The sequence below is a fragment of the Apis cerana genome, linkage group LG6 (assembly GCF_029169275.1).
Source record: "Apis cerana isolate GH-2021 linkage group LG6, AcerK_1.0, whole genome shotgun sequence".
Classification (NCBI taxonomy): domain Eukaryota; kingdom Metazoa; phylum Arthropoda; class Insecta; order Hymenoptera; family Apidae; genus Apis; species Apis cerana.
In genome coordinates, this window is record NC_083857.1 from 8499335 (window position 1) to 8725601 (window position 226267).

Consider the following 226267-nt stretch of genomic DNA (forward strand, 5'->3'; position numbering starts at 1 on the left):
ATTTAATTATATAACTCGAAACTAGATATTTGAAAATATATCAAAAGATTAAATTTTATATCTAAACTTCAAAAATCGGAATATATTCCTAAAGAATGATTGATTGCAGAATTAATTTTATGGTATAATAAAATTTACAAAAAATTTTAATGGATAAGTATATATTTAATTTGCAAGAAATTTTATTGAAATCAAACGTATTTCATATTTCACAAAATTTTCTAACCATAATCAATTTGTAAATTAATATTTACTATATAATCAATTATATTATCAATTATTTATTATTATACGTCATCAATTTATTAATTTATTAATGTAATTCGAGGTAAAAATTTCATTATTAGAATATTTGTTGTTAAACTTCGCTTTTCCTCAACTTCTTACAATTAATTCTCTCTCTAAACAGATTTTCTCTATACAAGAAAATTTTTCTATGAAAGGCTTACCGTCATAAATTTTTTATTCAAAAGATTAAGCCAATTCAGAATATCCTTTTCTTTTCTTTTAAAGAAAAGAAATAACTGTAAATATTTCACTTTGCGTAATTTTTTTAAATCGTTGAAAAATATCCTAAAAGTACTTTTCCCCCTGTGTATTCCAATAACCAATATTGTCCACTATTATTAACATTATTATTTCAAGCCGAGCCAAGATCAATTTACATTGTAAAATTCAAAATTCGCCTTTTTTAGCTACGGCACCGATCTCGAAACCAATCGATTTCCGTACTCGTTCGTTTGCGCCCCTATTTAAACAGTCACGCAGCCGATTCGCGTTTATCAATGAGAATGACGAATATTTAGGATCATCGATGTTTATAGTTTGTTTAACGCGAATGTTTGTCAACGCATGGTTTATTAATGCCGACAGAATTCCTCCGTTCACGCGGTGTATTTATTTACATCGGTCTATTGTTCCGTCGGTTCGTCGGGGGCGAAATTGATCGGCGTTACGTCGAATCGATTACACGGTACATACGTAATAATTTCTAACACGATCGAAAGATTACACGATTACCAGCACAGCAACGTGCATGCGAATTTATCGATTTGTTGAAAGAAAAAAGAAAAACACGCGTATATATTTTACATATTTTCGCTCGTTACAGGATATAACCACCCTTCCAATTAATTTCATGAATTAATCAAAAATTATTTCGAAGAATCCTCAAAATTTTCAACAATCGTAATCGTACGGAAAGAGTATTTACTTTTGACTGTAGAATTCTCATTATTACCTACGATATTCAATATCATATTATATTTAACTAGGGGATCTTTAAATTAAATTTTAAAAAAAACACGATAAAAAGTCTCGCTTCGATCAACTCTCGTAGCACGCTTACCCACGATACTTACATATGGGAAGTGAACGCAAACCGGTTTATTTAGATTCGGAAGGCACAACGTTCGATTTCAGGGAATCGTACTTCGGTCGAATTATCGCGACAGGATCGAAGACAAAGCGGGAATGCGATCACGGAAGGCAGATAATAGCGGAATGTCTGACGTAGAGACACGGAACGTGACTCTTGACAACGACGACGACGACTACGTCCACGACGGCTGCTACGCTTGTGTCCTGGCAGAGTTGTCCTATTATGTAGGTACGCTTGCTCTCTGCCGTGTACGTGCAGTTGGCCGGTTGGAAAACGTGTTTATTGGTTAATTGCATCATTCTTGCCAAGTGCCCGACTGCCAATTGGCTCGGCCATCAATCGCTACGCGCCCGCTACATGTCCGCTCGATATCCGGCGAAAGCATTTCGCTCTACGTCACTCTGCATCGTATATGTAAGCGTATATATATGTATATATCCGATCGATCAACGAATATTCTTAACGAATCATCTTCTTTTTCGAAGTAAATGCGGATAAGAGATGGGCCGATCTCTTGTAATCGATGCTGTTTTGTTACTCGGATAATTATTAGCGGACGAATAAACCGATCATTGTCAGCGTCGGTTTATGAAACGGGCCAATTTTGGCATCGGCTCCGGCCTCCACGGTAAACTTTAATCGAAATGATATTTATTCGACCAATTTGACTAATTGACGACGCCGAGTGATCGGACGGTGTAATTTGGACGGTTAAATAAATTTGATTAGCGGCCAACTGGATATTGTTTTGAATGACGATCTACCGAGAGATCGAACAGATGATATTTGCATCTTAGAAGAGATAATAGAGATAATAAAATATCAAGATTTTTTGAGAATAAGTTATGACGTGAAATCGAGTAGAGATTTTCCATTGTTGAAAATTTTTTATATCTATTTAAAGAACAAAGAACACATTTTTTTTTTTTAATTATGACGACTAGGATATTGCTGTGTCTAAGATAGAATTTAAACTTTTTTATATTACTATAAGAAAATCTTCAAATTTGGCTATACTATTGTTTTACGGTACATTTCTATAAATTTATATTCTAAAAAATTAAAGCAATGATAAGATAGAAGAAAATATAATTAATTTAATTTTTTAATTTTACTTAATAAGAAATACGTAATTATTATCGAGTTGATAATATTTTGAAACATACTTATGTTTTATACGCATACATCCATGAATAATAATGAAAAAATATCTCGTCCATAAATAATGAAAGAATCAAACCTAGTTTTATAATAAGATCCTGATTTCAAATAATTTAATGTTGATTCAGTTTTATTATACTAATCTATAGTCTTTTTTTTTCGTCTGTTTTGAAAACTCGCGTATATATATGCGGTTCGGATAAAAACTTTAACGAAGATCGGTCAGTTTTGGAATTTATACGTATACATTGGCAATAGGTGCGGCGTGTGTTTGGAAAACGATCAAAAAATGATTTTCCGCGAAAACACCTATAACGCCCGCGATCCGATGTTTCCAGTGGCCGTCACTATTTCCACGCTTCCTGATAACCGACACACGAGCATACTGATATCAGCTGGCCGCGAGCGCGAGAATTAATTGCCGAAGCGGCAATAGATCAAGCGGAAAGTTTTATCACCCAGCGCAACCGCACGGGTTAGACCGACCACGCTACTGTTAAACGGAAAAGTTTCACGATCATCCCGGGATCTTTGGACTCGGCTTGGCCGATTTGATATATGAAAAGTCATTAGAATCCTATCTGAAGTCGTTCATACGGAACAAAACTCGGTCGATAAAACCGGGGCAAAAAATAATTCTGCCGCGAGTCGATAACGCGTATATACATAGTGCAGGAAAGTGGGGGAGGGGAGAGAGAGGGAGAGAAAAGCGACGAAAAAGAATGTTCCTTTGATTCGTAGAAAATGCTTTTTATCGCGTACGCTTCACCTACGTTCTCGTTCCTGTGAACAGGACAAAGGAAAACGAAAAGTGAAAAAAGTGGATGCGGCAACAAGAACGAGGAATATACATATAACTTTTTAATATATTATCGTACGTTTTTTTATATTATGTTTTAATTATATATCCTTTGTCGCATCGCGACAACGATAATCGCGACCGTGTTTCATATACGATACGCACACGGTCAGATAGTACACGGTAAAATCGAAAAAACCGCGTTCTTTCACAAGGTATAACCTCTTAACAGAGAGTCGCTCCGACATTGCGGTAAGTGCAAAATAAAAAAGGCCTGGTACGGGTACGATATTAAAAAAAAAGGTAGAGAAGGGGAATGGAACGCGGCGGGAGAAATCAGGAGGAGTGTTTTCGTCACGGCACCGAGGCGAGGAGAAATGACATTACATACCGTGAAGGCGCGATGCAGAAAAAGCTCTTGAGCTTCGAGCAACGCTTCGCGCCCGTCGACGACACCAACTGCCGACTACATAGCAACGCCGTCGTCGACGACTGCAAAAAACTGCTTGAAAAGCTCCGACTGCCTAGCTCGAATGATCGCCCGGATCCGAGGTACGCGATTATACGCGTACCATTGACGCGTGCAGCGAGCGTTTACGCGTTTAGAAGTGGCTCGTTTCTTTTCTACTAACTATGCGAACTTAAAAGACAATAGTGCAGAATTAATATTTATTCATATTGGCAATAAGTAATTGTAATATGATTATTTGTATATTAATAATGATCGTTGAAGATCTATTGCAATAAAATTTATTTATATATGGATAAGATTTTATACGAGAAAATTCGATACAAAATCATTGCACGTTTTCATTGAATGATTTTCTATCGAATTAAAGATACAAATTCGTATAAAGTTAATCGAGCGAGTCTTGATAAATACAATTCTAGCGTTACCTTTAATTTGACGAAATATGACCAATTTTTTTTACGCCATTGAATACTTGTTGTATATACATATATATTGTATATACTTTAAAATATGTTAAAATAATCTTTCCAAGTTTTGAATATGAATATACATATGTGTAGATATAAAATTAAACACGCAACAATATTATTGAAATACATCTATAATCTATCGAAAATCACGAAGTATGCTTCTGTCTCACTATTCAATCAAATAGACGACACTAATTTTCTGATACATCGATCTATTTAAAATTATAAATTCTTCCATTCTTACTATGTTTCTATACACTGGTTAATAACAAACACCTTGAATTATTCTCTCTCTTCCATAAAAACTGATCGTTGAGACGAGAGATACGAAGCGATGAGTTCTTTGGAGTGCGTAAAGTATCAAGGGTAACGCGCGTGCTAAAAGGACGTCTCGATGAAAGAGAAAGAGAAAAAGAGAAAGAAAGAGTGAGATTGAGAGTGCGCAGCTTCTCTCGCGGCAAGGAACAACGTTTCGATTCGTCTTTTAGCGTGCCGATGATCGTCGAGACGCCTTCGCTGCCGCAAAACCATAATTCCCCATTGGCGAGAAGAAACCTCGGCCGCTTCTAACGACTTCGGTTACTTTTCATCCGTCAAAATTCAACGGACGCAGATACAGCGGTATGTTGAGACGCGTAAAGAAGGAACGAGGGACATGGATAGTCGAGCGATGAGAACGAAAGAAAAGGAAAGGAGGATGAGCGTACTGTCTGCGAAACAGGGATAGACGGCCGAACATGGTACACGGCGCGAAATGCTCTTCACTGATTTCCTTCTCTAAATATGGCTGCCTTCGTACATCCTCTCTTTCTCTATACCGGTGCGGCTTGGTGCACCCCCTTCCGATAACCACCCATAACCGCCCCTGCTTGCCCGAGGTTCTACTTGATTGCCAAGGCGTCTTAACCTCGGCCTCGGCTTGTCCGCGCGGATTCTCTACGTTTGCCCGATGAAAAAGTAGCGCGTCGGCCTATAAGAGACGCGAGCCCATCATGGCAGCCAACCTGCGTGCAGAAAAATCCGAGGCGACGCCCAGTGGGCGAATAAAGAGGCGTAATCGAGAACGAAAAAGGCCAATCCTGCCGGAAGAGCGCAGTAACTCCAACCAACTGGCTTCCATATGGAACGCGTTGACAGCCGTTCGTTAAGTCCGCGCGGACTGTTTCCCCGACCTTTATTATGCCTTTCTACGCGCTAGTCTACGTGTGTATAGACACGGCTACACCGAGCACACCCTATACTCTCGCTGGTCTCCTCGAGTTCCGCACTATGGGTAGGGGTCGAAGAAGGAAGAGGGTACAACCCCAGGGGTCGTGGAAGAAAGAAGAAAGAGGAGGCAGGACGGTCACCAAATGAACGAACATTTCCGTGGCACGGACCACGAAAAACGTTCGAATGCAGAGAATAGCGTTGCTCGGCGATAGAGGTAGTGGTAGTAGTGATAGTTGCGATACTGGTAGTAGTGTGCCATTCGCATAGTCGGCTCACTCCACACGGACTAGTCCAGCCAATTAATACCAACGCCTTTCGCTCCCAGACTCCGAAAAATCCTCTTGTTCCTAGCCGCGACAACGAGCAGCCGGAGGTCCATTCGACGATATCGTTCCTGGTAGCCCAACCGTTTCGTTGACAAGTGCAACGAAGGTGTTATCCCTCCGTGAAAAAGTTTCGTCGAATTACTGGACGTCACTGCTCTACATATGTATGTGTATATATACATATATCTCTGGATTGCTTTCTGTTAGAATACTACTACAGATTTATTTAAGTCGATAGTAATTGTAGTTATCGATCTTATTATAAAAACATATTGGATAATATATTTATAAGTTTTTTGTAAATATAATTACATATACAAAGAAAAGAATGAAAAAGTAAAAATTTATTAAAATTATTAAGTTGCAGATTATATATATATATATTCATACAAAATTATATGTATTCTATTTTATGAAATTATATATTAAAAAACTATAAAATCTATTGGTTAATTTTGGTCAAATATTTTATATAGGATGTTTCACGTGAAATATGCTATTTAAATATTTTACTTGAATGATATAAAAATATTTTTTCAAAATTCTTTGCATATAAGTATATATATACATTTTTATATATTCCAGCAAATATTAAACTGTATTTAAAGATATAAATTATATAATAATATTATTTTGATATGAATTGACGTCTAAAATTAAAGATCAAAAATTTATTTTCATTAACATCATAAGCTTCGATATACATAACATATTTACGATCTTAAAAAATAAAAATATTAGACAATTCATTTATATATTACTGATCAGAATATATTATTTTTTTGAAAGAAGAAAAAATGAATTATCTCAATTTATAATGAAAGATGAATAATAATTTTTATTTATAATGAAAGTTGAAATTATCTAAGAAAATAAAAAAAAATATAAATATAAAAGCTTATTTTGGATATTTTTTCGATAATATTAAAAAATAATATTCATAAAGCTTTGAGAATAATTCCGATGCCATCGGATATGTACATACAGATATATGTAACAAATACATGTTACCGACGCCAATTATATCGTTATGAGTGTATTTACGAATGCGGCGACATGCGGACGTCCTATTTTGGCGACCTCTCACGCTCATTGACAGAATCGCGAAAAATCGACACAGTCGGCCACGATGCGCAAAATGGCATATATATATATATATATATATATATATATGAACGATTGAAAATAAAACAAAAGAAAAAACTGAAACACACTCGCCAACATATATATAATACGCGGTGGCTCTCTCGTTATTATGAAGAGCAACGAACGGTCGAGAGTGGCGGATATATTTGACGTATCAATAAATTATAATGAATTTTGGCATATGGAATGTTAACAGGCGCATGTGTTCATAAAATTCCGTGTGCGCTTATGACGAAGCGTCCATAACAACCTATGTCAATGCACATTGTTTCGATCCTGATATTTTAGGGAATTCCAATGTATTTCGTCAAAATGTTCGGATTAAATTAATAATCGATTTTACAATCGGGTCTGATTTATTAGTGTGCTTCTGTTGTACATAAAATTCTACTTATCCCACTCTTTTTCCCCTTCTTCATTTTCTCTGCACAAATTCTCTCTTCACTTTTCGCTCCTTTTTCTTTTTCGTTCCCTTTTTTCCTCTTCAGTCTGTCATTCCATCGTTCCAAGTTCTTTCGCCAGAGATTTCGATCGATCGTTTTCAATGCGGTGTCATTTCGACAAGAGCTATGATAAACGAACACTCTCGATGCTTAACGATCGTTTTATAAAATGACGTGATTCTCATAATTTCATTATGCCTTAATCCGATGAATATTATCATTGTGGTAAACGAAAAAAAGAAACTATCCGCCGCGTTCACGAAAACGAGACAAGAACAAGAATCATGGAAGTACAAAATGGGGTTAGGATGGTGAGATACTAAAAAAAAAAGGAAGGAAAGTAGAAACCTTTTCTCAATATTCAAACATTGATACTCACAATATTAACGAACACTTATTAATGAATGATAATGGAAAAGAAATTCATTTTTTTCTTTTATTACTTTTTGTTTTCTTAAATATAAAAAGAATTGGCATAAATCACACACTTTCGTTGTTAGATCATTTAACCTCTTTTACATTTCTTTTTACAAGAACATTTTCAAATTTGTTCTCTTCACAATTTATTTTTTTATTATATTATTATATTTTATCCAATAAAATATTTTAATATAACTAAAATTATTCAAATTTATGTTATTGAACAAGAAAAGAAAAATTCTAGTTTCTTCAATTTCATAATATAACGAGGAAGCTTACAGTTTGTTATCTTCATTTATCTATAGACGATAAGTAATTTATCGCGTCTTAATGCACTGAACGTTTACATTGAGGCAATTATCATGAATAAACAATAATTATCGCCAAACAATTTAAACTGTTGTTTCGGCAATAAACGTTTTAAATCGTTGATAAAGTTCGACATAATGTTTCGAATGCTCAGTTGAAACTCAATTGGATTATCTTCATGTTTAGAAATTCTGGAAATTAGCAATTGCCTTATTGTGTTCAATCAAATTTATAGTTGATTTGTTTGAAAAATATTTTCAGAGCATTTTACATAAATTCCATAAATTCCCCAAACATTGTACACTGATGATAACGCGATAGTATTGAATATTTGCTCTATACATACCGATGATGCATTCGTCTATGAAATTTAGAAAATAAAAGTGACTAAAATCATTTTGTTATTAAGTAGTAAAAACTATTTTTACGACTTTATCAAAATAACACTCGTGACGTATATTAAAAAATCTGTTTGCATGAAATCAGTCACAGTAATTTATTGGCCGTCAAGTAATGTTTTCAAATGTATTTTAACCAATCAACATGATCTTGTTCTTTGCTCACTAAATACAAAAAACTTATTTTGTTAATGTTTTTACGTATGTGACTGAATAAAATAAAATAAAATAAAATAAAAACCAAGTTTATGGTTTGTACATTGTTGCAAATATTCAAAAAAATGAGAATGGCAAAAGTAATCAGAAAAATATGTATATAAATACATATAGTTGAATTTCAAACAATTGAAAAATTAAATTATAAAACTGAATTCACAATATAAGTTGGGACATCATAGATGACACTATCAAGATGATAAAAGGCTTTTATTATAAAATTTCATTTATGAGGAAAAATTTTATTAGAATTTTCAATTTTTTTTTAAAATAATAATTCTTTGTTATTAATTTTTTAATATTAAATAAAAAGAAATAGAATAATTAAATTTTTTTTAATATTAATTTAATTATAATTTATTTGATATTACATCTACATGAATGAAATCATTAAGATACCATTTATTTAAAACAAATTATATAAAATTGTTAAATTTTATATAAAATTAATTATATAAAATGTTAAATTTTGCCATGATTTTGTTAATATTAATTAATCGATATAAAATTTCAAATTCAAAATCATATTCACGTGAAACTACTTCAATTACTTTATTAACATTATATACGATCTATCAAATATTCATACACGATATTCCTTAACATTAATACGAACGTATAATTTGGAATTATCTATTCTTTATTAGGCTATTTGATTTTTTTTCATGTTTAAAACTGATGGATTTCAGTTGTACGGAAATTAAAATAATATTTCATAGATTACCAAATTGTACATAAAATATAATATTTTGATGCGTATAAAAAATCCGCTTTCTAATTATTCAAAATCAAAATCAATTATCTACATAAATTACAAAAAGACACATTACTTGGATAAAGATTATAACGTATTATTCAACAAAGCATGTGGTATAAACTATAGCCTTAGATAATTCGTGATTACATTGGGACGTATTAAATCGCGTCTGATTAACTTCCATTTTTTTAAATACCACAGTGAATGACTCCATATTGGTTTCCTTTTCTTTCTCCTCAAATCGAATATTTAACTACAAGTTAGTACAATTAATATCGATTGATAGTATCATCGATATTAGAAAGATATTTTAATATCGATAACACTTAAAACAGCGCACAATATGCATAGGTCGCAAGATAATACATATTATCACCTGTATAATATCTATACAGGTGTCATTTGATTAAGAATAATACAGTTCATTTGAATAACAATAATTCTACAGAAAACGCAGTTTAATATGAAAGAAGTATTTTAATTATAGTATCATATCGGGGTCACTCTTGATGCTTAGAGTACAATGGGAGAGAACAAGTGTAGCCAAACTTCAGTAATTTTTAATTATATAGAAACGCATAATGTGTGTATATTAATTATTTAATATATATTCATGTATTAAGAAGTCAATAATATTTTGTAAAACTACATTGAATAAACAAATAGTGTATAATATTATGATACTTGAAAACATCTCAGATTTATCAAAATCATCGCATTGCGTTAAATTAACATATACATAATCATAGTAATATTTATGGTTATATGTTAAGAATATATCTTTGTATTCCTTGGTCATTGCAATTTCTTACATTTTTTTTAAACACTACCTGGTTTCTCCTTTATAAATACTCTAAGCCATTACGAATTGCTTTCTCCTTGTAATTATTATTTTGGTGGCCTATCTTGATCAGCAAAATATTTTGTTGCATTAGGGAAACGCAAAGGATCTGGAAAATCTGGTGTTCCAAATCTATGTGGATTCAAGCAGTCTCTAATTGCTTGACCAAATGCACGTCTAACACCAGGATCAACAGCTACAGCAATTGCAGCACCTTCAACTTCCTCAACACCTGCTCGAGTTACACCTTCTCTCACTAAACGTTCCATAGACGCCGCTATTGCTGAATGATTGGGAGTAGGACTAACTAATAATCGTGGCTTTTGTTGTTCAATAAGCTTACGTCGTTTAGTAGGTAGTGTACCTAAATAAGCGTCACTAAATGTCGCTACACCACCATTTGTTATTCCTTGCATTTGTAGTTGACGTCGTTGCCTTAATCCATCTCGGGCAATTATTGGTACCCAATCCTAAAATGAAAAGCTTTTTATTATATCATTCAGAAAAATATAAATTTATATATTACATAGATAAATTATATACTTACTGAAGGTAATGCTTCATGACCTGGGAACGTTTCTGGAATTTCTTCTCTATCTTCAGATAGAGAAGATGCTTCAAAACTTGTTCTTTCTTGTATTGTTTCCGTTTCCATAGGCTAAAATAATAATATAAAATTATCATATTCATTCATACATCATAACATATATTATATACCTCTACTTCAGATTGTGATTGTGAAGATTGATGTGCTGGGACAGAAGATACCGTTGTTGCTTCAGAAGGTGCATCTTTATATATTAAAAGCGGAAGAATTTCTGAATCTGGAGGCTGTGTAACTCGTAAAGAATAAGTACGAAACTGAACAATAAATATGTTCAGCATCCATCGACTTACTGTTGGACGAATATTTTCCAACATTTCACTCTATTTACAAGATAATATCAATTATTAAGATATAAAAAATATATATATGCGTGTTATTCAATAAATTATATACGTAACATACCACAAAACGTGATGCAAGTACTTCTAATCCTGCCTGTCCACCACGAATAGAATATCGAAGTACTGCACATAATTGTCTTCCCATATTATTCACAATATTAAAAATTTCTTGTCCGAATCTTGCGTCATCAATATCTAAAACAAGAAAATAATATTTTATATTTCAAATTTATGATAAATAAAACTAATAAAAATATAAAAATATATATATTGACAATATATAAGGTTTCGAACCATTATTAAATAAACATTGTAATATATCTTTGATATGACGACGAATTAAAGCTTCAACAGTAGCACAAATGTCTACACGTGAACCATTTCTAGTATTAGTATCTTCTTCTGTGCTTAAAAGAGTCTGGAAATGTGGTCTTAATTGTGACAAGAATCGTTCTGTAGCTTGTTCCTGAAGTGTTTCTGTTGGAACATTTGGAAAAGAATATTGAAAGAATTCTTGCAATGGTCTTCTAAGATGAGAAATTGGTTCAGATTGACCAATTCGTAATCTTATTAAATCCACTAATGTCAAATTCTGCACCTGAAAAATGATTTTAAAAAATCAAAAATTGTTTTATAACTTAAAATTTTATATATATATATATAAATTTTATAATAAAAAATAATTTTTATTTACCACTAGTACAGATAAATTCACGAGGAAATTTTCTGCACTATAAGAATCTTGAGACGTAAAAAGACTCATTTGAATACCTCTACGTTCTAATAAATCTGCAAGAGTTAGATCATCTCCAGCAGAATTACCTGTCCTAATAATGAAAAATAATATAATAATTTAATTTATTTATTTAATGCAAATGAATACCAATATACTATAAATAATATACATACCCATTTCCAAAAATACCCACGCGAATATTTCCACCAGTACGTATTTGTACCATATTACCATATGGTAAATCGCCCACTTCGGATGAATTAAAATCTAATTACAAAAATAACAAAATAACTATCTTATTTATTCAAAAACAAATATTTATTTATAAGTTAATATTAACTTGTAATTGATCAATTCTACCTCTTAAAATTTGTTGCCAGTACAATAATGGATCATTGATCGCATTTGTTTGTGATGTTGTTGATGCTGTAGTATTTGTAGAGCTGGTATTACTAGTAGCACTTGAAGTTGTAGCTGTAATATAATATTATATAGAGAGAATATTTCCATAACATTATCATATAGTAAATCATTTATTTAGAATTAATTATAATGAATTAAAATAATAATAAAAACAATAAAAATTTATTTTAAATATTTTAAAAACATCAATAGATACTTACTATTAATATTAGTATTGACATTGGATTGTGGTTGACCAACTGTACCTCTTAAAATTTGTTGCCAGTATAGTAAAGGATCATCAATTGCATTTGTCTGTGATGTCGTTGATGCTGTAGTATTTGTAGAGCTAGTATTGCTAGTAGTACTTGAAGTCGTGGCTGTAATAATAACATTATGTGAAATAATAATTAATAGATAACAATTATTTAATATTTATTTAAATTAAATACCTGTTTGTGTTTGAGATTGTGTTTCAGCTGTAGTTTGATTTGTTCGTGTTCCTTGTGACATAGATGTAACAGTACTAGAAGTTGCAGTTGTTGTGCGACGAATATGATGTGAATTACAAGAAAGGAATGGATCAAAATCAAATGCTTGACCTATACTCATACCAACACCTAAAGGATGAGTTTGTTGATGAAATACGTGTGGACGTGATGTACTTCTAGTTTGCGTTGCTGTAGTAGGATGAGTACCAACATTGCTTCTAAAAAGTTTATAATGTGTAAAGCGATTAAAAATAAATATAAATTAATATTGATGTAATATTCGCCATAAAAAATGATAATAAACTTACCGTGCTTGTGTACTTTGTCCAGCATTTGTGTTTCCGCTATCAAGTGATGCAACAGTTAATTGACTTACTGTTAAAGGATTTCGGGTTATAATTCTCGTATTAGCCGGACCACCTTGTACCATATGACCAGCAACAGCTTGCATCAAATTTCGTATAAAATCAGGTGGAGGAGCAGAACCCCAGGAAAATGGACCACCACTTGCTCTTCCTATAAGAACAAAAAATAAACGAATATAATAAATAACGATTCAATATGAATCATAATATTAAATATTAAACTTACCACCATTATTATTGTTATTGTTGCTATTGTTATTATTTTCACCAGTTTGATTTTGTTCATTTCCAGGTGTAGCATCTATATTGCCTTCAGGACTGACTTCCATTAATACTTCAACATTGTTTGGTAAATTAAACACTGTACCTGCAATATAATTTTTACTTTCTTATCTTAATAATTAATCTTTTGTAATGTAAAAAGTTGATATATATACCAAATGGAGATTGTGTTGAATCTAGTGGTTGTTGTTGCTGCTGCTGTTGTTGTTGTTGTTGTTGTTGCTGTTCAGCTTGTTGTTGAATTCCACCAGATTCAGATTCTTGTTGTTGATTAGAATCATCAGTATTAGCTTCATTTGTTTCTAATTGCGTAGGTGTGCTTGCAGATTCTCCGTTTTCTTCATTACCATTATTATTATTTGCATTACGACCGTGTAAACTAATATGTGCCTAAAGAAACATAATATAAAATAATTTTATTATATAAAGAATAGAATTCAAATATTATTGTCACTCATCCTCACCTCTACCTGGATTGGTATACCGGGCTGCAAAATAGCTGAATGTTGAATAATAATTGGTCTGCATCGCAAATTTCTTGGTGGTGCCTGATTCATATCGACAATTATGTCACTTAAAGCATGACATGCATGTGACATATAATGTAAGCATTCACTAACATCATCCACAAATGATTGATTTTCAGTAACAAGTCTTCCCTAAATATAAAAATTTTTTTATTTTAAATTTTTTTATTCTAAATAAGAAATCATTTATAAATGTTATAAACTTACTCCTGGAGGTAATGAAGGATCATCACGCATAAGTTTACGATAACGTTCTATATGAGGTCGTAATCGAGTTTGAGTATCGAGTAACAATTCCAATAATTCTGCTAATTGTGGTGGTCGCGGAAGTCTAAAAATAATAAATTATAAATTATGTAATAAAACTTTATATTATATGTATTATTATTATTGTGCATAATTATTATAAGATAATATAAAGATGCTTACTGTACTGATGATCGTCGATTGGACTGTTCATCGTTATTTGATGTAGAACCTTGTTGTTCAGATTGAGCTTGTTGTGATTCTTGTGATTGTTGTGGATCTGATTGATTTTCTTCATTTACAGTTTCATTTGCAGATCTTGATTCAGTGTTTTCATCACTATTTCCTATATTTTACATGTAATTTATATTTTTACAATTATTTTATTTTATATTATTATATGTATATATATATATATATATATATACACATATATTTATATTTCATCTTATTATTTAGATATTTTTTTATATACAGACCTCTCAGTAATGTAACATTATTTGCTCCAGCTGCAGATAAGGCAGCTGCTATTGCAGCTGCAGCAGCTTCTGCCAATCGAGCACCACCATTTGTTGCATTTTCATTATTACTGAAAAGACTGAATAATTTATCAATTTATTTTACTATTTTATATAATAGTTATCAGAGCTATTTTCCTTTTTTTTCTACTTACTATTGTTCTGCATCTAATTCTGATTCTTGCATCAATTGACTTAAAGGTGGTCGATTATTTTCAGATGTAGAAGAATTTACAGGATGAGAAGGACTTTCAATTCGATCCATAAGTCGATCTGCACGTTCAAGCATGTGTCTTGCAGCAATTAATCGACCATTAGACAAACTGTTACTAAATTGAGGCACTGGTAATCCTATTAAATAATACAAATAGAACCATAATATTTCATGGGATAATATAAATAATATAAATAAAATAATTAGAAAATATAAAAAGAATTTAGAAATTATAATTATGTTATATATATATATATGTATATATATTAGATATAGTACCATGTCCTTCCACAATTTCAGCTGGTACTGACATTGCACCCAAATACATAGCATTACCATGCATTTGAGCACGTGTAAGTCGATAATGTGTTCTTTGCGGATTTTGCCACACCTGTGATCCTTGATTCTGACCTTGACTTTGACCTCCATCATTTCCACGTTGACCAGGTTGAGGTGGTGCACGTTGTACCAAATGTATTACTTTTCCATTAACATCTTATAAAATAATTTAAATCATTAAAATATTTCATTTAATCATAATTTATTTAATTTATGTATTTTTATAATAAAATAAAACATTTTTTACCATAATCATTTAATTTTTTTTCATCTTGAAGAACTCTACCACAATAAATAAGTCTTTGCGAGTCTGCTGGTACTGCCACTGTCTCTGCTATATATTCTTTAAAACCTCGAACAGTAATTTGCTATACGAAAATTTAAATTATTTTTTTTTCATAAAAATTATTTTTTTTAATAACAATATAATAATGATATATGATAATATATTATAATGAAAATTCCAAATTTATTACAAAATGATGTCAATATAATATTTCAATTAAACAAAAAAATTTAAGTATATTTCATTATATATATATTATATAATATATATATTAATACATAATTTATATATATAATATTATGATTATAATTTTATATTTTATAATTGATTATAAATGATTGTATATTTATAAATGTATATTTTAAATAAAACATTAATAATATTAATTATAAATATTAAAAAATAAATAATAAATTATGAATAAATTAAAAACTGATTTATATATATATATAAATATATATAAGTATGTATATATATGTATATATATATATATAATATATATATATGAATAATAAATCACAAGAATAATTACAGATGTAACCTAAAAAAATATTCAGAAATAGAATAATTTGTGAATATATTTAAAAAAATCATATTTGTGATAATCATTTCTAATATATATAATACATAAATGTAAAAATATAAATAAAAATATGTTTAATCATAAGGCATGTTATTCAGAATTATGATTATTAATGTTAATTACAAACATACAAGATAGGAATTCATTGTCTGAAGATGAAAAAAAGAATACTTACATCATCTTCTAAGGAGAAAGCATGATTTTGTGAATCCAAAGTCTTTACCGTAAGATCAATCATCGTTAATCCGTCTTCACTGCTACGGTAGAACTAAAATTGAAGGAAATGAATAATATTAGGACGAATGTGCGTAATACCAAATTGTCTTCTACACTCACGCAGGCACGTAGATATAAGTCTGTAAACGACACTTGATTAGTAGCTAGTATCGAAGAGAAATATTCAATATCTAAAATACGAGAAATATAATAATTTTAATGCGAATTGATTACGTAATTAAATTTTAGCATTGCATTTTTATAGTGCAATCGTTTTTTTAATGAACCTACCGATGAAATTTTATAGCGACGATATGACACGATACACGTTATTTTACCCAGAATTCGCTTCAGCGACACCACAGGCGGTGCCAATATATTGGTTCAATTATTCCCTAGATAGAACAGAATTCAGAATTGATAAGAATCATATTTCTGTTATACACACATATCTTGAAGTTTCTTTAATATCTACTAGATGACACCAGTAAATTAAACAAACGACGAAATATATGAATTAATTACTTATATCATTGATTTGAATCAATAAATTAATTACTTTTATTTAAAATGAACTTTGTTTATAAAAAACATATTTATAAAAAATTAGAAATAAAATATTATATATCAATAAAAATTTAAGAATTATATTAGATTAATATAAACATTTGCATTGTTTATAAAATTCTCATGCAATAAATTATATCTTTTAATTAAGATCTATTCAAAATACCTTATATGTAAATTATCCATTTTACATATTTTTTTTTAAATCATACTTCTTTGCAGATTCTTTATATTTATATTTACATGTTACACTATAAATATAAAAAAAAATATTCAAACCTTACTTCTTAATTTTTAGCAACTTGAAACTTAAGAAAATAAAGATAAATAAAGAAAAATAAACAAGCTATCGTTGCAATATTCAGCTTTATCGACGGAATCTCCCAAATACACGATACAAAATTCACTTTCGATTACATTATTCCTTAAGGTGTCGCTTTGAAGCATGAAATCGAATAACAAATATCGAAACATCTGTATCGATCTGTACCAGTAACAGAAATCGATGCATCTTTTCGCGGTCAGATGAAAATAATTCGAGTATTACCAGCGAATATCGAAAGCGAGGCATCAACTCGCTATGGACATCGCGTGATCTGTACGAAGATGAAAAAGAGAAGCAGAAAAGACTCATGGCAGGCCGATCGCATTATTCAGATTAGGGCATCGACTGAGCCACGCGAGTATGCGAGTACACGCGTTTCTTTGTATGCGTATGCACGTGTACGTACTTATATCGGTAGAAGATAATACGGCCGATCGTGCACCGCAGAAGAATGTTAATGGTGCTTCAGTTTTGTATGCAGGAAGTGACGGCGCGTCCCGTCTCATACCGTAGCGGGTCCCGGCGCCCCAGCGTCCGAGCAGAAAAAGGCACAATAAGACCGATAGAACTGAAAAACCAAGAGATTCACGTTGCCGTGTTGGAGGAAGGAAAGAGAGATGCTTCTTTAAATCCCATCATAAAGACACATAGCCAGAGGCTCTCAACATTCTTCAAAAATGACGTTTTTATCATATTTTTCAATTTTATGTTTGGTAAAGTTGATATTTTTTATTCTAATAATATTGTAATGAATATTACGTATATATATATATATATATTATTGATAAAATTATATAAATATATATAAATTGATAAATATATTATAATATATATTTATATAAATATGAATGTATATGATGAATTTTAATAATCATCATAATTATAATTATGATTATTTTATAATTTGAACATTAAAGATTAAATAGTAAAATATATGTAAATAGTAACAGAAATAATTTATAATCATTTGATTACGTAATGTATTTAATTATATTAGTATATATTTAAGATCGTTAGTATTAACGATATCATTTATTATTAATGTTATTGCATTTCTATATGAAAATATGATATATATTTAAAGAATGAAGACTACTGTATCAATGCAGCGTTAGAAAAACTAAGGCTTACGTCTTGGCCCTATGGAACAAGAAATAAGAGGCGCCAGCCAAAGTTACAGCTTCGTAATGATGTAGTTATCTTGATTTAACATACCTCACAATCTTGTCCGTTAGTACACGCTTAACTTGCTTTACTAGTACGAGCTTTGCCGTTCTTGGCATAGCTTAGCCCATCTATATTTCCTTTACTGCTAATAATGATGATAGAATGAGAAGGAAAGAAAAAAACGAAAAAGACCATTGACTGAATGAAAAGAAATATGGATGAATGGAAATAAAAAAAAAAGGAAATAGATGAAACAGGTATCTTTAACAATTCTTAAGGATTATCTATATAAGATCAAAATAAATTATTCATCACACCTACATTTAAAACAAATAAAACAATATTATCAAGATCTTGTTCTGTTGTTCTTAGATAAACATATACCTATGTCATTGCCAGTCGATATCAAGCGATTATCAATTACTGAAATACCTGCTCGATTAATAGTTACAGCGATTCATCAATCTTCGACGAAGAAGAACGTACACACATGTAAGTACGCATAAGTACACATCGTACAAACACAGATGGAACTGGTATGCTCCACATACTGATTTTAAACGAATCTTACGAAGAATTCGAAATGCCAACTTAGCTTTGACTATCTCACACTACCTTAATGCTTTTATATCCTCTAAACTGCTACTGGCTGCTGTCTCCTTTATCATCCTCTTTCTTCCTTTCAGTCGTTCTTCTTTCACGACAAGAAAACGAGGAGTTCGCGTGCGTGTCTTGAAGCTATGCAACGGGGAGAGAGATCCAGGGAAGCTGGTAGAAGAGATAAACCAATACCGAGGCCGGTAGCGAGCAATGCGTGACACGTTGAACCGTATGTATACGTGTGTGTTGGCGCCAGGCCGCATTCTCGCATTCGTTAACTAACACATCGTGTTAGTCTCTCCGCAGCTCGTGCCTTGTTTTCCCTTGCCTTCCCCCTACCTCCACCTTCTCGTACTCCACTCCACCCCTTCCTCCTCTAACCCTTTCAATATTAAGAGCGGTCACGGATCCCAAATTTGCCATCCGTGGGGAGGCGGGACACCGATTTGTCCTCGTCCCGTTTGTACGCTACCGGTACGTGGTAAGATGACCGGTTTCTACTGGTGTACATCGGCCGCCAATCGTGTTTTGGAATAAAGTGGTTCTCCAGAGGAGACTATATCCGTGTCCAGCTATCGAAATTTATTGTCTCGACGATTATCAATCGCGATATCATTTCATCCTTGAAACCCGATGACGCATGTTTGTCAACTACGAAGACTAGTTATAAAACAAGAACTGTCTTTCAGTTCTTCATCATATATATTTTATGCATAACTTCTTCTTCCAGTATTTTCTCGTTTATCTTTGTGGTCAAGGCAAGTTCCATATGTGGAATATATATATATATATGTATAGTGTGTTTGACGGATAGAGCACGACATATTCATGGAACATGTTAATGATGCAAGTGAGGCGAAAAATAGGCCCAGAAGTTTCCTTCTTCTCTCATCGAAGAAAATCGCGATGATACATCGTGTCAATGGAATTCATAGAAACCGGTCGGTGAAAATACGAGAGGCACGCGGACTGTCAGATATTTACTGTTGCTTCAATGATCCACGAAGAGATGTCTGATCGTTGAGGTCGGTAATTAATCCGTATTGGTTTACAATGAACGAAAGATAGCATTGAAAGATCATTTATAATCAATACTACTTGTAATTCAATAAACGAACAATATGAATTTCAAATCGGCAGATTTTTCTCATTTATTAAAAAAAATGTTTCAATTATTTCAATATAAGGATTATTAAATTAACAATGTGATTAAAATATTGTATAATTTAACAAATTAGGGAAGCAAAAAAAAGAAATAATACAAGAATTATACAACATTATCGCCTAACATTGGCAATAACTTATTGTAACTGAGATAATTGCAGGATCATGAACTGTGTTAAATATCGTGTAAAAGACAAGACACGTGTACCAACTTGACATATACTTCAATAGTCGTGTCAGTCCTTGCTAACTTTTTAACATTTACAAAGATTAGTAGCTCAACAGCAAAAAACGATAACGGCGAGGATGACGAAAACGAGAAAAAGGAGACCGAGAACTTCAACGGATTAACATTCCAGTAGCGTTCCTAACTGCTTCGAAATTCATCGCGACAACGCAAGCGATAACATCTATAAGGGGATCAAGAGGACTTTTTTAACAGCTCGCGAAATTGAGTGTGTCAACAAAAATGATACGAGGTATGACAATAAGATAATGATGCGAAACGATGAGAATTAATTTTACTCAATTATATTATATTTTAGATGCATTTTTTTTATGATTTATGATTTATAATTTATGATGGAAGCAATAAAGAAGAAAATGATGAAAAATATATGTTACACCGAATCAACTTTTCAGAAATATACCTATTATTTATTTATTTATTTTGAAATTCATCGTGACAAGTAAAATGATTACTACAAGGGTATAGGTTTCATTGAGACCACCAGTAGATATATCGATTAACGATTTTCATATTTCAAACTTCAACACAACAACAGAGCGATAATAATAACAAGAAGAAGAAGAAGAAAAAAAAAGAGAGCGATGAAAATGTACAAGTTTCACCGAACCAACATTCCAAGAGCGTTCTTGGCAGTTCACCTACCTCAAAATCCATCCTCCCTCTCTTCTTCTGGGATACCTATGGCGCTTAGCCATGCTTTCTAAAATGCGATTCGAAGGAAAGGGTGATACCGATCTCGTTGCATTGACAAATTTGTTAGTAAAAGAAAAAAAAAAGAGAAAAATAAAAATAGAACGTATTCATTAGCGATAAAGAAGTTATCCTGCATATCGTATTAATGCATCGCAATTAAACGCGTCTTGCTTACATGTAATTTTAATAAGAACGTCGTGTATAAATTTGCATATGCAGAATGTAATAAGCACCTGGAATTAATGTTATCGCGTACGAAGTAGTCGGGATTAAAAACGTCTACTCTATCAGATGAGAAAATGACCAGTGTTATGGACCGAAGAAAGATAAAAAAAAAAAAAAAAAACTTGAAAATACGTGATTCGAGTAACGATAACGCGTTTATATCGTTCAAAATGTTTCATAGTATCAATTGTTTATTAGGTCCGACTGTCGATCGTACGTATCATTTACTAGCTCCTAAGATAGAGGAAGAAAGACTACAAGGAAGAGAGAGGGTAAGATATCAACGAGCAGAAGACAAGGAGAGAGGATGAGGAAGGGAGAGGGAGAAAGAGTGAAAAGAAAGATAGGGATCCACGAGCGAATTATCTGGTATTTTCTTTCAGCCTACGAACCCTGAAGCGGCTAAGCAAAGGTCAAAAGTTGAGCAATGCTCTTCTTATCGGTGCAAACACGCCTTTGCATATGCAGTGCGCCAGCATTGAGAGATTGACGATGCTTCTTGCTGTCTCGCAAGTGAGAAACAGTGCAGTGGATCTTCTTTAAAAGGGAACGAGATCGATATTCGTGAATCATGGAACGAGTTGAAAGAAGCTTTCCATTAAATATCTGTCATAATCGAGAGGACTTACGAGGATATCGTCCATTCCCTATACTTATACCCGATAGAAGTTGTAGGACGAAACTAAGGAAGTACTCGTGTACGTTTTCACGTGTGGAGATTTCCGGTTGCCGGTCCAAGCGAAACACAAGCGACAAATCAGGCGAACGGTAACCGATAAAAAGATAGAAACGAAGGGAAAACGAAAAGAAGAGGCAAAAGAAGAGGGAATCCACTTGGTGTACGCACATAATGTACGAGTCCTGAGAGGAGTTGGAGTCCCTCCCGGAGGCGCGGCGCCGCGCCGCGCCACGGCACGACGTTGTGACTATAAGTAAGTCTCGCGCGGCGCGCCGCGGCTTAATGCCGTTGCCGCGTTCGTGGCGCCAAGAGGAGGGCCCATTGGCGACGATAAGCCTCCTTCGTGTCCGGCACGAACGAGAAAAAGAAAGAGAGAAAAACGGAGATAGATACACAGCAGCCAGCTTTCACCCGCGTTTCAGCAGTGAATATATATACCCCGTCGGGGTGTGGATCGCGACAGTGTAGATAATACGTAGCTGTCAGTCGTATCCGGCCAGTGTCAGTCTAGAGTTGGTATCTATCGGTGAACAAGAGAGTGACCAAGAGTGTGTCGTTTGTGAGCCGTTTAATAATAACGTTTACCTGGGGGGAAAGAAAGAAACAACCCTTATCGTTTGAAATCGAATGATCACCGTTCACTTTTCTTTTCCGATCCGTTCGTTCCGATGATCTCTCCCATATTTAATCCTAAATTTGAATTCTAAGTTTTGAATGAAACGATATCGATTCCTTTCAGAACTCGTCCGTCACTTTTATTTTATAAATGAACAAACACTCTTTATTTGTTATCCAGTGATTATAAAATTATCTTAATATTGTGCCGTGTAACTTGGATATCGGTATATCGATAATAACACGCGGTGTGAGTGTGGAATATATAGGGTAGTGAGAGAGACAGATACGGACAGGTGGACAAGGATCGGTAGAAGGTGGTTGGTATCAAGGGGGTGCGCATGGTCCCTGCGGACCGGGGAAGGATCACCTCTGTCGACGAGCGCGGACCTTTCTACTGGCCCGTTTGGATGGTGATCAGCGTGGCCGTATTTTGACATTCGAACCACCATGTCAGGGCTGCTTTACACGCTTTTAGGGTTGGCGGCTAGCACGAGCCTCCATTGTGCCGTCCGCCGCGAGATAAGCCCGTGCACCTGCCGACAGGAAGAGTTCTCCAGTTCCGTTATCAACCCGGGCCAGTCTGCCGCTGCTGCAGCGGCTGCCGCGGTCGCTACTGCGACCGCTAACAACGCCGGCCACCATGGAGGGCATGGAGAACGGATCGAGGTCGTGTGCGAGAAAATGGACTCTTTCGAACAAGTGGCAGGGGCGTTAAGGGGCAAATTCACCGCTGAACAACAGATTACGTTACGTGTCGCGCATTCGAATCTCAGGGATATATCGCGGCACGATTTTAAAGAGCTGCGGATGTCCATCACGAAACTCGAGTTGAATCACGATCGACTAGGGTGAGTGTGTAAGTTTACCTGCATCGAGCGGGAGCTATTGTATTTATCAGTTATAGAGTAGAAAATTTTTCCCAAGGAACAAATCGTTGTTTTGTTGTTTCGTGTTCTTTGTGTATCTGTGTATTTCTTTCTAATTACTCTAATCGCTTTTTTTTTTCTTATCCCAATATTGTGAAATTTTTTTTTTTTCACTTCGTTTTATCATTCAGGAATTTGAATGTTTTTCCTTTCAGAAGCACGTTGTATGACTTAAGTTTGCTCAAGTTTAGAACGAGTATAACGAATGTGATAGTGTGAATTCATTTTCGCTCGACTGAGCGACCTCGCGGTTTCAAGGTATCTTCCTCAATATGTGAAAGACGTAAAATCATGGAAATTCCTCGAGCTCTTCAATTGTGGACGAAGAAAATCGTGTGACGCTGATAATGACCCGTGGATAAATGATATCAGGCCACGTTTACGTCTAACAACGCGTTTAGTTAGTGATCGAGCAATGATCACGTTCCTAGAAGTTCTATTTATTCGTTTATTTTTCTTTTTTTCTTTTTTTTTTATCCAATTTATCTGCGCAATTTATTCCTCGTGAGAATAATTTTAGGTGAAAATTCAGTCTCGAGATGAATCCGTTGTAAAAATTTCGGATAATGTACGTGTATTAAAAATATCACGATGTTTTATTACACTATCGATAAGAAATTTTATTTTATAAAATTTATTAATCGAAAAATTTTAAATTTTATTATAGTATTGACTTCACGCATCCATGTTTAACGTGTCGTCTGACCACATCCCGCTTGTCTGACCATAAAGTTCCTTAATCACTTACGAAATGTCGTCACAACTTTCGTAAAGTATAAAGTATAAACGAATTGTAAGCGTGAAAAGAAAGAAATTCAAGGAACGTGTGTATAGAAAGGATAACAGAAAATTTATGACATGTATTTGTCATTCGAAACTCATAAAAAAACACGTTTACAAATGTATCGTATACATTATCGATACAAGCAACAATCTGTTCACAAAAGGTCACCGTTTGATGTTGCGAATAAAGACATTTATAAAGGCAACAAAGAAACGATTTTAGATTCTGATAAAATTATTTTATACGTGAAAAATTTTTTACAATTAAATTTAATGGAAAAATTCTATTCAAATCATTCGAGAAATGAAATGTAAAATATTTCATAAAAATATAATGCGTTTTGCAATTATAAATAACCGCAAAATGTCCTTCAATTTACAATACATTAATTCTAATGCACGTGTTGTATACGTTGGGTATAATTACTATAATCTTTGTCCTCATTTATCTTTCAAAGATATTATTTGCTTATACATTATATTTTATATTCCGTTCAGATAAAATATTAAATAATACGTCGATAATTAGGCGAGAAATAAAAGTTTCAATATCCAAAAATTCTCACATTATTAATCGAATTAATGTATCAAATTTTATTAAGATTCGAGAAACAATGAGACAAAGATTACAAAGGTAATGTTCATATCTTTGTTACGAGTCCTTGAAAAAATAATTGCTTTATAGAAAAAAATAATGTATTTATATACATCATATAGTCGATGAGAGATTTCATCGATCGTTAATTATCATCAATTTATCGATTAAGAATGAATATATGAAAAATCGCGAGAATTTCTTTGTTTCTAGTTAATATGCAAATATCGTCCTTTTGTCTCTTCAAATGGGCATAATGAACGAGCACTGGTCTTCCTTGATTGTCCTGATACTTGGTCAGATGAGAAAAAACGAAAGTTCACGTCGGACGAACAATCATCAATCGTCGTCGTTCCTCGCAAAAGATAGAAAAAGAGGCAGAGCTATGGGCGCGAGAATGAAATCTTAATCGTGCCTGACCTCTTCGAATGAGTTATCAAGAAGAAGAAGCCCTGCGCTTATCGTCTTTGAATAATTAAATAACGAAATGCTGTGAGCCAACATTATGTGAATAATTGAACGATAATGACGTGTCTCATCTTGGTTTTACAGTTAAATTTTTCACTGGTCCATTCGTTTTAAACTTGCATATCTTGATAAAGATTTATACAGTACTATGTGTGACAATTTCAATTATTTAAAAAAGAAAAGAAATTTTTAAGAATAGAAACGCAGGTTAGATATTTCTTTTTTGTTTTTTTAATTAAATTTTTATATTTAATTGCTGATATTTAATAAATTATTTATTCTTTTTAGGAATAGATGCTTTATTTTTTTTAAATATATGTATGAGATATGATACGCAATAGATATTGTAAGCCAAATATTTTTATAAAAGTTTCGTTATTTTTCTATAATTATTATAATATTTATTATTATAATATTATAATTATTATAATTATTATAATTATTTTTCTATAATTCCAATATAGTTTCATGAAATATATATCATGAAAATAATATATATTGTATAAAAATTGTATCGTATAAGGAAAGATACGAGTTTTCTAGAACAACTAAAAAAATTATATTTTATCGGAGGGGTCTTTACAACTTAATGATTCATGATGGAAATTTGTCGAAACAAATGATTAAATAACGCTTTGATAATCGTTCTTATATCTTGTATTTAATATAACAATCCTTTTCCTTAATTCGAATATCGAGGAAAAATGTAAGCCCATTTTGTTGATTCGTGACTAGGACAATAAGCGATAACTTCGCTTCACTTTAGATAATTGAGAATTGATTGTATATCGCTTGTTAGTTATGTGTTTTCAAGGGCCATCATATGTTGTTCGCTTTCTGTTCGCCTGTACGTAAGAAGATAACGCATTATCGACAAATGATATTCCAAATTTCTGGAGAAAATTTTTGTTCTTTCGAACATCGTTTTCAACGATCTTTAATTATTTTAAGATATTAATCTTAAAACGAAGTTATTTTGATAAAGTAAAATTTCTACGCCATTCAAGAAAATAATTCATGTTTTATAAATAATAAAGAATCTGCATCATAATTCTTGCGAATAAATTTATTATTTCTTCGATCAATGAAATTTCTCATTCGATTATGATAAACGTTTCGCTCAATTGAATTGCAGTGCAATGCGTGTGTAAATATCTGAATTATTATTTCCCGATTATGTATGATTTTGATGCGAAAATATATGATCTTGAGCATAATAAGAAGTTTATTTACAATAGTTCTATGCACAATAGAATTAAAATAGAAACTTCATGTTTTGTAGGTTCGTAGATGGTGAAGTTTTTGCGGGGTTGGGAAGAACGCAATATCTTAGTCTCGCGGATAACGAAGTACCGTCGATACCAAGACATATTCTGTCTCATCTATCTTTACTGAGGACCCTAGATCTCAGCAGAAATCGGATAAATCGTATAGACTCGGATGACTTTAAGGTATGCATGCGTACTCATAAGAACATTTCATCACTGCCTATTAGTTTTCTTCCTCGCGAGTGAATATATAAATATAACGAGACACGTGTTCAAGAATCGAAGTTTTCTTATGCACTTCTAGATGCATAAGAACTTTGAATCAGATATATACCATAGTGTTTATCAATCATTTATGCGCAAATATTAAACACGTGGTTGAGATTCCCTGACGCATTGATCACGCATTTACAAATACACGTTGTTTCAATTATCTGAATTATTTTTTCTTAATATCTTATATAAAATGCTTATAGGAAAATGTGAATGGAGAAGGTAAATGGAAAAATATCATCACCCGGTAGTGATAACATCAAAATAGTTTATAAACAGGAAGAAAATAAATTATAAATACGTCATAATATGTGATCAATATATGAGAGTTGACGTAACCTTTTTTGACCGTTTCAATATTTCTGCAAAGATATGCATTTATCGAACCGATTAAGTCCGATCTGATTCGCATCGAATGATCGAGCGTTTGCGAACATATTCGTCGTAACGATATTCCTGTTCACGAGGAAAATTTCTCGTATATTATTATTATTATTTTCAATATGATACAACGAAAGAGATATTAAATAAATAAATTATAAATTATAAAAAAATCGTTTCAGATCGGCACGTTGAACATTTACGTGATGTTATACGAGAATTATCCGATCGAAAATGTTATTCTTCGTTTCTATTCGTTTATTTATTTTTTTCTTTTTTATTTTTTTTTACTTTTTTTCATTGTAACAAAATCAATAGGATAGAAGGGTAATTTCTTTTAAACACGTTTTGCACACTATGCGCGACTTCATGATATATTTGTAACCTGCGTATGAACGAACAATTCATCTCGAAGAGAGGAAGACAGCTAGTAGAGCTTGGTGGGGTTTCCCTGGCGCTTGTCGCGCACGTGACTGGCCACGTGCACAGAATTGTCCGTCAATCGTTCCCCAGACGAATCGTACTACTTATGAGAATTTTTTTTACGGTTGCCTCGTATGATTTATCACGCGTTTTATGAAACAAAAAAAAAAATAAATAAATAAAAAAATAGAAATGTAAAAAACTTGTGTGCAAACTTTTTTTTCACACTTATTTTTTTTTTAAACTGATTATTTTTCAATTTTGAAAAGATAGAAGAATAATTTCAAACATTGCTACTTAGAGGGCCGTGTTAAACACGTATATATGTACATATGTTCTATATGACCCGTTTGCTCATAAAGTTAAATCTATTATTATTCGTATTTTTATGAAAAATATAAAAGAATAAAGAATTCATAATATGATTCTAAAGTAACCGAGACACGCTAAATTCATGCTTATTCATGCACTTTATAGTAAATTAAATATCTCTGAATTTTCTATCAAATATATGTAAATAAGAGAAAAACAGATAAATTTGATGTAACAATACCGCCTATGTGATGAATTATCAGAGAAAAATGTTTATCGCGTGACAGTTGTAAACAGCTGTTGATTCGAATTGATCGGTTTCAATAAATGCGAACAACAACATTTTAAACTCTTCCGTTGCATCATAAACTTTTAGTACAGTTCAAAAAATTTTCGCTATATATAACAATGTTGCTTCAGTAAGCCGTTAATATTTATCATATAACGCCATTCTTGATTAAACGTCGCACATCCTCGTATTTAATCGCGTTTGTCGATACTGCTAAATATTATCTGTTTAAATCATCTTTCATCTCTTCCTTTCCTTCTTGCTTCTCTTTCTTTCTCTCTTATCTCTCTTTTGCTCGTTCGTTCACTCGCTCGTTCGTTCTCACGCACTGTTTTTATATAAAACAAACGATAAATTTATTTTATGCGAAATAATAAAAAAAATCTATATAATTAAATCCTTCTAATATGTATATTTTCAAAATGCATTTTTTTTACCTATGATTTTCAGTACAATCCGACATTACAACATCTTCTTCTGGCCGGAAATGCAATTTCAGAAATGGTGCCAGGCTCGTTACCACCGTTAGTGAAGCACTTACACGTTGGCCGCAATCATTTACAAAGCCTGAATCGAACCTTACGGTACGACACTTTCTTGATTACCGAAAATTTACGTCCATTCACGAACCTCCTAGAATGTATCGGACATCCTGTTTACAATTCCGACAGTGGCTCTTAATTGGCTCTATTCATCGTTGATGCAAAGAACCAAGCTCCTTGGACTCGGCCGAATGATTAAGCAAACGTGCACGCGTATTATATGCAAAGGAGAGAACAATTAAGCTTGCGATCTAGTCACATATTTGAGATTATGTACAATTTTTAAGAATCATTTTCTTTTTTTCTCTCTCCACTTTTTCTTCTTCTTTTTTTTTTTTTTTTGGTTGGTTCAATAGAGAAAGAAAAATAATAAGAAAATAAATAATAGAAGAGAATAATAGAAGAAATATTGTTCATTTGATGAAAGCAAGTAACGATTTATTATTTTTTTTTGGAGCGAATTTTATCGGAACGTGAGGTTCGCCATGCACGTGGCTTAATCTTGTTTCAGAGATTTGAATCAGTTGGAGTGGTTGCTAATTAACGCCAACGAGCTCTCGTCTCTGGATGGCGAGCTACCGTCTTCTGGCCATAATCTGAAGATGCTCTATGCCGTGGACAATAAATTAACTCACTTGCCGGTGGAATTTCGTTACCTGCATCGTTTGGAAAGTTTGTATCTTCAACACAATAAGATTCGCAGTTTGGATGGTACGCTACAAAAGGCACGTCGACTGAAATTTCTCGAACTTTCGCACAACGATCTGCAAGAGGTAATTAATCATGATCAATAATATCGATAATAAAATATTATTTTATATTAGAACGAATAATTATTATTTATATATACTTTAAGTATTTTTTTCTCAAAAATATTATTCTGTTTAAAAGACATTATTAAAAAAACATCGTAAAATAGTTTATGTTAGTTTATTAAACTATAATTTAATTTAATAAATATCTGCAAGTATGATGTTTATATCGAAGCAATAGTGGTTTATAAAACATGTAGATATCCATATGAAGTGCAAGTGCACGATCGCGATGTATGATAACGCGTGGAGGCGTTCGTTCAATGTTCCGTGCATTAAGTCAATTACTACATCCTAATGTAATTATTATGTCGTGCGCTTCCGTTTCGCGGATTAAATTTTTATTGCAATGGACGGCTGGTATTCGATGGTCTTCTTCGTCATTCGACGTTTGATAGGCATTTTCGATCGTTTAGAAAGATTTCACATTTAACAAATTAATATAATTTTCTTTCTAATAATAATTCTAAACAAATTTCTAATTCTAAATATGATTTTCTAACGAATAAACTATTTTATTTCCAAAGTAAAATATATATTTAAAAATAAAATTTGAATTTAAATGAGAAAAATATATAATAATATATATATATATATATGGTAATAAGATAATAAATAGAAAGCAAGAAATGTTATTAAAGATAATATTATAAAATATTTTTTCTCAGTTAACGGAAGAGGATTTCATAGAAGCTGAAATGTTAGAGGACTTAGAGCTTGGGCACAATTCTCTAAAATCGTTGGATAGCGCGGGTGATAATGGCGACGGAAATGGGGGCAACAGTGTTCTTTACCCTCTTAGATCGCTCAAGTGTTTAAATTTGACGCACAACGAGCTTCGTGAATTTTCATTCGCGTCACTTCGTGGCCTGCGCGAGTTACGAATGCTTGATCTCTCGAACAACAGAATCGCGCGGCTCCATAGAGGAAGAACGCCATCAGAGGTACTTTGATAAATATACTTTCAAATTTATACAGAGGAACATTTGATAATTTTTATTTGTAATATGATTATTATTCTAAAAAATAGAATTGAAATTGAATTTTGAAGAATTAATATTCATTATCGATACTTCTTGCTTACCAATATATTTATGTGTTGAACTATTTAAATATTTTGTTGTAAGTTAGATAATATAAAAATATTTTATTTTCACCAAATATATGTGAATGAATTCAATAAAATAATATTTTTTCAAAGAATCAAATATTGATAATATTTATATTGCAAATAAAAAATATTATTACTTATTATTTTTAAGATAAATCGAATATCTGTAAAAAAAATATATTTTAACATACTTCGTTAAAAATTTTAATCAAATATAAAGAATTACATAAAAAAATATATAACTTTATATCCTCGTTATTGACTTATTTTTACAGAATTTAGTGGAAGAGGAAGGAGATGAAACGGCAGGCGGAAATATTCAAGATATGCGACTTCAGCATAACGAGCTACGAAGCTTGGATGGTTCCTTGTTTCTTGGAATGAAGGAATTGCAGAGGTTGAATTTAAGTCATAATGCTTTAGGACCAACAATTGGTCAACGTGATCTACGAGGTCTTGATGGTCTAAAAGTACTTGATCTTTCTCATAATGAGCTTACTACTCTTGAAGATACATCAGAGGTACAATAATATACATGAAATTAATTCACATACGTGTTTTTATCATAATAATTGTATAGTTTCATTACAATATTTGATTTATTCAGATATTGAACATAATATTAAAGAATTAAATTTTTCCTACAAATCAATGATTAATTAAAAAAACATATAATATATACAAATCTCAAAATAGATGTGTAATAATATCTTTTTTGAAAAAATTTCCTTATTACCACATTTATAATTATGATATTTCTGTATAGACGTGGCTTCCTTCTCTGGAAGAATTGAATGCATCACATAATCGTTTAGTAACATTATCCGAAAGAGACTTTCGTGGATTTCCCGTTCTCTGCTGGGCAGACGTGAGCGCGAATCGGATACGTATTCTGATGCCGGAACTCGTGGCAAATACACGGTGTACTGTTCACGGAGTGCCAGATGTGCTTCGTATATATCTGCAAGGTAAGCTCAAATTATTATCAGTATTATTATCTATAATAATAATATATACTATCTATATGGTATAATGTATGAATATTATACTATTGATAAAACTTAAATAAATTTGTTTAGCCTTAATTTTATCTCTTTCTTTACACATTTAAATATTTAAAATAAATTGATGACATATAAAAGTTACGTGATTTCATAAAATTTAAATAAAGAGAATTATATCATTTTTTCATCATTATTTTTTATATCATTTCATTGATAAAATCATTTTATAGATAAGAAAAACTTTTATATATTTTTCTTTTTTATAAATATCTATTGAATTTGAAATAGATTTTTGTTTCAATAAATGAATATCTGCAATATAATTTGGGAAATTTTATTATATTATTAAAATATTAAATTTTTCTTTGATTTCGAGATTGTTTTTGAATTTGAATTTGACAAATGAATATATTCCAATTAAATTATTGCAATTAGACATTATTTTATGAAATATATTATAATAAATTTAATTTTAATTTACTTTTAATACAAAAACTGCTAAACTATTTTCTTAATTATATTAAACATTTGCAATTAATTTAATAGAAAGTTAATGCTTCGTTTAATAAATAAATATTGATAGATTATTATCCAGAATTTTTTAAATTGCGCAATAAAAAACGATAAACACAGGTGTACATGATTTCATACATTTAGGAATATCATTCAACAAAATGATTTGTTTGATTTTATTGTTTGTTCTTATTTTCCATAAAACATGGAAATTTTTGGTAAATTGCAGATCATATTAAACAAGATTGAAAATTTTTCAATTAATTCCAATTCTTAAAATTGAATAGTATTAAATAATTCTGTTGACAAAGCTGACAGAATCAGTAGAAATTTAAAAAATATGTATTTAAACACGATATAAAGAATAAATAATAAAAAATAATAAAGAATAATTTTAATGTTGATGTGCTATAAGATTGAAAGAGAAAACAAGCAATGCTTATAATATTCTTAATAATGTATTATGCGCAAATACGCGTAATCGGCTGGTTCGTACAACGTCGAGTCATCCGATCGTACGATATGAACGGTCATTCGATTTCGTTTTCCACCCTCACAAAAGGATAACGTCTTTGTGGAACGCAGACGCGTTGAATGGGCGCCAGTGCGTAATTAATAAACACATCGTTAAATGTCGCGAGGCCAACCGATGGAAGAAGAAACGAGACAGAATGAGGGAACGGGTCATGAGAGTGGTCGGTGTCGGCAGAAAATAAATTACTGCTTGATAATAACGTGGCTCCATTTGGCTCCCAAGCTGTACATTATTTTGTTATAAGTTACATTTTATAATGATAACCTCCGTCGTGGCGCCATCTCGTATTATTTATTGTATACCAAAGATGGATTGTTAACTGTTATTTATTGTTAAATATATACAAGTTTTCGTGGTACCGTTATCACGTTCAATTCTGTTATTTCAATTAACTTTGTTATTTCTCGGATTCTTGTTCGGATACTTTCATTGAAGTTTTCTTCTTCATAATCTGCAAATGAACGATATGATAATTCTATTGTTCCTTTTATTATTATGTTTTCGAATTCATGACATATGATCAAATCATATATATGTATGTTCATGAAATTTTTGAAATCCTAAATTTATCATCATGATGCAAATATGCATTTTCTGTATTATGATATAAATCTGGAATAATTTCAATAGATCTTAAGGAACTATTATGATGTCATAATTGTACGATGATTTTTATTGCTTCAAAAATTCACTCCAGACAGACTCATATCTAACTTCTTACTTATCTTGTCTTGCTGACGATACATCATAAAAAAAAGAAGAGCTTCCCCTTGCGATATTCCGATGTTTTTTGCTTACAGATAATCCGGTGTTGTGTGATCCTGGACTCGCAGACCTGACCGTGGCTTTCGAAGTTAATCACGCAAAAGTTTATGGTGTTGCCAATAATTGTCCGACTACCGTGGCGACTCCTACCGAACAAACGTCGCCACTTCCGCCATTACCACCGACGCTGTTGTTAGCTGCCGCGGCAGCTGCTTCCGGAGGAAATGTTTCTTTCGCCGCGACACTTGAGTAGTTCATTATAAAATAGAATAAGAATACTAAGATGTGATTAATCGATAGAGAAAGTTTGAATAAAAACGAAGAAAAACGAAGGATCGAGAAGAAGAATTCTTCGATTCATAGTTATTCGTTTGTGTGAAGCTATGCAATATCTACACACGAATAGACACACGTGAGAAACGATAATGTTAAAAGTTCGTTTTATTGGTATTCATTGTGATAAACTAAAAGTGTGTGGAAATGGGCGGTGTAAATCTTAGTGTAACCTCGTTCCCCTTCACGTTCGACAGGCGTTTTAGTTCGTTTAATCTAATCCGCTTGCGTGAATTTCTTGGAAGCATGCAAATGAAAAAAAAAATGTTGTATAATAATAATAATAGAATACTACATACATACACATATATACACAAACAGACATTCATTAACATCATGACATCATAAAAAATTTCATATGCGATTAATCTCATAATCGACAACTGACAATCATTCGCGATCAGACGTCGGTCTCTAATCGATAGATGTGTTACTACATTTGTTATATGTAGTTATTAAGTAACGAGAAATATTTATTTTAGTAAATTTCAATCACATATAATTCGCACAGAACAATTCCCCATGTGTTCGATATAGAAAAAAAAACATTATATACTCGTTTAAGCCGAAAGAACAAGAAGTCGAGAGATCATTCTTATCGACAGTTTATCGTTTCTGTTTTTTAATTATAATTATAATTATTAATATGACATTATTACGTTGTAAATAATCATTAATTTCGTTACTTCTTATACACCCTATTAACACTAGAGCTCGACGTTTTTTCAAATATTTCATTTTGAATTCCAATTTGCATCTACTGTTTAAAAATTTCATCTACTTCATCTTTTAATATGTTAAAATAATTATATATGTATGTAGAATAAAAAAAACTGCGCTAAAATAGAAATGATATAAATAATTAATAAGAGTACTCAAAGCTCTCGAGATCGATTAACAAATTAATCTTTTAATTGAACTCGAAATCATTATTAATCATCCATACTTCAAAGTATTATCCATAACGCTTATGTGACATACTGTGTATCATGATTTTTCGTGTTGCTTTAGATTATTCATTAATGACGTCGGTTAATACGTCTAATATCTAGTGTACAATTATATTGTGTAAGATAATATATAGAATCTTCAGAATAATATTTGCACATTTATATTATATTATATTATATTATATTATATTATATTATATTATATTATATTATATTATATTAATAATGAACTTTTAAATTAAATATAATAGATAAAAATTTGTGCACAGGTATTAATCGTATCAAAACCGATAGACAACGTGAATACGGCTAGTATACATCATAATAGTGCATCAATTCCCATCGTCGACGTTTCGATCTTTAATTAAATTCCTGAATGATCGAGTAAATGAACGATCGGGCAGGTCAATAGTGTAAGTGAAATCTGTTAACTTACGTTGTGTATGCGATATGGACTGATTGGCAGTGGGCGATCAATTGACTCTCTCGTTAACTCGTGCCAATAGGGATGAATTGTTATCAACGTGCTGCTACGCATACATAATCAATTGGCCCTTTCCATGTACAAGTAAGACGCGTAAATATTTCGTACGTAGTTATGTTAATATACGAATTAATGTAAAGTATGATAAGCGAGAGTCAAATTTTCGCAAGATATTAGACGAACCTGAATAAATAAATTTTCATCATTCAAAATTGTTTGAATAACCAGAACAATGATGTAAATTAATGAATTTACATATATCTAATATTATCAAATAAAAACAAAAATTTTAAAAATAAAATTTTTAGAATTTTTCTAATATAAATAAAAAAATATCTTCAAAAAAATTTATCCAGAATGTTACATATTCATTTTATTCATTATCAAAAGTTATTAATATTGATTGCTAATTTTGAAATTGAAACAATTTATTAAAATATTATCAAATATTTTTTAAATAAAATAAATTTTAAAAAAAAGAGATAAAATTAACTTTAAATCAAGTTAGTTAATAAATAACAATCTAGCGAAATTAACAATTTAGCATACATATATGACATTATAGATGCTATATTCAAGTAAGCAGTACACAAATAAAAATCAAATGGAGATTTCTTTGTAATTTTTTGAATTTAAATAATTTATCTTCACTGTGATTAGCAATTTATGGTTTTTATAAGAACATAGTATATTAAGACATGATATAATGAAACAATATTCATAATAATATCAGAAATATTGTAACTGTACTAATAATTGAACATTTTAATAGGATCGTATTAATGTTAAATTTTGTAATATATAGTATTGGAAGTCTTTTATATATAATAAAACTATTCAGATATTAATTCTTGTTATAAAATTTATTAATTTGTATTAATTTTATTATTATATGTATTAATTTTATTACATAGTTTTATTAAAACAATGCTACAAAATAATTAACTACATAAAAAACATTAAAAAATATTAATTATTTAAACAAATATTATACTTACTAATATATCTAAGATTTTAGTTTTACTTTATATTTAAATAATATTGAAGAAAAATATGCCTAAGTTTATAAAGAAATGCAATTATATTTGAAATTTCTACTTGTTTAGAAAAATCAATAATTTCTTTAAAATCCGTTAAATGTTCAGTTTTAAGTGTGGGATGAATTTTTTCAACTGAAATATATAAAATTATTTTTGTTTACATATTAATTATTAATTCATATTATAAACTTATAATTTTTAGAAACAAATATATCATACCTTTCCATTGATCATTATGATTAAGTAATAGCACAAAATATTCGTCTTTTATATTAGTATCATTTATAAAAAAAGATACTTTAATTTGTTCTTGTTCTTTGTTATTGATTAAACGTATTCGAAAATCTAAATATTGTTTATAAGTTTGACAAGCACATTTAATACTTTTCCATTTTAATAACTTTTCTTCTTTTCTTTTCTTTGATTCTAAAATAATATACCAAAAGTTTGCAATATTATAAAATTATATATATAATACTGCAAATTATAATATATATATATATATATATATATATATATCTAATTATAGAAAATACCTTCATTTAATTCAACAATTTCAATAGATAAACTATTTCTTCTTGATTTTGTTTTGTTAACTTCTTCTTCTAAATTTTCTTGTTCTTCTATTATATTGGCAATCTTTTTATCTACGATTTTTTGTTGTAAATCTGTTGCATCTATCTCAGATTTTAAACTTTCCACTTCCTGTTGTAATTCTGATATTTTATTATCATTTTGTGTTTTTTTCTCAATAAATTCTAAAAAAAAAAGAAATAAAGAAATATTATTATCAAATTATTTGTTTATTATATACAAATTATTTATTTTTAAAAATTTAATAAGAAAAAATAAATCTATGATACATACATTTTTATATTTATTACATTACAAGCAGATTAAATTATAAAAAAAAATATTTTTTTATTACATTTCTAATATGTTTTTTGTATTTTTGTTTTTTATGAGATAAAATGATCGATTATTATAGAGATGAATCGATTATTATGTGTTAATACATAACATATTTATTATATAAATAAGTATATTAGGAATATACTTATATATATATATATGTATACATACATACACATATACATACCAATTTTGTACGTAGTTGCATCTTCAACTTTAGCGGCAATTTTTGTTTGAATATTAGAATAATATGATTTTAATTTTTGTATTATACTAAAGTCTCTATTTTGAAGAACATGTGCGATATCAATATTAAATTCTTCCATTATTAATATGTGATTTTTATATCTGTTTTTAACGTATTAAATTAAAATACATTTTAACGTACAACTTAGCGTAGCCATTTAAGTTTTGAAGTATCAGTGCTACCACTAAACTGGACAAATGTTACTAATACTTATAACCTTAAACTTAAAAATTATTCTGAGATATTCTTCATGTTTAAATATTGAAATATTATAAAATTGTCTATTTCAAAATAATTTTATTCAATTTCTAAAATAAAATCTAATAGTTTTTAACTGTATATATAATGAATGAATTACATTATATATCTTAAAAAAAAGAATGATAATGCGGCAAATTTAAATTTCAAAATCAATGAAATATTAAGAAAAAAATACGAAAATATAATTTTAACTTTTAAAAACATTTTTAATAATGAACATTTTTAATAATGATTTTTAATATAATATTATTCACTTTTATTTTAACGCATTATTTTATTTAACGCATAATTTATGTATTTGATTTTCAAATAAAAGGAAGTTAATGAATTAGATAAAGAAGTTATTTGAATTAGATAAGGCGTATAATTTACCAGTCATAATAATGAATAAATATTATTACCAAATTCTCTTAATGTTTTAATATCATTTACAATGACATTGTTTTTTATTTATACAGATGCCAATCATATCCTTATCATATATATAAAATGTTATCACATTTGAATCACAGCATACATTTTTCTTACTTCATTTAAAGTTTGAGTACAAGCATAGCATAGCATCAAATATGATGTTTAAATTTTTACCAATTTTCATCATCTTCGGTATTACTACTGTTCTTGTACGTATAATCCTATTTTATAATACTGTTGAAAATATTTCGAAAATAAATTATTATATATAATTCTTTCATTATTTATTTTTAACTTATTTAATATTGCTTATTTAATATTCCAATAATTTTCCATCTTCCAATATATTTTTCGTAATAGATATCATTATTTTAACTAGTAGTTTTTATTTATAAAAATTATAAATTATATATATATTAAATTATATATTATAAATTAATGATTTTCTTCCCTTTTCAAAAAATATTTTTATATTTAGAAATTATTTTTCATAAAATTTATTAATATAGGCTTTTACGTTTGATACAAAGAGTCAATTAGAAAGTGATGTTAAGGTATGTATTAATTAATAATTCTAACGATATTTATATATAATAAATTATAATAATTAATAATATTAATAAAAATTTAAATTAATTAATATTTTGAATAATAAAATTCATTTTATATTAATATTAGTTTTCTCTTTCTTTACATTAATAATATCATATTTTATTCAAAATATATTTGTTCATTTTTTATATAGAAATTAATAAGAGATCATATATTAAATATAGTTTTTTTAAATAATCGAATATATTTAGTTTTCTTGAACTGAATATAATAAAATAAAATAAAATGAAAATTTTTAATATGAATTTTAATAAAAAATCTTGTCATAGTCTGATGACAGCTCTCAAACAAACTCGCAGGAAGCTAGCAATGCCAGTAATAGTGACAGTGACAGTGACAATAATAATGATAATGACAATGACAGTAATAGTGGAAGCAATGAAAATAATGATGACAACCAAAATTTGTCTGATCTTAAGAACAAAAATTCTCAGCTTACTGATGATTTAGAAAAACTTATAGAATCTGTAGAGGATATACTTGAAAATGAGCTGAGAGGAGTAACAAACGAATCTACACATATTTGGGAAAGTGTAAAAGACAAACTTAACTCAATCGAAAATAATTCCAAAACGAATTTTCAAAATGTTACGAGTAATATAGAAAATATCCTAAATAATTTTAACAATAAAACCCATAATGTCTTCGAACATGTCAGAGATATTGTACAAAATGAGACAGAAGCATCTAAGAAGGAACTTTTGAAAGCTTACAGAAAATTGAAGAAAAATCTATCTAAACTTGAAGAAAATGGAAATAATATCTCGCGAAAAATACGCGAGGAATTTAAAAAATTCTTTGAAGAAACTTATGAAAAATTAAAAAATACTACTTATTCTCTGGAAAATGCGATAAATGAAGCTGAAAATAAAGCCAAATATATTTTAAATGAAGTGAAAAATGTTACATTAAGCGAATTACAAAAGATTGAAAAAAAAAATGCAGAAATATGGCAAGAAGCGAAAAAAGATCTTCAATTAATAGGAAAAAATGCACAAGATGCTATGAATAACATAACAGATTCGATAAAAAAATTGAAAAACGAAACCAATGAAATTCTTCATAAAGTTTCAGAAGCGCTAAATGAAAATATAGAAGAAATCAAACAAAATATTACCAAAATTGTAAATGAAGTAAAAGAGATTGTAAACAATACAGTATTTGAGATCAAAAAGGCAGCAAAAAAATTTCGACAAGAAATTGAAGAAGATGTTGAAGAAGTCAAAGAAAAAGTGATTGAAGTCATAGATGATTTAAATGAAAAATTATCTCAAATTGCCAACCAAACTGCTAATACTTTAAAAGAAACTGAAGAAATTCTTGAAAAACAATTTGAACAAGCCAAGCAAAATATTTCTCGACTTGTAGATGAAATAAAAGATTATATTTCAAATATTTATCAATATGTGAAAAGTTCTATGTTAGATATTATTGATAATATCAAGAACGATATTAAAAATATTAAGTCTAAAAATGATGTATTTTTATACAATATAACACAAACGATCGAAAATAATGTGGAACAAGTAAAACAAGAAATCACGAAAGTTGTACTTAATCTTAAGAATAAAACTCAAGAACAATTACAGCATCTTAAAAATAAACTTGGTGAACTAAAAGGAGAAGCCTTGCAAGCTAAAAAAATTATTAGAGATAAAATAAAAGAAATTATTAAAAATGTTACCAATGTGCTTAATAATTTGGAGCATGACATAAACAATACTTTGGGATATGTTCAAAATAAAACTTCTGAGATTATAAACCACGTGACAAATATAATTAAAGATAAAATACAGGAAATCATACAAGAGTCTGCTCGAGTTGTAGCAGAAGCGACAAATACAATCGAAGACATTAAAGAAAATACAGCCGTTATTTTGAACAATACTTTGACTGAATTAAGGAAAGATGCCAACAATCTTTTGAACAATGCCAAGGAAGATGTTCATAATATAACTAATCAAGTTGAAAACCAAGTTTTTAATGCTCTTAATAATATTAAAAACGTTACAAAAAATTCATTAAAAGATATTGAAAATATTACATCTTATGAAAAAAATTTAAAAGAAATAATTCATCATATTTCAAAAGATTCTAGATCTATAATAAATAATGTTTTGAATAATGTTCATGATACTATTGAGGTCATTCTCAATGATACTAATGATGCTATTGGACATATAATTAATAATGTCAATAATGTTACTTCTAATATTTTTCATGATGTAAAAGATGCCATACAAAATGGAATAAATGATACGAAAAATAATATAAAAAACGTATTTGATGGACTTCAGAATTCAGTTCACAAGGTTTCCGACGCTGTGCATTATTTCAATGATAATGTAAAAAATATACTTATAGGTAATATAAATATTTTACAATAACTATTAAACAATACTATTATATATATCACATTAAATATTAAAAAAAATGTAAACGAATTCTATAAATAATTTTTGTTATAGGTAATGTAAAGAATTTTAGTCACAGCAAGTAAGTTTAATATGTATTTTCGAATTTTTCAAATAAAATATACGACATAATATTTATATAATATAAAATTATATATCTTATACTAAAATGTAAAATTCCATTTTTGTTTCATAAATATTGTTTATATTTATGTTTAGTTCCCATTTAGGATCTAAGTAACAAACACAAGCTACAGACTACATCATCTTAAATGGAATCAAAGATAGAAGATTGGAAATTATTAAACAAATAAAGTACTTTTCAAATAAACAGCAGTGAAAAAACAAAATAAGAAATCAACATATTGAAAGTGCATGCTGATTTTGTTTAAGTTAAAAAAGAACATATATATTATATTAAATATAAATAACTGTTATTTATGATATTAATAAAAATAGTTAAATTAAATATAAATCTAATTTAATAAACTAAATTATTGAAACATTATATTAGATTGTGATTCAGATGATTGTATATCATTCCAACAAGCTATTTCTGCCATTTCCAAATTACCATCTTCTGTTAATGTTAAAATTTGTTTTTCAGAATTGTCTTTAAGTTTTATAGCTAAATCTGTGATACCATCAGAATGTGATGCCATCACTGAGGAATGTGTTGGTGTTTCATTAATTTCAACAGGTTGTAAAATACGTACATATATTGGTTGACCAGTTGCAGAAATATTATCTACAATTAAAAAACATTTTATAATAAAATGTTTTCTAATTAAACATGAACCTTAAATTCTTACCAGAAGTTAAAATATTTTGTATTGATAAATTTTCAGAATTTGATAATCTTATTATAGGAATATTTTCGTTACGATTTGAAATTTGTGATTCTGAATATGTTTCAATAGTCATAATTGGTACATTTTGTTGTATACTTTTTTCCAAAATTGGAATATCCAGTATAGTTTCATCAATATCTTTCAAAGATGATTCTGAAAGACATTTAGAATATAATTTATTGACCACAGAAGCAAATCATTATAGATTTATAGAAAAGTAAATATTTTAGAAAACCTGTTTGTTTATCTTGAACTCTAGCCTGATCATTTATATGTTCTTTCACATTACAATCATGTGATTCTTGTTGACTTTCATAAAATTGTACACCACATTTATCACAAAATATTTTTTGTTTAATGTGATCTCTAATGTGATGAACCATAAATGAATTATGAAGTGTGGTATATTGACATTTATCACATTGCAACCAAATATTACTTTTTTTATGTTTGGGCTTTTCAGTAATATTTGAAGATAAAATAACATCTTTCCTATTTTGATAAGTAGTTACAGTTTGACTGTTACATTTTGTTATCTGTGGTGGTTGAGAACGTTTTTGTTTCTCACTATTACCAAGAAGTTCTCCTTTTTCCAAAGAATATTTTTGCTCCAAAAATCTCAAAACATTATCACGTACATTACACATTTCAACATCAAGTCTATCAAGTGTATTAATAAGATTAGCACAACTTCGACAAATTACATCATCTTCTGATATTACTACCATATATCTATATTTTCATATAAAAAGGATAATTATAATATATTTAATTTAAATACAATGATACTGAAATGTGTATAATGCTCACATAATAACTGCAATAAGATACTACCTTTCACCAACTAATTCTCCAAGTTTTTCTATTACTCTAGTTCTTGATATTTGTGTTCTACATGTAGCCAAAGAATAATGACGTCCTTGAATCTTTGCATCACATACAAAACATTGTAACTCTTCCAAAAGTTTTGAATTATTATAGTCATTACCAGTATCAGAAACAGTTACATTTGTGCAATTGTTGGTAATATCTTCAGAACAAATATCATGTCGTTGTCCTATTGACAACATTGAAGTTATATTTGCCATTGGACTAATGACAATAATTTTTTTTAATAGGAATCAAGGTTAGGATACAAAATAGGACATATAAGGTGTATAACTGCAAAAAATAATACAAAATAAAGAATATATAATTTTGTATTATAAATATTACACTGTACTTTTCTTTCCCATATTTTATAATAATATGATAAGATTAATATATCAATATAATTTTTTCAAGATTATTACCACAGTATAAGATCATATAGCTAAAATATATTTTATGCCATCTTGTGAAGATTGATGAAAATAAATACATAAATTATGAATCTATATATATGTATGAAATAATAAATATAAGGTAGTATAACAATAAACTATAGCACTTTCTTGTTTAGGGATCAACATTGCTAGAATTCCCTAAAATAGAGAAAAAATAATAAAAACTACTATAAATGAAGTTTAAGCTAGATTTAACATTTGCAATTTTATGTTCTATGTTTTGAAATATCAATTGTGCAAAAAATTAAAGTTTGATATGTTTTCTATGATTTAGAGTAGTTAATATTGAATTGTAATTATTATTTAATCAATTATATTAAAAGTTGATACAATATATTAAAAAAATTGATGAAGACATATCTTTCAAAAATAAATTTATCTTATGTAAGGATTATTTTAATTTGAATTTCTTATATTTATTTTTATACATTCATCAATATAGAAAATAAATTTATATAAATATAAAATATGTATATAATATAAATATATTATTGTATAATAAATATACAAAAATAAAATATATAACAGGTAACATATACTTACAATATATAAAAATTAAATCGAATATATTCTATTAAGATTTTTAATTGATAAGATAGATAAGGAAGATAATAAAATTAATTAGATATTAAAGTCACCATACATAAATTTTATAGAGCAAATACAAATAAAAAAAACAAATTGTAAAAAAAAGAATAGAGTAAAAATTGTGGAATCAGCATCATGAGAGTAAATTAATAAAACTAATATAGATAAGAAGAAAAATAGAAAAAGAATTGATAATCAGCGCCATCTCTCGTATGCTAAAAACATCTGTTCAAAAACAAAGAGTAAAATACAATAAGAATTAAGAATCAGTATAAAGATATTTATAGAAAGATATTTTCATTTATAACATTATATTGCATCATTCTCACTCGATGATTCTAATCTGTTTTTTCACTATTACTGTATACATTATATTTTTTAAACATTTTTTCCTTGGCAACCCTTCTGGCAACCCTGCTTATGATCTCTAGAATCTATTATTATTTTAGTGCCATCTCAATATTAGAAATTCACATAAAGTAAGACTGTATACAGATTGACTGTTTCGTATATGTATTTGTATATACTAAATAATAAAAAAATAATATTTCAATTACTTTTTATAAAAATAAAAAAATAAAATATATGAAATTTTATCATTTGATATTATTTATTTACTATATTAATGAATTTAAGTTAGAATAATAAATAATAAAAAAAAATTTTTATGATATAAGATAAAATTTATAACAAATATTATATAAACATAAAAATATATATTTATATATAATTGAATACAACAAACAAATATTATTATGAATAATTTTTATGATTAAAATAAAAACTAAAAAAATTTTGTGTACAATGGTTTGTATGTTTTAAAGGAAATAGGAAATAATTTAGTGCAGGATGGGACGTAATAAAGATTCAGAAACAGATAGTGTTTTATCTGAATTTGAAAATGAGGTAAAAAACATTAAAACTACAGAAAGAGAAAAACCATATAAATGTAGTTTTGTTGGATGCAACCTGGCTTTTTATAGACCATCCAGATTACAAAGGCATATTAGATTTCATACTGGAGAAGTAAGATTAATATTTTAAGATTTAGTTTTGATTATTTTTGATAATTTAACTTAAATAACTATGATTCATTTATTTTTTAGAAAAATTATAAATGTAATTATCCAGGATGTGATAAAGCTTATACTAATAATTGTCATTTAAAACGTCATATGAAGAGCCATAGCATAAAAAAAGAATTATATAAGTAAATATACCTATCTTTTTAGTGTTTTATTGTTTTACATCTGAATTTTTGATATATTATTACACTTTCTATTTAAGGTGTCCAGAATGCTCATTATATATTAGTAATCGAGATAATTTGAAACGTCATTATAAGAGAATTCATGACAGATTAACTTGTAAAAAATGTAATGAAACTTTTATAAAAAAATATCAATTGAAGATACATATGACAACACAACATTTAGTTTCATATAAGTGCAATGAGTGTAATAAAAATTTTACAAATTTAACAAAATTTAAAAGACATGAATCAACTCATAAGAAAAGTGATAAACAATATTCATGCAATATGCCTGAATGTAATGAAGTTTTTAAAAAATGGTTGCTTCTTTGTGCTCATATAAAAACTCAGCATGTACGTGGTAAGTATTTATTATTATATTTTTTATATATAATTTTTTATATATAATTTTGAAAAAAATATTTAATTGTAATTAAATATAACATATTTTTTTAAAATATATTTGTTTAGATCACAAATGCAAGGATTGTGATAAAATATTTTTGACCAAACGACACTTAAAAATTCATTCAAAAGTTCATATGGAAAACAGATCTGTTTTATCTTGTCCATATGAAAAATGTCCACGAGTTTATTATTTTAGTTGCAATTTAAAACAGCATATACGAACTTATCATTTAGGAGAAAAATATGAGTGTGATATATGTAAAATAAAGATTGTAAATAAAAAAAGATTAGCTGAACATATTCAGAAATTACACATGTCAGAAAAAAGAATAAAACAATCAAAAAAATTGCGCAAAAAACGAAAAGATGCTGGATTACCTAAAAAAAGTATGGTGTCCAAATTAATTGGAATTAATTTATCACCAGAAATAGAAAAGATGATATTAGAAAGAAAAGAAGATATAATATATGAGCAATTTAAAATGGTACCAAGTGATGATTTAGATTGTGATTAATTTTTTTAATAAAACAAAAAAAATTATTTATGTATTAAATTATTGATTTGTAGTACTTTTATAATTTAATATGGACTTTTTTAATGTATCAATATACCAATAAATCTCAGATAAAGCTAGCTACAATACTAGCAAAATATTGAAATATATCTTTTTCAAAGTTATAGAATCCTATATAGAATCCTATAGCCTCAATTTAAAAAATAAAATATTAAAAAATAAAATTTTGAATTCACAGAAATTGATTAGCATATTTTTTTCTTATTACTAATTTAATTTTAAGAGAATAAAAATATTTTTATAAAGACTAAATTCTTCATAATTATAAAATTTTTTAAAAAATATTTTATATTTTTACTTATAACATAAATATTCTATTTAATACATGAGAATAAATATATGTATCAAAACTTAGTAGCAATAAGCTAAAGTTAAATTTTAATTGTGAATCTACAAAAAAACTGTAAGTGCCAAAACATCTTTCAATTTATAATTAATATATATATTCAATTTATAATAAATATATATATATTATATATATATATTATAAAATAATATAAATATATATATATTTTAGTATTTTAATAAAGTTATTTGTTGAAGATGTTAAATATATTTAAATATATTTATCTAATTGTAATTTATATAAATTAATATCTATTATATTTATAATCTATTAATCTATTAATATTAAAATTTTTTAATTTTCATTTTATAATATAATTATTCATTATTTATGTTATTTATAATATTTTTTGTTTTTACTTTTATAATTAATAAATTATATTTATTTATAAAAAATTATTTATAATAATTTAAAAATTTGTTTCATAAAATAATTTTAATTTATATTCTAAATTTAAGTATTGTATTTGTAATTCATTTTATTTTGTGCCATTAATCATAATTTCAAATTTAATTTCTCATTCAATTTAAATATGATATACTTCATATATAATAAATTATTTTTATTTGTTCTTTTACTTAATTATATTAAATAAAAAATTATAATTGGCACAAACATAATAAAAAAATATATTTTATGTAAATATAAACGCAATTAAAGAAAACATTCCATTGTTAAGATTATAAAATTAAATTTTTATATATCAATTATTATATAAAATAGTTTAATGCATATTCCAAGCAATGGATACTCATATTATCCGAATAAAACTAATATTTCTAGTAATAATATTTAAGATAATATTAAATAATTACTGATTTGGATAAATTATATTCTTATTTAAAAAATATTCCTTAAATATTTTTTGTTTATTATGTTAAATTCTTGTTTATCTAGTTTTGTAAATAATTTTACATTTCGAAAGCTAAAATAACTCAGGTACTTATTCAGGTAACAAATATTATTTTACACATTTGTATTATATTGTATATCCGGATAGTATGAATATCTAAGTATGAATGAATACTCGTATTAGTCCGCTTATGCTATGAAAGCACGCATAGAAAATATAAAACATTGTGATACAAAAAATATTTTTAACTATTAATACTAGAAAAGAAATTAACAGAATATCAATTAATACAATTTTATGGAAATATCTTGACAATAATTACATTTAGTAGTAACTTTCATAATATTATATCTTATTTTTTTGTATATCTTTCCGTTGACACATTTTACAAAAGATATTTCGAGTAATTCTAACCTCTAAAACAATTTTAAATAATTATATTCAGATAATCGTATAAAAAATCGAATTGATAAATTATTAAGATAATTGCACAAATTATTAATAATTTAATATTTCATTTTTCTATAACAAATGAGCAAAAATACAAAAGAAGCAATATAATTATAATAATATCAACAATTAGGAAACTTGATGTTTTCTAATTGTCTCCTATGAATATTATATATCTAACATAAAAAATTTTAATTCATTTATAATATTATTCTATTAGCAATGTTTACTAAAAAATACGCGCTTGATTTTTAGTTAATCAATAAACTTATTATACTTTACGTTAATTTCAGTCTGATCGTTTTGACTTACTTGTTTACTGCAAAACGATCTTAACATGATTATCGATCTTCATCGCGATAATTGTCGATTGAACCATTTGAGTGCAGAACTATTTTATATGTATTTAAAGTTAAAATTTTAAATAGAAAAGAGAGTTAGGAATTAGGATTGAAGGATTTAAGATAGAAAGAAATGTTGCCTTTATTTTTTAACACTATTTAAAAAGTTTATTAATTGATACTGATCAAATAACAGTGAATCACGAACAATTTTGTCAATAAAAAGACAACTGCCGGACGTGCGATATTGCTTAATTGCATTCAACAATTGTTTTATATTGGTAGAAATATGAGAAGCATATCGTGCTTTTCGTATTTTTGTCCAAGTATCGAGGAATGCAATCATGATTATTTGCACTCAAATGGTCAAGCATTCTACCGTTGACAAATTTCGTCCATGTATTTTAACTCTCTGCGATTTAATCCATTTTTTATCGCGATTCATTGCAAAACAATTTTATGTTATGAGACGAACTATCGGCAGCGTAAATTTCGGACAAAATTAATTTCTAGAAGTTTTACAAAAATACATATGATTGATATGCGCATATTTGCAAAGAGCTAAAATGGACAAACTTTTGTCTTACAGGAAAAAATATAAAATATTAATCGATTATTGTGACGGTATGTATTATAAAGATATACATATTTTGTTTCCTTATTTTCTTGCGCATTTATTAGAACGAAATGTATTGCGATAGCATAATTGTTTTCCATTGAATTTTCTTGATATCAAAATTTCAGATAACATAATTGCAATAGATTCAAATTATTATTTCATAGGTTTCAATTCTTATTCCAGATAATTATTTTATTTTTTCCATTGCTTTCCCTATTCGTCATGATTTTTTAATTTGAATTAGTTTAAATTGCGTATTTTATTATACTTAATTTTATTTTACAAATCAAATATCATATATAATTTTCTCAAAATTATTATTTATACATCTAATATTTCGCATTAATATAATATTTGAACATAAGCGTGTATTAATTATAATGATAAATTAATTCATCTAATAGGAAATAGGGAAAACACATTACATTGGAAATGTATTAATTTAATGGATTGAATCGTTATTTGGATTGGTGAATATATTCTGAAATATTAGAAATTATTCGAATATCGAATGAAATGATATTGATGCGATTAAGTACCAGCATGAGTGAAGCATTATATAAAACAAAAAATATATTTAATAAATATCCATGAATGAATTAGAAATACAACATTGGATATATGATGGAATCAAGCAACGACAATAATAACGTAAATTTATTGAATATATGATATATATTAAATTTATTTTATGTATTTTTATTTGGAATTATTATTCACAGTAGAGTAGTAAGATTAGTATCTTTTTTTTTAATTAGAAAAATATTTTTTTACATTTTTATTTGATAATAATTATATTTTGAATTAAAACAAAAATTTTTTAAAAATGTATATTGCATTAATATTTTAATCATATCAATCAATTAAATATCTTATAATAACAAAAATAATTGAAATCATTCTTTTTAGGAATAAAGATATTGAATATTGCTATATTTTAATAAATAATCTTTTTAAACAATTCGTTGTTTTATAACAAAATAATATTACGTATTATTGTCGTATGTTGATTAAATAAATCAACGTTTCCCAATCTATAAATTTTACAGATATTTTATAAAAAATTCTCTTTTATAGAAATGTTCTTTTTATTTTTAAATCAATTTTCAATAATCGAAGTTTTCTTTATATTATATACATTTTTTTTTAAACATCTTTATTCTATAATATTATATCTATCTTTATATGCTTTAGAACGAACAAAATATATTTTTATGATCATAATTATTATCATAATAGCGAGAGAATCATACACATCAAATATTATCATATTAAGTTAATTAAAAATGACTGGGAAACGTTGTATAGAAAAAAGTATTATTGAAGTTTATATTCCCTGTTCAGCATCGATCGTCAGACATCATTATATTGATTGTCTGTATTATTTGAGACCATTCAAAGTCTGTGTGTGTTACGACGAAAACGACAAATTTTATATCTTTTTATATCTGTATGCATCCATATTATTACCAAAATATGTTGTATGTTGTATGTCATGCAATTTAAATACATAAGTACGGCAGGAAAGAGTACACGTTGCATATGAGGTTAAACGCGTAGAAAACGCGAAATGAGTGAATTTGAGCGTATCATTGCGCATGCGTTGTTAAGACACGTGATGGAGGGATTACTATGTTTTATGCAGAGAGAGAATGAGAGAGAGAGAGAGAGAGAGAGAGAGAGAGAGAGAGAGAGAGAGAGAGAGAGAGAGAGAGAGAGAGAGAGAGAGAGAGAGAGAGAGAGAGAGAGATAAAGGCAAGGAGGGAGTGATTAACAAATAAATATAATTAAACGTACATCGCGCGCCAGAGCGTGCACGTATTAAACCTAATTTCTAACAAATCGATATCCTTTTTATAAAACAATTAAAATGAAACATTTGTACTTTAGCAGTATAGAGCAGTCGTTTTGTCGTACTTATTTATCTTAATATCATTATCGTCGTTTATATTATTTTATACATATATATGTAATATTATATTTTTTTTGCTTTTAAAGAACAATTCCCGCCTCACTTGGCACGCCATCATCCATCGTTATCATTATATTAATCACTTCGATATATTGTATATATTGATTGTTTTATAAATCATAAATCAATGAAAAAAAATTGAGGATTTTGTATCGAATATAAAATGATTATGAATGATTTAACCCATATACAATATATACATATTATTGAGAAGATATTTTTTTATTTACCATTTTTAGATTATTATTTGTTTTGTCAAGAATTCTGTAATATTTAATTTCAGAAATATATTTATTTTAGAATCATTAGAGAAATAATTAGTTCCTGTTTCTTGTATGATTTATAAAACATTCAATATAAATATAATATGCAGTCAATATCTCGCCTATATAAAAAAGAAGAGTATGTATAATATATGTGATACAGCGTACGCAAGATGTACGCTTGAGCACAACTTATCTATAAATATACAATCATAGAATCAATATCAAACAAAATCATGATTATTGCAGAGTCCTGTTTTACGGGCGGAATATACTATATATATATATATATATATTTATAATATATATACATAGCATATATATACAATATATGCTATATATATTTTTATCTCTTAAAAAAATTAAAAGAACCGCCATTTTTTTTGTTTGTAGCGTTTCCCAATATTTATATGCAAAATACGAAACAAATTCATAACTTGGCGCAACGCTCATGTAAATATGAGTATCAATGATATCAAAATAATAAAATAATAATAATAACCATATTGAATACGATTAGTTTGAATAATATTAATAATAATGGTACAATGATTACGTAACGATTCCCACAATATATGTACAGATATTATAGCACCATGACCGAAATCTCAAGGTTAAAAAATAGCATTACACGAGATTAAAGATGAAACGAAAATGGGAATGGGATTAAGAGGAAAAAGTGTAAAAGGGAAAAAGTGATCTTGCGCTTCGGTCGGAACACGAGATGAAGGGAAGAAGAAAAGGGATGTTATATTTTAGCTTAAATAATATAACTTCATAATTATCATTCTTATTGTTTTGATTATGCCAGTCAATCACTTTCCTATTCAATCTTACTAAAATAGTTGAGCGAATTAGGAAAGAAAATACAAGATACAAGAATGAATGAGCATTTAGAGTTATTTTTCACGTAAGAATATAATACATTTTTAAATATTTAATGACATTGAACGATTGATGTTGAATTACTATTGCTTAACGAAGATGATTGACCTGCGCGATTGAATAATAGTTATATTATGTTAATATTGTTATTTAAGTATTTGGCCGTTTCAATTAACGTGTTCCAACAACGTTTACGAGAATATTATTATGTCATACGATTGCTAACTCGGCGAATAAGTCGTGGGGACTAGAAATTTTGAAAAAAACGAACGAACAAATCGCAATTCAAATATCACAGGAGGAAAATGTCGCAACTTTTTATCTCTTTTTTCATTTTCATTTTTAGATTAATATAGATAATTAGAATAACCACTAGATTCAAATTACAGAATTTTTTCGAACATGAAAATTTTCATATATATATTTATAAAAATCAAATCATTTAATACAATATATTGTGTATCAAATGATTTGATTTTTTCTCATTTTATTGAGATTTTCCTCCTTTATGTGTCTCACGACGAAGAGGATAAAATTAATAATTTAAAACATATTCGAAATGACTCGCTGCATATGTTTTTTCTTCTATTATGTCTTTTGGCGCAGATCTTTTTTGGTAGATTGTAAGTGAACCAAGAGAAATATTTGGTTGTTGATTTTTATCGAAGGAATTAGAATTAGAAAAAAAAAAATTTGTTGAATTGTGTACACGTATATACGTATGCTCATGTGCGTGGATGTACACATATGTATAATATAATTTCTTTGCTTTAATAGATTGAAAAATGGCCTACCGTTGTAGGTCTACGCTCGTTCGACATAATGCATTTAATAACTATTCTTCTTGCATATAGATTTATAATCTTTATATATATATTTTTTTAATATATATAGACTCATATTTATATTATATTAAACGATGATATTCTTTCTTTGTTCAATATATTAATTAGGTATGATATGTTTATTCACAACATGATGTGAGCGCTTAGAGTTGGAATTTTTCCGTCCTTCTAGTATCATGAAGATAGTCTTTTTTCATATTTTCTTTCATTTTTTAGTGACAGTGATATACCGACGATATATTATATTTAATTTAAGTACGACGCTAGATAAAACATTAATTTCTCTAATAGATAAACTTACATTTTTTTCATTTCTCACGATGAATATATAATATATACAGTAGCGGTTAAAAAAATTAAAAAACGATATTTTCGTATATTTGTGTAATTATATCTTTAACGCTAGATCTTGACATTATGTTTATATGACTGATTTATAAAATTCTCATACTGATATGTAAACGTTTGTTTATTTGTAAAATTCTATTTATGAAATAGAAACTATTGGGACAAAATTTTAAAAATAATATGATTAATAATAATTTTACAAAATACAAAATTTATAAATCAATTTTTACTATATTTGTTTTTTTATTAAAATAGATAAATTATAAAAATAATGAAAATGAAAATGAAAATTGAAGATACTAAATATTTAATATAGAAGTAAAAATATATATAATACAATTATATAATATAAATTAATATACAGATAAAAATTAATATAATTAAACTAAAAAAAGATTTAGATAAAATTTCAAATCTTAAGAAAATTTAAAAAAAAAAATCATCAATTGATAAAAAAATGTTAGATCTTAAATTCAGAAATAAATATATTTAACTATATAAAAAATATTTATAAATAAATTTATATAGTTTTTTAATTAAATTTCTTATTTTTTAAATAAAGTGTTGTGTTCTTTAAATAAAATATATGTTTTCTCATTCTTATATGTATGTTATACTATAATTATTAATTTTATTTTTTCAGATAATCTATATTTTCATATATTGATTCTTTTTATAAAATATAATTTCTCCTTAATAAATTATAGTACTTTGTAATGTATAACTCTGTAAATTTTTTTTATCCACTACTGTATATATACATATATATATATATATATGTATATTAATTACATATTGATACACATTACATGCTAGTCATTGTCAGAGAATTATTAGTATTCAAGAGTTCGAAGATTCAAACATGCTCACTTCAGGATTTCGTTAACAATTAATAAACGATTTTCAGCCGTAGATCAATAACAAATATAATAACAATTTAACACAACAAATATATTGAATACATAATGTTCAACTCTTTCTTTTTTCTTCATTTTTTTTTTGTTACGCAAGATATTATTCACTAAAAATCTCGTATCGACAATTTAATAAATTTTAACAAAAAAATAGCTTCATTTATTATTTTTAATTTTCGCGGAACACCCTGAAGCGATGCAACAATATCTATAAAGGTAATTCACTATACTACTTGTCAAGTAATAAAAATAGAGATTGCATAGATTGAGATTCGTAGCGGATGCATCTAAAGAGATACGTCCTATAAAGATTTCCTTTTGAGCTTTTATATAGCGTGAAACTTTTTAATTTGTATATGTATATAAGTGTGAAGTATCAGTTTTGTACGCGCATGCATTTGTCCATATTTTAGCTACAAAGGACGTGTATCTTTTGCATGTACGTTACAAGCATATTTATTTATTTTTTATTTGTGATCGCATAAACGTGCAGCTATCCGTTGAATCTTTAAAGACGGAAATAGTATTTTTGAATGGATTGTATGAAAAAAATACGATATTATATTTTCGATATGTCTAAGTTCAATGTTGCATTATATATATATGTAGTATTTGTGAAATTTCGAACAGTTTTCGACAGATCGCTGCACACTGTTTACTCGTCTTTTTAAATATTCGTATAATTTTTATTTACTCGAGATTTCGAAAGATTCGCTTGAAAATTATTTAACTGGATAAATCGTAATAATAAACGTGCCTGTAAATTGATCACGATTTTGTGCTATTTTTACGACGCGACGCGTATTCAATCACTACGTCGCATTATTGCAATCAACGATATGCGCGAAATTTGCATGATACGAAACTTGATTCCCTTCCTTACCGGCTGAGTATTTAAATGCTTTCGTTGGAACAGTGATATTGTACACATAGTAAATGATACAAATTTGTTCTGCTTTATTTGAAACTTAGTTTGCACTTTTTATTTACCATTGCACAATTTAGAACAATGGAAGGAGGACTTGCCTTTTATAATTATTTTAAAGAAAGTATTTTCTTTCTAAATCTAGTAACTTTTTAAAAGTTATCCATTCATATATATTTCCTCCAATACATCATTATCGATCGATTCAATCGTCGATTATCTGCATTGTAAAAATCATTCCTTGTTGATCGAATAAACTTTCTCTTTTTCTTATATCGTCTCAAGAGTGTTTCGATTAGTAATCTATATCTTTCACCTCGAAACGATTCATCTTCCAGCCTGTACGTCAATAAGCGAAAAGCACACGATGTTGATAATAGTGAAATTAAAATGCGATATCGTGCCTAATCGCAACAATCCTTCTTTTTCAAACAAACCGAGCGTCCTCTTGTCATCGTACCGTTGTGCATCACTGCCATCGAGTGGAAATAAATCGTTCTCGAGGTCCGAGCTGCGTTTGTGCGATGAACGCCGGCAATTAAAAAAATTCTTCCGGCAGGGCCGTTCTCGTCGAATTAACTCGATGTACTCTGAAACATTCTTCAAAGGCGATCTTATCATTAAAATTTTTATCGTTTACATTATTAGATTGAATTGCAAATCATAGTAGAGCAAAAAAAATTATATAATCACCTCTTCACTGAAGATCTTCTTCACACTTGGGAATGTCGAATATCTCAGCAAACAAGGGTGGTAATTTGAGCTTGGTCCAGTTTCTTCTGAACCAGTCGAGAAGATTCGCATGTCTGGCACCTAGGGCCCTTAATTCTGGTATCCTTTGTGAAACGCTCGAGACACCGGAACACCCGCCCGCGGAGGTAGCCTCACCGGAAACTGTATGGTTCCTTAATGCTTGCACCTTCAATGCCTCCAGGAGGCGATCCTGAAGCCTCTGTACCGCTTTCACATCATTCAGGCCTGGCCTTTCGCTCAGAAGAACGGCACCAGAGAAAAGTCCCAACTCGGTATCCGACAGTTGGTGAGCGTTTAAGGCCGATGTAAATTGCATCAAAGCAGACACAAAATCTGGCTGTTTTGTTTCATATCGATCAATTAATGGATTTTGATAATTAATAACTTTAATATGAAAAAGAGTATCGAAAAGTTTCTAATAATATTTCTAATAACATATGAGATTTAATTCCATTTCAATTTGAAATTTATTTTTAAATAGTTCTTTAAATAATTTATACAGAAATAAAATAATGTATGTACAATTTTTTTCACATCCAGTTATCATTAATTCTAACCCATGATCATGGAAAGTGATAAGTGATGACTAATTCTTACCTCGTACATCAATTCCATTTGTTGCCTAGTGATATAAGTACCATCCTCGAATGTCATCGAACTATCGGTGGTCATCTTTGAAATATGGCTTAGCCAGACCTCAAAGAAACCAACTTTAATCAGGATTAGTTGATCATCCTGCGAAAGATCGCAAAATCCTGGGACCTTTTTGGCAAATTCCACCACCCTTTGAACCGACGGTGTTATCCTGGTGGCAAATTGTTGCCAAAGCCAAATCCTTTGCGATTCAACTGTTTCTGCTGTTGAGGATGCCGCCTCTGGATCCTCTGGGCTGGCGGGCTGCGAAGAAGTACTCGCCTAATCAGCAGGATTATAAAAGAAACAGGCGTTGCTGCCAGTTCCAATTCCATCGTGTCATTCTAATGTTAACCAAATAATTAGAAGCGGATACGACAACGACTGATTCGACGAACTTCTTACTAAAGTAAGAAAAATAAACCAAAAAATCGAGGATTTTATTAAAATATTTTTATCCAATCTTCTGTTATATTTATTTGATATACCATCTTGAAATTCTTTTGTATAAGTAACTTCTTCACTTGATTTCTACTGAAATTCTATATTTGGAATTTCTATAAAAATTAATACAAAAGTTTAACGAAAATCGTATCACAACATATTCCCATTAATCAGTTCAATAAAATAATCAAAAATTAATTTTAAAATAATAATCTATCACAATATTGCAATACACTTTCATCATCTTATTTTCTATTTTGTATCGTTCGTTCAATCGATATTATATTTACGGTAAATGTAATTTCCAGTAATTTCTCTGCGAATCGTATCCACCGCTAACGTAATCGTGCTCCTCTAATTTTGTTATCGAATTTTCAGTAAACTCACCGGTATTATCATCGGTTTCCGGACGATACCCCTCGTTGATTCCTCGGTGAAACCGCAGTGAGCGTGGTGCGCCTGAGAAACTTGAAGTATCACATCGTAAACCGCCAACTGTTTCACATCCGCGTCTGATTGATCCGCCTCTACCACTGCAGCCGGTGGTACACACGGTATAGCATTTTGAGCTTGACTGTTGTTGTTATTGTTCTGGCTGCTGGTGTTGTTGTTGTTGTTGTTGTTATTGTTAGTGGTGTTGTTATTGTTATTGTTTCCACCAGTTGGGGACGTGAGCTGCTGTACACCTGTGGTGGTGGTCGTTGTCGTGGTGGTCGGTACCGTGTCTTCGGGGCCACGTTCCCTTGAACGTTTCGGCACCCTGCCGTATCTAACGGCTGGAATGAAGAAAAAGGAATGGGGTTTAATTGTTTATCCATATTATCAAAGTGTTGTTCTATACATCATTCGTCGTATTAGAGTAAGTAATCGTTCCTTAAAAGGGTGCTTTTAAAAGTGGAGAAATTGTTTCTATATAGGTGATTGATTTCTAAAGGACTTTAAAATGAAATTGTCGAACTTTTACACAGAAATTTTAAAATAGATATCGGTATTGATTTTCAAAGGCAGTGGCTTTAGGGTGTAGAATGTAATCGTTAATATTTTAAACGGATTTTAAAATACCATTATTGACTTTTAAAGACCGTGGTTTTTTAGATGATCATTGATTTTTATCTCATTTAAACTCGAAATTAATTAATTCTAAAAAGGAAAAAACGATGAACTCTTAATATCATGAAATGAACTATTTCGTAGATTTTAAATTAACAATTTAAAATTAAAGTTTAAAAAATAAAATAAAAAAATAAATTGAATGAAATTAAACGAGCAGATTATAAAGTAAAAATAGGATGTTTGGCATTTTATTCTGGAAGCGTTGAATTAAGAGCAACGTTGATTACCGTATGCATTAGAACTTTTCATCTCCTGTATTCATTAATCACTTGAAGTTTGAAACACTTCCAAAGTAGTTTCGAATAAATTTCCGGTCTTCTTCGTTACATTTTACAGATAAATTACAAAACACATAAATGATTAAATGAAGATTTATTTCGTAATAAATTAATAATAAAATTATACGAATAATGAAATTTTTTAATCAGTGGAAAAAATATATAAAACAATATTTCAATTGCAATCATTTTAATTAACTGACGTATCGTTTAAAAAAAACTATGTGTAATTGAAATTTTATTTAAAAAAATCATTTCGTATTAATTTAATATTTCCATTAATTTATGTTGTCCATTCTAACATCTTGTTCCAAAAATGACCATATTTACCAAAGATTAATATTTTACACGATACTCGAGAGAATTACTCCAGACAACAGAGGATGCAGAGGTTTCAGGCCAGCTTTACCCCCGGTTACATCCGCTTCTTAAGCGGATCACAAGACTAACAGGGGCTTATTACGATTTTCCCGACAATACGAGCGGGAAGTACGGACGGTTTCCTATTATACACCGCCGCATATTGCACGATGGAACTTTGACATTTAATTATGTACGCAACTTCGTTTCAGTTTACTTTAACCGCTCGACGAACGACAGAAATTCCGAAAACTAAAAGACTCGCTAGTTATTGCCACTAGATACGTAAAAGAGTTTTGTTTGGTTGCGAATAAATTTCAAAATCTAAGCAATCTAAGAGAAATGTAAGCAAAATTTAATGAAGGAGTCAACGAACTTTTGCTTGATCTATTTATTTAATTTTTTTGAAAATAAAAATTACTTAGTAAAATTAAAATTTAAATTATATTAATTTATTATATTAATTTTGTAACAAAATTATTATTAAACCTCAATTAATATTAGTTTGTATTAAATTATTTAATTTTAGATAATTTTTAATTAATGAAAAATAAAATGATATAATTGAAATTGAAAAATTTAATCTTGCGTTATAACCCGATAATATTATAATTGATGATTTATAAGTTCATGAACAAATGAAAATTTTAAAAATATGGTATATATAATTGTGAATACATAAAAAAAATGATCGTGCAATTAAAGTTTAATAATTTATATCTGTTATCGTATTTAAATTAACTTTTCTCCTAATAAATTCTTTATATTTAATAAATCGATGAGATAATAAATATAAAATAGATAAAATGAGATAATAAATATAAAATAAAATTTCTACTCAATTAAACTACGCACATAATTGATTAGATTTCATTATCATATCTCTTGAATTTAATTGAAATTTATATGTTTTGTAGCCCGTATAAATGAATATTTGTTGACTGTTTAAATACGCAATTATATTATTATATGCAGAACATCGATGAAAATGTAGTAATACTACATAATACTATATACTATATAATATATATATAATTATTTGTATAAGCAATGACATTTCAAATTAATTATAGATATATTAATAATCATAATATAATAACAATTTATTATTTTATTAAAATTACATTCTATTATTATCCTGTAAAAATATTGAAGATAAGATAAGTTATTGATGACTTAATAGAAAATATAATTTATAAATGATTACTTACAATCCCTGGACATGCCGACAGCTAGGCACTTCTTGAATCTGCAGTACTGACAGCGGTTCCTACTTATTCTGATGACCAAACAGTTGCCGTCCTTCAGGCACCTGTATTCTATTTGTTTTTGAATGCTTCTCCTAAAGAAACCCTGAAATGAAAGAAAAAACTTAGCATCAAAATATATTCTACAATATTCAAAACATATTTTAAAAATTTTTTGATTCGATATTACTATCTTAATAACAATTGATTAAAAATTAAATCGATAATCCAATATAATAATCGAATTTTCATATAATTTCAATTTATTTTTTTCGCTATTTTTAGTTTGAATTCTATATTTTAGATATAATAAGATATAATATATATATATATACACAAATATTATGATTATTAAATTTTTAATTAATGAAATCTACTCATTTGATTATTTTCAGCATTATTTATGATACAAATTCATTCATTTTTATCTAGCATAGATAAAATTTAAATTATTAATTTTTATTTTTATTTTATTAATCTCTTTTATAAAAATTACAATGAAAATAATCCATCAAAATAAAATAGTCATAAGAAAACATAAGGAATGCAATAAAATGACCAAATAATAAAGAAAAAGATATCTTCACAATACAGAAATAATCTTTAAAACATTTCCCAAGTGACCACCTTTTATTTTTATATCATCCCGCATCATAGGCATCCGAATCGTTCAAAACGAATAGGATTTACCAGCGTATTGCTTGAACAGAGAAATCGCGAACGTTCAATTTTCAACCATAAAGTTTTTCGGATTTCTTAAGGCAATATCACGCGATGAAAAGGGATTTCTCTTTTCCCCAAGAAGACGAAAGAGAAGCTACAAGCAAGAGATGAATCGAGCTATTCGACGGTCGAATGGTCTTTGATGTAAACTTCGTAATCGCTTTGAACTTTCTATCATATCACCAAACGTTAATATTTGTCAGCAGTTTTTTTTCTTTCCTTTTTTTGATCATGTTTGAAGGCGATTATATCATCAGAATCATCATAATTGAAATCATCATATATCTAACGCCTATTACGCAATTATTTAAAAGAAGAAAAAAGTAAAAGAAAAGAACCGAAACAGAAAATAAAATGATGAATTAAAATCATTCAATTCAATCATTCATTCAAACTTTACATATTTTATATATAAAATTGTATATATTTGATAATTTCATAATTTATTTTCATTTTCATATAATCTTTTTTTCATTAATTTGGTAATTTCGATAAATTCGAAGTTTGTTGCAATGCAATCGAAAAATGGTTAACCTAACCTAATTTTACAATTCTTTTTTTTTAATCGTTTACATACTGTTATATATAAATTTCACTTACCTTTGTTACTAATTATTTCCAATTATCATGGTAAAAAATGTTTATGATATATTGTATACATAAATTCGTTAAAACGATATTCGATAATCTCGAATGAAAATTTATTGCAATATAATCGAAAGAAAACTCACTAACCTATCATAATCCTGATTTCACAATTGCTTTTTTTCTTTTATAAATTTCATTATAAATTTATTTATTTATAAATTCTTGATAGAAATTTCGTCTATTAAATATCTTCTTGAAACACATTTAGCACGTATTTTATACATGAAATTGTTAGAACAATATTCGATAATTTTGAATAAAAGTCTGTTGCAATGCGATCGAAAGAAAACTCTACGAGACATGGGATAGCATCGATTTAACTTTCAAGGATACCGAATGCTAGCACGATCGCCGATTAATTCTCTCAGGTCTCAGTCTGGATTTAGGGATCGTAAAAATGTCGTTCGTGGAGAGAAACGATAGGGAAAAAACGAGCTTTCTAAAACGCCAAGATAGTCCCGTACAGCCATTACTGGCGCCACTTCTACTGACTCGACGTCCTTCGTTGATTTACGAGAATCGATTCGTTTATCGCCTTTATGTAAACGTTCGGCAAATAAAGCGTTTGAACAGTCGCAACACGGAAATATAACGCGAATTTATACTATGTTAATTTATCGGGGATTAATCGTGTGCTTTCGAATTGAAGACAGTATATAATTTATTATCTTTGTGCTAAATATATTGATATAATTATTTTTCTAAAAATGTGAATAGTAGGTTAATTCCTAACCTTTTCATGGATTACTTTTGATTATAAGAAAAATTTGTAAAACAATAAAGTGATTAAAATCATAACAATAGAAATATAAATAATAGGTATGTATATTATTGTTTAGAAAGTTTTAGAGTATTTATTATTTTTGTTTTAATATTAGCTGTCTTGTATTTATTTAAAATTGCAAAAATAGATGATGAATATATTCATCATGTACATAATAATAGGTTAAAATTAAAAAAAAACTTTATTTATCATAATGAAATTTTACTTAGTACAAAATTAACTGAACTTCATATTGAATTTATATATATTTACTTATCTGTAATCTATTATGAATATTGAATTCAATTAATGTCAATTTTCATTATATAAATTTTATGTAAAATAATAGAATTCTATTGTAATAGAAATTGATATTCAATCTACATTCAATTATTTAGATTCAATTCAGAAAATCAATTAATGAAATATTAATTAATCCTATGATTAAATATTATATATTTTTATCTATTATAAGAAAATATATCAGACAAAAATATTATGGCTTGAAAATATTATCTTATTAATAATATAAATTATATATTACACATACCACATTTAAATTTTTTTTCAATAAATAAAGTTCATATATATATTGTATATAGAATTTTCTTCATACGAATCATTTCTAAGAATATTCTATAAATTTTATCATATTTTCACATTTTTTTTCTTTCAATAAGATAATTTTTTATATCTCTAAGCCATAAGCCTGATCAACTTCATATCCTAATACGAGCACACAAAAAGCCATTCTCGATGAAAGTACACTTACCATGTAAGTTGCCATGTAAGGTTGCATGATATCTATTCTTATCTAGTTCAGTCATTATCTATTGTAACAAACCATGCATATCCTTATAAAAATGACAATCCACTGACAATCGCGAAATTTTCGAAAGTTCTCTCTCGCGGAAGTGTTATCGACCACCTTTTCGCGGAGAAAGCGTAAGAGATCAGCAAAAGATCTTATAGACTTCCTAATTCTACGACTGTGCACGTGTAACGGTATTACGAGATCGGAGAAGACCGATATCCTGGAGTCGGGTAACATCGGACTTCAGTTACACCAAGAGAATCTTGCATAATTAATTTTAAGCCGAGGCCAACCCGGCCTGCAGATTCAGCCTTTGCTTTTCATTTCCGAGTCGATTACCATCCAACTGCATGGGATTTGAATTATGTCAAGTTTTCTGCTGACGAATTCTTGAGGTAACGAATTCTGCTTCCTCTCAAAAAGAATAAGTGTTTTAAGTCATGGAAAAATTAAAAGTAATATCAATAAAAAGGATTAGTGAAAGAAATTTTTAATTTTTTTAGTTTTTGATAGAGGATGAATAGAATCGTTTGATATATTTTATAACATTATTTTAACTATGAATATTATAAATTTTTCAATTTTTTAAATTTGAGAATGTAAAATAAAAAAATAGAAATATTTTTAATGATTCCAGAATATATCATTACATATAGAAATTTATTTATGAATAAAATGAATTAGAAGAATTTGTAGATAAAATATAGATTCAATATAGATTCAAAACACAATTATAAATTTGTTATTTTCCTGTAATTTTTACTTATAATTTTTAAAATTATTCATCATATCATTTAAGAAGATTTTAAATATTCATGAATTTGCAAAAACATATTTATTATATCGAATCATGGAATTTAATATTAAATTTAATTATATATTATTCTCATTTAAAAATATAATAAAAGCATATCCATCTATCTTTTCATATTTTAAACTGTAAAATTTTTATCGAATAACGAATATTCAATCTCGTAATTTATCATTCGAAATTAATTTCCTTTTTATACAAAGCATAACTTCTTTCCATTCCATTCAAATAAAAAAATTCTTTCAATCAATTTCTTAAATAAAGCTACATTTTAAAACTTTTAATAGAATGGACAAATTCATCGAAATATTTCATCGTATAAATTTTCCAATTGGAGAGAAAATCACCATTTCGTGATTCCTAAAAGAAAAAAAATGAAATAAAATTGTGAAATCGAAACGAGTAATCGAAATTATCTTGTTGAACGACCATCGTTTTCGCGAATTCCATCTTCGAAATCGAATCGTTTCTAACTTAATAGAACGCACGAGATATTCCTAGGCATTGGATGGATGCATTTTCTCCACCCTCGAAGGGAAAGAAGTCGTAGGAGTATCGATCGTGCAGTAAAATTTTCAAATCGGTGTCGGCAGATATTGAATTATTTTTAGTCAAGACTTTCTTTCTTTCTTTCTTGGATTTCTCTAGGTCAATAAAGTAAGGCGTAATCCATTTATTATCTTAATTGAACATTTTTGGATTCATCAATTTGATTTTTTTCTATGAGAATTATCCAAATAATAAAAGATTCAGAATTATGAAACGAGTGAATAGAATTATGATGATAACGATGTTGATTTGTTATTGGGTAAAATTTAAGAAAAAAAATATTTTAAATTCTTTAAATTTCCTAAATTTTATTTAGACATATTCATTTATGTATATCAATGAATCTTATCATATGAATGATTTTTTTCGAACGATGGTAGAAGCGATGAATTTTAATTCTCAGAAATAATGATCGTTTCTGATTTAAAAATATCTAAAAGTTTATTCTTAAAAATTGAAAAACTAGAATTTTTAAGAAACGAAAAGCGAGAAAAAAGAAAAACTTGAATCTTGCTTGCAAAGCGTTTCGAGTTGACCGAGTTAGAATCGATTGTGACACAGTTGCAAATGAGATTTTCTTTTCTCGTTCTGAAAATATTGACCGAGTTAGCAAGGGATTTTTGTTCGTTCGTGGATGCCAATGGGCTTTTGGTCGGAGACAATATCGAGGATCGGTATATTTGGAATGTTTGAAAAGTATGTTGAGGTTTGGAATAAATTTATTCGGTTGGATATAGAATATCTTTTTATTATCTGATATAATATAGAGACATATAAAAAAATTTAAATATAAAATTTGCTTTAAAATAATGTTTAATCGGAATTTAAAAAGAATTAATTTTTTTCGAAAAATTTATCGATTTTAAAATGATGATAAATGAGGTGAAATTTTAATCAATTTAAATCATTGCTAATTTTGACATTCTTCAAGCTTTTATATATTTTAAAACGTTGAATTTTTTATCTTTGTAATTTAAGCTTCACAATTTTTCAAATCTTCTACGTTTATGAAATTTTCTAAATCCTTTAAAATTTTCCAAATTTTTTGAATGTCTTAATTTCGTCGAATTCTTTAAATCTTTAATTAAGTTAATGATATTTAATTATTTAAACATTCTAAATCTTTAGATTTTCTACTTCGAAATTTTTCCCTAAATTTTTCATTCTTCAAAGTTTGAAACCATGAAAATATATTATGTGAAAACTTGTATAAATTTGCCAATATTTAAAATATTTCAAATTTTTCACGAGTTTTAAATCATTAAAAATCTTTCTTTAAATCTCAAAAATTTTCAAGTACTATAATTTATAAATGTTACATGTAACATGATCAGCTTGCATTCTCCAATTAATTTTTTTTTTCAAGGGCATGTTATTTTGAAAGATAGAAAATTGATCGATTAGGCGAAATATTTAATGTAATAAGAAGACAAAGACTATATTTATATGCGAAATATAGTAAAATAAATGTATCGATATGAAACATGATTTACGATCTCATTTATTTTATCATAGAATTTTGTCATCTCTAATAATTCATGAAATAAGAGTCTTTTTCACATACATAGATACAAAATAGTATTATAATACAAATTATAAAAAAACTTATTTTTTTCATTATTATTTTGCATTCGTATATAGCTTGTACTTTTTCGATCAATTTCTATTATTAAAGAGATAAATTAGAAAATATATAATTTTAACACATTCGATAAATTCAAATAAAAATAAACAAGACTTTATTAGCCAAAACAAGATTAGACAGATCATATAATACATTTCTTCCCCAAACAATAATGAATATAATATAAATATAAGATTCACTTAAACGAATTCCTCTTGTCTTCAAGATATATATTTATTTTTAACTATCGTTGTACAACAAAAATTTCTTCATCAACAATTTTATCAACATTCCAAACGAAACTTTCAAAAATTGGATAATCCAACTATTATTCTTAACCAATGTTATCTATCTACCGACTTAATTGTAACCAGTGTGTATAACGCAATATACAATATACCGGGTGTACACGCACGCACATGTACGCCTGGAAATTAATCGAGGGTCGGTCAGAGGTTGTGTTCCGGCATGGGTCGGGATTGACCTCGTTGAGGCGGCCAACAGGACGGCACGTTTAATAAGCGACGTATTATGATTAATGCGTACCAAACGAGAAGTAGGAATATATCTCATGACTTGGTGTCCTTTTGTCGTGCTTTACAAAAGAGGATAAACGACTATGGGGGGAAGGGGCGAGATAATGAATAAAACCTGGATTCATTTATACGATCGATTTATATTCGAAATTGTATGAGAATGTTGATATATTTATAGAAGATTTTTGGAGAATTCAAATCGTATCAAAAATAAATTTTTAATTAACAAAATTGTTTATATATAATTATACAAATATTGTAAATATTATATTATATTGTAGAAGAATTATATCTAATCATGAAATTGAATAAGGGTTGTAAAAAGATTGGTCGAAACTCATTTATTATAATTTAATTTTGTTTAATTTTGATTTTAAATGATACAAGATAAAATTAGAAGTATAATATCCATTGGAATAAGAAACAGAATTTGATCTAAAAATTCGGAGTAAAGAATTCACTTGCGTGAATAAAACATTTCGTTAAAAAAAGATCAAGAATGCTAAATAAAAAATGCACAATATTTTTCAAATCAATTTTTTTTTTTGACTTCGTACGAATATACATGTAAAAACATTATTGAAAGACAGATAAAATCCTAATGAACCATGAACCGTAGAAGATCGGAATATCATTTAAAGAGAACAATCCAATAAAGAAACTCGATTGTGCTTGGTCCTTCGCATAAATGGACGCTAAACTGTTGCAACGTTACGCGAAAAATCGATACGAAACGTTTTCAATGGTAATTTTCATGGAATCCGAAGCTTTTAACCCACCCTTAATTTTCGTGAGCATGATTTCAAGCGCACGCCATTGCTAGTCATTTAGTTTCATTATTCGCCGCATGCCGCGCCACCGGAAATGAAAGTTGAATGGGAATGAATAGATCTGAGTAATTTATTTCGTGGGAATTAATTCGATAAGTTGACGAGCGAAATGTATAACCGACGGATTGAAAATCACGAAATGAAATCGATAGGCTGAATGAAAGATTGAAAAGTTGATTCGATTGGGCTGATTATCGGTCCGCGTCAGTGATTGAGGCGCACAAATGTGTGTGTGTATCTTGATTATGCGTTTAATTACACGCGGTGATCGGTGATTGCATTTGTTTGCAAGCTCACAATATATTTTATGGTTTTGTTTTAAGGTAATATAAGATGGATATTTGAATGGATAGATGGATCGGGGATATTTGCAGTGCAAATACATTTTTGCAGATACAATTGAAGAAAATGGAAAGAAAATAGTATGGTTAAGTATTGTAAAAAATATTTTATTTAAAATATTTGATATATCTCTATCATTTTTGAATCCTTTCTTTAATTTTTTATGAATGAAAATTAAATTAAGATTTTTTATTTTTTTTTTATTTTATTTCCACTATTTTTCATTGTGATTCTCCATCATTGAGAAATAAATTTAAATTAAAGATGCAAGTAAAAATTAAAATTCAGTTTATACATATCTTATGATTCGTCATTCGATTATCCAGTTATTAATTAGATGTAGCTACGAAGCTGGTTTTTAAAAATAATATTTTTTTTATCATTCATTTAATATTTCTATTTTTTAAAATTAGATCGTCTAAATCTGATTCATCGAACATTTGTAATTACATTTTAACCGTAAAGTAAAATGTAATTACAATCAATCACAACTTTATATTTTTAACTAAATTTTTAATTCCTCCTTTATAATTATAAATCCAATTTGTACAATTTTTTTGGCCCATTTCTTCACGCTCCAATCTTATCTACGATTCAGATTTCATCGATCCCGCATTTATTTCCGACGCGATAATTTTATCACGATCGAGATTTATTTCTTGCCTTGCTGTTCGTCGAAATTATTAATCGACGATTTCGTCCCCTCTTTCGCTTGTTCACGGTGTCCTAATCTTACTTCGATCGTTATTTTAACACAAACACATTGCACGTGCCTGTGGAAAAATTGTTTTCTTCAATAAAGACTGCGATGCGCTCAAAAGGGTTGCTTCATGATGGAAAACGGTGATAAATTTACGTCGTCCAACCTATTATTAGTAGTTTCGCTTGGGAAAGGAAGGCCAGAGGATGTCGGCTAAGGAGTTTATCCAGAACAAAAACGACATTTTTAAATATTTAACGCGAGCATGCGACGATATACGTGGGAGATGGAATTAAAAATAAGAAAACACGAGAGAACATTGTTACATTTTTTAATCGATTAATTTAGTTTATTTTAGCTTATTTTATTTTTCATTCGATTATTCGGTTAATCAATTTTAATCCATTATTTTGTAAATAACTTTTATTCAATATTATATAATAGGAAATTTTATTTTTGCAAGAAACAAATTATGATAGTAAATGAAATAAAATTTATAGATATAGAGAATTAAATGTTGTCATATTACAACGTTGTATAATTTATAAAAGGTATATGTAATATTTGATTGTCAATGTTGTTTCATTCATGATCATCTTGAGTTTGCTAATTTCAAAATCAATATCGAATAACGAGAAACATGTTATATGAATATTTCATGTATTATCTATGATCAATTTTAAAATTTATCGTATTCAAAGAATATTGTATATATATAATAAAAAATCAAATTTTTAGTATTTCATATATATAGAAATTATTAATACATATTGACATAAATTTTGTTTCTACTCTATTCAATTTCAAATATAATCATATTCATTATAAATTATACTAAGAGAAACTTGGAAGCGATCAAGATGAAAGTCAACAATTTTTCCAATCTATTCACACACATGCACATGACTTGCAATCGTATTCATCTGATTAATCATCTTAAATTCAATTGATCCAAATGTGTGAAAGTACGTTCTGGATAAAAATGTCAAATATACCGAGTGATATAATCATCAAACATAAAATTAACATTAATTTGACTACAAAATATTTATTTCAGATAAGAAGAAAAAAAGAAAAAAGAAAAGAAACGCCATTTTAACGCGTCTTCTTAATTCCATTAATTACATGAATTTTTGCCCTCGAAAGTGGATCTCTAGAAATTATTAATTCCAAGACAATTCGAGTATGACATGTCCAATTTTTAATTCATACTGATATAGTCGTTTACATGTCGCTTGATTTTTTTTCTTTTATTCAGACACGAACGTTGAATCGATGCAACTGAACAGACACAAGTGTTTCAAGTGTGTGTTGTCAAAGCTATTTCGGAACACAGACAAGTCATTAATTTACGAGAATTAGAAGATGTTTCTGAGGTCGGCGAATATCGACATATGTACCTAACGTTTTATTTAAACTCTTGATTTTATACTTGAAACAATGGATGAAATATTTAAAGAAATATAGAAAAAAATAAATTAATAAATTTGTCATTATCGAATTTTTTAAAAAAGTATATTTTTTAAGATTATTAAAACAGACTTATAAATTCGAAACCATTCATTTTAGGATAATCGATATTTCATTTTTGCAAATAATTTTAATATACATATATATTTTTTTACAAATTTGTTTGCAGATACACTTTTGCTTATTAAATTTTTAACAATCTATTACAATTTTAATATTTTCAATTTTCAATAATATTTTTTTTTAATTTTTAAATATATATATATCTACAGGTATGATAAATATTTCTCTTGGGTAAACTATACTTGTCTATCGATCCTCTTCAACAATTCTTCTATTTCAAAATTTCATATTTCATCATATTTCCATCAAAACACTTATGAAAAAAAGAAAAAAAAAAAGAAAAAATAATTTTAATTTAAAATATACTCTTCGCAAACACATTTATTTATTCGACCACTTTTTCCCCACACCGTTGATACCAAAACAATCAAAGATACGGTTAAAAATGGAGAAATGAAATAAACCAATAGCAGTCGCGTATAAAAATAAAAATAAAAAAAACAAAACCAAAACCAAAAAAAAAAAAACGTAGCCAAACGAGAAGAAACAACAGAAACGATAAATGACATGGGTTGAAGAGCCCTCTAACCTCGCCACTCCGACAGTGCATCAAAGTAACAAAATAATGGAAGAGGCTGGTAGTACTCGAGCCGTCTGCTCGTTTTACCAGGCGAATGTATCGGTTTATTGGCCTATTAACGATGATATTAATTAACGAAAGCGGATCGTAACTGTGCGATCGACGTCGATGCATATCTGTCGATTGATATCCCGAAACGGGTAGATAGAAAGCGTCCAGTTGTATCCTAAACAACCTATAATACTATTTAGCATTCGATATGATGGCACGACCTCGGTTCGTTGACGGAATCGATATCGTTCAATTGTGTATATCGGTTTATGGCTCGAATAATCGTCCTCGAATGTACACTTCCGTTCCATGGTATTTTTAATTTATCTAATTTTTACGAGTAATAATTCGTTTTAGTCGAGAGATTAAATGATTTTTAGAAATATTGTAAACGGATATGTAAATGTGGGATTGCGATATCGCGTGGAAGATTGATTTTTAATTCTTACGTGAGTAAGCCCAAATTTTTGATTTCGATCAATATTCTGATAATGAAATTCTAAGCTTGAAATGCAGATTAGGAATAAATTTGTTAGATAGGATTATTATTGATCGTTATGAATATGTACAATGGAATATTGGAATATGTATAATGGAATAGAAATGTGTGAATATAATAATAATATAGGGAAATTGATTTTTAATACGAAAAATTTTCGAAATTAATTTTCAATTTCAATAATTTTCCGATAATAAAATTCATGAAACGTAAATCAAAATGTCAAATGGTCCAAGTTTTGGAAAGGGATCGTTTTGATGAAAGGATACATGTTTAAATGAAAGAGTATATCAAGATATCCGGAATATTGATATAAGATTTAAAATGATAAATTGGAAAAAATTTGTAAAAATTTTAGGATATTTCTATTTTTTTAAATTTTCAAAATTTCAATACAATGATATATAATTCTAAATATTAAATTTTTAACATTTTTTTTTACAATACAACCATCGATTCATTGATTATGAATGTTTAATAAGGAACAGATTTTAATTAATTATGTTTCCTTTTTTTCACCGAACAAAATTTCGCTTGCAACCTATTGAATTTGTTTGCTCGCGTACACAAGAGAGCAACACAAATGTACGCACGAATTTTCCACGTTTAAATCACGCGTCACCATTTTCGGTCCGCTTGAATCGAAATTGTAATCGGATCGGGCTTTCCGTCGCATTAGGAAACAATAATAACGATTTTATTTCGACCACCAGTTAATTTCCAAATGGATGCATTATCATTGGGCAACGGTTATTTACGAATTGATTCATACTCACTCGTTTGGTTTATTATTTTGCGACGAAATTTGCGACGAATATCGAAATTTTGCGGGACGAATAAAGTATATATTTTTATAAAATAAGAGGAAATTAAAGGAAATAATGATTTTCTAAAAGAAATTTCATTAAACTAACTCGTTCGATCATATAGCCTTATTATAAAATATCTATTCTTCCTATTCTGAAAAAAATTCAAAAAGACGATCTTTATACGCAACTGAAATATTAATGTTAAAGGAAAATAATAAAAAGTAGAATAGATAGTTCTAGGATTTCGAATTGAACAGATTTATATTTTATCATAGCTTATCAATCGATTATTAAAATCATCTAATAAATAAAATAAATTTCAAACAAATCAAATATCATATCTAAATTCTAATATTTAAAAGGAATAATATATTCCTTAATTTTCATTCCAAAAAATGATTTGATTTCAAAAATTTAATTTTCATTAAATACACCATATTTCGAAATGAAATTCATTCAAGAAAAATTTCATTTAATTTTCTGTTTAATATCGATCAAACATTTTTTTAAATAGATTTTGTATATATATAAACTAAATAAAAAAAAAGACACTTCATATAAACTATGTTGAATCATCTTGTTGCAATTTTTATCGTTATTATTGATTCATTATAAATTATCAATTCTAAGTATATCAATTAATCCATAGTAGAATTTCGATGGAGACTAATCGGCTAGTAGAACAACGCGTGATAAATCAGGCTAAAAGGGGCTGACGCTCGATGACCAGTGGTAAGGCTTAAATTTAATCAGACAAGACGAGAATCGTTTATCCCCTCTCCCCCAAATACGTTTAACCTTCCGTGGTACTGGAAATTGGAAACGCGGCATTAGGCGTGCCAATTCAAAACGTTCCGGGCTAACTGATTAATTAATTTTCGTTACGCATTTATAATGGGTATTATTACGGGGGAATGGTTAAATTATTATTACAACAATGATTCGAGCTCGAGATTAACTCGTTTCGTGAATCGAACGGTTTATCGAGGTTAAAAAATTTATATTTCGCGATGTTTCAATCCATTCGAAATATTGGCGACTGTTAATTAAGAGTTGGAGCATGATTTAAAGTTTAAAGTTATATGCATATGTGTACGTGTGTGTTTTCTCGCGAATGGGTTTGCGATAAATGTAAATGTCAAGCGTTCACAGCGATCAATCGTTGCGTGTAACGTGGATATTTTTTGATTTAAAGATTTACGGAGCAGGTTGTTAGATAGATGAGGATAAATGCAGTAGAAAGGGTCGGTGTATGCTCAGCCACGTTGAATTTTTTTTTTTTTCTTTGAACATTAGAATAATCAATGACTTATATGTATATATATATATTAGATCGTGATATAGGAAATATATAATATGCATTATACACGGAATATTTCTTATATTATTGTTAATTTTCACAATTTTTTTTCTTTATATTATAAATATTTTTATAGTTTAGACGTGGGAATAGTTTTGACGTTGATTAGCCGTTTTATCGAATTTGTTCTCGAAATCGTTCAATCGGAGAAATTGATTCGATAAAAATATGGTACGTTGTAATAGCTTAGTTTTTTTTTTTGCAGATTCAATTTTTTTTCGTTTGAATTCGTGAACGATGAAACGATAGAACATATTCGCGATTCTTTCATGTTTTTTTTCCATTTATTTCAAATATATTGAGCACGTTAAATGGCATACGAAGTTTAGTTCGAATTCTATTGCATCAATCTCCAATAGAATCCAACCTATGTAAAAAAAAAGTTATTTGAGAATTCATAGAAATGGGAATTTACACTGAATCAATGTTATTATTCATTCTTCTTGGATCTGAATATTTTTATCTACTAATATTTTCTTGGCAATACGAATAGCTAGGAAAAATAATGATTAGAAAAAAATAATAAACTTAAAATTAAAATTTGAGAAAAAATTAAGTTAAAGAATAATTTTGATATCAAAAAGAAAAAAAAATTATTTGATAAAATTCAAGAACTATAAGAAACAAACAATTTTAAGATAATTACTTATAAATCGTTGTTGTATTAAATTATAAATATTAAATATCAAACTCGTATATTCAATAAATACTTCATTTTAATTTTTTCCTTCATTTAATAATTTTGACTTTGTTTTTTTATGATTACACATTTTTCTATAAAACAATTATAAATGTAAAAAAAAAAAACAGCAAAATAATAGGAAATACGTGGAAAGATGGTTCGTTTTCCGATCAGGAAATTAATTTCACGATATTGAAAACGTGACTGCACGCTTTTATGTATATCATAATAATCACATTCTTTTTTATAAGTAGTAGAATTCTTACGATAATACAAAATTTAATAAACTATTACTTGTTTTAGATTATAAATTAACATACTAATGGATCCTCTAATTGTATTTATATAATAAAATTATTTCATTTGAAATCTCATCATTAAATTAAATAGACTATCTATATAATAATATTATAATGCGACAATCTGATTAGACTAAATAATATAAATATAATTATGCATATTATACACAATAAAATTGTGCAAAATTAACAAGAAAATAACATGATTAGTATTCAATTATTCTTATAATATTATTCTAATTTTACGTATTTATACGTATATACGTATTTATATATATGTTATTTTTCTATGTAAATTTATAACCTAAAACATCTAACTTGTTTCACATAAAAATTAAATAGTTTTGACATAAGATGATGAATTATCTTTTTCTAAATATATATATATCGTATATCTAATATACCTAATTCCAAGTATCTTCACAAAATAAATTCGTCGCGTCTATTCAATTGATATTATTTTTATAACAAAGTTACAAACTCTGATATTAAAACTCTTACTAAAAAAATTTCCTCCTTTCAACCTAATTGCACGTACTTATGCATCGATGTTCGCGGCTACCAACAAATTGCATATATGCGTGTATGTTTGCGATGGAGAGTATACCATCTACCAATTCACCGTTAACCATGGCCTTAAGGCTTCCGTGTTTCAATCCGAGCACCTGGGGGGATGTGCATCTCGCGGCGAGATTAAGGCACGTACACATTGCACGATCCCATAAGTGCACTTTCTCACCGAGATGGTGGTTCCCTCCATGGGGAAATACGAAACGAATCAAGAATTTCGCTGAATCCTTACACTTTATTCGCCTTTCTCTTCGTTTGTTCTCTATGCCTATAGAAGATTCATCGATGAATTTTCGATGTCAATATCGATAGAAATTGAAGTTTATCAACAGTATTATTTATTAGGATTGTCGTGCAATATAGAATAAGTGAATAGTAAACATTCGATAATAATTTTTGAAGGTATTCGAAAAACTTTTTTTGTTTGTATTTATATTTGCTAATGAATTTTTTGAATGCTTTCTTAACGTGGAAAATTTTTGTAATCTCTTTTAATTTATTTTTCTGACTAACTGATCATATTCATCGAAACGAATAATTATACATCTTTGTTCAGAGTGATGTGAAAAATAATTTGACTAAAGTATAAATAATTAAAAACGTGTTAGAAACGTGAAAGAATTTGAAATGATCGAGTTAAAGCTTTCTTTAAAGCTGTTACAAAGTATGAAAGATCCTTGGAATTATTGAACTATCCAGTGAAATTGACACTGATTATTATTTAAAAACTTGTCTAAAGTTTTCTTTTATTATTAACTGATCTAATCAATTAAAATATTTATGTTTTGTGAAAAACAACTTTTAAAAAAATTTATGAATATATTCAAGGAAACATATTTCCATGTATATATATATTCAAAAAATTTTTGTAACAAAATTGATTTTAACATTGAGGATATTAATTTTATTAATATTGAATTATATTATATTATTACAAATATATTATATTGTTTTAATTGTTTTAATTGTTATAATTGTTTTAATAATTTTTAGCAATATAATACGAAGCTTTCGTCCAAAATATTTGTCATCAACAATTTTAAAGATATTCGAATGAATCGACTTAAATGAAGACCTTGAATAACATAAGTATGTATACACTATCGCTCGATATTTTCAAGTCATTTTTCTTATATACGATAAAAGTATGAAATAAGAAAATTACTACTTTACTCGTAGCTTCTTGTTTTTCATGAATTTTTTTTTTTAATTTTATTCTCATGTTATTTATTGCATCGTAATGTTTCGTTGCTTTTTTCATTTATACAATTAAAATATTTATTTTACAGCGTAACGAATGTGATAATAATATTATTAAGTGGAAAATGCGAAATCAAAAAAAGGAAAAATATTGGCCGTCTCGAATCTTCGAGTCCACACTTAACGAGAGTGGTTTTTGTCGAAGCGAGTACACTCGGTAAGATTTCATATAAAATACGAGCGATCATAAGCGTCGTATCGTGGCGGCTATAAATTCGTTTCTCCGCCACGATTTATTGCTCTTTCAGTTCGTTCGAAAGCCGATCGCAATGAGACAGGATCGTTCCTTCGTTTCCGAAACGGAGAATTCATGAAGAAAGGGAGAGAAACTAAGAAATAAAAATCGAAACTCAAAGAATTTTTAAATTTCCAAATTTTTTTTTTCAATTTTCAAGACACGAAATCTTCAAATAGGAAAAAATTTTGGAAATTGTAAGTTTTTCTATTTTATAATTTTTTAAATTTAGAGAAAATAAAAATAGGAGAAAATAAATCAAAAACAAAAGATAAAGGAAAGAAGGAATATAAAAATTGAAAGAATAAATATTCTAGTCAAGAAAAAAAGGTATGTAAGTATATATGTATAAAGTGAAAAAGATGGAGAGAGAAAATATAAAAAGAAAATATGAAAAGGATAAAGATAGTAATATTGCAAAAAGAAAATAGAAAGTGAGTAGGAAAAGATTACATCAGAGATGAAATCACATGTTGGTCCAGAAATAAAAAATGAAAGAATGAAAATATGATAGAAAGAATATAATATGAAAAAATTGAGTTTTCAAAAACAAAGTTATTGAAAAATGAAAAAAATAAAGATTTAAAAATCATTCTTCAGGAAAAAAATAATGATGCACAAATATAACATAATAGTAAATAAAAAAAGATAAATAAAATAATAAAAATATAATATTTAAGAAATTGAAAAAAAAATATAAAAGAAAGAGAAGAGAAGAAGAAATCAAGAAGTTAAAAGTAACACAAGAAGAAATAAAAAAAGAAAAGAGGAAAGAAGTCAAAGGAGTAAAAGCGATCGAAAATAATCGATATCAATAATGTGCACAGACTCGATGAGCAAAAAAGAATTATATTTACAATGGCAATAACTTTCTCGTAGGAAACGATGCATCGTAGGAGATCTTGTATGAATTGTACTTGGAGATAAAGAAAAGTTTATAGTATATAATTACGTTTCTTGAAATATAGATAGTATAGAAAGTTCTTTGAAAGTATTTCTTCCATTTAATAATAGTCCTACGTGATATAGTATATTTGATCTTTGAATAGGATAAGTCTTTGAATCTTCGAACGCAAAAACTATAAAATTATCCAATTTTCAATCTCGAATTTTTTAAATTAAAGAATTTTAAATTAAATTTCAAATTTTAGATTTTCACATTTTAAAATTAAAAACTTAATGACTTTTAAATTCTTGAAAAAATATTCAAACATATAAATTTCTAAATTTTCCAATTTTCAATTTTCAGTTGATCCAAAATTTCCAAATTTTCAAATATTTAAATCTTCAAATTTCTTTCAAGATTTCAAAGATAAAAAATTTAGAAAAATTTTTGAAAGTGGTAAAAAACGATTTGAACTCCATTACTTCGTTATACTCACTTTGCAACCCTCGCAACTGGTTACACCGTAATGATAACCGCTCGCTTTGTCACCGCAAACTCTACAGGCCACGAAACTCTTCGCGGGCGTCGAACTGTTCGAATCGGCAGCCGCGTAGTGTTGTTCTGGAAAACAAAACAGTTACATTATGTAACACGATCGTCATTCGTGGAATTAGGTAAACCGTAGTACATTATTGCACCGTAATACATATCTTTATCTCTTCGTAGAGACGAGAAACTCCTTCGAATAACTTCCGATTTAACCGTGAACGTGTAAAAACTTAAAATAATCGAATTTAATATATCGTGCAGTTTTAAAATCTTTAAAATATTTTTATTAGAAAATTTCATTGGTGATTTTACGTTAAAAGAAAAATAATTATGCGATCATATTATTTATATCGTATCGATCAATTCACGATTTCTTTATACTTATATCATTCAATCATTTCTGATAAAATTTTACCAATTTTTTCCATCAACATGTAATGTAACTTTCAATATTTCTCAAACCTCTTAAGAATTTTAACTTTCTTCAACTATGCACAGAATAGATTATACTTCGCTTAGATTATGGACACTAATTTATCATGCAACCATAACTTAAATATAAGTGCAATTAGAGAACCGTTGATTATATACCTGTTATTACCAGATAACTTTACCTGGAGACCAAACATTAATTATACAGACCAACGATAATCAATCGAACAAGAAGCAATAAATCTTGCCGCGTTAACATCATATCTTATTCATTGCAATAATTATTTCGTAGAAATCCGGCAAAAATTATATCACCTCCCTCGTTTCGCAATTTTATCTCATCCGTCTCACATAATCGAATACAGAAAAAAAAAAAAAGGAAAAGAAGCAATTTTACATCCTCCACTCATCGGTTCGCCACGTTCTCCAACGAATCATGTCCAATTGGTCATAAACACGCTTCTCAATTTCGTGTTTCCGCGCGATTATCTTCGATTCGAGCGAAATGGACGGGATCTCGCCGGTGCCTTCCTTCTTTCTAACAATCAAAAAACGAGCACGAAGCGCGTGAACGTAACGGCACCGCCTCTCGATGGAAACGGTCACGCGTACTCAGGATGGGAGAAAGGACGAGGAAAAAAGGACCAGAGTGTCGGGCTCTAGCCAAATAGAGACGAGTTGAAACGGAGATGACGGACAAGATGGAAACAAGGAGAAACGGAATGCAAAGCGACAATCGAATCAAGATAGTTGACACATTACGGTTTTCGAAAGAATTAATCTTCTGTGTGGGGACAGATGACAATGAAGGAATAATTGAAATAGATAATAATAATATTTGTATCATCGTTATTTTGTCTGATTAATTTCATTTGAAATTTCATTTGTTTCTATGATGATGTATATTGAATATTATTTGGATTAATATCTTGGATTTCTTTTGAACAGATATTTCATACATGAAATATGAACAAGAAAAATGTAAGCAATCCTTTTATAAATCTAAAATTTCTAGAATCTCTTGAGGATTCATTGTTTTTATTTGTAAAATTTACTTATTTATTTCAAAACATCTATTGTAGAGAATCTCACCTTATACAATATCACCAATTACAAAATATAATCGTGTCTCAAAAAAAAAAAAGAAAAATCAAGAGATACGAAAAAAGCAGAGCAACGAAGAAGAGAATGAAAAGAACAGGAGAAGAAGGAACGACGTCTCGTGGTTCCATCGACGTCTCGACGAGAGGATACACGTCGTCGGTCCACCATGGTGGATTTCTTCCATTCGTCCGACGTTGCATCCATAATGCAACGACGATCGCCACCACAGGAAGGGAAAAGGCTTGCTCCTGCTGGCTGTGCACGCGGTGGTTCGTATAACGGAAAGGCTGCGTCACCGTTACACACGGGGAACACACACCACGGCCGTGGAAAAGAGCAGGCAGACGAGGAAGGAGGGAAGGGGAGGAGAGGCGCGCGGGGAGGAGATGAGAGAAGAAAAAGGAAGAGGAAAAAGGCGAAACGGGGCCGTCCGCAAAGGGAGTGCACAGGGAACCGTATAGGAGTAGTCCGGAACATTATAGTGTATACCGTTCGAGTCTCGTGAAATCCTGCCAGAAGATGTCGTTACGCGGGGGTCAGGGGGTTGGAGAGAGATGGAAAAGTTGATGGAAGAAATATGGCGGCAGGGAGAGGATAGGCAAGCAAAAGAGAAGAGCAAGAGGAAACTGAGGGGGATGGATGGAAGCGTGCAGGTTGATCGTAGTGTCTGGAAACGGGGCCCGATCTGTGTATACGATTTTATGACGGCCGTTAAAGGCTGTCGTCGAGGTTAGGTTAGGTTTGGATATCGATGCCGGCTGCGAGTAGTTTTACGAGATTTTGTTTATTTCGATTTTACGAATGTTTGAATGTATATTTGACAAGCTGTAGGTAATTGATCGTTTGAAGTGAACGGTTCCTTTTTTTGAAAACTGTTCATATATGTATTTCAATATTGAAAGAAATTTGTTACCACTGTTAAAGAAAAATTTTGTAAATAGTTAGGAGAAGATATTTCTAGGTTTGAATGAATCATTGATACAGTATGGACTTTTTCTCCTCGATAAGATCTTATTAAGCTTGGAAGTAAGCGTGAAATAAGATGATTTCCAAAAGATCTGCTATAAAATTACATGAGAAATGTACAATCTAAAATATATTTAATGAAACTTTCAATAAAAAAAATAGAATTGTCTAAATAGAATTAAATTAGAATCCAAAGTTGATTTTCTCGTGAAAATAATTCAGTTAAAAATGGCTCATGTTTTTTATTAGACCAAGCACGGTAAATAATATTCTCGATCGAAAATAATCCGATCAAACAACTCGAGTTATTTTAGACATCTCCAAATTAAATTTTGAAATTAAATTTGGTTAAAACGACGAGAATACTCTTAATATTATTTATTTTCTTTTGTTGTCGAATAGAAACACCCTCGAGTTAATAAAACCAATTTATGTAGTTGAAAGGCCGAACAATCAGCCAACTCTGCTAATCAGAGATTTATTCTTAAACAGTGAAACATACGCGCAAGGTTCGCATGTTCGCACACCGATACATTGTAATTTATCGCGGTCCCGGACGGTCTGTAATTTCCAGGGACGAAGGCGGAAGTGAGCGCGTAATGATGTACACAGCAACTGCTCCATGGTTGAACCGAAGTTTTTCGGTGTTTCTTCATGGGAATTCGTTAAGGTATACCGTATTAAACGACGCCTTAAACGGTGGTGCACGAATAAATTTTCCCGCGTTCCAAACTTTTTCTCCCCGACTCTCGTTTCCGTCTTGGAACACAACTGAGAGTTCCATGTATGCAAATTAGACAGAAAATGATACGAACGTTCTCTTCCATCGTAATTACTATTGTATTCGTACTTTCGTCCAAATATTATTCAAAATAGATAAAATTATATTAATTATCCGAAATATTCAAAATAAATCTATTCGTTACAAAATTATATTATCAATAAATATTAAACTCTCCGTTACATCTTTTTTTTTCAACTCTAAAAAAAAACACGTTCGCAATATTAAGCATTTCGGCCAATAATTTTTCGTGGATCGCCATCTTGCCTCTCGAGATTTTCACTTCGATGTACCAAGTGAAATATCCTCGGCTATTCGCTGCCACGTACATTGCGTCCATCAATACGAGGTATACTCCCGCGAGGAGAAAGTTGGTTCGACCGAGCGGAATTTATAAGCAGAAATAGAAATTGTGCCTCTGTTCTTGTGGAATATCACCGTGGCCCTGTTCGTAAGTGAAATGTTAAGCGCTCTATGATTACGGACAGAATATACGGCCAACTATAAAAGATTTACACCCGCGATACTCGGTTCAAACTATTCGGTATCTCTCTCGGCAAAGCGAGAAAGTCGAGGCGAAAACGAGAGAACCGCGGATAAGAAGTTGCATAGATGTATATCGATTGCAACCGCTTCGAGGAAGAAACTTATCTTCGATATCTCTTTATTTAACGTGGGACGTTATATAATGGAAGAAACGTGTCTGCGTTTCATATTTTATGACATTTTGTTTAGGAGGAAGAGTTGAATTTTTCGCGACGCGTAATAATGGGTTATCCATCGGATTGTCATTCCATTGACGATATTTTCGTATTGTGCGTTTTTATTTTTATTTCTTTTGTATAAATTCTTTATATGGTTAGAGTTAGGTGATGTATATTCATCTGAGGATGAAACAATTAGATTTTAATTATCGAATATATCGATTGACCACAATTAAAATAACTTTCATACATACGATTGAATAAAAAATATTATTCGTGCGATGAATTAACTGATAAAAAGGAAACAATAGAAAATCGGTAGATATACTCATAAAAAATAATAAAATTGTTATTAAAGCGAAATTAAATCGATTTCGATGCAATTCAAAGCTAATTAATTATTCAATCTATCTCTTTTGTACGGTGTGCACCAAACAATTTATAATTAAATAATTCGAAACGAAATAAACAACGGATCACCACTCGAAAAGCCGACAACTTAGTTAAAGCAAATTGTTTGTCTTCCTTCTCACGTTGCATCTGCGAATCTGGGGGATCGCTGTGTTTTCAACGTCAACAGTTGAAAAACGGAAAACACGAAGCTCCGTTAGTCCGTTTCCGTTCTTCTCGAGGCAAAAACTTCCACCGATGCAACGGGGACGAGCAAATGTTCTGACTTCTTTCGCAGTTTACCTGCTGTGATTGGATGTTAGGTGAAATTTATCGTTTATTTTATAACGAATAATCTTGGAAATAACGCTTGGTGCATTGATTGCAATCTCTCGTCTTAAGCTTCTCGGCTATCGTGTTTCACTTGTAATAATTGAAGATTGTGAGAAGATGTTCGTGGATGCAATAAGATAAATTAGTCTGTCTCTTAGTTCGTAGTTTCTTAGTTCAAAGTTATAGATTAATGTTATACCTTACCATATCTATTGATGTTTGACTATCCATCAAATTTAATTAGAGAAAATAACATTTAAATAACATATACTATGTAAATGAAAATTTAAAATTATTTTTTAATCCAATAATTTTTCAAATTATAAATTATAAGTTTAACAACTTTTTGTTTATGAAAAATTTCCAAATTGTCGAAGAAACAAACTTGATTTTTATAAATCCTTTATTATGCATCTATCAAAAAATTAATAAAAACAAAATGTATCATTACAAAATCATTCAAATTGTTTGAATCATCTTTAATTTCTATTTAAACTTTGTATGTTTTTCATTAATTATAATAAAATTATTAATAATAAAAAAATGAATATATTTATATTATATACTATGTATATACGTTTTTCTATTATAAAAGAAAAATTAAATATTCTGCTATCTAATATATATTTGAAAAAAGAAAAAAAAACATGTTTCAAATTGAAATTTTTAAAGAGGTGCTGGTGTCGGGTCATTCAATGATTTTTGTCGATCGTTCAAGCGAAATATTATTTTCCTCGACAAATATCAATCCAAAGAGTTTCCTTTTGTCGAGGACATGATACGTTTTCGTGAGAGATACTTGCATATATTGAAAAGCGCTTTGAGCTGGGATCCTGCACAAAATCTCGCACGAAAATAAGCCAGAACAAAGTAAGCCCTTCTCTGTTCTCGCTTCTTCCGCGCCTTCATCCGCCGTTTCATTTTCTCTTCTTATTTCGTTCACGATCTCCGGTTTGCTCGAACTAGGTCGATATGCTACGTATAATCAACAAACTTCATTTTTGAACGAGACTAGTTGTCGTACTTATATTTTCTGGAAGGAAAAAGAAGCTTCCTTGTTTAGTTGATAGTTAATAAGGATTGAGTTTTGAGCGGAGCTTTGAGCGATCTTTTTTGTAAAAATTCTAGAGAGATTAATTTTAGAAGGAAGAGTTTAACTTTTACATCAAGATTTTAATCGTTTATTTCTGATTTCGGCAAAAAATATTATATAATGATGATCTAGTTGGATTAGAACAAAATTAAATTGAATTGATTAATAAAATTATAGAAAATATAAGGATATTGGATTTGTCTGGATTTGACAATTTTGATAATAAGATGGATATTAATTCAATATAAATTTTAATTTTAATATTTTATTTTATTCGTGGATCATTAAAATTTTTTTATTATAAAATTAAATAATAAATATTATTAGTTAAAAAGAATAATGGAAAATTATTTATTTACTGATGAATTATTTTATGCAGAATATATGTAATGCGACTGGATATTTCTGTGACCAACTCCATATAATTCTTTTATGAAATAAGAGAATGCAGTATGTGGCAGATATTTAGAGAAGACGATAGAGAATGAAATTTAGTGTTTCCAACTTTAGACAACTTTAGACTTTAAATGTGGTATTTTCAAGCAATTTAATCTTAAATTATTATACTTTTTAATAAAATGAATGAATTTTAATTATTTTTTTAAATATGTAAATATGATATAAATATGATATTGACATAGTTAATAATTTGATATTGTTAATTCAATATTAAAAGTTATATCAGTATAATATATATAATATAATAATATTAATAATAAATATATACATAAATAAAATTATAAATTAATAAGAAATAAAATAAGAAAGCAATAATAATAAAATAATACTAAATGATTGTACAACAGCATAAAGCGTGGGCATAAGTTTATGATGAAATATCCCGCATAAAGTTCAAAAGTACAAAAGTTGGTCCTTGAATTTGACCTAGTTTTCAAGTTATAACTGTTTTTATGTCTCTGTGCAAACTACTCAATGATCTTCTTTAAACGGAAAATATTCAGCAGTAAATACAGTATATGACTTTCAACCTCAAATATTTCCATAATTTTAATTAATAAGTGAAAAAATAACATTTTTTAATTTATTTTAATTTATTATTAATTTAAAATAAAATTTCTAGTTTTTTTATTATGTAATTTTATAGAATAGCGAGTTCGGAATACAAAAAAGAAAATTCATATAAAATATGATTTATATAAAATAAAATTCATTTTTTAGATATTTGATTGAATTTTTCATATGTTTGCATAAATAACGAACAAATATATATATATATATATATTTATTCTTTGAAATTTTCATGGTAAAAATCTTTTATGTCATTGAATAAAAAATTTTAAATGTTTAACAATATCAATATATTTAAAATATTGTACATAATTATATTTATGCTTAAGAGAAAAAAGATAATGTGAATTTTTTGTTCAAGAAAATGGAAAATCTTACATATCAAATATATATTCTTATCTCTAATACATTTTTATCATAAACTCTTGATAATCAAATAATATAAAGATTAAACTTTCAAATCAGAATTTTAACTTTGAAAAAAAAAAGAATAAGAAAAGAAATTTCCACATTACGTGATAAATGAACAATCTAATAGTAAATTGTGGAAAATAGAAACACGTGGATCGACAGTGAAGTATAACCGGCGAATAGCAAGAAAGGTAGACAGGATTTCCTGCAGATTAATGCCTCGTTGCATTCTAATTCATTATATAATATTACATCGAATTAGATGCAGAAACATAACTTTAATATGTTAAATTCCGATCAGCCTGATATGATTGCACTTTCACGTCAGCCTCTAAACTTGTTCGCCATTATACAATTTCATATTACGTGTATCAAGGATTACGTGACTGGAATATCTTATGGGAAATTTCGTTTAATTTTACACCAAAAATGACGATGAAATTAAGAACAATTTAAGAATTTGATCGTTAACAGAATTTAATTTAGAGATATTTAAAAATATATTTAAAAATTTATTCAATAATTGCTAAATTGTAATTAATAAAGAATTATGGTTAGAAAATTGCTTTATTATAACGTTCCAATATTTAAATATGCATTTAAATTGCATTTAACACGAATTATAGAATATTTGACAAAAAATATAATTTTGGGTTAAAATAACGTTTAACATTAGCGTTACTTTTATATGTTAATAAATATTTTAATACAACATTTATATTTATATCGCTTCAGTAATATTTTTTCGACAATTTTTAGGTTAGGTATATCGAAACAGCGTCGTGCACAACTCATAAATAATCACGTATCAACTAGAATATACATCGAAACTCATCGAACGCGTTAATTACAATCGTTATACATATAAATTAGCTTCTATTGTCTCTTGAAATATTATGGATCATTTCCATCTTCTATAGTTGCACTCACCATCATCGAGAAATGATCACAACGTGATAATTATCGACCGAATAAAATACAAAATACCATATAATGATTTCTAGATGAGAATTGTTAATAGCGATTCTTCTATTGAACAGAAAATAAAATTGCAAAATTGGGCGAACTTCAAGTCGGTTTTAAACGTTCAGTTCGCACGGTTTGCTCTGAGCTGAAGTTTGTTTTAATGCATATTCGATGTCGAGCCGAATAGCAAGAGGTCGTCACAGTCGTCGTTCTGGAGTGTAATGGCGATTCGTTCGGCTTGTTTACCAGCGCCGGAAACTGCAGTATTCTTGCATGCTTCCGCTACTTTCAGTGTCTATGAAACTGCGTTCTTGTGAATCAACAACGAGCAACTTTTTGTCGATGTGTTATGTGTTTCTTGAAAAAGTTGCCGATTGCTTCTTCGTGTTTTTGTTGACGGTAAGTTGTATGTTACTTTAGTTCCGTTCAAAATTGTGTATATGGGTATATGTATTAAACACAAATGTGCATTGACCTATCATAATGAAAAAATATAATCATTATTTTGAAACTAATTTGAAATTTTGATTAATGTTGCTTTAGTGTGAATAAAATGTTTTTAAATTGTTTGTTGTAAATGTGGAGAATATTTGTGCAATATTAATCACTTTTGATATTCATGTGTATATTAAAATAAATGAAGTTTACAAATTGTAGGTTATTGTATTGATGTAAAATTGTAAAATTATAAAAGAAAAATTTATATAATCCATAACTTATAATTTATGAATTCAGATTTTCATATCGAAATCTCTATAAATCTCTTGTCATTTATCTATATGAGAAATTATTACTTTTATGTATCTTTTTTGAATCTCATATATTTATAAATATCTAATATTTTTATTTATTATTTAAAATAAAAAAAATAAAATTTAAATATAAAAAATTATTTAAAAAATTTTGTTTAAAATATTATGCAACTTTGTATTAATAATGAATATCATTTTGTGAAATACTAACAAATGTTTTATTATCACGAAACAATATAAAACGCATTGTCCATTTGTTGCATCAAAATTTTAATAATATAGATCACTTCAAATTTAAAAACTTCCAAAGAAATATAATATATTAATTAATCATATTTTATGAATAATAAAGGGAACGAAAAATTAATAATTAGAACAGCAATTGAAATAATGAAATAGAACAACGGTGATCTACGCATTAATTGCACGAATTTTTATTCTATAATTTTTAATTATCTATATTAAAAATCTCTTATAATATGAAAATAGAAATTTGTTAATTTAAAAAATTTTTTAATTAGCAAAGAAAAAAGTGTATCTTAAATATTAAATAAAAAAATAAACATGTTGATTTAATCTTATATTAAATGGATGATGATCTCTATCGATGCTCAAATTAGTTTAATTAAAAATGATATGCTATAAAAATAATATCTATTCAGTTCAATATCCTATTTTCGAAGAATCGCATAAGAAATTTGCATTTTGCTATCATAGTGATATCATAACACGTTCGACGGTTTTAATTATCGTAGAATTCTCGCGACGCGATTATGCAACGAGAAGTGAAAGTCGCTCGATATTTACGAACACGAGGCGCGGTGCACGCAAGAGATGTCGAGATTTCTCGCAGAAATTCGACCTCTTCGTCGTCCCTTCCCAACACGGCATGTTGGCGGAAATGAAACAAATTGGAATTTCGCCTATGCATCCGGAAGGAAGCCTGCCTTTTCGAATTATTAAATGAGACACTGAAATGTTTCAGGTTTGAGTTGTATTTTTCATATATTTGACTCATATTTTAAAATTCTATGTTCCAAGATATTTATATTTATTTTTAACTGATAAACATGAAAGAATATTTAATAAAATTTATCAATTTTGAAGCTAAACATAGATTGGAGAATATTTTCATTTTATTATTTTTCACAGTTTATTAAAAAATTAATGTTTTTTAGTTATTTGACAAATATTAAAACATTAATATGTCATGTGTTATATCATTTTTATAAATATTTTTAAATATTAATGAAATAAATTCGATATCTTATCTAGATATAAAATATAATATAAAACATATTACTTATGATAACAATTTAACTCTAAATTAATTCACAGATTCAATTTCAATCAGATACAACATATCAGTTGTCAATCATAACATATAAATATACTTTAAATCATTTTTTACATAATAAATGTTTTAGATAAAAAAATTATCTCTTTCTACATTTCAATTTTCAAATAATAATTTTTACAATTTAATCATTTTTTATGTACTTAATTAATTTTTCATCAAGCATTTATAAATATTAAGGATGTATATCAAAATATGGTGATAAAAATAATTGCAAATAATTAAATAATCGTAAATAGTTTAATAACAATTAGATTATGAATATTTAAATATTTATAAAAAAATGTACAAAAATTAAAATAAATATATATAATGTATAATTCTTTAAACTATAATTATTTTCTAAACTTTAGGAAAAAAATAATATTATCATGTGGTTATTTCAAAATTCATTTTTTGCACTATATTTTAGAAAAAACAATTGTTCTAAAGAAAAATATTACTAGACATAATTTCATAATATATGAAAATATATAAAATATCTATTAGGATATTTACAGAATTAATAAAAACTTTATTTAGGTTTCATTTTTATGATTATAGTGAAAATATAAATTTGCATATATATCCGCAATCCAATATCGAAAATCTTATATAATCTTATACAATTTTACATAATCTATACAATCTTGTACAAATTCTTCTAAATCCTCTAAACAATGTTATTCGAATAAACAACATTTGTAGAATATAATTCTCGAAAGAAAGAATTAGAGGAAGAATACATAAACGAAACGCATAGACGGAAATGAAACTAAATGAAGCTTCACCTGTGCAACACACATCTAAAAGGGAGCCTTTATAGCACTTACACGCGCTTAAATAACCTCTCTCTTCCTCGTTTTATTTCGTCTGGATACGAGCAAGTCCACGAGACTTATTCGTCGCGTTTCCCGGCACTTAAGAAGTTTATTGCTAGCCACCACGAGGCCGATACGCGATTGGATGTTGGACAATAAAAACGAGCGTTCCCGCGAGCCAGACGTTCCGGAAAACTTCTTTTCCCAACAGGGATGCGGCGATTTCGTTTTTTTCACGCCGTTGTATTTGCTTACGAGCTGCATCGCTTTTCACAAACTCTAATGGCAGAGTTAGGCATTAATTTTAATTAGGCATTTACGAGTTGAAAAATCAATTGGTTAAAATTATTTCAAATAGCATTAAAATTTTAAAATGCTCGAATAACATTTATTCATAGCTATTATAATTGACGATACTTCGACACTATAATTAATCGTTGTGAATAATAAATTATTTGTTAAAGTAATTTTATTCTTAAAGTTAAAATTTAAAATTTTATCCATTTCTATCTAGTGGATTTCTATTTGCGCCTTTTCGCGGTACAATGAATCGTCTTTCATGTTGTACGTTTAACGTTTTTCTCGAGGGATGATTATTACCATCGCCAATCGGCTTGTATAGGAATTGAAATGAAGAAATAAATTTCACGTTGTAGTAATGTAAATATTAATGTTCTATTTTATTGAAACGTTGATATACGTATCTTTATAAAGATATGATAAGTGTTACAATTCTACAACGAAAAAAATATTTTATGATATGGATAATTATAGTATCATTAATTATATTTTTTTAATATCATGAAATTAATAAAAATCTTGCAGGAAAATATTTTAGAATATGAAGGATTATTGCTTCGATAATAGTTTTGCAATTTTTGAAAATATGAATTAAACGGGTAATAAAAAGATACAGTTTATTACAATATATCTCTTAAATTTACTTCTGAATCTTCATAAATCTTTCCATGAAAATTGGTAAATGATAGTCAATATTTTATAGTACTGTGGACTGCTCGAATTTTAAAAAAAAAAAAATAGCTCAATATTTGTTCGCGTGACAACGAATCTGAATTATCTATGCTCCGTTTCTCATTCGTTGCTTCCATCCTTGGTGATTCGAGCACACTTTTAAAATAGCGCATCGAGCTATTAAACGAAGAGTAGCAATCGCTTTACGGTTAACGAAGTCGCGTTAACGAGCTCTTTCTCTTCTTCTTCTTTTTTTTTTTTTTTTTTATTTGCATTGAATGATCGCGAAAATGAAATTCCTTTCTGCGACACGAAGTCTTTTTCCATTGTTACTGGTAAAAATATATTCTTGCATAAATGTTTCAATTATCACGCGTGCTTTCTTCCGTTATGCATCGAAAAGCATCCCGAAGAAATATTAGTTATAACTTTTATTACATATTTATTTACAATACAATTTTTTCTGTAAAAATTTCCTTTATATATATATATATATATACGCGAATAGAATACGTTGTAATAAAATACACCTAATTATTTCAATACAAACATGTTAAAACGTTTAAATTACACGAACAATTTTGTAGTTCGATCGGACAAACATTGCACGATCCTGAAATTGCAACTGGGCGGAACTCTTAAACAAACTTTGGTAAATGCGCAACATTCTTTGCGCGTTTCGTGCATATTCGAAAGCACAAAGATAGATATGTTATTTGTTTGCACGTTGCGCTCGCGGCAGCTTTCATATGAACCCGTCTCCTTTCCTCTGTCTATTTTTCATACCTTGATGCACCTTTACCAGCCAACCCGCCCCGTTTTTCATTTACCCGAGCTCCTCGACTTTCCCTTTCCCTCTTCTTCCCTTCTACCCTGCTTCAAGCCCTCCCTTTCCTTCACGATCGTTTCCATTCTTATTTGTACTCCGTGTTTTACTTTCTGTCCCACTGATTCGCCCCGACTTTTCACCCCTTTATACCTTTTTTAACGCGCACTTCCGTTTATACGGCCACTTTCCTGCCCTCTTGTTTGTCTCATCATTCGCTTCGTCCCCTTCCTTTACCTTTGTGCCATTTTTTTTCCTCCCCCCTCTATCATTTTTATCCTTCCCCTTTGAAACCAATTTTTTAATACTCTCGAGTTATACTTTATACGTTTTTTCAAAAAAAAAAAAATTAGTTCCATTAGAAAATTAATTGATAATAATCTATCTTATTTATTTTTTCCTTATCTTGTGTCAAACAAATTGTAACTGTAAAGAGTTCTGAATATTATACGTTGTACGTGTAGAATCGTGTTAGATGTATAAATTTCAATGATAAACGAATCATTTTAAATAATGATTGAACGATCTTTCGTTCCAATGCACTAAATCTTTCTTCTATCCTTCTTCTCATCATCCCCTTCATCGATCCTCTTTAATTCTTCGTCTACTCTTCACCCACACGTGCATCGCCCTCGATTTTTCCCAAAATCGCGAACAGATCCGGCGCGCATATGAGATAAGTCACGTTGTCGAATAACAAAACGGGGACATCGGATACGAAAATCCCCTCCCCTCGTGTCGCGCAACGAATGCAATTTGTCGGCACCGTGTTTAATTACAGCCGAGGATGGTGGCAGGGATGGTGAACACGCTTCTCCCATCAAACTGATCACAGTTCCATCCCAGAGGATTCCTCGTGACGATGTTCAAATATAGGGTACACCAAATCCCTCAACGTTTCAGTTATAATAATAATATTTTGGAAAAGAAATATTTTGAAACGATGGCTAAAGTTTGTCCAAAACACGATTGAACTTTCTTGTGATATATGCATTCAGTTTAGAATTTTGGCATACGCAGGAGGAATATTATTTTTAAATGTTTGTTGTTAAACTGACGGTATATGATATATACGAAATCGACTTTGGTCTAAAACGAATCGGTGCATGATATTTCCTGTTTTTAAACTGAGATTGTAGTGAAGCGACAAAAAGAGTTGCGAGGGAGACAACGCAGAAAGGATTAAAATTTCTCCTCTTTGTTTCATTATAAATTCTATTACATCAATTTGCCACAATTGATTCTTAAATTTGTTCAATTGCTCGATCATCGTTATAATCGTATCTTTAATAATTCGTGGATAAATCATTTCAAGCTTCTCTCTTCTTTATCGTTGAAATTTGACGAGCTTTCTTAAGAAGAAAGGTTTATCAACGAATATAAATAAATGTTATTGATTGACGAAATTGTTTAAGATAATTATACGATCCAATGATTCGATTTATATAGTTTTATATAGTTTTGAAGTTCGAAATGACAGGGCGACACATAATGGATGAACAACGTCAAAACAGTTCTTACAGAACTGTGATTAATATTGTTGTCATCGATATTCAATAAAAGCGTTTCCATGTTTCGCACTATAATATTCAAAGCGAAATTGTGCATGGATGGTGGTGAACGAATGATGAACTCCATTTCAATGGCAAAGTTAAAACTGAGATCTGTTAACTTCGATTATCATCATTTTATCGAATCGAAATTATTATTGTAACACGGATTGCTCGGATTATTTTCAAGTGTCTTAACGATTTTTCTCCTTCGAAAAAATCGTTGTCCTTCTCGGCTATTAATTAAGCGTCAATGGTATCGATAAATTACGTCCGCGAAATCTGTTATACCGTTAATTAACCGTGCCTTATTTATCTTCATATTTATGATTGTCCACGTTTCTACAGCTCGACAAGTTATTATCGAGTGCTCAAACGTCGAGTCATTTTTTTTGCCGGTGAAATGGTAGTTGAATGAGTTTCTAACGGAAGTACGTGATATTGGAGATTCCACGCTTATTATACTTAATAAGGAGGTAAGAAAAAATCAGCGTGTAATAGGTGAAAATAGTGAAGTTCAAGATGAAATGGAGGAATCTTGAGGAATGTTGTAAAATATATGATGTTTAAATGTAATTAAGATGTTCCACACGTTTTGAGAGATGTTCCAGGAAAAACAGCTTTTCCAACTGGTATGTGTACGTGTTTAGTAGTGCCAACTATTTGTTATTTTAATATTCATTCGTTTCCTTATTCTGCGTAACGAAATTTTTCTATTCTTTCAATTATTCTATATAGAATGGGTATGTTTCTTCCTTTCTTTTTTTTTTTTTTTTTGCTATTCATTTTAAAATTTCAAAGATTGAACATTTTTATGTATCCTATAGCTTATTGAAATTATACGAAGAAAAAGAAAAGGAGAAAAAATTCAAGAAACCATAGTTAAAGAGTATGAATCATAACGATATAATAAGCGATTTTAAGCTTATTTACTTACTGTACCAAATATAATTTATAGAATATTGAATTAAAAGAAAAAAAAAATTTCTTTTTTATTAAATATCATCTTATAAATACGAATTTTCAAAAACATTTTTTCATACGTGGAAGACGTATTTTTGCCTTGCAAAAATATTTTTAAAATTTTAAAAACTTTCAAGATATATCATACCAAACACAATAATTCAAGAAATAAATTATTTCCATCAATCAAACACTACATACTCTTTCGCAGCGACGAATCAATATTTCCATTTTGATCGGGCTACATTTCAAACGATTTCCAAAAATTGTATTACACATTCACACGAGTGTGAGGCTATATTCATGTAAACATTTTGTGCGAAAAACCGAAAGCAAATTTTCGCGCGAATGAAAATGAAACGGGCCGACCGTAAAGTATATTCCATAATCCATCAAAGCGGATGATACACGCGTCTACGACATTATCCGGGGCCCCGTTTCGGCTTTGTTTCGAAATCAGCCGTGCAGCGAAAACACGGGAGCGTTTGAATAAACGCTGCCACGGCGATATTATCGCGTCGGATGTTATCGATTTCTATCGTTATGCGGGCTCGTTTCCTGTATATTTATCGGGGAATTTCGCGAGCAGGCTTCGGTGCACGGAATCGCTTTGCCCATTAACTTCGGTCGGAGTGGAGGGGGAAAAAAAGTTACATTGAAAACGTCCTCTTTCTTCTTCTTCTTCTTCTTCTTTTTCTTTTTTCTTCCTTTGTGAATTACTGGTTTGTAAGTTTGTACAGAACGTTTTCTAGAAAGTGGGACGAACAGTGTTTCTTCTCTGTTATTTCTTCTTTTTATTCTTTTTTTTGTTTTTTTTTTTTAGAAGAAAGTTTAATGGAAATTGTGAGTTTTTTTTTGAAGGTTCAATGTATTGTAGATAGATAGAGAAAATTATATAGAAATTATATATATATATTTTAGTTAGTTTTTACGATGAAATAGATTTCTAAATATTGGAATTGTATTTACTTTATAAAAGTAATTGTAAAAGAATTTATCCTTGGATGAGTTAAATGAACTTTTGTGGAGAAGCTAATAAATCTTAAGGAAATGTGAGTGATTGCAGTTTATAGTAATGTCTGTTAAAAATATCTGACAAAGTATTTCGTTTTTCATCTTTGTATGCAAACGTTCCATCTTCCTGTTGAAATTGTATTTACTAGATCACGTAGCACCGATGACCGTAGTATGGCCGTCACGTATTTGCAGTCTTTGGTTTCAATAGATAATACGAAACGTGGAATTAAAATTAATCGTACGAAAATTATTGCCACGTAGCTTAGAGATGTAATAGACAACGTAAAGAATACTTTTGCATATGCAGGACATTCGGTAAAGCTGAATTTATGGGAAAAAATAATAACATAAATAATGTTATTTGACAAATAAATTAATATACACGTTCTTTGAAAAGCAAAGAACAAATCTTCTTATTAACTTATTGTACCTTACAGCAAAAAGAAAATAAATAAATAAATTTATATTTTGTTTCAGTTTCCGAACTTATTCTTTACCGGTTATTTTTCTTCGATATAAATCGACATTTTTTTCTTTTACTTCCAGTTAGTTCCTGTCTGCATGGAAACCGAGAATTTTCTTCAGAAAGAGCTTTAATAAATACGAATCAGAATAGAAAGAGAAAAACGACCCGCTTATTCGCATCCGTAAAATTTCATTTCGAAAACGTATCCTTCCTTTTATACAGAATATTAATAAACGTTCTCTGAGAGCCAACGTTCCACCTCGAAAATGATAAAATGGAAAATGGTCAACGGAGTGTCGTCGTGTATTCAAAGTATATGCTCGAGATACGGACGAGTATCTCGTAAGGATGCTAATTAATTAAGAATCGAGGTAATTAATGGCTTCTGATACAAGTGGCGCCATCTAAGACTTTCATTCACTTATTTGTATATCACGAATTAATTTCGTCGAGTAATTTCATTAAATATCACATCAATTCGTAGGATGCCGAATATGAATTTCTCAGACTTTGCCGGATTTCCCGCTTTTTATTCGAATTATTTGAAAGCCGTTGCGTTTCTATGGCGAGTTTTTCAAACGAGAGATTCGCTTTATAGAAAGTTCACTCGTGGAAATGCAATTTGGATGGATATAAGTCGTGTGATTCCACAGTAGTGTTAATTAACACGATTGGATGCCACATGGATGAAATTTAACCAACTTGGATGTCTCGATGATTGCACGTGAACCGAGAAATGAGAAATCTCAATCGATTGGCTATATATACATACATATATACTTGTCTGGTACACGGCTACACAGGAATATATTTGCATTTGTGAAAGGATTATCAACACATCTTCTATGATTTCAATTTGATTATTATTAAGTAAATGGATATTAATATTGATAAATTATTTAATTACTTTTTTTTTTACAGATAATTTTATAGAATTAAAATTTACAAGGCATAGAAATTGAAAGTTGTGCAAAGGTATACTGACATATAAGATGTAATCTTCTTTCATGACAATTGATATAAGATATTTTCTTTTTAACCGAAAAAATGAAAATATTTCATCTATAACATTATCTATAGGTAATCACAATTCAGAGGAATTGCAGCTGTTATATTTAAATAATGATTTTTAACATTTATTTAAAATATATATAAATCCTCTTACTACTGAATTCAAAAGTCATAACTCTAGTCATTCTTCGTTAAACTAACTGAACTATGTTAAAATTTAAAAAATTTTTCTTATTTCCTATAAAAAAAAAATCAGAAATAATTTAAATATTTCCAAAGGTAGTTGCAAATCAGAAAGAATTGTCACCTATAGAAATTTATAATATACATCTTATAAAACTTTTAAATAATTTTAAAATGTACACTTCCTTCTTTCCCTCGATAAGAACAAATATGCGATCGTGACTGGAAAATGCGTTCTTGGCGCGAAATGTTATCGTTCGCTCGAATCAACGTGTACACAAGAACCATCAGAGTTTGGCCATTGTCAAGGGGCAACGATGCGTGCTCGCTACGACGTTCCGGAAACGTGGCAAGGATGAAAGGAGAAAGAGAGAAAGAGAGAGAGTTTGGCGAGTCCAAGGAGAAGAGACGTCGGTGCACCGGTTCCAGATTTACGTTCGACCCGCGAAAGACACGGGAAACGTGCTCGTGTGTGACCCAGATCGTTAACGAGATGTTTCGTCGATTAAATAATGGGAGCCCATTGCGGATTCGTGAGCGAATAAGATGGTCGAAAGTTGTTCTGAATCGAGGCAAGCGCTTTGCTCGATCACGACCATCCTTCACCTCGTCGAACAGGAAAGTTGTGCACTTTTTTTTTTAAATAATGTATCGTAGAGGTCATTGCAGGGTGAAGAGGAACGATGATGCCAATGATTTCCGGGATATAATTTTCTTTGGAAAGTGTCTACTATGTTATCTTTTAAGAAAGGTGAAAATTTAGGAATTAATGAAAGGGGTAAGTTTTATTTTAGTTTTGTTATTTTGATTTTTGATAATGTTGATAAGATTTTGTTTTATTCTAGGGATAAAGGATGTCTTTTTGCTGTAAAATTTTATGATCAATCTCTGGTCATTCTGATATATTTGCTATAAATTTTATCAAATAGTATATGCGGTGTTTGACATGTAATTTATGCCATAATTTTTCCTTCAATTCAGAATATTGATTGATGATATGTAATCTATCAAATTCAAACTTAAATGATATTAAGATGACTGAAATGCAATTATGAATTTATAAGTACGAATATGAACATATGTGCATGAAAATAATATAGAGAAGAAAGTACATATTAAAAGAGGAATTAGAAAGTGAATGAAAATCATTAACGTTAATGTGAAAAATTATTGTTCACGGGTAAAGATTCGATTTCAAAATTCGATTTCAGGCTATCCAATTACTCGATATAATGTCATAATTGAAGAAACGTGAAACTAAATGATACTCGATAAAGACAAGAAATATCGTTGTAATAGGCGCGTTAGATTAGTCATGTCTTTCGAATTACAACGTGAAAGGAAACGAATGGTAGATATCATTCAGTCGCGTGTTTATATTTAACGGTACAGGTAATTACGATCAATACAACGCCTTATACTTGTACGTTTAACGGTACATATAATTACGCGCAACAGAAATAGTGCATTCCTACTGTCACAGAAAATACAATAATATCGAACTTATATAATTTGAATCTCTATAATTCAAAAATTTTTATAAGACTAAAATTTTCTTTATTCGTGTCGTTATACATTATATCATATATTTATAGAAGACTCGTAACAGATATGGATTTATAAAATTTGTGAAATAGATAACTATCAGCTGATAGGATCAGATATATTATAGAATTTATGGAATTCGAATCAGATATGAACAAATAATGAATAACTTCTTATTCTGTCATCTATGCTTCATAAATTTCAGGTTTACGATATGTTGTTAAATTATTGAGAGTAATAAACAGACAAAACTATCTGACAATAATAATCATAATGTTCATATAAATTTTCTAGATATAAAAAAATATTGAAAATCCATTTTTACGTTCAAAAAATATTCTTGGATTTTTATTTTGAATCAATATATTAAGAGAATTTAATAAGCAATCTTTTATAATATAATTATTGTAAATTAATTGTGATTAGTAATTAGATTACATAATTATAAAATAAAGATTCTTCATTTTATTTGATATTACAATAATCAGACGTCAGAATAAAAATTTATATTTTTTTGATCATGGTTGACAGTCATCTGGATCATTTATCTCCAAAGTTCCCTAGGCTCAGGATTCTCTTAGTTCTAGAGTCACTGAGATATCAACCTTAATCCTCAGATTAGAGATCAAATAGTGTCAGTATCCCTGAATTATAGCCCAGGCCCAGAATTATGCTTAGGATTAATTAATTAAACCCTAGTATTAAAGTTAATTTGGATTTTGTTTGTATCAGAGCTTCTTTGTTCTTAGAATTTTCTCTTAAAGTTTTAGTGATCGTATAATCTGAATATTCTTATGACCATAAAATTATCTTTTGTGTTTTTTTTTTTGTTTTAAGATCTTCTTTGACTTTGATGAGTTAATTTGAATCCTAAAAATGTTTTGGAATATAATTAATTAAATTAATCTTGAGATTAATGCCAATATTCAAGATAAAATCATAATGATTTTGAAATTAAGATCATATAACACCAATTTTGATATTATGAGAATCTTTAATTAAAGTTAAAAAAAATATCTTGCTTTGGATATTTATTAATATATTTTCAATAATACAATTATGAATCTGTAATAGTTATCAATTATTAAATTATAATTATATAATGATATAATTGCGCAAATAAATTTTAATAACAGCTACAATGAATTTTAATCACACACAAATTAAAAAATTAAGATATGAATATATTTACCAAATTTTATTTAATGTACATTTTTATTTATCAAATATAAAAAATCATATTTACTTTAACTGGAATAGACATTAAATTTAATCCAAAATTTAATATTGTTTTAATTAATATCTTTAATAAACACGATGATGACAAAATATACACATCTAACTATGTTAAAATATAAAGACAAAAATAAATCAAAAAAGTTTGCATCGTAATACGTCAAAAGATATCCAATTTCAAGTAATGAAAAAAAAAGTAATGAATGTTCGATGGCATTTTTATTTCCGGTATAGAATATTTGACAATTCACCGAATAAAGATTTTAAATTATTACGATACATTTCCGTCCTCACTGTTATTATTATTCGTTCATCCACGTGATTTCGCATTTCATGTTTATCGGTCGTTGTTCTCGGCAGATTAATCATCGCGCATTATACGTACGTATCGTGTACGTTATCGATCTCTTGACACACATATGACCTGATTTATATTCGGATAACGGTGGAAAAGAATTAGGTCGTGGGATGGGTGAATACGCGAAATCAACGAGCGTATCGTTAAGTTCGCGGATTTATCGAGAGAAGAGGCGATCTCTCGAGGAACACTGCTTAATTAATTTCAATTTTCGCTCGTGAATAATATCTCGAAGAATAATCGTTGCTATATGGTTAATATTTTTAATTGAGATTTAATTAACGCGAATCGCGTTTTCGATTTGTCGTCACTTTTGCTTGAACAGTTAAATAAAGTTGCGAAGTACAATTATAAGGATTATAAGGATAAAAATTTTTTGGCTTTTAATTGATTCGTTTTTATCTTTATTATTACTAATATTTTTTTGTTTATGACTAATTTTTAGAGACTTCGATATTTATTTTTAATTTTTATTAATTTGGTTTTACTATAATATATGTAAATTTTTCAATTGATGTAGATGAGAGAATTCATTCATTAAAATTAATAATTGTTAGTATTATATTTAATTTATGACTTATAAAATTTCATTTTTAACATTTCGATTTGTGCAAAAATATGTGTATATAAAAATTTTTTAAATCAATATTTGTTATTTAATTTTAAAAATGATAATTTCGAAATAAATAAGAATATGTATCATAATTTCAAAATATATCTATCTATTTAAAATTTCAAAATATATTCAATTTTTAGAACTATTTATTTATCTTCCTTTTTTTTATATAATTTAATTAAAAAACTTTTAGGTTATCTACCTTTGCACATAATTTAAATTCTTTGTGTATTACTTAATTAGATATTCAAAGTATTACGCTTTCGTTGGAATTTACTTCGACAATGAATTCCAATATTCAAGTGCTTAACCTAGTTTCTGAACTGTAACTGTTTTTATTTTCAGATACTGTCTCTGATAAATTTGTCTAATAAGATCTCCTGTATTCAAGTTTATTCCATTACAAATTCATCATGAAGATTTATCTTGACTCAAAAAATAAACGTTGCTATTATAATTTATTCATATCTTTAAATTTTATTAAAAAGATGAATAATATTGAAAATTTTAAATTATTATATATAAATGTTATTAAAATTTATTTGTTAAATTTTAGTGAAAAAAAAAATAAAAAAATGAAAAATTATTGATATAACTATAATTTTTCTGTATTATACTATCTATATAAAATCAACCATTTGAATAATTAAAAATATCAATATCGTAGAAAAGGATTGGACCCGAATATTGACGAAAAATTATCACAATAACTGCTTTTAAGGATCATTTTAATTAATAGGATTTAGAATTTCTGTTGTACAGTAAATAGCTCAGATGAAAATATCTTTTAATTTAGATATAATATATTTTGCATGATACAGAATACACAACATGTAAAATAACATAGATTGATTTCATTAAGAAATATTAATTGGAAAAGTATTGGATAAAATATTATTCCAAATAATAGATAACAAATAATATAATTTATTTTAATTTTTATGTCAACAATTACCCAAAGTTTTACTTGTAATTTTCCTTTCTTTATTATAATTAGTATAAATTTGAGATTTAAGTGTTATATAGATGTACAAAACTTTTAGGTTATCTATCAGTTTCTTTTGAAGGTTTGAAAAAAAGAAGGTGAAATAAGGTTTGAAATAAAAATTAATAAATGAAAAAATGTTTGTGTGTAATTCTTATTTGAAAAAAAGAAATATTTGTTACATAATTTTATTATTTTTAATTTAATTTGTCATAATACGAATTATGAAATTAAACTTTGTATTAATTTTATTAAAATCAAAAAATTTTTAAAAATAAAAAATAAATAATTATTTATAACATAATTAAAAAGTAATATTTCTAGAAACTAGAATTTGAGAGATATATAAAAATAGAAAGATGAAAATAAGCTTTTTAACTTAGCAATGTCTTCAAATATTAACCTAACCTAAATACTTCCGATTAATACTTCCAATAAACAAAACAATATTATTCATATTTTCTTTTCAATAATCAACCAATCAAAACTTCTTCACAAAACAGAAAAAAAATCTCTCAAAATCATAAACGAAGCTATTTGTTAAAGAGTGACAATTTTCAACGAACACAACTCGACAATAAACTGAGAGGGCCGGCCCTGGAATCGGTTGCCTGTTGGAAATACCAGCACGTATCGGCACTAGAGGCACACTCGCACACTGCACTTCTGCATGGCGGAGTACGAACGGACGAACACACAGTCGGTTGGAATACGAATGCTGTGACCCGAGTAAATATATGCGATGCGCGCCGCTTCCTTGTAAACAAGGGCTGCTAAATGCCGTGAAGTGGCTCTCCGACTCGGGTCGAGGCCGCGTTCCAAACTTCTCCGTACAACCGTCGCGTCCTCTACCATCCTGCGAGAACTCTCAAACACTGCGATGCAACTCGAACGAGTTTCCGCTATTGTCAGCTCAACCCTGTAGTCTGTTGCTACTCGCCTGCTAATTTGATTATTCCAACCCGATTCGACGATGTGGTTTCATGGCGCCGGCTGTTTCCTCACCTGACATTCTCCATCGCTTTTCCTTTACGTTGCAGTATGTACTTGACACATGATAAATTTTATCATTTACGATAAGTTGCTATGTTTTAGGTTATGTTGGATCTTCGACGCGATGAATTAAAAGGAACGATAATCGTTTTGTTTGTATAAAATAAAAGAATTAATTTTTCAAATAAGATTCAATTTAAATTAATCTTTTGTTATGTCATAATAATGGATCTATGATAAATCCATCTACTATCTACGTTGAATTACTATTTTTAAACTATATTAAACCTTCAAAACAATGAATTAAAAGGAAACAAAACAACGTTTAAAAGGAACAATAATGGTTTTCTTTGCACAAGAAAGGATTAATATTTTAAGTAAGATTTAGTTTAATTTTCGTTATGTTGTAATATTGGATCTATGATAAATATTATTAATTGTTTACATACATTAAATTGTTTTAGGTTATATTGGATGTTCGACAAGATGAATTAAGTTAAAATTAAGAAACGATAATTAAGATTTATAAAATTCATAAAATGAAAAGATCAATTTAAAGTTTAAAGTCATCTTTTATTTAATTATATTATTGACGTTGAATTTGATATAGACAACTAGGAAAATAGTTCTAAACTCTTGGCCAGTACGTCAAAGCAACCGAATTCAAAACAAGATTCCAACAACACGATTCCTATCATTCTCCTGTTTCATCCATCAGCTTCTCAACTTTCTCAATCTCTGAATTGGTTCCTCGCGGGAACAAATCCTCTCTTGGATCTCGTACTTTACTTCAAACTTTGGTCTCTCCACGGTATACCTTTCAACATTATACTATCGATATTTTCAAATCCTAAGGCTCAATTAACTTTTATATTTATATTAAAAATATTTAATATCATTTAATTTTAACAATTTCCTAATAATAAAATTGTTATTTTTTTAACGAGTAAGATGAAAAATTAAGTTATTATTAGAAATGAAAGGATATCCTATTAGTATAAAGTTTTATTTTATAATCATCTTTCTCTAATAAGAAACAGAACATTCGTTAAAGGACATAGCTAATCTTCACTAAACCAAAGGGACACCCGAGACAGATTCCATAAGCGTACACAGGCGCGAGTCATAATTTATGGTCACATTTATGCACCTCTTTCGCTTTCCCGATGCACTTTCTACAGACGATCTCTATGCTGCAATGGAGGAGAGACATCGGGTATCTCGTTTTCTTTCTCCTCTCCACATTACCGATTCCCACTTTCTCCCTCTCTGTCTCACGCAGTCTCTCTTATTAACTGTCGTTTCTCTCGTTCCGCCTTTTTCTCTCTTTCCACACGGTGCACTAGGCGCACGTTACGCAATTCCAAAGATATATGGTCGCTTCAGGAATATCTTCGGCCGGTCTCACGCGTGGTACCATTTACTGGGTGGCGATTCTCACTTTTATTCGAGTAGTAATGTAAATCTTTATTCAGAATGTCTCATTTAAATATTTGATTATTAAATTATTACAAAATCATAAATTTGGATAGAAATTTTTATTTTGTGCCAGATTTTTTGATTTTTTATTCTGAGAAAAAATAATATATAATTTTTCTTGGAATTTAATTCTTAAAATTTGAAGTCTTTCAAATATCTGAAACTTTATAATTTGTAGATTATGATAAAAAAAAAAAACTGGCATGCGAAATTTGAGTTCTGAAATTTGAGTTTCTAAATTTCTAAATAGATATCCATCTAGAAGTTTTATTAATTTTACGTATTAGAAAACTACGATATAAAACAAAATGCAAAGTTTTTTGCAAAAATATGCTCTAGAAATTTATTTTAAATTTATTAATTTTCTGAAAGATTTAAAATTGGTAACAAAATTCAAATGTTACAATTTTTTTTATAAGAAAAATATATATGATTATAATTACTTAATATTTCCTTCTTTTAGCCACCAAATATTTCTAAATAATTTCTATTTTATCTTCTGAAGAGAAAAAAACGAGAAAGCAATCAAAATATAAAATAATCAATTGAATGTGACAATATCCTAATCAAAATACGATGGAAAATCAAAGATAAAGACATTCCAATGTCGATTTATTCGTTCGATGTCACAGATTTTCGAGATGATTATTGGGATGAGATTATATGGACAGTGAACAGGTGTTGTGCAACGAAAACGCGGAAATGCAATGTCGATAAACTCGCCTAAGCGAGAGAGACCCAGACGACCGGCGTCGCCAGACTCTCACTTGCCTTCCCCTATCTCCTCTGCCCGTTTCTCTGGCACGTTACAGAAATACACCGAGAAAATTATGTCACTAATGCGCCTGGATATATCTCTAGGCGTGGAAAAGCCGTTTCGTTGCGTCGTGAGGTTGACTGGAACATCCTGAGCTCAAAAGGCGGTTGCTTTTCCCTATTCCAATGGTCATTAAATTTTTTTGTGTTATTCATTTTAACAAAAATATTAATTAGGATACTAAAAAAAGAATTAATAAAAAATAAAATTGATATTTATTGTTATAAATTATAATTTTGTTTTAATTGAGAATGTTATTTACTTTTATGGAAAAATTCATAGGGATTATATTATTAGAATTATTGAAATATTTATAATATATGTATATATATTATAAATATTTATAATATATACATTATAAATATTTATAATGTATATATATATATAATATATGTATATATATACATATATATCACAAATGTGTATAAAGAGTATTAGATTTAAAGTGGTATTATAAAAATCAATAATTATATTTAGTCTCTATCTAAATAAAAATTAATTTTAAATCAGTCAATTTAATCAATTTTATAATTTTAGTATTAAAGAATGTTGATATTGTAAATTTATATTGTAGTTTTATCTTTTTTTATTAACATTAAAAAAAAGTATTAATTATTATATATTCAATAAATAAAAGTTATGAATTTGAAAATAATATATTTATTTTTGTGAAGAAAATGCTAAAAAAAGATAAAAAGATAGTAATCATTTATAATGTTGTTCATATTATATATTATATTTTTTATAAATTAAAAATGGTAACTAATACTATTACTTCTCATTTTTTAAACGTAGTTATAGGAGATATAATATGTATTGCGTTTTTTTTTTTGCATTTAAAATTTCACTTGAATATTTTTTTTCAATCTTAAGAAATAGAAAAAGAAGATATAAAAAGATAATAATATTGGATGGAAGAAATATCAATGCTCATAAAAGAAGCATTGAATGTTTTATTACAACATAGATATGAAAGAACTAATATGAATTAGAATATATCTTTTGAACAGAATTAGAATATTTTAATAATATTCCAATAATATTTTAATATTCTTGACTTGTGATTATTTATTAAAAAAATTTTTATATAATATAAATAATATTCTAATATCTTGATTTGTCACTTTTTTTTATTAGAAAACTTGAATTTTTTATTTGAAAATTTTTTGATGAATAAATTATCACAAGATGAAGAAACTACAAAAGTAAAATTTTGTTATTTATATATGTAATTCGTAATTTTTTTTCTTTTTTTTCTAAATCCGAAATAATAAAATTGATTGATATAATTCGTATAAATGCAATACGAAATACGTATAAATGAAATATGAAATTATTTTAATTAAATACACAACGTAATGAAAATTATTATAAAAAGATATTTTGTATATACAAACATAAAATGATAAATAATTTCTATAAAATATAATAATATAGATTTTATCCTCTTTTAGTTACAGAAAATAATCGTATATCATTAATGCAATATGTTGAAAGAAAACAATTTTAGAGGAGAAAGCTCTTCGGTCGTTTAGATCATCGTAAAGTCAGAATGAACATTATTGATAAATAAATAATTTCTGGGCTTGTTAATTCTACTAAACATAAACCGTATTACGCACATTAGATTTAAAGGAGAAAGTAGCAAAGTGCCGTACTAATGATGTTAATTTGAATATATATATTTCATTTCTTCCTTTTTTTGGTTTTATCTATTTTATGAATAATAAGATTAATAGATTTCAAATTCGAATTTAAAACCAATTTTTAACCAAATTTAATTATTTTGAATAATCTATATTTTTATTCAATATTCATATGATATATATTATAATATAGAAAAAATTTTACAAAAAATTATTATATAATAAATAATTTTTATTTCTATTTTTTAATATTTCTATATTATATGTTATTATATATATATATATGGAATAGTTTTAAAAATTATATAATTATATAAAATTTACATATTTGTATTAACTTTTATATTAACTACTAACTTTTATGTTTATTTTAGAATCCAAAGGTATCCTATGAATTATATTAACACCCTATATATTAAAAACAACTTCTTGCACTTTCTCTTTGAAGCTTTCAAATAGAAAAAAAAAAGAAAAAAATATTATGATTTTATATTTACATGAAATTCACAACATATCTTTATTCCCGAAATATAATTTTTTTATCCAACTCAATTTCCATTTTTCAATATTTTCTAAACAACGAGCAGCTTTCGTGTCAAAGAATTTCAAATTCAGTAATTAACACGAACTTCGTGTCTGGTTTCCGCATTTCTCTCTTCAAAAAAAAAAAATAAAAAAATAAAAAAAAATAAAAAATAAGAAACAGAAGAAAAGAAAGAAAAAAACGAATAAATTAAGAAATCACGCTTTACGCGTCAGCAACATGCACATTTGCATGTTTGAACTTGCTCACCAGTCGCAGGTATTAGTTGCATGTCTGTTTCTTCCCGTTACAATACGCAGAAATATTTTTGCATGCATGCCGCGGTCCGCGGAACACCTCGAGATTTCATAAGCGTTTCCTCGTTAACAAACGCCATATGGATACACAGAGGGAGAAAATGAGAAAAAGAAAAAAAAAAAGAAACACACGTTTCCCACGATATTTCATCCCAAGCTTCTGGCATCGATCCATCAGAAAAAAGGTTGGAAACAAATTTTCTTCTATAACGATGCTTTCGCGTATACTATATGCATTTTTCTACGCATCACGAAAGTTCCTGCACGTCGAAAACCCATGTCGTAAAAGCGTGACTCTTGTGATCGTTCACGAGATCACGCTTATCCACATTTAATGGGAAATCGATAGCATTGAATAAGTTGCGCGTATCTGTGTTTGAATATATCTATGTATGTCGTGAGAGAGCCGAGAATGTTTCGAACACGATCGATGATCGATGAAATCATACCTAGGTCATTTTGTTGCAGACATTATGCATTATGATATCCCATCCTTTTATAAGTTTTTTTCTGTCATAAAAATAATAATAGAATTTTCTTGGTTATTCCTTCCTTGATTATTCTTGGTTATATTGATAATTAACAAGAAATATTATTTATTCGACTTTTTTTAATCACACGAACAATATTCATACAAATAAAAAAAAAGTCGATTTATTCGAATTTAAGATTTTATTATTAGAAAATTATTAAAATATAAAATTGAAATGTCAAATCTATACCTGTGTTTTTTTAGATATAAATTAAAGGTTTAAATTAATAATAATTAAAATCTGTCTATAAATATCAACAATTTTTCGTTTACTCATTCATTTTAAGAAACTAAATTACAATATAAATCAAAACTTTCAACTTTATTCAAAATGACATTGGCTATCGCGAGAAGAATTCGTCTAGGGACTTCAAGGCTTGGCCTCTGCGCGGGACAAATTGCGCCATGACACAGCCATGCGCGCGAGATATAAATCGTCGTAAACGCGCCCGTTGCCCCGTACTCGCCACTTTAGTTCCGTGCCATTACACGTCCAAGGAACAAAGAGAAAAGTCGATGGAAATGTTTTTTCTTCCCGATGCTAACGGTGAAACCTCTTCTCTAACCACAATTTGCTATGAGCATGAGTCGAACGTATATATATATATATAAGTTTATGCGTTTTACATTCATGCGAACGAAGTTATGATGATTACATCGGATGAATAGTTGGCGAAAGAAAATCATTTATTATTTATTGCAATTTTCTTCATGTTTTGTTACCATTTTCATGTTATTATTGGATTATTTACTGGAATTTTAAGATTTTTTCATGAAGAAATCAAAAAAAAATATACTACAAAATATATCTAAAAATTATTTAGAGGAAAATTTTTAAAAAATATATAACTCAATATTTAATTATATTAGAAATATATTATATAATATATTATAAATATATCAATATTTAATTATTTAAATTAATAATAATATTAATAATATTATTAATATTATAATTAACAAATCTATTTATTGATAAAATTTTTTTTTATAACAAATATTAGATTAAATGATAAATTTTATAATGAGTTTTATATTAGCTTATAAATATATAATATATTAGCTTATATCTTTAATATTACAAAAGGAAAAAAAAACATAAATAAAATATAAAACATAAGATGCAAAAAGATACGAAGTAGAAACATGAAATTATTGCAAATGGTCGAACAATAGGAAAATAAATATTAATATCGTAATTGTATAGTCGTGTTCTCCAGAGGTTACGATAATGGAGCTGAGAACTTAGCCTTTATATTTAAGGTGTTCCATTCATTTCCTCCATTAACATACATAAACTCGCCGCTGATCCTTAGAAGACTGCGAATATGATAAGTAATATCTAGCATTAAATTATTTTCAATTTTTTCATTTTTATAACCGACTTTAGTTATAAAATTAGAAATCAGATCTAGCTACTTTTTTTTTTCATTTTAATGATACTAGTTTTCTAAATCTAAAAAAACTAAATCTTAAAAAACTGTTTAAACTAAATAAAATATTTTTATATTAGAAATAACGCAAAACATGAAATAGAATTAGAATTGAATTTTTTATTTTCAAAATATTTTTACTCTATCGTGTTATTAAAAAATAAAAAATATTTATTTTAAACTTTATATAAATTGCTATCAATTGTTTTTTAAGAAATAAGTTTTACGTTTTTTCATAGAAAAAAGGAAAAGCTTTGAGAACGTTATTGTAAATGAATGAAAAAAATATAAGATGAAAGAAAGATTATTTGTCAGATTTACTAAGAATCAAAGTTCAAAGTTCGTTGACTAACTATAGTGAGAATGTGAATACAAAGAGAGGTTGATATCGTGACAATACAATGCCAAGGGTGACTGGCTATGAAACGAAACGCGCCAAGTGAAACCGCAATAGAGGCCAGAAAAAAAAATCTTAGGACCAAATACACACAACACTTACGAGCTTGGTAACGATCACTTCATGTCATGATTTATGTAGCAACATGGCTGACATCACCCAACAATTCTGCATTCCAAAATAAACGATATTGTTGACGTTGTCCATGGTATAAATGTAATAAATATTTCGATTAAAATATGTGAACAAAATAAAAAATCGTGAAAAAGAATATTCCAGATTAGATTCCTAAACAATAAAAAAAAAAGAAATATTTTACGAAAAATAATACAAAATAAATGAAATAAAATATTTAAATTTATATTAACATGTAATATAATAAAATAGAATAGAAGACAATTTAAAATAAAAAAAATTACAATAAATATAAAAATAATGTGTTCTAAAATAAGCAAAAATCTAAATTAATATATAAAAATAATGTAAGAAAATTAAAGAAAAAAAATTATATATTCCTGTATAAAAAAAACATAAAAATCTCAAAGATAAATGAAACAAAATATATATAAGACAAAACAAATATAAAATGAAAAATAAAAATATTTTATAAATCCAAAAAAAAAAAAAAAATTAAAATATATTCTAATTATATGCATTAGCATATAAAATATAGAAATTTTAGATATTTCAAAAAAGTTAAAAATTAGGAAAAAATCTTTTAAGATAAAAAATTAAGATACATACGAAATATTTTACGTATTTCATTCTGACACCTAAATGCTACTTAAAGAATAATCTCAACAATCTTGCAATTATTTCACCATTTATACAAGTAAAAGTGTATAAAAACGTACACGACAACCTTCGATTCGAGGCGTTAGAATATCTCGAAGCACTTCAGCACGGTAATTCACGCAGTAAAGCCTCATGTAGGAAGTTACGCAACCAGCTTCTCTCAAGCGTGTCTCGATAAATTACATAATAAATGTCTCATAACTAAATTATGTAAAAGCGAGCGGTACAACGACGCCAAGTGTAAATACTCAACTTTGCGATAAAAAACATTTTCACGTATTCTGATCGTAACCGAACGGAAATGAAGTTGAAACGAAACGAAAACTATCTATCGAATATGGACACCTTTTGCGCCCTCTTCTTGTAAATATTCAAACGAACGACGAACGGGACCAATCAGAATTCGAAACGTGGTTTGAATGTGGACCATCGAATCGACTTTTTTCTCGATCGGTAAACAAACAAATTCGTACAATTCCGCTTCTAGTTTTTGATCGTTCACGAGTGTTCAAACTGATAACGAAAACGGTGAATAATAAAAAAAAAAAACTAGACGAAAAGAAGAAAAAAAAATGGTGGACAAATGGTGATGTTTGTTGAAAAATAAAAGAAAGAAACGAGTTGAATTCAAGTATTGCGATGTAACTAGCGGAATAAAGCATTGGAGGTTAGGTACAACGAACGAAAGTTGGAATAAGAGAAAGATGAGGACAGAGAATTGAATAGAAGGAAGAGAGATAGATAGTGAAGGCTAATGAATAAAACGAATTATCTGTCGAGAGCAGAGTGTCCCGTTGAAGGAACAAATTGCTACGAATGTGCACGAGAACTAAGTTCCTCGGTCGATGACAAATTACGACAATGCTGGTAAAAAACTGCTAAAACTGGATGAAAAGAAGAAGAGAATTGGAGAATTGAATTCGAATGGCAACAAAGGAGAAGGTTGGATAGGCGTATCCGTCTTGTTTTTCCTTGTGCTTTTTTTTCTTGGATGACAAAACCAATCCGAATCGCATTTCGGTATTGAATTAAACTACTTTCTTCTCTTCTCGCATAAAAGAATGGTCGAGATTCGAACGAAGAATCCGTTTGAGATTTGTATAAGTGTTTTTTGTACTTGTTCTCGGAAGCAGAATTAATCGATTGGTTTAAATCGCTTTTTCGATCGATCGTTGATAAATCAATGAATTTGTAAGCAGATTTTTTTATCGTCGAGAAAAGTATTTTCTTTTGAAATATCATTATCGGTTGAAAGTTTGATATTGAAAGATTATTCGATGGACTATGAAAGTATTGAATCAGCGGTATGTAGTTTAAATTTCATTCCTTTAAAATCATGTTATTTAATTTTATTTGTTCTTAAAAAATTAATGTAAAATATTTTTTACAAATCAGAGAAAACGTAGAGATAAATCAAAGAAAATAATATAAAATAATATAAATCAAATAAAATAAAACTTATATAAATTGAATTTTCAATTATAATATTCAATATATCGGAATTAAAAAGAAATAAAATTTCTATTTCCTGTTTTTTTTTTATTTCAATCATCAGCTAAACTTGTTTTTAGAATTTACTTACAGAATAACAGCTAGGAAATGTAAAACTTTATGCAAAAGAAAACCGTACGGGACAATTGTCTAGATAGATGCATCAGACTAATGTTTTTTCCGTGTGCAGCCGCTTCTCGTTGTCGACGTGAGAAGCGAAGTGCCTTCGACTTCAGGTTCACTGCCATGAGCATTATTACGCAAGAAGAGGCTATGTTCGTTCCTCCTGTTACGTCTTAACCGCACTTAATTAATCGCCTAATTGCCGACCTGCCAATTAAACGACCTCTGGTGTCGGCACGAGTTACACTCGTCGGATCAATTTTCTTTGACTTATGTATATTTTATGGTAGGTTACTTCTAAATATTCGTTTGATAAAGAATTTGTTTTTGGAAACAAAATGTTGTGTTTTTTAAAATCAAATATGCATTTTGTAAACAAAGTAATAATAATTATTTTTTTTATTTATATTTCACATTGTAAAATTGAGTTTTTATAAAATAAATATTTTTTCCAACGAAGAATTCATTTTATATAATAAAGTATAATTTTTTTTTTAATATTTTATATTGAAAAATCATAAATATTCCAATAAAACAACATACAAATTTACTGCATGAAGTAATCAAAATTGAAGTATATTTTTATTTTTAATAAATAAAACTTTTTCTATCACATTTGTCTAAAATTTCTAATATTTTTTTACTTAATATTTCTTATATCTATATTTATCAAATAGATTTATCTTTATTTCAAACAAATGAATTTATTTCAAAGCGACAAAAAACTCATCAACCAGTAAATATCAATTTCAATTTATAAGCATGAAATTAACTATGTAAACCTACTTACGACAGGAAAAACACCACTTTCGATCAATTGGAAGTGAAATCTCTGTGAGCTAATGGTCAGCAATGAGCAGCGACAATTTTAAACTCGTTAAACGTGAAATGAGAAAAATCCAAATGTCTCGTTTTTAATGCAAATTATAGGAGTAACATTTAACGATGTAAAACAAGAAAAAAATATGGAATGACGGTAATTAAACGACATATAAACTCGACGTATTAAAATCCTTTTACGGTGCAACACATTGGTGAAAATCATGCACACGTAGACGTCAGGCAACGTTAGTTTAATCTGAAAGATACCGGAAACTGAAAGTACCGGGTATATCCCACGTTCGATTCAATGGAGACTTTAGCACGACCTTAAGCCATATACGTAAGTACAACGACCTCTTGCTAATTATTCTCATTAACGGAAAAGCTGGATTCCGTGGTTTCTGGAATGCGAAGAAGAATACCTTTTATGTACATCATTAGATTATATACACAATTGCAATAGTTTTTTTTTTTTAAAAACAATCTATTATAGTACATTATTCTAGTGAGATAAGATTTTTGTTACAAAATTTTTTATAAATGTCAAATTTTCTTCATTTTTTAAAGATACAATATTTATTTTTCTTTGAATTTATATACTTTAAAATTATATTTTAAAGTATATGTAAATTTTTTATCTCGATATTTACTTGGAGAAGATTGTGATATAGATATGAAGAATATTAAGTTATAATATTAGAGAAAATACATTTTAATGTTAATATAAAATAGTATTAAAATTAATTTAATACTAACTTTATTAAGATCAAAATCTATCTTACTACAATGCTAACTTATAAATATTAAAAACTTATAAATGTATAGAATATTGTTATTCGTTTTCTCGTTTTCTGATAATTGAATAATTGAATTGAATAATTCAAAGATTTATATTTAAAGATTCAATGATATATAAAATTTTGCACTGTAAGATAAAAAAGTTAAATATCCAAACAAAATCAAAGATGTATAATATTTTTTGATCTACTTCATAAAATATTTTTAAATAATCGATTCAATCATGGATTTACAGTTCGTATTTCTGTCTGCTGAATGAATCTGATATCATGGCACGGCAATTAATTGGAGTCGTTGAAGGAGCTCAGGTTATTGCGAGAAGCTGGAACTCCCCCAGGAAAGTATAGCTTCTAGTTAGGTTTAATCTGAAATTCTGGAAAGCACAGTATATTCGCACCGCGTAACGAACCCGCATTAATTAAGTTCCGCTTCCGTCCGCGAACGGAAGTAACGAAGAAAGTTCGGCGGCCAGTTAGTCCTCCCTCTGCAATGCGAATTTCACTACCAAATTTTCGCCTTATACATCAGGTTCTGATACAATTTTTAGAAAAACATATAGATTATTTTAATGTAGGTGATCATAAATGGCACTTAATATCATATATCATTCATAATATTTCAAGTCATAAAATTTATTTATTTAAATTACAGATAAAATCCAAAAATTTAAAAGTAAAAGGACACAAGAATTCCAAAGATACAAAGATTTAAGGATTTAAAGATTTAAACAGATCTCAAGATTTAAGGTTCAAATATTTCAAAATTGAAAAATTCATAAATTCAATGATTCATGATGCAAAAATTCAGACTTTCTGAAAAGAGTGGTTATCGAATTTGCTCTCAGTTTCAGAATTCTATTAAAAAAAGAAAAGAAATGAAAAGGAAGAATTAGTCATAACTAAATCTTTCAGTAAATCGAGCAACTTTCGAGCGCTATATCAACATTCATAAACATTAAACGCTATATACGATGAATATTTTTCAGGTTCAGATCGTCGAACAGTCGATAGTTCAATATTACCATTTCATCAAAACCTCCAACCCGATATTCCGCGTATTCGTCCGGTCTTCGTGATGTTTGCGTGGAATCACGATTTATAGCCATGGATGTAACGTTATTTAACTGAAAAATGTTATTTACGTTCGTACAAAGTAGACATATACGTACGTTGTTGCTGTTTGTTATCAACATGCGTCGAAATCTAATATTTGGCCAACGCGTGTATCGACGCGTTGGATCGACGTTTCTGCGATTGTTCCACGTAAAAGTCAGCCAATCTCCAAACAAGTTTTCCATTTTTACGATCGATATCGAAATTTTGAATTTGTATCTGATAAAGGTTCGATAAAAATTCTTCGAAATAATTGTGAAAACTATTAAATTTTACGAAATTAAAATTAATCTTATATCAATATACGAAGGCTATATAATGAAAATATACGAAGACTTTCAGTCAAAGTGTATCAAAGTATCATTTTTAAATGAAGCTATAATCGAAATATTAATTTTAAAGGTACTAAAAGATCAAAAGTTATTTCCATATGAAAATCAAGTACAAAAGATAACAGTTTATTTTAATTCTTATAAGCACATCTACAAATATAGAAAAACTCTTACATCATTAAAGGATAAAAACTGTAATCTTATTATAATTTATAGTTACCTATAACGTAAGAATACCTGTGAATAAATTACAGTGTAAATCAACTCAATTTAACACAACTTTCATTGCAACTTTCTTCGACTTACATCACTCTTGTTTTCAACAGCTTACGTAAATCTTGTAACTATCCAAGACAAGAAATACGTATTGTATTGCTAATATTTTTAACGTCATAAAATACGATGACGGGTATTATTCCCTTATTTTTTTTTTCCAATATAGGGAAGCAGTATATATATTTTTTTATAGTAATGGATCATGATTTAAGTGACACAGGAGGACGAACCGTATCTTCGTAATTTAATAGGGGTGGCTAGTGTGGAATTCATGACCTGGAATTTCAAAGGAAAACGTATAAGGTTTATCTCAGCAATTTTTCATGGGTAATGCCCGTGTTGAAAGTTAGAACGAATTGAAGTGTCACGAAGTAACGATACGAATATTAATGAATATATCACGATATATCGATATACATACATGAAAATTGAATTTTTTTTCATTTATCGCCGTACGAACGAGAATGAGTATATTCGAGAGAGTATGTGTTTGAATATGGTATTGAAAAAAAAAAATTCGTGCAAAATAAAATAAAAGAATAAAATAATAATAAAAATGACGAAGTAAAAATAATTTATAAAATTTTTAACTTTCAATAAAAAATGAAAAATTCACTGTCAAAATTGATTGTAACTTATGAAAATATTAAAATATTGCATAATTGATAAAATTTCGTAGCGAGATTTGATTAAACGTTTTACGTAATAAAATGGAAAAAACTTCACATGTTTATAAATAATATTTTCAAGCTTGTTTTTTAATTATTTTTTGTTATTCTATATTACACAATCGATATTACATAATATATATATATATAGTGGTCTCGATTTATTTTTGTGGGAATTATTATGCACTGATTAATATAATTATTCAAGAAAGGGATTAATATGTTATTTAAATATTAAAATAAAATTATATCTTATTTTAGTATTACATTTTACTTAGTATTCAATAAATTATAATAATAAATATTTCGATATTTTTCTATATTATTTTCTTTGATGATTATTGTAATACCTATTTATCTTTTGGAAAATATATTAGCTTCCATTCATTCATTTTAATTATATTAAATAATTATCTAACTTACAATTCTTTTAAAATTAGATATAATTATTTAAAATTATTTGTATATCGTTCAGAATTTAAAAAAATATAATTCTTCCATTCCACTTTTAATTTAAAAAAAATATCAAAATCGATATTTATAGATTATAAAAAATTATGTTTTCTTTATCGTTTAGATATCGAATTTTTTAGATTCAAACATTTTTAAATCTTATATTCATTATATTTCTTTAAAAATCCTCTCGATCTTGACAATTAAATCCCCATTTATCCCCTAATTCGATCTCGATTTAAACACAAAGTGTTTCGAGCATCCCTCCCTCTCTCCTCGTACCAAATTCCTATACAAAACTCATGCGTATAAATCCTCCGGTAAAACCTCCACTAATCTGGCACAAAGAAACATTCCCGCACGCTCCATCCAGCCAACTACAAAAAGTAAAAGAAAAAAAGAAAAAAAGTAAGAAAGAAGAAAGCAAGAAGAAAAGAGGGGAAAAAGAGGCGGACAATTACACGAAACGGCTAGTGGTAATAAGAGAAGCCATTAAGGCACCCACCCCTGCGAATCGCAGATTCCTCGAGCCGGCTCGCGGAACTATTCCACCGAGAATTTATTCTTAGCAGCCGCCTGTTAGTCCGCGTTTTCCACGATTCCCTCGAAATTCTTCGAGCCTTCGACCTCGTCGAAAACCTTCTCCACGGAAAAATTTTTATTCTCTACCTCGCCTTATCGCGTTCCTCTCCTCGATCACGTCCTCCATTCTCTCTCTCTCTCTCTCTCATTCTCTCCGCCTCTCTCGTACTCCGCTCTGCGTACACATTCGAGACCCTGGTCTCGTACCAAGTCAATTACTGGTTACTCGGTTACTCGCCGATGCGTTGTTGCGCCGAAGCGTGGAGATGCCACTCGCGCGGACCCGCGCGCGGACGTTACGTATACGCGGGGCGATACGCCGCGTATCGTAATTCGCAATTTGCCCGAGCATTCACCTTCGAATTCCCGTTACTCACGTTCCGTATCGTCGTCCTACACTCGACACCCGGGGCACCGCTCCGCGAAATGGCTCGCGTGATCGATGCAGTTTTTCCTTTATTTCACGTGGCAAGTATCGTGCGCGAGATGGAGATTTCGAGGAGCGAAACGGAGTAAGGGGTGAATTTGGATAAGTGGACGGATGGATGGAAAATCTGCAGCCCAGATCGGGTGGCGGAGTGAAATTGAGATTCGATTAAATTTTTTTCACGTTTTTTTGTTGAATATGTAAAGAGGGGACGGCGAAAGGGAGGATTAAAATAAATATGTGAATGAGTTTCGCGATGCGTCGAGAAGTGAAATGGTAGAGGATTTATTATAGAATCTGATAATTATGAAGATATGGGTATTTCTATCATATGTATCGAATAGAATGGGATCCATTCCATATTTATCTGTGTTTCTCATCATTTTTTTTTGGTAAAAAGGTATTGATGTTTGTTCAAAAATCTATTATTAGTCGTTAAAAATTTCTCATCATTTTTGATAACAGTTTTTCAAAAAAATTAAATTTCTGTTTAAAAGATAATTATTTTATCCGATTCTCAGACTGAGAATCGATTATTCCTTTTCTCGTTAATTTTTTTGTCAATTCTTATTTATAAAATTGATCTTGACTGCTCTAATTGTATAAAACACATAACAATTAACTTATTATAATCTTCCAAAAGTATTCAAATAATTCTTTTTTTAATTTTGACAAAAAAATACTTCGATCTCTCCATCATTTTAATCGATTTTCTTTACACACAATCCATCGAAATTAAATTCAATTTAGAAACGAATAAAAATATCAAAAAAAGTCACGTTTCTATAGAAAAAAAAAAATGATAATAAAACTGAAAATTCGGCCGATACACTAAAAATGTTCCCCGTGATAAATCATCTTTAAACGGCAGATATTAAACGTATGCGGTCGCTGATCCTCCCAGGCTATCCTTTTCCGTGTCGCACGATTGTTGCTACTCCCAAGCTGGCAATTAATTCTTACCGACGCCGGCGCTTTGTAATCACCGCTTAATGGACACGCCGCTATTTATCGCCGCCCGGTTTATAATTAAACACCGTCCACGAGCCGATCGGTTGCCTAATGCGAGTAGACGCGGGATGTATTTATTGCCAGCACACAATTCTCTCGGTTACTCTGAAGCGAAATTTTTGCTATGTCACCACGACCTCCTATTTATGAAGTTCTCCGATCGTGTCGTAATTTTAATCTTGGAAAATTAATCAATTTTCCTAGCTCCTCTTGGGACAGTTTCGATGATGTCTGTCTTTGGGAAAAAATAATAGAATAAATGTAAGAGTCTATGAAAAATTGAAATATCGTTGAAATTAAAATGATTGAATTGATGCAAAAGTTTAAAATTTGAAAAGTTTTTAAAGTTTTTGACATGTAAATTTAACGATAAGCTTGGAATGTTGTAACGTTATAAGAAAATTGGTTATATGGTTTGGTAACACATGATAGAATGTGAATTTTATACGTAAAGATTCTTTTGTGTTATATCTGTAGAGTATATCGAATGCATTGTATTAAGCGTTTGATTAATTATACGCTTATACTACTGAAATCGACTCTTGATCTTCTTATTAGAATTACACTTTTTCTTCTCCTTTTTTTTTTTAGAAATAGTTTTTATATGTGAAATTAAAGATAATTAAGTATCTGATTGTGAATTTGGAATTAATATTTTTTTATATGCATATAGATAATGTTATCTGTTTTATTTTAAAATATTAATTTTTATGAAAAAATCATTTATATCACAGTATAACTTCTTTCCAGAAATAAAAACTGATATTTTTCGTAAAAATAGTAACCGAAATATAATTATTTATGATCAATTATTTATATTATATTACTAATGATTCAAAATTTAATCTATCTAGAGTTCTTTAATGTGTATTATGAAGCTATAAATATATATATTCTCTTCGATCGAATTTCAAGAGTTCAAAATATTGTTAAATCTTTAATTAATTACTTACGAACTTTATGTAACTTTATACGATAAAATTAGTTAAATAAAATTTAAATGAATAATAAATGAATGGAAATAGATAAGTAAATTTATATTACAAGAATAACTTGTTGTTGGATTGGAATATCTGGATTAGTCAACCTAGTGACTTTTTCTTTCTAGGATATTTGATACATTGAACTTTTATTACATAATTCGTAAAATTAAAATGTTACGTACCTAGAAATACATATACAGATCTTTCTTGTACAAGTTGTACAGATTTTGTGCATAGAATTTTATATATCGAAAGATATTATAATGAAACAACGATAACATTTTGCCATTCTAAGATAAGATATAAAATTTCCAAATGGTTGGTGAAATATTTTTTTTAGAATTTCGTAACATTTCGAAAGCATAAAACAAAACACGGGAGAAAAATACACGAGCACGGCAAGGAACATGAAACTTTCCTTGGGAATTGCAACGACATGCACAAGATTGTATAAATTATCGATGTACTTTAACCAACGAGTTGTTCTCAACACATAGTTTATATAATCCTTTGCATTACACGATGAAGAATAAATTTCTCCGCAATCTAATCTCGTTTTTTTTCTTTTTTTTTTTACACATCTCGACTTTAAATATCGTATACATTGCTTGATATAAATAGATATGCCCGGTTAGAACATCGTGTTAAGTATCCTCTCACCAAAGAAAGACAAAAACGGGTAGGAAATCACATGGCATTAAGAAAAGCCATTAAGTAGGTTCAGAGAGAAAACCATTTCTCTTTTGACCCCATCGATCTATTCGAACACGCAATCTTAAACATAACCATGTATTTATTTAACTTTCAACGATATAACGACGTTTTCATAGTCGCAAAATATCTCACTATTTTTCTAGTAAATGCCGTTAAATTTTGAATTTCATGTATTGCAAAAAATCTAATTTAATTAGAAAGAAAGAGAAAAAAAAGAAAGAGAAAAAAGTATATTTTCGTTATATTCGTTATAATTTATTCATCCATAATTTTGATACAACGTTCAATGCTTCCGCTTGGGCAATCCGGACCTTGCAGTAACATTTAGCTCCGAACGAAGCGAACTTATTATTTATTCAGAGAACTCGATATTACGTTAAGGTTCGAGCTCTCGCTTTTAATGGCGCTATTGTTTGATTCCTTCCAGATACGTGCCTCCCTTTTTTTCTCTTCTCTCGACTCGTGATGAACGTGTTCACTTATCTCTTCCTTCGCGTTATGTAACACCGAAAGGAAAGAATGGTGGGTAACCGAAAAAAACCGAGAAAGCGAGAGAGAAGAGTGTTTCGATTCGCCAAACGATGAACCATTTCAGGTTGGTCGAGAAGGATCGATTCCCAGCATAACGAGAGAGCAACTTTCTACTCACGGTACTCGTATAAAGTTCAACTCCATGTTTGTAATTTGCGGTTTGCTGCGCGCGCAGCAATCAGATCGGTAACGTGGACCGCTAAACGATCTTACGAGAAGAGCATCGGCTATTCTCGTCCTTTCGTTTGCGTGAAAACTGAAATGGCGGAACGGCTTTCTAATGTATCACGTGGAAAGAAAGAAACTAGAAGATTATAGTGAATTGCGTTCTCTCGTGTTTTTGTTCTCGAAACAAGAATGGAAATTAAAAATTGTGCTCAGTAAAGAATATACGTGGGACGTAACGAGCGATTTAGAACGATAAGAATAATTTTTTCGAGAGAAGGTTATGTTTGAGATAAGATTGTAATAAGTGATGAATGTAAATGAATATAAATGAAATCTCGAATTGTCAAATTGGAAAATATATAGATCCATGTGTTGAATAAAACAATATTTTATCTATGGATAAATAAAGGTAAAAATAAACTCTTGATTGTAAACGTATGTATGTCTGTTTGCTCATTGAAACAAAATCTTAATTAATACTTGATCGATTGATTGAATCCATACTTTTTTAAACGTATATTTCTATTATTTGAACTATTTACGCATCGATTCAAATCTTTATTGTATAATAGTAAATGGATTTAATAAGAATTTATTTAATCGAGCATCGATTAAAATTTCGTTTCAGCAAAGTTTCAAAATACTTCAATTTCAATCTCTTTGATCAATCATATATATTTGCATCGATTTATCAGGATTTTATTTTAAAAAAATATAGGAAAAATGATAAAGATGGATGACAAATTTCTGCGAGGATTCGATGAATGAACAGCGACATTATTCACGTTACCTCGAGCGTGTCTATATAATTTCTCATTTACACAATGGTGCACGAGCGATACATTTGCACCGTGTTGCAGCAATGCAACTCTACTTTAACATATCGATTCACGTACGTCGAAAGTTTCAGAAGGCCACAGCAATACGATTGAACGAGCAAAGCCTCTAAAAGAGACGAGAACTTTTACACGAATTTAAACTTTCCATCAAGGTTACGCATATTATTAATTTTTCTAGTAAAGCTTAAACATATTGGTGAAACCGAAGTATAGATGTTTTTATGCATTCATGAGAAATACGAATATACAAAAATGGATATCTTCGAAAGAGTTTATTTTATCGATTCGCAACGAATGTATGATTATTCTCAATGCCATGGTATACCTGCATGTGCATAAACTAACAGCCATGAATAAAATAACTTTCATGATATAATTAAATATAGATAGATGATATAACAAACACGAACTTTTCCTCTTCCCCCTTATAACTGTACATACAATACAACTAACAACGAATTTTGATATTTCTCCAGGCATCGCATGACTCCCACTGCTTCCCATTGCATTTCAAATGTATCAAAATAAAAACAAATTTGATTACATTTAAAGAGAGATGTTATTTTACAACATCAAACGTACAATATTTCCAACTTTTCAACCTCGCAATCAATTACCACGTAACGAGTCTCGTCAATATCATTTACCGCAAAATAAATTTTTCCATTATAATAAATTTAATTACACTTGCCGTCCAATAGGTCAATCCAAATTTGTTCGTTTTTCGATAGAACGAAGAGGATCCCGTCGTTTTGATGAACAACGAACCGATCAAAGGTCGATCCTCGATCGGTGTTAATGAAATTAGCGGGCGATGGCCGAGGGATAAGGCGCTGTGCAGAGCGGAAAACGCGCGGAAGAGTCGGCCCAGTCGGATACCTGATATCGGTATTAACTCGACCATAAAGCATTCCGCAGGCCCCGTCCACAAAGTGATTGCGATTGCGCCTCGGGCATTACAACGCGCAGATTTATGAACAGGGGTTGCCTACGAACGTAAGTCAAATCCCCTCGGGACCCGTTCAACAGAAAATCGTTTGCACATGTGTTGCTCGAGGCACGCATCCCCGAGAAACGGTGCACGGTGTATGCACAGGGTGTCTGTCTTGTTTTAGATTATACGTAAAGTATAGAATATTTTTTAATATGCAATTTCAAATTTAGTATTTTCAATTTTTCTTCCCGAGTTCTATTATACGCCCTTATATCACTTGACAAATTTCATTTCTCTTTATTCACTTCTCTCACGAGGAGAACATGATATGTTGTGTGTGTGTATGTGTGTGTATACGAGTGGTTTATTTATTGATTCACAGAAATATATCACGTTGCCTCGCGTTTACGTTTCATTTATACTTAAATTAGTAAATTGAGAATGTTATATTTCAGAAAAATTGAGAAGGGGATAGGATAAGGGTTTCGTTTGTGAAAGAAGAACGAAGGGAGTAATGATATATGTATATGTAGAAGGGATGCATGTAGGCGATGAAGAATGGTAATGAAGCGGATCTAAAGAGGATCTCAAACGATTCTGCCGAGAGGATTCCGATCCAAATTGCCAGAATCCTTCGAGTCTGGAGGGTGTTGGAGACGTTACAAAATGCGTTCCGCAATGCAGACACCGCGGAACCTTTGTTCACCTCGATGCCAGCTGTGCGAAGTGCCAAGTAAAAACTGAATATTTGTCGCCTTAATATGTCCAATAAATATGCTTCAAATTGTGAGAAAAGACGCAGGGGATGAAAAGCAAGGGGAGTATTCGATTTATCACATATTCAAAATAATTTTAGATGAAGTGAATTTTAATTACCGTCAATAATTACCGTTAAAATATTTGCAATATCTCATTTAAATAAAGGCAAAAAAATCACTATACGTCTTCAAAAATCAAAATTTATTCAACCAATACAGATACAGAAAATTAATATATAATTAATGAAATTACAACAAATAGAATATTTAAACGAAATATTTAATATCACGTTTACTTTGCAACAAACACTTTATCTAATTCAAATAGCAAAAAAAAAAAAAAAATCACTGTACCAAAAATCAATTCTAAATCTCTGATTCTTTCTATTTCAAAATGACAATAACAGCCAAGAAGAGATTCGAACCAGCATGAAAATATACAAAACTGCAAGGGAAATCTTACTTAACGAAATTTTCGACCAATCGCGAAATAAACTGGAAAAAAATCGCAACGCAGATTCAAAAAAAAAAAAAAAAAATCACGGAAAAGCAGATTTTCTTCTATTTCACCGCGAATAACAGAAATATCTGGACAATTGGTAACCCCCGCGGGGGTTAAGCCGCGGCTCGCAATAACCGATCGGCGCACAAACACAATCCCAGCTCTCTCAACTGCCCGTTTCATTTGCAAATATACATACTTCCGCATGCTGGCCGGTAATGGCCGTTCGAAATTGCCCGATCTCAATAAAATGGCCACGAAACTTCGCGAGCACTGTATATAGAGCGGTGCGCCAATACCAGCGCAGAGAGGGGACGCGTGTGCATCGATACAGGTGAGCGCACACGCGCACGCGAATATCTCGTTGCAATTTTACAGGAACCCGACCATCCTACGGAATTTATATTTCTCGTTATCTCTCCCGCGTGCATGCGCATGTGTGCCGCGCATACATCGCAGCGTGCTCCGTCGGGACAATTTTCGCGTGGAAAAGTTAACGTTTGCGGCACGCCAGCCGCGGAAGCGAGGAATATTTCATTCTGGAAGATCGTTCGCTTCGTTTCTTGACTACCTCTGCTCGGAAGACGGGCAGGGACGGAGCGTTGCGTCTCTCGGTCGAAACGAAATTGGGCAAGTAAGTTTTCGAGACGTGCGCGTCTAGGTTAACCAGTTCAAGCGGTCGCGTTAAATAATAATCTGTGTTCAACGCACAATGGTTTGTATTACAGATGCTTGACACTTTTGAAATTTCCAGAATCGTTTTCCTTTTACTTTATATCGAAGATTTCCTCTCCGATTGAGCACGTTATGAACACAAAATTGCAAGAATATTATTTTTCGTAACGATTTCGAAGTTCTTTGTTAAAACTTGTGTTTTAAATCTGATTTCAACTTATGGAGTTTTTTTTTGTTATAAATCGAAATGCTTTTTCAAACTTTTTTATCCGGAAAATAATATCGTCGATAGATCAACTCGTTCCTATATTAGATAAAGGAGTAATCTTTATGTTCGAATCTCGAGATCAAATTAATCAAAAGTAAGGGAAAAAACTTGTAGGGGAAAAAAAAAATGGTTTATCGCGAAATCTTGCAAAGTTTCGTATTTGTACAGGATTACGTGACAGAAATCGAAAGCGTACATTTGAGAATCAGATTTCTAACTCCGTTCCAGCGAATCCTTCCTTCCAATCCACGAGAAAGCTTCCCCGTGATATCTTCGCGGAAGATTCGCAAAGATCGAATCATCAGTTCCAGGAATGGAATTACCCCAAAAATTTAAGTCAAGGATCAAGGATATCGAGTTCCATTAACTCTGAAAGGGCCAAGCGAGGGATTCGTCCGAGATATTAATTAAAAAATCTTATCATTCGTGCACGTGTTTAGAGATATTCAATTAAAACGCGATCTCTTATAAACGGTATTTATATTAAAGAAAAATGGTACGTACGAATACTTCCCAAATAACAATAGAAATAATACAATTTTTCTTTTTATTTTCATTTCGAATCAGTTGTTAAATTATTCGTATAATTTTTTTTTAATTTAAAAAACTATATTAAATATAAAAAGAAGAATGGCAAAGTTAATCTTACACGCGATGGTTCTTCTGAGATTCTTCCCGATCCAATGTTAATCTCCGGATTTTAAGCGTAACACAAGGCCCCTTTTGGTTGCATGCACGACGAATCTCGTCATCGATCGGTCGTACGTATTAACATTCGATCTCCTCTCGATCCGGTCTCTCCCATCTCCCTCTGCTCTTCCTTATCCTCGCTTTTTTCCCTTTTCCCGCGGTGCATTGATCCCAGAGATCGGAGTGTAATTAACTCGTTATATCTATCCTTTGCAACCCAACATTACGTAACGCTTCTATCTTTCCTTCCCTCTTCCTCCTTTCGCCTCCATTTTAATTTCTCTCCTCCACTTTTTTTTTTTTCGGATTCATTCCTCCTTTTTCTATCGGATAGGATAGAATATTTTTTTTTTCTTTTTTTCCCTCCTCTTTTTTACAACTTGTTGTTCTTTCGATTTCACGCGTTTCAAACGAGAAGGTTTTTACGTTTCAGCGATGGGATCGAGTTGATCGCGAGTGAGATTTGAACATTGAGGGAAAGATAGTATCGTAGATAGATTTAGATCTGAAGTTCTGTTAGTTTCAAATGGGATTTTTGTATTAAAAATATTGTCTATTCATTTGGAATTATATCTTCTCGGCTATCTTTGAAGTAATTCTTGTAATTGTGATTGTAAAATAATTATATATACTTTTCTTTAATTTCTTTAAAAACATGTTATATTATTGGTAAGCAGTTCCCTGAAATGGAAATGGAAAAATTAAAATGAAATTAGGGGAAATTTTTAATTATTATTTACAATTTTTTTATTGTTCAAAAATTTAATCGAATGTCTTCTCTTTTTTACGATATTCGAAGATTATTTATTTAACAAGTATCGAAGTATATTATACAAGTAGATGATTCTACGAGGACGAGATCACTTATTAATAATATTCAAATTTTATGGACTGAATTTTTTTACATGTACTTTAGATTTATACCGAAGTTAATCCTCACACTGCTCTTACGGATGAAAGAAAGTTGCCTCGCGTTTTTCCTTTTGCTTTTTTCTGGATAATTCGAGGGACAGATGTTCTAAATCGAGGAGTTTTTTTTTAAGATCAACGACGTTTCTTCCCTTTAACTCAATAACCCTTCGTTTGATCCCTTTCGGCACGCTCTGTTGCTTCATGGTTTTTGTTTTGCACTTGATTGACGAAAGAAAGGGAAACACTGATTAATGTGGACATATCTTCGATCAAAATGTTTCCGAAGATATATTTCTTTAGTTAAGTTAAGAGAAAGTGAGAAAAAATAGAACTTTGATGATGAGATATGGAAGTTTAATCAAGCATAATTACCTTTGAGATACCTTGGGAATATTAGATATTGGAAATTTAGAATATTCAAATATTAAAAATTGGATATCTTCGAATATTTGAATATTTTAGATTTAATAAGATTTTCAAGACGAACGAGTTAAATGTAAAAATAATCTGAACTGAATTTAAATCGAGGATTGACTCGATTAATCCTCAATAATAAGAGAATTTAATAAAATGAAATTATTGTTTTTGAGTATAAATATGAACACCAAGTTGGAAATGATACTTTATTTTACACCTTTCTCTCTTTCAAATAATCTCGTCAAAGACTTAAGAAGAAGCAATTCAATTCGAACAAATTATTCGATCGATTAATGCATTTCAACCAGTCACCCTTTCGCCTCCTAAAAGCTTTCAATCCAATCTTTTTATATTCGTTCCCTTTCAGCTTCCAAGCTCGAAAAGAGAGTTCAGATTCGGTAGAAACATTCGATGCCGAGCAATTCCTCCCTCGAAAGGAAACACGAAACAATCGCATCGATTACGAGAATAAATTAATTCTCTTCTTCGATCAAGACAAGAAAATACGAGATCAATTACCTTTTTTTTTTCTAAAAAAATTGATAAATTTATAAAAGATTCAAAAATTTCGCTCTACTTTTCTATCTTCAAAAATTCGAAAAAAAAAAATGTTCAAAATATCTCGAATCTTTTTCCAAATTCCTATTCCCCTTTCCTCTAAACCGCGCCACCGATGAGAATAAATCATCCTCTTCCATACCGGGCAAACCAGAAAATCCCCATCAACGTGAAAAGAATCCCCGTGGAAAAAAGAAGAAGAAGAAGAAAAAGAAAGAAAGAGAGAGAAAAAAATATCCCCAGATGAACCGGCGCTGAAGAACACGGTGCATTATTCTCGCGTCTCATCTGACGAGGACGCGATAAATCCTGACCCGGTTCCTCCTCCGCGCATCCTCGTCTCTCCTTCAGGTGTTTCCTGCTCGTATCCCCCGGTTTGTCTATATTTCACCTGGCAGGATTTACGTTTGGTCGCCGCCACCGTCGCCCGGTGTTGTCGTTCGATGACCGGTCTCGCGGTTGCTCGCAGCTGCAGCTGCAGTTTCCTGGATCCCCGGCACCCGAACGATCGGCGGCCATTTCTCTCTCTCTCTCTCTCTCTCTTTCCTCCTCCTTCATCTCCTCTTCATCTCCTCCACCTTTCCCTCCTCTCCCTTCCTCCTCCATCCCTCAGCGTGTGTCTACGTGCTCCCTCGTACCTACGTAGCAGTACAGGTATGCGCGCACACACCTGGAACATGTAGAACCAGTCCGTGACGTCACGTGAAGGACCCACCGTGAACACGAGATCGTCCTGATTTCCGGGTTCGGCTCCCGGTGCCGGCCACGACGAACGTGCGCCACGACGTCGATTTATTAAATGCACCGCGGCGGAGGAGGAGGAGGAGGGCTTATATTATTACATATCTTCCCGTTTACTTACAGTTGAGTTAGGCTAAACGTTGCCGCGACACTGTCGCGACGATGACAAAGTCGCTGAGAGGAAGAGGGGGCAGGGAAGGCTATGGTTGAATGGATCACACGAACGGAACACGCGTTCTAGTGCGTTTCATCCTGGTATGGAGCGAGGGGAGTTGGATTGGAGAGGGGGAAAGGGAAAATTTTTGGAACAGCGTTCGGAAGGGACGGGGTTTCGATCGAATTTTAAAGGAAAAAGAAAAAAGGGAGGATCTATTTTTGGAATGGAAATGTTGGATTATGGTCGTTGATGGATAGTTACGATGGCCGAGAAGATGGCAGATTTATAAATCTGTTGTACAGCTTTCTCTTCGCTTCCTCTCGCAATTTCGAGAGTTTGTAACCAAATACGTGGCGACAAATCAAGTTTCAAATAACCATCATACGTTAAAGTACAATTTCTAATCCTCCGAAGAAATAAATTCCGTTTGCTAAAGATGCTTGAGGCAATATCGGGAATGATAACCGGTTTTACCCGAGTCGTGGAGCGAAATTATTAAGTTTGAAATACATGTATTTCGAATTGCTATTTTTATTTCGCATTCTTCCTTTTGATTAATTGTGGATGAAATTTTATTTAATTTGAAGAGATTCGAGTTTATAATAAACTTGAGTCATAATTTATTTATTTATTTATTTATTTATTTTTTTTTTCATATTAATATCATCGAAATTTTATCCGTTGAATTGATGCAAATTAATGATTGACGGTATGACAATTTTTATGAAAATTAATATATCGCGTCAATCAATTTAAGTTAATCCGGTAAAATGTAAAATAAATATTTAATCATTTCGATCTCTGCATTCTTCTTAAGCTCGGGGAATTATTTTTAAAAATTGTATAATCGTGTAAACACTGTATACTTTAGGAATATAGTTAATTTATTTATTATTATTCATACATTCATATATTCGTATTATTAATCTTAATATTATCATACGAGTAGCGCAGACAGTAGTTCTACTCTCTCTCTCTCTCTTTGGAATGAGAAAATATTATAAAGAAATTTTATACATCTGACAGCTTTTTAAGCTGAAAGTTTTTTTAAACTTGATATCATTAGTTTAAAAAGGTGCTCGTGAATTCTTTATAATCTTGGCTTTCATGCACGTCATCTTGCTATAGATAGACAGACTCAAACCGAAGAACACTGTGCTTTATATATTTTAACTTTACACGTGTACATGTATGCATCGAGAGATGAATCATGCATGAATTATGATAAAAAAATGTCGTTCATATCCATACGTACAATAAAATATTTTATTACATAATTATTTCATTAAACGATCGTGATTATCGAGGAAATAGCTTATTTTATGTTTATTACTATTCCTATAAATCTATAAATAATTCGTAATTTAGTTATAAATTCTCAAGTAATTTCCAACATAACTTTTATTTACACAATTTTTTTCCTACTCTTCTCTTTGATTTCCTTTAATAAAACACTTATGATATTATAATTACTTATAAAACATGTTTAATATTTTTCGTTAGAAATTTCCCATTAATTTATAAAAATCGTAATCTTTAATTAATAATTTTTATTTTTCTCACAATTTTTTTCCCACTCTTCTTTTTGATTTCCTTTAATGAAACTTACGATATTATACATGTATAATTACTGGAAAAAAAATATGTAATATTTTTCGTTAGAAATTTCTCATTAAATTATAAAAATCGTAATCTTTAATTCGTGTAATTATCTCTTTTTCCCTTCATAGAATGAAAAAAAAATGAAATTAATACACCAGTATCGAACCAATTTCGTCGAATTCGACAATTATTTTCTATATTAAAATTCTCCGTATCATCGTTGCTGTCGGTGGGCGTAATGCAACACGTTTGTGTTGCGATAAAGTCATAAAGTAGGTTAAATCGATTCGCATTAGAAATCTGGCCATATTAAACAAACGAATTAACGCGTAAGGAACAGAAATGGAAATTGATAAAGCCGATTACGATACAACTCAAACGAGTCGTGAATCAATTGAAAATAGAATTCCGTATAAAGCGAGAAATCTAGATAAACCTAGACACGTGTGAAACGAAGATGAAATCAAATATCGTAAAGAAATAACGAAAAAAAAAAAATTTAATTCTAATATAATTTCCAGATTTCCAATATGATAAATTTTAACTTAACTTAATTTCAATTTTAAATTTAATAATTCGATATGTTCGATATTCGTGCTCACGTGTAAATACCATTAAAAAATAAAAGACATTATACAAGAATTTTAACGAGTAGAAATAATCGCATTTTAATTTTTTCGTCCCACTTTATTAACATATTTTTATTAACACGTCCCTCCCCCAAAAAATTATTTCCAAAACTTCTTTTTTCGTCAAAGATTTTCTTTTAGAAGCTTATCAAATATTCGTAAAATTCAACTCTACCCTATCTCTGATAACTTGGAATGTTACAAACGCAAAATAAGAGTGCACACACTTGGTTAAAAAAAAAGCGGAATCACGAAGATCGTATAAAACGTATTCCCAAGAGATATCAGCATTAATTCCGGAATGTGACATGGAATCGGATAAAACCGTTATTCGGCAATTACGTTGATTAGTCCTCGTTAATTCGCTTGACACGGCTCGTAAGTCGGACAGAGAACGCATCTATTTTAATTTAGAAGAAGAAACTTTCAGGATGGAGCAACGATATCGTCGAAAAACCCGCGAAATTCACGATCACGAGGCAACGATAACGTAATAATTTCGCGCCAACCATCCATGGAATTGCCTTATCTGGTTCCGAGAATAGAAGCGGCTTTATTGACAAAGAGTCGAAAGAACAGAAAAAAAAAGAAGAAAAAAAAGAAAAAAGGCGAGGGAAGAAAAGGAGAAACGCGTGTCAGAAGCGGTGGCCAAGCGTTTTGTCACCGTTTTCCATTGTTCACCGGGTGAATTAGGCTGAACGAAGGGAGTAAATGGCTAATTCTAGCGAGCCGTAAAAGCTCGGCTTTATCGCGGAGGGTGAGAAACAGAGAGAAGAGGACACGACGTTCCTTGAAGTTCGAGCTTGAAAGAGGAGATATCGCCCGGGGAAAACGTGGTTTGGTGTGGAAAAGAAACTGTTGGATATTATAGAGATATGCTATATTTTCAAATATAGAAGAATTTCGTTCATTTTTCCAAATTTGCTCGCCATCTTTTGTCTTCCTCTTTGAATCGTTATGAAATATTAAATGATAAATTTTTATTTTAGCTTTATGAAATAAATATCTTCGTTAGATTTTATTTTCTTCGTTGTCCGTCTAGCTTTTCGAAAAATTAAAAGAATTAAAGAATTTTTATCAAATATGATGAATTTCGTCAATAATGATACAGAATTTATTCTTAGTCAACGAATTTAAATTGTAATAATTTCATTAGCAATTATTATTCAAGATTTTAGTAAAAAGTTTGTTTCACAAAGAAAAGAAAAATAAAAAAATAAAAAAAAACTATTTTTTTTCTGAATCAATATTCATTGATTGTTTTCGAATCTTTATGATGGTGTTTCTAAAAAAAAAAGTTTAAGTTTAGAGTTTAAGTTGGAAAGAGTTTCGTGAGGAGGTGTGTTCGGATTTTATCGTGATTTCTTTAATCCAGTGATTGTACGAGGCCTTAAAATTTAGGGTGTTCCCTAGCATGCAGCTGTTTGATAACGCATTATTAATAGACACACATACACTCCGTATAAAGATAAGTGTTTGCATGCGAAAAGCAAGGGGAAAATAAGATGGAGATTTTTTTTTTCCTTCTTGAAACTTGAAATGCATAGAGTCTACGATGAAAGCAAGCTTTTCAAAGTTAAGAACTTTAACGTTACTTACACTTTGAATTATTTAAGAATAGAATTCCAACAACTGACAACTACTTCGAAAAACATTTTAATTCATATGTTATTACGCGATGAAATTTTTATTTCGTTGAGCTCAACATTTTCTACGACGAAAAGGAACAAATTATTACAAAGTTTCAAATATTTTCCATTATATATTACGACGATATTACACGGGCAAATAAAAATTTAAGCTTTATCTTAAAAATGTTCTTCTTTAATTTTTAAAAGATTCAATCGTTAATGTAATTAATTTCTTAAAAAAAATCAATCGATCGTCGGCAATAGATATCTTCCGTAATTTTTCGAAATTAATCGATTATCTGATAAATGGAAGGAGATACGGTGACTAGACTATTTATCTCACGCTTCCACACACAAATCTATTGATTAAGCTCTATCTTAGATATACTATCTTAATTGCTTACATGTCCAATTTTTAAAAAATTAATCGATAACGTTCGATAGTTAATTCCTTCGCTAATTTTAAAAAGATTAATCAATATCCGATATCTGGGAGGGGGGGCACGATAACCAGACCTTTTACCTCACACGAATTTCCAATACACGAATCTAATATCCAATTAAGAGTTTTATCTTAAATTTTGTTCTAAAAATATTCGACGAAATAAATTAAATTCTTCTTCTTTAAAAGATTAATCTTCCCTTCTAATTTTTAAAGAAATCAATCGACGATAAACGAGAAACGAACAAACCTAAAACGTATACAAATTTAATCACTTTGTTTCTTCTTTTTAAATTAATTCAAAAAACTCTTCCTTTAAAAAAAATTGAACCATAATAACCAATAATCGGATTATTTATCGCATTATTTTTATCTTAAAAACGTATAAATTTAATCCATCCGTTCTTCTTCTCTTTTCAAAAAAATTGATTCAAACTTTTCCTTTTAAAAAAAAGATCGATCGATCGTTGGAGGAAGATCTAACGGGAGGATTAACCCCTCCCCATCTATCCTACGCCCCCGCGCACAGATCAAGCAATTAAAGGTCTAATCAACGAATTCTATCAAGCCGCTCTCTCATAGGATGCTGTCCTATGCCGCTGGGAAAGTTGTACTTTCTCATCAGCCACCGAAAGAGACGAGGCCAGAACTCTCAGCCATGTCGTGTCCGTACTCGAATTGGCCTTTGCCCGCCAAGTTGCGAGCACCGATGTTAATGCTCAATACGAGCAACCGGCGCGTGTATCAGATCTCTACATAAACCGTCGACCGAACCTCTCCCCGCTTTCTAACCTCTGCCATTTCCCATAGATCCACAGGCCAGGCCACACCCACTGTATCCGAGCGACGCTTAACATTAAACGCGTTATGGTTATACGTCGGACGCTAGGGATCCCTGGAACAAAGAGAAGATCCGACCGACTTGAATGGAGGAACCTCCTCTTTCCTCGAGGAATCCAAGGTGGACAATTCGTCGGCGATCATGGCGATATTGCTCGAACGATATATAGCACTTGCCGTGATATTTGGAACGTTTGGTATTCTTTGAATTATATATATGCGAGGTATGCATATATCGATTGTGATAAAAAAGTAACGTAGATTTCGAAGGAAATTGAACGAAGAGAGATATAATTCTTTTCCAGTGAAATCTCGTTTTCGAGGAAACCGAATATTCTTGTTCAAGAATTGAATTCGATCAAATTCGATTTGAATTAATTCAAAATCAAAAGTGGATAATTGGAAAATTTGTGAAGTGTATAATTCAGAAATTTCCTTTAGAAATCCATTATGGAGCTTTTAACATTTGCCAGGAAGGAAGATTGAAATTAAGTTAACAGTGGAAAGGAAAGAAAATTTATAATTGGGGAAAATTCTATTGCACTCGAACAAAGGACGAGAAAGGAGATGAGGTCCTTCTACGAAGGAGGAATGGTAAAACGCGGTCCGAAATAACCGTCTAATAATGCAATGCGGAACAAGTTATTCTGGGTAGCCGAGGCCCCCTCACTGGGTTAAGCCGAGTGTTTGCCCGCGTTTTGCTTTGCTTCCTTTTGCCTTAGCAGCATAGATTGGGACAGGCCATGGATCACGGCGTAAGCTCGCAGACGACGCACAGAGACACTAATCACGCGCCACACTGCGCACGCGCGCACTCGTCGTCGGATTTACAGGGTGTAACAAAACGTACGTGTCATCCTGTTAAGAAGTTGTTCTATCTCCAGATTAAAAAAAAACTCACAGAAAAATCCTCCCATCTATATTTATCGATCGTATTTTTCACTCGTACTACTTGCTCAGTGATAATGCTACGTAATTAGCCGGCCTTCGAATATCTCGAAAAACGCAATTTATTTATTTCCCTTCGCGCAAATCGATTTACTATTTTCAAAAAAAAAAAAAAAAAGCATTTAATACAATACTTAAAAACTTACTTTTTAATGATAATAGTATATGCTATAATTCGAGAGTTTTATCTCTCTCAAAAAGATACGATCCCATCCACTAAAGATATAAAACTTTCCAATGATGGTGCGCGATACCCAACAGCTTTATACCTTCAATACCAAGATTATTCGTCCATGTAGATACATCTTACCACTAGAGAATGTAAGCCTGTCAAATCTCCAATCGTCATCAATGCGGAAATCGCAACGAGCTCTTATAGCGAGTCTTACGGCTCGTCCGCCATAAACGTAAAATCAACGAACAAACGAACGTGCAACAACGACCACCACGATAGCCCATCTAAGCTTTACGATAAACAATTCCCGCCGGTTCGACGCCACGGAACGGTGAAATATTAAACTCTTTCCGTGAAACTTAAATTGGTAAACAGGCGAGGAACGAAGATGGTATCTCGCGGGCGAACGCGAGGAGGATTAATTCCGCGTTTTCCTGGCCTGTTATCGAGAGAGATCGAGCCGCGGCTACGCTTCTCGTGGGCGAGCATCGCGTGCAATTCCGCGATGGCACACCGTGTATGAATCCGCGGCCCCGCGAGAGCGTGTGTGGACGCGCGGGCAAAGATAGAAAGCTTTGCACACCTGCACACACCCTTGCTACATACAGGGAGAAAAAAGGGGGGGAAGGAGAGAAAGGAGAAATAGAGAGACAAAGAAGAGCGAAGGAGGTGGATGGTCGAAGGGTTTAAATGGAAAAGGAAGACGAAGCAGAGAGAGAGAAAGAGAGAATGCGTTACGTGAGCTTCTCTCGAGGAGTAAAAGCGGCAAGTGGCTTCTGCATTAGTACAAGATGATACGCTACTGAAATGCACGTTCCTACGGCGTAGAACGAATGGCAGAAATGGGATACCAGGCGTTTCTTAGATGGATACCTTGATGGATTCGCGTTTCCACCGCCGCTAATGTCCGTGGATACCTTATACGTACGCGGGAATCCGTTGGTGGCGGGCTAGCTACCGGACACTTTAGGCGGAAATCAACGAATCGGTTTAAATCCTTCGCTAATGGCAGAATAAGAAGAGAAGGAGGAGGTTGCCACGAACGCGCTGACTAATCGGCCTTAGGCTACGGTTTGACAAGAAACGGGCTCCAATTACGTGAACCGGAAAGCCGTCTTGAAGAATCCCACGTTCCTGGACACCATATATCGGAGATATATCGTCTGGATCGATATCTATTCCAGATCGTTCGAATCTATTCCGAATTTTCGAAATGACAAACTTCTCTTTTTGCAAATCGTCATTGATGGATATCGCTTATTAATAAAGTTTAATCCGCTAATACTTCAAATACTTGAATGCACATATTTCTATCGAAGTGTTCGAGATGCTCGTAAAATCTGTTTCAAACCTAAGAATCATCGAGCTCTATACACTTATACGTGTGTAATCCACGTCTTCGTCAAAGCCATTCGGTATAACGTTGTTGAAATATTTAGATGGTTCGCGCAGGGCAAACTGGTTCGTTAATCGACTTCTCAACCTCGTGTATCTTGTAATATTATTTACGACATTTCTTCTGCGATTCATTCAGACGGTTGTAGCCGGCCCGTCCATCCGTTGGACGGACGTTTGGTTCCGTTTCCGCGTGTTATTTACGACGACGTGTCTCGAGGCGCCACGGGTCATGAAAAAACTCCGCCCCAGCACGAAGTTGGACTGCGCGGCTGGATTGATTTTCTGAATGTACCTTTTCCTGGATCCCTTTACCGGCCGTACGTTACGTATCGTTCGGATCGTTTGGTCGAGGAAATCGGCAGAGTCGTGCAGCCATGCCGGTAGAGAAACCGGCCGAGCAATAAGGAGGGATGATGGGACGAAGACGGATGAAGGAGGCAAGAAAGATACGACAGAAAGGGAGTAAAGGAGATGCAAGCTCTTCCGTGTTCGCGCAACCGCTTATGGCTTATACGAGGTGATCGTATATGCATGCCTCGCTGAAAGGCTGCCATGGTAACGCTGTCTCTTTTCTTACGTAACCATATTAAGGCACCTTGTGGCGACTAGGTTCGTTGAAACGTCACACACAACGACATCGACATCGTAGCGTTTGTCGTCTTGGCCGATCGAGTTCGCTTATGGACAATGGGAACTATACGATTTTCTTTTTTGATTCTCTTAATCATCCGCGAGGCGCCACGATCGCCTTGCTGAAAATGGCCGCGCGATGTCTGGTCGTGTCGTGAAAGTTGTGGATTCACTTATGTTAACAATTACGTAACAAATTGTCGCGTGCACATGCGTTAATCTGCGAGATCAGCTCCTTGGTTGTAATAGTCCCGTTGAAGAGATTCGATTAAATAAACGTGGATTAGACTTGCTTTCACGTTAACCTCTTGACACTTTCACTGCACGTGTATTATGCATGGCATGTTTTAAAAGTTGAGTTTCTAAATGGATATATCGTAATATAACATCGAAAAAATTATGATGTGTTGTTTTTCAATATATAAGGAAAACGAATTTCATTTAATTATTTCTCGCAGAAGATACAATAATAAAATTATAACATGAATAGGAAGCTTTAATTATTTTTTCTCTATTCGACGTTTATATTACTCGGCGTTTATTTTTGCAGTATTTTGAATGAATTATCGCAAAGGTGAATTAAAGTTGTTAATATCATAGATTAAACTTCAAAGTTATGTATGCAGGTATGTGTTACGTTTAGATGTTATACCCATTTTGTTTAAAGCTGCTATATGCGTTAAACTTGCTGACGCATCGTAACCACCTAACTAGTTGAACAAACTTTGAATAATTAATCTAGTTTTGAATGTGTTAGTCTTAATGTCAAGCAAGTGAAGTTCTTAACACCTTAGAATTCTATGTTTCAATACCAATTTTCATCCAATATAACATCGTAACAAGTATTTTTTATTCAATTAATTTTATTAATCAAAATTTTTCATTAACTAATTTCTTTAAATCTTTTGCTATTATAATTTTTGTATTTTTGTGTTTAAGATTGATTATTTTTAATAATTGATTAATTCTAGTAATAATAGAATAATGAGATATACATCTTTAATTATCAAATTGGATCTGTCAAAAATAACTAATTAAATTTCTTTCAGAGTTGGAACAACAATCTTCTTCAACAAACAATAAACTGTTCTTCGTAACAATTAATTCTCTCCACAAGGAATCGAAAAAGGAAAGAAAAGAATCGAACAAATAAGGTAAGATTCATTCGGTTCGATAATAATGTAACGAGTGCATTGGCCAATGACCACGTCACGACAGGTGCATGATTGACCGTTTTGTACCTCTTCTCGACGCAAGCATACCGCGTATCCCAACATTTATCGTTTTCTGCATACGACGCGTTCGATCGTTACGCGAGCAGTTGCCGGCGTATTTAAGCGTTTGTCACGGAAAATGATTAATGGCTGGGGGAATGAGTCATGTGTTTCGGGGGATGTGTCGAAAGTTGTGTTGCATAATGCATGCGCTTCCATCGGTCTTATTGATTGTGATGGAATTTTCATCAACATCATTGGGAAAATTACGCTTCATAATATTGTTGTATAGAAATAAAATGATCAACAATGTGACGACTAAGCAAACGATCATTAACCAAATTTTATAGCTGTATTTTTCAAAATTAGATAAATACGAAATATTTATATTACAGTTATGAAGAAATATTTTCTCACGTATTCTATCAATATATTAAATATAGTTTTATATCTTCATTTTTTTTTTTAGTAAAGTAAAAAGATTCATAATACAAACCAGCACATTTAAATTAGTCACAAATTGGACTACTATTAAATTCTCGCGAACACTAGTACACGAAATTAACAGTAGATCCCTGCAGTCAAGCGTGGCGTATCAAGAATACCTGATTCGAGAACTACGTGATTCGCTTCTTTCGTCTTTCGGCCATTGTGTATAGCAATTTGAACAAGCGCGTCTTCTCTTTTGTATTCCAAACGGTCCATAAAGCCAGCATCGATAACGCCACGCACTGAAACGCTTCTATTTATCCCAACTAAGATCGAGCTATAATCGAATTATGATCGCCGTTTGAGTTTCTTCTTTCTTCTTTCAATTTCTCCCGATATACCAGATAACGAAGAGAAAAATTATATTCACGAACATCTCTATTTGATAGCTCTTCAAGTTACAAGAACAATCGTGGCGCCTGTTCGTGTACGAATCTATCGAAACCGGAAACAGACCAATCACAATGCCGAAAAACGATGTTCCAGGGACGAGGAATGAGGATCTCGTGTTCAAACCCTTTTAATACATCAACGTCCGTCAAACGTGAAAAGGCGGAAGAGTTTGGCCGCCTTGGCATCCTGCGAAACCGGAGGTCCTCGACCGTCAAAGTAGACAAAGTGAACACGCGCGAAAACCGGTGATTCGCACGTCCCTCGAATGAACGAATCGCTCGAGTCCCCGTGGCTTCTTATTCCACGGTGGTCCTCGCACGGAATCCTGAGTTCAATGCCTCTTTGATGAGCGTTCCCTTCTCCTTCGGCTCCGCGGCCATCGTCGCGAACAGTCCACCTTTTCTCCCTACCCATCCGTTCCCATACGATCCATCTATCGACCGATCGATTCGGATCGAATTCGTGATCCGGTCGATGATCGAACACGAATTCTTATTTGCATTTTTTTTTTTTCGTTTTCGTCTTTGATCCGAATAGGAATTTGAATGTGCATTCGGTTTACTCTGTTCGCCTTCTTCGTTTTTATGGTATTTTCTTTTTTCGTTAATTTTTCTTCCTGTTGATAGAGAATCACGCGTGCTCGTAGGTGAAACTGCGTCGAATAACTTCCCGTTGATAATCATCGTGAGAGAAGGTGGGGCAAATTTATGTGCGTTGGCTCGAACTGGCTGCGTGCAGGTGGAAAATCAGCGAGCCTCGACGATAGCGTGCATTATATAACACTAAGGCTATTTTCAAGTGTCGAAGAAATTTATACGGGAACTATTTTTGTCATCGGATGGGAATTGGCGATCGTTGACGGCTGAATTCTGTTCCTTTTCTCCTATTTAAATATTTATTTGAATAATTATCAGGAAGATGAAGTAAAATTTGATGAGATTCAGGGAAGAAATTGTGCAATCGATATATTATATTTATGATTTATGGAAAATTTTCTAAATATTTATAATTTTTCAATTTTTCTACTTTATCCGATTTTATTGTAATAGCGTGAAATATTTGTGAAACGAATTCATGAGATATTTGAGGAGAGAAATGATCAGTTTAACGAGAATTTATTTGACGAATTTATTTATTCTGAACTTGTCAGAACGTTAATTGATCAGAAAACTCATCCACTGTAACCAAAGTTTTAATCACAGCTACGTATAACATCTATATTTTAATTGCTTCTTTTACATTACAAATAATATTAAAGATACATAAGCAGCTCATAAAACTGCAATCTACATATAACATTGAAAGCTACCAACCGAATCTTATTTAACAATACCATGTTAAAGAATCATGAAATTATAAAATACATAAATTATATTTCCATAATGTAATTAATCTCAGTTCACAGATGTTACAATAAATTTACAAATATATTTTCTGTTGAAAAGTTATTCGTTATAAAACACGATGAAAAACATCAAAAGCGTTTAATTGTGACGAAAGAAATAAGAGGTTGATATTAATCGAGCATCGAACGTTAAGCGGAAAATAATTGCCAGTAAATCTTCCTCAATGACGACTTAATTCAAACGGACTTTCTCTTTCGCTTGTGATCTTCGACGTGTACAATTTTAGCCCGTAACATCCTGCAGATAACAATCAAGATAGAAAGAGAGGGAGAGAATGAATTTATGCAAAGATGTGTTCAAGTGGGTGGAAAATCAGAGCTGGTAGGTGGTACAGATAATTCATGTTTGTTGAGAACAACAGGAACCTTTAATTTTTTCAAAGAATCAAATGTGAGAATTAGCTGATAAAAACGCGATTTATATGTACGAATAAAAGTTTTTAATTTTCTATATACAATCTAGAAATTTGATATTTGTTATAATTTTCAAATTAAAAACTGCGTATTATATAATTAAAGTTTTTATCTTTCACGATATGAATTAAATAAATCTAACATTAATTTAAATTTATTTTAGATATAAAGATATAAAATTTTAAATATTGTTTGAAAATTACATATTACAATTCATAATGTTTTTTATTAATAAAAATGCTAATTATTGTTAATTATAACTTATATAGAATAAAAAAAACAGAATTGAAGATGTTGCAGTAAGATTCATTCTAAATATATTAATATCTGTAATGTCGACTTTCATCTTTTTGTTATTTTAAGCACTTGGATGCTTCGGTTAATTTACCTTGTTTTTTTTTTTTTCACGAATATGTGCTTTCCTGCGAATTGCTGCAATTGTATATTGTATTGTATGCATTTCAGTGTGATTCATCATTCATCATCAGTGACGGGAGATTTTCAGAGATTAAAGAAACGCAATTATTACCGTATTACTTTATCATTGAGTAAATCATGTGAAAAAATTCTTATTAATTTCCCATCTAGAATTCTATCATAATCCAAGATTTCTTTAGTCTCTTAATATAGTAATTTACTCATCATCAAGTCTATATTTTGAAACATCAACTGAATTATTATTTCTTCAATAATATCTTTGTTAACTTCTTTCAATTGTAAATCGTAATAATCAATGGTAAGAATATTATGTTAATCTAAATAAATATAATTAATCTAAAGCTACATAATTAATTCATATAGATCTAAAATAATATATGTCTATATATATCATAAATATACAATTGTATAAATCAATGAATTTTGAAAATACCATAGACTAAGATAATTTTCATTAATAAGTACAGAAATAAAATACGAATTAAATTCTTTTGTGTAAAATTTTAATTGAATTGGCAAAAATAATGATCCGAATATTATATCCCAGAATTCTGGTTGAAAAAAATCGATGCGTCCAAGATCGTATCAAACATGAAAACGCCCGTAAATTTAGTGACAAAATACATCGATCCAACGATTTACCATTATCGTTGGATCTCGCCATGGATTACGACGTCCTTACCGCCGATGTCTCGCAACCCTCGTTTACTCGCGTTCCATTTCACGAAGGCTCAAAACACCGCCACGAACAGCTGTTTGAAGCTTAAAGGCAAGGTCGCAGCCTTACGTCTGCGTACGCAATGCCGCTCGTTTCAACACGTCGCTGAATGCGTGGTTGTGTGAGCAAGTGCGCGTGCGTGCGTGCGTGTGCCCGCGCATTCAAGTACACTCACGTGCAAACATGAGTACGTGACACGTCACGAGTGCAGTGTACTCTACGATGGTATACATACACAGTTCTTGTCATATATATGAAGAATGTTACATTAAAAAACTAAGAAGAGGTATACAATATATAGTTTGATTCACAATAAGTTCTCCAAGAGTAATAATATGGTATTTCTAATTCATGATCATGTATAAATGTGTTAATTTGTACGAGAAGAATTTTTAATATTTTTAATTAAATAAAAAACGTTTACATTTTTTTCCTTCTCCGAAAAGAAAATACAAATTGTTTCGTGTGTATATATAACACGTTTGTACTGTTCGACCCACGTGTGCGCGCGCACATACGCGCCACGTACATACGCTCATGCGCTGTGGAGCTGGATTGTGCGTGCATGGACGCGTTTTACAGTCGCAGGGAGAGCCACTGTCGTTCCACCGCACATAACTATAGTTATGCAATCCACCAACTTGTATTCATGGTCAAGGCCTGCGTCCTTACCGCTAGATACGTATACTTACATGCACACACCTACAAACGACGGCCGTGCAAGGAGTTTACGTATGTAGAAAAGAGGGGCGAGGTTGCCAGCGAAAAAATAAGGATCGAACATTATCGAATTCATACGAGAACGACGAATAAAATTGAACGAAGCCAATAGGTCGGTATACGAAACCGGATTGTCCAGAAACATTAATGGAATGAGCGTCCAGATTTAAAAATGTGATTCCGTTTGCTCGTTTCAGAAAAAAAAATATGAGTTTCGATCATTTACTTTAGTTTCTTTTGCTTAATCTTTCGTTCCTACTGATAAACAAATATATAATTTTGCCGATGTCAGGAATGAAATTTGCATAAATGCGAAAATTACACGAAGTAGAACGAGTTCCTTTCCTCTAAATGAAAAAATAAAGATTACTTGCTTGATGTAGTTATATCATCTTTTTCCTCCATACATAAAAACAACAAGCATCATTTTAATAAGTTGTTTGTTTCCATGTTTCGAATAGAAAATATGTAGAGCGAAACGCAATGATGAAGTTTGCTAACAAAACATTCACTGATGAACGATATATCGAATAACTAAAAGCATAGTCGATGGAAACGTACAATTGCCAAGAAAAGGATATGTAGAGGAAACATTCTTTTATCTTTTCACTCGATAGTCGGCGAATGAGCGTACGTGATTGTGTTAGTGTGCACAGCAAACGCGCTGCTAGTAAAAGGTAATAGTAATGTATAAAGAAAATGGTAATAATACAGAAATACAGCAATGATTTAATATAACTGAGTTACAGGAAGTGAATATTATTAGCATTTGCTTATAGTGGATCTATGCGCGAACATTTATCTTTCTCGTTTCTCATATATTCGTTGAATGTATGTTCACTTCGTGTACTTCGATATTTGTAGAGGGAAGTATGTACTTCAAGTCGAATATGTACGTACTTATCTACGCACCTGTATATACATGCTGCACGCGACAATGTGCGTAAGTACGTGCAAAAAACAAGTGTACAACAGGCAGAATTACAGCAGGTCAGCAAGAAAGGAAATAATCACTCTTCACGTGTGTTTAACGCGTTGACGGACGCGTACGCATATGTGTGATGGATACGTAATATATGTGATGTAACTTACACAGTGCCTGAAATGCGTGTGCGATTAAGGCGCGCTTATTTGTGCCCTGAACGAGTTTTGATGCAACGAAATCACTTCGCGGTAACCACGGTCGCGCCTTTTATCTCATGAATAATGATCCCATTGGAGGAAGAATCGCTATGCTCATGAAAATTCTACACAAATAGATAGTTCTATCGCGTTTAAATATTATTATTTTGATGTTGTAAAATATAATAGAAAAACAATTTAATGAAAAAATAAAATACAATTTAGCTTGTTAAAAGTCGAATTATAATATAATGGATATTTCTTGAAATTTCAAAGTATTTTTATTATGATTTTTTAATTTATTTTTTAAATACAACAAAATTTATAAATTTTTGTATTATATTTATATAATTCTTTGGATAATATAAATTTTGAGTATCAAAAAATTCGCATTAATCAAGAGTGCGACTCTTGCACCAGGAAGTCAGAATGTACAAGTTCGATCAGATACATTTAAAATGACCAATCTTAATCAATTTTCCTTAATTTTACCGTTGCATGACCACTCGTACTATACATATAGTGGACAGTTCAATGGCGTTGCACTTACCAACGCCAACTCGAATCTCTCTCTCTCCTCTTAAAGGAATCTCTCCTATTTATACCGTCGTGTTATTAGCATTGCCATTAGCCAAGTCTCCCTTTCTTGTAACAAAACCTATCTATAAATAAGTATCTTTTTATAAATTACCGATTAACATGTTATTTAATTATTGATCAGGTTATGAAAATTTATTGAAAATTAATTTTATATAAATCTTTATAATCAATTTACCCTTGAAATTATACAACTTTTTTTCCCGTTGAAGTGAAATAGCAATTACTCTAAACTTTAACTCTACGTAATATAATTTCCTTTCTGAAATATCAGTGATATACTGAATCTAATCTTCAAAGTATATACTATTTTTGCAAGAATATTTTGCAAGATATACTAATTGACAATCTCAAGAACGAATCCTCCAAGTTAATTTACTCGAAAAATAATATTCCAGAATTCACTTTGTATTGTCAAGAAGATTGCGCGCAACGGCAATACTAAACAAAGCAACGAATAGCAAATGGATTGCCGGTTTCCGGGCTGACGACTTGCAAGCGAGTCGAGTCGGTTGCAATGAGATTGCTGCATAACGTAATATCGAAAGAACGAATAAAATTTTCTTTTCAATTTTAAATCGTGAATCTGTCTATTCAACTATTATCACCGCACGTGTTATCTTGTTAAAAATGTATTAAAAATGTTACATACCTAAAATATTCAATCGATTTACGTCAGGAGGGAAAAATTGCAAAGAAAAAGAAAAAAAAAAAGAAATGGGAAAAGAAACGAGCGATTCAAGACATATCGCGGTTACAGTTGATGCATGCACTCTACACGTAGCTGTTTCTGACCATTGCTGCACGTGTACCAATCTTGGGTTCACCGCGTATTCTATATGCCATGATTTCATTTTATTCGACGCATATATACAATGAAAAAAAAAGGAAGAGAAAAGGTGCGATGGAAACGCGACTCGATCGCGTTGTGCATTGCACACCCGTGCTACACACGCGCGGCTCGCATGCGCGCGCACGTACACATTGACGCACGCGCACACTGGTAGTATCACTTCACTGATGATATACCCTACCGAGAGTTCATTGCTCTTGAGGTGCAACGGAGAACGACGAAGATTCGCTCGAGAATGTTGAAGAGAGAAAAAGCAACACAGAGGGAGACACAAACTAGCATTGGCGCAATGGAGAGAGAGACAAAAACGAAGACGCACGGAAGACGAAAAGGAATGAGCGAGAGACCGAAGAAAACACTGTCAAGGAGCTCTGAAAAGTCAAAAGAAGAAAACGAGAAAGAGAGAGAGAGAGAGAGAGAGAGAGAGAGAGAGACAGATCGAGGAGTATTTACCACACGCTTCGATGACTTTTAATAATCCACACGCGATTTCCAGCGCGCCACTCCGAGTCAAGACAACCACTCTCGATGCCTTCGTTTTCTCTGGTTGCACGCACATGTTCTTCGGGAGAAATGGCAAGGCCGGTAGGAAGCGATTGGGTTAAATGTTCGTTCAATGAATATCCGACGGGGAGTATCGCTTCGCGTATTTAACCTAACAACATGTTACGCCTTATATCTGTAGCCGATCAACTGCATGTGCTCGCGAGACATCTACAGAAATCGTGACTGCATACGAACTGCCTCAAGAACATTTCCCTTGCCTGACCGATGATAGTAATCATCGCTAATCAGGAGCCAACTCTTGGACCTTAGGGAGCCAAGTGCTCAGTATGAAACAATTAAGATCGTGTGTCGGATGATCGCATATAATTTCAGCAAATTGTTTCTCAAGTTTCGTCGACGACAGTACCGCCTGCAATCAATTCATTTCTAAGGCACGATTCACTTTGAAAGTAACGAATTATCATAAGAATTGATAAATCAAGATCACATTGTCTCGATTAAAAAATTGGAAAATATTGGACATGATCGTTCGTCGAACGTACCAACTCGAGCTTGTACCGGACACGTACCGGGTGCAATGTACCTGGATGAGTCACACGGTAACAGCGCACACATTCGCGTACGCACATGCGTCTCCATGCGCGATTCGCGCTCGTGTGCGCGCGCATCTTTTGTCCTTCTCTCTCGCTTTAGGTCGCGGTCGGTGATACTCGTTACTTGCCGCGCGCCAGAAAGAAACGAAGAAACGCTGTAACTCGCGCGCGATACGCGCCACGCAACGAAGACAGAGAACAGAGCAACGAGCAAGATGGAAAATAAAAATCCAATCATTTCGACCGGTTTTGCATCGTGCCGACGAGGATAATGGAATACCGCGTCACTTTTTGCCGGTGCACAGAATATTTTCTCGCGTTAATATCCGCGCATTCTACCCCCTACTCCTTACTTCGTATATGCGCCAGGTACGTATCTAACCATAGTATTACATGCTGTACGCCAAACGTGACTGGCGCCAATGAGGTTAAACGATTTTCAAGTTTTGCGGAAGCGTTAATTTCTATCTATTTCTTTTTTTGTTTCTTCTTCGTATAATTGTCAATTTATTATAAATTAATCTTTTTTATATACATATGATTGCGAAGTTTAAATGTAAATTAATTATAATTAAAATTCATAGTAGAAATATGATTAAGTATATATTTTTTTTCGAGAAAGATTATGTTATTAATTTTTTTTTAAAAAATAAAACTTCATTAGATTCATAAAATTCATCAACCATTTTTAACTCTAAAAAGTTACTACCTGTTTAACAGGTTCTTTTTCTTTCTATATCGCATTAAAATATTTCTTCTTAACTCGAATGAAAATTAAAAGTTTCAACGTTAAAATTTATTCTTTTACTTTCCGATCGAATATAATTATAAATAATTAATATCGCACTGTAACAATCATAATCATGGATTTTAATGCAATTAACCGGTAGTTGTGAATAGAAATTTTAAAGACACGCGTTATATAAACGTGTGAAACTGCACAAGTGTCAAAAGTATCTGGTAGCCATGAGGCTTCGGGGCAAGGAAATGATGCTATAAATCCCTCGAATGCGGATAGAAAGTTAAATTTATCCAAGGAGGATCGAATTGATCTTGCGGGAATTATTTTTAAGCGTATTATAGATTAATTGCAAATAATTTCAGGATTGTTGATCTGATTTTTTACCGTTATTTTCATGTGCGATCATAAAAATGCAACGTCACGATAATATAATCCACCATGAAACGATATACGTCACGGATTCTTTAATGATAATTTTAGCACGATTCTATCTCTTTTCTCACAAAAGAACTGGATTATCACAGGGGACGATTACACACACGCGTGCAAAAAATCCGGAAACGTATCGAAAAGGTGAACGCCATACGAAGACAAGAAACGAGTATCTGGTGAATATAATACATGAATATTAATAAAGCACGTTGACTCGACACACGATTCTGACTTGCTTATATTACACTCGGAAGTAACCGGCAATTATTCAAAACCAATGACCACGTTGGAAGAATCTTTTGAACGACCAACCATTTATACGAAAGAATTCAAATGTTTTGTACAATCGATAATGAGAATTGTAAATTTTTCTTTTCTAGTCAAACAGTTTTCTTATGAAAATTTTGCCTTCTCTTTAACAATTTTTATCAAACGGGATATTCCCCTCTCATATACTTTATTTAAAAAAAAAAAACATTTTAAAATTGGATTTTATTACGTATTTTAGAGATTTAAAGATTTTACTTTAAAAATTATTAAATCAAATTTTAAATAGATATAAGAATATTTAATACTTGTATATTCTGTTATACACATATATATATATATATATACATTTTTTTCAGAGAATATCAAAATTTAAGATCGATCTCCAACAAAATTCATCCATCACGTCTCAATTTAAGGTTTTCATCTACGATAACGGTTAATCAGCACGAGCTGGATCTATTCAAATTTCGCCATATACGAGGAGAAAATAGTTGAAAGTTTCGAGTGGCACGATCAATCATTCTCAAATGCAAAATTACTGACAAAGGGGCGCTATCGATTTACCTTGCCACGGCACGAATTAATCAAATAATTCGAGGCGAGCGACGAAGCGGCGAGGAGAAAGGGGAAGGAACGAGAAGGAAGGCGGTCAGAGAAGAACATCGAGAGACTTTTAAAACGGGGTTGCGTAATCCTTTGGATTTAGTTTACTTTCGTCGGTGTCGATGCCACGCACGTAGCGTGACCGTGGCACTGAACCAGCGGCACGAACTTTCTCGTGGCCTTCGTTCCAGGAAGACGATTTACGTGACATGAGCAGGACGCCAATGACTGCGAACGGTCATCGACGGGGGCCGAGCAACGCCTCTCCATCAGAGATAGCCGTGAATACAACTCCTCGATTTCGAATTGATTATCGCCGTGTAGCCCAAGGGAATCGAGTCCTAGTGAAATGAATTTTTTAAAAACACGGTGACGCAATCTTACGTAATGGTACAAGAATAGAAAAGCTAATATCGAAGCTAAGAACAAACTATTATATATTTCCCCTCAAAATATACCAATAGATTGCCTTTTTTTTTTTAATCTTATTTTTCCTCACCGTTTGTTTTTCATTTTGGAACAAATAGACGATTACAGTGGCGCTATTAATTCTCACTAAGAAATTGATAAGTGATATTTTCCAATTTTTACAACGGAATAGTTTTGAATTTGTACTAAATTCTTTTAAAAAAGTTCCACTAAACGATTTGAAAAAAGTATTAAGTTAAATTACTAAAAATGGAGTCATCAATTTTTCCCTCTTCTATGCTCAATAATGTTTTTTTCCCTCACGAATATTTACATTTCACGAATAACGTTAAAAATTACTCCACATTGTATACAAGTTCTATCAAAGTGGCAGATAATAGATTCAGTTTATGAATCGATAAGCAAGTCGTATATATGTATTTTACATCCTTATTCTCTCAACCCTTTCATTTCTCTTAAGTCAATTTCACAATTACATCGCATCGCCATGATGGATAGGCACCCACATATAAAATAACATACACCGAAGCGAAGAAAACTTTCCTGCCTCATAATTCACCATCGATCAATAAAACTCAATCATTCGACCGACAAATAAACAAGCGGAAAAATAGATCTATCAAAACGAGCAAACATTTAATATCGCCCATCCCATCCATTCCATCTCGCCAAACCTCTCTCTCTCTCTCTCTCTCTCTCTCTCTCAATTCCTCGTTTTTTAACTTCCACTAAAACTCGAAACTTCTCTGCTCTCTTCGCCTCCATCTAGAAGATAAAGACGATTTAAAAAGAGGAGGATCGCGGGATGATTAATTCTCGAGAGAAGTTGGTTTTGTTGGAAAGAGCGTGGCCAACTTTCTTGCAAAGTTTCGAAAGAAGGGGAGGAGGAAAGGGGAGAAAAGAAGGAGCAACCGTCGATGCGCTAAAGGTAAACCGTGCTTTTACGGGAGGATTCCCTTGGAACCACGGATGACAGGTCGAGAAATATTCCGTTCTCAGGGGTGAGAACGCGTTATCGACACGGGACGTGACACGAGAAACTTGAGGAGGAAAAGGAAATTTTTCGCGTCGCGAGTGTTAACGCGAGCCTCCATCTCAGGGGATAGTCCCGAATAGAATCAGACAAGGCAGGCCTTGACCGTTCCCGAGTTTGAAATTCAAAGTTGGATTTTCGGGAATCGTCGAATCTCTCTCTGATCGGCGGACCTTTTAGACGAATGTATAATTTAAACGGGCGGCCTCCACGTTTTCGACGCTTCTCATGGTCAATGGAAAAGTGGTTGCCTGGCCTATCAAGTATACGATGGTTCTAGAAAATTTGCTACCTCGACAGTTTTTAGTCGTGTTAAATCGATCAAGTGATTTTTAGATGTAAAAATACGTAATTGTGTGGTAGATAATACGCTAAAAATTGCGATGAAAATTTTAGAAAATTTGGAAAACATTTGCAGAGAATTAATTAATTAGGCCAATGATGTTTAATCAAAATCGTAACGTTACGTGGATTCTAGAAAAACTTGTGAAAATATTGAAGAATTTTACGATTAGATCAATGACTTTATGCGTTAGGAAAAAGGTTTATTGATTATTAGCAGCGATGAAAACGATACGTTCTTTAAATTTAAACTTTTGTAACGTTGATTTTTATTCCAACAAGGAAGACATCTCGACTTTTGACGAGAATAGAAACTCGTATTGTCCTTTCGAAATGCCATGTCACAAACGTGAAATTTCGCCAAGTCTGTCTTCGATACGGCTGTATCTCGGATGACGCGCAAGAAATTTGAATCGAAGATCCAGAGAAACGTATTGTCCCCTGCAAATGTTTTATATACCCTCCGCAACCAGTTCTTTCGATTTAACCATCTTCCTTTCTAACCTGCATCATCACAACTTATCTCTACGACCTCTAAAGCAATTTTCATTATCCTTTTAATCCTATAAATAATTCCCTCGATTACACCGCGAATCGACGTCAAAAATATCGAAACAATTTTCACCTACCCTACAATTTAACTTAAACCAGTTAAGATTCAAATAACAACCAGTCGATTAAATTTTATCGAATCTATCAATCTACGCGCTTCTCCATCGAACCGTAAACTCAAATGATCGAATTTCAATGCGAATAATTCAAACATCTGTTCCAACTTTCTCTTCAATCCCCCCCTGTTTCATCGAGACATTGATCGATACGATTTTCACATTTTCCCAGCGAAGAGATGGCAAAAGGGCAATGGATCTACGTCTTTGCGCAGTGAAGAGACTCCGAAGAAGAAGAAGAAGAAGAACAAGAAAACATATATATATATATATGAACCGTTGGTTCACGAGTGAAATGTCAGCCCTCCATTCTCTTTGTAAATAGGAGGGGTTGGGGGTAGTAGAGTTCGATTCACGACGGGGACCGAGTAAGAAACCAGTTTTCGATCCGATATTTCCTCCGAACAATGGGGAACGTTGGAAGAAAACTCAATTGAAAGAGAAATCGGTAGGCCGCTGGTAGCGAGCCCAAAGCTCCCTTGGATTTGTATCGTGTGTATATATATATGCCTGATAGCATTGTGCTCGCCGCGAGACGAATTGCGAATATTGCCAGATACTCTCGCCGACCTTTCCAATTTGTATCGTAACCTTTAGAGCGGAGAGGCTTCGGCGAAGGGAGCCGATGGAATCGATGGATAAACAATTGCGAGGAATTGTAAAGGGAATGATATCGTTAGAACAATTGAAAGTTTCAAGCTAGTGAATTAGCCAAACCTCGAAATTTTCTACATTCGCCAATTGCGAAGAAAGATTTTTGTAACTCGATGTGATACGAGTCTGAAGATCGATGATAAAATATATATATATATGTCGTATTGCAGTATATAAATATTTGAAATTTGTGAACAAAATAATTTCCATGCATCATAGTTTCGATAATGTATTTAAACAAGATCCAAGGATAATAATCTAAATTGGTAAGCGCGTAAAAGCGGTCCTTAAATCAATCGATTACTTATTCATCGTAATGATACGCTGTTTCTTTCCCTTTCGCTCGCTTTCATAAACCCGTATTCACCCGCGGCATTACCAAACCGTAAGAAAAGCACGCTCGAAACATCGTGCTCTTTAAGGAAACAATCGTATCGAAACTTCTCTGAAACGAAACGCACGACGCGAAAAAAAAAAAAAGAAATCTCCAAAATGGTTCGCAACAGTACGCAAATACGAAAAGAAAGAAAGAAAATCTGATAACTGAAGAGAAAATGAACGAGAAAGAATAATCATCAAAGAAAATGCAAGATAAACAATGGATGGAGAAAGCGAAATTAAAGAGATGAAAAAAAAAAAAAGAAAAAAACGAAATGAAACAAACCTTGCTTAATGACGATGCCAGGGGGCACTTGGACAATCGGTAGGGCGGCGTTCGAGGGATTAACAGGGATGCTGGCCGGTGTTCCAGGCGGTGGCGATGCGCTGGCGCTACCAACGGAACCTGGATCGCTGAATCCTTGCGTGCTGTTCTCCTCCGGTCCGTCGAAGAAGCTCAAATTGAACTCACTGCCGGCGTCGAACGACACTTCCGGTGTAAGGGTGTCTGGCGCCGGGGCGCTACCCAGACCCGCGCTCAGCGACTGGTCGATTTTGAAAACGTCCATTGTACGAAGAGGAAATGGTGATGATGATGGCGATCGCGCACCTCGCTGCCAACTGCGGTCACCATTCGCGTACTCGACTCTCTACGTGATTCGATTCGCGTCCGGCTCGGATGTCTGATCACTTTCCTTCGTTTACAGATGCCTCTCCTCCCTCGTCTTTTTCTTAATCCCTCTCTTCCCTTGTCTATTCTCTTCTTCCTTCTTATTTTTATTCCTCCTTTCGAAAAATATCTCTCGAGGACTCGGGAGGACTCGAGATGCAAGAGCAATCCTTGTCTCCTTCGAATACGGCTCGACGTGAGGCGTGGGTTTAAATCGTTGATCGTGTTAAACCGAGTTGGGAGAAAGTTGCGGAAGCAGAGATCGAGAAACGAAACACACAGCAGCGTGGAAAAGAAAGAAAAAAGGAAAAGGAAACAGTCTTGAAAAAGAGGGTTCACGTGTAGGCTCACTTTCCGTACCCGCCACGATGGCTCACACTAATTTACCGACGAACAAAGCGGCACACATCCACGTCGAATTCCTCGTCGAATCGGGCCAATTTCAAAACTTTTCGATTTCCACTCGGTCGACTTCGCTTCTCGAGTTCCCCGAAACTTCACGAGCGAACGATCCTCATCCTGCTTTCCCACGAATCGATCCAATCGTAGCTCGGCGGCGAGAACGAGGGATAACACGACGACGAAGGAGGCGACGATATCGAAGAAGAGGACGATGACGAGGAGGATGAAGAAGCGTCCGCAAGAAAATCGGCGGTGCTACGGTTTCGCGAAAGCATTCCTCTCCGAGCGGTTCTCAACGCCGACGAGGTCAGTGGCCGTTACCTCCTCAGGCCAGATTCTCAATGAAGCTGCCCGCAGCCGACTGACGAACAATTTTGGCACATCCACGGCCAGCGGCCACCGGAGCGCGTTTTATCTGTTAATCTCTCGCCTTCAAAAGCGACTTCGAACACATTAGGCGTTGCTCCCGTTCATACGATTCTCGTTATTCTCCAGACGCTGCCGGCCGGGGGCAATGCTTTTCGGTAGCCTTGAGCAGCCTATTATTCAATCTGATACGATTACGCGCGGATGCTTTATGAAGCTCACCGTGACACGTTTCTATTTTCACCCGATCCTTATCGACGGACGGCGTTGGAATCGTGTCGCGACGAATTTCACCGTTTCCAACTGTTTCGTGCCTCGATATATATATATATATATATATATATGTGGATGGAAAAAGGATCCAACGATGGAATTTTTTTTATTCACGCATGCTCCTCTCTTCTTCCAATTCGTCGTGATTTTCCTCCGCGAACGGATCGAGCAACAGGCTTTTACACTTGGAGAGAATATGATGGTAACGCGTCGCGGTGTTGGTCTGTATCGAAAGAAAACGCGAGATCGAAAGAATTAGGAAGAGGAGGTGGTGGATACACGTTCGTTAATAAGCGTTGGGAACACGGAAGTCGAAGAACGGATGTTGACGGATCGAGAGAAGAACCGCGTTACACGGATTTAATTGGAAAGGTTATGACTCGAGACTTCATATCTCTCTTTTTTTCTTCTCCCTCGCGTCGACTGAAAAGCGAAACAACCGCGGTAACACGCGAGAGCACCTGATCGCGATTGCGCGAACAAACGTGAAAAAAAAAGAAGGAAAGAAATCCACACTTCACTGGCACACCGTGTCACAACAGCATGAGAAGACCCTTCTCATTAACTATCTCGCCTGGGGGCTGCGAAAATCCGTGGAAATCCCGATCTTCGAAAGGGTTCAGCATTGTTTGAGAAGACGCGTGGTGTCGTCTTCGTGCGAGGATATGTTCTCATCGACATCGTTATCCCCCCTTCTAGTTTTCCTCTCTCACTTCCTTCGGATCTTGGAAAAGAAAAACGATGCGAGGATTCAACCCATTATTTTTTTTTTTTATTATTACGCGAGATCGAGAGATCGGTCGTTCCTTTTTCTTCTTCGATCCTTCCTCTCTCTTCACCTCTCTGATCTTTTCGTTGTCACTTTTATTTACAACTGCGTGTACGTTTATATATTTTTCTTCCTCTTCTCTTTTAGCCCTTGCTCGTTCTTTCTCTCTCTCTCTCTCTCTCTCGTTTTCCTTTTTTAATCGGCCCCCTTCACAATGGAACGTTCTAAGGGGAAAACTTTTTTCGGGTAACGCAAGCACGGCCTTTTCCGCCGATTTTCAGTGGATCCGTGGTCCCCTGGCTTTTCGCGTGATCCATCGCTGAAAAGACAAAATCAAAACGAAACGAAAATCAGAAAAACTAAAAGGGCGTGAGCGTCGTTGTTTCGAGAAGCGCGTCCGACAAAAGAGGAAACTTCGTTCCATTCTGTTGTTTCCTCTCTCTGGCCACTGTGTATAAATATAAACTGCGAAGTTCGAGCATGCGCGATCGATCGTTCTACCTTACTAGATCCCCAAGGTGTTCGTCTTTGCGAACGCGCGAATCGTCACGGATATTGCGAAGGAACGCTTCCGTCGAACGGTGATCTTAAAAACTTATTTACGCGAAAACGGAGGCGCGAAACGAAGCCGGCCGAAAAGAAAAGAAAAAAAAAAAAAGAAAGAAAAGGAAACCGAATCGATCGAATTTGTTCTTTTGATCGATCGATTCGATCGTTTTAATCGTCGTTCGCCGAATATCAAAGGTTTTTTCGCTTTGTTCTTTTTCTTCTTTTCCTTCTCCTCCTCCTCCTCCTCCTCCTCCTCCTTCTTCTCTTCTTCTTTTTCCTCTTCTTCTTTTTCTTCTTCTTTTATTCTCTTCTCGAGGACGTTTTCCGCAAGTGGTAACGGCAAAAGAAAGAGCGAAAAAGTGAAAAAAGAGAGAAAGAAAAGTGAATGATGAGAGGCAGGCGAGATCGGTGGACTCGAAAGAGAGGAAAAGATCCGCGAAAGGGAAAAAGACAACGAAGCCAAGAGAGGAACACGAGGAGGAGAGTGAGAAAAAGCGAATGTCATTGCCGTAATCTTCGGACGTTGACTTCCTTCTGGCTCGTCCCTCCTTCCTCTTGCTCGCAAACCCCTTCCACCCGCCGCAAACCCTCCCCACCCCCTGCTCCCTCCTTCTCTTTGTCCTCTCCTTCTCACCTGCGCGTTCCTCCTCGCGATTCCTCTACCTGCCTCTCGCTTCCTCCTTCCCGCCCCTTCGCCTTTCCTCGCTCCCTCTCTCTCCCTCTCGCGCGCGTTTCGCCCCCTCCCTCGCCCCCCTCGCCGCCGTTTTTCTCTTTAACCGAGCCTCGTTACGCCGGCTCGTGAGTCTCAAATATTTTCGTAACGATTCGCGCGTCAATGTTTCTCCTCTCCTCGAGTTGGAGTTTTTTTTTTTTCCCTCCCTCCCCCTTCTTTCCTCTCCCTCTTCTTTTTTTCTTTTTTTTAAATAATAAACATCGCATCATCGGGAAAAAAATCGGGTAGTTACGAGTCGAGAGACGAAGTATAATATCAGTTTCTTTTTTTTTTCTTTTTCTTTCTTTTTTTTTCGAAACACGAGGAGAACGACACACGTCGGGACGAGGAGGGACGAAGAAGAGCGTGATGCGAATTCGAAACGAATTTATACGAGGGATGGGAATAGAATTCGTTGAAAATTGATCAAACGATTAACCCGTTCTCGCTTGAACCGTTGAATTGGCTTTTAGAACGAATTTTCGATCGCGGAATTAGATTGTGAATCGGTGTGTATCTTGGACCAAGATGGTCGATATGGCACTTATATCATGAGATAGATTTCGACTAAAGTAAATTCAATCCGTGATGTCAGTTTTATCGCGTGTGTGTTCAAACATCTCTCTTGGTCAAGAATGACGAAGTTAAAAATCGATGGAGAATTAATTTGCAAATGATCGTTTGATATCGTTTGATCGTGTATTTTTAATGCAAATTTTATGCTAGAAAAGAATTTTTTTGGTGAAGATGGTGAATCGATAATAAACAAATTCTTCATAATTCTTAAAATTTAATGCTAAATGGCATATTTATTAGATTTTTCGTCGTTAAACTCTTTAAGAATCATTACTTTGTCCAGTAACGTTCTTCAACAGATTAATATCTGAAATTTGTGGTCGATTCTAATTGAAAAGAGGATTCTTTCAATCGTAACACGTTGAGCGAAAAGATTAAGATAGGATTAGTCTTCGTAAAATAATAAATTTTATGTTTTTAATAATCAAAAGATATAACGATTGAAATCTATTAGAAACTGGGATTTATTAAAATAAAAAAACAAACGAATTTATTAATCTTTCCTTAAATCGTTAATTAAATAAATCGCTTCGCTATTTATATCAAAATTAAAAAATTAAATTAGAATTTAATTATATCATACATTCGTATATTTAATGAGAAATTACTTTTAATTAGATGTTTTTGAACTATATTTTTATCATAAAATTAAACATTTTTAATTTAATTTACTGCTTTTAATTCTAATTATAATCCTTTTTTATTAATGTAAATTAATATAAATTTAAAAAATATTCGAATCGTTATTAATTTATCAAAATTTAAAAAACCATTTACATTGTTAACTTAATTTTTTTTTAATTAATACAGATTACGTATACATTTCTGTGACAGCGATAAAAAAAAACTTGTTAAACTGTACATATTATTATTGTACTGTTAACGCAATTTTTTTAAAAATTTTAATACACGTGATTTATATCTAGCATGACATAATACTACCATAAAACATAATTTCATTATAATTTTTACATTCTAAAAATAAACATAAAATTTTAAATTCCATCATTGCACACATACTTCGACATAATAAAATCAATTTCTGGTATAAAAATACACAGAACAAATATTTCTACTTTTTCAACCATTAGATAGATTTTCCAATGATATAAGAGAAATGATATCTTGTTTCATTTCCAAACAAATCGAAACCGATCATTCGTATTTTAGATATCGCTTTACATCGATTCACGAAATTTATTACATTTTCCTCTAATCAATATCCATTTATACGTCAATCCATATCCACGAGATCAACAACGCAATCGCCTCCATCGAGTCCGAAACGAAAGCAACGACATCTCACCGACCAACCGGTCAACACAAAATTACGACTCTGTTTCGCGGCCACCCGCCTACTCTCTACGTTACACCCCGTATCTCAACAATCTTTTTCCGTATTCCATATGAAAGAGAAGCCGCAAAGAAGACGAAAATCACGGTCGAGCGCGATTTACCAGGCTATGATTCAAAGTCTCGCGGTGTGTGCACCAGAGAGAGGCGTACGCGCCGCGGGATATGCATTACCCGCGGCATAATCCGCGGCGAATGATTTATAAATCGAGTGAATCACGATTTGGCACGAAGCAAAAACGGTAATCGCGAATTAACATTTGCATCGAAGGGTTGCCGATGCACGGTAAAGAGGAGTAGGGACGGTCGAGGAGTGGGGGGAAGGGCGAAGGGACGGCAGGGAAGAGGGAGGAGGTCGCTCGCGCGCGCACACACGACGAAGCCCTTGTCCGACAAATCGGTCGCGTAAAGGCGCGCTTTAAAAAGGGAGAAAGAAAGAGAGAAAGAGAGAAAGAGAGAGAGAAAGAGAGAGAGAGAGAGAAGGCTGGTCCGAATGGCGGTTTCGCGGCCTCGCAGACGGTCATTTGTCTCCTGCAACGCCTGCCTCGGTTCCGCGTTCCATCTGCGTCACAAGTCAGTGCGTTCACCTTGCCTCGAGTTATCAAAATCGGATCCCCGATGCGATAGCCCGTCCACAAGCGTGTATTCTTGGACCTCGATCGTACAGTTGGCCGCAAAAGTACTATATTGTATATTGCCGATTTTTTAATCGATATATTTTGCGAAAAATTATTGTACTGTCGGTAAAAAAGAAGCAAAAGTCGATGACAATTTTTTACGCGGTGTAGTTTTATTATTAATTATTATATTACGGTACGAGGGTTTGATTGTTTATTTTTGTAATTGAATGTACGGTGAAAAATCATACGTTGAAAAGTAAAATAGAGAGAGCATTAGAAATAATGCTCAGAAAACTGAATATTTTAAAATCAACTGTACGAGTGCCCGTACCGGTGAAAAAAACTAATTTTCTAAGTTGAATTATTAATTTTTTCTCTTCTTCATTTTTTTTTTTTTTTTAATTGTTTATGCGTGATTCGTTTATTTTTATGGTACTCTTTATGCGACTATCATATTCTTTACTCCGTTTGTTAATTTTGATTGGTCGGTGTTTTATCGAGTACTGAATATTCAACAGATTCCTTCCTCAAGTTTAAATATCCCTTTTCGATCCCGAGTTTTCCGCAGCCGCGAAAGGGAATTCGAGCGTGACGTAACCTGGCCAAGGTGGACTCAAGTTTTCTGAAGCTTTTTACCCGATGCGAGAATGACATATCGATTAAAAAAAAGTTCATTCGAAAGCATTTAGAGAAAAAATCGGAATAAAAAAAAAGAGATCGCGTGCCATCACGCAAGAATTGAGAAAACGTAACTTCTTTCTTCCGTTATCTAAAAATCCTTCTATTCGTTTCCATTCATTTTTCCACTTTCTTCGATTTATACGTAGCAACACTCCGTCTTCTCCTTTATGTACATGTAAATATTTTTCCCCTCCATTTACTTCTATTCACACGAATTCGAAAAATTTCCAAATTTTAGACTTTTACAGATAATTCGAGGCGAAAAAACACACAACGGGCGATTGCAACTTCGCAAGTTTGCAACTTCCTCGGCAATTATCCGAGCGCCGCGCATGCGATTCGTATACGAAAATAAAAGGGAAGAGGCGCGAGAGCCACGCTCGACGAGTTTTACCTGCACGAGACGATGCTGAATACACGCCGGCATCCAGCACGCACGATCTCCTTGCAATCGCGAACAGTTTCGTACGGCGTGGAGCGTCCTCGTCCTTCCAGGATAACAGGACGATGCCACCGTGGTGAGGAGAAGAAACGACGATGCCAGAAATCGCGGACCGTGACTGGTTCCGCTTAAAGCCTCGTTCACATCCCACGGACTACTCGCGTGCCTTCATCGGTCATCCAGGGGAAAAATCAGGTGAGAATCCTCGTTTACGCGCATAATATTACGCGCGTATTATCCCTTCTTGAAAAATCCAACTTTCGATATTTCGAAAACTGTTTTCTTCTTCAACCGTGAACACCGATGAACACCTCGCAGAAGGTGGAAACGAGCGATTCGCGGGGAACGGCGAAATCCCAATCACCCGAAAACACGAAATCGTGTCCACTTTAGACGAACTCTGTCCGCCACACTGAACGTCACTCGACCTCCGTAACGATCTCTTTCACTACGGCCATTGTCCCTGCGCGTGGAACCGCGAAGCGAGAAAACAACAACAACAATAACAATAACAATAACTACGTCAACCTACGATGACGACGACGATGACGACGACGATATCGACGATAATGGCGTCGCGCGTCGTCATCGAACCGACCTCTTCGAACTCGATCGACCTGTTGCGTCGCGGGTATATCGATGATCGGCAAGTGTCTTCCAGTCACCGGCTACAGAGTCGGTAAGAAGATCCCACGGTGGTGGTGTCCGTGGTGTGGCGCGCGCGAAAAATAATGGGGAAAACGCGGGACCCCCACCGATATTCGCGAAACGAATTCGTAAACGAAGGGGCGGGGGGCGGGGGATGGAGACACGAATGGGTGATCGAAAAAAAGGGGATGGAACCGGTCAAATAGCCGCGAGCTGCCCTGTTACGATCACGTGCGTTTGTCACGAGTCGCGGTGGTGTATACGGAGCCGACTCGCTCGCTCTCGTGCGAGTGCCAAGACCGAGTTCTCTCTGTGTGTTTCTCCGCGCTCTGTCTTCGTCTCCGCGAACCGGCTCTCTCCCTCTCTCTCGCACCCTGCCTGCTTTCTACCTATTTCCCTCTTTCTCTCCCTCTCTCTCTCTTTCTCTCTCTCCCCGTCGCTCCTCTATTTTCCTTCCAACGAGCGCTCCCCGGTGCGGATCCCTCTCGCTCGATCGTGCCCGGCTCGCGCTTTCCATCTTTTTCCCGCCCGCTCGCAGCCTCGCGCGCGCCAGCCAAAGCCTTACCTGAGGTGAGGTAAGTAAAACCGGCGTTCGTTCCGTTGTACGTGTTACGGCATTGCGCGACTCGCCTGACTCGTAGCCCCACGCTCGCCCATTACGCGGGGTTCCGCGGCTCGCTACGGGAGAGGGGAATCACGAGCGAGCGAGCGAGCGTGCCACCGCGCGGAGGGGCGAGGGAGACGGCGAGGTTGACGGCGGAGGAGAAGGAGGAGGGAGAGGAGGTGTTGGTAGTGGTGGTAGTGATGGTGGTGGTGGTAAAGGTGGTGGTACAAAGTGAAGGAAGAGGTGGTAACGATGGTAATGCGGTAACACAGGGGTTCAGGGGAAGAGGAGAGGTGGTACGGGAGGAGAGTGAGACGACGAGTGAAAGAGAAAAAGGGAGAAAGGAACAGAGAGAGAAAGAGAGGGAAGCGTACGTATGTGGTAGAGGGAAAGTGAGAGAGAGGAAGAGAGAAGGAAGAATTAAGCGACTGGGTCGGAGGTGAGTTCTGGAAATGGTAGGGGCTTGTGGGGGTTTAGGTGCACCAGATGAGGGGAAAGGAAAGAGAGAGAGAGAGAGGAGGCGAAGGTAAGCCGTGTCGTTTGAATCGTGCCGGTGGGGGTAGCGTGGACCGAGGCGCGCTCGCGAGGGGAGGGAGGGCACACGGTGAGAAGGCAGGGTGGGGGATACGAGTGGACCAACTGGGTTCGCCAGCAACCCGCGGTTCATTGACCGAGAAGTGCCGGGAGAGCCGAACGGTCGGCCGTGCGTTCGACCCGCGCTGCTAAAACAGAATTTGTACCGGCACTTTATGCGTCTCATCTACGCGTGAAACCAACGAAGATGGACGGAACCAACGACAGTGAAGTCGAAGCGAGGGGAGGGCGGCGAGAAAACGGCGGAGATAAAGAGTGGGAAACAGGGAAGATTTCGCGATGCACCGCGGGCAATAGTCGACGGGGACCAGGTTTGGAAGGAGATTGTTCCTGACGAGAGAAAGAGAGAGAAGATGGAGAACGCGGTAGCTCGAAGAAATGGGGTTGCAAAAATTTTGGCGGAGGAGGAGGGGCGGGCGTGAAGGAAGGGAGGAAGAGGGGGTGGAGGAGGCGATGCGCGGCGCTCGCGTCGCGCTCGCGAATTCTGACGATTCAATTAGGCAAGTGCGACTCGCCACCTTGAAAGGAGCGATCATTTCCGGCTTCAAAATTGATTTTAATCGCTTTGGACAATCTTCGTTAAGCGAATCCCGATCGTGAGTCGAATCACGTCGCGGTTGCAATTAGGCGAATTAACTAAGGCGATGCTCATCGAGCACGTTTTCAACAAAACGTTTCTGCAGAAAACAAAACTAGAATAATAGGAATAAATAGAAGCGAAAAATAATACATGGAAGACGAGAACGGCACACCCTCGACACCGCGAGATCTATTATCGTTCAAATCGTGATACCATGATATACTCGCGCTATAGAAGGGAGAATCTCGTATGATATACGAGAGTGTCGTCGCCCGTCCGTAACTCGTATATACACGTATCGAACGTGGAAACCGATCGACCGAGCGTTGTTGGATCGGGCGATGTTATCGGGTATATGGGAACATGGAAAGGCTGGGCTGGGATCGACGCGTTACGATCGAGTTAGACGTTGATCGGTTCGATGACTTATCTCCTCTCATTTGCCGCGTGTTTCCTGATCGAACCGCGGTGCTTCGATCAGAGAAGGAAGATGGCCGCTCGACGGCAACATTTACGAGAAAGGGATGAAGTTCCCGTGTAAGTAACTAGTCTGTCGACTGCCGGCGACCACACGGCCGCACACTTGTCGGGAAAGGAGATGCGCAACTCGGTGTAATGAACCTGGGAAACCGGTTACATCCGCGCGTGTATATATACAGATCGGTTCGCTCTGTACTTACGTTACATTACGCGGGCTGCTGGTATCCGATCGAGCCTATTGCATTGCACACTCGTTCGAGGAGTCGAAAGGATTCCTCGTCCACGAATAACTCGATAAGTGTCTCTTTTTGACACGGCCTAATGTGCGAGTTCCTGGGAGAAATGTCGACTAAATCGCATTGATCGCAAAGTGTTTGTGTATTAAAATATGAAAAATTCGCTCTCGTAAGTGTAAAATGAGAATTCGTAGATATGTATATATTTAAGCCTGTTTTCGAATTATCAACTGAATTGAAAATAGAAAATAAATTTGAAAATATCATTAGAATATATAGTAGTCCTCGTCCAAATGGTCGTCCATTTCACTTTGGAGAAATCCCTTCGGAAAAATTCCGGGGACAGGGATGGTTGACGAGCGGAAAAAAAAGCGAAGCACGTTCGAAATTTCAACTGTTTCTAACCCGGATGCAACACGGGTGCAACATTTATTTTCCGGATGCGGTCTCCGCATTTTCGTGACGAACATCGAAAGCGCAGGTAATGCAACGGCGCATCCGGCTTGCTCGCTAAATCTATTTTATTCATATTCAATTACCCTCGGCTATGCGTTCGCGCAGTGAAAATAAATTCGCCGCAAATCCCTCGTAACCTACGGGAATAGGGTGCCGAATGATCGCAAACACGCGGAAGAAACTCACTGAGCGCGAGTTTATCGATATAAAATCCTAAAATATCCCTAGATTAATTCCGAAACAACTCTCTAACAGTTTACGAACGGAATTATTTTTAACCTGTTAGATTTTATGATAAACGATAATTGGATGAAACGAACGAACGGAAAAGAATTAAGAAATAAAATTCTTCGAGAGTCTAAAACTATCGACAACTCTCTGTTAAAAAGTGGACAACTACGCGACTGTTAAACAGTAAAACAAGAGCGACACTCGAGAATTTTACTCTAAAACGCCTGAAAATGAATTTATATCGGATATATAACAACTTCCGATACGAAGATCGAACGATCGAACGATCCTCCTCCTCGAATCACTCTATCTTCCAAATTCCTCCAAACAAAAAAATCCCTAAATTAAAAATTCTCGACAACCGTCTCGAATATTCGTTTCCGACGAGAAATTCCTTGAATGAACGACGTGTTTCATTGTAAGAAGTAGGGATGCTCGAGGTAGCGCGGCAGAGGGTGCAGTTTTAACGGGGAAAGAGAAAAACGAAAAGGGAAAGGGAGAGAACTAGAGAAAGAAAGAAAAACACCGAGATTCAATTACCGCGGGTCGAAAGAGCGGAACTTCCGGTCGCCAGAATCTTCCGGCTCGGCATAAAAGGAAGAATAAAGAAAGGGGTGAGGGGAGAGGGGTGAGAAGAAAGCTCAAGGGGAGAGGTACGTACGTGTCTGGAGGGTTGGAACAGGAGTAAGAGGAGGAGGGGGGAGGGGATTTGGGGGGTTTAGCGCGAAAAGTAGCAGAGAGCTGGGATAGCAGAAGAGGTAGGTGGGATTGGTAAGAGGGAGGGTTGAAGAAAACACATAATAGGGTGGGGCGCTTTGCTGCCGCTTTTGAATCGATCCAACGCCGGCTACAGCTGGAGTCTCATCCCACACCGGTTCGGCCAGCGGTTCTCATTCTTCAACCCCCACCCCTCCGTTTACCTCCATTATCACCGCGAGAAGGATATTATACAGGGAGAGGAGGTGCAGTGCAGAGAGATCTCGATTGGATTTGGATTAATCGGCTAAGAAGCTAAGTAGCAACTGCCTTCACAAGTGGTAAACTGGGTCGTGATACACGCACGAATCGGGGATGAATCTGCTCGAATGTGCGCGTGTGTGTGCGTGCGCGTGTGTCGAGCACGGATGAACGAGCTTTGAGTACACTTGTTAGACCTCCCCCTCCCCCCTCACGCTTCCCTCGAATACGGGTGGTTATTAATCCGTCGTTGAGCCTGAATTCTATAATTCGGGAATCAAGGCCGATAAATCGAAATTGCACGGCCGTTTATCAAAACCGAGGGGATGGATTTTCCAGCCGATCGTATCTCGCCGATTAACTTGCAAACGATAATCGGCTAATTCCACGTTTAATTCCATCGATCTCGAATTTGCTCGACCGTGGCGAGCGGGCAAAGTCCGAGGTTCAAAGACAGAAAGTTAAAAATCGGATCTCTTCCGTTCCGTTCGAATCCACGAACGCGATGACGCGAGAATGCGAAATTTTGTTTGCGGTTGGAAACCTGTGCTCCTCGCTTTCGAGGAACTGGGTAAGCGTTACAGGTGTTATCGATCAATTCGCGAGTTGCAACAGCCACTGCTACCCCGAGGTAAACGTCGAGACAAATTTGAAAGGAAATTCACACCGCGCTTCGACAAATTGAGCCGCGATTATTCCATAAATGATCTCCCTCTAAAATTCTAACTATAATAATTTTCCTCTGCGGATATTATTCTACTCCTTATTGTATAATGCATCATCTCAAACCAATTCCACGAAATCCTTCGTCGAGAGGCATGGATAAACGGAATTTAAAACAAACGTTTTTCCTTAAAGAGGTAGTTACTTTTGATGAACGAAGACTGAAACCTTTTTTTTTTCTCTCTTTTCCTTCTTCAAAGGTCTTCACAATAGGTCGCGAGTCAGCGTTCATTTAGCCAGCTCCGCGAGCACGAGAAGAAATAACCGGTGGTTTAAATTGGACCAGGGAGGCCGCGGGATCATATATAATAAAGACTCACCGTTGTTGTTGCGCAGGATAGAAGCAGGACTCGTTGCCTCGAGAGGGCTGCTGGGTTCTTCCGTGCTTGGCTCCCTCTTCACGCTGAAATGGAAACATTTATTATGTATTCAATCGAATAGAGCGCGGGGGTGGGTGGTGGAGATCGGTTGAAAGTAGTGCAAGATCGACGCGAAGCGAAAAAAAAGAGAGAGAAAAAGAAAAGAAAAGAGAATTCACGAAACCAAGGTCGTTTCAAATCCTTCGTTTTTGTCCACGGATGCGTATCTTCCTTATCGCGCACGAAGTTCGAGGGGAGAGATCCTTTGACTACGGCCCTGACTCCATCCGAGCAATCAGGATTGACCTAGTTTTTAGTTCAATTTGCACGTGGAACGCGCGTTTGCCTTAAGCCAACCGAAATGAAAATGGACCAAAAGGAGAAGGGAGGGAGAAAGAGAGAGGGAGAGAAAGTCGAAGATTAACGCAGGGGACCAATTGTCAGGGTCGAATGGACTAGGGAGGAGATCGTGTAATGGCATGTGATTTTAATGCGATTTTCGAACGAGCGTTTTCGATTCGTTTGAGGATCCATTAACGTGGATCAACGTGTTTTTTCCACGAGCTAAATATAAAGGATTTTCCTGTGTCTTAAATAAATCGAAAGAGCTGTATTAAAAACGTTTGATCAACGGAAAATAGTGTTCGTACTGAATTTCTGATACTTCAATTTTACATTTATCTTAATACACGGCGATAGTGTAGAGTGGTTACGTATAATAGAAGATTATTATACGAAATCTAGGATAACAAACTTAGAGAATTGTGACATGCGACGATACAATGCAATTTTATTCTTCTTAGATATCCATATTAATATGACCATTTCTTAAACTAACTTGTTGTAATTCTATCGCATTTTAAAAATGCTAAACGCACAATAGAAGATTAATGCCAATACCATCAACTGTCACGAATTAGACGAATTATCTGAGACCAGATTGGAAAACTCTTGGCGCAAATATTTTCCAGGGGAACGTCTTTGAGTCTCCCGTTCAAAGAGGATCAGAGTCCATCAATAACCGATAGATCTAAGAGGATGGGACACCGGATCGACACATGCACCCTCTCTCCCTCCTCCTTCCCCCCTCTCCTCCTCCCCTCGCCCTGCATCTGGAAAGGGAAGCAGCTACCTCTATGAATAGATCTCCTATTTCGGAAGCCGAAGAGTACGCGTTATCGAGCGGCAACCAATACCCCCCTCCTCCCCCTCCGCGGCCGCTTTGAGGCGCGACGATGATGACAGAAACCGTACACGATGATGGTGTAGGTGCTGCACCAGTATTCCGAGTGTCGTCGATAATAATTGCGCTCCGAGTTCGAATAGAATGAAGTGGGTCGGACGAAAATATCCGTACCTAAAAGGTGGTTAAATCACGCGTGATCCAAGCTTCGAATGCGGGATCCGGGAATGAAGGATATGTATCATTTCGAGGAAAATTGAATAAAAATTTGGATAGATATTTGGATCTGAAATTTTGATCTCAAGTGAAGAAATAAATGTTTCAACATGGAGTCGATATGTTATCAAGGGGTAAATTGAATCGTGAGAGTGATCGACGTATAAAAATGTTAAAAAATCGGTCGAGCCATTTCAAAAAGCAAAAGGGAATATCCGTAAAATATGATTAAATTCTTAATAATTTATTAAGGATGAAAAGGAAACGTTACATTATGTATGAAAATGAAAATTAGATGATCGACGATTTTAAAATATTATTATCTCTAATGAATTTAAATGCTATTAACGAGTTTAAATACATAAAATTGAGGTAATAAGAAGATATAAGAAGACGTGCATAATATATCATTATTTAGGTCCCAGTCAAAGATATTACAGGTAACCGATACGAGATATAAAAGAGCGGCAAAGAGGAGAAGCCCGGCCTGGAAAGAAATTGCTATTACAAACAACTCTTGTTTTTTAATCTAGCGCAAAAAGGATGTTTTCGTGTATCTGTTCAAAGTTACTTTGAAACAAGACGAATAAACCTAATTACGCGTTAATGCAAGTTTTCGCATTTTAATTTCCGGTTGTGCGCGCATAATGAAAGAAGAATTAAGATTAATTTTCATACAATGTTAAATCAAAGACTCGTTGCGAAACGTTAGAACGAAATCTATTATGCTATCGTGTATTTGATGTAAATACGAGAAATAAAGATTCTTCGTGAATGAATGATCTCTGTGAGTAAATCATAAGAGAAGATCATAATGAACGATTGCTACACTTCGAGAAAGTGGAAAAACAGAGAATCTCTCGCAAGTTCTCCGCTTAGATGCATAGTTAACGGTAATTACTTGTGCCGAAAGTATGCCCGTAAAGGAAAAAAAGAAGTTAGAAACATCGTAAATACATTGAGCGGCTTGGAGGGAACTTTCATTTTGAAATAAGGATCGTACGATGAGCAGATGGCACGAAAAGATATGGAAATGAATTTTCGTACAGCGAAAAGGAAAAAAAAAAAAAATAAAAAAGAAATTAAACGTGAGAAGGGGAAGTTAGAACTAGATATCGGTATAAAAATCAGAAAAATCAGAATCAAAAAAATCGCTATACAAGGAAATCTATAAATGGTATATTTATAATTAATACACGCTTAAGAAGATGTTTGTAATATTCTTGTCTATTGAATCGGTGTATGTGAAATATCGATTTTTCGAACAAAATTTTGTGCACATATAATTTCTTCGAAACATTATATATTCAAACAAAGCAATTCTCATTTTATTGTAAATAAAGAAAATTAATTTAGACATTAGAATTTGATAAAACTTTTATTTTTTTTTTCTTCTTACTTTCTTCGTTTCTTTTTTTTCTTTTTTTTTTTTTTTTTTTACATCCATTTCATATCACTTTCAAGAAATGTGACGCATAACGATAATTAAAGAAGATAAGTTCATGACAAATAATGAGTACACGTGTACGTTCTGTGTGAAAAAATAACATCGTTTATGTGCTCATTGATCCAATCTCGAAAAAGCGGAAAAAACGTATTAACACATTCTAATCAACAATATTTCGATTTCCATTTCCCTGACTGAATTGTAGAAATATATTGAACGTTGAAAAGGAACGTATAATTTTTATTTTAAAACTCACTTATCCGATCTCTCTTTCGTGCCGGGCACAATGTATTCAATTAAATTTCTTTATTCACGCACTGTAAACCACGAACGAGGTTTTAACGGTTGCTGAGACCTTCTCCACTGCTTAAGTTTAAAAACAATGACCAAAGACGTCGAAATCAACTTGCCCGACCTGCAAAAATTTTACTCAAATTAAAATGTCACATTCATTTCCGTGAACCTTTTCACCGTAACTCGTGCGTCTCGTCAAAACTGGTTATATTCCGCGAACGCATAATAACAGCGATTAATTTCATAAATGAATAGATGGCAATTATAATTTTATGATGAAAAGAAAATAAGAAAAGAGAAACTCGTTAAATTCGTTATACGATACAAAAATTCAAAATATTGGTAAAACAAATTTTCTAGATAAACAAATAAACGAATAAAAGGAACTATTGAATCATAATTGTATAAGATTTTAATCAATTTAATCAATCAATATTATTATAAATGATCACTATAATTAAATTTTAATTAGATTGTCTAATTTATTTAATTTTATATTTTATTAATTTTACTGAGGACTATATTCCAATATCCAATAATTGTTATATGATAAAAATTAATTAAATAAAAAATAAAACGAATGGTAAAAAACTATTGAATATTTTTATTTATATTAGTAAGAATTCGGAATATATCATGGATTATTTTGTTCATAAATATGAATTTGATGGGTCAGAAAAAATCAATCAACGGGTCTTAGTAATGTTATGTTTGACTTTGTATTTTTAAACAGGCTGAATAAAAAAACAAGGCTGAATGCGGAGACGAGACGTGATGCTCTTAAAGTTTGCATTATTAAATGATACCTATACAATTGCATTGGTTCCAAAAACATGATATCGTATGAAACACTATCATCTTTCGTAAAAAAGACTCTTTAAAAAATTTCGTGCAATTTTGTTGAGTTATAAGTAATATAACGATTTTAAAGAACAAAATTTTTTTATAATGTATGAAACATTATTTTCTTATATTAAATAATATATTAATTTTATACTAAACTTATATGAAAAAAATTCGAAATATGAAAAATAATTTAGTACTTTTAAATATTACCGCCATTATAATATATTTCTTCCAATTGCAAATGCCTTTTTTAAATGCATATATATATATATTATATATACGTAATGTATCTTTCTCTTAAAATTCATTTCAAACAGATGAATACATAACCTAATATACTTACATTATGCACTTTACACACTGAATAAACGATATTTTATATTAAATGAGTTATACATTTGGTAACAACTGTTGAATAATTCTTGAATAGTTCTTCGTATGGGATCATTCAAATAGTGCTCAGCCTAACCTTAAGAAAAACACGAAACTCCGAATTCTTACCTGATAAAAGTCGAATCTGCTGCAGGACTGGAGGGTCTTGGTGAGGAACTTGCAGTGGACGCGGTATTGGTCTCCTCCACGTCCATCATCATTCATACCGACAATGACGGATCAATGCGAACGTTGGAAATTAACGAAGAATTATTTTAACGAGAATAGCAAAATAGGAATTAAAAGGGATATTATATGGAGAATAAGTGATTTTGTCAGACCCGCCAGTCTCTAAATGTCCAATTCCACGGGGGCAGAAACCATAAAATCGGGAAGCTTGATAAAGGGGTTGGGGGTTGGTTTCATGCGCCCGTCCACGAGCGCGGACTTACGGAAAACAACTGACAAATGATGTTACCCCCACCGTAGATAACCACTATTCGGCGCCTCTAACCCTGCGCCGCAAACACCTGCCGCGCAGGAACGTTATCATCGCGCAGGCGCTGTACCTTTAAAATATACTTTTTAAACTTTTATATAACTGAAAAAATTTTGCTATTTGATATTATGTATACATAATACAAATTGTAAATTAAAAATTTCAATTTGGAAATTACTCATATATATATATATATATTATATATATAGGAAAGTGAAAATGCAATCGCATATTTTCTTTTTATTTTTATTTAATTCTTTTTAAACATCCGAAATAGTTTTTTCTTTTGTTGAATGATAATGTCGAGCAAAAGTTTCTCCTACGAGTAATGGAAACACAAGAGAAGCTTCTGCATATATCTAAAATATTAATGAATATTAATTTAATCTATTTTATTCATTTTGAATAATATGTTTCACAAAAATATTCTTACTTTAACTGGTTTTGCATCCATTCGAATTTTACCCCATGAAATAGCTTCATCTGGACGAGCACCGCTATCACTCCCATCAAATTCTGAAGCTGTATTAATAAACACAGAATAATCAGCACCATTTCTCTAAAAAATAAATTATTTATTTTAAATCAGTTCATTATCACAGTTTTTTTATATTTATTTTTTTTTTTCATTACCATAAGATTTGCATTACAAATGTGATGTTTTACAACACCACCTCCAATAATAATCATGCCACTTTTCACTGCTTTCATAGCCATTGTATTTAATCTCTTAAGGTCTGTAATATAATTAGCATTTAAATATATAAATAATATTTATTTAATGAATAAAATAAATCATAAATTATTATATATTAAAAAAAAATAAATCATATATAAAAATTTGAAATTATTATTTTACAACAATAAATTAAAACCTGAAATTATATCTATGATTAAGCCTGGATTCCTAAAAGAATGAAAATACATCATATCACCAAGACTCCCATCTGTTAAAGCAGGACTAAATACTGGAATTTTATTTTTTGCAGCCCAATAATATATTGAATCTTCATTATTAATTTTTTCACCAAGTCTTGTTATTACTTTAGATGGTGTCCAAAGTATATCCTATTATAAAAATTATATATTCAAATATTAAATTTGTAAAAAAAAAAAATATTAATTTTCTTTTATTAAATCATACTTTTGTTTTTTGTTCAGTTAACATTTCATCTAATATAGGTATGACCCAATCTTCAAATAAACAATAATTATTATTAGGTACTAATAGATTTCCTATTCTGTTGATACCATGTTGTCTAAGACTTTTTCCTTCTAAATGAAAATCTCCTATATATGTTGGTGCTAAGCATTTTATCAAATCCTCTTCTACACCACCTGCTGTAGTTACAATGCAATCAATCTGAATTATAAATGTATAATTATTGATATTTAAATTATGATTGAATATAGTTTTCAAATATATTAACTAACCATTTTATGCTGTACAAGAAATCTTATAGTATCTCGAATTCCACATGAAGCCATATTAGATGTATATCCCAAAAATATTGTACATGAAGACTTTCTTTTTATAAATTTATCTTCTTCTAAAGTATCAATTTGATCATCTTCAAGAGGAATATTTCTAGCATTTATCATTTTCTGAATTTCATCCACTGCTAAACCAAAATTTCTTGCTTGAAAACCCGAATTTTTATATGTTTCAAATAAAGCATGATAATTAATTCCTTTATTCCAGTCATATCCTGAAATATATTGATATTATATTATTATTATTTGAAAATTAAATTGTAAATTATATTAATTATTGATTATTCTAAATTTTTAAATTTCTCATTTTACAAAAAAATTATACAACCTTTCACAACAGGTGTTCCTATTGGTATAGGAGAACTTTGCATTAATACAGCATTTTTAACAATTTCTGGAATTTTATCCTGTGAACTTTGTGTATCATTCATTCTTATATCAGATTTATTCTATTTTTAAATTAAATTTACATATATATATATATATATTATCTTATTTTTGAAATGCTTCTTATAATATATACATTATAACCTAACATAACCTAATATGAAATCAAAATTTATAATACTATTTATTCACACATAAAAAAAGCAATGCTTTTTATAATAAATTAACAATTGAACAGTTGTTGTAATATTTATATACATAAATTTTAATATTTTAAAAAATTAATTGATTTCCTATATTAATATCAATTTCTATAAAATGCTATGAAAATTTAGAAAAAATAACTACATATAAAAAGTATTCTTCTTTCTCTGGATAAATTTTTATATTAATGAATAATTGATTAACAATTTCCAATTTATATCATTATTTAAATTTTAGATATACAAGTTTTTGTTGATGATTGATGATTAACTGAAAAATTATAAACTAATGAAATAATTCGAAATCAAAATAATTTGTTTTAATTAGTCCATTATCATATTGATTAATATAATTTAGTTTTTTAATGGATTATTTTCAATTAATATCAATTTTTATGCAATGGATTATCTGTCAGATAGAACAATTAAATCTACATTCGTTCTACTAATTTTTTATACTTTAGTTGAATCGAGTTATCGGATGTAAACAAAATCACGTGATCTACAGAATTACAGTCAGGATTACATTCATAATTTTATTATGTAGGAAAATTTTTAATTTGATTGAATTATTTTCGCAATTTTAAGTTTCAAGCTTTTTTTAAGATAAATTTTTAAATTTGAATATTTACCTAGTCATCCAATATTAAATTTATTATAATAGAATGAAAATTATTTTATTAAATTTTATAATAATAGAGAAAAAATAAATTAACGAAATATTATTTATTAATTTTTGATAAATAAATATTAATATATTATTTATTTTTTTTAAATAAATAATATAAAAAATCATAAATTTTTTAAATCAAATGAATTACATATTTAATAAAATAATTGTAATTGCATAAAATTATATAATTACAAATATTAAACATATATAATATAAAACATTTATAATTTTCTGCTCAAATTCATATAGTAAATTTCAAAAGTATTAAACCCAATACATAAGTTACAAATAATTTATTTGATTATTATAAATTTTTTATAGAAAAATATTATTAAAATATCATAAAATTTCTATATTAAAATAAAAAAAATTAAACTTGATGATAAAAATAGCTTTTAAATAAAAACATATTTTTATGAATATATATATTAGTATAACGAAAACTAAAATTGACAATTATAATTATTTTACACAATAATAAATTTTATTAACATTTTAGTTAGTCAATAACTGAGGTTATATGTATTATATGTACGATTTATTTACTTCCGGTGATTCAATTTATTAAATGAAATATACTTCTGCAGTAGTTTCAATAAGACAGGTGAGTGGCGTTGTTGTAGATTATGAATTCAAAAGAACAACGGTTAATCGTGTCTCGATGTATGAAGTTTATTTTATTTTCGTAAATAGTGGATGTAACGCGAGTTCATTAAAGTTTTTGTTTTAAACACCAAGCATTATTCTTTAATATACATTTAAAAAATATAATCCAAAAATGGCTGATTTAAATAAATGGGAACCAAATATACAGAAGACTGTTATAAAACTTAAAAGTACATTGTCTCAATTACATAAAATATGGGAAGAAATAGGATTCAGCGAAGAAGTACGTGCCACATATTGCGAACAAGCATTTAATCATATAGACGATCTATTTTGCGAAATGGTTTCAGAATCAGAACATAAAAAAGAAACGCTATTAGTTGGTATTAGAGAGTTAATAGAACAAGTTGGTACTTTAGCAAAAGAATTAGGTACTAATGTTATGGTTGCTGGATATGAAGATTTACCCTTAAAAGAAGTAGAACAAGTGCTGCGCACTGATTTACATAAATTACAATATTGTAAGGAACAACGAATAACACATTTAAGAGAACTACTTACAAAAGAAAGATCTTTATGTAAAATGTTAGGTACTCAGCCAATTAATATAGAAGACAAAGTACCTTCAGAAGAGGAACTTAATAGTTTTAAGCTTTATCTTGATAAACAAGAAGGTGAAAAAAATCGTTTAGAAGTTATTTTTAATGAAATGCGTAGAGCAATTGTTAGAATGATGGATGATTTAGGCATTTCACCATCAACAAATTTTGAAAATTTAGTGTATGAAAATAGTGAAGATTTTGTTTTTACCAGTAATAATATGACCAAATTAAAAGAATTTCGAGATGAACTTAAACATAAAGTGGATACAGCGAAAGAACATGTAGAAGATATTAAACAAGAATTAATTGCATTATGGAAATATCTGGATGAACCAGAACATATTTGTCAATCATTTCTTAATAGTTATATAGGATATAGCGTAGCAACTATAAATGCATTAAGTACAGAATTAGAACGTTGTAAAGAAAAAAGAAAGCAAAATATTGCGAGATATGTATCACAAGTAAGATCTGAGCTGGTTAAATTATGGGATCTATGTAAATTTAGTGAACAACAAAGAAGACAATTTATACATTTTAATTCTCATACATATACAGAAGATTTATTAACATTACATGAATTAGAAGTAAAGAGAATCCAAGAATTTTATGAGACTAATAAATCTATATTTGAACTTTTACAAGAACGTGATAATCTATGGACAAAAATGAAAGAATTATTACAACGTGCAAATGATCCAGATCGTTTTTATAATCGTGGTGGTCAATTATTAATGGAAGAAAAGGAACGTAAAACTATTCAAAAAAAGTTGCCAAAAATAGAAGAGCAATTAAGAAATTTAATAAAGGATTATGAAAGTATACATGGAGAAGTATTTACTATTAATGGAATGTCAGTAGAAGAATTATTAAAAGAATCATGGGAACATTTAAATGAAGAGAAAGAAACAATAAAAAAGGCTAGAAAAGAAGGAAAAGATAAATCAATAAAGAAAGCAACATTAAGTGCTTCTAAAAAAACTATTTCAAATTCATCCAAAAAAACACCAGGTATATTAAGTACTCGTCGTCATACACCAATTAATTCATCAAAAAGAAAACTTTTATTTAGTCCATCTCCAAATACTTCTGCAAAACGTAGAAATATAAGCATAGGGGGAAGTGGATCTAAAATTAAAAGAAGCAGAAAAATTCCTAAAAAAATATTACATATAAAAAATAGTAATAAAAAAGAAAACTCTATGTCACATAATTCAACTGCTACAGATACAACATATAGTCAATTTAAAGAACATTTAGAAGATAAAAAAGAATTACGTAGTTCTTTATTACCAGAACAAGTATTAGCAAATGCAAGTAAATCTAAAATAAAATCCAAACCAGTGAGAACACCTGCTAAGCCATTAAGAAAAAATTTACCATTAACAACTACACCAACAACTCCAAAATTATCACAATCACAATTACATAAATCGCCTCGTAGTCCAAGAATTGCACATTCATCAAGACTTGCTACTGTATCAACACCTTTACCTATAATTTTTTGAAGTAATATAAAATTTTTATTTATATAATTATTAATATAATTGATAAATGAAACTATTAAATATCTTAATTTTATTAACAAACAATATCTTAATTATTAAAAAAAATTAAATAACAAATTAAATATTCTAATAGAATTTAATTATTTAATTAAAATAATAATATCCCATAATATTTGATAATTTATGTTCTATTAGAAAGAATAATAATTCATATTATATTATATTACTACTTTGTTGGTAATGTCTTTCATGTTTTGATATTAATTGTAATGCATTTTATGCATATATATTCAGTATGAATTACAACATAAAATATTATTGTATACGTTTTAAATTTATGAAATCATAAAATGTTGTAAGTAAATAAACTATCGATTTTCTACATATACGATACAGACATATAATTGTATGATTTCTTTCAAAGTATTAAAATTTATTGATTATAATATTATACCTTATTAACTAAATTGAGTCATCGAAAATAAAAAAAATCAATATCGTGTAATAGATGATTTTAATTATTAGCCGATTAAAAGAATCGAAATATTATTGCATATTGCAATAAAATGTGTCGGTGAGCATCGGCCACAGTTTTTGCTATAACTATTGTTTATTTTTATTAAATTTTTATCTGGAAAGTAATTTGTTTACTTGAATTCGTATGAGTTTATTATTTGGATATTAATACAAAAGAATTAATAAAAAAATACGTAGATATATAAATATCCGAAACTTCGAACTATATGAAAAAATGTAATACAGAATTAATGTATTTTTATATATATATGGAAAAAGAGTATATTAAAACATTTATATTTATATTATAATTTTTATACCTTGTCTAACAATTTATTAAAATATTATTTATAAACCTACATTTAATAAAATGAAAGAAATTTGTGTAAAAAAAACTCGTTTGGTAAAATGAACGTATTGTGTATAACGACAGTTTAATTGTACATTATAATTTTTTTTTCATTATTCGAAACTAGAATAACATATTGTAATTTGAAATTCTATAATAGGATCGATTCATACTAATAGGACAGAAATTAATATCATTGATAAATACATTAAAATATTTCGATGATAGAACGATATCGATCGTTATGTAAAATATTATTTTAAATTACAAATATTTATAATATTTTACGTTTTATTATTTGCTATATATATCTATACATCATATAAACATGTATAAATCGATTTATATCAAAATCATATGATAGGATGCAAATACTTCCGTTTCCGCTTGACGCCATAGAAGCAGTTGTTTGAGAATTCTCTTTGTATGCAGGTTATATTAATTTTATTGATAAATATTCAGAATATTTATACATTTATTAAAGTGGATAATTAAAATTTCAAAATGGGTGACATAAAATCTTTTTTTCATCAATGGTGTACAAAAAATAGTAAAGAACCACAATTTGATGTGAGACAAACAGGTATTGTAAATAGTTTTGTAAACAATATAAAATTAAAAATTTATTAAAAATTAATAATTTTATAGGGCCGAAACATCGACATCGATTTCTTTGTGAATTGCGAGTACCTGGATTTGATTATGTGGGTGCAGGAAATTCAACTAATAAAAAAGATGCTCAAGGAAATGCAGCTAGAGATTATGTTAATTATTTAGTTCGTACTGGACACGTGAATCCAAACGATGTTCCAAAAGATTCAGGAAATGTTCAATTGAATTTAGGAAATATTAAATCAGAACCTTGTAGTCCGATAAGACCTGTATTTCAAGATGGAATGGGTCCAAATGATATAGGTCAAGCATATAGAGCTTATAATGAACATGGTCAAAGCAATTATACCTATATTGATAGAATAGCAGATCAGAAAAAAGTTGAGGATGCAGAAGATGTTGATGTAAATTCTAGAATTCATGGAAATTGGACTATAGAAAATGCTAAATCAAAACTTCATCAATTTATGCAAACTAATAAAATTAACACTGATTACAAATATACCCCACTTGGTCCAGATCATACGAGGTATGGATTGTTTCAATGTAGCTGTTTACTTTTACATTGGGTTGGAAATTATTACTACAATATTATGATTGCATTTGAAGTTCCAATTATATTAAAGAATTTGTTTCAAGATGACAAAAGCAAATTGCATGAGTGATTTACCATACCATTTGAAATTCCACAAGACCATTTTAGAGTACCCTGTTTATTTACATTTAATGCTGGTACAAGAGAAAAATGTTATTTTCTCTCGTGCACAGATAAAACTGTTTAACCAGAACTTTTATTGAAATGATTCAATAACGGTTTTGGTGCAATCACTCATATAAATTTATTACACTGTACTCCAATGTGGTCTTGGATATTTTCAAATGGTAAGTTGACTTTATGTCATTATAATTTTGTTAGATTTATGTACACAGAAATTTAAAATATGTTTAAAATATTAATAATATAAATTTTTGTGTAGGAGTTTCATGGCTGAAATGACATTTTATGTAAAACAACTTGGGAGAAGTATGTTAAATTTTTTAAATAAATATTTATAATTGATTTTTAACAAAAAATTTTAATAAAAATAAATTTTAGATATTACTGGTCGTGAAACTGGTTCAAATAAACAAACTGCATCAAAAAGTTGTGCTTTATCTCTTGTTCGACAATTATATCATCTTGGTGTTATAGAAGCATTTAGTGGAACTTTGAAAAAAAATAAGGAAGCAGAACAAATAAAACCATATCCAGTTAAAATTTCACCAGATTTGATAAATCAGATAAATGATGTTCTGTCATGTTTGAATATAACACCTGTTGAACTGAAATCAAATCAGGTAATTTATTGATTTTTAATGATGACTTCTTGTAAATTTAGAATGTTTTTTGAATATATTAAATTATAATTTTTATCATATTAATTTATATTATAGCAATTAAATATAAATGAAGGAAATAATCAAGCTAATGTTTCTATCTCTCTATTAACAAATCAAGTGTTAGATGATTTTATTTTATCTGCACCACAACCAGCTGGAGTAGTAAGTTGGTCTCCACCACAACAAAATTGGAATCCATGGACTGGTTGCAATATTGATGAGGGACCATTAGCTATAATGACTTTAGAACAATTGTCAGATGATTTATTACATGAACAACGAGAAAGATTGCAACAAAATGATAATCTTCAAAAAAGTATTAAAGAAAGATCTAGTTTACCAGTTTTCTTAAAAAAAAATGAAATAATGAATGCTATTAATGAAAATTCTATAATTATTATTCGAGGAAATACAGGCTGTGGTAAAACAACTCAAGTATGTCAGTTTATTCTAGATGATTACATTGCATCGGGTCAAGGTGCATTTTGCAATATTGCTATTACACAACCTAGAAGAATATCTGCTGTATCTGTATCTGATCGAGTTGCTTCTGAAAGATGTGAAAATTTAGGACAATCTGTTGGTTATTCTGTAAGATTTGAATCTTGTTTGCCAAGACCTTATGGTAGTATAATGTTCTGTACTGTTGGTGTACTTTTGAGAAAATTAGAAGGTGGTTTAAGAGGTGTATCACATGTTATTGTTGATGAAATTCATGAACGAGACGTTAATTCTGATTTTATTATGGTTGTGCTTCGTGATATGATTCATATGTATCCAGATTTACGAATTATTTTAATGTCGGCTACGATTGATACAACATTATTTAGTAATTATTTTAATAATTGTCCAGTAATAGAAATACCTGGTAGATCATATCCAGTACAGCAATATTTCTTAGAAGATTGTATACAATTAACAAATTTTATACCTCCTATGGATTCTAAAAAACGAAAAAATCGAGATTCAGATGATTTACCAACTGAAGGAGAACCAGAAGAGAACTTGAACAAAATAATTGATCCAGAATATTCTATACAAACAAAAAATGCTATGGCACAACTTTCTGAAAAAGAAATAAGTTTTGAACTTATAGAAGCTTTATTAAAATATATTAATGATCAAAGCATTCCTGGTGCTATATTAATATTTTTACCTGGCTGGAATTTGATATTTGCATTAATGAAACATTTACAACAACATCCCATTTATGGAGGATTAAGTTATGTGATTATACCATTGCATTCACAATTACCGAGAGAAGATCAACGTAAAGTTTTTGATCCTGTACCTTCTGGAATAACAAAAATTATTTTAGCAACAAACATTGCTGAAACATCAATAACAATTAATGATGTAGTTTATGTAATAGATTCTTGTAAAGCTAAAATGAAGCTTTTTACTTCTCACAATAATATGACTAATTATGCTACTGTTTGGGCTAGTAAAACAAATTTAGAACAAAGAAAAGGCCGGGCAGGTCGTGTTAGACCAGGATTTTGTTTTCACTTATGTTCCAAAGCACGATTCAATAAAATGGATGAACATATGACTCCAGAAATGTTTAGAACACCTTTACACGAATTAGCATTGAGTATTAAATTATTAAGACTAGGAAGTATTGGAAAATTCTTATCTAAAGCAATTGAACCACCACCAATAGATGCTGTAATCGAAGCAGAAGTTATATTACGCGGTATATCTTTCATCGAATAACATTTAATCGTTATTAATATATAATAGTATTATATTTATCAATTTTTTTTTCTTTTCAAAATTTTGTTTTAGAAATGAAATGTTTGGATGAAAATAATGAATTAACGCCTCTTGGTAAAATATTGGCTCGATTACCAATAGAGCCTCGTTTAGGCAAAATGATGATTCTTGGTTGTATATTTTGTGTTGGTGATGCACTTTCCACAATGGCTGCAAATAGTACAACATTTCCAGAAGTATATAATATGGGACCTGATGTAAGACGATTATCTGCACAACAGAAATGGTTTGCTGGTGCAAGATATAGCGATCATGTAGCAATGTTACATGCTTTTCAAGCATGGGAAGAAGCTAGAGCTGGTGGAGAATATGCAGAGCAAGCATTTTGTGATTCAAAAAATTTAAGTATGCCCACGTTGAGAGTAACATGGGAAGCTAAGGTAAGTAATTATAAATAATTAGTGTTTTACATCATAAAATAATATATCAATAATATATTTTATCTATAGTATCAATTGCAAGCACTTTTACAAAGTGCTGGATTTCCAGAAGAAACTCTTTGCCCTACACCATTAAATTATCAAGCTGGTGCGGATGTTCGTCTTGACACAATTACTGCATTATTATGTATGGGTCTTTATCCAAATGTTTGCTATCATAAAGAAAAAAGAAAAGTTCTTACTACTGAATCTAAAGCAGCATTGATTCATAAAACATCAGTCAATTGTAGTAATTATGAACAAAATTTTCCATTTCCATTTTTCGTATTTGGTGAAAAAGTAATTGTTTTTCTATTTTAATAGATATAATAATTACAATAATATTTATGATAACATATCATAGAATAGTGTTAATTCATCATTTATTTCTAGATTCGTACAAGAGCAGTATCTTGTAAACAGATGACTATGGTATCACCCATTCATTTATTACTATTTGGTTCCCGAAAAGTTGAATATATTGATAATGTGGTAAAATTAGATAATTGGATCAATTTAGATATGGATCCAATTCATGCAGCAGCAATAGTAGCTTTACGACCTGCATTAGAAAGTCTTGTTGTAAAAGCTGCTAAAGAACCAGAAACTATTCTAGAATTAAGTTCGAACGAACAAAAAGTATTATTTTATAATATTTTTTTTTTGTTTTATCGTTTTTCTTCCAAATAATAAAAAATTGCTTCCTTTTTTTTAGGTACTAAACGTGATCAAATCATTATGTGGAATGAATGCTTGTCGTTATGAACTAGATCAGATTACAGGTGGTGGTTTCCAATCACGAAGGCCACCAAGAGGACATTCAACTGGTTTTCATTTGGATAGCGGTAATCCTTCAAAAATGATGCGCGGAGGTGCCGGTTATCGTGGGAGACCTTATAGTGGAGGTGGTAACAAAGGCGGTTATTCAAGATATGACAATTATGGTGGATACAGAGGCGGTAGTAATAGAGGATATGGAATGAATAATTCACGCGGAAGAAGTGGTGGAAATAGAGGTGGTAGAGGAAGTTTTCGTAGTCGTTATTAATTATAGTTTTAAATGGTCTTATTAATGATCTTTAAATGACTGTAATACATTATCTTCTACTTGAAATGTGTAATATTTTTGTTTTTATATTATTTCTTTTAAAATGTTATTACATTTTTAAGTTCAACAAAATTTTTGTTATCCCTCTAAATAGTACAAATAAAGCCTTAAAAACATTCAAAACTTGGAAGTATTAAATATATATTATCTATGAATGTAGTAGCGTCTTTTTGAAGAATTATTGCGATAATAGAGGAATGATTCATTACAAACAGTCTAGATCATACTCGGATTAAGGAAACGCTATTACATTATCTAATAAAGCTTTATGAAAATAGAATGAAGATACAGCCATCTAACGGGCATGATGGAAACGGAAAAATAAGTTTCCATCTCTTGTGATTTCATAGGTTTATTTGTGAACACGTCAGGAGCTAACCATACGTCTATAGTATTGGTCGGTATTGAGTGAAAAAAATGGCGAAGGTCTGCGTATAGACGATCGTCAACAGAGTTGACAGAAACTAATGAAATTGGCTAATGTCAAAAACTACAACGTAATGCATGAAAAATGTATTCTCTAGTCCGCGCCGCCTTGGTGCGTTTCGTATGATCAGGTACAACATTTTAGTGTTCAAGTGTTCAATCGAGTGAGAAAACAACGAGAGAAAAAAGGAGAAGCAGGAGATCCAGTGGTTGCGAAACGTCACAAATCACAACACGGAACAGGCCACTTCAAGGCAAGACGTTCCACTTTGTTTTCAGAAAAGTTTCTGATACTTAAAAATAGTGATAATACAAATGTACCATGGGATTCGCCAATTTTTTAATATGAAATCGCAATGACTTAATTTAATTATGTCGTTTTAAAAGTGTATTCTGATTTTGAATTGTGTATAGTGCAAGGTTATGTGCAATTATGCGTTTGACATTTGAATTTCTTACAAACATTTATCAAGAATTTTATAGCCGTATTTGGCAATTAATGCATCATAAAATTATGATTAATTTTGAACCGTGTAAAAATTCTGAAATTAATATTTTTTAACCATGTCTTATTACTTGAATCTTTTTTAACAAAGTTCATAATTATTATTGAAGTAAAATCGAAGTACTAAGAACTAAGAGTTGAGTGTAATGATCGTTTCTACATTTTTATATTAACATCTTTATATTAATATTGTTTGTTCAAATACGCAATAATAAAAATTTACTTTCTTATATAGTTGTGCAATGATGTTTCTGACATGTCATTCTTATCTTGTAATATAAACTGCTTATTTGGCAAAATGCCTAAAAACTACTTTAAGATATAATGTTGTATATTAATGAAAAAGAAAAAATATGAATAGAATTTAAAAGAAAAACTTAGATTATAATAAAAAAAATTAAAAAATGTAATAATATTTATTTGGAATTTTTATATTTTAGGTGTAAAAAATGAGTCAAATACAAATGGATCAAGAAACAGTATATGGAACTCATGAGGATAGTCATGTGGTCATGTCAGAAAAAGTACAATCTTTGGCTGGTAGTATTTATCAAGAATTTGAAAAAATGATAGCTCGTTACGATGAAGATGTAGTGAAAGACCTAATGCCCCTCCTAGTCAATGTTCTAGAATGTCTAGACATATCTTATACTGAAAATCAAGAACGTGAAGTTGAATTAGAATTATTAAGAGAAGATAACGAACAACTTGTTACGCAATATGAAAGAGAAAAGCAATTAAGAAAAACATCTGATCAAGTATGATTTCAAATTTTTTAGTATTTTTTAATTTTGATATATCATATGAAATAATATGTAATGATCTTTGATGAAAAATAAACTTTATGATTTTTTGAATAGAAATTATTAGAACTTGAAGATGTAGCAGAAGATGAAAGAAAAGAACTTCTATCAAAAATTGATAGTTTGGAATCAATTGTAAGAATGCTGGAACTGAAGACAAAAAATTCACATGATCACGGTACAAATTATGGCTCTCTCAGTTCATCCCTTCATAGAACATCCCTTTACAGTAGAGTAGAAAGTTTATGTTTTATGTTTATTTATTTATTTGTTTAAAATTATATATACATCTGGGATCTAAAATATTTGCATGCATTTATATATTCTAAATATTTCTAAATATTTGTTTTATTTGACTTTACTTATTATTATTTATTATATATTTAACATATGATGTATATCATATGATAATTTATTTTTATGTTGTATATTATATTATATTTAATTTAAATTAGTACATGTTATACACACTATTACTTCTATTATTAAAAATGCAAGAAAGTTTTTCATGTTTAATTTGATGAAAAAAATTTAATGGAATATTTAAATAATAATTTAGAAAACAAATGTTTTTGATTTCAATGATTTTTGGGTTTTATAATAATCAATACTAAAAACAATTTTTTCTATATGTATAATTGCTTCAGTTTTAGTTACAATAATCAGATTTGCATATAATATTCATAATAAAAAAATTACATATAAATTATATATGCATATTTTTTATTTATGAAAAAAATCATTAATATTAAAACATTTATAAATAAGTAATACAAAATTTAAATATTTTAAATTTCTCTTATGAAATCAAATAATTCTCCTATAATAAAAATTTTTTTTGCATTTTTAATATTTAGAAAATTAATAATATATATACATTTAAAATAAAAATTTATATCTAAGCTTATTTCGAGAATTAAAATCTAAAATATATTCCATAATATATAATTATAAATAATATATAATATATAATCTTACAATTATTTAATTATTATAACAAATATTCAATATTATTTTTTTTTGTTTAGTTGTTCGTCTTGAAGAAAAAGAAGCCGAATTGAAGCGCGAATATACTCGCCTACATGAGAGATATACGGAATTATTTAAAACGCATGTAGATTATATGGAAAGAACAAAAATGTTAGTTGGAAGTACAGAAAGATTAGAAAATTCGACTAGTGGTCGAGGTCCATCTCGCTTACCATCTCTTGGTTTAACTCATATGTCACGAAGTTCAGGACCATTAAGCTATGGCTTTCAAAGTTTGGAAGCTAGTATAAATGCAGAGGATATTCAACAAGAAAATCCATCAAATACTGTTGCTAATTTAAGGACTGAAATGTTAGATAGTAGCAGCGAAGCTGCTATTGAGACATCTGATAAAAGTCAATTAACAGATAAACCAGTACAAGCAAATAAAACAACTGCAATTTCTAGACGTATGTTTTTTTTTTTCTTTCTAGAAATCTTTATAGAAATTTTTTAAATTTAATATTTATATTTTTATTTTTCAATTTATTTTATAGATGAAAGTCCAGAAACTGAAATACCTCCACCTTTGGTTACACCAACATCACCAACTATAGAGAAGATAGCTACTACTCCAAGTGGAAGAAGTAGAACAGAAAGAGAGCAACGAAGTGGTAACACATTATATCAGGAACTCAGTTTTCAAGATGCTGATGCATTAGGAGAAATGGATGAAGGAGCAGATATCACTGGTTATTATTTAATATTTTAATTGTTATAATATAATTTTATAGTTTTAAAGTTTTATAATTAACATTTTATTCTTAATATCTTAGGTAGTTGGGTTCATCCTGGAGAATATGCTTCTTCAGGTATGTCTTATAAAATATATAAATATTTATATAAATATTTGCTTATTAATCCTTTGAGTTCTTCGTTTTTTTATTTGCAAAGAAAGAAAAAGAGAAATTTATGTTACAATAAACATAATTATTAATCAAATAGCATAATATTCCTTTTGTGTTAATCAAGCATGTTTAATTTTTTTATACTAATATTGATAAAATTAATATTTCAATAAAATCAAAAAAATTGCATGATTTTTTTTAATTTAATAATATCAAGTTATCATATATTATGTATGATAATTTTTAAATTAGAACTCTAAGGATTAATATTAATAAAATAATATTCATATATAAAATATGAATATCAATAATAATCATAGATATAATATAATATAATATTAATAATAATAACAAGAAAAAATAATAAAAAAATAAATAATTTTAGATATTGAAAAGAAATCACTATACTTTAATTATTGTTTATACTATTCTTTTATGGCGTTTTAAATTGTAATATAAATTATATAATTTTTTTGATTATAATTATTAATTAACACGAAGTTAAATTTGCAAATTTGATATGTGATAAAGTAATAAAATCTTAATATGAATCAAAATTTAAAATGCATAGAAGAAAAATCAGTATAAATTGGAATGGACCATGAACATTTAATATTTATAAATATTTATAAATGATTTTTAAAATTGATTATTGTTATTATTATTTTTTATATACAATTTTATTTTTTAATTATGTGGAAAAGTATACTAATATATTTTTATATTTCATTGCTTGCCTCTTTACTTCTCCTGGCTGTGGTCATATTTTGACTAAATAATTGCATGATATAAATAACTTCTGCAGTCAATGACAATTTCTTTGGTAAGATGATAATATATTTTTAACAATTAAAATAAATTATTTATATTTTAACGAATTATTTATGAAAAATTATATTTTATTAGGAATGGGAAAAGAAGTTGAAAATCTTATTATGGAAAATAATGAATTATTAGCTACAAAGTGAGTATTTTATTTAAATTTTATAACAGCATATAATATTTATTTATATTAATATTTTATATTATAATCTATTTATTTTTCAGAAATGCGCTTAACATTGTTAAAGATGATTTAATAGTTAAAGTGGATGAACTCACAAGGTAAAATCATATTTTTAAAGTGAAATAATATATATAGTTATTATAATATTATAAATAGACATTATTTTATGATATATTATGTTTTATTGAAATATAATATTAATATGTTTTTTAGTGAACAAGAAATATTACGTGAAGAAGTTCGAGCTTTACAACAAGGTAGAGAACGATTACGGCAAAAGGTTGTTGTCCTTGAAGAAGAATTAAAAAAAGTTAAAGAAGAAGCTGAAGCAGCAGCAAAAGCAGCTAAAAGCGATGATGAAGAAGATGTATCGTTAGCACAAAGAAAAAGGTTTACTAGAGTCGAGATGGCTAGAGTTCTTATGGAAAGGAATCAATATAAAGAACGTTTTATGGAACTTCAAGAAGCAGTTAGATGGACGGAAATGATACGAGCAACAAAGACTGATCCTTCTAGTATATCAGGTGGAAAAGTATCCGTGTGGAAGTTGTTAGTATTGTTTATATAACAAGAACATGAAACATTGAATTCGATAATAATTTTTTGATTTCAAATTTATTTTGTTTATAGTTTTAGTAGTCTCTTCACAGGACCTGCTGATCGAGGAACGTTAGTTCGCGGACCACATACATTACCTCACATGAGATACAGTGCACCAACCAATCAAGTTGTTCCAGCACCACCTCTGGACACTATGCGTAGACGTACGTTGAAAGGTCGCCATGAGTTTTTCGACCAAGGAGACACCATGTGAGAAATCAATCAAATTCTATACACGCACTTAGATATTATTAGAATCTGACAAAAAGTCTGCCAAATTTTTCTCTATCTTTTATATAGAGATTTATTTCTTTATTATCACGCTTTCTTCAATTACAGTTTTAGCATACTGTGATCGTTTCTACAACGAAAATTTTTATAAAGAGATACTCTCAGTACACAAACTTTATGCATAAAGTTTATTTTAATATTTTTATCAAAGCTATTGCAAGATGATAAGAGATTTTTTTCTCTTGATGGGATAGAATTTTATTATGTTGATTTTTGAGTAATATTTTTTGAATCGACATCATCTTTCCAGATTAGAGTCCTCTTTGGTCAGTTGGGATCCGTAATCTTTTGTCGCGAGTCTCAATTACTCTTGATCGTTCTTAAGAAATGTGAGTCATTTCTAAATAATTTGCCTGAGCAATTTTTAAATGTGATGGTTTATAACAAATTGTCGTTACAATTTCTCTATACCTGCCATTTTTTAAAAAAAAAAAAATTATGGATGTATATTTTATGCGCAATATCATATGCGCTTAAATAAAATACTGAAATAGGATTATGGTCCATTGCACATAGATAAAACTTTTCTTTTTTGAAAATCTTATTCTTATTAATATATCTATTTGTCATATATAAATCAAATTATAAATGACCATTTGTATTAAAACGGAATATTTCTTATATATATTTATTATATCAATCGATCTACCACTCATAGTGGATATATATTTGAAAATAGTAATGATTAATCATATAATAAATTGTCTGTTATCATTGCAAAATCATGCTTAAAAAGCAATAGTTTTGTAAATAAAAGTTTGTACATTTTTAAAAGAAAAATAATATATATGATCATCATTGATCAATAAATAAATGAAATTTTGACTATGTTATAAACTTGGCTTTTATTTCACTCTTGCTCTGCGCTTTGATTTTTCGTTCGGGTTTCGTCCTTGCCTCTCCTTCATGGCGTTGTCAAGAGATACCTGGTTATTCTGGTTTTCGGTGGGGTGCTTTTTGGCCAGCAGGTAAATCTGTTCTGCTCTATGTCTAACTTTTCGCTTCTAAACGTGGATATATATAAATCTTATTGTGCAAGTAATAACGAACCTGAACATTGTTATACAAGACGATGAAAAATACTATCGGATTAAAACTACATTTGAATTCAAGAAAATATTCTGTGATCAAGAGAGTCTTCGTAGGAATATATGGTTGAACAAACAACAACATTCAGTAAATTTACTAACTTTATAACTTCTTTATAAATTCTGTCTTGATCATATTTTTTTTAAAAATAATTTAATAATTAACTTAATCTTGATACATTTTTACAGATCTTCTGAGAAACTCGTAGCGAGACGTGCAAATGAACGAAGAGAACAATATCGTCAAGTTCGCGCTCATGTTAGAAAAGAGGATGGACGATTACACGCTTATGGCTGGAGTTTACCTGGAAAACCAAGTGCTCCAGTTAGACAACCTGTTCCTGTGCCTGTCTATTGCAGACCTTTACAGGAATCTGAGCCTGGCATGAAGGTATATTTATTTTTTATTTATATATAAGTTAATTATATATTCATATATATATTAATTATATATTTTTTATATAACTAAAATAGTAATATATAATTTTCATTTATACAATTATAATTTTTTTTTTCTTTTTTTTTTTTATTTTTATTTTTCATTACTTAGATATGGTGTGGTGCTGGTGTAAACTTAAGTGGTGGTAAAACTCGAGATGGTGGTTGTATGGTTGGAGGAAGCGTATTTTATGCTGCTGAAGCTCAAGAAATAAGTACGAACACAAAAACTGAAGCAGAAGATGCTATCGAACATTTAGATAAGGAACTTCAAGAGAATGAAAATCAAAGAGTTGAAGCAGAACAATTAGAGCAACATCTTAGTTCATTAGTATGGATTTGTACATCTACTCAAAAGATGTCGAAAGTTACTGTGATAGATGCTAATAATCCAGCTGATATTTTGGAAGTCTTTAGCGTTTGTCAAGGACATTTACTTTGCATTGCAAGTGTACCTGGAGCCAAAGAGAGTGATTATGCTCAAACTATGAATGAAGATTCAATTCGAACTGCCAATGGAATAAATGAGAATGATAATGAAATAAATACAATTTCAAATTCCGAACAAAACATCCAAAAAAACGAACAAGAAGTTCAATCATCATTGGAAAAAAATAAAAATGAATCAGATTCCTCAGAAGAACAAAACAGTGAAAATGTTAAAAAATCAGATGATACTAATCAAATTATTCCTATTGAATCACAAAGTTTGGAAAGTGTAGATAGTGAAACCACAAATTTAGGCAAAGTACATTTTGTAAAAATTAATTTAGAAACACCAAGCTCACAATTGGATGAAAAAGATGATACAAATGAAGAAAAACAAAATAAAATTGAAGAAGATACACCTATAGAAAAAATGTCTTCAATACAACCAACAATGTGGCTTGGAGCTCAAAATGGTGCAGTATTCGTTCATTCAGCTGTCGCTAAATGGTCAGTTTGTTTGCATTCTGTTGAATTGAAGGATGCTGCATTAGCTATTGTGTATGTAATTTTTACCATTACTTAAAATAATTAATATTTTTAATTTATGAAAGATCTTTAATATATATATTTTTTTTAGACATGTTCAAGGACGAGTTCTTGTTGCTCTTGCTGATGGAACTGTTGCATTATTTCGAAGAGGTGCAGATGGACAATGGGATTTGTCTCAATATCATGTGATTACTTTGGGTAGTCCACAACATTCAATTAGGTGCATGACTGCTGTTAGTGGCAAAACTGTATGGTGCGGATATAGAAATAAGATTCATGTAATAGATCCAGTATCAATGACTGTTGAGGTACACAAATTTTATCTTTTTAAGATTTAAATATTATAAAATTTAATAATATATAAACAAATTTTTATAAATTAAACTTCTAGTGCACCGTGGATGCTCATCCACGACGAGAATCGCAAGTAAGACAATTAGCTTGGTTAGGTGAAGGAGTATGGGTCAGCATTAGATTAGATTCAACATTAAGACTCTATCATGCTCATACTTATCAACATCTCCAGGATGTTGATATTGAACCTTATGTTAGCAAAATGCTTGGAACTGGAAAACTTGGTTTTTCATTTGTAAGAATTACCGCATTACTCATTTCCTCAAACAGGCTTTGGATTGGCACAGGAAATGGAGTAATAATTTCTGTTCCTTTATCTGAAAGTAAGTTAAAAAAATTAATTAATTATTATGATTGAAATTTTTAATAATAAGTATATATTTATCAATAAATATTTATGAACATATGTGAATATAAAATAGGTGCTGGTGGTTCAATGGCAGTATCTAGAGTTCAAGCAGGAAATGCTAAAAATGATGTACCAGGTGTTGGTGTCAGAATTTTTGCCTCAGATCGTGGCGTTACGCCTGGCAGTTTTATACCTTATTGTAGTATGGCTCATGCGCAACTTAGTTTTCATGGGCATAGAGACGCGGTTAAAATGTTTGTTGCAGTGCCTGGTATGTTTATTCATATGTACTTGATTAATTTCTTAAATTATATAAAAAATATAAAATTAAAATTTATAAATTTTTTTAAATTAATATTGTAGGTCATGGCGGTCAAAGTGCAGTATCAGATGGTTCTCAGCCTGCTATGCTTGTTCTTTCAGGTGGAGAAGGCTATATAGATTTTAGAGTTGGTAAGCAATTATATTAATAAATTATTGTTCATAATATATATTATGAACAGTTATACGAACAAATTATTAAGTATCATAACTATTATAATTAAAATGTAAATAATATAAAATATATTATTCAATTTGATTCTTATTATCATATCATATCATCAAAATCTTATTTTATACAATTATAATACTTGCAGCGGATGAAGCGGAAGACGAAAGTGATGTGGCGACTCATTTGATTGTATGGCAGTTGGTCAGGTATGCCCCCAGAGAAAAATGAAAATCGGTTAATGGGTTTTTGTTTCGATTTACGCAACTGTTTACACAATTAAGTGAATAAATTATTTGTATTTATCAACAAAACCTGTACTAACTACTAAAATTATGTTTTATGCACGGTGTAATGAAATTCTAAACTAACAAGTTCGCAAGTAGTTAGATATATTTCTAACCTGACATTAAAACGATTTTTCTTTATGAAAATATTGAGATATAAAATGTATAAATGTTTGTCTATATATATTGTCATATTTTTTATTTTATATCAAAAAATATGAATGATTAATCTAAAATCATTTGCTTCTGTATAGCACAAATTATTTTTATAAAAATTTTCATTAATATAAAAAAAACTATGTCTGCACCTCCGTTTCTGAAGCAGTTGTATATATTGTACAATTGTTTTGCTTTTTTCATTCTCTGGGGGTCGGGCATTTCCAGCTGACATGCATCATATTGTATAAAGAATGGCTAATAACTTTACTTCTTATTCTTATTTCTATTATAAATTTTTATTTGTTATTCATTAATTGTGAATTATTGTTTTTTCAGGTGATGGAGAAGATACAGAAATAGAACGTTCTAATAATGCTGTGTCCGCTAATGCTGAAGAACACGGAGAACAAAGTCATCTAATTGTGTGGCAAGTGCAATGTCCTTTATCAGTGCCAATGAATGGCTAGCCTAGAAATTCTAGAAATATATTGATCCCGGTGTATAATTCAGTTTGAACTTTTACATGTAAATCGAGGCGTTTAAATGGTTTACGTGATATATTATTATGAAGTTGATAAATCAGATCTATCTTTTGATTAAGTAATTTCTGCATCTATTTAATTATAATTATATAATGATTGTAGCGAAATATACAAATAATCGTACAAATAATGTAACAGCGAAAGAAAAAGATATTTTGTGCGACTTTTAAGAATAAGGATCATCTTCAATATTTCATTATGGATAAATCTTAAACAGAAAGTTTTTTCTTTTCTTGTTAAATATTGAAATTAATTTATTTCATGTAAGAGAGTTTGTTAGGGAATTTTTTTAAAATTGAAAGATATAATTAGATTTCTTAATGTAACACTTTATAATTTTTAATTTTTAATTCTAAAAACATCTTTTATTGAAATATTGATTCGATTTCACACACAATAACATAATTTTTAATGAAAATTTTTTTTTGACAATTATGCATTATATTCTTTTTGTATATTATTGCGAAACACGTATGTAGAAACTTTTAAAACGTCTTGAAGTCCAGTGTCAAAGAACGTTGGAATTATAATATTATATTTCCACCAATTAATGTGATAAATCAATAGAAAATACGGGATAATGAGTTTCAAAGCTGCCGTGACATTTGCTATCTAGCTGCAATAAAATCAAGATTACTATATTATGGAAGTCAGATAACAAACATTGTACAATGTTCATTTGCAGGGATGAGAGGTGCAACCAACCTGGATAGTATTTAAAAATAATCTATTGTATAAATTGTTTCCATTAGAAAATATATTATTTTCCAAACTTAAATAATTTGATTTGCATAAAAATATATGTATATGTGAAATGTAATATATTTTTTATGTTCTGCTATTAACTCTTCTCCAATATTACAGTGTTTGATTGCGCCTATTTTTTTCAAAATTATAAGATCTTTGAAAAGTATTGCAATGAATTTATATAATTATGTACATAAACTGTTGCGAGATATTTGTATAGTGTTTTTCGTAATTTAAGTTTTTATCGATAAACGAAATAGATATGGTTCTGGATATATATATATATATATATACATATACACATATGAAATCATATGTTTAATTTCTCATTGGTCGCTACAATTTTAATTTATCATCAACTTCTTTCTTATACAATTACCAAAGATGAAAAACTTATTGTATTCTTTATATGCAAGAAATAGTTTGTGCGTTTTAGCCAATATATGTAGCGACCTGAAATGTAGTATAATCTCATACATTGAAATTTAGAAAAAAGTCGCCATGATATTTAAATTTACAAGAATTTTTATAAATTCCTGTGTTATAAATGACAGATAGTGAAATTAAGAATGTGTACGATATATAAGGGCTGCGCATTTTTTGTGTGTGAGCTCGCTTTCAGTGTCGAGCTCGGAATTGTACCTGGCTCTGATGAAGCTGCAAAGGCGTTAATAAAGAAAGTTGCAAAACAATGTCTCGATTTACTTCTATTAGCATGAACATAAGATATTTCTAATATGCAATATTTATTTTGAAATTGAATTATATATAGAATTTTTTGATTATAGTTTTCATAAATAATCTTTGAATTTTTGTTGAAACACGAATTTTATTTGAAATAAAAAAATTCACAATTAAAATCATCTTTACCTATTATATATATATAATATTATTATTATTTCTGCTTTTGGATACTTAATTTAATTTTTATTTATTTGACAAATAAAAAGGCAAATAATTTGAAGTATGTATTTTTTTATAAAAATAATTTTTAATTTTTCATAAAAAATTAAAAGGTTATTCAAAAATGAGACTTTTTTTTTTTAACAATATTTATTCATATCATATTAAGAATTCAATTATTATTTATTTTAATAAAAAAAAATTTGATCATATTCCGTCATATATATATTAATGTACATCTATATTAATCTACAGTTTCAATTATAATTTCGAGTTTCAATTCGATTTCAATTATATATATTTACGCGCCTTTTTTTATATATATTTGTTGAATTTATGTGAAACTGAGTATATTTATGTGGTTAGACATCACTTTTTCTTTTTTTTTTTTTTTACAAAAGTCAGTTTCTATTGGTTTATTTATTGGTTTTTGTAAAATAATTTGGTTTTTAAGGAATTAATTTTGAATATTTACCAGTGAGATAAAATTTAGTAAATATAAAATATATTAATAAATGCATAGTTTCTGTGTAAACTTTTGTTAATTTTTGGTGCTAGTGAATAAAAATAGGTTAGTAAAACAATTAGCAATTAAAAAATTATATTATTATTAATTAAAATTATAAAATGCAGTTTATATTTATAAATCAAGGTATGTAAAAAAAAAATATTTACCTATTCCATTAAAATATGACGTGTTATAATAAATATATATAAATATTGCATTCATATATAATGATGTTTAATTGAAATTTTATTGAAATATATATATGTTTATGTTATATTGATTTAAAATATATATATTTTGTATTTATTATCAGTACTTTGTTTTTCAACTTTGATTGTCGATAAAGTTTTTGATATTTTTTAAATAATTAGAAAACAAATTTTTGTCATTTAATGATATTGAATTAATGAAAATAATAACAATACGATAATTATTTTAAAAAATTAATCACAATTTTCTTTAATTTTTCTTTCAAATGTTTAAATTGTTTATTTAATTACAAATATTATTGTATTTTTTAATTTCTTTTTAATAATTTTATAATATATTTATAATGTAATATTTAGAAATAGATATATAGATAAAATAGTTAGATAAGTTGTGATATATTAAAATATCATTTAATATTTTATTATCTCGTTAATTATTGTGATTTAAATGATCTATTAGATCGATATAATAAATCTATTAGATCGATCATTAATAATAATGATTGATTATAAATAGATTATTGATCAATGAATACAAATTAATAAATTAATAAAATAAATTTTTAATAAAATTTTTTAATAAGATTAAATTTAAAAATAAAAAAAAAATATTTAATTATTTTGATATGAATGCAATAATACATAGTAGCATAAATAAAAATCGGAATTATTTTCATAAACTTTATAATGCATATTCATTATTGAAAAGTTTGCTATTATATATATTTTTTTTTTATTATATATATCAAAAAATCTGTTTTTTTGTTTCTTATAATTTTTATTAAAATATTTGTATGATTCGTCATTTTGATTTTTATGAAATCATGATAATTATTTTATTCAAAATATCGTATTTTGCATTTGAAAATAAAAAACATTAAATTTTTTTTAAAATTAAGCAAAATATCTATTTTATACTAAAAAATATTTCTTCCATTCCTTTATTCATTGATTCCATTTCTCTGATTCATTAATTCATTGAAAAATATTTAAATCAAATTCATTTAAATAAAAATCCAATTAAAGAATTATCTGTATACGCAATCATGCGATTTTGATTCACTCAGCGTAAATTTAGTTTATGAATTATAAATAACTTTTATTTCATTGATTATCTCATTCAAATATAGAAAATATAAAAAAAAATTTGTAATGTCAGCTCAATGAATAACAAAAATAGAATAAGAACATGAATATACATTTTTGATATTTCGATAATGGTTGGAAATCGTGTTGTAAAAATTTTTCAATGAATTACAATTATTAATACAACTTTATTACTTGATTATATTTAATAATTATTTGTTAATTTGAAAGATAAGAAAATTTTGTAAATGAAAAACGATAGAAATCGTTCTGTTCAAAGAGCGTAAAAATGAAAATATATCTTAACATGTCTTGTTACAACAATCAACTCATTAAATAAGAGTTTTTTTTTCTTATATTTTTATGTTTTCTCTTCTCTTATGTAAGATTCTTTGTTTTTCATGAAACTTTAAGCATATTCGTTGCAAAAATTGTAAAACCCTTGATTTCTTTGTCGAGAATGAAATTTCTAGTTAATATATTTCATCATAGAAATGAAGAACTAAAATGATTTCATAATCTTCTATGACTCATAGTTTTATTTGAATTTCTCTTAATAATAAAAAATTGTTTTTATTATAAAAATTATAAATTTTTCTTTAATTTTCTTTTTTTTTTTGTGAAAAAAGAAAGAAATAGTTCTTAATTATAAATTATAAATATTTAATGATGAAAAACATGTAAAAAATGTAAAAAAAAATTTTTAATATATTATATATTGTTAGAAATATATATATATATATATATATTGTAATAAAAACTTTGTTTTTTAAATAAAATTGAAGTATCTAATTATATTTAAGCATTTTGAAGTTATTATATTTATTAAATTATTACATAAGAATGTTAATTTATATAATTTAATAATTATTATAATAATTTATATAATTTATATAATTTATAATTTATATAATTTATATAATTTAAAAAAATTATAATTAAATAATAATAATAATATCATATTTCTAGAACAAGCAAAAATAATTTAACGAAAGATCACTTAACTCTTGGTATACAATTTTAATTGACAATTTGAATTGTAATTGACAATAAACAATTAATCAAGTACAATAATACGGAACATATAAACATTAACAATAACTCTTTGTTTCAGATCACCCATTTCTGGAAAATTTCAAGGTGTTTTTCAAGGTAACTAAGTTTCCAAATACCAGTTGTAAAAGTATCGAAAAATCAGACAATTAAGTACACTCATCAACACAGGACATCGAACTCATTGGTTCATGACTATAACGAATCGTACCGAAAAATGACGAAGACAAGTTCGGGCTTTATTCCGGTCATTCGACCGTTTTCATTGGATCGAGCGTTGATACGTAATACTACTGTTCTCGCACGCATTTACCACACATCGCTCGACTCAGATGATAAAAGTTCGTTATTATTGAGATTGATCAGTTGTTGTTTGAAACGCACGCGAACAAGTGTGCAGAGCACCCTGGCTTTTCGTCGATTATCATTACGAAGATATTGTTGCAAGAACGAAATTGAAGACGATACGATGACTGAAATAAAACGAAATCCTGCTGCTGATCAGTTAATCGACTACAAGAAAAATTTAAAGGTAAATACAATTCTTCTATGAAAGTTAAATAAAAAATTTGGTTTTATAAAAATTAAAATATTTCAATAAATGAAAAACTAGAATATTTGAAACATTTTATTTGATACACTTATTTATTATATTATTACAAATATTGGTTATCATATGATCGATTTTTAAATTTTGAAGATTTTTTTTTTTAGTTGAAAAAAAAATGAAAATATATTCCTAAATTTGAAATATATATCATAAGACTTTGAAATAATTCAATCTTTTATATTTGTGCGCGTTTATAGAATATATCAATGATCGATCATACGAATAATCATTGTATTTATGTCACTTTGTTAAAAATTGTACAGACACAATTTTTTCGAAAAATTTAGTAAAATATACATATTTAGATATACTAAAATTAAAAGCCTTACTTTTCATTTTCATTTAATTTTGATAATAAGATAGATATTATGTTACAATTAATTTTCTAAATTAAAATGTAAATAAAATATTTATAAAAGTAATTAATAAAATTCATGAAATTGTTTAATTCCTAACCTAAATCAACGATTTTTCATTAAATTTTTGTCAAAGTCAAAGATTTTAATTAAAGAAGTTTGATTTAACAAAAATCGAAAGTAGTAATAAGAGATGTTTATAATAATTTCTAACAAATAATTTAAATAATTTTAAACAATCGAATACTGCTCTCTCCAAAAAAATTAAGATAATATTACGTTTCTGTAAGATTTTGAATAACAAGATATCAATAAGAATATTTACCTATTTTAAAGAAAAGAACGAATTTATTATTAGTGTAAAGGCTGCTTATTATTCGCTATTCATGAAAATTGTCCATAAGAATATAATGCGCGCGCAATTTCTCGCATATTCTACATAGAAATATTAGAAGTTAAAAGTAAAATTATATTTATTTTCATATATTTCATGATAGATTATACATATAATATATAATAATGAATTTTTTTTTAAATATCCAGTAATTACTAACTTGTTAATTATTGAGTTGTTATTGAAATAAGGAATGATATTCAGATCTTACAAATGAAATTGAGATTTCAATTTTTTTATATGTTAATTATGTGAATTTTATCATGTTATATAATATTGTAGTATTGGATATGTACATTTCATGTGTTTCTAGAGTTTAAATTAAATAGAAAGTAAAACGGATTATTGTGTTAATTGATAGATATGATTTACTTTCTCATCAATACAATTTTTTTCGTTCGGAATAGTACGAAAATAATTTTTAACGGATCATTAGATTTTATTTATTTTTATTTGAAATAAAATCTTAATAATGATAAATTTTAAAAACTATCAATGTTTTTATTTGATAATGATAAATGAAAAAGTTTTAATAGTATATAATTTAGAATTTTTTTTTTAATAATTCTTTGAATAACTTATTAAATATTGAAATTATTGATTTCCAATAGATATCCAAAAAATAATTATGAATTGTAAAAATAAAATAAATTTTTTATATGAAATTTCGCATCAAAAAAATAAAAAGTTGTATATTTATAATGAATAAAATATTTTATTTCTTAATTTTATGTCTTCGTCATCATATAGGTTAGTTATTTTAGATTGGATATTTAGATATTTTAGATTTTCTTCCATTTTATTTTAAATCTATATATTATTTAAATTTATTATATTTATATTTATTAATATATTTATTAATATACGTCTTTTTAGATCAAATATAAATATTCTTTAAAGTAATAATTCATTTTCTAAAAATAAAATTTATTACTTTTTTAATTACTATATATTTTTATAATGGAATAATTAAATTTTTTACAAAAAAAAGTTAACTTAAACGAAAAAAATCTGGTTATAAAATAAAAATTTTTTATTAAAAATGTTATAATTGCAAATATATTGCACTTATTTCTATAATAATTCTTTGAAAAGATCGATTCACCTATTTATTTAGAATATCACGCAATTGTACAATTTGTCTCTGTCATCTATTTGAATTGATGACAATACCAAAAAAAAAAATCACTAGATTATTATACTATATTTCATTCTTGATTTCTATTTTTTTTATAAAATTTTTTTTTAAGGTTTTATGTGTAATTAATATAAGAATGTATATTTATGCATAGTTGAGCGAAATAATATTTATTTAATATAAATATATAACTTTATAAATCAAATTTATCATTAATTAAATATTTATTACATATTGTTAGATATCATATATATCTAACAACATTGTTAGATATCATATATATATATCTAACAATATGTAATAAATATTTATATATATATATATATATATATATATATATATATATATATATATATATATATATATATATATATATATATATATAATTTTAAATTTAAATTTCATCATTAATTGAATTTCCTATATTTAAGTGTCACAAATACGTTTTTATTAAAATTTCTTTAACAATTAATATAATAATCTATAATATAATAATTTTCAATTTGATAATAATAATTTATTATTAAAATTATTGAAAATATATATTGAAAATATATAGATAAAAATAATTTAACAATTTTAGTCTAATAATAAATTAATTACAAAAAGAAAATATAGTACAATTTATATCGTTTGAAATTATCATATATTATGACCATTATTTTTAATGGCTTCGTGTTAATGATTCGATACTTACAGGAAAATTCCGCGATCAATGATTATTCGATTACGTCATTTTCTACATCCATCAAGGTATTTACCCTTTCTACTTAAAGTAAGTTGAAAATGCGTGATAGAGTATTTTTCAAAAAACATAGATATCAAATGAAACTTTCTGTTTTTGATGGAAATCAATAAATTTATTTTTTAGATTGATTTTTTATGAATTCATATTTTTATAAAATAATGTAATAAAATTAGAGAAAGGAGAAAGAGAAACGAAAAAAAAAAAAAGTAGAGAGTGTTTCATTAGACAAAATTAACCCAAGTATTTTATGTAAGCAAGTCAAGCAGAATCACAATTTTCATAGATTTTTATTAAATTTGAATCCTTTGTTAGCGAATATAAAAAAATTGTTAAAAATGGAAACTTAAAAAAGATTTATTTTATTAATTAAATACTATAATGAATATTTCATTTTGAATGAAGTATACATTTTTGCACCACATGTATCTTACACTTGTAAAAATATAAATATATGCGTAAGTTAATTCGTATGAATTGCAAAAAAATTGCATGTAATGAATTGCAATAACTATTATCAATGATCTTGAAAGAATGTTTTTTTAATACGTGAAAATAGATATATATATATAAAATATATAATTTATTAAATACATAATATATAATAGCAATAATAACAATAAAGATTTCGATATTTATAAGAAAATTCCGCGATCAATGATTATTCGATTACATAATTTTGCAAAATTCAATATTTAAATAATTCGATTATATTATTCACGATAATAAAATCATTGTATGTACATATATAGAAATATGCAGTACATATATATATTTATAAGAAATATGCAGAATATTTATTTGAAATAATAAATTTGATTATATATTTAAATGTATAATATGCAAACATGCATTTATTAAGCGATAGAAAATAAATATCTTATAGATTAAATTATATTAAAATAATTATTGTATATGTAAATTTACATATAAGCAAAATTATATTTTATCATTAAACATAATCTTAGTTTTATATTATCATGGGAATGATACAACGAAGTTTTTCGGATTATTTTTTATTGATTACACTTTAACTTGAAAAAAAAGTTAAATATAAAACTTTTAGAGATAATAAGAATGAGACTCAATTAAAAGATAATTATAAGATATATTGATTATTGATTAATAGTTGTTTAAATAGAGAGATAACCACAAAATATTCAAGATATTTATGAAATTTTTTTTTTGAAAAATCATCATTCGTGAAATTACGATGATTCATAACATAATGGAAACAAAATTTGAGAAGAATGCTAATGAAACGAGTTACGAAATAAATTCTTATAGAATTTGTAAGATGGAACGATTCTAGTTATATTGCGCAATTCGTTTTCTAGAAATAAGAAAGGTTACCGGTTACATCATCCTAACTTGAAATATATCAAACATCAAATATTCGTAATTCAAAAGTTATGTTCTGCATTATATTAAATATAATCTATATTGTATCTATATTAATGATACGATAAAATAAAATAATAATAAGTTAAAATTCTTTTGTGAAGCAATTTATTTGATAGCATTATGAATTAAAAAAGGAAACAAATTAGAGATTTAGTTGTAATCAATATATAGTAATTTTTTTATCACTCATATTTTATGAAAATGTAAAGAATAAAATAGTGAAAATTAACAATGAAAATTAACAATAAATAACATTCAACAACAATAATATTAAAATTTTTCTGAAAATTTATTTTATGAATATTTTATAGAACATTTTTATTCAAATATTTTGTAATTAATATTATTAATATATCATTAATATATCATGTATCCATGACCTTCATCAATACTGATTTGATTTTTAATAATTAAGATCATGACCTAACATTCTGATTTCACTAATGCATAAAAAATTGCAACTACGTATAAATATTTCAAAATCAATATCTTAATCAATAAATATTGATTAAATTGTTATTACGAAATGAAATGCAATCATTGAATAGATATATAACTGATAAAACATTATTTATATTTATATAAACTTAATTTAATTTTCTTAGAATTTAAAATATATATGTATTAATTTAATTAATTTATAATTGATTTTATTTTAAATATGTTTGTTGTATTATTATTGCATTATTATTGTTATTGTATTATAATTTTTTATAATTATATAATACAATGATAGTAGACAAATTATATCACACTATTACTAAAAATTTGTTTATTGAATAATTAATGATAACTATTTTTTTAAATTATTATTTTAATTATTTAATACTTATTATTATTATTTATTTAATTATTTAATAATTTTTATTACTATATTTTTTAAACAATATCAAATAAACTATATAAAAAATATCATTTCAATAACTTCAACACGGTTTGTATTGATCTAAAATGTGAATAATACACAGTATTGAATATATATTTTATTGATTGCTATTATATTTACAACTATTTTCTATTTTACGTAAAAAATTTAATGAGAAAAAGTATGATATTTTAAAATTAAGTATTGATGCTATATCGCAGGAAAAAATAATGAAAAATCTATTTCAATATAGATCACAAAATTATGTTTTTTAAATATGCTTAATTTTATCCTTGTTACGTGAAGGTTCTAATAAATATTTCATGAAAAATATTTTTTATTAAATACATCTTCAAATGTTAGAAGAGTATGGATATTAATAAAAATATATATACATTTTTTTTATAATTTATTTTTCTTTTAATAATTATTTTAATTTTTTTTTAATAATTAGATAATTTTTTTTTAACTAATAGTGTATATATATATTCTTGTTCTCAGCCTGATTGCCCAATATTCCTTACTGGAAGTGGAACACCGATTTCGAAGAAAGCCAGTTTGACGGTAGGACCAAACGGTCCTATATTACTTCAAGATTACGTTTTTTTAGATGAACTATCGCATTTTAATAGAGAAAGGATTCCGGAACGTGTAGTCCATGCTAAAGGAGCTGGTAGATTGATTTATTTTATCTTTAAATAAATTGTGAAATGTTTATAAAATATATCTACTTAAATTATTTTTATAAAGATATAATTAATATAAATTGAAATTAATCCTTCAATTTCCTTTTAAAAATCTTAAAAATTAAAATATATTTAAATAATTCTAAATGTTCTGTATCTATTATTTTATTTTATATTTATCAAAGTATTAAACGGTCGATAATATTTATACATGTATAGATATCTATAATACATAATTGAAGATAGAATATAATAGTTTGATATCAAATTTAATACATTTCAAAAAAAAAATTTAATACATTCAAAAAAAATATCGAGAATAAAAAATGATCATATTTAAATCAAAGTATATCAATAATTGGCAGATTAATTGAAATATTTGAAATTTTTTTCGATAATTACAATTACTCAAATATGATATAATAGCTTTTTTTAATATATTTAAGTTCAAATTAAACAGATTGAAACAAATTGAAAAAAATATATTAATATATTTTCATTAATCAGATTTTATATATTATAAATTATTTATAATATTAATCAAGTTCTATATATACTAATAAATATATATATACTAATAAATTAAAATCAAAATTAAATAATATTTGAATATTTCGAATATTTGGATTTTAATTAAATAGATATTTGATTAATCAAATTTCCTTATCAATACTATTCATCCAATTCAAACAAAAAGAGTTTTAATCTAATCGATCTATTAGAGTTATTGTATTCGAAATTCTAATGATTTTTCGCTTCGTTTCAGGTGCATTCGGTTATTTCGAAGTTACTCATGATATTACGAAATACTCTAAGGCAAAAGTTTTTTCCTCAATTGGAAAACGAACTCCCATCGCAGTAAGGTTTTCCACTGTGGGTGGCGAAAGTGGTTCCGCAGATACTGTCAGGTAATTGCAAATATAAATTTTTATCAAGGATATTATTGATTATTCTCTAAAATAGCACGTCACGCGATGCGAAATGTTTATTTTCTTCTATGTGAAATTTATTAAAGTGACAGTGACAAAGTAGTGATGAAGATGTATATCTTATCACTATCTCATTTGCAGAAACAGATTTTTAGAAATTAAATGACGCAAATGCAATTTAATATCACAAAAATAATTATCAAAGAAATTATATTATTTAGTTTCTCCAAAAAATTTGAATTTAAATACATCTGACTATTGAATAATATTTTTTTTATTATTTTTATTGATTTTATATTATATGTATGAAGTTATTTGTAATCTAAATATATTTATTTTATCTTATAATTATATAAAATTAAAATTAAATATTAAAACTATTTTTATTTTGTTATGTAATTTTCTTTTATGAATTTATTTTTGTTAATAATATTTATATAATAGATAATTTATTTATATAATAGAATTATACTTAAATCTAAATTATCTATTATCTATTATCTATTATCTATTTAACTTTTTTATTACTCTATTATCTAATTCATTATTTACGAATAATTACTTCCAAGATAAAAAATTCGAGCTTCACGGCATAATTCACTATAATTGTAACAATAATAGAAACAAGGTTACAAATTGTTTTGCATAAAAATTATCATTTAGTCATACGAAATTACACAAGAAACTTGAACATTGGCCTTGCAATTAATTGATCAATTAGTAGTCCTTAGTCACCATAGAAAAGTTTTTTCTTTTAATACTATAAAAATGTTGTACTATAAAATTCATCAATTACGTGATTTTGCGCTATTTATTATTTTTGTAATTTCATTTTAATTCATTGTTTCATGCACAATTAAAAGAATAAATCAATTTTCCTGAAAAATCATCTTAATAGAATCATTGATTTTTCTTTATTTTGTTTATTTTCAGAGATCCTCGTGGTTTCGCAGTTAAATTTTACACCGAAGAGGGTGTTTGGGATTTGGTCGGTAACAATACACCAATATTCTTCATTAAAGATCCCATATACTTTCCGAGTTTCATTCATACTCAGAAAAGAAACCCTGTTACACATCTGAAGGTTTGTTATCAATAACAAAGTTTTATGATTATATAGTTGATCACAAAAGTATTTATTTCATGTTTTTAAAAATTTCCGAAAAATCCATGAAAAATAGTAATTCTTAGTAATTCTAGTCTGCATTTTTACTAAATTTTTAAAGTTTAAATTTTTTTAAGAATTAGTTGTAAAGATAAAAATTTGTTTATTTTGATTTTTATTAATAAAATTCTTTCTAGGATGCTGATATGTTTTGGGACTTTCTCTCTTTAAGACCTGAATCAACTCACCAAGTCATGTTTCTATTTTCGGATAGAGGTATACCCGATGGTTATCGTCATATGAATGGTTATGGTTCTCATACGTTCTCACTGGTGAATGCCAAGGATGAAACAGTTTACTGTAAATTCCATTACAAGGTTCTTTTCTTTATATTTTATTATATCTTATTAAGAAATCTATTTTTAATGATTAAAATCCAGTATAATGTTATTTTTAAATGTAAAAAAAATATTTTGTTTGTTATTTAATGTATTATATTTCAAAAAATCATATATAAAAAAATCAAGTGTATATATATATATAGGCATTTCAGAAATAAAATAATTTATTTTAATTTATTATAGTTTGATAAAAAATACAAAAAATATTAATTGTTAGTATTTAAATATTTTGAGAAGTATAATTTTATTAATTATTCTAATGAAATTATTTCATATAGACCGACCAAGGAATTAAAAATTTACCAGTAGACAAGGCGGCTGAATTAAGTGCTAGCACTCCCGATTATGCGATTCAAGATCTTTATAATGCAATCGCCAAAAATCAATATCCAACTTGGACATTTTATATTCAAGTGATGACTCCAACACAAGCAAAATCTTTCAAATGGAATCCTTTTGATTTAACCAAGGTAATGGATTAAATATTTGATATGAAATTTTAAGCTTTAATTTAAAATTTATATAAAATAATTAGATTTAATATTATCAAATTGCTTTAATTGGTAAAAAATTAGTGATTTATTATTGGTGAAATATAAATCTAAAAATAAATATGCGATAATTCTCTAATTAAATATATTTTAAATTGAATAGGTATGGCCGCATGATGAATATCCACTCATTCCTGTCGGTAAATTAGTATTAAACCGAAATCCTGAAAATTACTTCGCTGACATAGAACAAATAGCCTTCGATCCGGCTCATATGGTACCTGGTATTGGAGCAAGTCCTGACAAAATGCTACAAGGTCGAATGTTCACTTATGGTGATGCTCACAGACATCGTCTTGGCCCGAACAATTTGCAATTACCAGTGAATTGTCCATTCAAAGTAATTCTTCTATTTTTATTAATGAAAGATATAATATCTACTTCTATAAAAAATAATATATATTAGTGAGTGGAATGAAATATACTGATATCTATTTAAAAAAAATGCATAATTTTATAATATAATTATAATATAAATTCCTACTTTATAATATAAATTCACTTTTCTTTTTTTATTTGAAAGTAACATAAAATAATAAAAAATAAATTTTTAATTACAGTATATGTACTTATAATAGATTAATATTTTAATATAGTTAATTATATTAATATTTTACTATTTTTAACAATGAAAAAAGAAAAACAAATAATAAAATAAAAAAAAGTAATAAAAAATTTATTTTTTTTTTCAGGAAATTTCTGTAATAAACTACCAACGCGATGGCCAAGCGACTATAAATAATCAAAATGGTGCACCAAACTATTTTCCTAATAGTTTTGGTGGGCCTAGAGAATGTCCAGCTGTAGCTCCTCCGAAGTATTTTGTGAGTGGCGATGTAGGTCGTTATGATGTAGATCCAAAGGAGGATAATTATGGACAAGTTACTTTATTCTGGAGAAATGTTCTCGATGATAAAGAGAAAAGTAGATTAGTGAACAATTTAGTACAAAATCTTAGCAATGCATCGACGTTTATCGTTGAAAGAGCCGTAAAGAATTTTACGGAAGTAGATGCTGATCTTGGATTAAGACTTACAGAAGGTCTTCATAATAAAGGTGTATTAATCAATCGTTATAACAAGACAGCTAGATTGTGAAAAAAATAAAGATTATTTTTTATTTTATATTATAATCATTAATTTAGATTAGATATATACACTATATAATTGTTAATATTTCCCCATAATGAAGCACATTATTATTTTAGTTATCTATTTCATCTTCTGAAACTAAACATATTTTATATCTGATATTTTTTTTTCTTTATTATACGATTATTGATGTTCAATTAATTATGTAAATGTATGAAGATAATTAATTAAACTAGTATATAAAGAAAAATTTCTAACAATTATAAAGACCATTAAATGATTTATATGTGCCTTACCTATATTAGATTTTGAAATTGAAAATTTTAATTGAAATACTTATCAGTAACATAATGAATTAAATGTGCGTAATTTGTTTAATGTATTATATAAAAATCTAATTTTATCCTTATTGTCTAAAATTTTATATATAATATTCTTAATATTAATATGAATATTGAATAAACAATACATATCATATTATAAAAATTATATAATTGAATATTCAACAATAAGAATTTAATTATTTTTAAATCCTATCTATCAAAAGTCTAATAGATTCTTTTCAAATTTTATTTATTATTATTTTACTATATTATTTTTTGTACTTATATAACGTTTAAACAACAACGTATATTTTACAAATCGTTAAGGTGATTCAAAGTTTGACATTATTCCGAATAATGTATTAGATATTTAAATTACATATGAACAAAAAAAAGGAAGCGTAAAAAATAAAATGACATTTATCATAGATTTTTGGGAAAGAATTTAAATTATAGAATAATTGAAGAACAAAGTTTATTTTGGTATTACAAAAAAATATATTTAGAATACTTGAAAATTAAATAATTTGTTTATATAATTTATATATCAAATTTAAAATCAACATTTTTTTTTCTGTAAAAAAAAAAAGAAATAAATATATCATTCTAAATTTTGTCTATCAAAAAATTAAATGATCTTATCTATATAAAAAATGGAAGATTTACGTTTTCCAATTCTTATATAAAAATTTAAATTTATTAAATATAAACGTTCATGTATTAATCCATATGGAACAAAAAAATCAGCAATAATGAATAATGTCATTTTATTGCTGTCAAATCAATTATTGATAAATGAAAAATATGAATATAAATATTTTGCAATATAATAGGTTATCGGTGAGGAAAAACCATAATTTTCTTGCATAATCATTTGTTTTTTATTTAAAAAGTCATTTGTCTTTTGTTTGAAAAAACAAGAAGTCATTTGTCTTTTGAAAAAATATGAAATATATTTAAGTTTGTTTTTACAAATCAAGCGAAAGAAAACCAATACATAAAACATTTTTTTTTTAAGAAACATTTTTTAGTATTATTATATATAATTCATCGATAATATGTATGAATATATGTATAATTTTTAATAAAGTAATATTTAAAAAAATAAATAAAAATATTTTCGGAAACTATTTTCATTGTATTGATTTAATGTAAATTAATAACTAATACTATCAAATTAAATTAATTTAAACGTTATTTGAGATAGATATTAATTTAAATATTAAGTTAATTATTTGAGATAAATATTTGATTTTGAAATATTATATAATAAAAATATAAGTATTTTATCTATATTATTATTAAAAATCTAATATCTGCAAATATAATAGCATCTTTTTCATTTTTATCTTCACAAAAAAAGCATTATATTACTATCTTCAAAAAATATATAATATATTGAACTATATATAAAAAAAATAAAATAAAAATAAAAAATTTAGAAATATGAAGAAAATGTTTTAATTTTATAAATTAAATTGTTTTTTTTTTAAATAGAATATACAGTTTATATATTTTTTTATTAAAATAATTTTAACATATATTATAAATTATGTAGTTAACATTTGCAATACACAAAAATTTTTAAAAGTTTTATTTAAATATTTATATATAATATATTAAATTATATAATTAAAATAATACAAATATATTTTCGTTTTGAAAATTTAATATAAAATTGTTGATTTCGAAACATCAAATATAAAGATAATAATGATTGGAAATGGGAAAATCCAGAGTTAAATATAGTATATACTTACTAGTTTTATATTCGTTTAATTAACTATAAAAGATATTAGAAACAATAATATAAAATTTATTTATTATTTTAATAAAACGGAAAAAATGAAAATATTTTATTAAAAAATGTATTAATTTTGATTAATAAAGATACGTTTTATAAAATCAACACTAGTATTTCTTTTTTTTTGCAATATATTTGTTTTGTTATAATTGCGCATTTTTTTGTTTGTAATATGATTGTTCTGTTATACTTTACACAAAGTTCAATATTGACATTTATTTTAATTTTCTTTGAAATCTGATAAAATATCTGATAAAAAAAATATTCTTAAGAAAGAGGATTTCACATTTCAATCTTAAATTAAATATTATATTTTAAATAAAAATCATGGATTAAAAAATGTGATTTTATACAGAAAAAGATAACATTAACAAAAAAGAAATTTATCACACAAATTGTCAGAATTAGTTTATTAATTTAAATATTTAATTTATTATATAATATATTATATATTATTTATTAATTTATTCACCTATTTATTTAATGTACAAGAGTTAATATATAATATATAATAGAATTAATTCTATAATTCTAATTATAATTAACAATTTTTAATTATCAATTGAAAATTATCACGTCGATCGAAACAAAATCGTCTATATCAATTGAAAATTGATTTTAAGATCAATTTGATTTTAATTAATTCGAATATTAAATAAAATATTTATAAGAAATAATTTATAAAATAGATAATCTTTTCATAAAAAATAATGAAAAATCAGAAGATCATTTCACGTTTCAGGGATTTACCCGTTCCCCTGCGCAGATATATTTATGTATGTGTAATTCATTTAAACAGATATTTATACATACGTAATTCATCGAACAGTTGTATATAAACCGCACGAGCTGTCGCTCAGTCGTCAGACACTTCTCAGTCTATTTTCGAATAGTTTGAACATTTATTGAAGTTTAACACGTATTTAGCCAATATGAAGATCTATTTTATTGTCGCCTTTCTCTTCATGGCTATGGTTGCCATCATGGCTGCACCTGTTGGTGAGTAAACGTTTTATTTAATAAAATATTTAATAAAAATTTGTATAATTTTACATTGCTGTAAATATTATAAAATTGTATTGATTAATAGATTTTATGTAATTAATATATTTTAATGTAAAAACAATAATAATGACATTATACATCAATTTGTTTCTTCACCAATTTTAATAAAAAAGTTCTTTCTTTGACAATTTTTTTATGATGAATAATAAATGAAACTTATTTAAATTATTTAAATTAATATATGATAAATATTATTTAACAAATAACGTGTTATATTTTAAAAATAATTTTATATATTCGTAAAAATCATTTACTTCATATGCAATAATTTAATATTACTAGATATTTAAAAAATAATTAACAAATTTTATATATATATAAAGAGATAAATCTTCATTCATGATACTATCTGATACTATCATTTTTATCTTTTAATATTCTAATTTGCTAATGCATCTTTTATTATTTCATTGTTAATTTATTCGTGAATTATACATTTTATCTCTATACGAAATTTAAAAATGTTCAAATTTTAGAGGATGAATTCGAGCCACTTGAGCATCCTGAGAACGAAGAACGTACCGATAGACATAGAAGAGTAACTTGTGACCTTCTCTCATTCAAAGGACAAGTCAATGACAGTGCTTGCGCTGCTAACTGTCTTAGTTTGGGTAAAGCTGGAGGTCATTGCAAGAACGGAGTTTGTATTTGTCGAAAGTATGTGATTTTTCAAATTTAAGTTTTTAAAATTTTTTGAATTTAACTAAATCTTGAATACTTTCATGAATCCATTTAATATTATCGATTGAAAATTTTCATGAATAAATGAATAACTGGTCACAATCATGTCATTTAAATATGTTCAAAATTATTTGCTTATTTATATTACTCGATTAAGAATTAATTTCCTTCGACATTTTCTTTTTATTATTTATCAAATTTAGAATGATTTTATAAAGAAAAGTATAAAATTTCATGCTATTATTCCTATTTCAGAACCAGTTTCAAAGATCTCTGGGACAAACGTTTCGGTTAGTGCCATTATGAAGTTTCAACGATGAAATTTTTTAACAAAAAATATGAAAACGCAAAATGAAAAATAAAAAATTATATCATCATTGAAAATTCTATGAATTTACTTATTTAATAAATAATATAAATAAATTATCTTTTGGTTTAATTTTTTTAAAATATTATCTTTTGAATAAATAAATCTTTTAAAAAAATATATAATTTTTTTTTCTAAATATATATTAATTATTATATTCATTATTTTAATAATTAGAATAAAAATTGAAGACTAGCGCCATCTCTCCACTATTTTTGGAAATATATTTTATTTTATTCTACTTTACCCTATATTTGAAAAGATTCTTATAATTCTCAATAGATAGCACCATCGATCAATTCTTACACTAATTGTATCATTTTTTTTTATCCGAGTTTCATTTGCGGCACTCTAGAGATGGCGCTGATTTCCTAATTTTTACCTTATCTCTGTCCTTTTCTCATTATTTGCTCTCCTTATCCACAATCGAAAAATTCGAAAAATTTATACGCTCAAGAGTGGACTCCTATATTTGATTAACTTTACTGTTTCCTTTGCATAAAAATCTATTGATTAAAAATCTGGATAGATAAATAAATTAATATTAATACAATATATACAATATATAATTATGAATTAAAACATGTATTTATAATTAATTCTTTTATATTATATTACAAAGAATCTATGTAATATATTATTACAGTTTCATGTATTTTATAAATTTTTAATTCTATATATGTACATTTTATATTTAAGATTATTATTATATTTTGTATTTTATTTTATTTTACTTTTTATTTTATTCTATGTACATCATATATATATATATATATATGAAACGTTCATTATACTATATATTACATATATATAATGTAGATCCACCAAGAATGCAACGTAACGATACAAGGGCACGATTTATCTATGATAATAACTTCCATTCAACAACCGGTTCCACTGATGCGTTATCATACGATATATACTCTATTATTAATATGAAGCCTGATGTTTCTCTGGGTTTGATTCACACTCTTCCGCCTGATTTTTTCCCCGTTATTACATTAACGATTATCGCGTGATAGGGGAGAAAATCATCGAGCATACGTTAATCGAGTCAGTCTAGCAATCCGATAATTAAATGGCTCTCGTCAGTCAACTCTGACGTTTCAATCGTGAATTTTATCGTGAACCATCACACTGTCCATGCTACAAAATATAATATTCTATCGTGCATCGTGTAACCCGCCTAAATTTGATCTGACAATTTTCATTTTCTGAGAGAAAAAAAAAAAAAAAAGAGAAAGTGGAGAAAGCAGAAAAGCGACGGTTGAAGCTTCACGGAGTCTTTTCTCGGTGCTTCTTCTTTATTAATAAACATAAAAAAAAAAAGTTTTGCCCTACCCTTTTGCGAAGTTTGTCGACGAAGCAGAGTTCGACGCAGCGAACCCCAACGCGTACACGGATGGACGACTTTGTACTTACATGCGATGGAGACCCTAAAAATACACGCAATGACTAAAAATAATCCTCGATCGGTGCTAAATACATTCGTTTCGAAGAAGCTCGCAATGTGAAGGAAGGATTCTAGAATTCTAGACGCCGTCGACGAAATTCAGAAACCTGGAAAACAAGCGTGAATTTTGTATTATTGTCTCGTTACACGATAAAATAAATATCTAATTTATTAAAGATAAAATTTTCTTCCAATATTTTCTTTCTTTAAAATTAATTCTAATGCCCTTTGACTATGCCCGTGTACTGTTACAATAAATAATTCACATTCACAAATTAAATCTTCCCTTCTTTGCAACGCAAATTTTTAAAGTAAAAAGATTGCCAAGATTGTAAAGAAATTTTATTTTAATATAAAATAAAATTAATATACAAGAATAGAATTATTTCAATTATTTAAACGAGCAAAACGAAAAAATAAATAAATTAGATATTTAATTATAAATTGTAATATCACATAAATTTCTATTTCAATTTTTTCAAATGGATGGATTAAAAAATATATACACATCATGCGCATTAGTTATATACTATTATAAAACTAGAACACTTTTTAATCCACTATAAAAATTACTAGACAACTAGAAAATTATTAATCCCCATAATCTCATAAATCTTCTAGAATTTTTTTAAATACCTTTCCTCAAAGTTACCAAAATTCAATTCTACAATAAACCTCTACCAATAAAACTCAACGTGTATCAACTTTTACAACATCGTTTCTCCAAACATATCTTACGATTCATCCACGCAATTTTTCACTTCGAAAAAAACTTCGTAAATCGCAATTAAATCATAATTAAAAAAACGCATCTTCTTCTGGACATTCCATTCCATTCCTTTTAGCCCAAACCACGACCTGTCACCGTTCAAACTTTCCAGGAAACTTGAAAGCAATCTGGCAAGGGGTCCAGGGCACGCACTGCACGTCGAAGCAACGAGGGGTGGCCTCGGGGTGGGGGCGACGCAATTAGGAGAGAACATAAATCCCGCAGTTTAGCACACTTCCTCGCATCGCCGGTAGATCGGAGAATACAAATCAATCGTCGTAACGGCCGACTGCGCATTTAATTTCCATTCGGCTTCTGATCCGCGCGGACAGGGTGGGTTAACGGGGGTGGAACGTGGAACAGGACAAATAGGACGAGCAGGCGGAGGATGGAGGAGAGATTGTACGAATGGATGAAAGAAGAGGGTTGAGAAGAGCGCGCGGTATGTGATGATAGGAGGCGGAAGAGGAGGAGGAGGAGAAGAGGAAAAAAAAACGATGGAAAAGTGGGTTAAGGGGGAAGGATGGGAGAGTAATTTGCGAACATCGAAGCAAAGGAGATTTAGGACACGGAGAATGGACGATTGGACGTTCTGGGATGGGATGGAAAAACATAGAGGACAGAAAACGTGGGTGGTGAAGTATTAGATTGAATCTGGAGGTAGAATTGAGAGAGAGAAAGAGAGAAGATGTGGGAAGAAAACTTTTGTGGTGAAATTATTTGGACAAATGGAATATAGTTGCTTGAAATAAAGAATTTGATAAAATAGGCAAGATTGAAAATGTGTGACTGGAAAATGGACTTGCAATGTGTACAAAGTATTTGCATATTAGTATATTTATTATTATTATACTTAATAAAAAGACAGATAATCTGTAAATAATTTTTGTGATTATTGTTTAAATGACAATTTTCTTTTATAGAGTCAAATTTTGTTAAAGTTAAAATTATTATTATTCTTATTGACAATTCTCTAAAGTTTTTGATATTTACTATTTTATTATATCGGTAAATTGTTTATTTTTTTAATATAATTGTTTCGAAAACTTTATAATTATTACTATCCATTCTATTCGATTTATAAGAGAAAAACATTTGAATTTTACATTGACGAATGCTTAATAATTTATAATACACTAATTTATTTTCTTCATAATAAAATAATATATACAATTTATTCAAATTGTATTCAATTAGCTTCAATTTTGATATGCCACAATCATGATTAACAACAATACATTTAATTATTAAATTCGAAATAGATTTGTACACAGTTTATATAAAATTAAGCATTTCATATGCGACAACCTAACCTAAAAACCAATTTTTAAAATTAATTCCATTCACATTAAATTAAATACACGAAACGAAAGGGAAAAAAGAAAAAGAATAAATTTTCGGAATAAATTGATAGAGGAAAAGAGAAGAGAAGGAATAGAATGGCGAAAAACGAGGACACGAATGGGAAAGAAAATTCCCGTTGGAACATTGAAGATTCTCTTCAGTCTATTTCCATTCGAACGTAGGCGTTTTCGTTTCCCTTCCCTTCGTTGTAAACGGATCCTGGGATCGATGAATGACACCGGCGTAAAAAGGATTTACCGCGTTCCGCGACGAATCGACGGTGATCCGATTCGCATTAAGCCCGCGACGTGCACGCCGGATCGAATTTGTACGCGTCGTTACGCGCTCACGCCGCCTCCTCCTGGAAAATGAGCACATTCCGATAATTGCGCTTTCGGTGCATTGTTTACCCCGCGCAATAACGATCGACGTGACTCTTTCCTCAACGCCCGTTCACGCTAATAAGCTTTGTAATCGTTGTTGTCCGATCGCGGAGATAACGCGCGTAAACGCGTTGCCGGACCCGATTTTATAATAGAATTATGCGTACGAATCGCGATTCTTCTCTTTGTTGGATGTAAAATAAAATTTATATCTTTATTTTTTAGAATTGAGAAATGGTAGAAGCAGAAATGGTAGAAGAATTGAAATGTTTCTCGTTGCAAAGAGCAAAGTGAAAAGATAAAAATTAGAGGTTAGGAACTAGAAAAGATTAAGTTAGATTAGATTAATTAAATTAGATCGATTTCTAAAATATTTCTAATGTTTTCTTACAGAGATTTTGATTCTTGAGATTGTTTTCAAATCCTTGAATAAACATTTAAAACAATTTTCATTGAATCGAGACATCTTCGAGTCCACAAGTAAATTTCTAAATACAAATTTCATTTATGTCACATATAAGAAACCAAACAAACATTTCACAACTAAGATATTCCACAACTATCTATTTCAAAGAATAAGCGAGGCCGAACAAATTTTTACACGAAGAAACAAGAATCTTCCTAATGCCTGATCTGAATAATGGTGCTCAACGAGACATAGGTTAGCGAATAGCAATAGATCGACAGTACTTTCGACTGTGGCGCAACCTGGGGGACACGATTATTGCCTTTGCAAGATCTTCAACTATTTCCACCACTGATAAGGTTCCTTCGAGCCACAAGATTTCTTTCTTTTCTCTCTCTTTTACACATATATACACTTACATATACTCTTGTACATGTTCTCTTATTCTCTCATTGTTACTCGTGGTCATAGCATCCAGGCTTACCCAACTTGGTCGACGGCGAGCCGCACTCCCGTCATTGCCAAGCAAGTTTATGGCCCAGACCGACGCCCATAAACTGTACAAATGGTAAATCTACCGTAAGATCATCCCAGCCGAAAATGATGTATCGTAGGTTCCGTACACACGAGAAATCGGCGGACCTACTAGTTTGACCCACCATCCCTAGTCCCCTTCTCTTTCCTGCGACGATGTTATCTATGACGGAAAGAATTGACGAAAAATAACGATGTACTATTGGTTTGGAGTCCAGTTTCCAGATTTGTTTTGATGAATCTCTTGTGAATCTCTTGTAAAATGAATCTTTTGACTTTAAAATATAAATATTAAGTATAGTCGTATTGATATAGTATATTTTGTGTAAGTGTATTTTGTGAACTATTTGGTTGACTAATTTAGGTTAGGTCAATCAAATCAATTTGTAAGTTTATAAGTATTTTTATAATGAAGTAAAGAATAAATATTCAATCTTCATCATTATTATTTACGATACTAATTCTATTCTCTTTTCTTTCAGAAGCATTAATGTGCAATTCGATAACCTCTGAAAATTTATATATATATATATCTAATGTAAAATATAATAATTCTCGATATTTTCTTTTATTTATTTCAAAATTTTAATAAAAAATTTTTATTTCGATTCTTGTTTAAAATTTAGAATAATTAATCTATATCTTTATTTAAAAATTTCTATAATTCCATAATAATGTGCCTTGGATACAAACTTATTGAACATTTTGTTTCCAGCGTTTCCCTGCATTTCGCATTTTTTTATATGGATTTTTTAATTCGAAAGGAATCATAAAATACGAGAATAAAATTCCGAAAACGAGTGACGATTACATGGAAAGATTCTCAGCTTGAATAAACTTTGAATCAAGGTGTCGTTGGCGAAAGTCTTTTGAAATACGCGCGTGGGACGCTTCGCGAAGCATGAAGAATACAGAAGGGATCAATGTACACAACGATTGGCCACGGGAATATAGACTGCAGCTTTTAGGAGCTTATCCTTGTTACACCGTGGTGCCGCTATGTAATACTATCTTAACCGAGGAGAGCCATTGTGATCTTATTTCCGCTTGGCTCGGTCTGCCGAGTTAACATCTTCAGCTTCGATCGTGCAACTACATGTTCTGGCTTTTGTTTCGTTGAATATATTTGTTAATTCAATTCAGTAAATTATATATTTATGTTTACGATATTATTAATTTCTATCAATTATATTTTCATAAAATAAAAATCTCACTAAAAGTAGAGATTATTAGATTTGAATATTAATCTATTTTAAAGTAAAAATATATATATTAATATTTTAAATAAGAAAAGGAAAACATTTATTTTTGAAGAAGAAAATATAATGTTAAATCAATAATTTTTTCTTAAAATTTCTCAGAACTTTTAGTTAGTTTAAGAAATATCATTTGAGAAATATAAAAATATTTGAAGATTTTTAAAATATTATGAGAAGATTTTAATTTCATTGAAATTTTTTATTTTTATACATATTAAACATGTGAATTAATTTTTTTGATTTCTTAAAAAGATATAGAATTACAATTATCACGCAATTATTAATTTTAATGAATATATTAAGGAAATAAAATAAATTGTACTGGAAATTTTTTGTTAAATAGAAGGATTTACGATATATGGATTCTGATGTAGATCTGGGATTTGATAGCGATATATTTAGTTCACACAAACACATTATTCTATTTTCCTTTGTATCAAAGTTGTACGTTCTATATTTCCAGTTATATATAGTTGTCACGACAACTATTCACTTACTTTGCAACAACTTACAGATAATTCGGATTAACTACTTTGTAAGTAAATTAAGCTCTTAGAAATATAGATACAAGAAAATTAATCTGATTTTACACATTTTCAATAGAGTAATTATTTATCACGAAAAGTTTATATTTAAGAAAATATTAAACAAAATTTTACGATAATTTCTCGATAATATCTATACAATATAAAATGATTCTCTATTGAATGAAAATTTTACAACATGGAAGAATCAAAAAATTCTCATTGAAAATATGGTACATACATTTCCACACACGTACGATCTCGCGAGCTCATTATGTTCCCGGCCATGCTGTGAAAAGGACGAAAGCTCTCCTCGACGGATTTAACTTCACGATACCCACACACCTGTGCTTTACCTGCGCCACGAGAGTGTGATCAACTGTACGTAATGGGGACAACCCTTACTAAATCCTGTATTGTAAGAAATCGGCCGGAGTTAATAATAGAGCTCGGCTTTCGGCTTTGTGCCAAGCGTATTGTGCCGCGAACTGAGATCGTAACTCGTGTGGGATTCGACCGGTGTCTTCTTATGCTCGCGAGGAGAGGATGCAAGAGGATGCTGCTGTCGTCTTTCACGCCCAGCCAGAGTAAGGGATTAAGGGATGATGCGGTGATGAGCGGTTCAAAATTTTGAAAAATTTTCTTGAACAATGATGTAACTGAGTGATTTAGAAAAGGAAAGAATTAAGTTTTAAAAGTTAATGAACATAATTTAAATTTTAGTAATTTTTTTTTATGCTTCAAACGTATTTTAAAAGATCTTCATTTTTGGAAAATTTTGAAAAATTTTCCCTCGAATAATCACGAATAATTCCTCGAATACGAATGGCGATATAATTTATGAGACATTATGAATAAAAAAATTAAGTTTAGAACGTAATTTAAATTTGATCGTCAATTTATCTCTTTCTGCGTTGATATTAAAATTTTGAAATTCTCCCAAAGCGACAAAATTAATCGCACACGAGTTATTTTGTAACGAATTAATCATTCACTTTTTACAAAAACTTAAATACTAATCCTACGTTTCAACATTAAAATTTCAAAGATTTCATTGAAAATCTTATTAATCAATTTTCTGAATATCTGTTCAAATTAAAATCTCTAACTTAACAAAACAAATTATTAAAAAAAAAATGATCTCTGGCCAATTTCTAAATATCACTCCGTTCTTCGCTGCCATCTTTCGACCATTATTTCGAGGACATTCCATCGCACACGAATCTTCGTACGTTCTTTTAATCGAGACGCGAAGGCAGAAAAAGCCCCTAGAAGCATCGACACGAAATGGAGAAGTAAAGGCACGAGCGAGGTACGTCCGTGTTGTAGAGCGGCAGCATCTGGTGCCACCCTTCCCTCCTTCCTCGCATCGCATAATCCCTCTCTTTCCATCCCATCCTTTTTATCCCTGTCCCGTATCGTTCCGTCTCTTCTCTATTTCTCTTCCATTCTCTCTCTCTCTCTCGCTCCTTCCATCCACTCTGCGGCCACGTTCCTCCTTCTCTACCGCTCTCGTCCCTGTCCTCACTCCGGTTCAGGCCGCTGCCGTTGTCCCGACGTTACTTCCGTGACGATGAGCTTCAATACGCGCCGATAGTCGCGGCGGGAAACCAACGAGCCTACCCAAAGTCGTCCATGGTTTCCACGCATCCAACCCAACCCAAACCCAGCCTAGCTCAACCTGGGACGCGACCAATACACATACACACACCACACATATATATATATATATATACACAAACTCGACGTGCATCCAAAGAGATGGAGAGAAAGAGAGAGAGAGAGAGAGAAAGAGAGTATATCACGTGGCTGCGGTTGTATAGGTATAAACACGTGGAAGAGGGACAGAGAAAGGAAGAGTAAGAGGAGTAACAGAGAGAGTGAGAGAGAGAGAAAGGAGGGATGGTTGCGCGGGCGCAACCATCCGCTCCTCGCTCCTCTGAAATAATAATAGAAGAATGAAAATGAAAGAAAAGGAAAAAGTAATAATCTCGGGGATCTTTTAAAATCCATCGAAGCAGACGAAGCCGCCGGATTGTGTTGTGTGTTAGGGCAATCTCACCGCCGTGCCTCCTCGCGTATCCTTCCCCTCCCTCCCTTTCCTTCGTTCTTTCCTTTCTCCTTTCAGTCTTTCTTTTTCTTGCTCGTCCACTCGTCCGACTCGTTCGTTGTCTCCCTCTCGTTGTCGTAGTCGAGCACACGAGCCCTCCCCCCTCCTCCCTCTCCCCCGTGAAAAGAAGTCAACATCGACGTGATATCCGAAGATACCGATGTCGAAGAGAGAGTCGTACAATCAGTACGACAATACGTACGTATCGGGAGGCCGCGTGTTTAACGACGTTTATCTCCTTTTCCCTTCTTGCCTTCTCCCATTCGATGTCTTTGTAATGGCTATCGGAAGATGGACTTGCAAGAAATGGTCAAGGATAAGATTTGCAAGAAAAATTATTACATTTAAGGAATAAAGTATTTAAACTTCGTTGTACATGTAAAAATCTGTTTGCGAGATAAAGAAAATGACTAAAGATATATGGAATTTAACCATCGAGTATTCTGTTGAAGAAATTCCACAAAGTGAAACATCTCAATAATTAAACACTATATATATATATCATCTTATAAAAGAATTTATCAATCTCAAAACATTGATATCCTTTACCACCTTTCTCTCGAAAAATCGTATCGCACAAACACGTCCCAAGAATATTCCAATTTTCCAATTCTCAAGAAATCCTCATCGAACCCTCCTCCTTCTTCCCTCCGCGCCACGAGTTCGTCAAATTGGCTCGAAACAGGACCGGTCCAGCTCTTCAGAACGCGAAACTCGGGACGCCACGCATTTGACGCATTAACACGGTGGAAGGAGGGGAGGGGAGGAGGAAGGGGAGTTAGTCGATGTTCACCGGAAAACAGGGATGCCGGGGAATTCGGGGATCGGTTGACAGCAGAAGGGAAGAGCGGAGGGAATAAGGCAGACGAGGACCAGGATACAGGAGAGAGAGTACAAAGAGAGAGAGAGAGAGCGTGAGACGAGTAGAGAGGGAGAGAGAAGAAACGACTGGGTTTCGTTTCGGGGTGAGCCGGAGGGAGGCACAGGATTTCACGGGAGGCTGATCACGAATGGACGCGTCTCCCGCAGCTCTGCCGCTGACAGCCAGGAATTGGAATTGCATCGGCGTCGCTCGATAGCCAGCCATCCCGCCAGTCAGCCAGTCAGGCAGCCAAACGGCCTAACATACCATGCCTACCCCATCTGCCTGCCTGCTCGTTGTATTGCCTGCGCTATACCTGCCTCCGCTGCTTGCCCGGTTGCCTATAGCTCGCGCCTTGCCGGGCCACACACGGACCGTATCTACTAGCGCGCCTCCTCGATATCTCCTTTCGTGGATCCATCCAGGCAAGATCCATCGAGGAGGGATGGATGGACCAGGTGGCAATCCTCGATCCCGATAACGGTATAGGCTACTGTTTGGCCACGCTCGTACGTGGGCCACCTGTGCTCCACAGGATGTGGGGAATATAATAAGCCTTGGCGCACAACGTGGAAATTGCGAGTTGCGAGTGATACGGTTTGCCCCGTGATAATTGGATAATGATCGCGCACGGGTTTGGGAAATTTGGAAGAAACTGTTGTTTTTTCTGAAACTTCGAAATCGGAATTTTTGCTATTGGTAATATTGTTATTACTTGAATTTCGATCACAGAATACAAAGTGATAGATGCTGCTATTCATTTAACGAGCACTTCGCTCGAGTCCAATCGAAATTCGATCAATTATGTAATTATGTAGTACTATAATTTTAACATCGACAAAGAAAGTATCAAGAAATCCGAATAACTTTGAAACTTGATCAGCTATTCAATATCGAAATCTTACTTCCAAAAATCGATCATCATTGGGATCGGCCACGATTAAATTCCATTATCGATGGAAGCAGGAATTACTTGTCGCAATATTCCACGGCCGGCCATATAAAGACGGCTCTATTTACCAACGGCAAATCGTCGAAAAGGATCATGGCCCGTTTGTCGCCGCTTCCCTGCCAACTCGTTATTTGGGTTATCGAATGGGCCTGTACACGCGAGCCCAGCGCACGAGTAGAACGCTTGGCCAGATACATTACGAGCACGTATATAACCCGGATTGATGTCGGTGGAGCTCCGCGAAATACCGGATGCTGCTGCTCGACGACCAGTATTGTCAGACTCGTGTTTTCGAGGGGATTGGATTTTTTGATTTAAAGGGCGGCAAGCCTGATACCTATCCCGCGAGAGACCCGCGATCGACTGCCGACTCTCTCTCTCTCCCTCCCTCCCTCCCTCTTTTTCTCTGTTCCTCTCGCTCTATTCTGCCATTCACGTGCACGATACGAATTTACCGCTTAAAAACAGACGTTATCCCGCGATTACGTTGGCCGGGTATAGAAAGTTTGAAACGCGCAACAACGGGGGAACAATGGACGCGACACTCGTTTTTCGGCCATCGTCAATTGGGATGTGTAGCGGGTTGATATTCAATCGCGGTTTTAGTGTTAAAAATGTAAAATACCGCGAGAGAGGAGGGAAGAAGAGGAGGAGGATGTTTGGGAAATTGGTAAATGGATTTGGATTGGTCGTGTCGCGCGATAGAAGGTATAAGGTTTTTTTTTTTTTGAAAATTGAAAGTTGAAATTGTTCGTGACGTTTAATGATTCTTTTTTTTTTTGAAAGGATATTCGTTTTGCTGCTACACATTTCTGATGGAATTTTAATTTCGTTGATAGAGAGTTTCTAATTTTTGAATCATGGGAATTATTAATTGAAACTTTTTAATTTGTCTGTTTTTTTTAGTTTGATCGAATGTTGTATTAATGTAATATTTTGTTGAAATCGATGACTTGTATTTCTCAATGATGGATTTTAATTCGTCGACGCATTGCTCTTCCATCTTAATAATCTCAATGGAGAAACTATTTCTAAAATATTTCGCAGTGTTTCGAACGATGTATAGTTTGTTTGTACATTTTCTATTATTGCCGTTTCATAGCAGTTTCCTGTCAAGATTAAGACGCTCGCTACCTATTGTGCCGCTGTTATCGGCCAAGAATATTATCTGGCTCTTCCTGAACCAGTTTGCACGCGACAGATAACGAGCCAAATGGAAGCATCCCTACAGACGATCTGGAAACGAAAACAACAACCGGTTGTTTGAATCGAGGATAGCGAATATCGTTCGTTTCACCGTATATTTGAACAATTCCTAAATTTTATGGTAATTTTTACGAGATGATAGCGCGATAATTCATAAGGAAATTTTAGCTGAGGAAGAATTTCTTTTCTTTTTAATTCGATCCTCATTCTGAAATGTATTAAATAACGAAATATAAAATACAAATATAAATATTCCAAGATTCTCAGCAATTTAACTTCCAAATTCTCAAGGAAATGACATAAAGAGAATTGGGTTTTATTTTATTTAAGAAAAATGCAAGATTGTTTTGATATGTAAAAAATTTATGTTACTTAAAGTATAGCCAGTTTTATTGTTTCAAAATTACAATTATGCACTTGTACATTCTGTTGATTCATGTTACGTATGAACCGAACTGGCGTAACTGATTCCAGTGATTTACGATCCACGATTAATACCCACGTATGCATATACGTATACGATATACGATTTTGATCGGTAGGTAAGGTATTTAGGGGTCAAAGGTTAATGGCCGAGGTAAAGCTCATCGAGTACTTGAAGTGGTCGAATAAAGATGTGTTTAGCAAAAATAAAGGAAGAAATATTGGACGAAAGTTGATTGTTCAAACACAAGTTTATCGATCGAAGTACAATTTATTCTAGATACTTACTGAGTTAACCCTTACCCTCTTTCCACGCTCACCCCTGTGTAAAGTTAATATCCGGAACCCAAAGTACTTTTAAATGCTAATAGTCCGTAAGTAGCATACATTATTATAAATTATTATTTCCAATTTACGAACGAAAAAAAAAATATTAAATAAATATTAAACCATTCTCGACAGAGATACATATATAGAAACATTCATCCGCCAATTTCGTCTGATATCTTTCGTCAATGTAACGAAAAAAAAAAAAAAAAGAAAAAATAAAGAAACTTCATTTTTTCAATAATCAATAATTTTCCATCGTTTCCTTCGATCTTTCGAACTTAATTTCGCTTAATACATTCTTTCATAACAAATTTAAACTTTGACCGATTTCACCCTTTCGAAACGACATTAATAATTCCACTATAAATAAAAACTATCCTATATTACTCCTCTCCATAAAACTTTCCATTATTAAAACTCTCGCAAAAAAAGAAAAGAAACGCGAACTCATAAACGGCGGAATTCACTCGTTCCAAGTTACCCGCCTACGATTCTCGCTTCAACCATCCATTCGACTTCACATTTTTCCCCCCAACCGCAACCCTGCTATACACCTCGATACGCGCATTCGATACGTCATTAAACGCGAAAGAGAGACGAATCCGCGGAGAAGAATCCCTACCCCCTCCCCAAAACCCTACCCCCGTAAATTGCTTCCGCCTTCGAGTCGGGCAAACGTTTCGGGGCAACCGAGGGGCCCCACCGCAAAAACGAGATTCACGAGCTTACGAGATTCCATTCCATTCCATTCCATTCCATTCCATTCCATTCCTTCCTTCCTTCCTTCCCGAGGACCCCCCTCGAGGATCCATTGATATTAAAAATATACGCAACCTAGTGGAAACCGGGCGCACGTATATGATAGGCGGGGGGAAGGACGATAAATGCAAATGCGGGGAAAATAAGGGGGAGGGAGGAGGTGGTAAATGCGGTAACGAGCGTGAGGTTCGTCAGTTCGAAGAGAGGAGACCCCGTCGAGGGACATTTAGAAGGGGGTTGAGCGCTTCCTTCGTTCCTCGTAACAAGAACCCCCCGTGGCGCGTGGAAGCGGGACCTCCCACCTACAACCCCTTTTTTTCTCTTCTTTCCCGCAACCCCTTCTGGCCATATCGACGCTCCTAGGAAAATGCTCTCGCCTCCGTGCTAATAACCGAGGCCGATAACACGCGCCCGATCCCACGAATGGGGGTGAATTGTGAATGGGGCGACAATGGATCCCCCTTTTGCTTCGCTATTTCTCTGCGCGGCGTTTTCTTTTCTTTTCTTTCTTTCGTGGCGGATCGAGGAAGGATTCTTTCCTCGGCTCTTTTTCCCTTTTTGATGTTTTTTTCACACAGCTGAAGATTGAATTTGAAACGAATTTTGAGTCTTGTTCAAGGAGGAGGATTTAGGAAAGGAAGGGGGATGTATTCTTTCTTGATTCTTAGTTTTTGGGAGGTAAAGAGGCAGAGTTGGAGGCAAGCAGGATTGGGAAATTAATTGGTTGAGATTTCGAGGGAAAGTTTTTTCGTAGCTAGCTCTTCCCTGTAACTTGCTCGGTATTACAATTAAGTTACGATTATTATTATTATTTCTTTTTTGTAACTGTAGCTATATACGCATATTTTAGGAGAAGAAAGATCAAAAAAATTTTTAAGAATCTACGTTGAAATTATATTTTTGCACTTTTATTTTAATAAGATTTTTTACCAAGAAAAGAAATTATCCTAAAATCCAGAAATAATTCAACTTCCATCCGAGCCTCATGACTCATAACACAAATCTCCGGAACACGGAACAAAAATTATGCTCGCAGTGTCGAGAAGACCAAGTGTCACGTGCGGCTAAACACGCGTGACCGTAGTTCGCCTCGTTCCCAACGGAACTTCCTCCTTTCACCCCTTTTTTAACGACGCCTCCTCACGACACCCATGACTTATGTTCATAGACACGATCGTTCCACGGTGTATAATCTCGTAGGGATCGAAACATTCGTCCCTTCTTCCTCGTGTGCAACAGACACGACGGAGGGAGCGAGCACGACGATCATCCTAGGGGGGCGAGGTTACAGAAGGGGCCACTTAATTTTCGCGAGCACACAATGCGGATGTGACCCTTTTTTCCGCAAACGATGTTCCACTCGGGGTTGCCTGATCGTTACGAAGCAATAAAGTTCGGTAATGATCGTGTTTCGAAAATAAAAAAGAGAAGAAAAGGAAGGAGGGGCGGCTAGAGGAGGCTTGAGACGAGAGAGGATCGATCCTTCCAGTTTATATATTTTCGTCGAATACGTCGATCGAAACTGGAGACGAGAAAAATTAAAGTTTGAAATTTTATATAATTTTGAAGGTATCGAGATATGATAATAATAATAACTCTTATCGCATACCCTATTCTCTTTTCCATACGAACGAAAAAGGGAGAAAATTCCAGCATCGCGAAAAATATTCAAACGGTTTCTTAAATCGATCCCGCAAATGCATCCCGCCACCGAGCAAAGAAATTGGCTAGAAACCCGTATCTGCTTTGATAAAACACACCTAGTACACATATATATATATATATATATAAATACGTATACGAGGAATAATCTTGGTGAAACGGGATATCTTAGGGGCAGAGGAGGGGATTGTAGCCGATCCATGCGGAAGATAGTGATCTTTATCAGAACCTGCCACCCCATAAATGGCAGGTAATGCGTGTGTACCTGCTGCTCGGATATTTGCAGTTGTATAAAGAGACTAGAAGAGGAGACATCTATTCACCCAGCCACACACCCACCGCCTCTGAGGGCGTTCGCGCACACACGCGCGTACCTGCATATTTGCGCACGTACGGAGCCCCCTCCCTGCTGTAGCACACTCCGGGAAGAGTTCTCTTGCCGGAGAGCACGAAAAGGAAAGAAAGGTGGATAGAAGGGTGGGCAAAGGGCGGAGATTAAGGGTCGGCGAGGAGATGAGTTTGTTAAAAAGGCAGAAGCGGGCCAGCAGCACGCATCACGGACATCAAAGGGACAAGACGAAATGAAATCCAACCGCGCTGCCCGTCCCCACCCCTCTCCTCGAGACTATCTCCTCCCTCCTCGCCTCCTCTTTCCTTTATCCACCCTCCTTTCTTGGCCTCGACTTCCTGTCTGCGCCATTTTTTTTCCCCTCTCCCTCTTCCCTCCCTTTATTTCTCTCCCCCTTCTCTTCACTCTTCTCTTCGGCCACTCCACGCCCGGTTTCGACTCTCTCCTACCCGTCCTCTTCGTCCTTCCATCCTCGAGAGAGGAGGGAAGCTCAGAGAGAGAGGGAGAGAGCCGCACGCAAACCTTTTTTACACGAGGAGGAGGTAGAGCAGCCCGCTGTTTCATCCTCTCCCGCAATCTCTGGGCGAATCGTAGCCCCCCCTCGCGGTGTTAAACGCAATTTTTAAGAACGCGGAGGTCGAGTAATTGCCTTGTGCCGCGACCGGCCCGGGACACCACCAATTTTGTACGGTTTCGCGTTTGCGAGGGACGGTGAATGGCGAACGTGTCACCGGTTTTTACACGATCCTCCGAAAAGCAAAAGATGTACACGAGGCTCGAGACTTTTTTTACCTCGTTTTCCTTCCTCTCTCTCTCTCTCTCTTTGTTCTTCTCTTCTCTCTGTCCCGTTTTTCTTTTTTGCAAGATTTAGGCCGGTGTTTTTTCTCATACCTCGAGTATCGCCGTTTTTATATTCCGTTGTTTTAACGGGTTGGTTAAGGGCAACGTTCATGGAGGTAATTAAACGATAAGGTTTAATTGATCAACGCGGAAAAGGGATGAATGTCACGAAGTGACGAGGATAAATAATATCTACTACTAGCGAGTAGTGGAGTCTGTAATGTGGAGGACGACGGATAAGACACGGAATGGTTCGCTTAACTTGGCGATGGGTTGAATATTAATCGAAACTTTATATCAAGATGCAATATAAAATCCTTTTCCTTTTTGTTTCTCATTTTCCCTCCACTTGAAATTATCCATGATTATCCGATACGATATCAGATCA

General features: G+C 30.5%; 13 protein-coding genes and 9 long non-coding RNA genes across 88 annotated transcripts; 15 read left to right on the forward strand and 7 right to left on the reverse strand.

Annotated features, from left to right (window-relative positions):
* Positions 1-9082: 9082 nt before the first annotated feature.
* LOC107993811 (large proline-rich protein BAG6) lies at positions 9083-16935 on the reverse strand. 11 transcript variants are annotated; one of them, XM_062076220.1, is made up of 23 exons: positions 16796-16923; positions 16625-16695; positions 16464-16556; positions 15667-15787; positions 15360-15575; positions 15022-15217; positions 14828-14946; positions 14532-14694; positions 14310-14433; positions 14046-14234; positions 13731-13965; positions 13520-13654; positions 13237-13444; positions 12890-13146; positions 12659-12817; positions 12396-12509; positions 12209-12302; positions 11994-12126; positions 11594-11897; positions 11361-11494; positions 11069-11278; positions 10899-11009; positions 9083-10821 (listed from the first exon to the last, which is right to left on the reverse strand). In XM_062076220.1, the coding sequence occupies exons 3-23, from the start codon at positions 16524-16526 to the stop codon at positions 10399-10401; spliced, it is 3708 nt and encodes a 1235-aa protein (XP_061932204.1). In that variant the 5' UTR covers positions 16527-16556; positions 16625-16695; positions 16796-16923; the 3' UTR covers positions 9083-10398. The 11 variants fall into 11 exon arrangements, with proteins under 11 accessions (XP_061932204.1, XP_061932201.1, XP_061932199.1 ...); XM_062076217.1 differs by having other exon boundaries at positions 13520-13660; positions 14040-14234; positions 14828-14937; positions 16796-16922; XM_062076215.1 differs by having other exon boundaries at positions 13520-13660; positions 16796-16922.
* Positions 16936-21011: 4076 nt separating this feature from the next.
* Positions 21012-35860, forward strand: LOC107993807 (leucine-rich repeats and immunoglobulin-like domains protein 1). Its single transcript, XM_017050431.3, has 8 exons — positions 21012-23640; positions 26847-27015; positions 28961-29094; positions 29564-29825; positions 30533-30808; positions 31251-31496; positions 31742-31943; positions 33828-35860. Exons 1-8 carry the CDS (start codon positions 23240-23242, stop codon positions 34043-34045), a joined length of 1908 nt encoding a protein of 635 aa, XP_016905920.1. The 5' UTR covers positions 21012-23239; the 3' UTR covers positions 34046-35860.
* On the reverse strand, positions 31517-168639 carry LOC107993776 (ecdysone-induced protein 78C). 8 transcript variants are annotated; one of them, XM_062076241.1, is made up of 11 exons: positions 168498-168636; positions 167113-167271; positions 163972-164054; positions 151016-153528; positions 77648-77772; positions 60012-60153; positions 57437-57825; positions 56570-56887; positions 55913-56309; positions 48420-55819; positions 31517-31936 (listed from the first exon to the last, which is right to left on the reverse strand). In XM_062076241.1, exons 4-9 carry the CDS (start codon positions 151296-151298, stop codon positions 55917-55919), a joined length of 1650 nt encoding a protein of 549 aa, XP_061932225.1. In that variant the 5' UTR covers positions 151299-153528; positions 163972-164054; positions 167113-167271; positions 168498-168636; the 3' UTR covers positions 31517-31936; positions 48420-55819; positions 55913-55916. The 8 variants fall into 8 exon arrangements, with proteins under 8 accessions (XP_061932225.1, XP_061932226.1, XP_061932228.1 ...); XM_062076242.1 differs by lacking the exons at positions 163972-164054; positions 167113-167271; positions 168498-168636 and adding an exon at positions 158095-158236 and having other exon boundaries at positions 31517-31616; positions 31712-31936; XM_062076244.1 differs by lacking the exons at positions 151016-153528; positions 167113-167271 and having other exon boundaries at positions 56570-56869; positions 168498-168639.
* On the reverse strand, positions 36402-38070 carry LOC107993808 (uncharacterized). The gene is made up of 4 exons (XM_062076249.1): positions 37699-38070; positions 37136-37357; positions 36819-37025; positions 36402-36731 (listed from the first exon to the last, which is right to left on the reverse strand). Exons 1-4 carry the CDS (start codon positions 37835-37837, stop codon positions 36580-36582), a joined length of 720 nt encoding a protein of 239 aa, XP_061932233.1. The 5' UTR covers positions 37838-38070; the 3' UTR covers positions 36402-36579.
* Positions 38436-41816, forward strand: LOC107993818 (repetitive organellar protein-like). 3 transcript variants are annotated; one of them, XM_017050442.3, is made up of 5 exons: positions 38436-38642; positions 38943-38987; positions 39315-41409; positions 41514-41541; positions 41690-41816. In XM_017050442.3, the coding sequence occupies exons 1-5, from the start codon at positions 38589-38591 to the stop codon at positions 41694-41696; spliced, it is 2229 nt and encodes a 742-aa protein (XP_016905931.2). In that variant the 5' UTR covers positions 38436-38588; the 3' UTR covers positions 41697-41816. The 3 variants fall into 3 exon arrangements, with proteins under 3 accessions (XP_016905931.2, XP_028520582.2, XP_016905930.2); XM_028664781.2 differs by having other exon boundaries at positions 39345-41409; positions 41679-41816; XM_017050441.3 differs by having other exon boundaries at positions 38438-38642; positions 41679-41816.
* Positions 41543-44408, reverse strand: LOC107993819 (uncharacterized). Of its 5 annotated transcripts, XM_017050443.3 has the most exons (6): positions 44179-44408; positions 43603-43773; positions 43145-43367; positions 42546-43042; positions 42272-42463; positions 41543-42207 (listed from the first exon to the last, which is right to left on the reverse strand). In XM_017050443.3, exons 2-6 carry the CDS (start codon positions 43670-43672, stop codon positions 41954-41956), a joined length of 1236 nt encoding a protein of 411 aa, XP_016905932.1. In that variant the 5' UTR covers positions 43673-43773; positions 44179-44408; the 3' UTR covers positions 41543-41953. The 5 variants fall into 5 exon arrangements, with proteins under 5 accessions (XP_016905932.1, XP_061932230.1, XP_028520584.1 ...); XM_062076246.1 differs by having other exon boundaries at positions 43145-43773; XM_028664783.2 differs by lacking the exon at positions 43603-43773 and having other exon boundaries at positions 43145-43471; positions 44179-44375.
* LOC107993820 (zinc finger protein 888) lies at positions 44469-46543 on the forward strand. Of its 2 annotated transcripts, XM_017050446.3 has the most exons (5): positions 44563-44702; positions 45048-45249; positions 45330-45433; positions 45511-45836; positions 45947-46543. In XM_017050446.3, exons 2-5 carry the CDS (start codon positions 45073-45075, stop codon positions 46396-46398), a joined length of 1059 nt encoding a protein of 352 aa, XP_016905935.1. In that variant the 5' UTR covers positions 44563-44702; positions 45048-45072; the 3' UTR covers positions 46399-46543. The 2 variants fall into 2 exon arrangements, with proteins under 2 accessions (XP_016905934.1, XP_016905935.1); XM_017050445.3 differs by having other exon boundaries at positions 44469-45249.
* On the forward strand, positions 75039-83499 carry LOC107993782 (uncharacterized). 2 transcript variants are annotated; one of them, XR_009830133.1, is made up of 4 exons: positions 75039-75172; positions 75764-75859; positions 76060-79113; positions 79215-83499. It is a non-coding gene; the product is annotated as an uncharacterized LOC107993782 (long non-coding RNA). The 2 variants fall into 2 exon arrangements; XR_001765185.3 differs by lacking the exon at positions 79215-83499 and having other exon boundaries at positions 76060-76187; positions 76279-78516.
* Positions 86080-104066, forward strand: LOC107993779 (uncharacterized). Of its 3 annotated transcripts, none has more exons than XR_009830128.1 (7): positions 86080-86308; positions 94693-94983; positions 95097-95399; positions 95534-96584; positions 96652-101585; positions 101642-101916; positions 102004-102104. It is a non-coding gene; the product is annotated as an uncharacterized LOC107993779 (long non-coding RNA). The 3 variants fall into 3 exon arrangements; XR_009830127.1 differs by adding an exon at positions 103482-104066 and having other exon boundaries at positions 86081-86308; positions 95097-96584; positions 102004-102993; XR_001765178.3 differs by having other exon boundaries at positions 86081-86308; positions 95097-95587; positions 96010-96584.
* LOC114576973 (uncharacterized) lies at positions 107767-109686 on the reverse strand. The gene is made up of 3 exons (XR_009830134.1): positions 109546-109686; positions 108786-108851; positions 107767-108173 (listed from the first exon to the last, which is right to left on the reverse strand). It is a non-coding gene; the product is annotated as an uncharacterized LOC114576973 (long non-coding RNA).
* Positions 109428-122683, forward strand: LOC107993780 (uncharacterized). 9 transcript variants are annotated; one of them, XR_009830125.1, is made up of 8 exons: positions 109428-110782; positions 111160-111378; positions 111888-112254; positions 112948-113282; positions 113364-113458; positions 113698-120378; positions 120688-121804; positions 122198-122683. It is a non-coding gene; the product is annotated as an uncharacterized LOC107993780 (long non-coding RNA). The 9 variants fall into 9 exon arrangements; XR_009830126.1 differs by having other exon boundaries at positions 112948-113240; XR_009830123.1 differs by having other exon boundaries at positions 111050-111378; positions 113364-120378.
* On the forward strand, positions 135635-139241 carry LOC107993781 (uncharacterized). Of its 4 annotated transcripts, none has more exons than XR_009830130.1 (3): positions 135635-136345; positions 136687-136869; positions 137808-139241. It is a non-coding gene; the product is annotated as an uncharacterized LOC107993781 (long non-coding RNA). The 4 variants fall into 4 exon arrangements; XR_009830129.1 differs by having other exon boundaries at positions 136696-136869; XR_001765184.3 differs by having other exon boundaries at positions 135636-136341; positions 136765-136869.
* LOC114576975 (uncharacterized) lies at positions 145414-148235 on the forward strand. The gene is made up of 3 exons (XR_003696594.2): positions 145414-145547; positions 146401-146528; positions 146979-148235. It is a non-coding gene; the product is annotated as an uncharacterized LOC114576975 (long non-coding RNA).
* On the forward strand, positions 156732-169707 carry LOC114576974 (uncharacterized). 2 transcript variants are annotated; one of them, XR_003696592.2, is made up of 3 exons: positions 156732-157078; positions 157949-158337; positions 168523-169707. It is a non-coding gene; the product is annotated as an uncharacterized LOC114576974 (long non-coding RNA). The 2 variants fall into 2 exon arrangements; XR_003696593.2 differs by lacking the exon at positions 156732-157078 and adding an exon at positions 157793-157875.
* On the reverse strand, positions 169098-174320 carry LOC107993774 (probable deoxyhypusine synthase). Of its 2 annotated transcripts, none has more exons than XM_062076248.1 (7): positions 174213-174320; positions 170302-170576; positions 170012-170230; positions 169743-169935; positions 169501-169604; positions 169301-169426; positions 169098-169226 (listed from the first exon to the last, which is right to left on the reverse strand). In XM_062076248.1, exons 2-7 carry the CDS (start codon positions 170467-170469, stop codon positions 169128-169130), a joined length of 909 nt encoding a protein of 302 aa, XP_061932232.1. In that variant the 5' UTR covers positions 170470-170576; positions 174213-174320; the 3' UTR covers positions 169098-169127. The 2 variants fall into 2 exon arrangements, with proteins under 2 accessions (XP_061932232.1, XP_016905876.1); XM_017050387.2 differs by lacking the exon at positions 174213-174320 and adding an exon at positions 170690-171452.
* On the forward strand, positions 172139-174744 carry LOC107993773 (protein regulator of cytokinesis 1-like). Its single transcript, XM_017050386.3, has one exon. It carries the CDS (start codon positions 172403-172405, stop codon positions 174338-174340), a length of 1938 nt encoding a protein of 645 aa, XP_016905875.1. The 5' UTR covers positions 172139-172402; the 3' UTR covers positions 174341-174744.
* An 811-nt stretch (positions 174745-175555) lies between these two features.
* Positions 175556-180623, forward strand: LOC107993772 (dosage compensation regulator). Of its 2 annotated transcripts, XM_017050384.3 has the most exons (9): positions 175556-175788; positions 175854-176346; positions 176795-176841; positions 176914-177155; positions 177252-178893; positions 178986-179353; positions 179423-179692; positions 179786-180031; positions 180108-180623. In XM_017050384.3, the coding sequence occupies exons 1-9, from the start codon at positions 175710-175712 to the stop codon at positions 180438-180440; spliced, it is 3720 nt and encodes a 1239-aa protein (XP_016905873.1). In that variant the 5' UTR covers positions 175556-175709; the 3' UTR covers positions 180441-180623. The 2 variants fall into 2 exon arrangements, with proteins under 2 accessions (XP_016905873.1, XP_016905874.1); XM_017050385.3 differs by lacking the exon at positions 175556-175788 and having other exon boundaries at positions 176203-176699.
* A 139-nt stretch (positions 180624-180762) lies between these two features.
* Positions 180763-192132, forward strand: LOC107993771 (JNK-interacting protein 3). Of its 24 annotated transcripts, XR_009830116.1 has the most exons (21): positions 180763-181180; positions 181872-182189; positions 182292-182463; positions 183263-183673; positions 183761-183955; positions 184040-184075; positions 184917-184934; positions 185018-185075; positions 185159-185215; positions 185331-185666; positions 185748-185927; positions 186929-186976; positions 187286-187487; positions 187647-188521; positions 188601-188820; positions 188904-189189; positions 189289-189486; positions 189579-189668; positions 189854-189914; positions 190488-190578; positions 191379-191471. XR_009830116.1 is itself a non-coding variant. In XM_028664812.2 (20 exons), the coding sequence occupies exons 2-20, from the start codon at positions 181881-181883 to the stop codon at positions 190489-190491; spliced, it is 3756 nt and encodes a 1251-aa protein (XP_028520613.2). In that variant the 5' UTR covers positions 180763-181180; positions 181872-181880; the 3' UTR covers positions 190492-192132. The 24 variants fall into 24 exon arrangements, 23 of the variants coding, with proteins under 23 accessions (XP_028520613.2, XP_028520610.2, XP_061932210.1 ...); XM_028664812.2 differs by having other exon boundaries at positions 190488-192132; XM_028664809.2 differs by lacking the exon at positions 189854-189914 and having other exon boundaries at positions 191379-192132.
* A 401-nt stretch (positions 192133-192533) lies between these two features.
* Positions 192534-205741, forward strand: LOC107993802 (catalase). Of its 2 annotated transcripts, none has more exons than XM_062076239.1 (10): positions 192534-192914; positions 195261-195298; positions 195371-195731; positions 201213-201384; positions 202164-202305; positions 203260-203410; positions 203629-203808; positions 204111-204302; positions 204487-204723; positions 205076-205741. In XM_062076239.1, the coding sequence occupies exons 3-10, from the start codon at positions 195417-195419 to the stop codon at positions 205478-205480; spliced, it is 1794 nt and encodes a 597-aa protein (XP_061932223.1). In that variant the 5' UTR covers positions 192534-192914; positions 195261-195298; positions 195371-195416; the 3' UTR covers positions 205481-205741. The 2 variants fall into 2 exon arrangements, with proteins under 2 accessions (XP_061932223.1, XP_061932224.1); XM_062076240.1 differs by having other exon boundaries at positions 192690-192995.
* A 1872-nt stretch (positions 205742-207613) lies between these two features.
* LOC107993803 (defensin-1) lies at positions 207614-209773 on the forward strand. The gene is made up of 3 exons (XM_017050425.3): positions 207614-208600; positions 209143-209323; positions 209603-209773. Exons 1-3 carry the CDS (start codon positions 208534-208536, stop codon positions 209640-209642), a joined length of 288 nt encoding a protein of 95 aa, XP_016905914.1. The 5' UTR covers positions 207614-208533; the 3' UTR covers positions 209643-209773.
* Positions 209774-210280: 507 nt separating this feature from the next.
* Positions 210281-214381, reverse strand: LOC114576970 (uncharacterized). 2 transcript variants are annotated; one of them, XR_003696584.2, is made up of 3 exons: positions 214055-214338; positions 211137-211274; positions 210281-210860 (listed from the first exon to the last, which is right to left on the reverse strand). It is a non-coding gene; the product is annotated as an uncharacterized LOC114576970 (long non-coding RNA). The 2 variants fall into 2 exon arrangements; XR_009830132.1 differs by having other exon boundaries at positions 210281-211274; positions 214055-214381.
* A 176-nt stretch (positions 214382-214557) lies between these two features.
* LOC114576971 (uncharacterized) lies at positions 214558-217996 on the forward strand. Its single transcript, XR_003696586.2, has 2 exons — positions 214558-214928; positions 215319-217996. It is a non-coding gene; the product is annotated as an uncharacterized LOC114576971 (long non-coding RNA).
* The last annotated feature ends 8271 nt before the right edge of the window (positions 217997-226267 follow it).

Coding starts and splice junctions, on each gene's coding strand:
- LOC107993819 (XM_017050443.3), bottom strand. CDS start 43,672: ATGTATTTATTTTCATCAATCTTCACAAGATGGCATAAAATATATTTT. Junction 42,464..42,545: donor AGTTCAAGATAAACAAACAG/GTTTTCTAAAAT, acceptor AATGTCTTTCAG/AATCATCTTTGAAAGATATT. Junction 42,208..42,271: donor ACAAAATATTTTAACTTCTG/GTAAGAATTTAA, acceptor TTTTAATTGTAG/ATAATATTTCTGCAACTGGT.
- LOC107993818 (XM_017050441.3), top strand. CDS start 38,589: ATGATGTTTAAATTTTTACCAATTTTCATCATCTTCGGTATTACTACT. Junction 38,988..39,314: donor AATTAGAAAGTGATGTTAAG/GTATGTATTAAT, acceptor ATCTTGTCATAG/TCTGATGACAGCTCTCAAAC. Junction 41,410..41,513: donor TGTAAAAAATATACTTATAG/GTAATATAAATA, acceptor TTTTTGTTATAG/GTAATGTAAAGAATTTTAGT.
- LOC107993811 (XM_062076213.1), bottom strand. CDS start 16,526: ATGATTGATCTTACGGTAAAGACTTTGGATTCACAAAATCATGCTTTC. Junction 14,695..14,827: donor TAATGTTACATTACTGAGAG/GTCTGTATATAA, acceptor TGTAAAATATAG/GAAATAGTGATGAAAACACT. Junction 12,510..12,658: donor TGTCAATACTAATATTAATA/GTAAGTATCTAT, acceptor ATTATATTACAG/CTACAACTTCAAGTGCTACT.
- LOC107993776 (XM_062076241.1), bottom strand. CDS start 151,298: ATGGACGTTTTCAAAATCGACCAGTCGCTGAGCGCGGGTCTGGGTAGC. Junction 60,154..77,647: donor CCAGTTGCGAGGGTTGCAAA/GTGAGTATAACG, acceptor CTTTCATTTCAG/GGTTTCTTTAGGAGAAGCAT. Junction 57,826..60,011: donor TGTCGGCATGTCCAGGGATT/GTAAGTAATCAT, acceptor TCTTCATTCCAG/CCGTTAGATACGGCAGGGTG.
- LOC107993773 (XM_017050386.3), top strand. CDS start 172,403: ATGGCTGATTTAAATAAATGGGAACCAAATATACAGAAGACTGTTATA.
- LOC107993771 (XM_062076222.1), top strand. CDS start 181,881: ATGAGTCAAATACAAATGGATCAAGAAACAGTATATGGAACTCATGAG. Junction 185,216..185,330: donor AAAGTGGATGAACTCACAAG/GTAAAATCATAT, acceptor TATGTTTTTTAG/TGAACAAGAAATATTACGTG. Junction 187,488..187,646: donor AATCTGAGCCTGGCATGAAG/GTATATTTATTT, acceptor TTCATTACTTAG/ATATGGTGTGGTGCTGGTGT.
- LOC107993774 (XM_017050387.2), bottom strand. CDS start 170,792: ATGAATGATACACAAAGTTCACAGGATAAAATTCCAGAAATTGTTAAA. Junction 169,605..169,742: donor AATCATAGATATAATTTCAG/GTTTTAATTTAT, acceptor ATTATATTACAG/ACCTTAAGAGATTAAATACA. Junction 169,427..169,500: donor TTTGTAATGCAAATCTTATG/GTAATGAAAAAA, acceptor TTTATTTTTTAG/AGAAATGGTGCTGATTATTC.
- LOC107993803 (XM_017050425.3), top strand. CDS start 208,534: ATGAAGATCTATTTTATTGTCGCCTTTCTCTTCATGGCTATGGTTGCC. Junction 208,601..209,142: donor CATCATGGCTGCACCTGTTG/GTGAGTAAACGT, acceptor TTCAAATTTTAG/AGGATGAATTCGAGCCACTT. Junction 209,324..209,602: donor GGAGTTTGTATTTGTCGAAA/GTATGTGATTTT, acceptor TTCCTATTTCAG/AACCAGTTTCAAAGATCTCT.
- LOC107993802 (XM_062076239.1), top strand. CDS start 195,417: ATGACGAAGACAAGTTCGGGCTTTATTCCGGTCATTCGACCGTTTTCA. Junction 202,306..203,259: donor GGTTCCGCAGATACTGTCAG/GTAATTGCAAAT, acceptor GTTTATTTTCAG/AGATCCTCGTGGTTTCGCAG. Junction 203,809..204,110: donor ACTGTAAATTCCATTACAAG/GTTCTTTTCTTT, acceptor TATTTCATATAG/ACCGACCAAGGAATTAAAAA.
- LOC107993772 (XM_017050384.3), top strand. CDS start 175,710: ATGGGTGACATAAAATCTTTTTTTCATCAATGGTGTACAAAAAATAGT. Junction 179,693..179,785: donor TTTTCGTATTTGGTGAAAAA/GTAATTGTTTTT, acceptor ATTTATTTCTAG/ATTCGTACAAGAGCAGTATC. Junction 180,032..180,107: donor TAAGTTCGAACGAACAAAAA/GTATTATTTTAT, acceptor CCTTTTTTTTAG/GTACTAAACGTGATCAAATC.
- LOC107993808 (XM_062076249.1), bottom strand. CDS start 37,837: ATGGAAGAATTTAATATTGATATCGCACATGTTCTTCAAAATAGAGAC. Junction 37,358..37,698: donor TGCAACTACGTACAAAATTG/GTATGTATATGT, acceptor TTTTTTTTTTAG/AATTTATTGAGAAAAAAACA. Junction 37,026..37,135: donor AATTGTTGAATTAAATGAAG/GTATTTTCTATA, acceptor ATATTATTTTAG/AATCAAAGAAAAGAAAAGAA.
- LOC107993807 (XM_017050431.3), top strand. CDS start 23,240: ATGTCAGGGCTGCTTTACACGCTTTTAGGGTTGGCGGCTAGCACGAGC. Junction 23,641..26,846: donor TTGAATCACGATCGACTAGG/GTGAGTGTGTAA, acceptor CATGTTTTGTAG/GTTCGTAGATGGTGAAGTTT. Junction 31,944..33,827: donor GCTTCGTATATATCTGCAAG/GTAAGCTCAAAT, acceptor TTTTGCTTACAG/ATAATCCGGTGTTGTGTGAT.
- LOC107993820 (XM_017050445.3), top strand. CDS start 45,073: ATGGGACGTAATAAAGATTCAGAAACAGATAGTGTTTTATCTGAATTT. Junction 45,250..45,329: donor TTAGATTTCATACTGGAGAA/GTAAGATTAATA, acceptor TTTATTTTTTAG/AAAAATTATAAATGTAATTA. Junction 45,434..45,510: donor ATAAAAAAAGAATTATATAA/GTAAATATACCT, acceptor TTTCTATTTAAG/GTGTCCAGAATGCTCATTAT.